The sequence below is a fragment of the Myotis yumanensis genome, unplaced genomic scaffold (genome assembly GCF_028538775.1).
Source record: "Myotis yumanensis isolate MYYU_CA2020_CCGP unplaced genomic scaffold, mMyoYum1.0.hap1 SCAF_5, whole genome shotgun sequence".
Classification (NCBI taxonomy): domain Eukaryota; kingdom Metazoa; phylum Chordata; class Mammalia; order Chiroptera; family Vespertilionidae; genus Myotis; species Myotis yumanensis.
The window spans coordinates 51,747,827-52,036,184 of record NW_027223756.1 but is presented as its reverse complement, the minus strand read 5'-3'; the positions used below and the strand labels follow the sequence as shown (position 1 = coordinate 52,036,184).

The following is a 288,358-nucleotide window of genomic DNA, read 5'->3' as shown; positions in this document are numbered from 1 at the left end:
CATTTTAAAAATGTGAACCCAAAAGAAGCAAAATCAGGATAGTGGGAACAACACCAAAAGTTTCTTAGTCTCAGCTAAATTAAAATGATTGGGAATAGGTTAGTGTGCTTTTACCAAAAGGCCCCAATCATTCACTTGAAACCAATGGGAAGCATTGAATTCTGAAGCAAAAGCCAAAAGAAAACCCTTTGTGTTGTCCTTGGGGATGATGGGCCCGCTCTTACTGAAAAGGAGGTGAAATCATTTGAGTTTAATGACTCTACTTCTAATGTCTTCTAATGTTGGATGTAGTCTAAGCTTATTGCATAGAAACTTGTGTCCATAATTCCCAGTAGTGTCATTAGGATGACTTATACGTGTGCATATTTCTTTAGCTTGGCTTCAAATCCCATACATTGTGATCAGTCCAACCGGCTTTCTAAACTGACGGTCACAGAGGCCCCCTCACACACAGCACTGCTCACAAGGAGCCTAGAGAAGTTCCAGCTCGGTGCGAGTGACTCGTGAAGTTTTCAAGCATTTTCTCTTCGTGACTAATTAAAGGTCAGAGGACGGATGTGGGCCATTTTCCTCCTCAGTTTTCCTCCTGTGATTTGTTAATTTAATAACCTTTAAGATTCCAATTCCACAACTACGTCTGACATTCCAAATGCTGCTCCGAAGCAGTGTAGTGCTCCGCTTTTCCTTGTATGATTTCTACTTCTGAGACAGGGGTGGTGCGTGATTGATGACTCATTCCGTCTTGAGTGTTTTCCTTCCCAATTCTGGCTTCTCAGACACTCAGCAACCAATTCTGTGCAGAGTCAGAAATGATTTCTTTTTCCCCAAAGGCCCCATTCTTCATAATGGCCGCCTCAGTTCTCAGTGGTCAGCACTGTGTTTTTCAGGCTCACCCCGGGGTTCACAGTGTCAGTTACCTGCAGTTTCAGCCATGCATTTCCTGAACCTGTCTTGGCTCAGTCGCAGCCCAGGCCAGCAGCTGTGGGGTCTGTGGAGCCTCGTAACCAGACACCATCTGGAATACTTAGAGTAAGTCTTTGGCTCCCGAGACCGGCCGAGTGGCCCTCTCCCTGTATTTGTTTCCTATGTCTGCCGTGACCAAGAGCCACCAACTAGGTAGGACAACACGAATCTATTGTCTCGCCGTTCTGTAAGCTAGAAGTCCACAGTCAGGGTGTCAGTGGGGCCAGGCTCCCTCTGACACCTGCAGGGGAAGAGTCTAGCCTTGCTTCCTCCAGCTCCGATAGCCCCAGATGTTGCTTGGCTTGTGGCAGCACAACTCCCATCTTCACTTGGAATTCTCCTGTGTCTCATCACATATGTGTGTGTTCATGTCCAAATTTCTATTTTCATAAGGACACCAGTCATATTGGATTAGGGCTCACCCTGATGACCTCATTGTAACTTACTACATCTGCAAAGACCCAATTTTACCAAATAAGGTCACAGTCTGAGGTCCCAGGTGTTAGGACTTCAACGCATCTTTTTGGGGAGACACAATTCACCCATAACACTCCCTCTCAATCTTTCACCCAGTTCATGTGCTTTCATTCTACAAATGTGTTTAATTGAGTACCTACTATGTACCTCACACTGGGGAGGCACAAGAGAGAGATGTGAAGAAGACCAATGAAGTCATAAAAGTTGCATTGTAACAGTCAAGGCAGACAATAAACAAAGAAAATGTGGCATGAGATAAAATCTGAGTAAAATAAACAGGGTCTCTGATTGGGAATAACAGAGGCTGCTTTAGGAAAGGAGTGAATGAAGCATAGGGCTAGCCCTACCTTTCCTTATGTTTTAGTTTTTATTACTTCCTATACGATACCACAGAAGTTTGCCTTTATAACTTCATTTGAACTGCCTTTACATTACAATCCAGAGCCCTAACTAATATGAGTCTATTGTTCCATTTTACAGATGAGGAAATTGAGTCTTGAAGAAATTAAATAAATTGTATGTGGTCACATGGCCAGTAAGTGGTAGAGCCAGATTTAGATCTTGGTCTAGGAGACTTAAAAAAAATTCCACTACACACGCTATGGACTTCTTATAGCTGTTAGATCCAGCTATGTGCTATTTCCATGAAACATACTTAAAGGAAACTGTCACTGGTTGGACAGAAAAAAATAGGCAAATGTTTTAAAAAAGTAAGTAAAACTATATCAGCCAAATGTAAACTAAATGGCATGTAAATGGTTTGTCAAAATATAGATTTTAATGCAGAAATCGTATATATTGATTTTAAAAATACAATACACAAAGAAGATAAAAGAGCCAAGAACTATTTTATACCAAAAAAACCCAGTGATTAAAATATATATATAACCCAAAAAGTTAGAAATACAAGGAACATTGTCAAAACCGCAATCCTAATAAGAGAGCCATACCTCTCAAAACCTGGCAGGTCAAGTAATCAAAATCTATAACATTCTAGAGAATTTGAATCACAATCAACTAATAAGCAAGCCAACATACAAAAACTATGTAACATTTAAATTTTTATTATGTATCAGACCATGAAGAAAATCTCAATAAACTATAAATATTATACACAAACACATTCCCTGGTCATTATGCAAGAAAACTAGATGTTGAGAACAAAATATATCTAAAATAAATCTAACTATATGGGATGGGGAAAAACTACTTTAGACATCCTATTAAAAAAATAAGAAAGGAAACTATTCAGAATGAGGTACATCTACAAGTGTGGCTAAATATATCTCCAAACTAAATTAAAATAGCACAGGTTATAAAACATTTAAATTTTCATGTATTTAAAAAGGTCTTCATATGTATCTGATATTAAATACATAAATAACTTTTCTGGAAGAATACACAAAGAACTGTTGACATTGGCTATCTTAAGAGAAAGGGGATAGGGTTCAAAGGCAGGAAGGAAAACATGGTACCGAATTTAAATCACACACAATTAACAAGCTATCCAATATACAAAATTACACATTCTTTCCAAATCCCTAGTGAGTATTTTTAAAAGTTTATTATATAGAAGGCAATGAAGAAAAATTAATAAATTCCAAATACTATATACAGACCACATTCTTTAAATGAACATAACTTAGCAAAGACCAGCAAAGATTGCACATAAAAGAAAACTACAGACCACATTCACTTATCAATCTCAATAAAAATACCCTAAATAAAATATTAGTAAACAGAATCCTGCAGCATACTGAAATAATAATACACCAGGACTAAATGGGGTTTGTTTCAAGAACATAAGAAAATGTCAATATTTAGAAACTTTAACGTAATTTCCCATATTATGGCATCTCAGGAGAAAATCCATAGGATTATTTCCACAGATGCTCAAAAACACTTGATAAAATTCAAATACATTCCTAAGACCAAATTTTTAACAAAACAAGACTAGATAGGTAATTCTTCAACATGATAATTTTTTACATATCTATAGATATAGATGTTTTTCTCCAAAAACAAGGACTAGAGTATATTATTTTAACTGAACTGGGACCTCTAAGGCTTACCAAGTGGCTAGGAGCCCCTGATGTAAGTCTCACTTGGTGGCTCCCCAACAATTATAGACAAATTGCTCCAGGACTGCACCTTTTGCTTGGAAGCCAGGCATTAACTTGCCTCCCTCCCAAAACTATGGTGACTTGCACTTTGGGGGTGGGTATCACAGACACCTTCAAGTGTTTAAGGAAACACCATGGGTAGATATCATATAGCTTTCAGAAGGCTGTGGAGCCCTCTCCAAAATAAGGTATTATTCATTACTTGGGGCTGCTTCCCAGAGAGATATCGAATTATTTATGCACACTTGGCAGGCAATTATCACTATGCTAGGAGATAGGAGTGATCCAATTAGAAAAGGTAGTATAAAATGTGTCCTTTACTTTAGCTCAAGTGAGCAGTGATACCACCCAGGCCCTGGAAGGCATTTTGCTCAGCCTCAGCTCACTGGCAAGGCTTGTTCTGAGTGATAGGATCATCCTAGGCTTCCTCCTATGGGTCGAGGAGAAATCTGCACAATCGCTGGTACATGCTGCTGTACCTGGAGTAATGCCATGGCCAAGTAGAAAGGTCAGTGCTGAAACTTCAGGAGGAAGCCACCTGGCTTTCTAAGGCAGACCCTGGTGGTTTATCAGATTTGTGAAGCTGGTTGGCCCGGAACTCTGGAGGGCATGGCTGAAGTCAACACTGTAGGTTGCCCTCGTCCTGCCACTTGGGATCCTGTTCATTGGGGCCTTCATTGTATCAAAGGAGCCTCACAAATGCTCCCTGAGACAGATTCTGTGGATTTGGTCCCAGCCTCCGACAGTCAGATAACTCAGAATAGCCAATGGGGTGGCATGCTGAGGGGAAGATTCTTTAGAAGTCAAGCTAGCATACAACAAGGGGTGGATATTACTGAGAGGCAATTCTATATTGATCTGTTGCATTCCTGCCTGTCTTGAAAATAGGTACCAACTACCCTGAATTTCAGACTATCTTTTCAAGGATGTTTGTATAGCAAACAGTCTGATGGTAAAGATGTGTCTCCTTCCAGTGAAAAGGGTAGTTTTGCTTACAGCCTTAGACAATAATGTTTCCCACTGGAGAAAAGATGAGGCATACTTACTGCTTAGTATAAAAGATTCAAGTTCCCAAAGCTCAGAGTTCCTATCTTGTAATGTGATGCATGGGTTGCATCTACCTGGGTCCATCTGCATCACTCCCATTGGGCTTGGGAGCAAGAATAATGGACACAAATATGCTGATGCTCATGGTTATTGCTGTGCTGAGAGTAATCAAGTTTTTTGTCTCTGATTTGGGAGTCTCGTGTCCTCTGCTGGCTCCATGAAACTATGGCAGGCCAACTCGTTAGTTTGCAAGTAGAGTAACATCTCAAGCTCTTCATTCTTCTTGACAATAATAGAAGACAAAGACTGATTTATTTAGCCCAGCTTACAGAAAAAAATTTTTTTAATGAAAATTCTATGGCTTCTTATCTAAATGAGACCTCACCTTATCTTGATATCCCTTAGACCCAGAGGAATTGTCAAAACCTCCCCCAAGTTCCCTCCAAATAAGATACCTGAACTCACATAGTCCAATCTATACTATTCCATTCTACAATTTCTAAGGTTTTTTAAGATTCTACCATTGATCCCACTTGAAGAAAGTCTTTCTTTATCTATACCAATAAAAGGGTAATATGCTAATTAGACTAGGTTGACTGGCCATCTTCTGGACTTCCAACTTCCTTCCAGACAAAGCCATAGTGGTGGGGGCCGAGGCAGAGGCAGTTAGGGGTGATCAGGCTGGCAGGGGAGGGCAGTTGGGGGCATTAGGCAGGCAGGCAGTTGAGTGGTTAGGAGCCAGTGGTCCTGGATTGCAAGAGGGATGATCAGGCCTAAACCAGCAGCCGTACATCCCCTGAGGGGTCCCATATTGCAGAGGGTGCAGGCTGGGCTGAGGGACAACGTCCCCCCCCCCCCCCCTGCACAAATTTTGTGCACCGGACCTCTAGTCTAATATATAAAACTTCCTTCCAGGGATATCAAGCCATCTTGCAGAAACATAATACTGGATTCTTCATTTTTCTTCTGGGGATTTCAATAGCCCTGAGTCCCTGGAAATAAAATTCTCACATCATTCACCCATTTATTCATTCACCAAATATCTGTAACACCTGGTATACCCAGCACATAGTAAGTGCTTAATAACTATTTAACAAATGAGTAAATCCTAGTCTAGTTAGGAGAGCTGTCAATCAAATCAATGCTCAAATATTACATAATTACAAACTGTCTCTGCTTCATCAGTCCCTCCACTGACCCAAGCAGGTTCCTCATCTCAGCACTTTTCAACCAAGCCCCATGCTCACTGTGAAGGGACACCCTCCACTCTATACTAATTTGCATACTCCAAGCCCAACTACTCATGCAACCTTCATTGATTATTGCCACTATAATCAATGATTCTCATCAATATCTCATCTCTCAAGTGACTTCAAAGAAACAAGAGTCACATTAAGTGTTATGATACGACAAAACCTTTAAAGATGACAGAAATATCAGAACTAGAAAAATAGAATACCAACTCCTTACAGGGTCATTTGTGAGCCCAGCAAATTCCTGTATTAGTTGATCCGGCACTTTTCCTGAACAAAGTAATAGAAAGTTAGCCAGCCACAAAGAAATGTCTGTTGGCCAGTGGTAGACTTCATAGGTAGTACTAAATACTGCTACCTTTCATCATGTTAAAACAGTTGCTGTTTTCTCAAAAAACTCTTGATTGGCATTGAAAAATGGTACTTACCAACCACTGTATAACAAAGCATAGGAATGTCTATGTTTTAAACATCCTCCTTCATCATTCAGATCAGAAGAGGGATGTGACTTTGAGAGGAGGAAATATGTAACTGACATTGAGTGTAGCATACACCCATCTCATGTTCAGGTTTTGGTATGGGGCAGGGTAACGCACCAATTCTGGCCAATGCCAGCCAAATTTGCTGTCAATAATGAGATAAATCCACAACAGGGTAAGAATTGCTGTCTGCCACAGAAAACAGCTTCTTGTTAGTGACATTACTTTGCTGTTCTGTGACCTCCCTCCAGGGGTGATGAATAATATGACAGGCCTTTTGTGAGCTTGTCCAATAAAATTTACAGTTCCTTGCAGTGAAATGAAAGTGGGTGTTGAAGCTGTGTTGAGTGCATAGGCTGCTATTTTCTTAGATAATACCTTGAATTGATCTGATTATGATGCTATTTTGATTTGAAAAAATAAATGATTGCATTTTGGATATATAATTTCTAAGTCTGAAATATTTTGCACTTCACCCACTCCTTCTCTCTCTGAATTACAAATTCAACACTAAATACAGTAACTCATGATTGTTTGAGAACCTCTTATCTGGGGAGTTTATATTTTAAATTCCATGGGTCTTTAGTTTTCAAAATTGCAAACAAAACAAGTGCTAATGTGAGTGGTGATTGAAAGAAGGGTCCATCCACGACTCTCTTCACATTAATACGAAATGACATCAACAAGAGCATGACAGGTAAGGAGAGTTGGTGGATATAATGGGAGATATCAGTGAATCACGTTTGTGATTGAAAAGGCGATCCGTAAAGCCCCCTTGGCTCCTGCCATCTCACCAGACGGCAGTAGTTGGGTTTCGGCCATGTAATGAATGAGCTCCACTGAGATCCACGATGGGACAAAAGCCACCAAGGGAATAAGCGGGTCGCTTTTAGGATAAACCACTCCACAGAGGGAAGACGGCTTCCCATGGAGCCTCTGGCTCTCTCCCCGGGATCTTCCCCCTTTCCGTAGAGTACTTAACCTTCTGTCCTCGTCACCCCTGGGACATATGGTCCTCATTTTCCGCAACCATAGATACAGGCAGAGCACCACCCCAAAAGGCAGAGGGAATGACCAAGTGGCATTCTTCTGAGGTGAGTGGAGTTAAGAACCTGGGCCTAGGCAGGCTCTTCTCCCCCGCAAAGCACGGCTAAGGAAATGAATGGCAAGTTATGTTCCTTTTCCTTCCATCTTTGGCCCAGTGAAGACGGAAATCTTCCAACAGACTGTGGTAAGAAAACAGTTAAAGATGTAATTTAGAAAACCTCTAAAGGCCAAATTTATAATGTAGAGATTTCTGATAATTAAATTCTGGCAACAAGTAGATTGACTCAGGCTGCTTTTCCTTCTGGTTCTACTTTTTAATTGTGGTTTTTGTTTTCATGTTTGCATATGAATTTAGGGTTTCTTTTCATTCCATACCCCTCAATTCCACCAGTAGACCATCACCAACACAGAAATGTTACCTGTCAATAATAACAGCTGCCATTTATTGGTCATCTACCACATCCAGGCACTTTATATAAGAATCCTATAATGTAACTAATAATAATAATAACATAAAAATAATATCATACATAACTTTGGGGAACGTTTCCTACATGCCAAGCTTCATTCTCATTTAGTTCTCACAACTATCTTAAGAGGTAGGGATTATTATCACCATTTTAGAGATAAGTAAATCCTATTAATTTCACATAGCAGGTGAGTAAATGATGCTCCGAGAGGTAAATCAGACCGTTATTAAGTAGCAGAGACAGGATTTAAACCAGGGTCTTTGATTTTTAAAATCCATTTTTTAAGAACAGTGTTCCACTCCACCTAGGAGTGAATACACCACCTCACAACCAGAGAACTCCTTCTCTTTTCAAAGAGGCTGCAAGGTAGAGATCTAAGGTGACTAAGCCCATGGTTGGGTTGTGATAGCCCCCTTCCAGAATCAAGTTCTTAGCCTTACTCCCCTCCTAGAGAATTCCCACTAGTCTTTTCTCTCTCATTTTGGGTGGTCCTTTATCTTCCATTCCCTGGCAAAATTCCTGACTTATCAGGACGGTTCACGATATTATCACAACATTCTGGCAGCAATATCACCGAGGCAGAAGGGGGAGAAAGGCCGTCCCTAGACTCCTGGAGATGTGGGGGCTCTTGGACCACATGCGGCACCTCCCTTCCCTGATCGCAGAGTCAGAGGTAAGCTAGCCCTGTGATGAAGACAACAGCCTGTGGTCAGACTGCCCTACCTTCTGGCGGCTTCCCATGCAGGAGCCAGGTAACCTTTGTTCAGTCACCGATTGTGCCTTGGGTTCTTCATTTGTAAAACGAGAACAGGACCTTCTCGCAAGTTGCAATGCGCATTAGAAGTAGCGTTTGGAGAGCACCCAAGGCACAGGAGGCCTGTGATAAATGGGAGCTGTTATTATCCACCCTGATTTCCAGGCTCCTGTTCGGCTTCATCTTTATTTTAAGGTGAAATGACAGAGGGTGCTAATAAAGCAAATCAATATTTTGCATTTAACTTCTGTGAACAGTTTAAATGTCATAGTCACTGAGAAGAAGGTGGACCCCGATGACTGTTCTAGATTTTTAATTTGGGCTGGAGCTTAGTAATACAACAGGAGGGCAACAGTCAAGGTGAGTTGCCCGGAGCCTGCCCCGTAGGCGCGTCATTAGATGGATGTGGTGGACTTCGGCCGGCTCTCCTCTGTCCGGGCTCTGAATTAGTGACTCTGGCAAGGATGGAGCCATGAGCCTCAACCCTGAGCGGATTGTGCTACTTTTGGCTTTCCTTGACATTATCTCCTACTCTGAATTCCACAAATCATTGCTTCTTCTTTTATTTTATTTTGCTATGAGTGATTTATGCCACCAATATTCGAAATGAGGCTGCACACGCCCCTGTGTCAGGTGCAGGGATATGAGTGTTTCATACACTGTCTCCCTAATTTCTAGAACAAACCGATGAGCTAGAGACTCCATCTCAGAGATGACTGAACAAGTTCAAAGAGTGAAGTAACTTGCCCAAAGTCACATAACTAGTAAGTCACAGAACCAGGTCTGTCAGGTTTCAAAGCTGATGGAGGAAATGAAAGCATTTCCCAAGTCTACTTTCCTTGGGGTTTTGTTTTGCTTTGTTTTGTTTGTTTGGCTTGCTTTCTTCACCAGCCCGACAACTGCTGCAAGTCTAACTGAGCTTTTACCTCCTGGAGGTCTCCCCTGTCCCTGTAAGACGGGGCAAGTGGCCTCCTCCTAGCTCCCGTAGTGTCCGCACAGAAGTGGGTCATAGTACTGACCACACCGAATGACCACTATGGGTGTTTCCCTCTGGCTGCCCCTTCTGGACTGAGCACCATCAGCAGCAGCATCTTTGCTCCCACAGCATCTCACTCAGTGTTTGGTGCCTTCGCAGGGGCTCAGGGAAAACTGTGGACTTGAACTGCAAGAGTTTGTTTTAGCACAAGTATTCAATTCTAATATTGATCTGAAATGTTTGCTAAGGGGGGGGGGAGAGAGAGAGAGAGAGAGAGACATAGACAGAGACAGAGAGAGAGAGAAGCAGTAGGACTACAAGCTTTCTCTCTCCTCCTATCCTACTATTATTTCCAACATCACTAGGCCCAGAGAATTTTAATTTCTCTACCTGAACATCAGACATTTCTGTTCCCTTTAAATAATTCCTCATTTTATGTCTCCCTTCTCTTCCTTATTTCCTTTACTTCAGACAAGATATGAGCCCTAACACCACCTTAATTAAAGTCTGAATGAACTGCAATTTGTTTCATGTTGGAGGCAATAAGGAAGACTGGATAAGACTATTCAGTTGAAATGCACAATCTAGCCCCATTTTTTTTTTAACATAATAGCATAACTAAGATCATAGAATGTATACCATGTGCCAGGGACCATGCTAATCACCTTACTTACATTTACTTATTTACTCTTTACAATAACCTTTTGAAGTAGGTACTATTATTATGCTCATTTTACAAATGAACAGATGGGGCAAGTTACTTCTCCAGGGTCACACAGCCAGTAAGCGGAGTCAAATAATGAGACCAGGCAGGCTGGCCCCAGAGCCCACAACAGACCAGCCCTGCTTCCTACCACGAAACCCTTTTATTTCATCATGAAATGAGGTCCATGACGATTCTGTCCTTATCTCAGTTGTTTAAGTTGTAAATTATAGGATCTTCAAATTAGAAAGGACCTTGTAATTAAGCCTAACTCAATTTCCTATCCTCTGCAAAAATCCCTTCTGGAACTTCCCAGATTGACGAGTATTCATTGCACTCTGGTCGAGTACTCCCAGTGACAGGGAAGAAATGCTGAAATATGAATGTGAAATATAAACTGCTCACAGATAAATTATTGCATAATAAAAATATACCCAATGGCTACACTCCACTAATATGTTCATTTGTAGCTATTTTTTATGTGTGAACCTGTCTTGATAAAATTGTTTCTTTTAAAAAAGTTATATAATTTGTCTTGAGACACCTAAATTTTCCTTTTGTACCTCCTTATTAATGGGCTTATTAAAGAGGACAGTAAAGCAAAGACAAAGAGGAAAAAATAGTCACTGTTACTCAAGTTGTTGTTGTTTGGGGCTTAAAAATAAATGCTAACAGTGTGTGAGTGATCTCTTCAATATTTGCCGTTAATTTCCCACAAACACTTTCCAAAGCTACCATGGTACTGTTTTCTCCTACTATTAAAAAAATCTGTTTGAAATAAACTACTGGAAAAGTCAGGACATCATAAATCACGCTAAATAGAACAATTCCTTTGATATTTAATCCCCAATTACGATGAACATATCAATTGCAGCTGTTCGTTAGGTATGTTCTTGGTTTGTGTTTACACCACAGCAGGGGAAGAAAATCCCGAATCCCATAATTTGGGAGAGATTGCTAAATGCTACTGTTACTCACAACTTGCAAGGGCAGATGCTCCTCCACTTCACGATGGGCTTACATCCTGTCAAACTCACTGAAAGTATCAGAGCCAAACATGCATTTAATACTCCTACTCCATCGAACACCTTAGCTTAGCCTAGCTTACCTCAGGAGCCCGCAGTTGAGTAAAATCATCTAACACAATGAATACACTGCGGAGATTCAGTGGTGTAGCTTTCAGATCACGGGGCTGACCAGGAGCTGTGCTCACTGCCGCTGCCCAGCATCACCAGAGAGTATGGTACCGTGTATCACCAGCCCGGGAAGAGATCAAAATTCAAAATTTGAAGCATGATTTCTATTGAATGTGTATCACTTTCATGCCATCATGAAGTCAGAAAAGTTGTAAATCAAACCATCCAAAGCTGGAGACTGTCTAAACGGCATTGTGGGAAACAATGGTACTGCCACATCTGAGAGTGTGGGGGACATTTTATAAAATGTGTGATTGTTTAATCACTATGCTGTACACCTGAAACTAATACAAAATAATATTGAATGTAAACTGTAATTGAAAAAATTTTTTTTAAAAGAGTGTAGGTTCTGGAGTTACACCGCCCGGTTCTCATCCCTGCAGTCTTCACCTCATTGGGAAGCTGAGAACGTTCATTGTTCCTAATGCCCAGCTCTTTAGGTGCCTGATAAAAGCTAATGATGTTGTTCCTACCCCAATGAGATCTTTTTAGATGTGTAGGCAAAGCTTGGGACTGAGAAGGAGGGATCAGATACAAAGTCTTGTAGTCCAAAGTTTTCTAACCATTTCCTCAATTTATCCAAAAATAAAATAGGAGGAGTGAGGTACTCCATGAGTGACATATCAAAGCACCAAAAGATAGACCAGAGCATTGTAGGCCAAGAAACAGTTATGACCCATGTCAGGACCTCAGCAGCCAGAGCCCCACCCCTGAATTCATCAGGGCGAGCGGGAGCAGAGATATTTCCCACGCTACGGTGCTTAAAGCCGACCCATCTCCTTATATGTCCTTGTCATGGATGAATGACCCCAGACCAGGCTTCCAAATACCTCGACGTTAGTCCTGGGTCTGCCCTCTGCCAAATTTCAGGCAGGTCATATTTGCTGAACCTCAGTTTTCTCATAATAATGTGTGTGTTTTTTTCTGCCTTCCTTAGGGGTCATTGAGATATTGTGTGGGAAAGTGCATGGAAACAAAGTTTTAGAATACTATCTATCCAAATGCCACATTTATCACTATTACTGCTGTCTTCTAATACAATTACTGACTTCCCAGGACTAGCCAGCAGGGGCTGGGAGGTAGGCTGATGATGCAAAGGCAACACATGATAAAAACAGAAACAAACTTTCTTTTTTTCACCTCACAAGCTTCACTTAAGGCCAGGCACATAGCAGATGCCAATAAAGTCCCATGCACTGATTTAAAAGAGTTTACTTTGCCTTGTGTTTTCAGGAAGTCCTTACAGAGTACTTTTCAGTGGGTGACAATGTTGACATCAAATGCTCAGTATAGAAACACCACTCCAAATGAAAGGAATTAAGCATTGGAAACAATTAGAATGGCAGTGTGCACACGCGCTTTAGAGCAAGGAGGCAATAGTACAGTTCGCTAGATGCTCCATGACATCATCAAAGTTCATAGGTAATCAAATATTATGCAGTAATAGACGTGTTGCCTTTCCTTGTTAGACAATTCTGTAAACTTTCTCCGTATTGAAATTTTAAATATCAAAGTTCCCCTAAAATGAATGAGGCATTATGTCACTTTTAGTGATTAAATATAGCATTTCCTCCATCTTAATGAAGCAATTAATTTTGTCCAACTGAGTGATTTTATTAATTGAAAAGAATGACAGGTGTGTGGCAGCGTGGTCACAGAGTCCTCAGAGAGTTATAGAGTTTTAGAGCCAGAAAGAGCCTGCCCCAAACCCCGTCTAGTGCTCACAGGGTCTTCATCTGAGAGTCCGAAAGCTGATGTCCGGTGCCATCGGAGCCATTAAATAGCTCAGAGGTGTGACCTTGGTCGAGTTACCCAAACTTCCTTTGACTCAGTTTATGGGTCGGTATGAAAAACAACCTCTAATCCATGACGCTTTAAGTTGACTTTGCTGGCATTTGTTTACATATTTCTTAAGGCAATAATAATGCGTTCTAGCAGTTCTACAGTTTTCTTTCTATTTTTTTTTTTTTTTTTTTTTTTTTTTTACAACTAATGGGGGAACTGGCTATATTTTAATTCCCTCTGTTACTGGGGAAAAATGTTTTTCTTAATAGGCCGTAAATACCCTGAACGTGGGGCCTGGGGTGGATTCTTTCATGCCTCCCACGGTGCCTCTCATCTACCAGGTACTAGAAAAGAGTGAAGGGCTGTAGAATTTCATTGTCGTGTTTCATGTGTTTTGGATAAAGGCATACCGCTCTGAAACACTTTGAGGGGAAAATCCTAATGTACCGTGGATTTCCAATAAAGTGCGTTTGGATTGTGTTTCCTCAAACCAATTTATTAATGCTTACTAACTCGCAAGGTTCACATACAGTTCTCCACCTCCGTGCTGCTGGGTTGGTGCCTTCCATCATTCATTTGTAGTCAGAGCAATAGTTCCCAAAGCCACTTTCTCTAGCAATGTGAACGGTGACATACCAGTTAAAATGGGTGATGTAAATACAGTCATTCAGAATATTTCAGACTTTCTATTTTATGATTTGAAACCCACACCATGTCCAAGACATGACAGACATTGCAATTTCTCCAGGGAGTCCTAACTGAACCAGCTTATGAATGGCTGGCTTGGCCTGTCCGAATCTCAGCTACAGCACCGATCAAGAGGTTGTCCTGAGTTCTGAGCTCCATGGGGGCTGTTTTAAAGGCCCAGCTGAGGTGCTCACTCCCATTCTCTGACTTCTGCCATGCAGGTTCACCCTGCACCGTGGCAGCACAAGGAGATCATGACAAACTTCACCACACGTGTGATTCATTTTCCTCCGGCAATGACTCAAGAGGAGATTTTTTTTTTTTTAAGAATTCAATCTGAGTCTCGTAATTCAATTTGTAGAAAGAAGCAGGCAACGCTTTAATTCCATCATAATCAGTTTCATCTGTGAATGTACTAACGAATTGTTTCACTGGGAAATATATTAGGTGAGTAGAGTGCGGGTGGGGTGGGGTGGGGGATAAGGACAACAGATGGCTCTCCCTGAAGGCTGGTGGCTGTCCCCCTCCTGGAGACCCAGGGGCGGCGGCGTTAAGGCAGGTAGTTTGGGACAACCGATCACTGGTCTTCGTGCTTGAACTTGAAAGTACTTCCACACCCAGGTTCTGTCTCTTCTTCAGCAACTGGCTCTGCATGCCCTGCCCACACACGTCTTTATGAAAATGTAACCTTTCCGCTGGCTTTCTGGGCGCCACCGTAAAAAAGTCAGTTTCCTCCTGCTAGCAATGAAACCGGCTGTTGTAATACCCAGATTGAGTTACAGTAGCTTTCCGTGTGAGCTACGTGGCTGTCGCCTCTTTGTTTCAAAAACTTGGCTGGTGCTTTCAGCAGTCGCTGTAGAGTTGGTGAGAGCTTGACACTTCTTCGTTTCTGACCCTTGAACATAGTGGCAGAGATTTTCTGTGGCCACAGCAAGGTTGTCTGGGTTGTGTAATCTCATCTTTGCCCATGCAATGTCTTACCAACGCGAGAGCACTCAAGTTTATGAATAGTGTTGAGCATTATTTCCTAAAGAAGAATCACCCAAGCCTTTCCTGAAATGTTAGTATCGTGTTGAGGAATTAGCTAAAGGAGGAGCGTGTGTGTGTGTGTGTGTGTGTGTGTGTGTGTGTGTGTGTGGTGGACCAGTGGGTTTAACGGGGCGGGGCCGGGGGTAGGGGGTGGGGAGCTAGATGGTCCCTGTGGTTATTATTCTGATGAGCCTGTTTCTGACGGTCTTTCATATGGGCTTAGTCCTCTCTTTGGGCATTTCCCCAGTGACTTTTGGCCTTTGTGGGTTTTAAAAGAGGCAGGGAAAGACCCATAAGAGCAGGAGAGGAATCTAGCTGTCCAAAAATGGAAAGAATGTGTTCTCTTTCTCTCTGTGTCATACAACAGTGCTGCTTATAGCATTGGCATTAGATGATAGAAATGGCACCCCCTAAACTGAAAAGAAAAAAGAAATACACCCTGGCCAGGTAGCTCAGTTGGTTAAAGCATCGTCCCGAGACATCAAGATTGTGGGTTTGATCCCTGAGGCACATGTGAGAATCAACCAATGAGTGCATGAATGAGCAGAACAATAAATTGATGTTTCTCTCTCCCCCCACCCCTTTTCTCTCTCTAAAATCAACCAACCAACCAACTAATCAATCAATCAATCAATCAAATACTACACTGGTACATTTTAAAGCCAAAAAATAAACATTGGTGGGAAAATGTCGAAATGCATAGGCAGCCTCAGTGTAGTCTGATCCGACCCATTATAATCAGTTATTGGGAAGAAAGTAATTATTAAGACAGGGAAAGGGACAGCCACCCTCACCCTCAAATCCTGAGGGCCGCTCGTAGCCCGGGCCATCCTGCAGGCAAGCTGTCTGACTTTCAGGAACAGCTGGGGAAAGCACATTGTAAGAGATTCCCTTCCTCTCCGAGCCACACATACGCTGTAGCTGCCTTATGAGTCCAGGCCAAAGGGAGCTGCCGGTTGGTGAGAATCCTTGCCATGAAAGAGTGGGTGCAGCCAAACCCAGGAGAAGGCAGCCCAGGGTTTAGGTGTGAGAGAAAGATGGCCCGGCCCCTTGTCCTTGTAGGCTCTATAAACATGGGTGAGGCCCTGTGCTGGATTTTTCACATAGATTACTTTTGATAACCCTTAGATATAAATACTGCTACTATCCTTATGAGAAAACTGAGGCTCAGAGAGATAAAGTCACCTACTCGGGTTACATGATGAATGATGGCAGGGTACTCTGCACTCCCATGTTTTTCAGACCAGAAGACCCTGCTCTCAATCACGACCTCTCACCTGGGTTTACATCACTTGCAGTGGTGTCTGAGCCTGATTTACACTGACTTCCTGATTCTTCCACCCTTCTATCTCTGTGCTGCCTAGTTCTTACAATTTTCCCCCTGCGGAATGGGGTGTGGAGGCAGGCAAGTTCCTCCCTCCTCATCTGCATACCTATTTCACTTTCTGACATACAAGTTCATTTAAGTTTTCATCAGCCCCAAGCAAGAATATTTCAATGTCAGGACCTGCCACAGAATAAGGACTTAGACTACAGCACTACATTCAGAAGTGATTACCCAGATTAATCAAGTTGCCCGAAGCCTTGGCTGTGCAGAAAACTTCAGCGGAAAATGTTCTGTTCTCTGCCCCCCGCCTCTCTCCGCATACTGATGGATCCTCATACAGTGTCCTACTCAAGTATCCCTTTGACATCCAAAGGGACACTTCCCCGTTCGGATGAAAGAAAAAAGAGCATTTTCAAGACAGTTCCTTAAACTCTATGCAGAAGAGTATGGGGAGCAGGCCTTCTCTCCCACATCGCGGTTAAGAGGGTAGAGTGGAAGGCTTTCTCTAGCAACTTGATTTTATGTTTCAAGGATTTGAGAAACATTTTTGCTCTTGGATCAAGCAGTTCTACATCCAGAAATTTAGGCTAAGTCCATAATCAAAGACATGTGCAAATATTTGAATGCACAAATATGTTCATCACAGAATTAGATTATAATAATAGTGAAAAATTGGAAAATCTAAATGTCAGTGATAGGGGCTTGGTTAAATAAAGTAAATCATGACACAATTATACATTGTAACCTTATGCAGTCAGAATAAGGGGCTCTATAAAGACGATTTAGTGATTTGCAAAAAAGATCATGAAATATTAAGCAAATAAAAATATTTCAAGAAAATTCTGTTTAATATGGCATGTACTATATTGGTATGGATGGTATCACATGTGGCCAGTTACTTTTTAATTAATTAGAATTAAATACAATTAAAGATCTATATACTCAGTTGTACAAGGCACATTTCAAGTATTCAATAGCTACCAGATTGAACAGTGCAGACACAATATTTCCATTATTTACAGAAAGTTCTACTGGAAGGCATTAATATAGAATATTTTTTCATTGTACAGGTGCACATAGAAAAAGTTAGAAGGAAGTATGCCAAATAATAATTATGATGATTTTTGATTGGTGGGTTGGATAGGTAAATATTTAGACTTTGTGTCCATACAGACAGTGCTGCAACTAGCATTGCAGCATAAAGCAGTCATTGACAGTACATAAGGGAATGAGCATGAACCTGTAGCCATTTGAGTTCAAGTCCCTGAAGCTAGATGCTTGTTAAAGCCCTTGCCTACTCCCACAGTCCATTGGATTTCCATTACATTTATGGCAATTACTACTAAAATTAAAGCTAAAATCCTTTCCTTAAACTTACCATCTTGAGTTTATAAGCATCTTAGCCACAAATGTTCTGCTCATGTTAAGTGCTGGAGTCAGGAGCTGTTTTCTCATGAACAAAGAAGGTGTGTGAAGCCCCCAGCCTTGCAAACAGGTTTTCCTTCCAGCAAGTGCTATGTTGAGCTGCATGGGAATCACTAGGATTGTCCTCCAAATCTGTCTGTTCCTTCCTCACTTCTGGAAACAAGTTGTGCTTTCTGACCCTTGAAATGGTCTTATTAGGGAGTTGAGAGCAAAAGTGATGTGCCAGTTCTGGGTGTTAGCATTTCATATGATCTAAAACCCTGGGCTCTCATATTTCTGGAGAACAGAGATTGGCAAAGTTCAAGGTAGAAGCTGTATCATTAGCCACCTCGCTCCTTAAGTGACTGGTGAACAGAGATCTTCACCAACTCACGATAGACGTCTACTGTGAGCAAGAAATAACACTATGTTGTTTTAGGCCTCCAGGTTTGGGTTGTTTGTTACTGCAGCATACCCCAGTCTGTCCTGACCACTTTAGTGCCCTGATTGAAAACACAAGCCAACTGTACCTTTTCTTTCTTTGAAGACCCTTCCCTCGAACCTAAGCATGAAGCTAGAATAGTATTAAGTGGTGCCTGCCGTCAGCTCCTGGTTCCCTGGCGTTGCTCCGCACTTGATCTTTACTGCCCTTTCCCCCCTGTTACATAATAGATTGGAGGTCACACAGGGTCTCCTACTTTGAATAATTCATCTCCACAGAGTTTCAGTATTTCAGTGAGAACATTTCTTTCTTTCATTTTAATATTTCATCATTTTTGTCCTAAATGTATGACCTTAACTGGTTGCCATGCGTTTCATTTCTTCTTGTCTTAAATATTTTAAAAGTTTCAAAGTACAAACATTACTCATAGAGAGTGTAACAAAAAAATGTCCAGTTTTAGTTCTGTATTACTTAATTGTAACTGGGCATCCTTAAAATGATTATGTTTCCCCTTCTGATTTCTTTCAGCTCTGGCTCCAGACTTCATCTTTCTTGGAATATTTTAATGCTTGCCATTTGGCCGCAGCGCCTACAGCTGGAAGGTGGACCGTGAGGCTTTGAGGCCTTGGGGTCTTTTCCCACGTCAGAGTTCCAAGTTTCTCCAGACTTGTGAGTGTTGCTGGGGGCTCAGAAACCATGGTAGTCAGGCACAGACTGAGGAAAGTTTAAACATGGAATGCCAAGTTTTCTTCATTTGTTAATACTGCAGAGGATGTTAAATGAGGTCTTTTAAAAAACATAACAGCCTTACTGAGACATAATTCCTATGCAAAGAACTTCACATATTTAATGTACAATTTGGTAAGTTTGAACATAGGCAAACACCCCTGATATCATCACAATCAAGGTAATAGATATATCCAACATCTCTCCAAATTTTTTTTGTGTCCCTTGGTTTTACCCCTCTCTGTGGTAAGCACACTTAACATGAGATTTACGCTTTTAACAATTTTTTTAAAGATTTTTTTTATCGATGTCTTCTTTCCTCTTTCCCTCCCTCCCGTCTTCTCTTTCTTTCTTTCTTTCTTTCTTTCTTTCTTTCTTTCTTTCTTTCGAGAGAGGAAGGGAGAGGGAGAGAGAGAGGAAAAAAAAACATCGATATGAGAGCTAAACATCTATCAGCTGCCTCCTACATGACCCCCACCAAGGATGGAGCCTGAAACTCGGGCATGTGCCCTGACCAGGAATCCAACTGGCCACCTTTCAGCACGGGACAACACCCAACCTACTCAGCCAAACCGGCCAGGGCTTAACAAATTTTGACGTGCACCATACAGTGTTGTTAACTGTAGGCACCGTGCTGCATAGCAGATCTTTGGAATTTAGTCATCTAGTGCATATCTGAAACCTCATACTATTTGAATAACAACTCCCCAGTTCATTTTTTAATGATAGTGACAATTAACGTAAGTTCTATATGCAACCACGTGTCAGGCAATCATCTAAGAGCTTTATATGGACTATCACCACGTCTCGCAGGGGAGGTCTCACTAAGTCCCCATTTCACAGATAAGGAAAGTGAGGGGGTAATTTATCAGTTATTCCATCTACTCAACCCTTCAAGGGACAGAGGTCCCAGCTAACACAGAGGTGCACATAACGAGGAGTGAGCTGTGATAGAGAGAATGCCTCACTCATCTCCAGGTTCATTCATCTCTTTTCACTTATTTTATCTTATTGTGGTAACAACACTTTACATGTGATCTACCCTCTTAAATTTCTAAGTGCACAATACAGGATTATTGACTACTAGAGGCCCGGTGCATGAATTTGTGCACAGGTAGGGTCCCTTGTCCTGGCCAGTGATCTGGGCCAATCAGGGCCAGCTTGCCCAGTCCTGGCCCCTGCTCGGGGGAGGGACCTCAGGAGGTTGGCCAGCTAGGGGGAGGGACCGTGGGAGGTTAGCCGACCACGGGAGGTTGGTTGTGGGAGCACACTGACCAACAGGGGGCAACTTCTGCATTAAGCATCTGCCCCCTGGTGGTCAGTGTGCATCATAGCGATCGGTCGACTGGTGGTTCGGTCATCCGGTCATAACGGTCACTTGAGCTTTTATATATATAGACTAGAGACTTGGTGCACGAATTTGTGCATGGGTGGGGTGTGGCTGGCCTGCCCTGATCAGGGCCGATTGGATCAGGCTGGCCGGGGGGAGGGGCTACGGGTGGTTGACCAGCCAGCACCCCCCGATTGGGGTGGGGGGGGGCCAATCAGGGCTGGCTAGGCAGAGAGGCCTCGGGTGGTTGGCAGGCTGGCCCCGCCCCCTGGTCGAACTCCCGGTCGAACTCCTGATCGAGGGGACAATTTGCATATTAGCTTTTTATTATATAGGATAGGTTCAATATTGTACGGTGGATTTCTAGTACTTACTCACCTTATTTAAGTGAAACTTTATGCCCTTGGACTAGTGACTCCCTATTTATCCCTCCTTTCCCCTCCTCCCCCCCTCCCCCACAGCCCCTGCCAACCACCATCCCACTCTTTGAATCTATGAATGTGACTTCTAGATACCCCATGTAAGTGGACTCATGCAGTGTCAGTCTTTCTGTGACGGGCTCATCTAACAGCGTAATGTCCTCAAGGTTCAGCCGTGTGGCTGCACATGCTCTGGAAGACACAGCAGCCCTCCCACGTGGACAGCACACTAGTCACAATAGTCAAGATGTACAAACACTCCAATTGTCCATCAACAAACATAAGGAAAATGCAACATAGACACAAAATGGAATACTCTCAGCTTTAAAAAGAAGGAACTTCCACATTCATTAATTTCATTGTACAAGAGTTTACCTGTCCCATTGCTAGGTGTGCTGTGCTGGGTCTGCTGCTTTCTGGCTGGGTGACCTGAGGTCAGCTTTAAAGGACGGCAGTAAATAAACATAATTCTAGACACCATACTTTCTCTTTCTTGCTTCTGTCTCTACCCCTGAGTTCAAACGTACCAACTTGATACAGGGCCCAATCCCTACAGGGTTTTTTTTAAAAGCCCTGGATCTGTTCACATCAAGCATACCACGTGTTGAGTGATGTGATAGAAGATTCGACAAGCCACAGGAGAGACTAAAATGAGCATCACTTCCCTTCCTGCCGTGTTACCAACATCTCCCACCACTGAGAGGCCCTGGGATGAGTGGTCCAGTTCCTGCTCAGCAAAACCTCCTCCAAACTGGAGTCCCTAGAACAGCTGCAATAGAAATAACATTTCCTCTGTACACTCAGTAGCTGACTGACTTATTTTGTTGCTGTTGTTAACCATATTATCTCCTGAACCTTGACTACAGAGGCAGTACCTAAGAATTACACGTTTGCCCTAGGTTAATTTTAAGAAGGTATCCAGAGTAGGAATTCTATGACTCAAACTTAAAGTCCAATGATCGGAAGAGAATGAGGGATCAATACTCAGCTATGGTGAACTTTGTAGAGACTGAGAAGATTGTGGCACTAAACCCCGTTGGGGTCCTCAGGTCGAGATTGCCGAGATGTCATACATTTAGGCAATCGAGTGTCTGAGTTACAATACAATCTGACAGGTGTTCCTCTCAACACATCACGGGCATCTCCCACTACTCAAGGCTCCAACTTACAAGGAAAAAATCAGCAGTTAATTTCCTGAAGTTAAGGAATAATTTCCTTTTTAAGTTCCTTTGTGTTTCCTCTTCATTTCTTGACCCCGTAAATCCCTTATCGCTATTTCTTCTTATTCCAAAGCTGTTGGGTTGTTTCCTTTCCCCTGCCACATCTCCTGTTTGAGCCATGGCCGCTGGCTTCCCTATCTCCAGCTACGTCCCCATCAAAAGCCATTAATCTATGGGTTAAATGCAATCTGCTCTTTTTGATGTTATGGCATCGTAGGAACCTAGCTATCGCTCTGTGTAGTACAATAAATGGATTGCAGCACAGCCGTCCAGCCATTCTTTCTGTCTGCTGTCTGGTTTAAAACTTGGCAGGGCTGTACTGACTGAGGAGATTGAAAGCAATGAGCTGAATCAACTAGTTTTACTGCCCTACAGTATGAGTCAAATGTCCAAACATGGCCAGCACCTTCTCTTCCTTCTTTATAGCCTCTCTTAACATCGGTATATAAAGTCAACTCCTATCTTGCTTGACTTCATGCCTTGCTATGTCACTCACTGCCTTCTTAAAAATGCTCTACTATCTCCTAAACACAATTTTCATATCATCGCTTACATCCCTTAAAACCAAGCATGTCAAACATGTGGCCCGCCCGCCACGAGTTTGACATGCTTGCTTAAAACACTCCCTTTACAAAGTGAAAATCCTAATCCAAAGTAAGACTAGTAAAAAAATAAAACCAGTTAGGATTGTTCATGTGAACTAGACAGTAAAACATCAGGTATATTGCTGGACTTTGCATATACATAATGATATCAAATCACACTTTTTAATGCACTATTTTTGAAGTGTTTACTTAGTTCACGTTTTCATTTTGGTGATGCCAGTTTAGCTTTGACAATTTGACTTTGAACCATACTTTCTCTGTCATCATCAATGATCCCAAATAGCAACTGAATTTGACTTGGTCCTGTTATCTTCCTAAATGTCTACTATTCCTCCCAGTCCTTTTGCTCTCAAGGTCTCTCAGACTTGCCACACCAGCGATTTTAGATGAAAAAAACCTGATGAACATACTCTCACACTATTCTCAGTTCATATAACTCCCAGTGCCTGCGCAAAATGTTTTTATAAAAATAATCTAATTTTAAAATAATGTTTAAAAATCACATTTATGCACAAAGCTTAATTGCTCTACAGTGCCATCTAGTGACACTGGATGTTGCAAGGAGAATCACAATTCATAAACTCATTTGAGACAGTGATTCCCTCGAGTTATTTAGGCCCTAAAGCAGTGGTTCTCAACCTTGGCTGCACATTAGAATCACCTGGGAATCTTTTTAAAATCCTGATTTTTGGGCCTCATCCTCCAGAAATTCTGTTTCTTTGTTATGGGGTGGGGCCACAACATTAGTAACAAAGAAACAGCATTTCTGGAGGGTGAGGCCCAGAAATCAGGATTTTAAAAAGATTCCCAGGTGATTCTAATGTGCAGCCAAGGTTGAGAACCACTGCATTAGGGAGCTAGGCCATGCAAGTGATAAAAATCTAAGAAAATTAAAACCAGGTTAATTGTATTATTCCCCTGCCCAAACATGGTCAAAAGATGGTCATTGCAGAACTTAGAAAACAAGACAAGGATTGGATCGCATTTATCCAGAACTACCCGAGTTATGAGTCTGGAGCCGTAGACATTTTCCTTGAACAGAGAGGTATGATCTGTCTTAGGATAAGGAGACTACATTGGAATTTTTTTTTGGCTTGACTGACACATTTTTCAAAACTGTCTACCTTTCTATGAACTAATTTCATGCTAACTGACTTGGCAAGTGTGTCAGTTGTCAATTTATCACCTCAGTTCTAAATCCACCTTTCATTACCTACTCAATAAGAATGGCATGGGACCCTGTAGATACCTTCCCTTTCCCATCTGGCAGAATATTATGCATGTCATTAGAGGGGACAGGAGGGGCACCAGAGGAGGAAAGGGTTTGTCTTCCTGGCTCTGGTCTGCTCTCTTCACCGTATTCCTTTGCTGTGGGTGGCCTCTCCACCCCCCGGTTCTTGCAGCATGGAACAGCCAACAGTACCCAGTGGCCAGAGCTTCCTCTTGTACCTTCCCAAGTGATGTCACAATAAATTCCAGGTGTGATTATACAGGATTCTGCTATCCTGGGTTCCTTGATACAACTCCAACATGTACCCTGGCATTTCACAAGTTGTGTATTTTCTGTGATTGTTTGTGGTCAAATTTGGGTCAAAATATTTGCCCTAGAATTATTCATATCTCTCTTAATAGCTGATTTCTTATAACTCCAATGCTCTGATATAGTTAATAATTCTTTATATTAAATTAGAGGCCCGGTGCAAGAAATTCATGCACGGGGGCAGGGCTGGGGGAGGGGGGCGTGGAGCGAGGAGTTCCTCAGTCCGGCCTGCAACAATGCAAGCATTCTGCTCCTGGCCTGGCCAGAGGCCCTCTGCGGCCAGGCACGGAACACTTGTGTTGTCACCAGGGTGATGACGCAAGTGTCCACCTTCCCCCTCCCCATGCAGCCACTCTGTGCCTGCTCTGTGCCCGCTGCCCAGTGGCAATGAAGCAAGCATTCCACCAGGTCGCTCACGCTGCCCACTCTCAGCGGCCGCCCCCCTGGGCCTGGGGGACTCTGGCAGGGCTAAGAGGACTGGGCTATGGGTGCTGCCATCTTCGTGACAGAGTGACAGTTAATTTGCATATTACCCTTTTATTAGATAGGATGTTTCCTGTTTGAATTACTGTGTGATTTAGCTCTCTCTTGATTGGACCCTGGCTGATGCAGCAAGCATCACTGTGAAATTTACTCACCTTTCCAGGAACAAAAGGTCTTTAAAAGAGTGGGTCCTAAATATGGAGCATCAATAATCTGTTCATGATAAAGTGGTATTTGCCACTATAATTAAGAGATTGGAATATTAATTTTTATTTACAACAATCCCTTGTGAGTTTGGTTATTTGCTGTTACCTTTGACTCCAGTCAAATCTAAATGTGTAAACATGCCCAGCTGGCATGGCTCAGTGGTTGAGTATCGACCTATAAACCAAGAAGTCATGTTTCGATTCCCAGTCAGGGCACATACCCGGGTTGCGGGTTTGATCCCCAGTGTGGGGCATGCAGGAGGCAGCCAATCAATGATTCTCTCTCATCATTGATGTTTCTAACTCTCTCCCTCTCCCTTCCTCTCTGAAATCAATAAAAATATATTGTAAAACAATAAATAAATGTGCAAACAGAACCAATTCTAGACCTGAACATCTGAGTACAGACTTGGGACAGTGGGGACCTCAGCATAACCCCACCACTGCATTGGCAGCCATCTGGCTTCTTCTGTAGCACCTCTGTGTCAGCTCTCAGCATGACAATGCTTAATGCTACTTTGCTACATCAGGAAAGAAATAAATTTACTAAATTGGAAGAATGTAATGATCTGGGAAAGAACCTTATCTTCTGGGTCATTTGTTCTGTGGTCAGCAGGAGAGGTTAGGATAATATGGTGGTTACTGACAATGAACTTGACCTGCTAATGGGTCACAAGCCAGTAGCCATCAATGTGCCATGAACACAAGTGATGGACCACTCTTCATGCTTACCATTCCATAGTGTAGACTAGAAATGTGTTTCTGCACAAGGCAGTACTATAATCTTAATACTCAACATCCAAAGACTTACCAAATTTGAATCTTAAAGAGCAAGGAATTAAATATTGGTCAAATAGACTTTTCTCCTTTCAATTTGTGGTATGAAACTGGTCTTTAATCTGTTGCTGCCATTTTCAAATAAGAGTTCAAAATAGACCTTGACCATATTAGGTCAAGAACTTGATCTCCAAATCACATTTTCAAACAACTGCCCTGCATTGCTTACATCAAAGGCACTCTATTCAGATTTGGAGCAAAACATTTGAAAGAGTATAGTGTTTTACCAAAATTAAAGAAGTTACTTGCATTCACATACAGGAATAAAGGACAGCAACAGCAATCCATGGAAAGGAATTCTTTCTTTCTGCTCTTCTTCCTCAGGTGTCATCCATCATTGCTAATAGAATCACAGAACCTCAAAGCTAAAAAGAACTCTGAATTTATCTTTGATCTCATACATAAATAGAAGGACCTTTGAGGTCCACTCACTTTACATTTCCAACATAAGCAATGAAACTCAAGATACTCAGCAGAACTGTCCAGTACTTTTCTCTCTGCACACTTAGTAAGCTCATTCTCAGAGCTTCAAACACTGTATAAACTGTACTCCTCAGATATGTCTATTAATGGTAGGAAAGGGTTATTTCATTAAATACATGTTTCCTTCACAATACTGATTACTATTGCTTTATATTATCCTTATAAATACAGGATACATCAGGGTCAGCATACATCAGGGTCTGATTTATTTATTTTTAATTATGTTTGGCTGTTAGTCACATTAATTTGCTACTTAATTTCAATCTTTTGGGCAACTTTTGTGGATGTGTAACCTTATTCATTATGTGTTGTTTCTTATTAAGTTCATTCTCTTTATTCTCATGGTCTTGGGAGGTACCTCCCTGAGTAGTCTCCTATATTATCTACATTATGGACTTCTTTGATTTTCCACAATCTTTCAACCCCTAGAGTTGGATTGTGGGGCATTTTCAGACACTAGGGAACTCTTCTGTGTCATTAGGGGCCTTTGCTCTTCCTTATTGGACATCTCCTTTCAGGCCCCGCATGGATACGTGGTTGTTCATGTGAATGGAAATCTCTGCTGTTGACCCTGGTGATCCAGCCTCCTTTCTACCTGTTCTCTCCACCTCGCCCTCCTCTGTGGGCTAAGCTTAGTCATGAGAAGCTCTGAGCTTCAGTTTAGAGATACACCACATCGAATTGAAAGCCACTATTTCAATCAGCTTGATTTTCTGGAGGCATTTTACAAGATCTCCAGAGTAACAGAGACCTTCCAATTGTTCCGTCCCATTATTACTTTTATTGCTGCTGATATTTTGACTTTCCCTTTTTTCTTTAATAAATTCTCTAGCACAAAGAAAAAGAACAAAAAGGAGTAGGTGCTTGAATCTATTACCTTTTTGGTGAGTTCAAATGGCAATTGGGGGGAAAAAATTGGCACTATTGATTCAGATGAAATTTCTGTATTAGCCTGAGCTCTCTGATAGCTCCATAGCAAGGATAATTGAAAGCTGACCATACAGAACTGTCCTCATTATATTGCCGTGAAAGCCTACATAAAAATGAATGCATACACCATGAGAATTCAGCCAGCAAGCACTTTGTTTAACATGAAAAGTTGAACTGCTTTCCAGTTTCACTGTGATAGAATTCTTTGGAGCCCATAAGTCAAGAGAAGCTTCATGTTTACATACAATTACACAGACACATTTCCCTCCCTCCAAGAGCTTAGCCTCCGCTCTAAAACATTTATTTGTGAATTATAGCTTATGTGTATGTATCTATTCACATGCACACTTCAACACCTGAGAAAAGGTAGAGGTTTAAAAGGAAAGGGAGGCTGGGATAAAGCAACCAGGAAGAGTATGTTTTCCTATTGGATCCCTAGCCCCACCCAAAGCCTTTTTCTAAGTTACACAAAAGCATGGAGCTTGAACTGATGTCACTGAACAGTACTTTGCACGAGAGGGAGCTAGCATTTGTTTTGTATGCTGTGTGCCAAGTGGTTTATATAAGCTCCATTAAATTTCACAATATTCCACCATTCACAGTTGAGGTAGGCACAGATGGGGGGAAAGCAGTTTAGTGAGATTAAATAACTTGCACATGGACCTACTGAAAATGATGTGGACTAAACTGGGAACTGGATTTCTCTAACTCTCAAGACCTTCTCCTCTTAAATATTTCTTTGGTTTTTGTCTCATTATGAAAATTGTAAGCATAAAAATAGGAATGATGTATCAAGTTTCCACATACTTGCCACCCATTTAATAAATGATATTATTTTACCATATTTACCTCTAATCCTTTTAACTTAAGAATAAAATGCTGTAGACAAAACTAAGTCACCTACATGATTTCCATATTTCTTCCTTCTCTAAAATCAGCCGCCAGCCTGGGATTGAATGCATCCTTCCCATTCATGTGTTCATATTTTTATATATATATTTAATTCTTATAAAGGTATCCATGCTTTTTTTACCTTCCTACATTGATGGTATCAAGATGAACATATACTTTTAGTAGCTTGATTTTTATACTCATAATTATTTTTATACAACTTATTCATATTGATAGATCCATCATATGTAGCTCTAGTTTAATCTTTTTAATTATTAGTTTACTAGAGGCCTGGTGCATGAAATTCATGCACGGTGGTGGTGGGGTGTCCCTCAGCCCAGCCTGCACCCTCTCCAATCTGGGACCCCTCAGGGGATGTCTGACTGCCGGTTTAGGCCCAATCCCTGTGGGATCCCTGTGGGATCAGGCCTAAACCGGCAGTCAGACATCCCTCTCACAATCTGGGACTGCTGGCTCCTAACTGCTAGCCTGCCTGCCTGCCTGATTGTCCCTAACTGCTTCTGCCTGCCAGCCTGATCAGCACCTAACCGCTTCCCTGCCAGCCTTATTAACACCTAGTTGCTCCCCTGCCGGCCTGATCACCCCAACTACTCACCTCTGCTGGCCTGATGGCCCCCAACTGCCCTCCCCTGCCAGCCTGATCTTGTCCCCAACTACCTTCCCATGCTGGCCTGATGGCCCCCAACTCCCCTCCCCTCCCAGCCTGATTGCCCCCAACTGCCCTCCCCTGCAAGCCTGGTTCCCCCCAACTGCCCTCCCCTGCCAGACTGATATTGCCCCCAATTGCTCTCCCCTGCTGGCCTGATCACCCCCAATTGCCCTCCCCTGCTGGCCTGATGGCTCCCAACTGCCCTCCCCTGCAGACCTGGTCCCCCCCAACTGCCCTCCCCTGCCAGACTGATATTGCCCCCAATTGCTCTCCCCTGCTGGCCTGATCACCCCCAATTGCCCTCCCCTGCTGGCCTGATGGCTCCCAACTGCCCTCCCCTGCAGACCTGGTCCCCCCCAACAGCCCTCCCCTGCCAGCCTGATCTTGGCCCCAACTGCCCTCCCCTGCCAGCCTGATCTCACCTCCAATTGCTTCCCCCCTCCCCCCGCCTGCCTGATCTCACCCCCAACTGCTCTCCCTTGCTGGCCTGGTTGCCTTCAACAGCCCTCCCCTGCCAGCCTGATCTCATCCCCAACTGCTCTCCCCTGCCAGCCTGATCGCCCCTAACTGCCCTCCCCTGCTGGCCAATTTGGTTCTGATTGGTAGGTTTCTATGCCAGTCAGTGTCTCTGGGCCTATTAACAGGGCCTGATCAGAAAAGTGGGACTGATCAGCAGCTCTGGTGGAGGCCTAGAAAGAAATGGAGGCATGGCTGCTCACCAGGCCCGAAGCTAAAGAGAGAAGCAAGTGCTGATCAACAGCTGCCACAGAGGCTACGGATCAGACCCTGCTTCTCTCTTTAGGCCTCTTTCTGAGCCTGATTTGCAGCCCCCTCAGCAGTCAGTGCTGGGTCGCCATGGCAACCCAGCACTGACTGCAGGACTGACTTCCGGTTGGTCGAGCCTCCTGGTCGTTGCGGATGTCAGGGACCCAGGGTTTGTATATATTAGGATTGTTTAATGATTCCACACTTTATTTCTCCATTTCAATAGTTGTGGCTATTTAGATTTTTTAAGTGTTGCTATCTATACTAATAAAAGAGAAACATGGTAATTGGCGTATGACCGCTACCCTTCCCATTGGCTAATCAGCATATCCTTATGCAAATTAACTGTCAGCCAAGATGGCGGCTGGCAGCCAGGCAGCTGGAAGCGAACATGAGGCTTGCTTGCTCCAGTGACTGCAGACTCCAATGTTCCCCACCTGCCTTGCCGGCCTCTGAGCTGGCAGTTTGAAACATTCTAACAAATATAGGCCCGGGATCTCAGAGCTGAAGTTATACATTGTTTCAATTATAGAACCGAAACAAACCAGATTTCTGCTCTCAGAGCTAGAGCCAGAGCTAAAGCTGGCCCAGAATAAAATAAAAAAAAGGAGCGGTTGGGAGCTTCAATCAACAACCGCCAGCCTGAAAGCAGCCCTCAGCCCCTCACCCAGACTGGCCAGGTACCCCAGTGGGGACCCCCACCCTGAAGGGTGTGTGACCAGCTGCAAACAGCCATCATCCCCTCATCCAGGCTGGCCAGGCACCCCAGTGGGGACCCCAACCCTGATCCAGGACACACTTCAGGGCAAACCAGCCGGCCCCCACCCGTGCACCAGGCCTCTATCCTATATAGTAAAAGGGTAATATGCCTCCCAGCACCGGGATCAGCGGAGCCGTGAGGCCTCCTGGCACCAGATCAGCGTGACAGGGGGCAGCGCCCAAACCCCCTGATCGCCCTGTGGCTCTGTGTGTGACAGGGTGCAGCGCCCCAACCCCCCCCCCCCCCCCCCCACCACAGGCCCTGCTCTGTGTGTGACAGGGTAGAGCCATAACCTCCCCATTGGCTCTGCCCTGAGTGTGACAGTGGCTGCGCCCCAATCCCCTGATCGGCCCTGCTCTGTGGGTGATAGAGGGTGGCGCCCCAACCCCCCCGTCCCCACGGGCCCTGCTCTGTGTGTGACGGGGTAGAGCCATAACCTCCCTATCGGCCCTGCCCTAAGTGGGACAGTGGCGGCGCCCCAACCCCCTGATTCGGCCCTGCTCTGTGGATGATAGAGGGTGGTGCCCTAACTCCCCTATCGGCCCTACTCTGTGCGTGACACAGGGAAGCTCCCCAACCCTCTGATGGGCCCTGCTCTTTGCATGACAGGGGGCAGCGCCCAACCCCCTGATTGGCCCTGCTCTGTGTGTGACAGGGTATGGAGCCCCAACCCCCCTGATGGTCCCTGCTCTGTGCGTGACAGGGGGCAGTGCCCCAACCCCCTGATTGGCCCTGCTCTGTGCATGACAGGGGGTGGCGCCGCAACCTCCCCATCGACCCTGCCTTGAGTGTGATAGGGGGCGGTGTCCCAACCCCCCAGTCAGCCATACCCTGAGCGTGACTGAGGGTGGCATCACAGCCTCCCGATCTGCCCTGCTCTGTTCATGATGGGGCGGCTCCCCAACTCTCCAATCAGCCCTGCTCTGAGCCTGACCAGGGGCTGCACCTAGGGATTGGGCCTGCCCTCTGCCACCCGGAAGCAGGCCTAAGCCAACAGGTCGTTATCTCCCGAGGGGTCCCAGACTGCCAGAGGGCACAGCCTGGGCTGAGGGTCCCCGCCTCCCCTCCCCCCCCACCCCGAGTGCACAAATTTTTGTGCACTGGGCCTCTAGTTATAAATAATGCTATAATTATTTTTCTACATGTCCCTTTGTGCACATGAATGAGGGTTTATCTGGGAGATGTTTCTACAAGTGGAGTTTCTGGGTCCTACGGATGTGCACCTTCAGATGTCTTATATTGCCAAGTTGTTTCCCATATTGGACTGATTTCCACCCTGCCAGCCATGAAGATAGGTCTCATGACCTCCAAACCTTACTAGCACTTGGCCTGCCCATGACCTTGACCTTGTGCCAGTTCAAAGACTCTGATTCTTAGAATTAAATCTCAAGTTGAGACATGCAGGAATTTTATTGCAGAATGACATGTAATTTTAGATAAACTGTGTGAGAGGTATTTAATTCCTTAAATTAAATAAAAATAACAAATCTCACAACTTGCTAGGTATTTGGCTCCCAGATATATCTCGTTAGCACTTTTATCATACATTTTTAACCGAGGATGCTTTACACTGTGATTAACTCCATTTGTTATCTAATTAGCTTTCCTTTCAAACTGGAATTCTTTTTCTTTCACCCCCGTCTTTACCAGATGTGGTCTGCAAAAGCAACTTTCACTCATTTTCTCTGGAGAAAAAAAGTAGTAAGGAAAATACTAGTTTACTGAATTAACCCTTCATGCCCTCTCATCCATGAGTCATTAGGGGCCTTTGCTGTTCCTTATTGGACATCTCCTTTCAGGCCCCGCATGGTTATGTGGTTGTTCGTGTGAATGGAAATCTCTGCTGTTGACCCTGGTGATCCACCGTCCTTTCTACCTGTTCTCTCCACCTCGCCCTCCTCTGTGGGCTAAGCTTACTGATGAAAATACTCATGGATGAAAGTATAATGGCCAGTGAGAAAGCTCCCTGAACCCAAGGCTGGACTTGTGAATGGCCCTCCACGTTAATGTACCATTACCGCTAAGAGAACTTTTCACCCAGGTACTCCTTGTTATTACCAATCCAATGTGATCTAGTACGAGGGTCCTTTGGGGTGCTGTGACCATAGCACATGTAAAATTCTCATCTCACTTTTACAACTGCCCCTATTTCACAGAACGTTAAGAGCTTTTAATTAAAGGGTCAGAACCCATCAAGGCTAGATTTCAGGAGATGTTGCACTGATCCTACTTCCTGCAATCTCTGACATCTAAACCAACATGGTGGCACATTGCTACAGGAACTCGAGTTAATTAACCTTCCCTGACACCCCAACCCCACTCCTTGCAATGAGTTTAGTGCTACTTTATGGCACAGCCTACCTCAGCTGGAGAGGTCAGAGTGACAAAATAACCACTTTTGTCACAAGGTGCTAAGTACCCAGATATTGGCCTAGACCTAGAGTAAGCTAGAGAAGGATTTTGCAAGAAAGCAGGGCAAATTACTCTTTAATTTTAGATAAAATTGTAACAAAAGAGTATAAACAAAGGCAACAGGCCTTATTTTCCCCTGATTCTGCAATAGTGGAGACTTTGAAAGCCTCTCATTTGGCTTGGTTTAGGCTCACGTTGACTTAGCCCCCACGGTTCTCCCATTGTGGTCCATGGACCTCTGGTGGCCCCAAGAACCGTTAGATGGCCAATGAGGTCAAAACTATTGTTTAATATATATTTTTTATTTTTTAAAATACATTTTTATTGATTTTAGAGAGGAAGCGAGAGGGAGAGAGAGATAGAAACATCAACGATGAGAGAGAATCATTGATTGGCTGCCTCCTACACGCTCCACACTGGGGATTGAGTCCTCAACCCAGGCATGTGCCCTTGACCGGAATCGAACCACAGGCTGACGCTCTATTCACTGAGCCAAACCAGCTAGGACTCAAAACTATTTTTCTAATAATACTAAAGCATTATTTGCCTTGCTCGCTGTATTGCTATTTGCAATGATAGTGCCAAAACAATGGAAGATAAAGCTGTTAGTGCCTCAGAGTGAATGAAGGCAGTGACCCCAGACTATACTCACCATCACTGCATCCCTCCCCGCCTCACATTCGGGGGAAAAGATGCCAGTTTCACTTAAGAATGCCCTTGATGAAGCAGCAAAAATGATTAACTTTATTAAATCTAGACCCTTGAAAACAGGTTTTGAAAATATTGTAAGTGAAGAAATGTGAAGTACACAAATATCATTTCTGTTGCACCCCTCAGTACGATGGACGTCTCCAGGCAAAGTATTGCAGTGGTTGTTTGAACGTGGCTGAACTAGCCGCTCTTTTCATAGAATACTATTTTGACCTGAAAAAATGATTCTCAGAGAAACTATAGTTTTTCTCACTGATGTGTCTGGTAGACATTTCTTTTTAAAAATGAATGAAATGATCCTGCCACATGAAGGAAAACAACTGAGAGTTTTTGTTGCTAATGATAACATTTGAGCTTTCCAGTGAACATTAGAATATTTGAAAATCTATATTTTCCACTGTGAGCCGGACAGCTTCCCAATACTTGGAGATTTTCAAAATGAGTTTGGGTGACGTTAATGAATGTGGTTCTGATATCAGATAGTGAGGTTTGTCAACAGTGGGAAGATCTGCATAATTCAGTAAACTAGTATTTTCCAAATAAACAATGCATGTTACAAAATCATTTTAAATCAATTTTAATGCAACACAACAGGAAATGCTTATTAGTAGCAACTTCTTTGGACAGAATTAAGCACAGGCAGCTGTTAGTGAACTCTAAGCTAATAGGCACAAGGCGTGTCCGTTGCCTTCTGATGCAGGCTGGGGTAGAGGGAAGGATGTGTTCTTTCCAATGTCAAAATGCCATGGTCCAATTTCACAATAGGATACAATTCATAAAGCATTCTAAAAATTCCCAAAATATACTAGGTTATCTTCCTTATAATGCTTGTATTTTCTTACTAATGCATCATGGTCTCATTTTACTAAACGCTGGAAAAGTAGAAACATTTTCACAGTAAGGTCAAGTAGAATATGAAAGAGATTAGATCAGGACTGAAGATCTGCCTTCTAGCTCAAGCTCTAGAAAATTTACTTCGTTTGTCTGTGATTTATATTTTGATTCTGTTAAATGAGAAGGTCAATTATATGTTCTTTGAGGTCTCTCTCTGCCCTTAATATTTGATGAGAATGGAAGGAATTCAAGAGGCCATCTTTGGAAGTCTGCATCATACAGTCTCTCCAGTAATTGAAAACATTAGACAAATTGACCTTTGAAGTCTCTTTCAGTTCAATGATGGTTTAGGCCTTTTCTACTCAGGAAAATCAAATGTATACCACAAAATGCCATTCCCAGGTGTGGTCGGCGGTGTCTTAAGGCCCCCAAAGCATGAGGGGCAGCACCACATGGTTCAGCTAAACAGACAAAACTTGTTGATTTGAAATAACCACATTTTTCATTTCAGGCCAATTAGGCTGTGGTTGCATGGACACCATCTGTATTTTCCAGAAGGATCTAGAGTAAACACAGCCGGGTGCCAGACCCCAGGTCCTGCTGAGATGAAATGCCTGAGGGGCTGGACTCAGAAATGCAATTGCCAGGAGTAACTGACAAGCCCAGTTTGAGAGAAATTCTAAAGTGTAAATTTTAAGCCATTGGGCATTAAAAGGCCTAAACTGGGCAAGTGGCAATAATGATAGGCTGGCCCAGTCAGTGTGACTCAGTGGTTGAGTGTTGACCTATATCCAGGAGGTCACGGTTTGATTCCGGTCAGGGCACATGCCGGGGTTGCAGGCTTGATCCCTAGTGCAGGGTGAGCAGGAGGCAGTCGATCAATGATTCTTAACATCATCATCATTGATGTTTCTCTCTCTCTCTCTCTTTCTCTCTCTCTCTCTCTCTCTCTCTCTCTCTCCCTCCCTCCCTCTCTTCCTCTTCTTTCCTCTCGGAAATCAATAAAAATATATTAATTTAAAAAAAGATAGACTGAACACTGGTCATCACATTGAAAGCTTAATTTGGAAGTAAGTCCAAGGTTATCGGGGAGAGAGCATGATGCAGAAAGAACTGGGTGACAGTGTGGGAGACAGGAGCGGAGGACCCCTCGGCTTAAAAGTCCAGGGAGGTATAAACACTCCTCGCTCTGCTGTTTATTAATATGGAAATAGGGAATAACCTGGCTTATTGTTTCTCAAGCACTCTGAAATGTAATGATTCTGGAAAGAGCTGAAATTTGTGATTAGAAAGTACAAAAAGTACAGGATGACACAACTGAGGTTTATCATTTTCATGTAGATTTATAATATTTTGACTGAAATTGCCAGAAAGCTCTGGGATTTCTGTATCTTAATCCACTAATTTATCTTAACCCACTGGTTTTATGTACAGTAAGTACCGATGATAAGCAGCTCTTCGGGGAAATTTGGAAATCCTGTATTGACTAGAACTTAGGTTCTGCGGAATTAATTGAGGATGTAGCACCAGCATTCCCTATACATGTCTAGGATTTGTAGTTTTGTGTCAAAGGCTTTCTATTATTTTAACATTGCCTTGAATTTTGCTTCTTACTTTAGCTAATGGAGGTGAAGGGAAGTTGAGAATTTATCTATTGAATGGACTAAGAAGCTCTTTTGTAAAGGAAATAGTGTTAAAGTGAGCATTGCATGGTATTATTTCACTGTGTTAGAAAAGCATTTGCCTTTATGTAAGACTTAGAGGAAAACTAGAAACATGTAAATCAAGCAACTCTGCCATGAAATGGATGTCAAATTGTTTAAAAAAATTAAATATAAAAGGTAATATTAATGGCTTACTGTCAAGGTAATACTTTTTCCAATAGGTGCTGCAGTGGCATAATATTTTTAAATAGTCTCATTAACATCACATAATAATAATGACAATAGCCGCTTAAAAGATAGATTGGCGACCACATTAATAAATATGCAAAGATGCTTTGATGCTGGAGGGATCACAAATGCAAAAAGAATTGAATTAAAATTCATAAAATCATGACAAATTGAAGCAAATGATGAGATCAATAAAATAAGTTTAATAATGATAAATATAGAATAGCTATCAGGAGACAGTAATGATTCAATGTACAAATTAAGTAGAGGGAAAGGATTAGGGAGTAATACAGCAAAGAAAAATATGAATTTACGTGAGGTGATTATTTAAAAAGACTCTATCAAAATAAATCGGGTCTCCTAGGCCTACATGAGCTCTTTGTTAACTTGAGGCCTATTACTTCACACACACACATCCTTCATACTTCCCCTGTGGGAGAAGGATTTGGAGCAAGGTAGTGCTGGGGATGGGGGATATGAGAGGTGGTGAGAGAGGATGGCAAGTAGGGAAGAAAAGCAAACTCTAGGATACTTATGAGCTTGCAGGTAGAGCGCACACCTGAGGGATGGTGGCATCATCTGGGATGGGTCTAGCACAGCCTCTCTCATATGCTTTACAAAAGTTGTCCCATTGCCCTTACATGGAAACTGAATATGCTAAGTTATCTGTTTGACATTCTGGGTGAAGACATTCCAATGAAATTGGTTTGTCTGCTTTGGGTCCATTAATAATCAGCCAACCGGTGATTGGCTGAAATTCCAAACTGACTCTCTTTTCTTCCTAAAAGTCTGTTTACATCTTGATTCAGTAGGGAGATGTTTTTCAAATACTAATTTCTGAGCCACTAACTGAATCTAGAATGTTTGGGGATTGGGTGAATGCTCTCTTATTATCTTTATCATTTTTTAAATCTACTCAGATGATTCAGATGCAACCAGATTTTGGAACTGCTGATTGAGCTGATATTCATAGCTTTCATTTAGAGTTCTTGGAAATGTAATTTGTGAGGCTGCTAACGTGTTGGATTGGATTTACACTTATCTCCTTTATAAATTTGGTAGAATTTTTAAAATCTTTCTTTTGCTATATTAAAAGTCTATAAGAGTGGTTAAATAAATTATTTGAATGAGTAGCAATGTCAATATAGGCACTATCTTCTAATTTGCTGATTGATGAGCATAAGCAGGGATGAGAAACAGTTGAAATATGGAGCAGAATTTATCACTTTCATCACCTTTAATGATTGTTGACTTCAATCATTGCACTCAGCATGAAATGGACCTGAGAATTTACTGCTCGTTTCTTGAGTACTGAGAGGCAGAATACTCAAGGGTCTAGGGAAGCGTAATAAATATCAAGTATTTTTGTGAGGCTGATTTCTCACAGCTAGTTTCACTTAAAGGCTCTCATGAAACTGCAACCAAATATTGGCTTTAAGGTACCAAGAGTTGATGGAATGAAAACCTGTGACAATGACACGTAAAAGTTAGGGCAAATCACTTTGACTTACATGTAACTCCATTTTCCTTTCTGCAAAATGAGGGCAATAGCAGTTGCTAACTCTCTACTTCACAAGTTGAATGAATGGAGTAATAGCTTTAAACCTGCTGAGGTAGGCTGAGCCAAGAGCTCTTAGGAGAAAGATGTCAGATTAAATAAGTAGTACATTTTAAAGAAGATAGAATGGGGAGTGTTTAAAACATATGTATGAAGCATCTACCATGTGCCAGGCATGCTATGAAGCATTACCTCATAATATTTAATTTGCTGAAATAGTTTATTCATAAATACCCTGTAGTTAGGTATTTAGGGTTTTTAAAAATAGGAAACAAGTTCTACAGGGAAACATATTTTATATAAACTTCTGTCAAAAAATGTCTATAGGGATCATGCTGGTTTGGCTATGTAGGACCTTGAAGGCCATTGAAAGAGTTTGATTTTATTCTGCATGAGAGTGAGCTTTGGACATGGTAAAGCAGAAGAGGACCATCTGATTTGCATTTTAAAAGAATCCCTTTAGTTTCTTTAATGAGAATAGTCTATAGAGTAGGTAGGGGGGAAGAATGGAAATGAGCTAAGAGGATATTGAAAGCAAGAAATGATGATGGCTTGCAGGATGATAGTGGAGTGGAGCTGATGAGGAATGGTTGAAATCTGGATGCCTTTTCAAGGTTGAACTAACAGGGCCTCTTGACTGATAGATGTGAGATGCAAGAGAAAGAAAAAAGAAAATAACAGTTCTAAGGGGTTGTCCTGATCAACTGGAAGGAAGGCATTGCCATCAACCGGGATTGGGGAAAGCAGTGAGTAGAGCAGGTCTGGGGATGGAGAATATCAGGAGCACAGCTTGGGTCATGTTGAGTTTGAAATCCCTATTGGCCATGGAAGTGGAGATGTAGCATAGACAGTTGTACATTTCTGGAGTTTTGGTGAAAGATCTGGGCTGGAGATATAATTTGGGGGTTCCTTGATCCATATACTAATATTTCCAGATACAATATGTGTACCTAGTGCAATTTGAATTTTAGATAACAAATAACTTTTTAATATTTTTTATTCTCGAAATGTTCCCTTTTATTTAACATCACATTCTTATTTTATCAATGCAATATATTGCATCCTATATTTCTAAGGTCATTAATAGGTTTGTTTAAATATTCTTCTCTTGACTGCATTGTGTTTGTTTACTCCAAGTTACCTTACTTTTGATCATTTATTTGTTTTAATCTCTATAGTTTATGTTAGAGACTTCCCTGGTGATATTGGATTATCTTCATATTTAAGAATGAGGCACTTAAAAAGGCTGATTGAAAGCTCTGTGTATATTTGCAGTGCCTGTCAGTTGCTACTATTTACTGTAGAACAATCAGTCAGGCACCTAATCATTTCATCAGGGGACTTCCAAATGTCAGTATGTAAGTCTTTTCTTCAACCAGTTGGTTTCATCAGAGGTGAATCTTCTGTCTGGGGAATATAAATCAAGCCGCCAGTGCCCTGGCACTATGAGGGAAGCAGGAGGAAGGTCTCACAATTCAGTATGTGGTATATAGACTTTACCTAAGCTTCCTTTTTCAGTTACTCATCCTCTAGCAACCCCGTTATCATCCAATCAGAAGACTTTCTGGTTCCATTTTCCCAGAAATTAAACTTCCTGTTGCCAGCTGGGGTGGTGCCCACAACAGAACATGAGAGGGATTCTGAGGATCTCATTCCAGTTCTTTTTCCAGAGGTAATAACAACCCCATCCTGCTTCTGAGCCTTTCCAGGGTTCCGACTTGCTTCTGTTTCCACAGAAAACTTTCTTGCTGTTCTATTAACTCTGTTACCACTCATCCGTCTGCCCTCTGTCTTCCAACATTTTGTTGCCAGCTCTCGTCTGCTGCTGCCTCTTCTGTTCTCTGTATCCTTCAAGTTTTATAAAAAAAAACACCTTCAAATTCCTTTTCAGTTATTTTATACAGGCGTCAGGATGGAGGCGTGGTGAAAGCATATGTTCAATCCACCATGTTCAACAGGGATTTCTTCCTGATTTTCTCACATAGATGACTGAAAAGTAGGGCGAGCAGACACTCTTGCTACCCTGGCCCATGTCCCCCTGACTCCCTCTGTGGCTGCAGTGGACGGTGCCCCAGTGTGCCAGCCGCTGCCCACTCCAGCACCGGCGTCATTCTGCTCCTCTGACTGAGGATGTCCTCCAGGGCCACAAGCTCCCGCTCAGCCCTCACATAACGAAGGTGTCCTGCAATTGCTGGGGATTTAACACCTCTCACTCATGAACAATGGGAACCAGTGGATGAATAGCCAACTTTCCCATAGTTTGGTGGGACTATTGTGCGGCATCCTGTAGGTTCCTCAGAAGTCCCCACGGGAGAAACCCATTCATCAGTTGGGTTTTCTCCTTTTGTGCTCTCACTTTCTACACTCTCTTGCTTATGCTTCCTGGAATGTCCTCCAAAACAAATCCCCTTGCACCCAAGACCTTGTCTTAAGCTCTCGTTTTGGAGGAACTCAAACTAAGACAACTGATAGTGAAAGTAGCCGTAGGAAATATGTTCTCCATGATACGGAGGCAACCGAGACAGCATGGCTGGTGGTAAGTTGGTGGTGATAGACCCTGACACTTTGTACATCACAATTGCCAAAACTTTCACCTGTGGAGTGCCGGGGTGAGGTAAAGGGGAAAGGAGAAGCGTGAATCATGCAACAGTGCGATGTCTGACAGATAGAGGGGCGTGATAAGCATAGGAACTGAAGAGGTGTCTGGCTTTGGTTCACTGGCCAGAAGCACCGAGGAAAGAGAATGGTAGGTTTACATCATCCAACCATCAATTCAGAACGCGGGAATGAAAGCCAGGAAGCTCCTTGGAGACCTCCATTTCTTGAAGCCAGAGGCGCACTTCTGAAAAATCATGCCGGAGTTCTTTGTGAGGGCAAGAGAACTGCAATGCAGATTGAAGGTACAGGCCAGGCAGGCATCTTATGCAAAAGCCAAAGCCCTGGCAGGGAGGAAATGGGCCCTGAGAACCGGACTAAGGGCATATAGGTAGAGAACCTTGACCACCTAGATTTCCCTGAACCATCCAGGCTAGCAGAAGTCTCCTTCACCCTATGAGTGGAAGAGAACAGCTTCCAATTGCACAGAGACCCTACAGCATTCTCCTCTGAAGCAGATGCCTCGAAGGCTGTCCTCATCTCCCCTCGCTGCCTCAATTCCAAAAACTAGGGATAAGCCCCAGCATAGCCTGAGTTATCTATGCTGTGAAAAGTGACAGATTTTCTTTTCTGAAGATGGTGGCGGTGATACCCCTCATCTCAACGGCTCTTCTACAATAAAACCTTACCCGTTCCCCCACCAAGAGATGGGAGTCTAATTTGCCTCCGCTTAAATCTGGGCTGGACCTTACCTGCTTGACCAACAGAAGTGATGCTCTGTGATATCCAAGGTTCAGTCAGAAGAGGTGATACAGCTTCTCTGTTCATGGGGACATTTGCCCTCGTAGGCTAGAGCCACCATGTAAGGTGGCCACCCACCCCGAGGCCACCGTGCTGTAAGAAAGCCAAGGCTCAGGAATACGATGCTTCATGTCCAGTTCTCTCTCTCCTGTGAATGCAAAACGTTTTGGTGATAGCCTCCTGCCAAGCGCCAAAGGCTGTTGTCATAGCAAATGCACTCTATTCATCATTCACCACCTGGTCCTAAGGCTATGTTAACACTCCTCCTTTCTGTTACAACATGGGTCTGCAGGGACCTGATCATCTTCACATACTGGCCCACAATATTAATGAGAGCATGATAACTGGACTTGGTTTTTAAGAAGGAGCAAGTATGCTGGTTGCTTGAGTAACAAGCGTCGTGCTGGAGGATGAGAGATAAACTGTACAAAGAATCTGAAGCCTGCCATATCAGGGAATGTTGTAGGGGCCCAAAGATTGGGGACACCCCATCTAAAAGGCTGCATTGCATTTATTACCAATAAGAAAGAGGCACAGCACTTGGTGAGCTACTTTGGATTGTTGAGGTAAAAATAATAGCACCCGCCCTGACTGGTTTGGCTCAGTGGATAGAGCGTCAGCCTGCGGACTGAAAATTCCCAGGTTCGATTCTGGTCAAGGGCATGTACCTTGGTTGCGGGCACATCCCCAGTAGGGGGTGTGCAGGAGGCAGCTGATCGATGTTTCTCTCTCATCGATGTTTCTAACTCTCTATTCCTCTCCCTTCCTCTCTGTAAAAAATCAATAAAATATATTTTAAAAAAATAGCACCCTTGAGAATACTACTCTGACCCATTTAGTAGAGCTGTTGGTTTTTGGGGGGTTTGAGAGAGTATCTGAATAGCCTCCTAAAGACTCAGCATCAGTTTAGAGATGACACCTTGCATAGTTGGGTCACTCTTCTTAAGGATAAGAACAAAGGATCACTACATATAGTCACTAGGTGTGCTATGTCCCCAATGTCTAGAACACACAGGAATGGTAACTAAAGGATACACGTAGGATTGGTCCCATGCACCATACTCCCAGTGACCTATTAGTGGAAATTGTGGTTTTAATCCTTATAGCTTTAGGCTCTTCTTGGTCAAGGCCTAGGTCTCAGGATGTGTGTGTGTACAGAGAGGGATATTTCCATTAGGGATATAGTAATGGTTCCACTGCATCTAAACCAGTGACTACCACCAGATGATGTTGAGATCTTCATCTTAATAGATCAGCAGGCAAAAATGGAAACTACTATACTGGTGGGATGATTGACTCCAATTATCTTTTTTCTTTTTTTTTTTTTTAATATATTTTATTGATTTTTCACAGAGAGGAAGGGAGAGAGATAGATAGTCAGAAACATCGATGGGAGAGAAACATCGATCAGCTGCCTCCTGCACATCTCCCACTAGGGATGTGCCTGCAACCCAGGTACATGCCCTTGACCGGAATCGAACCTGGGACCTTTCAGTCCGCAGGCCGACGCTCTATCCACCGAGCCAAACCGGTTTCGGCGACTCCAATTATCTTGAAAAGTTGGAATTACTACATCATAATGAGGACATGGAGGAAGATGTCTAAAATTTGGGGGCTTCCCTGGGGTACCCTTTAGTGCTTCTATGTGTGGTGATAACCAGGGCCTAACACGGGCAAGGTAATCAGGGCTCAACTGCTCAGAAATGACAATCTGGCCATCCTACTGAGCAAGCCACTTAGACTAGTAAGGGTAGGGGACCTCTGGAATAGGTAGGAAAGGAGAGAGATGATGAGTATAGATGATGGCCTTGGGACCAGCTGCAGTAGTCAAACTGTGGCTTGTCTTACAAATTGTTATTTTCAATCTTTTTTTTTTTTATTGCAGCCAGTCACAACCTTGTGCTATTGTCAGCAGCACAAGAACTCTCAAGGTAGGCGTGGGAGGATCTGGTCAGAGCAAGGAGGGAACATGGCGATCACTTCCGATTCTCTGCTCCTGTCCCCAGTTCACCTCTCAGCTCCCCTGGGGCTGCAGCAAACATTTCCATGCACACTGACAGCCTCCTACCTGGAGTGCAGTTATTCTCTGCTTCACCGCCTCAGGCCCTGCTCAGCCCACAAGCTGGGATTGGTGCCTTCAAGGTCAACCTTTAACCAAAAGTTCAAGAGTAAGAAGAGAAGTGCTCCTGCTTCCCTACCCTTCAGGGGATTCGTGCTGGGCATGTTCTACACGGCTTCTTAGGAGACCCCAGTGGGCATGAGCCCCAGAGGCCCTAAGGCTCATTAACACAACCTCTTTGACTTTTCTCCTTTTCTTCTCTCCCTTGGCCCACTCCATCCTGTGGGCTTCCTGGGATCACCAAATAAACTACCCGGGCCCATCCTTACCTCCGGGTCTGCTTTTGGGGGAACTCAAAGGTGGTAAGTTTTACCTATAGATGCATCTACCTATATTCATTTGTTATTTACTACAAAACTAATCTTGTTGAGAAAAATGATATACTTTTAGTGGATAGGCCTAAGTAATACATATTTATAGTAATAGTAAAAATGTAAAGAATAGAAAAAGATTACTTTCACTAGTTTATAAAGAGTGAGGAAATGAAACTTTGAAAAAAAATGTGGTAATATATACTTATACCCTAAGAAGAGGAGTATTTTAATAACTATAGAAATAGTTGGCAGGGCTGTCAACTGTCAAGGGATTATTTTGAAATTGCTATCATTGGCCAACTACTAGGATTAATGAGATGAACATTTTCATGATGCAGGAGAGATAAACATTATAAGTCAAATTTAATAAGTATACTTTCTTCCTTATAAATAGTTGAGATATTAGGTTACTCAGCCCCCCCCCCAATTTATCTTTCATTTTAAGAAAGAGTTTTCACATATATGCATGCACACACATACCACCCTGCATTTTAAACATTTTCAAAGTGTAGCTCTACACACTCATACATTTAAACTCTGGTAACCCACGCCGTATTCCCTCTAGAATGCAGCTTACAAAGGAATCCACATTGGAGGCAAGTGTCCAGTTCTCTGCTCTCTCCTCCAGAAGAGATGTTGCAAAGCCAAATTTAGAAGGGCCTCCACATGCACAGAGGAAGAAAATGTCAGAGTCTTGAGAAAGCCACAGAGCAGCCAAACACCGGGAATAAGCCATCTTTGCTCATCGCAAACGATAGCACTATTTGGTGAATAAACCCCATTTCATTTGTCTTCCCTTTTGATGGGATGTTAGTTCCCAAAACCAAATGGTATCCAGACCCTTCCCTCCAGCAGGCCTGGTGAATACCCAAAGGCACTCCTGGGCATATTTGTCCCCCTATGAGGGCGTAGTTGAACCTCTGTGGTTTTTGTCTACCTAGTTAGTACTGCTTATCGCTTCTTTTGATAACAAGTTCCCCACTCTTTGGAAGGAACTGTCCTGTCTCTAGACAGTTCGCACTGGAACAACCATGTGGTTCCAGTGCGAATCTCTCATAGAGCCCTGACTTTTCCGTTGCTGTCGTAGGGGCTGGACTGTGGCTCATCTTCAAGTATTATGTACTGTCTTTCATGATGGCTCTCAGAAGCCGTGGCAACTAAACCAATCAGAGGCCTTCTCCAGGAGTTTCCAAGTGGAGCTAGGGCTGGAGAGAAAGCCCTTCCTTTTCTAGTGAAACAGGTTTATAACTGGGGAAAGCTGGTCTGAAAGATGAAGCCAGGGGCAGAGATCGGGATATAAAGGTCAAGGCCTTGACTCTAGTGTTCAAGGTCCCCATGGCCTCTTCTGGCCTCCATTGCCTTCTGGGGCTTTGTGGTCTCCCTTCTCCCTCTATTCGGCAAGGTCCCCTAGTATCTTTCACATTTCCCCCTTTCATGCTCAAGGCAAGTCAAGTGGAGTTTCTGGTATTTATAACCAAGAGCTCTGAGGGATGCACCCCATTTACTTTTGTTGTTTTATCAGATAGTTATAAAATCCCTCAGATATTGACTAAAGCCACTTGTTCACCACCACTGGCCTGGCTACAGAGGTGGGTGAGCTCCTCCTCTCAGGTTCAGTCGTGAGCATATTGCTAAGGTTCTCTCAATGTTCTCAAAACACCCAAGTGATTCCTAGGTCTGCCCTGACCTTTTCACCCCAATGAGAAAAGCAAGAGCTCGTGAATAGCTCTTACCTCACACTGCAGGATTGAAAGTTCCTTTTTTTTTTTTTTTTTTCAATTTTGGACATTTGCTTCAATTTTTTTTTACAGGTTTTGTTTTATATTTCGCTGAATACTCCCCTGTTTTTAATCTTCTTATAGTTGTCACAATATTACATGAACATCAGCCATTTCAGTTGAATTGTCACTTTGTGTCTTGGGCTACTCAGGCTTCCATAACAAAATGCCATGGACGGGATAGTTTAAACAGAGATGTGTTTCTTAGCGTTCTGGAGATTGGGAAATCTGAGATCAAGGTGCTGGTGAATCCTGTTCCTGGTGAGGGCATTCTTCCTGGCTTGTGGACAGCCACCTTCCCGCTACGCCCTCACATGGGCTTTCCTTGGTATGTGGGCCTGAGACATGGGTCTCTCTCTCTCTCTCTCTCTCTCTCTCTCTCTCTCTCTTATAATGCCACTAATCCCATCATGAGGACCCAATCTCATGGTCTAGTCCAGTGATGGCGAACCTATGACACGTGTGTCAGAGGTGACACACGCACTCATATTTTTGGTTGATATTTCTTTGTTAAATGGCATTTAAATACAGAAAATAAATATCAAAATATAAGTCTTTGTTTTACTATGGTTGCAAATATAAAAAAATTTCTATATGTGACACGGCACCAGAGTTAAGTTAGGGTTTTTCAAAATGCTGGCACACCGAGCTCAAAAGGTTCACCATCACTGGTCTAGTCTAAACTTAATCACCTCCCAAAGGCCCAACTTCCAAATACCTTCACATTGAGGAGTAGGGCTTCTGCATATGAATTGAGAAGTGGGGACATAAATATTTAGTGCATAACACTGATCAAAATGTAGATTTTGGAGAGGAAGCATTTACTAATAATAGGCCTGGCTTGGGTCCCATGGCCACCCCTAGCTAAGAGGTGGGCAGGGCACCTGTTTTAATCCCAATAAACTTTATTCATTGGGAAGTTGTAATTCTGTAAAGGGAATTCAAATGCTGTTGGTAAGAGGGATGGGTGTTAAACAGTAAAACAACCATGAATGCCCATGCAGAGAGGTCCCAGTGTTTCCAACAGAGCTAAACTAAACACAACTGAATATCGACTGCTTTGTAAAAGTATCACATTCATCTACAGCAATGTAAACAGATGAGAGTGTTTCTCTTGAAATTCCCACTTTCATTTTTCAATTCAGTTAGCCTTAGAAGGGATGCCTAGAATCTTCTATCTCCCCCCCCCCCCTTTTTTTTGGTTTTCTTTTTTTCTATAGAAAACTTCCCAGAACTGGTGAATATATGGCAAAATGAACTTTTTAAAATTAAATTAAGGATATTGAGGTAGGGAGATTATTCTGAATTATGCAGTTGATCCAAGTGTAATCACAAGGGTCCTCATACTTGATCGAGGGAGGCCAGAGAGTCAATGTCAGGGTCATGCGATTGACTCCACCGGCCATTGCTGGCTTTGATTTGGATGGGAGCCAAGGCATGTGGGCAGAAGCTAGAAGAGTCAAGGAAATGCATTCTCCCCTGGAACCTCCAGAAAGGAACTCAGCGGCACCTTGCTATCTGCTCAGTGAGGCTCATTTTGTTATTCCAACCTCCAGAACTGTAGATAATACACTTGTGGAGTTGTTTTTTTTAAGCCGCTACCTTTGCAGTAATTTGTTACAGCAGGAAACTGATGCGAGTGCTTATTCTTAGAAAGTAGGTTTTGGGGAAGAGGGAAGTGGGAAGAGACATCAAGGGACATTAGTGCTTCTAAGCTGGGAATTTTTGCAAGAATGTGTTATTATATGCTAAACACCAGTACATATTTTTGATAATAATTTACAAATAGGTTGTTCAGTAACTTATTTTCAAAGGACTGCTGAATTTGCTGAAATTATCAGTTTTTTTAGGAGGAAGAATTTGCTATTTAACATTCATAGACTTTAAAGAATTCATACAGAAGAGGTTTGTTTTAAGAAATGTGGTGTGTGTGTGTGTGTGTGTGTGTGTGTGTGTACACATACCTACTTCTTTATTTATTTGTCAAAGGTCAGGGTTTCTTTTTCGATCATGTAACTGGAAGACCAGAGGTCCAAAGGAAGGAGGCCTGGGGCTAGTTAGAAGCTTCAAAGGTATAAGCATTTCTCAGTGTCCTTCTCACTCTCTAACCTGCCATCTGCAGAGAGCATGGCTTCTGCTCCCAAGGTTGCCTCATGGCTATAATACGGCCACAGGAGCTCCACCCATTACATCTGTATTCTGGGCAGGAAAAAGAAAGAATAGTTGAGGATTGGGGAGGCAAAACAGCACATCCCAGCTGAGTCAGCCTCTTTTAAGGAACATTCCTTAAATCAGTGTTGGCAATGATCTAGCCCCATGGCCACTTCTGTCCGCAGGGAGAAGAGGAAATGTAGATTTTCAGCTGGGCTCATTTCCACCCCAACAAAATCAGGTTCTCTTAGTGAGGAAGACGAGGAGAGAGGCCACAGACTTCAGTGACAACCAAATTATAAAGCAGGGGCCTTTATAACTATGTCTTTAAGGATAAACATTATGCCATAATGAACAGTCCTTGGCTGTTTGAGGAAGTATAAATAGACATACCATAAACATTGTATAACTGTTCAAAGCTAAGCCATTGGGGGAAAAACTGCAATAAAAATCAGAAACCTAAAACAATCAGTTCCACTATGAGTTTGTTTGAAGGACATGAATTTAGTTTCTCTTTTAAAAAAAAAAACAACAACACAATTTAAGATGAACTTCAGGTGGGATATAAACTATCCCCCCCTCTTTGAAATTCTATACATAATTTATGTTGGAGCATTTTTCCTGATTAAATGTTACATATATCCTCAAAGGGGTTGGTGACCAAAAGGTTAGTAATCATGGATTTAGGTGTTGTACCCATTTGGAAGATGCCAAACAACTAATCTAATTGAACTCAGAGCTGAATAGGGCGTTTCGGGTCACACCAACCTTCTCAGGCCAGTCGAAATTCTACTTTCTACCTGATGGCGTTAGGAGAGCTGAGGACACAGCTGGCGTCTAGGGGGCAAGGCAGCAGCTCTCTGGCGGTGAAAGAGCAGGAGGGACTAGGTCTATTATTATCAAGGCCCCAAGACTGGGCCCAGGGGGCTGTCCCCGGAATGAGGGAAACCCTAGGGAGGGCAATGTTTCATTTTGAGTCTGAGAAGGAAGAAAAGAACAATGCGGAACATCTGTTTTGACACATCTACAAACACAGACATTTGGCATTTAGGATGAAAACTGTTTATCAAGCTCCTAATGCTGACAATGAACAAAGAGGAGCCTCCTGTTCTGTGTTGCACTTTTTGGTTTGTGGAGGGAGGAGCGCTCTATTCCGTCAATCTAATGAATCTACCGGCACAGGTTTAAGCAGACTGAGAGACTTGGAGCATCGCACAGAGTAAATCTGATTTGTTGTCAAAAAGGTCCACAAGAAAAACAAAAAGGTGCAGTTGCAACATAATGATCACCTGGCCTTGTAGGCACCTGGAGTTTTATTTGCCAAAGAAAGAGCATCGCTTCAGGGCTCCATCCAGGGATGTCTAGTCCCTCCCCGGTCCCCTGCCTCTCCGGGGGAGGGGAGAGCCTGTCTTCTAGTTTGAAGGTCTCCAAATCAGGCATGATGTGCACCTTGTGGGATTCTCGATGTAATCACTGGAATGTGAGGAGAAAATATTAGAACATGTACACATTGATTGTGTTAAAAATAAGGGAAATATGCATTTTGAATATTCACTGTATGGGCTGACAGCAGCACCAGCACTCGGTAGAGATGTCCGATGGTCAGGCCCCCTGGCCGTATGGGACATTGCTAAGGAGGAGCAGGGGATTTATACCTGGTGGGGGGCGGGGAGGATTGACTGTGGTAGCCCACTCCTCATCTTCTCCCAGTGCCTGGCAACATGTGGACGTAGAGATCATAGTATCTAATTTTATTAAACCAGCTCTCTCAAAATATACAAATGACTTAAAAATATTACAAGGGGGGGAAAAACAGCTTTCTGATTGAAGGTCTCACGAAAGCAAGCAAAATGGAACAAGGTAAAGGCAGAGTTGATCTTCATGTTTCCAGAACAAGGTTCCCCCAGTCACACCGCTAGATACAAACCAGGACGATCAAATAGGATCCAACAAGAAATTATTCGAACCAAACTGAAAACCAAGACTACCAGAAATGTAGAGGTGCATCTGCCGCCATACACCTGAATGTCACTTGAGGTGCACCTGTCAATTTTATATTGTGTCTGTGGAATGTCTTCTGTCAACGATGACAGCCATTAAAACCAATGGCAAAACAAACTGAACTCAGAAGGAGACCTTTGAATTTCTGCATCACAAGATGCTGAACTACAATTTTCAAAAATAATGTAGCATATACTAGCTCAGTATGCTGATTAAAATTAGCATTCTCATGAAAAAAAGTTTTATGCCCTGAAAAATTTGATAAATATTTTCAAATATTATTTACTTCAAACTTAGCTCATCCTTTAAAAATATGTATTTTCTGGCCTTGTCTGGGTGGCTCAGTTGGTTAGAGCATCATCCCATGCATCAAAAGGTTGCGAGTTTGATTCTCAGTCAGGGAACATACCCAGTCAGGGAACATACCCTCGTGGGGGCATATACGGGAGGTAACTGATTGATGTTTCTCTCTCACATTGATGTATTGATGTTTCACTCTCTCTCTAAAATCAAATATATCTTTGGGTGAGGATTAAATATACATATACTAGAGACCTGGTGCACAGATTTGCGCACTCACTGGTGAGGTCATTCAGCCTGACCTGCACTCTCTTGCAATCTGGGACACCTTGGGGGATGTCAGACTGCTGGTTTTGGCCTGATCCCCGCACGCCAGGCTGAGGGACCCCACCGGTGCACGAATTCATGCACTGGGCCTCTAGTATGCATATAAGATATTTGTTTAGTCTCTTCCCACCCTTCCCTCTGAGATTCATCAGTCTGTTCCATGTTTCCATGCCTGTGCATTGAGTGTCTGCCCCCTGGTGGTCATTGTGCATCATAGCTACCAGTTGAACAGTCAAATGATTGAACGGTCGAATGGTCAAATAGTCGGATGGTCACTTAGGCTTTTGTATATATAGATATGTATTTTGTGCATGTCAGGATGTATGTAATGTGTTAATATAGCAATACATGTATTAAACAAAATATAAATACACATACTGGGGAGTTGCTACTCAGAATGGTATTTACTCTTGGCCTGTACAATAAAAAATGTTTAGAAACCACTACTGAAGATAATAGACAGTGGTAACAACTTACCCATACACTAATCTAACCCCTGTCAATTTGGTGATCCACCTAGATGACTTAATGCTTTAACTCCATTAAAATATGATCTCTCGTCCCTTCAAACTCCCACAGCAGCACAAGTGGAAGACCACTGTTCTGCAACTCTACCAAAGTACACTTAACACTTTCTTCTTGGGTCATAGTGATTGGAGCAGGTGCGTGGTCCTCCTACTGACGTCAGAGAGAGCACACTGCAGACAGGATGAGCATTTGAGTCATTTTCCACTGAATCACTTATCTCCCATAGCACTTAGCACCCAGGAGGTGCTCACCAAAAATTTATTTGGAAATTAAGAGAAAATGAGTAAGTGCCTGGAAGGCCCTTAGGATTGATTATCACAGCGGGCAGTTTTATTATTGGGCAAGTCATTGAGTGCTCTTTTCATGGGCAAGGATTCTTTTTTTCATCCTCTGATCTTACAGGTCATTGTATACGCAAAAGACCCCTCGTTTCTGCTCAGAAATGAAGCAGTAATAAATTTAGCTACTATTGGTGACTTGCAGATGCCTAACTCCTTCTCATGCATTTCCCTATTAAATTGGGCCAGGCACAATGGCCCATGTTGTTCTTAGCTCGACTTTTACATATATGTCCATAGAAACAAAATTTAATATCACATTAATCTAATTTAGATATAAATATCAATTTTTAAAAAATAACCTGCAATGACAGGTAACCTCACTATTCAAAATAATCTTAATACCTCAATTATTTATAAAATATGTAGTGAATTCGAAGGGACTCCTTGGGAGTAAGAACTAGGCAAAATCTTGTTTTGTTTGACGTCAGCCATGTAACTGATTCTCTCTCTTTTTTAAATGTCAAAATTATTTTATTATAATCTCTCTGCTTGGAACAGGTACATAGGTTTCCCTTGGTTCCTCAGTAATTTCCCAATTTGTAACCCCATATCTAGTAAAAACTTAAAATTTTCCATTTGCCTCTGCTAGAAAGTCAGTGATATAATTTGCTAGTAATCTTTTGGGTAATTTCGGCCCTACTAAATTATGAAAGATTATCAAAAATTACTAAATTAGGAAAAATAAGTGGGCAACGGGTCTTGCTCAAGAGATATGTTCTTTTGTAATTACCACACCAATTTGCCTGTGCTTGGTGATGACGCATAGCAACTTATTTTTGACTTTCTAAAAGGAATGATAACACAGAAGGAAATTGGGCTGTCCTTGTATGAATATCACCCAATTGACTTGTAGCTATCGATTTTGAGCTTACAATTATTTTTCAGAAACAAGAAATGGGTCGAGCTGAGCCACCCCTCATCTACACTGCATATGAGCTCCCACTGTGACTCTGAGCATATATAGAATCACTTGGTTAATATATGATGTCATTGAAACTGAGATCCTAAGTCCTGTTCTCAGGCAGGCCAATACGGAGACACCATAGCACAGACACAGCCCTAACTACAGTCTGCCCTTGAAATACCCATGTCTCTGTTCCTATGGAAATGATACAAGCCTTGGGCATGTCTGAAAGGCATGCAGCAAAACAAAAATCTCTCTGCAAAATTGTAAAGAACTTTTAATAATGATTTTAGTTTTGAGGGCTGTAATGATTAATTTTATATGTTAACTGGACTGGGCTAAGGGATGCCCAGATAGCTGCTAAGACAGTATTTCTGGGTGTGTCTGTACTTGTGTTTCCAGAGAGATTAGCATTTGAATCAGTAGACTGAGTGAAAAGATCATCCTCACCAATGTGGGTGGGCCTGAATAGAACAAAAAGTCAGAGGGACAGTGAATTTGCTCTCTTGGCTTAAGTTGGGACACCCATCTTCTCCTGCCGGGGACATCTGTGCTCCTAGTTGTCAGACCTTCAGACTCAGCCTGAGACTTACACCAGCACCCACCCCGATGCCAGTTCCCCCTCCCATTCTTGGGCCTTTGGTTTGGGTTGGAACTGTACCGCTGGCTCTCCCGGGCCTCCAGCTTACAGACAGCACACCGTGACCCTCTCAGTCTCCATCATCATGGGAACCAAGTCCTTATAATGAATCTCCACATCTTCTATTGGCTGTTCCTCTGGGGAACCCTGACTAATACAAGGGTGTTCTTCAGCAGAGGGCCTTGAATAAAGACATTCTACCAGTCAGGATCACTGAGTAGAGATGGAGAGCAAACTAATCCATGAAGTTGCATTTAAAAGCATTTAGTTTTCATGAATCTCAGTTTATAAAAAAAGGGGAAAAAATTACCCCATTACATGAACCCCCTTTCAAACTAGACTTTAGATTCCAATGTCCAAAGAGAGTAAGGCCACAGAAAGAATGTAAATAGAAACAAAAGAAGCTAAATCTTAGTTTTTAAGCATGGAGCCCCAAGTGATACATGCAATTTCCTAAGGTAATTTTGGTTATACATGATTTTCTCCTGTGGGAGAACTGACAACAGCTTAATTCACATGTTAGGTCATAGTACATGTGTATATGTGGTGTGTGTGTGTACATATACCTCACATATATAAATGCCTTATATATACATGTCACATATACTATACAAATATCTAACCCTTCTACGTGTATATGAAAACAAAAGTATGCTTAAAAATGACTCTCAGATCTTTCTGTAGAAAATATAATTAGAAAAATGCAAACCACTCTCATTTTCCTTCAATTCTTTCCTTTAATTTTTGTCATTTAAAACTTGTAAATTTGACAGACTCTACATTTATAATACTAGCTTAACATAGGTAAACAACCTCAGTCTGTCAGCAAACTGTACCGATACGCCCCTGGGTAAGCAGAGTGGCACGGTTCTGAGCGCCGGAGCGCATAATACGGAACAGGCACCAGCTTATGATCTAGAGGAGACAAGACGTCTACACATGTAATTACCTAACTGGGTACATAAGTACAGCTCTGTAATTAAAGAGTGAATACAGGGGGGGGGAGTGCTGGGGGGCTGGTGATGTTTACTTTTTTCTCTCTCCCATGCTATTCTAGCATTTTTCTCGCCCTTACCTTGGGACTTGAATTTTATGACGCAAGGGCAGTCATCTAGCTTATAGATCTCATGAGCATAAACAAGTAGTCGCTAATATAAACACTATTTAAAAACTGGCCAGGCACATTTCTTCACAAAAGAGACCAGGTTTTTCGCTCTGCAAAAAGAAAATGGTAGCAAATCTGAGCAAATGGAAATAAGAAAATGAGCAAATACATCTGGATCGAGTTCCGCTTACATAAGAGCAGACCCGGGGTTGGATATACAGGTGTTTTACAAGAAAAAAATGGGCATGCAGCCAAGCACCCACCCTCAATTGGTAGGACAAAGTGTAGAATAGGATCCATTTTCACTTTCCTGTTCATTCTCATCCATCTGTGGCATATTTGGGTGCCAAACCCCCTTGGCCCCCAGCAAACATGTGTTAAGTAAGCAACATTTCTAAGCATTTTACAGGTATTAACTCCTATGGGGTAAGGACTATTAGCATGACCCCCATTGTACAGATGTGGAAACTGAGGCACCCCAATTAAATAACTCTCATAGGCAGCTGGGATTCCGTCGCAGAAGGCCTGGCTTCCGGGCCTCCATTCTCAGCTGTGAAAGTTGCACTGTCTTCTTAGCAGCTGGAGGGTGAACTTTGTGCATTTGAGTAGCTGAGGGGATGTGGATGGAGTGAGGAAAGAAAGAAAGGCTTTGAAAGTTAGCCTGTCCTTTGAGAACATGAAAAGAGAGGAGGAAAGGAAGGGAAAAGCCCGGGTTAATTGTGGGAAGGCAATGGAAGCAGTGGAAGAACAAGGAGCAAGAGAAAAAGGCAGAGAAACCAGCCTTTGCCCTGCTCAGCTCCTTAGTGACCGGATCTAATAGCTGGGGCTGGAGTGGGTGGGAGGGGGTGTCTCTGTTTTCTAGCAGCAGATCTAACGCCCCTGGGTTTCTGCAGCAACCCCACCAGATACGCTTTTCACAGCAATTATGGAAGTGATGGTGGAGAGAGTATTCTGCCCTTATTTAGGTCCAGGAGCCACCCTAATAAAAGTACTAACCTAGTGCTGAGATTACATTCTGGGCCCCCGAGGAAATTTCCCGAAGGTGCCCTTCACTATGTGTAAATAAGAAACGACTTCCTCTCTTGGGCAAGACAACTGCTGTGAGAGGTGTAAATAGACGTAGAATTTTGTAAAGACTTGGATTTCTCTGATGCGTTCTGTGAAACACTAGGGGTGGTTCAACCAGTACACCTAGGAACTTTGTTCCCGTGACCTTTGACTCTGCTCTTAAGTGATTGTAGAATAGGAATAAGATGGTAAGCACGGGACAGCTACAGGGAAATGTGCCCCTAAAGAATCTGGTATCCGGAATGAAGGAAAATGAAATTGTCCTCCAAGAGCTAAACAACACAATCAATATATATTGTATGGCGCAGAGATGGGCCAAGTCATGGTGTTGAGTGTAGTAACCCGATGGAAGATATTAACACAGCTAAAGGAATAATGGTGAGTTTGAAGCAGTGTTGGATACCATGGGAGAAGGAAAGGAGAGAGCACAGAGCAAATTCACTTCCTCCCTCCCATCTGGAGAGTCTGTTAAGCACTGCACTAAGGCCAGTGAGCAAATCGGACTTACCTGCCTTCCTGGAGTCCCGGGGCAGGCTCACAGGCTCCATCTAAGAATGACTCAAGGGGAACAGGCACCTTGGTCAAGGACATCTGGTATTCCAGGCCCTGGGCCGTGCTGGCCCTTTGTGGCTATGAATGCTATTCCCCTTCCCATATTCCTACCTCAGACCACCTGTTCATGAACACCTCAAAGGGTTCCTCAGATGTTCTGAGGGGGTCATGCAGAGAGCCTTCAAGCTCCTTTGACCACATCCCACAGTAAGAAACCCACATCTCAATGCACATCCATGTGCAAGGCCCACACATGTAAGCACACGCATACACCTGTGTGACTGAGACAAAGACCTTCTAAAATATACTTATCTTTACTCTATTGATTAATTCCATGTTCCACTCTATTCTTTGAAAAAACAAGTAGCTGAGACCTACTAAATGGATTTCAAAGCCCAATAATGGCTCAAGATTGGCTGTTTTGAAGGAGACCTGTGGTCCTGTGCAGAGAGGTCGCATGACCTTGTGTTGGTGCCCAGCCTTGTTTGTCACTGTATTTATTCTTACAAGTCCTGAGAGTGCCTTATGCCAACCACGGGGCTTTGCTGTTATTTTTGTTGTCGTTGTTGACGTTTTGGTTAATAGATGAGAATGTGACACAGTTTTAATATTGTTTAATATTAGAAACTTATAAAACTTGGTTCCTAGGAAAAGCATTTTGACTATGGAAAACAAAGATTTCTGGGAAACCAGGCATGTTGAGCCTGTTTCCAGTGTGGAGCAGGATTATTATTATTATTGTGCTTCACCCTATTAAAGGATGGTTATAAAAGTACAAACCCTGTCCACAAACCTGGCTGGGACCCAAGGGAGCGGAATGATGGCTTCCCTGCCCACCCATGACTCAGTCTCCACAGGCGCACTGACCTGCAGTGCCACAGCAGAGGGAGAGCTCAGGTTTGGGAGTCAGACCCAGGTTACACACCTGATGATCCCATTTCCTAACTCTGTGACCTTGAGCACGTCTGAGCCTCAGCTCTCACATCTGTGAAATGGGTATAATAGCAATTCCACAAAATTTCTGAGGTGAGGGTCACCTACCCTAATCAATGGTGCTCTCTTCCCTCCTAAATTCCTATCAATGTTCTGAAGTTTTTAAATGTGGGTCAGGATATAAAACTGCCATTGGGGAGAACAGATGTCACTTTTTTCCCCTTTTATTCTCAGGATCTCAGCATTGGATTGAGCTAATCCTCGGTTCATGACACACTCTCATCATTGCAGGTTGATGCATAACCTGCTTTTGCTTATTGTGTTAATTAATTATTTTAATAGTATCGGAAACAACTAGGAGCCCTCCACCTTTCACCAAAGTGAGGACCTTGACAGTGGCCTTCATCACAATGGGTCACACTTTGTTACAATGGTTGCCACACTCCCTTCTTTCCACCCAGCTCCCTAATCCCCTTGCCTCCCTTCCCTCAAGGTAAACCTTCATTTTAATTCATGTACAATCTAGAAATTCTGCTCTCTTGGATGGAGTATCTAGCATTCAGGCCCACGCTAAGCTGAACTTTGGATACACCCTGGACCACTCATTCCTGCACCACGCAGACACATGGGGTGGGAGCCCTGACTATGTTGTATGAAATAGGGTCTTGGATAGCCCTGCGACCTTGGAGTTTTATCATTGTCATTCTTCCCATAGGGGGATTTTTTCAATACCGCTCATTCTTCTTGCCCTTCTTTTCCTCCGGTTGTATGAACACCATATGGGAGCAGAAAAGGGGAAAGTCAGCACACGGTAACTTGGTCCCTGTTTAATTCTCAGAGGCTCAGAGCTATTCCGAGGAACACTGGCCTTGGCTGAAGAATGCCATGTATGTCTAGTCTGAGCTACCAGCTTCTAGACCAGTGATGGCGAACCTTTTGAGCTCGGCATGTCAGCATTTTGAAAAACCCTAACTTAACTCTGGTGCCGTGTCACATATAGAAATTTTTTGATATTTGCAACCATAGCAAAACAAAGACTTATATTTTTGATATTTATTTTATATATTTAAATGCCATTTAACAAAGAAAAATCAACCAAAAAATGAGTTTGTGTGTCACCTCTGACACGCGTGTCATAGGTTCGCCATCACTGTTCTAGATACACAGTTCCAGCACAGTGAACTAAGATGTCACTAACTGGCTTGGAAAGATTTTGTGCGTCTTCTTTAAAAGGGCAGGAAAGACCCTCAGCAGAGATGACAGAGAATTTGAACCCCACAAATATAAAGAAGTACAACAGCTGGCTCATCCCCTCTGCTTTCTCACTTCCCTCCTCTCTTCCTCCTTCACCCCACTCTGTCTTTCCTGGGGTTGAAGAATTGTTATGTAATATCTCTTCATGGATAGTTAGCTCTTAATTATCCACCTCATGGAATTAAAAAAAATCCTGGGTTAAGTTCCCATGTCATGCTACACATCACCACAGCACCACTTCCTTTTCGGGCTCAGCTAGTATATTCTCAACATGCAGGAGAATGCAAAGTCATTATAAAATTAGCCAAGTCAACTGGGAAAATATACATTTCAATATTGTTCATAAATTTAGGATGATCTGAGCTACCACTCGTCTTTTTCAAGATACTAGTACATTTTCATTTGAAACCTACTGAATTGTTTCTTTCTTTTGTCTTTTCTAGGATAAATCATTTTATTTTCTCTCCATCTGTACCAATAAAAAGAATAAATCCAATAAATTCAATAAAAAGGAAAAAAAGCCACTTCACCTACATTCTACTCCTAATGCACAGATTATAGGGTGCAGTAAACCCTGCCTACGAAATTGATCCTGCAAATGTAGAAAAAAAAATGTTTAAAACATCTGCCTAGGGTCATTAGAGAGATGGCACTTTTGTTGAGCAAGGGTCCACTAATGAGAGTTAAATTGGTTAACAGTTATGTAATGGGATGGGGAAACACAGATAGCAAGCTCTGAAATGGGGGCAAGGAGAGAAACAGAGGGGGTCTCTGGGGCAACAGAGGAGGGGGGCAAGAAGAAGAAGAGGAACAGATCCATCCATGTTGTCACAAAGGGGCAGTATTTCATCTTTTCTTATGTCTGAGTTGTATCTTGAGAGTACCATGCTAAGTGAAATAAGTCAGAAGGAAAAGGACAAGAACCATATAATTTCACTCCTATGTGGGATAGAAAACAAAAAGCAACAAATGAACAAACAAAACTCAAAGACTCAGTGTGGTGGTTACCGGAGGGGAAGGGAGTTGGGGGGTGGTGGTTGAAGAGGGTAAAAGTGGTTAAATATATAGTAACGGAAAGAGATTAGGCTTTAGGTGGTGAGCAATATACAGATATTTTTTAAAAATATATATTTTATTGATTTTTTACAGAGAGGAAGGGAGAGGGATAGAGAGTTAGAAACATCGATCAGCTGCCTCCTGCACACCCCCTACTGGGGATGTGCCAGCAACCAAGGTACATGCCCTCGACCAGAATCGAACTTGGGACCCTTCAGTCCGCAGGCCGATGCTCTATCCACTGAGCCAAACCGGTTAGGACCAGATATGTTTTATAGAATTAAACACTTGAAGCTCATATAATGTTATTGACTAATGTCACCCCAATACATTTAATTTTAAAAAGGGACAGAGTGCTCTGGTATAGTTCAAAATTGTCCCTTTCTCCTCCCTTTGCAGGAAGAATGAGACAATTTTTCTGTGATATTTACCAAGGGATCTGGTTGAGTTTTTGGAGGTAAAACTCACAGAAGTATGGGGATCTCCCTGTGACAGTGCCCCTTGGCATTTCCGGCATTTCCACAACAGTTGTCCAGAGTTGTGGGCTTCCGGCAGTTCCTCAACCACAGTTCAGATTTTCCCTTCCTGACACTGGTCCCCCTGAGGCTCCTGCTCCCTGGTGAGCTTCAGCTCCTGTAAGCTGTGACTCCCTGCATTTGCACGTCTGATTCTCCCCACATTCGGTGCTGTGGTTTGTCCTGTGTCCTCCCCTCTCTTGCAGAGCTCAGGAGAGTTGCTGATTTTTCAGTCTGTTCAGTTTTTTACCTGTTGTTAGGATACAGTGGTGACCACTGAGCCCTTTGCATGCAGGACCGAAAACCAGAGTACCAGCCCAAGGTTTCACACAGAAGACACAGCTGCTGGCAGCTCTGGGGCTCCATTTGCAGAGCCTCCATCTCTCTATTCAATGCAAAACCCCCCAGGTCAGGGACTCAGATTGCCCTGGTTGAGTCATACCTGGCAGGGGCAATATGGGAACTTGTACTTTCTGTTCAATTTTCCTGTGAACCAAAAACTCCTCTAAAAATGAAGTGCAATAATTTTTTTTTTTTAAAAAGGATAAGGTGATTCATGTCTTAATATCCACAATATATGATTGAATGGGGGGAGGGGGGGCACAAATTTCAGAACAGTAGGTATAAAATAACCTTTTATGTGTGTAAAAATGTCCAGAAGGTCCTAACTAAATGGTTAAGGACTCGAATTTAATGGTGAGAGGCAGGGAAGTTGTTGGATGATGAACTTCTCACTTTCTATTTAAAATACTTCCTCATTATTTGAACTTTTTTTTTTTAAAGCATGCATTGCTTTCATAATTAAAATTTTTCAGTTTGGAACAATAAAAAGACGGAAAACCAAATCAGTAAATAAGAGTCTTTCCACGCACGTCTCCACTGCTTTTCTTCTCTTGTCAAGAAGAATCATGTCTTGCAGGTTATGCCAGGTAGGCCCCCTGGTCCACACAAAGCCACTCAGAATCCCTTCTTGCCCTTTGCTGTCGTCTCCCAGATCCCGGCTTCTCTCCCCTGCAATTCACCCTCTGAGCTGAGTAGGCTTCTAAAACCCTACACTATGTCACCCTCTCTGCCCTCTATTCTGCCACCACCACTCTTAACCCACCCCCCCCCGCCCCGGGGCAAGATGGTTACATTTTATGCAAGGAATGTATTCCTGAAGACCTCATGTCATTCCAAACCTACATAATTCAAGCCTGCTTTCCCAGAGGACCGGATATAAAAAGTGTGTGCGGGAGGGGGAATGCACTCTTAGAGTGCATAAATCTGCAAATGTTGTAATGTATATTTGCTTTAGAACTGCTTTTTATTTTCCCCGGCATTTTCTCTAATATTTTGAAGTGCTCTCTCTTGAATTAATAGAGAGCATCCTGTTGGTTGTTTGGTCTCCTCAACCGAGATTTAGCGCGTCTGAAGTTCTGTGCCGAAGCTCCAGTGTTTGACAGCTCCGCCACTTAACAGACTCTGGGGTGACCTTGTTACGGGATTATAGACAGAATATAAAGAAGACTTTAAATTATAACGGCAGCGAATGTTTGGATAACGGAGGAGAAGCCATCAGGTCTCTCACAGAGGCTCCCACGCAGGTAAACAGCGGGGGTTCTCCAGGCACTTACAAAGGACGGTGGTGGCGAAGGGGTGCTGCCCCGTGGCCGCGGAGCAAACACGCGCTCCCTGCATTCAGCCCACCAGCTCTGATGGTGTAGGATTCTTGAGGAAGGTTTTTTTTCACGGGAGGAGGAAGGGGATTTAAATTAATTTTGAACAGAAAGTGAGACTGTCCATGTTTTTATATAGCACTAGTTCCATTTTATGAAATTTCCATAAAGCGTACTGTGTATGGAAAAAATGCCTTTTCTTTTTTGTTTGTTTATATTTTTATTAAATGTATTGGAGTTGCATTGGTTAATGACATTCTATAAGTTTCAGGTGTACAACTTTACAACATCTGTGTATGTCATTGTGTGCTAACCACCCAAAGTCCTTCTGTCACCATGTTTGATCCCCAGCCATACTGACACTTGTTTTCACCCATCTTACTACGTTTTGACCAGTTTTAAATATCAATTTAGAAATGAAGATAATGCAAATAAGCAAAAATAAAATGGAAATCACCTATAATATTATCGCACAGAGATAATTATTATCATCTTTGGATGTGTTTCCTTGCTAGAGTAGTCTTGTGCTAGAGTATGCATGTATATTTGTGTGTATACATTTTTTTTAACCAAAAAGGGATGATTCAGCAATATTGTTCTGCAGCATACTTCTTTCACCTTAAAATCTATTAGCTGTTCCTCATTATTTTGTTATGAACTTGATCGGTTTCCACAGTATGACTGTTCCATAATAGATGGAAATAATTCTGTATTTTTGAAAACTTAACAAATTTGGGCTCTTGTGAACAATACTGAAATGAATATTCTTGTTGCTAACTCTTGGCAATCTCCATGACTATTTCTTTAAAATAAAATCCTGTAAGTAGAATTTCTGGGCCAAAGGGAATAAAAAATTTCAAGGCTTCAAGTCTGACAAACTGCCCTAGGAAGTTGGAAACAATTTGCACTCCCCTCAGAAATACCTGCCAGTCATTGCATACTCATACAGTTTGGATTGTGATTTAAGAAAACCCCCCCAAATCGCCCATATTAATTTGTTATATTTTAAAAGTAACTCTCTATTAGTATAGCATGCCTGGGAGCCCTCCATGGGCTCTGCTCAGTTGTCTAAGAATCTTAAACTGTGAGCTCTGAGAAGGCACACAGTGTGTATGTGTAAATTCCTTTTGGTGCAGGACCACATAGAAACAGGCTCTTAAATGTCAAAAAAGTATTTATTAAGTGGGCAGATAAATGTATTTTACTTGAAGGCCTGATGTAAGGTATTTATCTTTCCTTGGTCTCCTTTGATGGCACATTCATGGTAATAGATGGCATGGTTGTGTGTGTATGTGTGTGTGTGTGTGTTGTTTTGTCTTGATTGTTTAATTTTTAATTGATGAATATATGCTTCTAGCCCTTTTGATGGGTGCATTTTATAAAATATTCAAAATCAGTGAATTAATGTATAATACCTTAGGGATTGGATATATCAGGCCTTGTGGGGACTGAGTCTACTCTGGTGAAATGTAAAAGATGACACTCAATCGCTTCTCATATCATCCAGTACTAAAGTGACAGTGGCAAGGTCACTGGTAAATACAAACACGACAGGACCCAAGTTCATGTGGGGGATAATTGCTCTTACAAGCCTGTTTCTCTGTCTCCGATTTAAGGTTGTTAGCATTTTGCAGTGAGTCTTGCTCAAAGTTCTTTCTCCTTCAGGCATCAAACTCGTGTATTTTGCTCTGTCACTTCCAGGCAAGAAACTAGAATTAGTAAGACAACAGCAGTGCTCACCTTCCACCTCTTTCTCCTGGCATAGCTGGCATTCTCTTAAGAGATAGTCAATCCATTAATGGACAGATCCATCTGTTCGTCTAAGTCACCCACTTAGAAAATGGTCACTTAGTTAACAAACATCTCATACCAAGAGTCTAGGAAAAGTCATGTGACAAAGATTCACAACAATTATTATAAAATCACATTAGCAAGTGTATATGCTTCTCCCTTTGGACACTCCCACATCCTTCCTTCAAGTGCCAGAGAAAACGCCCTGTGAATGCCATTTTCTAAATTGGGGCTATTTTCTCAAGGTGTTGGCCACTGCTGCAGGCTCTTACGAAGAGTGATTATTGCTTTGGATTGGGAAAGGGGAGCGGCTGGGTAACTTTCCTGCTGTGAGAGGATCTAAAAAGAGAAGGAATTTAAATCATTAACCCTTTCCCTCAGGCTCATTCAAATAGAAGAGGTCACCACCTAGAAAAAATTACCCCCTCTTCCCCCACACCTTGATTCATGGAAATCTTCACATCAATTGCTGCTTCTAGCCAGTCTGCCTTTGAGTTATTATAAATATGCCGTTCGTTTCCTTAGATTTTTTGCTGGTCAAGCTATAAAGGGTGAAAGTGAACAAGAACTCTGATTTCTGCACAGTGATGGCAATAATGTGACTGGGGTTTTGCCATAAAAATCCCAACCCTGATCACGGCGCTGGCCATGGCTCTATCTGCAGGTGAACCTATCAACATACCCACAGGGCTCTGAATGCTCTTTGGGTCCAACCCTCCCCATATCCTGAAACCTAAACCAATTATCAAGAGAATGAAGATGATGATAAACAAACCATTACAGAAAAACCCCTCTTCATCTGAAAGTGCACTAAGCAAGTACTGAAGTCCTCCAGGTTTGCTCCCATGTGGGTACCATTTCTCTGGGCCAGTTGTGGCAGAACTAACATATGACCATCCTTCACCCAGACCGATCTCTTGCTTCAACAGTGTTTGGACGAAAAAGACTGAGAGTCGCCCCTTCCTTCTGCGTCTGACCACCCTCCAGCCTCATTTTCAGTCTCAACCTTTGGAATCATCTCAGCCATCCTTGGCCTCTGAGACCAGACTACTCTTTTTTTTTTTTAACTTACCTCTTTATTGCCAAGCAACCATGAGCTCCCAAATTCATCAGAAGTATTTCACCAAAGCAGAGGCCACCATCAATCACCTGGCCAACCCGCACCTGTGGGCCTCCCACCCCTACCTTTCTCTGAGCTTTTATTTCAACCTCCCTGATGTGGCTCTGGAGGGTGTGGGCCACTTCTCCCTGGAATTGGCCAAGGAGAAGTGAGGAGAAGCGCAAGGGCCCCCACGCATCTCTTAAAGATGCTAAACCGGAGCGGTGGACATACCCTCTTCCAGGACATCCAGAAGACTTCCCAAGGTGAGTGGAGTGAATTTCAGGACACCATAGAAGCCAGCATGGCTGGGAGAAGAACCTGAACCAGCCCTTTCGGATCTGCATGCCCTGAGTTCTGCCTGCCCAGACCTCAGCTCTGTGACTTCTTGCAGAACCATTTCCTGGATGAGGAGATGAAACCCATCAAGAAAATGGGTGACCACCTGACTAACCTCTGCCGACTGGCCAGCCCCCAGGCTGTGCTGGGCAAGTATCTTTTTGAAAGTCTCACCCTCCGCCCTGGCCAGGTAGCTCAGTTGATTAGAGTGTCGTCCCCCAGATGCCATGGTTGCAGGTTTGATCCCCCATCAGGGAACATACAAGAATCAACCAATGAATGCATAAATAAGTGGAACAATAAATCAATGTCTCTCTCAAAATCAAAAAAATTAAAAACTTAAAAAAATTATTCCCTTTCCTAAATAAAGAAAAAAGAAAGGCTCACTTTCAAGCACAAGTGGGAGTCTCTGAAGCCCAGCGGCATTGGCGGGGCCTCTCTGCATCTCTGCATCTGCCTGGTGTCTGGCTTCTGCCTGAGCCTCTCCCTTGCAGCCACCAAGCATTCTTTTAACACCCTGGAGCCCGCTCCCATGCCTTGGACCAAATGGAAACCGCAAAGTTTCTTGCAGAAAACAACAACAACAACAACAACGTATGACCATCTGAGATTAAGTGTATTGCTTTTCTCTAACATTTCTTTTTCTTCCTGGAGGTATTGAGCATCTTTAGACCTTGTTCTCTTTACTTACAGATCAAATGTTTGATTCTGAAAGCACCTGTCCCAGGTTAAAGGACTCGATCAAGTGTTGAGAGAAAATGGTGATGTTTGTAGTGAGGTGGCAGGAGAAGCAAATACAGCTGCCATTCGGTGTCAGCAAATGCCACCCTGACAGATGCATTTTGCCTTCTTAGAAACAAAACGGTGTTGTACAATTCACTTCGGTCATAGGCAGCTTTCATTCCACTCTGTTTCTTTTTCAGAAATAAGACTCATCCTGTCCAAGGGTTTTCCTGAAGATTCAATAGCCCAACTGAAACAGGAATGCGCATTACACTCAGGTCACGACCTATAGCCGGAGCCAAATGTTAGGTGCTAACGAGCATGTGCCATGGACTCACCTTCCCTATCATTGAACTGACTCTGCTTCTGGACCTGTTCTGCCCCAGGTGGAGCCATCTTTCGTGAACTACCCCACCACCGGAGTGCTTTGTTCTGATCATGTAGTACTCGTGTACATCTGCTGCTTTAATGATATATTAATGTACTACATTATTAGAGCAAGGACAACTGATGATCTATTAAGGGAAGAATGGTGCCATTCAGAAAATGAAGGATTTGAGAAAAAGATTCATTGGAATGACAGGAAAATAGTCAACATATGGGATTCTGAAACCGTAATCTTGGTCTGTTTTCCACAGTTAGATAAATACCTCCCTAGCTCCACAGGCTCTCCACGCCACCCCTCACTCAGGTTCCAAATTCCATAAGACACTGGCTGCTGCATATTTTATCAACTCTTTATATATACTAACCATGTCTCCCATGAGCCCTGGGTCACTGCGGGCTCATTGTGTCCAGTTACATTGTTTTTACTAGGAAGTCCTCCTTATTTACCCCTAACCGTAGGAAACCAGGTAACATTGACCTCTGGGCAGTCAGAGCAGCGTCTCATCTCTCATTACAAGAATCCGAACTCCAGTCATTGTTCAACATTAATTATTGCCAAGGCTATAGCATCTGCTTGCTATTTGACAGTTGATCTTCATCCTATCATTAACCTTAGGTCAATTTAATCCCAACCTCCATTTTCAGCACTATACAAACAATTTATTTTTGTATTTTTTTCCAACCACACAAAGACAAACAATGTCAGACTGCCCCACATTGTTTTATGCATTATGATGATTAAACATTTTTAAAGACATTCAGACATCTCAGTTTTGAAAGCACAGTAGTCAGTGAGAGCTCTGGAAATGAGATGTCATGGCAGTTTATTTTCCTGTAAGAGAATTATATAATCAAGGATTCAGAGAGAGGGTAAGTTCAGGACTTAAACTATAACTTATTTTAAGATTATTCTCTTTATATAAACCAAGAAGACTTATAGTCAGCCTCTACTATGCAAAATTATCCACTATGTTATAGAGTAATACACTTGTAGTGTTCTTAAAGCCATGAGCAAAGATAATAGCAATATTCGGACAATCATATCTGTCTATGTGATTTCCTTTTTTTATGCTTGGAAATCAGAAATATGAACAAATAGGAGAAGGGAAGCTAGGATTCCTGCTGAGAAATTTATTTGGTGTTCTCTATTCTTCTCGACCTCATGCTTACATTGAAATGCCAGAAATAACAGTTTGACACAATAGTATTTAATGCATCTAACTGATGAGAAAGTAAGCATTGTAAATATAATCACAGCCAATTGCAAGTTAAAGAAACACTTTGCAGAATTTTGTTGATTTCTCCTCTACTAAGTAAAATATAAAACTAAAAAAAAATGGCTAAACATATAAAACTCAGGAAAGCATTAATTTTAACATTTCCAGAATTTAAATAATTTCAATACAAAAAAGGTGTTTTATATCCACATATAAAATATTATCTAAGAAAAATGGCTAGTCAAGCAAGTAAACAAACAGGAAATACATAAGTGTTAGCCATATACATTACCAAGCAGTTAAGATAAAAATCCAATATTCTCTGTTAGGACTTTGCATGGTGACAGTAATGACATTACAGGTGTTTAACAACTGTCCAGGCTGACCACTGGCACTTCCTTTGTCAGCAGATGCTTGCTGCATCCGCGACAAAGAAGAAACATTTAACTTTTCCAAAACTATTTACTTTAGCAAGACTGAAAGACACGGCATACTGAATATGAAATTCTGGTTTGTTTCCATGTAACTCTTAACGCAGAATGTAGGGTTGAAGCTACTTGACATGTGTATCTAGCATTAGCATTAGATATCTCTTTCTATAAGCCAAGATATCTCTTTATATAGCATTTTTCTGACCTTGAACAAAAAGGGACTAATTTCAAAACTGCCTCAGTGCCTCTGAGCGATCCAGGGAGAGCTCTGTGGTCACCTTCCATACCTTCAGTTATCAGAGGCTCAAGGAAAACCAGCTGTTTTTGTTCTGAATGTGTGTACTAGTGCCAACAGCTTTCTCACTTCCAGGAAGGAATGTGGTCCAGGGACAGGGCAAAAGTTTCCCTTTGTTGTTGAACTTAGGAATTGACAACAAAAACAGGTGGGTAATAGGAAGTCTCCCTGCCATCCTGGCAGGCTGACATTCTGCATCGCGACCCAGTAGCCAGATCTGTCTGTAGTTCTGCGTGAACTCATGGACAAAGGGACACAAGGCCAAGGCTTCCCGGAACCCTATAGCATCTGGAGTGGGGAGATAAGCCTACAATTACCCCTTAGCCTTGGGAGAAAAGAACTCTGCACACTGAGGCCTTGAACTAACTAGAGATCAAAAAAGCCATCATCTTATTACTCTATCATTAATTCTTAGAAAATTCCAATTTTAGCAGGAAATCCTAGAAAATGAGTTAGAATTACAGTTGAAAGACTGAGTATAAATTGAACTACAAGAACCCACCTTTATGATGATTTTGACAGGAGCCCATATAGAAACCAATAGAGACAAAATCATTACCTTCTTTTTCTTATTCCTCCTCACAAATCCTTCTCAACCCCCTAAACTCATCTAACTTGCTTTAGGGCAGGGGTGGGGAACATTTTTTCTGCCAAGGGCCATTGGATATTTGTAATATCATTTTTGGGCCATACAAAATTATCAACTTAAAAATTAGCCTGCTATATTTGGTTAAACATTTAATTAACTCACCCCTAATGCCTTGGCAGGGCCAGACCAAATGATTTCATGGCCTTGTACTGCCCGCAGGCCGGATGTTCCCCACCCGTGCATTTGGGTAGCATACAGGTATGAGAATCTTGAGAAATGAAGGGCACATCTGAGACCTGTAGCAGTGTTTAGTAAAAGATGCTCTTGTTTAGATCACGCAAACCTGACAAAAACAGCTGGCATTTTAACAGATGTTGTTAAAGATTTCCTGAATCTCAGAAACCCACTAAAAAACTCTGATTTCAGTGAATATTGAATTTTTAAGTTATTTTAAGTAATTTCACAGTCAAATGCTGAATTCTACTTAACAATGAATTTCCACTAGTGTTAAAAGCATCTAAATTCTACATGCAAATAAGAATCCTATTGCCATGCATATGTAAGTGTCTGCACATCCTCAAAGTACAGGGATTTCTATGTAGATTTGTCTAATTCTTGACAAACCACAGGTGAAGATGGCAATCTACCTGAGCTTGTCTACCATGAGGAGGCAGAATAGTGGCCTCCACTAACCCCATACTGCAGTCCTAAAGAAATCAGGGGATGAGCTACACCTCGATGTGTGCAGCAGGAATGTGTGATGACAAATTCTCTCCAGGTTTAAAGACCACCTTAGTATAATTCTGTAAAATGACACCCAGAATCTTGCTATAAGACCTCCTGCTGACATATTTCTGGTTGCCAAAGGTCAGGGGGTAAGGGATGGGAGAAATGGATGAACGTGATCAGAAGGTACAAACATCAAGCATCCAGTTATATGATAAATGAGTCATAGGGATAGACTGTACAGCATGGTGACTATAGTTAATTATACTGTACTATGATTTTGAAAGTTGCTAAGAAGGTAGATCTTAAAGTTCTCACCACAGGATAGTTTATAATTACGTGAAGCAATGGATGTTAACTAGACTTATTGTAGTGATCATTTTTGCAATATATACATACTAGAGGCCTCGTGCATGAATTCATGCATGGGTGGGGTCCAGCTGGCCCGCCCCTATGGGGTCCCATAGGACCAGGCTGGCTGGGGTGAGGGACCGCTGGTTGTTGGGGGAGGGGGGGTGATTGGGGCCTGATCAGGCCAGTTGGCTGCCGCAGTGCATGTCATAGCCACCGGTCGTTCTGGTTGTTCTGGTCGTTGCTCCATTCCAGTCACTGGGCTTAGATAGATAGATAGATAGATAGATAGATAGATAGATAGATTAGATAGATAGATAGATGGCCAGTGCACGTCATTTTCATGGCAGCTCCTGTATTGAGCGTCTGCCCCTGGTGGTCAGTGCATGTCATAGCTAACGGTGGGACAGATGGACACTTAGCCTTTTATATATATAGATATCAAATCATCATGTTGTATACCTAAAACTAATGCAATGTTATATGTCACTTATATTTCAATAAAACTGGGAAAGGAAAAACATCTCCTGGCTTACAAGCCCCAGAAGGGCAGACATGTGATCTCACTCTTGGAAGTCTTTGTAAATGAGAATTCCATAGAACAGCTTGGTGTAGGTAGAATACCACAAGATATGAGTGGGGAAGGGGAGGAGTTCTTAAGCCTTTGGCGTTAAAGAAATATTATACTACACAGCCTTCTCTCCAACTGCTGCCAAAGAGCCGGTGTTGATGGAAGGAGACAGGCCTTTGCATGTTGGGGAAGGTGGTGAGTTCTGGCTGCAGATGATGTTAAGTTGAAGCAGACCAAGAAAATTCTGGGATGCAATTTCACTCAGGAGTGGACATAAAACCTCAGCCTCTCATCAGTGCCCTTCCTCCAAGTTTGCCTTCAGTCAGCACATCCTAAAGCTCATATAAACCTGTGTTCACAGGCCAACTTGGACACAAAGCTCTGTTTTCATGCTATCTATATTCAGTTTTACAAACTGCATGCACACATTTTAACCTGCTTTCACAAATATTGTTCTAGTCATTCAAACATAAGCTTGATGTGCCATACATAGGAAGACAAGCCAAACAGAAAAGCTAGAAAGGACATGATGAAAAAAGCAAATAAAGTATAAACTAATCTCTTGCCTGGCCAGTGTGGCTTGGTGATTGGGTATCAACCTACAAACCAGGAGGTCACAGTTCGATTCCTGGTCAGAGCACATGCTCAGGTTGAAGACTTGATCCCTAATAGGGGGCATGCAGGAGGCAGCCAATCGATGATTCTCTCTCATCATTGATGTTTCTCTTTCTCTCCCTCTCCTTTCCTTCTGAAATCAATAAAAATTATATTTTTTAAAACCATTACAAATATATAAACTAATCTCTCAATAATCTTTCATTGAGCACTATGTAACCAACTCAAGTAAGCCTCAAACCAAATTCAAAATGAACTCATGGAGGCGTTAAGGTTCTTGGTACACATTTCCAAATTGTTTTCTAAAAGCATTCTGACAATTGCACTCCCACAAGCAATGTAAGAAAAACCCTATTTCACTGTACGTTCTGTGTTAAATTAAAATCTTAAGCAAAAACTGTCTCACGAATTGTATAGTACATATCCCAATGTCCTGTTTCCTTAAATACCTGACATTTTAGATGGCAGACTAGTTAGCTTATAGCCTGGGCAATGGAGCCTCACAACTTAAAAATAACAGACACAGTTAGGTGAGCAGCAAATATAACTATTTTGGTAATTTCCCCATATAAGCCAAGGAGCTTATGATCACCTTTCATTTAGCTCCAAAATCTATGGATTTGAAAAATTTCCTATGAATTTCTGATTTTCATGTGACAACAATCATTGTTTCCCTTCCCGTTTTCAGAGACCTGAGCCCCACCCATACCCTGATGAAGTGAGTCAATGTGCTCATATTTTTTTAATTTAAAAATATTTTTATTGACTTTTAGAGAGAGAGAAAGGGAGGGGGATATAGAGAGAGACAGAGACATCAATTGGTTGCCTCCAATATACCCCAACCAGGGATTAAATCCTCAACCTAGATATGTGCTCTAACTGGGAATTGAACCTGCAAACTTTTGGTGTACAGGATGATGCTCCAACCAACTGAGCCACCCAGCCAGGGCTGCCCATACTTTTATTACATGACTCAAACACCATGACCAAACTGATTAGACAAAGGGGGAATACCTAACCCAAGCTGAGCCAATCAGATTCCTCCTAATGAATTTTGTGATTGGAACACTTTAAGAATAAGTCTCTGAGCAAGAGGAAACAGTCAAATTGAATCTAAATTTGGTATCCTGAAAAGTCAAAGCTGAAATCTAGGGGAGCAGAAGTGGAGTGGCGAATGGAGAGGTCAGCAGAAAGCTGAATTGGAGAGGCATGCAGAGAAAAGACAGCACTAGCCCTTAAAGTCCTTGTCTTGGCGACTGCCTGGTTCTTATGAATTCTTCCTATACCTCCTGCCACTAGATTTTAGGAGATCTTCCTATGTCTTTAAAATAAATGCCATTGCCCTGGCCTGTGCACCAAAAGGTCGCCTGTTTGATTCCTGATCAGAGCACATGCCCAGGTTGAGGGTTCCATTCCTTGTTGGGGTATGTGTTGGAGGCAACCAATCAATGTTTCTCTCTCTCTACCTCTCCCTTCCTCTGTCTCTAAAATAAATAAAAACATATTTTTTAAAAAATAAAAGTCAATCACTTTCCTACATACCAGCAATGAACATATGGAAAATAAAAATGAAAAATAAATAAATGCCATCTTTTAGTTGAACCAATTTGATAAGAACAAATTCCCTCCAAGTATTCATGTTTCTACCCCAATTTGAAGATGCACTTCTTCCTCTTCCTCTCTGCCACTTTACAAAATTTCTAAAATCAGAATTTATCATACAATCAATATGCACATTAAATGTAATAAAGACCATTATAAATTTATGAACAAAAATAGATACAGAGGCAGAGCTGCCTCGAACAGACTGTCAAACTACAGCGGGAAGGCCGGGGAGGGTTGGGGGGCAGGAGGGGGGTGGGTAAGAGATCAACTGAAGGACTTGTATGCATGCATATAAGCATAACCAATGGACATAAGACACTGGGGGGCAGGGGAGGCCAGGGGATTGTCAAGGGCGGGGAAAAAAAAGGAGACATATGTAATACTCTTTGTAATACTTTAAGCAATAAAAAAAATGTAATGGGGGTCTTTCCCCTTTAACAGTCATTAAATGATGGTATATCTTGCGTGTGAGGCATCTCAGAACCAAGGGCTATAGAACATAAATGAGGGAAGCCAGGTTGGTCATCCATGCTCCCAGGTTAAAGGGCTCCTAGTATGTGCTTCTGAGGTCACCAGAGTTTATATCCCAAATTGCCAGGTATTTTTGAAGAACCAAATGGACAGACAAGGCTTATTATATTTATTTGAGCTCCACATTTTCAAGCTGATAAATCTGTTTCTCACCAAAAAGGTTTATAATGATTGTTCCATCTGGATTATCACCACCATCTCTAATGGCATAATACATTTTTAAAAGCTTTATTTCTTAGATTTTAAGAAATTGAAACTTTTCACTACTATCAACTCTACCCAAGAAAAAACTGTGGAATGAAGAAGTAAAGTTTTCTGACATTGATAATCACCAGAATTTGACTTGGAAAGCTGTAGCTTTCTCTGTAGACAGACAAGGGATCTGGTTTAGGCACGGAGTGCCACTCCCGATTAATACAAAAGCCACACCCTCTCACATCCCTTCTCTTAACCCACCTCCCTTTTCCCACTGCAGGATAGAGTCAAGGAGCACTCGTTCATCCGAGGGATCCGGGAATTGGACACACTGAGAGGACTGTCAGAGGCACGGAGAACACCTCACAGAAGATCATTCTTAAAGGGAACCACATGTGTCTGGCATCTGCCTGCCATCCCTGTGGTAACTGGCTTCCATGAGTTCTAATTTCTGATGGGAGCAAACAAAACTATGAATGTACTCAGGGACTCCACCTGGTGTGTACCTGTGTTGTTTCCTCATTTCTGTTCGTCTGCTTGTGGTCCTTCTTAATTTCTAAAACCCTCTAAAAATGTGCAGTGAGAGAACACCATTGAAATCCAAAAATAAATAAGTAAACATTCATACAGTATTGGTGGAATCATGAAAACCCTTCTGCTTGTTTCTATTTGAGCCAAAGTTTGATGTTGACTCACATAACCAAAAGATTTTAAAATTATTGTAACAGAAATCCTAATATGTTTTCTGCTCTGCTAGATTGGAATAATATATATATATATATATATATATATATATATGTAAATATAATAATTTCTATGACTTTATCTATATATTAATATATTAAACTAGAGTCCGGTGCACAAATCTGTGCATGGGTGGGGTCCCTTGGCCTGACTGGCGATGGAGGCCTATTGGGGGGCTGACCAGCCAGGGGGAGGGACACCAGGAGGTTGTCCGGCTGGGGGGAGGGGCCACGGGAGGTTGGCTGTGGGAGTACACTGACCACCAGGGGGAAGCTCCTGCGTTGAGCGTCTTCCCCCTGGTGATCAGTGCACATCATAGCAACTTGTCGACCGGTCATTCTGGTTGTTTGGTTGTAATAGTTGCTTAGGAAATATATGTAATATTTCCATTATTATATATTATATTAGTTATATTATATTGTATAATATATCAATATATAGGTATATAATATATATCACATTGATATATATTATCTGTCTATAGTGATAGTGCTTCTTCGTTTGCTTGCTCTCTGTCCAAAGGCTTGTGGACCTGAAACAAATGGAATCAGCCAGCACCAAAGTTAAGAAGAGGCTTGCATTCTGCATTATAAACCCACCAAAAAGCATAATATATGCAAACAAAATATGCAGTTCAGGATCACTTTTAGGGTCACCACTCCCAAAGAATATGAAATAAGTTATCAGAGCACACTTCCTCCTGCAACTTTCCTCTAAAAGACGTCTGATCTGGGACCATGTGAAAATGAATGCCCAACTTATACTGTTGGAACTATGGGGGGAATAGGGGGAAACTGCCCCCTGCCCTCATGGTTCTTCCGGGTGGTCTAGTAACAAATAGACATGAGACAGATTAACAAGAGAGCATAACCAAATTTAATACCTACAAATGTATGGGAACCCTGGTACATGAGAGAATCGGAGACCCCACATGCATGAGAGGTTCAAAGACACAAAGGGAAATGAGATGGGATGAGGTAAGGCACCTTGGGGCTTCCGAAGGTCATTGCAGGGACAGCAAATGTTTAGTAATTAGTAGTTTGCCCTGCCTCATGGATTATCTCTGATAATCTCTTATTATGGGCAAGGCCCCTAATTCAAGTTCTTCTGGGTAGTTAAGGGAGGGGTGGAAGTTTCTACTGAGCCTCCAGCTCCAGTTGCCTTTAGCTCAAACAGTCTGCATACCACAGAAGTATAGCTTGGGTCTGACGCCCCCCACCCCTCTAAAAAAAAAAGAGATCAGATGTTCCAAGTAAGGAATGATCTCTTCTGAATTCTAACTGATGCTTTCCAGCAGGCGTCCCTGCTTCCCTCAATAGAATTTAGGATGGTGGCACATCATGCCAGAAGCTCACAGAATTGAGCAACACACACAGAGTCTTCACTATAATGTGATACTTAGGGTTATGAATGGAGCCTTAAGGAGGGAGAAGTCATGAAAGACTTCAAGAGAAATGAGTGTTGAAAGATCCAACTCAAATGAACGCGTGAAGTTCCCAGATGTGGAGGGCTTTGTGCAGAGAGAAGGCATCACCTAAGGATACACATTCACCCTCTTGGAAACCTATGTAGGCCAGACAAAATATTCCACAGGCAGATTCAGTGTGTGGGCCTTCCAATCTATGTTCCCTGCTTTAGAGGTGGCGTAAGCATTTTAGATAGGGTAGCGCAACGCGTATAAAAACAAATTCAGGAAGGTCAGGTATGTCTGAGGAAAGTTGAGAAGGTTGTAGTTTTTCAGGAAGGGCAGGAGATAAGATGGCTAAGAAAGACTTTGAAAGCTACTCTCTAATACTAGACTTTATCCTAAATGCCCTGTCAGCCAGATGATGTCTCTAAGCAGGGAGGTGACATGAAAAGTTTCACTTATTCTAATATATAAAAAACCAGGGGCCGTCACAATCTACATGACCAGACAGATGATCGAACAGCAGGCTGTGTGGGGCGACCAGGCCATCAGGGGAGTTAGTGAGGGACGACCAAACGACTGAACAGCAGGCTGCGTGGGGACACCAGGCCAACGGGGGGGGGGGGGGGGGGGCAGTTGGGGGCGATCAGGCAGGCAGGCAGGCAGGTGAGCAGTTAGGAGCCAGCAATCCTGGATTGTGAGAGGGATCCCGGATTAGAGAGGGTGCAGGCTGTGCTGAGGGGACCCCCACCCCTTGTGCACAAATTTCATGCACCAGGCCTCTAGTAGTAAGATAATTCCCAGCAGGACTGTAGGGAGAGAGGCTGACAGCAGGAAGACTGACTGGTGATGTCAAAGACAAAGAAAGAGGCCAGGCAATGGCAATGGGGATGGAAAAGACGGGTTAAAATTGAGAGGTATTTCTGAGTCAGATTAGATAAAGCTTAGAAATGGGAGTAGAGGAGAAGGAAATATTAATAATGATCCCACTCTGGCCCATGTGGCTCAGTTGGTTGCCAGTTTGATTCCAGTCAGGGCAGAGAGCGTGCAAGAGGCAGCTGATCAGAGATTTCACTCTCAAATAGATGTTTCTCTCTCTCTCTCTCTCAAAAATCAATTTTTAAAAAAAATCATTTTTAAATTTTTTTTTAAAGAATGAACTCAAGATTTTCAGTTTTAATAAGTGCTTAGGTAAAAACACTACTCAACAAATTTGAGAATCAAAAAAAGTGCAGATTGAAGGGGTGATCGTTTCTGTTTGAGATATGCTAAATTTAAAGTACCTGGGGTTTAACCAGGTGGCAATATTTTTTTCTTTCTTTGCTCTTCTTTAAATTTTGCAATATCCCAAACTTACAGAAAAGCTATAAGTGTAGTACAAAGGAAAATAAAACCTTTTCATTCCCTAAACCCTACTATGTCTAAGTTGCTGACCTGATGTTCCCCTACTTCTTTAGTATGTATTTTCTACAGACAGAAACATTCTCCCATATAAACAGAGGATATCTACAAAATTAGGAAATCAACTTGCGAGGTTACTACCATCCAATCCTCAGTCAAGTTTTGCCAAATGCCCCCTTCAATCGTTTTTAGCAGAAGGATCCTGATCAGAATCATGAGCTGTGCTCCGTTGGCAGGTACCCTTGTCTCTCTGCTCTTCCGTCTTTCCTTGCCTTTCCTGTCTTTGTCTCTCTTGAGATTACAGGTCAGTTATTTAGTTATATGTCCCTCAATTTGGGTTTGTGTTGAAATTTAGGTTATGTATCTTGGGCAGGAAAATCAAAGAAGTGATTCTGTTCTTATTGCATTGTATCAGATGGTACATGATTTCAATTTATCCCATTACTAATGATGTTTGCTTTGCTACCTTAATTTGCGTTTTCTCCACTTTTCTCTTTTTACTAATGTTAATAGTAAGTAAGTTTGCTATTCCTCATCAAAGTTTCAATTTTTCCATTCATTAATTTATATCAGAATGGACTTATGATTTCTTTATTTAGTTGGTTATAATCCATTACTATCATTATCGATGTGCTTAAAACTGTCCTAGATTTGGCCAGTGGGAGCCCCTTTAAGCTGGTTTCTGTGTCCCTTTGACATGCTCCTATCATTCTTTGAACACTTCCTTGCTTCCTGCCATAAATAAGATATTTCAGGCTCATCTTGTACTTTTTCTATCAGCTCTAAAATCAGTCATTTCTGTAAGGAGCCTTGGTTCTTTTTAGCAAAGAATGTTACTTAGAAGCCACATTCTGGGAGCTAGTGCTCATATCATTGAGGTATCACTGTCCCAGGCTCTCTCAGAGCTACCGAGTATATTGATGTACATACAGACATGCAAACATATAAATGTATATGGTCTGGCATTTTTGTTGGTTTGTTTTACACTTGTTCTCTCTATTCTTAATTTCTCTTCTTTAACTTGCCTTCCTGTGGATTACTTAAACATATTTTTAGAATTCTACTTTGAGTTGTCTGAAGTGTGTAGAGCAAGCATGTCAAAATCAAAGGCTAACATGGGCCAAATAAACAAGTTTAAGTTTATGTGGGCCACAAAAAAACAAAAGCTTCAATTTTCATAGAAAAGTAGGTTTATTTCAATAGAGACATGCTGAATACAAAGGGCTGCAATAAATGAGTGATTGTTAACATAAAATATTAGAACATTTTAATAAAAATTAGTATTTTTTCTTGAATTTAACTTCTCAGACACTGAATAACTGCACAAATTAATAAGTGTAACGCAAATAAACCTATTTTTCTTGTTCTCTGAAAGTGAAATATTTCCTGTTGCGCACACCAAACAAGTCAGCACAAGACTAATGATGTGGCAATCAGCTGCTAAAATATTTGCTGCTAGTATTAGTGGAGAGAAATGGTGTGCCTGTGCATAAGGTGTGTAAGGGAAATGAATGCAACATGATTATAGTAATCAGTCATTAACGAACATTGTAGTTTGTTATTAATAATTATGTATAACAGGATATTGTAAAAATTAAGTTACAAAATTTTCATTAAAATGTTTCTTACATACCAGGCCGTGAGTTTGATATGCTTAGTGTAGAGTGTATCTCTTTGTAAAGCCTTTTTAGAGGTGCTCTTGGTACTGCACTGTGTATACATAACTTATCAGTGCACTGATGTCTTCATTTTACCAGGTCAAGTGAAGTATTAGAGAGTATTATCATTCTTGTTTCAACCATCAAACATAATTTAGAAAACTCAGGAAGGAAAGCCTGCTATGTGTACCTATGTATCTGCTTACGATGCTCTTTCTTACCTCCAAGGTTCCATGTTTTATTGCTGCCTTTCTTTTTAGAGAAATTCCTTTGGCCATCCTTTAAGGTAAGTTTTTTTTTTTTTTTTAGCTGTGTTTGCTTGTAGTGTCCAGCGTTTTTAGTTATACTTAACAGAAGGAATAGGGAAAATATGTCTAGTCTTCTCCATGTTCCTGGAAACAGAAGTCTGAAAATACACATAGTAACCTCTCTAAAGTTGAGTGTTCACTTGCTACTGGTCAGGCTGCAGTTGCAAGACAGTTGTTTCAGTCTCTGTATCTGTGCATGTGATCAGAGTTATTTATATTATATCATTTTAATTGCATTGTGTACATTGCTTGAGCAAAGGCTTAGCCTGTAGGGGACAGGAATTCACAGACATAAAAGGTTCTCTCAAAGAAAGTTGAAGGGAAGAGGATTGCTCCTGGGCCAAAGGAAATCCCCCAGAGAACAGGGAAGGAAAGAAGTGGAAATGCCTACATGTCCTCTGGACTAGTCCTCCATGAACCCCACACAACTCACCCCACATATTTGTTCTTAATGCATTTCATGGACTTGTCTATTAACCGTTAAAGATAAGCTGGTTAGGAAGTGTGGTGTTGTGATTATTATTTCTGGTGTCATGACTGGGCAATGATATCTCCTTGACATTTCAGTCAACAAATCATTTAAAGACCATTTGAGGAAGAAATATGAGCCCTCATAGTCGTCAAAACCTTCCATTGATACTTCCTGGTTAGATCAATAAGGTGTCAACATCAAAATTTGCAGGATGGGTGTCAGTGTCTTGGAAGAAAGTACAGAGACAATACAAGTGGCATTCTTGTAAAAATACTCTATCACCAATGCTGTGGGTAGTAGGAAGGACAACTTTGTGTGGGAAATCATGGTTATCAAATATCCACTTTGAAAATTGATTCAAAAAATGCACACACTTGAGATTAAGTTCCTTTACTTTTTTTAAAAAAATATTTTTATTGATTTTTTACAGAGAGGAAGGGAGAGGGATAGAGAGTTAGAAACATCAATGAGAGAGAAACATCGATCAGCTGCCTCCTGCACACCCACTGATGGGGATGTGTCTGCAACCAAGGTACATGCCCTTGACCGGAATCGAACCTGGGACCCTTCAGTCCACAGGCCGACCATCTATCCACTGAGCCAAACCGGTTAGGGCTCCTTTACTTTCATATACATAAGAGTGATACATAACAAAAATTATGCCTAAATAAGTCTAAAAGAGCTCTTTCAATAAATATAAAATAAACATTTTCTAAGTAATAAGAAATCATTGTGCTATTTTTAAATAAATGGTTCTATTTTTCCTAATGGTACATAAAATAGTGATGTATTTTACAATCAAAAACATACTTTTTAAAAACAATTTAAATCATTTTTTATTGCAATCTATATTCTTGAAGTTTAAAACAAATTTTTAACTTTGGAAAATAAACATAGCATAAATTTTACCATCTTAACCATTTGTTTAAATTATTATTTTTTAAATCTATAGTTTAAAGTGTTACATAGGTCCTCCTTATCCCCCATTAACTTCTTTCAGCCCGCTTCCATCCTCCCCATCCCTAGGCCCTCACCACCCCATTGTCTGTCTCCACGGGTTATGCATATATGCATACAAGTTTGTTGGTTGATGTCTTCCCATCCACCCTCCCCTGCGTTCCCTCTGAGGTTCAACAGTTTGTTCATGCTTCTATGACTCTAGGTATATTTTTGATCATCAGTTTATTTGGTTCATTAGATTCTACATATGAGTGAGATCCTGTGAATCTTTCTCTGACTGGCTTATTTCGCTCAGCTTAATAATCTCCATCTTAACCATTTTTAAGTGCATAATTGGTTGGAGCATTGTCCTGTACACCGGAAGGTTGTGGGTTCGTTCCTGGTCAGGGTACATATCCAGGTTGCAGGTTAGATCCCCAGGCAGCGTGTGTACAGGAAGCAACCCATTGATGTTTCTCTCTCCCTCTTCCTTTCTTTCTCTCTATAATCAATAAGAACATATCCTCAGGCGAGGATTTTAAAATATTGATTTTAAGTCCACTTTTATTATTGTACAACCATCACCACCTTTCTTCTCCAGATGTTTTTCATCTTCCCAAACTGAAACTCTGTACCTCCTAAACAATAATTTTCCATGTCTCCTTCCCAAATCCCTGGCAACCACCATTCTACTTTCTGTCTCTATGAATTTGAATACTCTAGTGCAGTGGTCGGCAAATCGAGGCTCGTGAGCCACATGCGGCTCTTTGGCCCCTTGAGTGTGGCTCTTCCATGAAATACCACGTGTGGACGCGCACATACAGTGTGATTGAAACTTCATGGCCCCTGCGCAGAAGTCGGTTTTCAGCCTGGGCAAGTCTATTTTGAAGAAGTGGCGTTAGAAGAAGTGGGGGGTGTCGGTCAGGCGACGGGAGATGTGGCGCAGGCGCAGGCGGGCCGCGGGATACGCTGCGCAGAGGAGGCGCGCGATTCATGCATGAGTTGAGTGAGCCAGTCAGTCAGGAGTACCCTAATTAAGTTAATAACAATGTACCTACCTATATAGTTTAAGTTTAAAAAATTTGGCTCTCAAAAGAAATTTCAATCGTTGTACTGTTGATATTTGGCTCTGTTGACTAATGAGTTTGCGGACCACTGCTCTAGTGGGATCATGTAATATTTGTCCCTTTGTGTCTGGCTTATTTCACTTAGCATAATATCTTCAAGGTTCATCCACATTATAGCATGTGTCAGAATTTCCTTATTTTTTAAGGCTGAATATTTCATTGTAGGTATATACCATATTTTGTTTATCCATTCATCCATCTATGGACACCTTCTTACTTCCACCTTTTAGCTACTATGAACATTGTGTACAAAATAGCTATTTGAGTCCCTGTTTTCAAAACACTCAGGGCCAGAATTGCTGGATCACATAGTAATTGCATTTTAGAGTGAGTGAAACCCAGTACTTAAGAGTAACCTACCTCATAAGGTTATAAATGAGTCAACCCACTTAAAGCATTTAAAACACTGCCTATTTCATAGTAATGCCTTTATAAATGTTACTTATTTTTATGACTAAGTAACTAGAAATGTTTTTCTGATTCTTGGAAGAGTGCTAAGGGTTATAGAAAAGAAACAAGAGAGTCGTAAACACATAGAAGGTTATGGAAGCCAATGGAGTAGATGAGTTCACTCAAGGAGAGAATGTAGAGCAAGGAGAGAAGAGAACCAAGCTCAAGGAAACCACGGGCACATCAAGAACTAGAGGAGGTGTCATGAGTGAATAGGCCTGAGAAAAGAGCCTGGTAAGTTACAAAGTAAGAGAACAAGAGCTGAGAGGATGGGAGGTTATGGTCCAAGAGAAGACCAGTGGAGCTTCAGAGGTGGGGTGATTCTTGATGACAACAATGTTTAGGGTCTGGTCTTGGTGGAGGTTTGGAGAGACAGAGATCAAGGTCATTGGCCTACAAGGGATGAAGGAACTGTGGGGTCAGGTATTCAATGGGTGCTCACATGGACACTGAAGTAACCCTGATGGCAGGTGTTGGAGTGAAGAGGAAGACAGCGAATCAAAATTCCAATTACTCTACAAAGGCAGGAGAGTCACTTGGAAGTCAGAAGACTGCAGGAAATAATGATGGGGAGAGGTGGCAGCAAAAGGTTTTTATGAAGTTCTGGGGAGAAAGTGTTGTTAATGTGGTAGACTAAATGCACTGCAATGCGAAAAGTTTCGTTGATCTTTCTGATACTCGGCCATTCATTTTGATACTACATAAGATGGCTATGGAATACAAATGGATAGAAAATCATGGATTGGATTTATCCAAATATCTGAGCTTGTATATTTCAAAACTGCATATCATTAATGTCTTGAACTGTTTCCTATGTAAATATGGAATTCAACACATAACCCAGTAGTTCAATGAAATCTATGGCCATTGGAAATGCCAGGTGAATGAAGACATATTTGCATATTGAACAATAGTGCTGGATAGTGGCTTATTGACTTGTTGGTTGATATTTAAAGCCATAGGAAAGAAGATAAATACAATATTTGAAAGTCTAAGACCATTCTATACTTACATACTATTTTCTTGCCTCTATGCACAATTAAAGTATTGTGCACTAGTAAGGAGATTACAAATTAGTTGAGCATGTCATAAATTTACCTCAAACAACTAAGCTAAAGAAGTAAACTCAACTTTAGAAATGATCTTATGGCTCAGACTTCAATAAACCAAGAAATGGCAGAGGGTTAATCCTTCACTTGCTGTAGGCCAAAGATAGAGATATGGCCATGATTGTTCCAGAAAACATGTGAAAAAGTGTGCCTGCGTGAAGGTATTCATAATAAACAAATAGTGAGGGCATGGTCATGAGAATAGGAATTCACTTACAGTACGAGGGCCAAAGCAATCCTTTAAGGAACTCCATTATTTATGAAAATAATCACAGCCACTCAAAGCATCCTAAGTGTTGGGGCAGTCGGGCTTCACCACTGTTGAACCTAAATCCTCCTCTTCATGGACAGCACTGGCTATGGGACAAGCTACTGAGCAGGTGACCTTTGGGGGGATCCAAGTATTCTATGCTCTTAGTACCAAGGGAAAGGTGATCTGAAGAGAGATTTTGACTCTCTGGAAAGAAAGTTTGTGCTGGATAGTGGCTTATTGACTTGTTGTGCTGGATAGTGGCTTATTGACTTGTTGGTTGATATACAGCTACAGAGGAACGAACGCTTCAGGACAAAGGTGGAGGGGTGAGGTTGGAACTCAGAAAAGGGCACCTCCTTTCCCGAGAGAAGAGGGAGGAAAGAAAGGTACTGTAAAGACACACTAACATCCTAAGCTGAGGAGGGTTAAATGGGGACCTGTGTAAATCTGATCTCCTTGAACTTCCCAGGAAAGTTAAAAATCGTGTTGTTTGTCCATGCTTATGTGTGCATCATTGTCTCTGAATCCTCACAATCGGTCTAGAGAAGATGTGGGATTGTCTTCCCAATTTTAAATCTCTGAGAGGTGAGGTGATTCCCCAATGCTCACTCAAATCATGAGCGGCAGAGAGAGGACTCAACCCGAAACTTCTAGTTTCAGACCCAGCACTAGTTTCAGGCCATGGAGGGCTTAGGTAGTACATTCTGTGCCCACCCAGAGGCCCTGGAGGACTGAGGAGTTGAGAGTCCTGGACCATCTCCGGTCTCAGATCCTGCTAAGAGGTCAAGAGACTGGAGGGCTGTGCTATGGTTGATGTGAATACCAGTGGATGTTAGCAGGATATGGAGCACAGATCTGAAGTCACTGGGGAAGATGGGAGTTTGCAAGATAAATGATGGAGGAAATAAAAAGATGCTGGCAGAAGTGAATGATAAACTTCAGAAGAGAAGTTGGTGGAAATGTTGCCTGCAATTAGCAGAGTGCAGGGAGGGGATCCCCACTTCTCAGCCCATGAGCAAGAAGAGTGGCCTCTGTTGGAGAAGGTAGGTAAGAGTATAACATAGGGACAGAAATTCAGGTTTCTGTTAAACTGATGAAAGAAGGGACCAGATTAAAAATGTAAAGTGGGATGGAGGGATTCCCTGTGGCAAAAGGCAGATGGCAGAAGGATGCATTTGGGTAAAAGGTCATGGTGAAATCCTGCTAATGATGTGGGAATTGCATCACGGGCGGACTATCAGGATGGAGGAAGTTCAATATCAGCATGTAGGATGGAATATCGTTCATTCTTGCATTTATTCATCAAGGGAAGGGAAGGATGGATGTTAACTACATTATCTGGATTGGTGTCAAGATTTTCTGTCCTGTTGCTTCTGAGTCTGAAGCCATCATTTCATCTCTCAGGTTCCTTTTGGTGATGTTGAGGGTGGGGTAAAGATTGGGGGATGACAAGGAGTAAAATAAAGTGAAAGTGAAAAACAAGAAAGGCTTGTGTCAGAGAAGACTCACTGGGTTTAATAACAGATGCTCAAGTCATGATATCAGACTAGAAGTCCATGTCTAAGATTCTAAAGACTCCCCCCACCCAACCCAAGGAGGAGGAAATCAGTATGTAGTGTATAAATCTAGTCGATTAATGAAAGATGTACTCTCTCTTTTACGTGAAGGAAGGAAGCAGAAGAAGTAAAACATCTTGTGACAGTTTAGTTGGTCAAAACAAAACAGAACTAGCTAGCATCATTTCAATGGTTTTTTGTGTCTGGGTTTTTTGGTGTTATTTTTTCAGCATAAAGTACAGCCTCTACTCAACAGCCCTGCCCCCCCCCCACCCCCCTCCCCCACCACCACTCTTTAAAAGGAGCACACTTACTGAATTTTAATTTTTGTTGCTTTTACAATGATATTTTAAGTATAAGACAGAAAGTACTTTTTTTTATTAGAAAATAAAAGTATGGCAATGAAATAGGGTAGAATTGAATTAAATATTTTATTTGTGCTATTTTGTGTTTTTTCTCTTTCCTCTGAAGAAGCAAAATACTCCAATTATGGCTCAATGGGACTCGTTACTCCAGGGGAACAGCCGCGCACAGTGTTGAAGAAAAGAGCATGGAGCGCTCTCGGTTTGCTCTGGTCTTAAGTGGGTTCCGCCGTAGAGCAGGCGGAGAGGTGAGCAGACATCTCCATTCTGGGCGGCTTTTCCAGGGACACGGACATTCTCTCTTGTCTGACCATAGCCCGGGGAAGGGAAGTCTGCTCTTGTGAGTGGCCTCTGGCTACTAGCGGGGCTGGAGGAGCATCCGTCTCCTCATTGTACTAAACAAAATAAGATGCAATGAAATGAGACATCTACCAAGCTCTCCTGTCTCACACTTAAGCCCAGGCAGGCAGTCATCGGGCATTTACTCAGCTTTTCTGAGGCACAGAAATGACTTACTTAAGATAATCTGGTCAGAACAGCTGTATTAAAACCACCTACTCCTCCTATACAGCGCTTCCCTAGGGGACAGCTCCCTTCCCTCCCATGAAAACAGGTGATTTTCTGCTCACCCACACCCACACCCACACCCACACCAGTGGCTCAAGGCCAAAGCTGCATTAAAACAAAATTAATGCCCTGCCTCTTTTCCTTTTTTAATGTTGCAATAAAACGGACACCTCCCTTATTCCTTAGATCATAGAAATTGCTTACATAACAGGACACAAGAATTGTGAAGAAGAGAATCTAATTTTCCTCCATATTGGCTAATGATCATTGTCCTTAGGGAATCCAATACTTAGCATACTTCCCTGCAACCTCTTAGTTCAAAGCCAGGCCTTTGATGCCAGACCAATCCATTACACTTGCTTTCTGGAGCCAAGAGTAGTGGGATTTATTTTTTGGCCACTCAGCATCCATAGTCCCTACTTCCTGTAACTGTGGTCAGGGGAACCCCATTCCAGTCCTCCTCACTCCCTGTGGCTGGGGGTATCCCACTGTCCCTCCCCCCGCCACCCACACACCATGCGGCATCTTATTAGGCGACCCCGGCCTCAGACAGTCAGTGCATCATCACACTGTTCCGAGGTGCTGTCACTGGGCCAAAGGTAAGTGGATGACGGAATCGAAGCCAATAAAATTCAGTGAGACACAACAGATACTTCTGGGAAAGAGAACCTCTTTCTTCCATGCTGGATTTGAGAGAGGTTAGAGCTGTGCTTCTGTTTTGCTACAATGTGGAGGCTTTGATGAAGGCCAGGGCAGCAGGAGGAGGAGGTGAGAAGGGGGAACAGCACAGCCCAATGGGGCTGGTAGACTCCCAGAAGGCCTGCAGCAAGCCTGTCCCTGGACTTTTTTTAAAAATTAAATATGTTTTTATTGATTTTAGAGAGGAAAGAAGAGGGAGATAGAGATAGAAACATCAATGACGAGAGAAGCATTGATTGGCTGCCTTCTGCAAGCCCCACACTGGGGATCAAGCCTGCAACCCAGACATGTGCTCAGACTAGGAATCGAACCGTGACCTCATGGTTCACAGGTTGACGCTCAACCACTGAGCCATGCCAGCTGAGCATCCCTAGACTTTTCAAAGAGCTATTAGGTCTCTTTTTTCCCGAAGAGAGGAATTTTGCAACCAGAAGAGTGGTACCTGCTACTCCAAAGACCCATTGCTAGAGAGCTGCTATAATTATAAGCTCTCCTTTTGCACACTAAAATGATTCTCTTGTACTTTCAGACAATGTTCCCTGGCAAGGGCTCCCCAGTTTGTTGAAGCCTTCCTCATGAATTCTGTGCAACCCATGGTGGAAACATAAGCTCCTTAAGCGTCTACAGAATCTTCTGTATCTTTCTCTTCTTCCTATTCAGTCACTTTGGATTCAGCAACAATTTATTGAGTGCTCAGTACCTGCTCTTAGAAGCCAGGTGGTGCTGAGCAAAGGAAACAAGCAACAGAGTGAAAAAGCAACTGATAGAATAGGAGAAAAAATTTGCCAACTGTCTGGTAAGAGCTTAATGTCCAAATTATATAAAGAAATGTTATAACTCAAAAGTAAATAATAATAATTCAAATAAAGTAGGCTAAATACTTACAGAGGCATTTCTCCAAAGAAGACGTACAAATGACCACCAAAAATATGACAAGATTCTTAATGTCACTAGTATCAGGGAAATGCAAATCAAAACCACAATGATATATCACCTCACACCTGTTAGCATGGCGGCGAGGATGGGGAGAAATTTGAGTCCTTGCACACTGCTGGCAGGAATGTAAAATGGTGCAGCCCCTATGGAAAACAGTAGGAGACTTCCTCAAAAAATTAAAAATAGAACTAGCATATGATCCAGCAATCCCAAGTCTGGGTATTTATCCAAAAGAATTAAAATCAGGATCTGGAAGAAATATTAACACATCTATGTTCATTGCAGGATTATTTGCAATAGCCAAGGAACAACAAAAATAAATGTCCATCAACAGATGAATGGATATAGAAAATGTGGTATACGCGTACAATGGAATATTATTCAGCCTTAAAAAAGAAGGACATTCTACAATATGTCACAGCATGGGTAAACCTTGAGGATTATACTGAGTGAATTAAGCCAATCACAGAAGGACAAAAATTGCATGATTCTACTTACATGAGGTATTTAAAATAGGAAAACATGCAGACTCCCAAAATGAACTGGTGGAGGTCAGCTGCTGAGTGGCAAGGAAGGAAGAAATGCTAATGAATGGGCATAAAGTTTCAGTTGAGGAAGATGAATAAGTTCTAGAGATCTGCTGTGACTACAGATAACAGCACTGTGTTGTACATTTAAAAAGGTGTTCAGAGGGTAGATCTCATGTTACATGTTCTTACTACAAATACAAGAAAATTTAAAAAAAAAGAAGGCCGGAGGGATACAAAGCCTCAGTCCCTGCAACCTCGCATATTGCAGAGCAAGTGGTGTGCACTAGCATAGGGAAATGCCAAACGTGCCGGAAAACCCCGAGCAGGGCCTGGGCGGGAGAGCTGGCGGCTGCCCCATGGCTTGGTCTTTCTGAGATCCTCTGTAAAATCGGATATTTGAGCAAGAATGAATTGTCCTTCTTCCTTCGTGCACACTTTTTATTTTCTTTACACGCTAGATAAGGAAGGAATATAGAAGGCACGGGGCGAGCCTCAGGTCCTGGCTTAGAGTTTGGAGTTGGGGAGTGGGTAGTAAAAGGGAAAGGGGTAGCAGAGAAAAAACCTGAGTGCTCAGAATTTTTGACACTTTGAAGTCTGCAGTGAGCACATGGATCATTTCTGGCCATTTCAAGCAGGATGCTACTATCGACGTTTCCACTTTTCAGCATATCAATGAATGACGGCTCGTGGGCATCCACTCCACTCGAGTCTCAAGATCAGCCTCCGTGGCCTCTAAAGCTCAGTGGTTTCCTTCTGACTTCCCACCTGCTCCATTGTGGGGTAGAATAGCCGAGAACGATGTGGAGGCCCTTTGCAATATTCAAATGTCGTGAGAGCATGCATTGTTGTCATTATAGTTAATAATGAAAAGGAATAATGCTCCTACCCATGGATGGACTTTGGCTGAGCGACAAATGACCTTTCTGGCTGGCTTGTCTGCTTCGTGTCCATACTCCGCACACTCAGGCATCCCTCAGCCACCACCAATATTTCAAGAAAGATTTGTCACACTGTGTTGTGAACTCATAAAGTTTATGACACTGCTTGTAGCTGCTCATTTACTAATACCAGTGATATTTAAAGCTCTTAATAGTGAAGGCCCGGGCCACTTGCTGCAGCGCCCCTTCGCTGTCCTACATCCTGTTGAGACAATTGAGGTCATCTGCCTTCTCTTGTGTGCACACTCCTATTTAACATGACCCAGCGGAACCGGAGCCTGAGCCGGCAAGACGGGAACTCCCAGCATCCCCCAGACCTTTGCAAAGCTGGCTGTTTGAGCAAGGAAACCTTTTTTTTTTCTGCCTCTCTTCTTAGAAGAAAATAAGTTGGGATACCTTAAAGTCTGTGAGGTCAAAAGGGCTCACGGATTTTGTCAGAGCTCCGTTAGGAATCGCTTCTTATTGCCTTGTTATTGTATGGGCAAATACCAAAATGGAAAAATGCAAAAGGGTCCTGTATTTTAGGGTTAGGGAGAGCTTTACGGGAAGGAGGACAGACTTGGCTTTCTATTGATAACTAAAGGGAGGAGGAGCCCTTATTAGAAATTTAGCTTTTAAACTTATAAGATTCCATCTACTTTCAGTAGTAAAAGTGTCAGGAAAGGTGGGGGCAAGGTCTTTTAGCATCTTTCAGAGTCTCTCTTCTTTTCTGACAGATGGGAAAGCCCATCATGAACCAGACAGTCCCTTTAGCAGTGGTTCTCACCCTTCTGGCCCTTTAAATACAGTTCCTCATGTTGTGACCCAACCATAAAATTATTTTCGTTGCTACTTCATAACTGTAATGTTGCTACTGTTATGACTCGTAATGTAAATATCTGATATGCAGGATGGTCTTAGGCGACCCCTGTGAAAGGGTCGTTCGACCCCCAAAGGGGTCACAGCCCACAGGTTGAGAACCGCTGCTTTAGGGTCTTTTTAAAGTGCAGGTTAATTTCGGTGGAAATTCAGATCTGTCCGTGCAGTTCCAGAACTCAGGAAGGAATTAAAGTAGTGCTTATAGATCGGCTTTGACGAGATTAGATGAGGCAATAACAGTCCTGTGTGTCTCCTTTTCTCTGCTTCTTTCCTTCGAGGTTATCTGTCATTTGCAAATAATGAGCCACGTTCATGATCCTGGAGGCACAGAAGAAAATGAGATAAAACCTAAGGCACTTGAGTCATGCCCTGGGCGGCAGCCTCCTGAAAGTCTGTACGGAGAGCAGGGAGGCCACCTTCCCGTCCCCCTGGGCATGCACGCCACGTCCTGGCCTGAGTGCAGGACCCAGAGGGACTGGGAGGACTCGGAGGAGGGCAGCAAAGATGTGCAAAGGGAGACTGGGAAGTGCCAGGCTGCTCTCTGCCAGTAGTCGGAGGGTAGTCGGGTAAAAGAGCAGACCAGGGCCGTGTGGCTTCCGAAGGCAGAAGAAAGGGCAGAGAGTGGAAATGACAGATTTCTCTTTATATTTTTTATGGTAGTAAAATATACGTAACATAAAATTTACCATCTTAACCAATTTTAAGTGTACAGACCAGCGGCATTAAGCACATTCTTATTGTGGTGCAGCCCTCGCCACCATCCATCTCCGGAAATTTTTCGTCTTCCCAAGCTGAAGTGTAGTATCCATTAAACTGTAACTCCCCATCGCCTCCTTCCCACCATTCCCGGCATTCATCATTCCACTTTCTGTCTCTGTGAGTTTGACTACCCGAGGTACCTCGTGTGAGTAGGATCGTACATTTGTCCTTTGGTGTCTGGCTTATTTCACTTGGCATAAATGTCTTTAAGTTTCATCCGTGTTGTAGCATATGTCAGAATCTCCTTCCTTTTTAAGGCTGAATAACACTCCCTTGTATGTAAATGCCACCATTCAACCACCAGTGGGCATTTGGGTTGCTTCCACTTTTTGGCCACTGTGAATAATGCTGCTATGAACATGGGTGTGTGTGGTCACTGCTTTCAATGGTTCGGTGTATATATCCAGAAGTGAGACTGCTGGGTAATATGCTAATTCTGTATTTAATTATACGAGGCATCGCCATATTGGTTTCCACACTGGCAGCACTACGTTACATTCACTATTTTCCCCATTGGCAGCACTATTTTACATTCTCATCAGCAATGCCCAAAGGTTCCAATTTCTCCATCCTCACCAACACTTGTTAGTTTCTGTTTGTTTGATAATAGCCATCCTAATGGGTGTGAAAGGAAGTGATAGATTTTGACTGACTCTAAGGAAGAACTCTCTCACAATAAGTTCTGTCCAGCTAGAGTCTGCCTCATTACTTGGGATAATCAAGTGAAAAACTAGACTAGAGTGATAACCTACTGCCAAAAGTGAGAGTCTGTGAATCTATGACACATGATAGTATTTGAGGACCTTATTGATCTTTTGATCCAATGTATGTAAGAAGAGATCAGTGTATATGTTACAATAATCGGGAGTTATGTATATATAGAGGGGAGATTGCAAACTGGTGATCCACAGATCTGACCCTCAGATGTATTTCTTTTGGTATATATGTCCCATTACTTGGAGATTTCTCAATAAAATTTATATTTCCTGCTTCTCTTGAAAGATGGGAAGACATCCACTAAAGGGTCCACAGTCCCTGGAGCAGAGAAACAGGCGGTGCCCTCACTGCCCTTCCCCAGCCCCTGTTGTCCATTTAGACAAGCTACTCAATTATAAATGAGTGGTGAATTTAGGTGATTTATGTACTTAAAGAGCTTTCAATCAGATACAAGCTCTTTGACCAAAGCATCTGAAATAAGAGACATTGTCACATTTATCATTTTTTCCCCAATGTTCACAGACTGAATTATTTTGTTTTATTAATTTTTAAACAAAAGTAATGGGTAAAGTCTAAAGTGCTATCAGTAGAGCCTTTTACAAAAAGGATCATGACTAGACATTAAGATATTTGTTCTCTGACAGCAGGGACCACGGACTTTTCCACATGCATACCCCAAGCAGAGGAGATGTAAGCTATCGGCCGCTATCATGCATGCAATGCTATTACATGTACTGAGTATACTTTGTGGTGGATTAAATGCAGTCCTCAACCATAGTAACTAACAGAGTGACACAGGCACTTAGAACTGTAGTTACAGCATTCATTCATTCACAGCGTATGGAGACAGCCAACTTGTCTTGTGACTTTAGTCCTTTCAAGGGTAAGATTCCAACCTAAGATTTGGTTAAACATTATTGAAACTTGTATATGTGGGCTTTGCTTCGCTTTGTTGTGTGTTTTTTTGTTTGTTTGTTTTTTGTTTTGGGGGAGGGGGTTATAAAAATCTTCCTCTGAACTCAGAGAAAAGTCCAGGTTTATAAAATAAATTTTGTTTTGCATGTTTTGTTTTTTAAATTTTGCCTGCCTATCTGTTTTAGACACAGAGAAGTGTTAAAAGGGAAAGAAGTAGTCCTTGTTCCGAACTATACTTTTCTGTAGGACCATAATGTACACTTGAAAGTAATCCAGTGTGGGTTATGATTTATGTCAGATGAATGCCAAATAATACTGGGTCATTTATTTTGTTTCAGGCACAATAGTGGGGGTGGAGGAGGGAGAATAGGTTGGTTTAAAACAAATCAAATCATGAAAACCTCAATAAATGTTTTATAAGTGAAATTTATAACTGAATGAATGCCGCAATGCCTAAAGTTTCTGCTATTAAAGTCACTGCTCTGGGGTAAAGTATGGGGAATCCAGAAAACAGAGGTAATATATTCAAACTTTTCCTCTAGTAGCCAAAGAAAATGAAAACTCCTCCTCTGGGAATCTAGGGATGGAGCCAGAAAAGGTTTCCGGGCAAAATTTCTCTGAGACCTTGCATTTTTACTTAAAATTCACGCAGAATTTGGCCCTCAGGGCACAGTTCATGCCATTAGGAGCAGTTGCTGTGCTTGGGGCTTGACAACACAAGAATCATTGAAATCCCAGGCCCATCTTACAGGGTAAGAACAGTGGTATCATTACCCCCATTTTGCAGGAGAAAAACCAAGGTGCATGGTACATCCAAACCTAGCTCCATAAAAGCATGTGTTTTAAATGATTTGAAAGTTAAATTGCTTGACTTTTCCCCAACAAACATTTATATGAAAGGAGCATTCCAGAAAGACAGCCCTGTTTATTCTACGACATCTTGTACTTTCTGGCTACTTTATATACATTTCTATTGAAAAAAAAAAACACACAGGAGAACAAGCTACCTGTACTGCTGAAGACATGGGCATATAGTAACTAATATACTTATTGTTTTTAAATTTTTAAATAAAAAATAGCAATATAGTTCAATAATGTGGACAATAAAAGTGGAGGAAAGGAATAGCTCTTATTGTTCCATTGGCTATGGTTTGGGAGAGATAAAAGCATGAGGTGGTCATGGGAAAAGTGGGAGTGGGTGGGGGAGGAACAGTTATATTTTGAATGAAGGAGGACTATGGGCTGCACTGATCAGGAGAGGGTAGGTTTGGTGGGCAGCACAGTGGCTATTTCCGGGTGCTGCTGAGTGCAAACAGGCACCTAACATACTGCAGTGGGGATTAGGAGAAAGGACAGAGGAGACGGAAGAGTCAGGCTCTGGAGAAAAACACTGCCCACTGGGCAGTTTTGCTCATGTTGTTCGGAGCATGGAACCAGTCTAGATCCTGGGGGAACAAGACTTTCCTTTGGGCAACTGATTCTCTTGGTTTTTGTTTTTTTAAATTATCTACTATATTAGTTAATTGGATCGACCATAACAAAATAACATAAACCGAGTGGCGTAAAGAACAGAAATTAATTTTCTCTCCGTTTTGGAGGCTGTGTGTCTGAGATGAGGATGCCAGCATGGCGGGGTTCTGGGGAGGGTTCTCTTCCTGGCTTGCAGATGGCTGTCTCCCTGCGTCCTCACATGATCCTTTCTCAGATATATATAGGTACATATACAGTAATGCATTGCATAACATTTCAGTCACCGACAGACTGCATATTGCATATATGACAATGGTGAGTAGTAGGCTGTACCATCTAGGAGTGTGTGCGCACGTGTGTGCGTGTATCCCATCCCTCATGACCTCATCCAAACCTAATTCCCTCCCAAAGGCCCCACTTCCAAATACCATCACATTGAGGAGGCGGGGAGGGCTTCAACATGTAGGCAGACACAATTCAGTCCTCAGGATTTACTAATTACGTGTCTATAATTGGGCGGGGACCAATTATTACTTCTCGCTTAGCCTCATTCTCAGTTCTCAGAGTGCTTGGCTGGCCTGGAGAATTTCTGTACTTTAAAGGTTAAAACAAACAAACAAACCCAATCATTTTTAGTTTTATGGAAATAACAAAGAAGGGTTAACTAAAATAAACCCTGGAGTTCTGCAAACTCTACAGGGTCAGGGATAAGATCTCTATTTGCTCAACTATGGCATCCCCAGTGACTTGTGCAGTAGAGAACAATACTCATTAAATATTTGGTGAATGAGTGAAAAGAGCTTGGATCAGTGTAGGTCCAGGTAGTGGACAGAAATCTTCTTAGATGATTAGCATGCAGAACTTTTAAGGAAGGGACTACTTACTTACAGAGTGTGGGTAAGGTTCTGGGAACAAATGGGGGCTGATGAGGCACCCAGACACTCACAAGGGTGGCAGGCCATTACCACCTCCAGGGCTGACGGAACAAGAGGAAGAAGTCATGTATCCCGAGGCCAAGAAGTCTGAATTCATGGAGGGACAGGGTAACAGCCAGACACAAGGCTGCAAAGCAGGAGGGAGGAAAGAAGAAATATCTCTTTTCCCTCCTACAGTAGTTCCTGTTGGCTGAACCCATCTGTGTGTCAAGCCATCCAGGGAGATTGGGTGATGCGGTCACTGGCGGTCAGCTCCTGGGGCACAGAAGAGGGAGGGGACCTGGGGGAGGCGAAGGCTGAAGAACCTGCATGGTGCAACTCCAACAGAGCCCAGGAAACAGCCTCCGGGTCCGCTTGTCTACGTTCTGGTTACTTTTAGAGATTACTTGGCTCTCCTTCATAACGTAACAATTGATATCTACGTGGGAGCTCATCTTTTGTCTCTTGGGGAACTGGAAGTAACATTTCCTGAGGAGAGCTCACGGCATCTGGGTTTACTCCTTCCCTGTGAGACAAAGCTGGAGTCTCTCGGCCTCTAGGGCATGATACATGGCCCTTCTGTTTCTTGTGGCTTGTGCCTGATCAGTGCAAGGAGGTCACTAGGGCTGACAGAGAACACCAGTCATAGAACGAACATGTCTACAGCCCCAAGTGGAAGGGATCTAATGATACACCACCTTGAGCAATTCCGTGCCTGGGCCATGCCTCACTTTCCCCAGCCATGAAGTGAAGAGAGACATGGTTTATATGCATTAACCTTGGCTGAGACAGTATGTTCTCTCCCCTCCCCGTATGTCACTATGTTGACACCAGACAAAAACACTGCTATACAAAAACACTTGTATGATGCAAAAGTCATAACGAAGCTTCCTGTGGACACCCTACAAAGCAGCAAACTCTCAGAGGGGTTAGATTATGTAAAAAAAAAAAAAAAAAAAAAAAAGCAGTCAGCCACCTAATCTTTCTCTAAAACAACAACCAACCTGGAACAAATAGAGCTTGAACCTCCTGGGGTGCACGTTTCTGGAGGCATGACCTTTAAAAATTGTCATGCCTGTTTTCCAGGACACCTTTAGAAGGAAGCCCATGGCAGCCAGGCCTCTGTGCTCTATGGGAAAAAGGTGCCAAAGGAGCCATGGTCTGTGAGGCCCTCACACAACGCAGTGTCTGCAGTGCAGCTCTCTGGAGAGTGGCCCCTCACCGACTCCTTCATCTGCTCACCAGGGGCTATTTACTGAGAGACACTCGCTGAACCAGTTGGGTTCAGATCCCAGGACAAGTATGTGTATTGTAGTTTACCCATTCTGTTCCTTCCTGTTGTTTTGAACAATTAGTGGGTATCATTTTTTTTTGGTCCTGAACAGTTCGTGACGTTCTATTTTCCACATTGTCCCTCTGGCAGCGACTCCTGAGTGCAGCGCAGAGGAGGGTGAGGTCTCAGAAGCTGCTGCTGTAAGAGCGCCCATCCTTCCCATGTCAAAATGACCCTGTTGATGTGCTGTCTGGAACTGGGTTGGTGCTTTAAAGGTAATAGATGTGCACTGACACATTGACATCCTTCCAAGGTAACTACAAACCCCACTGGAAGACTTTTGTAAGACAGCTGGCCAGGGCTCAGTGTACCACCGGCTCACACTGGAATGGAGCTGACGTCCGGCTGCAGAAGCGCTCTTTTCACGCAGGTGTATGTAAACATTTTATTTTGAAATGTCTGCAAGGTTTCTGCTCAGAAGATGCAACACCTCCCCTCTCCTACTTTTTGTTAAGAGGTTCCAATGTTTAAGCAATAGTATCTATATACTTAGCATAGAGTTTATCTTTATGGTTTGTGACTTAAAATTTTTTTAAAGGGTTTTCTCTAGCTCCATAGCTACTCTCTATACCCATTTAAAAGAACCTTTCAGAAGCTAGTAAAATAATATCAAATCTATGCTGAATTTTCCATGTACAATATTTGAAAGCTTTCAATTCCCTAATTTTGTATGTTGCTATATCAAATGCTTCTAAGTTCTGGTTTGCAAAATTGGTTTGCTTAAATCCATTCCGATGCACAGGTATGTCTTCACGTCATCCTAGGTTTCAGCTCTAATTTTCTGGAATAGCAGGTTCACTCGTCAGAGCTCAGCGAGGACCATGGTTTCAGGCCCTTCAGTTCCCCATCAGTGAAACACTAGGGCTAAACTAAGTGATCTGCCAGCACCTTCTGGTCATAAAGTTCTATGATTCTCACTTGAAGCTCTGTTTTCCTTTCTTATTAGAATTATTAAAGTATGAGATTAAATGGTGGAAAAGAGGGAACATAGAGTAGTTAACTCCCATGGCATTATAATTTGCTATTTTATATAAAAGGACTTTTAATCCAATAAAAAGGCATAGCCAACCCCTCAAAAACCAAAAAGAAACAGTTGGAGCTCAAGGTAACTTGGTTTTACCTCCCATGAGATATCCAAATACATCAGATCTGGCAAAAATGGAGGGAGGCAGACTGGCATGACTCCAGATGGCAAAGATAGGAATCACGGAGGTAAGAGTTTAAGGAAAACCCACAGGAAGCTCTTTGATTGGCTTTTGCTCCCATTTTATTTGCTGATCAACAAAAATCATGATTCTTGGTGTGGGATGATTTTGTGCTTTGTTATTCTTAAATTATGCCACACAATGCTGCAATCTAAGGAAGAGTTGCTTAGCATGTGAGTGGGGTAAACAAGATGCCCTGGGTGGGTGCCTCAAAGTGGGGGGAGGGGGGAGGAGCAGATTTGACAAAGGGAAAGATAGACACTGTCAAGAAACTCAATCAGAGTGGTTGCAGCTCAAGAGAGGGGCTGTGAGAGAAGCCACAATGCACAGGGGACTCATGAGGAAACAGCAGTATGATTTGAGGTAGGTCAGAGGGTGACTGGGTCAGGCAGCAAAGAAGTACATGAAGCGACCAGACAAATCAGTTGGAAAAAATGCATGAAGTGGGGAGCAGCTGCTCAGGGGAGTTTTCATCCATGCAGATTAAAAGCAACAACAACAACAACAACAAAGACCCAGAGAATCTAAATTGATAGAGATGCTAAGAATTCTAGCAAATGAGGCTTGGGAGAAAAGAATTTAGTCTCAGTTGGGGTTCAAGTTTAGAATAAATAAGGAAGGACTGGATGATGCAATCATTAGAGTTGACAGGAAGGACCAGGTGAGGAAAAGGGGGACCACAGTGATCGGGAACTTACCATCTAAACGCAACTTGGATCCTGAGATGGTGTGGAGTGAAGAACTAGTGGGAGGATCTCAGAACCCATGCACATGAATTTGGGTGAAAGACACCCAAAGTGCCAGAAGTGGGTTTTTTTTTTTGTTTTTTTTTTTTTGCCAGGTTCTCTGTCTGGTCATGTGCTTGCACATCCACTCCTTTTGAAAGCATGATTTATCCAAATTGAAACAAAACTTGCTGATCCCAGCCAGGCCCTCGGCTCCTAAGAACACAAGTACAGATTACAGCAAACGCCTCCCCCTCTGTAAATGATGGCTGGTCATCGTCACCAGATACTGATTTACAGCACGTGAGGTCCAGGCCAGGAGAGACGCCAGACCCATATCTCTACTTTGGGACAGGCACTCATTATTTAAAATGTCAGACTTGGAGCGCATTGGGGGAAAGGGTGTCCCTGTCTTAACTCTTGAGGCAGTAGCTCAGGCCCTGGGAAAGAGGGAGACCCTCCCTGGTTTTATTCTCCTAAAGGGTCTGAAGCTGGAAGAGGCGTGGGCCTTCTGTACAGACTAGCCAGCCTCTCTGCATGGCTGGACAACCTGTACCAACAGGACTTGCTGAACACCTACTTCTCCTCCATGATGGTTCATTTTTCGGCCATCTGGACTGTGCTAAGGGATGCCCGGATGGCTAGTAAAATCTTATTTCTGGATGTGTTTGTGAGGGTGTTTCCAGAAGAGGTTAGCATGTGAATCCATAGGCTGAGTAAAGATCACCTTCACCAATGCGGTGGACATCAGCCAATCCACTGAAGGTCTGACTAGACCAAAAAAGGCAGAGGAAGGGCAAATTCACTCGTCTGATTGAGATGAGATATTCATCTTCTCCCACCCTTAGACATTGGAGTCTCTGGTTCTCAGGCTTTTGGTCTCAGACCAGGTCTTACACCATCCACCCTCCAATTCTCAGGTCTTCAGATTTGGACTGAATTACACCACTGCCCTCCTGGTTCTCTGTCTTGCAGATGGCAGATCATGAGAACTCATGGCCTCCATAACTTTGTGAACAAATCCCTGTAACTAGTTAATAACATTTTTATTGGTTCTGGAGAATATATCACCTCTGGAGAACCCTGACTAATACATCCTCTCTGTGTCTCATAAGGGAAGCCAAACTTGGGCACAGGAAACCAGCTCTCAGTTCTTGGATCTAAGGGGGCTTTATTTTAGAAGTGTAATCATATTTACAGTTAGATTTCAAGACTTCTAGTAAAACATCCATAGATGTTCTTTTTTTCTTTTTCACTGCATCTCAATTAATTTCTAGGGCAGTGGTTCTCAAACCTTTTGAATCAGGACACCTTTATACACTTCAAAGTTATTGAGGGCCCCAAAGAACTTTCATAGATGTGGGTTATGTCTGATATGTCCTATATTCTATATTACCACTGTGGGCTTTTAAAAATATTTACTTATTGATTCATATGTAAGTGATAATAATAAATACAATACAAGTTAATACATTCTTATGAAAAACAATTATATTTTTTGAAAGAAGAGTAGCCTTATTTTACATTTCTGCAAATCTCTATAATGTTTGGGTTACTAGGAGACAGGTATTCTAATGTCTGCTTCTGCATTTAATTTGTTGTGATATGTTGCTTTGGTTAAAGGTTTACATGAAAAAAAAATTAAGTCACACATAGATATGTAGTTGAAGGAAGGGAAGAGTATTTTAAAGCCTTTTCAAATAATTGTGGATACGCTTCTTTGACACTACACCAAAACTCGATGAGTGGGAGTTTCATAAAAGTTACTGACAAGTGGAATCTGAAATTATATCTATGAACTTTTAATACTCTTACATTAAAATCCATTAGTTGGCCTTGTACTTTGAATGGATCCTTTCCTACAGCATGGTTTTTGAAACATCAAGCTCTGGTCATTTGGAAAAGATTGGTTCCCTCAGTTATGCAGTTCTTCAAAAATGTTGATAAAGTATCAGAAAATCACATTCATTAACATCACCATGAATCTCATGAGAAAAGTCTTAGGAAGCTGTTAAGCTCATAGTGATGGATACCAGTTATCTAAAATTCTAGTTTTCATTTGTAACTGCAGACATTATCATTTCCAAAAATACCATGAATTGTTTCTCTTGAAGTTACAGACTCACTTCATACATTTTTTTTTTTTTTGAGAAATACCCAAGTGCGAGGAACCACAGTTTATCTGTCAGTCAATCTTGCAAGTAAAAATAATATTCCCCGAAAAAAGCAGTTATATGAAATGATCTCAGAAAAGGTTTTCCTTGAGACAACTGATGGACTTCAGTACGCAGTAGGAATATTTTATATGTTCCTACCATTTTGTCACAAATACCTTTTCAAAATCTTGTACTCAAGGGTCAAGATTTAATAAAGTTAATAATTTTTACTGTTCCATCAAGGACATTCTCCCCCCCCCCCCCCCCCAATCCTTACCAGAGGATATGTTTTATTGATTTTTTTTTTGAGAGAGAGAGAGAGAAACATTGATGTGAAAGAGAATCATGGATCAGTTGCCTCTCAGTCATACTATGACCAGGGATCAAACCCGAAACCTAGGTATGTGCTCTGATGGGGAATTGAACCCATCACCTTTTGGTGTACAGGACAACACTCTAGCCAACTGAACCACCTGGCCAGGGCAAGGATACTTTTAAATAAACCTTCCTTCTCTCTCTCTCTTATCTCTCTCTCTCTCTCTCTTTCAGTGCATGGTGGTAAAGAAGAGAGTGACTATTAATACATTTTTTTTTTTTGCCCCTGCCTTGATTAGAGCTAAGGTATAGCATTTTATTCCCATTGCTTTTGTATCATCACTGTCAATGTCAACACAGATAAAAGGGCAAATGACATCTTAATGCTATTATGCAAATACCTTTGACCTCAAGGACCTTCCCCAGACCACATACCATTCTAGAAGAATTGTCTACCTAACTCTAGCAATACTCGGGCTAGGATGGAATTCACTAGTGTGAGAATGAGTATTTATGAAGCATCTTAGAAATTTTGAGAAAATCTATTTTAATCTCACATTTGAGAGGTGATGAAGAGCACTACAATTATTAAGATAAAATTTGCTTTTAAAAACTTGGGTGGTGGGGCTGAATCAAATAGAACATTCCAATGTGATGACTACAGTCAACAATAATCTAAGTTAATGGTTCATGGATGCATGCATCCAAAAGGCACACGCTCCCCAAATTATTCATTCAATTTTGAAATCCATTGTAGCAACTGCCAGCTATTTATCCCCCTATTATTTTAGGTTAGTCGAACATTAAAATTAGTTTGTGTTCCCTGAACATATAGCAATTGAGGGTGAGGCACCAGTGCCCTTGAAGTGTGCCTTGTAGCGGAGAGATACCAAGCTGAGATTTAAACAGAAATTGTTCTGTCCTTATTTCCATTTTCTATTGTTGTGTACTATTTCAAATAATTTTTTGGAAAGAGGTAGAGGTATGAATAAATTCAATTTAATAATGCTTTTGGCTGTTGTTAGAACACCTATATAATTAAAAGTTGACAGCATTTGCCTGCCCGCCTTTAAAAGGTCGCAGGAAATGTACTCGACTTTGAGGAAAGGCCTAAAGTGTGTTTTCAATTACAGTGTACTAAGCATTGTAAAGAGTCATAGCAATTCAGGAAAAGGTGGTGGTGTGTCTATGAGGAGCAATAGTCCTCCATCTCCTAGCCAAAGGTTCCGAGGGAGAACGGTGGAGTGTTGCGAGCATTCCGTTGACTCTGTGTTAGGTTTAAAGATCCTACACACTCAGGGCAGCCAGTCTACTTGGAATGGATGGGCTCGGATTTATCATTCATATGTTAATTTCAAGTCCAACACTAGTGACAATAGTCAAAGTCATGGCGAATTGAGTTTGATCGGAGTTGAAACATAGTCACAATTTTCAAGTTGAAACATGGGGAGACTTAATAAGCCAACATTCAAGGAATGTTTAAGGATGATGCTTCATTTTAAACTTGACTTTCTCTGCATTGGTTTTAGATCGAATTCAAGCAAGTGTTTCAATACCTGCTTCAGATGGCATTACTTGTCATTGGGAAGCTAGATCTTTCAAGGAAGTTGTCAGGGAGGGTGTCAGCCTGAGATTTTTTTTTAAAAAAAATTTTGTGAGTTTATTTGAGCCAAACTGTCGATATATGCCGGGAAGCAGAACCTCAACGAATTGAGATAATGCTCCGGAGAATGGTGGGGTTACATCTGTATTTATACATCCTGAGATTTTTATTATTAATGAACAAAAATATCTTTTGGGAGATACAACACTTTTTAAGCTTCTCTAATAACAGTGTGCAATATAAAGCCTTGCTGTTATTTTTGAAGGGGTACATAGGGTTTGAACCCCCGTGGCTGTCTTTAACACCACTTGAGTTGTGAGAATTAAGTCAGAACTTCAAAGAGACATTAGCTATCTATGTAAGCTTATAAGTGTCATTTTAATGTTTTGTACGTTCCCCGTGCCTCCACCTTCTTTGATGAAAAAGTCTATTTTAAAATTGGTAAGAAAAATATTTAACATAATGAGATGATGAGTCAGAGTTTTTAAAAAGCTAAAAAGGGAAGACGTACTTAAATAATGCACCTTTTTATTTTTTGTAGCTACATCTGACTCATGACATATAATGTATTCTGCTTAAGTTCAAAGTTTCCTCTTACAAAGAGAGTTTTATGAAACAACTCTTCTTCAGACCATTTTTACTTCAATTATAGTAGCAGGTTTTGGAGTTTAAATAATTAACAACCTCTGAGTGAACTTTTATCCAAATGACTCCAAGTCACAAAGAGAACAGTCCTCTTTCACCAAGTACCTTTTGTGCTAGAGTGAGACCCATCCTATTCTATTTTTCCCCTTCATGTCTCTCTTTGAAGAAAGATATGTGATTTGTAAAGTAATGAAAAATATGTACCAGTTAATGAAAACTGCTATGTTGGGCTCATAATGCAAACTGGAATTGCTTCAGTGTAAGCTTCATATACCTGAATTATAATAGGGAAAAAGGTAGATTTCAGAAGTCAAAATTGCTGTGTGCACTGTACGAGTATCATGTAGCAGTTAAGCCAACCATCAGGGGTGACCTAATCTTATACCCCCTCCACCCCCACCCTTTGTCAAGAAGCTGTAATTGTCATTTAGGCAGCATTTTTTTTTTTTCAGCTTTAACTCCACTGGACACTCCAAAACTGGGCACTTACTCCATCAACCTACTTATTGATTTCACCATATGTTATCTTTTTAGTTTTTTAAAAATTACTTTTATTAGAATGTTTGTAAGAGTATATGGGAGACTGTCACCTCCAGATGCTTCAGGTGATGGGATAAGAGAGCCATTCTTTTGGGGACAACACCCTGAAGAATTTTGTGCAGAAGAACATGTAGTTTAATAAACAAAAGAAAGTTAAGAGGCAAATCTATTTCCTTTTTTAAAAATCAGAACGAATAATGCAGCAATCGTTTCAAGAGTGGGGAAAAACTTTCCCCCCCGCCCCTCGATTTGGCGACTAGCGGGATAAATTCGAAGAACTCCATCCCACCCCCGCACGCGCGTCCCCCATTCTTTCCACATAGAGCGGTTGCAAATCCCTGGCTGAGTCCGCCCTGGGAGCCTTAGGGCACCTTCCTCTTTGCTGTGTGTGTGTGTGTGTGTGTGTGTGTGTGTGTGTGTGTGTGTGTCTAGCTCTCGCTCTTTCCCTCAGTCTGTGCCTCCGTGTGTGTGAGTGTGTGTGTGACAGAGAAAGAGAGAGAGAGAGAGCGCGCGCGAGAGGAGAGCGAGCGAGGGAGAGAGAGAGCGAGAGCGAGCTGTGAGCTGTGCTGCCGCCGCCGCTGCCCTTTGATCCCGACATTAGTGTTAGGGGCTCGGAGACACAGAGCGCGGCCATAGACACAGCCGCACCGGCGCTCATTTATTTATACCTCCCATCACACGCGCGAGCTCGGGGCACACACACACTCACACCTATTAGGTCCGTTTCCATTGAAGAATATTGCGCTCGGGGGACAAGCCAGGTGCACGACCAAAAAAAATTAAAAAAAAAAAAAAAAGAAAGGAAAGAAAAGAAGAAAACCCCTCTTCTGGCTCCAGGAAACAAGCTTCAACCCATTGTACACACCGGAGAGAAGGGGTTTCCCCCGGCCCGCCCGCCCGCCCCCCAACTACCTCCCCGCTCCTGCCCGTGTCTGCCTCTCTGCCCCCACGGGGGTTTATTTGATCTCACATTAACCAAGGAGGAGAATGTGAGAAAAGGGGGAAAATGCCCAGGAGGAAGCAGGAGCAGCCCAAGCGCCTTCCCTCACGTAAGTCATCCCTTCTCCACCTCCTCTCGTGCCATTTTCTCGCCCTCCCTCTCCTCTTTCCCCTCCGCAGCCTCCTCCGTTGTTTTCTGCATTAGTTTAGGGTTACAGAGGTGAAACTGACAAAGACACAGCCCGGGTTACTCCTCGTTTAGGTCTATGCCGAGGCAGCCATGTTGGTGATGATCAGCCCCGTGCCCTTTCTATTCTCTCTCTCTTTTTCTTTCTTTCTCTCGGCCCCCCTCTTTTTTTCCTTGAGATCGAGCTTTTCCCCCCGTCCCTTCCCCTCCCCCTCCTCACTCCGGATTGCTGGGGGGAGGGGGCCAGAGGAGGAGGAGGGGAGTCGTGTGGATGCCGGTTTTTGTGTGTGTGTGTGTGTTTTAATCGGGGGCTGGAGGGGAGGTGGGAGAGGTTGGAATCTTTAAAAAAAAATCCCTGGCGGATCCCATCGCCTGAGGGTGCGGGGGTCGGGGTGCGCGGAGGGCCGGGGGCCGTGACATGGCGTTTGGGGGTGTCGGGGCGAGGGCGCGCGGCCGCCCGCCGGGGACAGGATCCAGGGAGAGGTCCGTCTCCGGCTAAAGGTTGCGCCGGGGTTGGTCGGCCCCGGAGCCGGCGGCGGCAGCGGCGGCGGCGGCTGGGGCAGGAGCAGGAGGAGGCGGAGGTGGAGGCGGCGGCGGCGGAGGAGGGGAGTCGGGGGCGGGCGAGGCGGGAGCGGCTGGGGAGGGTGTGGGGGCACCGCACACAAACACCCGGTCCACACGCGCCGCGGGGCGGCTGGTCCCGCGGCGCCGAGGCGAAGGGGCGAGCCGGGGCGCGGGGCGCGGGGCGGGGGGCGAGGCCGGGCAGCGGCGGGCGGATGTGGGGTGCGGGAGCTGCGCCGAGGCGGAGGCAGGAGGCAGGGCGGCTCGCGGCGCGCGAGGTCCCTGCAGAGCGGAGGGGAGGGGAGGAGCAGGGCTCCTGGCCGCAATAAAATGCGGGGTCAGTCGGAGCAGACGGAGCCGGGCGAGACTCGGGCGCTCAGGCCCCCCTTCCCCGCGAGCTGTGCAGAGTCCAGGACTAAAGTGCATCGCAGCCCTCCCCGCTGCAGCCACACACGGCCACTGGAGACTCACGCCCGCCGGCACGGTCCGGTCCCCTTCCCCTCCTCCACCCGCACCCCGGGCCCTCTCCGCCCTCTCTCCGGCTTTTCTTTGCGAGACTCCGAACTTTTCCCCCACTCCCTCTCCAGCCCCCACCCCCCAATCTTTCTCCGCTTGGAGTGTTCTGAGATGCTGCTCAAGCTAAAAGTGAAGGAGAAAGAAGCGACTAAAAATATCCCCCGGGGCCGCCCGGCTCCTCGCATGCAGGGAGGAGGGGGCAGGGGAGCAGGCGTGGGGCGGGGTGACGGGGAGGAGGGGACGCCGGAGGCGCCAGAGGGAGGGGTCGGGGAGACGGAGGGTCAATTTCTCTTCTCTCCCCCCGCGCGGCTCCCCTCTCTGGGCGGTTTGGCGCGGCTCGGAGTCCGAGCCTGCAAAACCCGGGCCGGGGGCGGGAGCGGAGTCGGAGCGCCCGCCGGCCCGGGTGTCAGGCCGACGTGGTCGGTCACCTGAAGTTCACGGAGGGTGGGGGAAGGGTTAAGGTTATGGTGTCTCGGGCTCCGGTTGTGTGTGAGCGTGTGCGTTTCCGCTGCAGACAGGCAGCGCGATCGATCTCCCCCTCGCGAAATCTCCGTGGCGGTGCCGGCCCGGGGGCCGCGCAGGGGGCGCGTGTGGCTCGGGCCGGGTGCCCCCGCGGCTCCGTGTCCCCCGGGCCGCGGCCAGAGTGGCGAGCAAGGGCACTCGCGGGCAGCCCTCTCCGCAAACATTCCTCTTTTCTTTCCCCTTCCCGGTACGCTGGAGTCGGCGCACAGAGCTTGGGTTGTGCTTTTTTCCCCCCTTCCTTAAAAAAAAAAAAAATGCCCCTGTGCAGTCCTTTCTTCGCCTGCCCGCTAGAGGTTCTGAGGATAATATCACATATGTAATATATATGCACATAAAATCGCTCGCAAGCGGCGGCGTGTGTAGGGGAATTTCGTGCGAGGAAAGAGAAGGCGGTGGAGTCGGGGAGGGCGAGTTGGGAGGCTCTGCGCTGCGATTCACAGAAAACTCGCAGCAGTTGGTGGCAGAGTGTGTGCGTGCACATGGCCGGCCGGCCACAGTTCCTAGCTCTTTTGGGGGGAGTGAGGGGGGGGTGCGGGGGGGAAAGGAGAGGAGGCAGGACTCCCCGCGGGGTCGGGGCGGGGGGAGGCTTGCCCTGCTCGGACAAAATGGGCTTCAGTGCTCTCTGCGAACTTGCCCTTAGATGGCAACTTTGGGAGCTGATGAGTTTGTGTGCGAAAGCCCAGGGCGGTGAGGTTATTTGGTCCCTTTCCTTTCTTCTCATCTGCTGCTTAAAAAAAAAAAAAAAATGTTGGCGAGGTTAGAGGCAGGGTAGGAGAGGAGAAGGGATTTATCTGTTTAGGCTGTGACGGAGATGGACCGCCTTCTCTCTGTTGTGTGCAGCGCGGTCGGGCAGCTGCAGCCTGCCCTGCTGGTGACCTTGACCCTGACCTCCTGCGACTACCCTTTCAGTCTGAGAGGAAATTCAGGCTCCATTTTAGCTCGTGTGCTTGGACCTCTTCTGTGCGCTGGTGCCTGGTGATTAAGTTATATTTTAAGAGTGGGCTCTCCCACCCTGTTCTCTAATTGAATACTGTTATGCACTAAAAAAAAAAAAAGAAAGAAAGAAAGAAAGAAAGAAAGAAAGAAAAAATCAACTCTTCTAGCCACATAAAGCTACTTGAAGTAAGAAGCAATTACCTTCGGAGATACTGTAAATGTCCCTCCAGTTTGTAAAGGGAAGCTAATTGGAGAAGCTTTTTCACTTACCTTTGCATTGAATGGATTTTTGTGGGTGTGTGCTGCTTGTTTAAACCATGGTTTACACATGTTTTATAAGCAATTTGCATTGGGACTAAGACACATTTCTGGGCAAATGGTGTATTTTGCAATTCAGACAGTAACCCAAGGCTTGCTAAGTGCCGATGAGTCTTGAAGAGACTTGCAGTTTGTGGAGAAGTAACAAATATTGACTTTGGTAAATAGTGTTAATTGGTATTTAATGTAGAAAATAATTGTAGTCCTAAAATCCTGGTTCTAAGGCTAAATCCTTTATTGTTTGCTTATGTGTGTGGAAGAAGGATTTTTCTTTTCCTGGAGAACTGTTTTGTTTCAAAGTTAAAATTTAGTTAGTCTGGGGATCAAAAAAGTCATCCCAGGGTTTTAAGGAGTTATCTAAGGGCAGATTTAAAATTTGACCCTCGAAGGAGTGATGTGTGTAATTTGGAGAGTGGGGGAGGGTTGGAGGGAGAATGAGGTAGGAAAATTGCTTTTGAAACCCAAGAGCCCTTCTGAGGAAATGCAAAAGTGGTGAACAGTCACTGTTGATATAAGGTTTTAAGAATCTAGAGAACCTATAAACACACATTTAAGGAGTTCAAGTTAGAATACAAAGAAAAAAGAAACTTGTGAAATCAGAATCTCTAGAAAATTTGGAATACTTTCTACTTTATCCGAGGTCCCCTGCCTTGTCTCTGCACCTCCCATACGTAATTGCTGCAAATAGACTCTTTCTCTGTGTGTTGAATCTATTTTCCTGTTACTAAATCTACACCAGCCAGGCGCAGTGTGGCTGTACAAAGGCCACTGTCCTCCTCCTCCACAGCACAGACACCAGGGAACCTGGAAGTTCCACCCTCGAGTAGATTAGTCCTGGAAGTCCAGACTAGCACTTGGTATTATCTGATACCAAGTCTGGGGTGAGCCTCGGCCCCTGGCACCGAGTCCCAGCAATTCCCCAGGCTGGGCTTCGGCCTGCTAAGGTTTCCTAGCTCCTTCTGTTCAACTGAACACCCATGGGACTGTTCAGAACTGAATTAGCTTTGGGGATGGGCGAGCCTTTAACCTGACACTAGTAACCTAAGCGTTAGGTTTCTGATTTAAAATTCTACACAGTCATTTCCTTCTGGGCCTCTGAGAGAGAGAGAGAGAGAGAGAGAGAGAGAGAGAGAGAGAGAGAGAGGGAGAGAGAGAGAGAGAGTTATATGAGCCTCTTACATAGGCAGAAAAACAAAAAGTCCTGTCCTATAGAGTTGAATGATGATCCGACTGGCTACAAATGAAAAAGAAGTTATACGCTAGCTTTTGGAGGTGACCCCCCACAAAGGTTGTTAAACCTAAATTATTTTGTGGAAGTGGCTTTAAAAAGCCTTTATTTCTTGGCCTAGAGTGGTCATTATCATTTTGGGATTTCACTGTGACTCTGCTGCTGCTGTTGATGGCCCCTTTATCCTTTTATAAAAGTTCTTTCCATTCACAAGGTCCAATACCGTGTCCACAAAATATCCTAGAGGTCCTTGGAGCTATACCATGTGCTTATCTTTCGCAGAATCCTGAACTGCATAGCTTAAAAATGTCAGCCTGAGAAAGAGGAACAGAGAGAAACTGATACTGTCTGTGACTGTTGGCCAGGCTGGGGCTCAATACATTACACTGGGGATCACAAACTGAGGGAAAGGGTACGGAAGGGCTTTCTCCTGTGTTGGTTGCATCTGTAAATCCTTTTTCCATGGATGCCATCTGCACTTGCAAGTTTTCCTCATTGGCTTCAACTCACCAGAAACGTGGATGAGTTTACATCCTATTCTATTTACCACTGGAAATCGGCCTGAGGCCGTGCTCAAGGGACGCACAAAGGAAAAGTGAATAAAACGGTTGTTTTGTTAGTCTAGTATTTTCATTGTTTACTCTGCTGTGGGTCAAGACCTGAACAGGTTATTGTGCTCTTCATTAACAAAACTTTTAAAATTCTCCCTTGCTTTCTAGTAAAATTTGGAAAGCAAAATGACTGGCAAGCAACCGGATCCCTTGTTTTTATATTTTTAGGAGTCTTTATATGTCTGATGGAAGAGAAAGGTAGAAAACCTAACTCTTTTTTCTACTTATTCTTATTAATTTTTTTCAGTGTGGAGGCCATACCTTATAACTATGACAGGAACCACAGGGAAAATTGTCAAATCTGAAGTAGTAAAGTATTTCACTGCTCCTGTCAGCCAGAGCTAATGATTCTGAGGTGCCTCGTAGCAGGCTGAGTTGATACTGGGCAATAATGGCTATTTGTTCTCCTAAAAAGAAATCCATATATTCCTAATACAGTAAGTAGGGTCCACTGAGCTTTCCTGTTAAAATAAGAAAGATAGCTCAAAATCACATTCCTTCTAATGCTTCAAAATAGTTTCTAATAAAAAAATTGATTTTTAATTTATCTACGTGCTGCCATCTCGCCCTGGGGATGACACGGCTGCTGTGCGGTGACAAGCCTCCCGCACAAAGTGTTAATAAATCATGCTGGAGAAATAGGAACTGGACAGCTTTCGGCCAGGGTTAGAGCTCGCTGTGCATTTGGAGTTTTAGAGTCTTTGAATGGCCTCTATTAGGAGAGTTCCAAGAGAGGTGTGGAAAATCGCTGTCTTTCGAGGCTTATAAAACTAGATGGACAAAGGCCGTGGAAACACCCAAGGGATGGTGTTGTGTTGGAGTAACCAGGCAGGCTTCTCCTGGGGTCAAAAGTTGGCTTAAAATACAAGGAGTCCTATTAATGTCAAAATGTTCTCGTAGGAAAGATTGGATTCGAAATGTATGGTGCCCGGCTGGGTTGCTAAACTCGCTTATTTACTCATCCCAGTAGTGTGGGTTCAGATCCTGTCCGAATGAGTTTAGTTTCAGCAAAGAGAAAAACTCATCTAGTATCACTGACTCTGGTCATTTATATGCAAAGTGGTGTCTTTGGACTCAAAAGATGCCAAGGTGTGAAGGAAATGATGGCGGAGCCCAAACAGCCCCGGTGGACAAAGCTGCCTTGGTTTCTGTGACTGGTCCGTAATGCATCTGAGAAAGCTAAGGAGAGGGCAGCATCTTCCTGAGGGTAAGGTAACGCAGTGCATCACAGCTTTTCTTGCTGAAGTTGCCTCCTCCTGCCTCTGTTCTTTAAAAATCACTGCTGGTGCATTAGGAGAGGAGGACAGAAACACAGACACCGAGCTGGAGCTGATCGCTCCATTCTGAGGGATGCATTAGTCATTCTCTATAATTTCATCAGACTGATCCCAGAACAAGATAATGAGAGTGTGACCTACAAAATAGGACTTTTGGGGGGCGTTACAGGCTTTCTAGCGTAAGGTTTTACAAGACCATGGGCTTTGTGGTGAAAGAATAGATTTTGAGATTTCTCTTATCGGAAACAAATTCAGATCAGGCCTAGTTATGGTAAGGACATGCGGCTAGCTCCCCCCGCCTTTCCCCCATCAGATTTCATTACTATTCTGGCTTAATTAAGGTGCTCTGGAATCACATTTTAGAGATATAGTTAGAAATGAAGGTACTTGGTCCGGTTTTGATGCATTCTTGTCTGTTTCTTCCTTTGCTAGGTGTAGCTCAGTAAGTCTAGTAGGACCAAGTGTACAAATACTTTATGGTTCATCGTAGCTGAAATTTCTTTTGTCATGTTTCATAAGAAATAATGTACAAAGCACAGACCTTAGAAATTGCTAAGATGATGTGGTGGGCTGAAGTTTCTAGCTGCCTTCCCCTTCTGCTTAGGAGCAAGTTTTGCACTTCTATCCTCTGTCTGTAAATTACATTTTTATGATATGCGAGAATAGTGTATGACTAGGTGCTGAAGCAAGGGCCTCTCAGATGACTCTTCTCCTTCCCCAGGGACCGACCTTGGGACGGAATTGCTGTAGCTACAAGGTGGTTTCATAAATTAAAAATCAGACTTTAGCTGCATGGGTGCAGATTGCTGTTTATTTGCTCAAAGTCAGCTTCACTGCGTATACTCACAGACACACACAGAGGCTGCACTGTAGCTAATTTTATAAAGTGTGCAGTGATACCCGCCCACGGTGTGAGATCGGCATGTGGCCTGTAGCAACTCTGCTTTTCACAGGCTGGCCCGGGGTTCTGTTCAATGCAGCAGAGTCCGTGTGCCTAAAAAGGATATTGCTTCCAGCTGTCCATTCCCTTCTTATGAACAAACACCCTCCACCACTCAAGTTCTGTTTCTAGAGTTCTGAAATGACTAAGGCGTAGGTACTCTTTGCTTCTGTTTTTTAAAGAAAGTCCCAGTTCAGCCCAGTGCTATCTACCAGCAAGGAAGAAATGCATGGGCCTTCTCCGAGGCTTGGGCCTGAAAAAGCTGACCCTAAAATGATACCTACCTCTCTTTCCGGCAATTTCTGCATGGTTCAGGAACGTGGTTAGAACCCCTTAGAAGTGTGCAGTGAAGGAAAAAAGGCCAGGAGGGAGAGAGATGGGATCTCAGGGTGAGCTACTTTGCGTGCTCTGGAGAAGCTGGCCTTCTGGAGGGACCAGAGAGGGCCGGGGGAGTGGACTTTTACATGATCAGCAGCACTCTGCTTCTCTGGGATTTCAAAACAAGCTACTGTACCTGTGTAGGGGATAGATTCTTCTAACATTATATCAGTGGTTCTCAACCTTCCTAATGGCTGCGACCCTTTAATACAGCTCCTCATGTTGTGGTGACCCCCAATTTCGTTGTTACAAATTGAACATAAGTAAAGCATAGTGATTAATCACAAGAACAATATGTAATTATTTATGTGTTTTCTGATGGTCTTAGGCGACCCCTGTGAAAGGGTTGTTTGACCCCCAAAGGGGTTGCGACCCACAGGTTGAGAACCGCTGCATTATATAGTGCTAGGGTCCTAGGTTGTCTGCTGGTGGATTTTAGAAAGCTTTTGTTTTGCAGCGGGAGAGAGAAAATATAATGTGACTTCACCCTCTTTTCACTGTGTCTGCTGTATATGGTCCCACTTAAGTAAAACCAGAGACTCACATGCTTTTTTAATGCACAGTGTGGTGGTCCAGTGGACAGACTCCGGAGCCAGGCTGTTCAGATCCCAGCTCTGCCACTAACTAACGGTGTGGCTTTGGGCAAATTACTTAGCTTCCCTGTCCTCTGTTTTCCTCATCTTTCAATAGTTCCTATATCATGAGGTTATTGCAAGGATTGATCGAATACTTATATAAATATCAATATTATGTGCACATACAAACCATGCCTAATTGGTGCCTGCTGCATTGAAGGAGCTCAAGAAGAAGGAGCTATTATTAAGTATATGAACTAGGTTTCTATTGGCTTAGATTGTGATTAGATTACAGTCATTTCTGACCCAGACCTTTTTGGTGACTTCTGGGTTTTTTATTTTTTTCATTTTCCATATATCTAATTAGGGTGATGAGGAATAATATGGTCTGGTAAAATTCTTTTACAGGCTGTTATAATAAGGCTTGACTAATACTTGTTTCATAGGCCAGCAGTATTACATTCGACTTTTACTATCAGAATGGGTTCCTGTGTGTATATGATTTGACCTGAATTGTACCTAAATTGTATAATAATCATTCGAATTATGACTGAGTTTCCTGTAAAGTGAGGGTAGTGAATCCATGTTCACAGTCTTACAGTGAGATTCAAATGAGAGACTAGGTGATTAATAAATGTTTTTTTCATTTACTCAACCTTCAGCCCACTGATTAAAATTACCGGGGGGAAATTTATATTGGTTTTTCCATGTGTTGTATAGATAACAGTTGAAATTTTGCATGAAAGGAAAAAAGGCATGGTGTGCTGTTTCTAACTGTAGAAAACCAATCCAAGAGAACACATTCAATGAAGGGCTGAGAGGTGTGTGTATGTGTGAGTTTGTGTGTGTGAGATAGATCATATCAGCGGTCACTAGCTCGTGGCCTGTGACTGTATGTTGAAAAGCTTGAGACAGCATTTGGAAATGGGCAGTTTCACATAAAAATAAAAATTTTAGCTTCTTTTGAAAACTTGGAAGAGCCAGCAGCAGTGGGCCCACCTCCCCACATGGCAGCAATCTGCTGTCGTCAGTGGCGGCTGTCTCCCTTCCCCGGGCATGTGTTCGTCAGTCTGCCACAGTTCCTACCCCTCTGCCGCCTGTCCCCATCTGCACATACACCTGCCCGTCTCCCTTGTGTATCTTACCTTCTGGCCTCTGCAGGCATGTGGATTAGAAACTGCCTTATATCCCCCAATATTCTGTATTTTTTTAATTCATCACCAAGGCTAAGGCATTGTAAATAACATTCTGTGGCTGTACCAAGAAGCAGCAAGTACATGGGATTAAGATCCTGGTACCAGGTGCATGAGTTACATCCTGGCTGCACCACATTTTAGCCGTGACCTTGGCAAGTTACTGCAGTTCGCTGCCTGTTTCTCATCTGTAAAATGGGGAAGCATTGTAGGTTGTATCACAACTATGTGAGTTCATACATAAAGATATTTATATTATACTCGTGCCTGGCACAAAATATGTGTGCAATAAGTGCCGGCCACATTGATACACATGAAGTGTAAATTCATTTCAACTAAGGCTCTCACTAGGATTGCTTTAATGGCACTGTGTGATTAATCACAGACAATTATTGCTTCCTATCAGTTTCTGATCATCGTCAGCCCAACCCAGTGGTTCTCAACCCTGACTGCACATTAGAATCACCTGGAAGATTTAAAAAATGTAAACACCCCCAGAGATTTAAATTTAATTAGCCCAAAGTGGAGCCTGGGTATGGGCATTCTTTTAAAGCTCCCCGGGTGATCCTAATGGATAGTCATGGTTGAGGACTCCTGAACACATGTCTGAGGACTCCCAGATTACCCACACTCCAGCCAAAAATAAAGACGTAAGGTTGAGCCTGGGCCGCTTATTAACAATAATTTGTTAGACTCTTAAAATCCTAAAAATAGCTCATGGACCTGAATAATTGACTCCCGATTGGAAACCAGAGGCTTAAGGAAGGACTAGCACTAGTCATGAGACACAGCTTCCAGTCTGGTCTGTCCCCCTCTCCCACCACAAACATTAGAGTTTCTCACTAGCTTTGTGACCTTGGGCAAGTCACTTCACCTCTCTGTGCTGATGTAGTGCCATGTTGTAAAATGGATAATAGTATATTAACCACATTCTGTATTTGTATTATGCTTCATTGTTCACAAAGCATTTTCACTAATATTATTTGTCTATGAGGCAGACAGGGAAGGGCTCCTCTAACCAATTGGACAGAAGTAAAAATTGAGCCCGTGGCACCCGTGTCAGCGCTGTCAAGGACTGGAGGGACCATCTCTTGAGGTCCATTGCATCTCTGAGGTCTGTGAAATCTTCATGGGGTCCCGAAACCTGAGGGACATGCCTTCTCCAGCCGCACCTCCTCTTGGAGGCCCTCCAGTGTACAGGAGGACCCCTTAGGTGCTGATGGAACACACTGCTCTGATTCAGGAAAACTTATGACATTTCTTCCTCAGAGATTGATTTTGACTTCAGACTAAGCAGAGGGCAAGAGAATAGAGTCACATGCAATGACACTGTCTGGGGTCTGAATTATGTACTCCATATGGAGAATACTGCCTTGGTGTAATGACCTAGAATTATGAGTTGTTTTCTGATCTGTGCTTGTTTGGCCCTATTTGTTAACCCAACAGCCCGCTAGACCAGGGGTCCTCAAACTACGGCCCGCGGGCCACATGCAAATACAAATATTGTATTTGTTCCCGTTTTGTTTTTTTACTTCAAAATAAGATATGTGCAGTGTGCATAAGATATGTGCATTTGTTCATAGTTTTTTTTTTTAACTATAGTCCGGCCCTCCAACAGTCTGAGGGACAGTGAACTGGCCCCCTGTTTAAAAAGTTTGAGGAGCCCTGCTCTAGACTGTGAAACACAGCTGTATTTGGGAGGGAGCAAAGTGTGAGACACCTTCTGCTTTAGGAGATATTTTTGAAACGTGCATTCTGATTTCTCCTTTCGAGGGGAAAGCAGACCTCAAATAATAACTGACTGGGTTTTAATCTGACCTTAAGAAAGAGGGAAATCAAATTATATCAAGCTTCTTTCTGACATTTATAGGAAGAGAGAAATTTCATAATCTAGAAGTAGGGTTTGGGTTGGCTAGAGTACTTGATCATAGTTTCGAGTGCTGTATACCAGTGGCTACTTGAATACTTGTTGATAGGTGAGGAAATATATACAAAAGAAAATAAATAAATACAAGTATTTAAAATATGAGTTAAGTGTACTCCATAAGGCTGAAGCCATACAAATCACAGGTATTAATTTGGTTTATTAGTTTATTTTAAAAAAATCTATATTGGCTTTTTAATGAAAAAAAGCAGTACCTGCTTCGTATAAATAATGAAAGCTAGGTAGGAATGTTTAAAGTAAAATGGGAAATATCCCAGAGATAACCACTACACATCATCAAGCAACATTTAAAATTCAACTTTTATTTGAAGAATGGATGCAGTTTAGTAGAGTTGGATGAGTTAACTAAATTCAAAACAAAGTCTTGTAAACTGATTGGATCACATGTATAATATTGAAGCCCTGACAGGGTGTCCTGATTTAAAGGGGGAAATTGATAAAGTACTCATCAGAAGGGAGGCAACTAGAATGTGTGGGCTCTTGAAATCATATGAGGAATCAATTATTGAGGCAATTGGGAGTGCTAAATTTGAAGATAAGCATTAGAGTGGAGAAAAACCATGCATGGCAACTACACTTAAATATATGAAGTTCTATCAAGTAAAAAAGGGGAGAAACTTACTCTGAATTGTTCATTCTAAATTCTCACCTTGTAACCGATAACTGATACTTGACTGATTCATTGATTCATTCATTGATTCACTCATGCAGCAGTAACTGAGAGCTTCTGTGCCAGGGACGAGGGGTCTGTAGAGCTGAAGTGAGCATAGTCCTTGCTCTTAAGGAGCTCAGAGACAAGTGGGTGGAAAAAGAGATGGAAACAAACAATTAAAATTCAGCTTCAAAAGCATTTTCATCGATTTATAAATGCCGATCAGAAAACAGAGATTAGGACCAATACAGTAGAAGTTATGGAGAATATAACTTTGATTTCTTAAGTCAAGGCCTGTCTACTAAATAAAACTGCTCCCAAATGAAACAGAAGATCTGGTGTTCACTAAGAAGCTGGCTCAACCACCTGCCAAGGGTGATTTTCTAAGGACTTCAAGTAATGACTGGTGGGATGGGCAGGAGAAATGTTGAATTCTAAAGTTGTTTAATATTATGAAAAAAAATTCAATAAAGCAAATGTTGCTTTTCTTGGGTTTTATTATAAAATGGGAAATCTCTTCCTACAGCAGGGGAACACTTACCTCAATAGAATGAATTGAAAGCCTTTTGAGAATAAGGGTGTATGTCAACCCTCATGGTGTCACCGTTAGAGCAGTGAAGACTTGATTGGCTGAGAGTTGTAGCTTTACCTGGTGCTCATTCATTAAGAAAAAGTTTTGAGGATGCAGCCTCTGCTGACTGTTCTTTCAAATGTTGACACAAAACAATCACAGAGGATAAGTACAAATCAATATGCCAACTAGGACAATATAATAGGAATCAGCTGTGTAAATGTTCGAGGCAACTCGGATTAAGAGTAATGGGTAATAGGTTCTTGGAGAGGAGTGATACTTAAAGCATCCCCAAGGAAATGATGGATTTAGATCCGAGAAGAGAGGGGAGAAGATTCCAAACAGAAAAAATGGCTTTAGCCAGAAGAGGTTGAAATAGGCCAAAAGTATGCATGAGACACTAAGAGAGAAACTTTATGGAACCAGAGGACTCATATTGGTAATGTAAGGATAGGAGGTAGGAAAAATATAGTAGGAGCTGGCTCTGGTGATAAGAGATTATGATGGCTAAATTTAGTGGTTTAGATACAACACAAAATTATCTGTGAAATGTGGTAGTTTCTGTCCTTGTGATAAAAATATAAAATAGAGGATGAAGGGAGAAATGGCATTTTTAAGTAGGGAGGGCTGTTGAAAAACCAGACCAGATAGATGGCAGTAGATACAACCTCCATAGTGTCCGTGGAAGAGAACTGCCCGAGTGATGGACTTCCCTGAGGCCAGTGCTGCAGACCCTCTGCCAGAGCTTGCCCTACCCCCCCACTCCCTGCCCCGTTGGCCCTTCCTCACCTATTTGGGTTCCGTTGGCAAGGAAAGCTCCCTTTGAAGGTTGTAAAGTATGTGTTATTTACAAAAAATAATGTAGCTGGCATTCATACACATAAAATGAAACATAACGGTCAAAGCAACATCTGTAAACGTATCGCCCAATCTAAAAAATTCCAACACAATCGAACTTCTCCTATACTCTTCCGCTACCTGTTCCCATTTTCTTCAATTTTCTGTTTATTGTTTCCATTGCTTTTTCTCAATAGCTTTATTATATTTAGTTTGGCTTGTCTTTGAAATGTATAAGATTGGTAGCATACAGCATGCATTCTGCACCTTGGTTTTTCATGCGACTTATCTTTGTGAGATTTGTCCATGTTCATGCATGTGGCTATGGTGCATGCATTTCTACTGCTCTCTAGTATTGTACTGTACAAATATACCACATTGATGTGTGGTTTGTTTCCCTTTTTTTGCTGTCAGGAACAGTGTTGCTATAAACATGCACATACATATCACTTTGGCCTGAGGGTAAATTTCTCTGACCCTAGTTCTCAAACGTCTTGATCTTAGGGCCTCCTAAAAGTTAGTGAGGACTGCAAAGAGCTTTTTTGTATATGCATTGTACCTATATATAACAAATTAGAGGTTATAACTAAGAAATTAAATAGTTTTATTATTAAAATAATTATTATAAACTATTTAATGTTAACTATAAATAGCATATTTTTATTTAAAAATTTCATTTTTTAAAAAAGTATTTAGTGAGAAGAGTAGCATTATTTTATATTTTTGCAAATGTCTTGGATGTCTGACTTAATAGAAGATAACTAGATTCTCATCTTTGCTGCTGCATTTAATCGTGACTTATTGTTTTGGATGGGGTATATGAAGAAAATCCAGCTTCACATAGCTATGTAATAGCCTTTTCAGATAATTATGGCTATTCTTTGATCCTGTGCCACTGTGTCAAGACTCAAAAAAGAGGTAGCTTCATAAAGTTAGTTGTAATATGAAATATGAAATGACTTCAGTGAACTTTTTATATTCTGTTACATTAAAAACTACTGGTCTATCTTGACTTCGAATGGATCATCATACATTGGTCATTTGAAATATATTGGTTCACTGAGTTATGTAGACCTACCAAATGTTGACATATTTCATTACACAATGTAAAAAAATTTATTAACATCAACACTGATCTTACTTGAAAAGTCTGTATGGGGAAGCTGTCAAGTTCACAGTGCAGGATATGGGTTTTCCAAAATTTAATTCATGCTAGAAAGATTGAATTTTGTCATTGGCTGCAAATACTGTCCATTTTTCTTTCAAGTTTCAGCCTTATTCATTTTCAAAAAATAGTCTGCCAAATACTCAAATTTGAATGACCATAGTTTGTCAGTTATTCTTTCAATTAAAAGTGATATTTCATGAAAAAAGTGGCAAGGTCAGCTCCCAACTCAACTCTCATTACCACCAGGCTTCAGTCATGGCAGAAGTGCTTTATGCATACATTTCATTACATCACACAATATGGAAAGGATGCTTACTCAAGAGTCAGTCTTTAATAAAATTAATAATTTTTACTGCTGCTTCCTCAAAGACATTGTTAAATGAAACTCGTCAGGTTATTTTGTTTTGTGTGTGTGTGTTTACTTTGGGTATGTGGTGGTGGAGAACACAATGATTACTAGTATGATTTGGTGCAACCTTAATTCGAGCTAAGGTGTCAGCATTTTACCCACCATTGCTTTGGCATCATCAATGTAAATGTCAAAGAGTGAAAAGGACAAATAACATCTTGATGTTAATATGTTTTGATCTTGTGGTTTCCTGTGGTCCATAGGGGTCCACAGACCACAGTTTGAGAAACAGTTAACCTGTCTACGTAGGAATGGAAATGTCAAGTCTCTATGTTTGTATTTCTTCAGTTTTACTTGATAATATTATAATACACCACATTGTGAATATTTTCAATGAAGAACCCAAAAGGAGAAGAGAACTCTGAAGACAGGAACCCTTAACCTCACCAGGGGTTTCCGCTTCTGTGAGGTTTCTTTGAAGAAGTCTTTTTCTGTCTGTAAATTAGGATAAAAATGTGCATTTTACTCTATATCTGTTTTAAAATACAAGTCATGTTTTAAAATAAACTCATCAGTTAAATTACTTTTCTTCTCCACAAACATGTGTGTGACCCTGTTGGTCTGTAAAGATGCGCCATGTTTATCCTATGATCCCCAGTCCCCTGGTTAGAGGAGAGAGTCCAGCATGGTTTATCTTGCAGAGTGCATAGTTGCATATAAGAGATGGTTACAGTTTTCAGGCCTGGCAAGCCAAGAGTATTCCCGGTCCTCTGTGTTCTCTTGCTAGGTTGCTTGCTATTCTCACCAGCCATTAACCCCTTTACCCAAGACAGAAACCTGGGCACAATCCTAGATGCCGTCCTCTTCCTTTCCTCCCACATCAAATTGATCACCGAGTTTGTGTGGTTCTACTTCCAGGATGTCTCTAGAATTCACTGTGCCCACTCCCTAACACCGCTTTAGTTTTTGCTATTATTTTCTCCCATAAAAATTGAGATTTTCTTTTTTTCCTCAGTCTCACCTCCCTCCCCATTCTCCTCCCACTGGGCCTCTGTAATCCAGTCTTCACAGTAGTCTTTCTAAAACACTCATGTAATCCAGATAATCCTTATTTAGGATCTTTTAAACATGTCTTAAAAGGATAAAGTTTGCTATTCTTAGAAAAATATAGAAGGATACTTCATCATCTGAGCCCCCTTTCTTCAGCCCTTCCGAACATTCTTTATTTCATTCATATTGAATGATCTGTTTTGCAAGCCACCATGCCTATATTCTTTTCTCTATTTCTGGGATGCCTTTAACCCATCTGATTTGCCTGATAACCTTCTACTTATCCTTCAACACTCAGTTCTCTGAGAAGCCTTCCTGCTGCCCCTCCTTGCCTACCATTGGACCACTTACTGGGCAGCATTAGCCATCCCCTCCCTAGTTCCCATAGGTTTCTCATAACACCTCCCATGCTGCATTAAAAATGACTCATTCATCTGTGTCCTCATTCACTGTAAACTTTTTAAGGATGTGGACTATTTCTCACTCATTTTTGTATATTCTTGCAACATAACAGTTCCTGGTGTATAAGAGATGGCCAGTAAATATTGTGAAATAAATGGAAGGAGAAGTTAAGAACAGATCACAGAATCAAAGAGATAGGAGGTGTTCCATAAACATGGTTGAAGAAATGAATGAATGCAATTAAGAATAGGTCACAGAATCAAAGACTTAGGAGGTAGACCCTAAACACTGTTGAATGAATGAATGAATGAATGAAGTTAAAAATGGGTCACAGAATTAGAAGGTTTTAGGGGTAGAAAAGTTTTTGGAGAACATCTCCTGCTGTCTTCCTCTGTCAGAAATGAGAACACGGTTTGCCTAACTTGTACAACTGGGCTGGGTAGGGATGATGAATGGTGCGGCAGACATTCACTTGGATGTGGCCTAGAGATGACTGGAGAAAGTCATGTGCTCCTGGCGGAGACTTGCCGAGAAGAGCAGAGGCCATGGCCTCCACCACAGGGGGATACCACAGTCTCAGTGCGAGAGAACTTCTGTGGTTGGAAGTCTGTGGCACATTCCAGACTGTAGAGCTTCCCCTCGGCTATTGGCTGTTGCTCTCTCTCTGTCCTCAAACTGTGCCAAGACTGTAAGATTTTCCTGATGACTGGGCATATTCCACATCTGGATTCCATGGTCATAACAGCTAGAAGTTTCCTGTCCTCTTTGGTTGAGGTGATTATGATATAGAGCTGGGTAGCAATAGCAGCAATTTTGAGGTAAGCCCTACTTCTTAAAGTATTCTTTCATCTGAGATTTCTAGGTGCCTGGGAGGGAGGGAAAGGGGAAACTATTTACTAAGTGCTAACTCTGTGTGAGGTGCTTTGCATACATAATTCTGATTTTGCCTTCACAATTACCCTGTGAAATTGCAGGTATCAGCATCCTATTCTATAAAGAAGAGAAAGGCTTTGAGATGTCAGCTGGGTCTTTGGGGAGGCAGAGTAGGGTTTGAGTGGGAGTGTCTGGTGCTGAAACTTCTTATTTTATCAAATTGGGAAGTTCTTGAAGTTGCATATATTGCATGTACTTAAACTGAGAAGAATCTGTACTTTTCTAGTTTATGTGGCCTGTGCTTTGTAGTTTACGGTTGTTTTGCCATCTCTGCAGGACCACCTGTGGATGGGAGAAGGAGCAGGTGTTATGACCTGACCGTACTTTATGGATGAGGGATCCGAGTAGTGGGGGCAGAGTGTTCCACATCTGTCTGGTTCATTGCTGTCTTCCTAACTCGCATTCTGTGGGTTCGTATTTAGTAGGCTCTCCGGTTTTTGTTAAATAAACACCAGGACTTCTGTAGTTGGTAAGTTCCAAATTTAGACTAGAACCCAGATCTCTGAGTCTCAGCGCAGGGCTCCTTCCATTGTGAAACCATCCTGCTTTCCCCACAGCTCTAACCTGAGAGGGGCAAGAATGAACTCTCTGTCATTAGCAGAGGTGGGGCTTGGGAACTCTGACATGCTTATCTGGTAGCTTTCTACACATCTAAATGGCCTCCAGAAAAAACGTATTTCTTGCTTTTGTTTCTCTTCCCTTAAATATTTCAATATAAGATTTTAAATCATTTCCTATTTCCCTGACACTTCCCAATAAAATGATTGCAAAAAGATCAATAATCCAATACTGGATTTGTAGAGGGTTAGCACCAGAAGAATTTCTGCAGTCATCTCATACAGTATTTTTCAAAATTTAAACTAAACTAAAATAAATAGTGGAAGCCTTGCCTTTATGGGGATCTCCAATATATAGACAAGATCCAAGCTGCTGTACTGATGAGGTGTGCGCTAGGGTGGGAGGTAGGGATGGATCTATAGAGCCACGCCGGCTCCTTGAGGTTTGTTTTGTAAATCACCCATTTGTTCTAACACTTCATTGTGGAGGTCAAGAAACAGAGGCACCAAGGTGCTTAGGACTCACACAAGTGACTGGACTAAGAAGGTGATGATGAAACTTGTTCCCATATATCTGAATTTCCAATACTGTTTTAAAGCACCATTCTGCTTTTATTACAAAGAAAAGCACCTACTCTTTAGAGCCGAGGTCAGCAAACTATGGCCTGTTTTTGTGCAGCCCCTTGAGCTTAGAATGATTTTAACATTTTCCAAAGGTTTTTTTTTTTTTAAGTAACAAAAACAACAACCAAAGAACAAAGAATAGGGACAGAAACTGACATGTGCCCCACAAAGCCTAAAATATTTACTATCTGGCCATTCATAGAAAAAGACTGCTGACCCCGCTTTAAGGGCACACCTCTGCTGATAGCACCGTGAAACACTCAAAGAATTTGACTTTCTCCAAGGAATTTCAAAACACATATGTTTACAGCTAAGCCTGAGAAATTGAGCACATTGATATCAAAATTGTATTCCTTAAGTGAACTTCTTGAAATTGCCCAATACATTTGCATCCTCCTTTTCCAGTACACGTTTTTGGTGGAGGATAGGCTAGTCGGCCAAGTTCTTACACTGTGTGGCAGATGTGGCTGCAGAGAACTGCAGACAGTTCTGTAAGGTGGAAAGGAAGTGGTGTGCTTGTTCAAGTACATCATCAGGGCGTTTGCTAGACCCAAAAGTTAGGAAGAGAAACTGATGTACCAATAATATAAGAGGTCACTCCCAAGAAATGGCCGTGGTCACTTTGGGGCATACATATGCAATGCCAGAGGGAATTTTTATCTTTTTGAACATTTACCTTGGGGTTGGGCTTTCATCTGAAGCAGCAATAGAGCAATTGCTTAGCCCACCCTCGACCTGACCACTCAATGTGCTTCCAGAAGCATCGAGCTTTGTTGGACAGTGGAATGGCTGCTTCTCCGGAGCATCGCTCTTGATGACACACCACTAGAAAACAGAGCCAGATTTCAGGGTACCCCGGCCCTTGGAAGGAGACAACCAATCAGAATACATTTGACCACTTGATAGCAGCCCTGGCGCAAAGCCTGGTCAGAGTAAAGGTTAACATTGTTGGCCTAAATCACTGTTTGAAGTTAACTTTGAATTAGGGTTGTCCTTGTAATTGGTGTCCTTCGGTGTCACAGATGCTTGTACATAACCAAAAAAACTTACACAGTTCCAAAGCACCAATATCCTTCCCCGAATATGTGGGGGTGGGGAGCTCTTCCTCTGCAGCTTTTGTTTTATATGTATTTAATCACTAAATAAAAGGCAATTTCATCTCTCCCCCTGCCAAATCTCTTATCCCCCAGGGCACTTTGCTTTCTGGATATACATGTATTTTTAGTAAATAAAGGACTCACTGTGTGAAATTTTCCATTGGCAGGTGAATGATGATGACCACGAAGTGTTTCATTACAAGGTCATGATGTCAGTGGTTGGTAATTGTGCCCAGGAAGGAATGTCTCATTTTATGCATACTCTAAGCTTTCAATAAGTAGCCATTTTTCTCCCGATAGCATGCTGTTCTTAGGCTACAGAATGCGTTATTATGTTATTAGAGCTTTTTGTTGTTGTTGTTAAGTTCTTTTTTGATCTATTAAGCATTTCCTGGTGATTTCAGTAGCTTGGTAATTTATCGTTCATCTTATAACAGGTATTGGTAATGGTGGGATGAAAACATTTATACAAGAGGAAATAAAAGTCAAGGAAGCAGATAATCGACCGATTTATCAGCCTTAGCAGACTATTTTTTCTGATAACGCCATGGTGGCCATGGTAAATTTACTTCTGATTGCTTGAGGGGACAGATTCTATATGCTTTTTGTTACATGGAAGTGCATGAAAGGGTGAGGGAGCAAGTGCTCAATCCGTGGATTAACCAGCAGTTTGGTCTCTAGATTTAGGCCAATGGGTTCGTGCTATATATTGAACCGTCCCTTTCTTATTAATTTGCTACAACATATGTGGTGATGAATATATATATATATTTGTTTGGGGATTTTTAAGTAGCTCTAGTAAAAGAATATTTTGCTTAACATCTTTTTCAAAGTCTTTTATTTGAGAGAAATTTGGCTAAAGTTTAGAGATGGGCAAAAATAACCTATTCGTCAGCTTATCATCCTTCCAGCCACGGAGGACTTCACTCCAAGCAGCAGTGTGGCCAGTTTTATACAATAATAATCAACTTAAACAAAAACTACAGCTAAGGCTACAGCTTAGAATCCAGAGGCAAACAAACCCAGGAAAAAAGCCTTAGGCCTTTATTTAAACTTAAGTGTATTTGTTTTCTGGGGCTGCTATAACAAAGCACCACAGACTGGGGGACTTACAGGACAGGAGTTTATTGTGTCTCTGTCCTGGAGGCCAGAAATCCAAGATGAAGGTGTCAACAGGGCCGCCTCCCTCAAGATGAAGGTGTCAGCAGGGCCGCGCTCCCTCTGAAGATCCTGAGGAAGGACCCACTGCAGGCCTCTGTCCCTGCTGCTGGCCAATCTTAACATCATGTTGTTCCTGTGTGTCTGACTCTGTGTCCAAATGTCCCCTTTATGGGGACAACAGTCCTACTGGATTCAGGCTCACCCTAATGACCTCATCTTAACTTGATCATCTGCAAAGATCCTATTACCAAATAAGGTCAGATTCACAGGTTCTTGGGTTTGGTCCTCACCATCTTTTGGTCCTCACCAACTCATGACACTAGGTTTTCATCCTTATTTTGCACACAGTGTTAATAAGCCTGGTGATGGTTATCTCAGCTGTGGCAGACAGAAAGCCACACATGTAGAAGGAAGGGGTTCTGCATAGGGCATAATAGAGAAAAGGAATTCAAAAGGACTGTTAAAGTAGGAACAGTAACTTCAAACACAGTAGCTGGGGGCCACTTAATATGGGGGCAAGCTGCTGAGAAGTCCCAGGAGCCTCCGAGACACATCTGTGTGTTACAAACATAATGATTATGTTTAACACATCATGTTTGGGTGTGTCTGTATTTTTAAAGCCCATCAAAATGAAATTTTAAAATGTTGACTGCACTTTGGTACTTTTTGGTTACTTGAAAAATTAGTTTTTTTGTCAAGCTACTCATGTTCTGTTAGATGTTCTGAAGATTTGGGTTTGAATCTGGCTTTGTCACTCAGTAAATGCTTATATTAGGTAGGCTATTAACTTTTTGGTACCTTGGTTTCCTGGTCTGTAAAATGAGGAGAGACCGTCTGCCATGTAAAATTATTGTGAGGATCAACTTTGCTTATGCATGTTAAAATATGCCTGTGTATAGAAGCTATAGTTTCAGTGCTTTATGCAGGATTGTTCATCTATTCTACAAATGTTCATTGGGAGCCCATTATGATCCAGCCTTGTTCTAGAATCCATTCATCCACTTAATGATGATTACATCCTGAGTTAGTAGTAGAAGCACTGGCCTTTGGATTGGGACATCTGAGCTGCAGTCCTGACTGTGCCTGTAAATCAGCTATGGGACTTGGGCAAATTGCTGGCCCTTCCTCGGCCTCTGCCTAGAGATGAGCCATACGGACTAGATCTCCAAGGCATTTCTGTCTGTGAAATGATTCATGTAACAAAAATAACAGATAGGACTACAGTTCTTGATATCCTGCAGATCATTTGTGCAGTCTGGGAAGTTACCCTCTGTGCTTTGACTTTCCTCTCTGAAATGGGGGTAATAGGACTAGTACTATCTGTCTCCTCATAGTACTAATAGTAACAATGATAGCCAGCCTTTATTAGGCTTTGACATTGTGCCAAGTACTTTTCATGCATTCTTGCTTCTCCAAATAGGGTACATGGTTCTCCAAGGCAGGTGGGCATACAGAGAAACAGGGTGCATCATCCCAGAGAATAAATTTTCCCACCTGGTTTGTGAGAAACACCCCCAATATTATTAAGTAAGAACAAGCATAGCTATAGTGTGGAATGCAGAAGTAACTTCCAATGTTAAACTAAAACTCAAAAGAAATTTGGGGTTCCCTGAAGGGGGCATCAGCTTCAGTCCTATCTTCCCCTGAGGTGCAGTTCACTGGTCTTGGCCACTAGAGAGCCTTTGGTAGGAAAGTTTGCAAAACAGACCCTCTTTTCCTCTTCCGTGTTTGACTCACACGAGAAAAATAGAATTATCATTTGTAATTTTGAAAGTAGTTCTCATTTCCACTACTAAGTGCTACCTTTCTGATGATTAAGCCCATTCTTCTTGTTTATTCATACATTTAAATAATAATTGAGCATCTGCTCTCTGTTTGGTACAATTCTAAGTGCTGAGGAAACAGCAGCAAACAGTACAAAACCCTCTCTCTTATGGAGCTTTTATTTTAGTACACAGTGATGTTTAAGGGGAGACCTCAGGAAGTCAGGGAATCAACCATGTGGCTACTTTGGGGGTGGTGGTAAAAGGATTTCAGGCAAAGCAAACAGCAAGTGCAGAGGTCATGAGGCAGGAGCCTGCTTTATTTAGGAGATAAGGTCAGAGGGACATAGATTATATAGAGACTTGGAGATCAAGGTAAAGGCATTGGATGATATTCTGAGAAACATGGAAACCACTGATGAGAATAATGGAATCTGACTTTTTAAAAAATGTGTTTTTAATGATTTCAGAAAGGGAGGGAGGGAGGGAGAGGGAAAAAAAAGGAGAGAAGGAGGGAGAGAGAGAGAGAGAGAGAGAGAGAGAGAGAGAGAGAGAGAAACATCAATGATGAGAATCACTGATCAGCTGCCTCCTGCATACCCCATACTGGGGATTGAGCCCAAGACCGCACGCAACCCGGGCATATGCCCTGACTGGGAATCGAACCATAGCCTCCTGGTTCATAGGTTGATGCTCAACCACTGAGCCACGTCAGCTGGGTTGACATATTTTTGAAAGCTTATGGCTGCTGGCTGAGAATCATAAGGGGTCCAGTTGGAAGGTTACTGCCACAGTCCAAGTGAAGATGGCAGTGCTGTATATCAGGGTTGTAGTGGTAGGAATGGTGAAAAATTACAAGATTTGGAATGTGCATTGAAAGTGGAATCAACCAGATCTACAAAGGAATTAGATGTGGAGTGTAACAGTAAGAGAAGAGTCAAGGCTGGCTGCAGGGATTTGGGCCCAAGCAATAGTAAGGATGGAGGAGTTGCCCTTGATGTTGAGATGGGCAGTTTGATGGAGGAGTTTGGGTAGTTCCTTGGTTACTGGAAGATCTGACTAACAGGTAGCTTTATATGAGAATATTAAAACTGGCTCAGATACTGTTTGCAACTCACGTTGAAGACAAGGAGCGATGTGTTCATTTTTGTTACCTCTCTTTTACTCCTGGACATTTTAAAACAATAATCTGAAAACATTGCTGTGTGCAAAATGCTCTTCAGGACCCAGGAGCCCTCCCTGCTCTCTCAGCTGCGGACATGCGTCCTCCCCAGACTCCCTGCGGCTGCCCCGTGCCCTCACAGCACCTTTTCCCCAGCTGGACTGGGGACAGGAATCTGGTTGTCTTCTCCACCCTGGCAGTTTTAAATAACTAGCAGTTCTTAAATTTTCTTCCTGGCCACACAGAAGGCTGCTGGGTGCCCTGGGCATCGATGTTTCAATAACTGTGATCTCTGAGGCTTTGTCCTGTGGAGCCGATTAGTGCGTTTAACTCAGACTGTGGACTTGGAGCCCCCGACCCCTGAGAGGTCTCATAGGTTCGGGCAGAACTGGTGTGTAGCAGGGGGGGCGGGGGGGAGGCGGGGGGTATGTGCTAAAGCTTTCAAGCTACAAAGGGACAATTTAAAACTTGGCAGGTAAAACCAGCCTAAGTGAGGATATGTTTTATGCTTAAAATTATAAAATTGGTTCTGAACAGCCTGACATGCAGCATACTCAACCTTTATTAAACATTACAGAGGTCACTGCTTTTGTCTTCCTGGTGCCTCTTTCCCTCTCCTTTCTTCTGTGACCCACATTAAGCCAATTGTAGAACCCACCCCCTGGCTTCAGTGATAGGACCAGGGAGCAGAACATGACCTCTCACAGGCCAATCAGAGGGGAAGGACCTTTCTCCATTGGTAAGTCACTGAGAGTGAAAGTCCAGAACCTGTGTAGCCAGGTTGTCAGCCTCCTAGGAAAGGAAGCCAGAGAGGATGAGGTTAACCTCTGAGGGAAGAGACTACTGGCAAGTGAGAGAGTGCCTCGAGGGTGCTGTGACATCCTCCTGCTGCTAGTAACTCTTTATGCCCCTCTCTGTTTGATACAGGGACTGAGGACATTAGCTATGGCTTTCTGCCATTACAACCACAGGAGCCCTAATACCCCTGCTATGGGCAGGGCATTGAGCAGGAGTGCAAAATGACTAACGCTTGGTCCTGCCTCTGGGCTTTGTAAGCTAATGGTTTCACAACTAGTAAGCATAGTAAGATGACTGATAAAATCTGCCCTTAAATCAATAGATGCTGTCTTTTTAAAATGTGAAGAATTAGGAATATAAAAATTTTTTCATTGCATTGATTTATCCAACAATTATCACCTAGATATTAGCTTTCTCAATGTCTGGACTACTTCCTGTTTGATGGTTTGCAAGGAGCAAGCCCACTTGTCAAGGAATTTCCAGTATCATCTGTTGAGATCTCCATCCTTTGAGGTCTGTTTCCATAGCCACCTGCATCATTGGGATTAACCGCTCCCTCTTTTGTGCACACACAACCCTTGCCCTGTTCCTTTGTGCGTCCTTGGCTTGGGCAAGCCTGGTACTCTTGCGGGTTATAAACTGTTGGGCCAGAGACTGCTGTACCTCCGAGTCTCCTTGTTCAGAGGACAGTTTCTTGAACATAGTAAATGCTCAGTAAATGTTTGTTGCATTAAATCAATTACTAGCATTGGTTTTGCTAATGACTTTTATGCACAGCTCCTTAAACTTTACAAACCAATAAATACTGTTTAAAACTGTGTGGAAATTTTGGTTGAGCCTGCTCTCTTCCAAACCTGCTGGTAGATTCCTGTGCACTGGCTGGTGGGGGTGGTTTATGGGTAGACATAGTGGTCGGGGTTTTAGCCTCCCATTTCTACTTGCTTTAACCTCAGCCAAAAGGCACGAACACGAATAGAAGTCTCTTTCTTATATTTTTTCTTCTGTCTGATCTCTCTGAACGAGGATCTTAGATTAACATTGGTCCAAATAAATGCATCTGATTACAACTCTCACACCGAAAAGGAAGTGAGTTGAAAAAAAAAATGCAGCAAGAGCTGTGGATCTCGAGTTACTGATTTTCTACTTGGGAACTGAATTATAAATAAATGTGTTAGGTAGCAGAATTTTGTTGTGTTTCCCCCAAAGGAGAAATTGTTGCTGCGTGGAAACAAAATTTATTCAGCATATTTTCATTCTGTAATTGCACCATTTCTATTCTTAATTCTTTGAGTTTCTGATTCAAAGTGAAAAAAACACAAAAACAGACCGTTGTGTAAAGCTGACAGGAACGAGTGTGAACCTGGCTGCGAGACGCAGAGGTTGTTGCAAAATTAGCCACGGAAATCGCTTCCTATTCTGGAGGTGAAAAATAATGTATTTAGAAGGAAGTTATTTACATTGGCTGTTGAGAGGCTTCCCTGGGAGCCTCGGTTGGGAAAGCTGTGAGATCCACGGTGGGTGGATGTTCGCAGGGAGCATTCCCAGCGCTCTGTGATTGCGTGCGCCCAGGCCATGCTGGTGACAGGAGAGGAAGCTGTGTGCTGCCCAGGGGCTTCTCAGATTGTGAAGGAAACTCAAGTCAAGCCTGGCTTATTCTAAAGTTTGTGGTGGCCAACAAATTAACCTCCTAGATTGCAGGAATGCTTTGTTTTGAGCTCCCAGCGGACAGAACCTTTTCTCTTGATGTATTGTCCAAGGTACTGGAGGGCCCTGCAGACCCTGCTGTAGGGGAGCTCCCCGAAACTGGACCAATGCAGACTTCTGCCTGCATGATGGCACTGAACGTGAAAACAGAGCGCAGCCCAGCAGGGGGGAAAATGAATATTTGTGGGAGAAAATCCTTGTTGCTGCTGTTTCGTGAACTGCAAGCATATTTGTTTGAACCTTCTAAGATTTTTCTCTCACCTCTGCACGGCCCTGTGTCTCCTGCATTCATTTCTCTGAAAGCTTCCCCCACCTTTCGCTTGACCTCAGGTGATGCCAGAATAATTTCAGATCTGTTTCTCCGCAGGTTTCTGGCCTGGCTCTTTCTAGGCCATGCATTACAATTATTTGGTGGTTTATTACTCAAATAACCTCAATTTCAGTAGTGGCATCTTCGGAAAAGCGTTTAATAGAGTATTATGAGTTTTGAAATATTCTTTACATATCCGAGTTTTCTTGTCTAGAAGAGAGTGGTATCTCCGTGTTCAAGATTGAAAAGAACTGAAGAATGGATGGTTGAGGTTCTATCCCGGTATTTTAGAGACAAACCGGTCTGTTTAAGAAATGCTTTGTTTGCTTGTTTGGGGCTTGTGTTTTGGCAAGGTTGGGAAAGTTGCTTTAAATGTAGATATCAGCTGTTTGTATTATTCAAGAATGTTCGGATCTCCTTATCACTGTTGGATAGGATTGGAGCAAGTTGACAGCTTCTTTAGTTTTTGACACGCTTATCCGCTTCTGCACATTGAAGGGGGAATATTCTTGCACACTGAGGGTGTATACGGAGGTGGTCGGAATGAGGCTTTGCCTTTGGGGCTTTGCCAGTAGATGTTGCTGAATTCTCTAGGCCAGGGGTGGGCAACCTTTTTGTGAGTGAGTACCAAAACCAGCAAAATCTCCGACTCAAAATTCTTCTGCGCGCCAACCCTAATTTTTTGAGAACATGTTACGCCTACTTGATATCTCTTAAGGTGTACATATGTGAAGAACCTTGAAGAAATAATAAAATTCATTCGAGCGACAAAAACACAGTATATGATGATGAAAAATACATTTATTTTTTAATGTATACATGTACACCGATAGTCCGACAGAAAACTTTATGACTCCGTTTGATATTATCAGTGGGACTTTTGCTGCTGTATCACTGATGACAGAGATTTTACATCAGGTTTATATTTCGTGACCTTCAGAGATATGCACGAGCTACTACTTTTATCCGTCAGGCTACTCCTAGTACAAGACTTAACAAAATTCATCACTGAGAACAAAGATTCACAAGCATATGTGGATAAAACCAAAACACTGGTTGGATCTAGGAAGGCAGGGAGAGTTAAGACAGAGGCATAGAAATTGCTCTTCCCCTCTCTCATCAATCCATGTCTATGGTCTTTAAGATAACTTGTTATGTAAAATTATTTATTTATCTAAGATGCACCTACACTGAATTTATCTGAAAAATAAAAAAGTCAATATTAAGGAAAAAATTATAAATAGAAGATTATAAGAGAGGGTTTCGAGTGCCAGCAGTAGTTACTGGCTTGCCATGTTTGGCACGAGTACCAGGGGTTGCCCACCCCTGCTCTAGGCATTTGAATCAATATTTGACCAACTGCAACCAAGGAAGAGTCAGAGAGGGGATGGAGAGATAAGGGTCTAGGAATAATGGGCATTTACCTCTTAATGATTTATCTCAAGATAAAGAGTGAATGCTGTCCTTATCTGAGAGATTTCTCTTGCTGATTTCTGTTTCAAGAGGGTGGAAGGATGGACAAGTGGAGCTGCGCGACACAGACAGAGCGCATGAGAAGTTGCTATTCAGAGTGCACCTGGTAGAGAACGCTGAGCCCAGTGTTGAGAGATTTGGGTTCTTGGTTTGGGCAGTAGCACTCGATAGCTGTGTATCTTTGATCCAACTGGGTAACTTTGGTAATATTTAATAGTCTCAGTAAAATCACAGGTCTGTATATGTGACTGTCATTCTTTGTGGTTCTCAAAACCCTGCTCTTACATATACCTTGTTAGTTGACCCTTACAGCAAAGTTCCAGACCAGTCTTGCCTATCCGGAGCTACTCTAGTTGGATAAAAATGTAATCTAACAGTATTTACTTTTGAATCTCTCTGTTTTCCTATGTTAGTTCATTTAGCGAATTTTGATAAAGGTTGAAGAAGAGAGTCTTCAAGGAGATATTCAGCTAATTCTCACTGTAGTGATTTTTAAATCATAGTCCTATCGATTCTCCTGAAGGATGAGATGTTTGATCTGAAATCAAGAAAGGTGGTTTGCCAGAGGAACAGAAAATTGGCCCAGTTGTTGAAATGGAGGTGGGCTGCTTGGTGTTCGGTAAAAGGCATCTCCACTGGGGAGCTGAGTTATTCAGGGTCCCACTGGTTTCAAGACCGATGAAAAAATGCTGAAATCCAGTGGGAAGAAGGAAATGTGGCAAATCACAAGGAACCAGGCTGTTTTTAAAAGAGAAAATTCAATCTTATCTGCTTTTCCCCAGCAAATTTCATTTGATATTTTACGTTTTCTTGATAACTTAATAAAGACTCTCAGGAAAGAGTTGTAAAACTTTAGTGAAAGAGAATTTGTCATTTGTGACATTGCTTCTCCAGATAGCATGGGAAGATCAATGTATTAGCTTGTAGTTCATGCATTCCCAGTTCTAGCTATTTCTATTCAGAAAAGACAACATGTTATATAGCAAAACTTGGCATAGTGGGGGGTTCTGGCTCAATCCCTACACATTCATTAAACTGTGCTAGGAACCAGGTGTTGTGTTGGGCACAGGGTGGGATATGTAGATAATAAATCCCTGCCTTCAAGGAACGCCACTACTTACCTTTCAGAAGATAAACCAATAACAGACAGATAATGAAGAGTGATATAAAAATAAAATAAACAAAGCACAGGAATGTTGGCCCTGCATTCAAACTATGCACAGAATCAGCTGCTTCTCACCTCCTGTACCACCTTGAGCTGGTCTCCCTGCCCCCACCCTCGTGCCTGAATTTCCACATGGCAGCCAAAACAATCCTTTGAAAATGTAAGTCCCATCATTTGACTCCCTGCCCCAAACCCTCCAGTGGTTCCTAATTTCACCAGATGCCCACGACCTTTTCAGTAGTCGACAGAGTTCCACTGATCTGCACAGCCTCCTTCACAATTCTCTCTTTCTCTTTCTCTGACTTCTTCCCCCACTGCTCTGAATCTCACTCACCCCACCCTACCCACACGGTCGTGCTTGCTGTTCCATGGACATGCCAAGCATCTTCCCACAGGAGGGCCTTCACAGTGACGCGCTCTGCATGGGACCCTCCCAGAGACCTGCATGAACCACTCCCCACTTCTTCCCAGTCTTTGCTCCGAGGTCGCCACCTCAGTGCAGCCTCACCCTGACCCCCTATTTAAAATTGCAACGCACCTCTTGTTCATGACCCACCACCCTCCTTGGCCTGCTCTGTATCTTTGTCAAAGCACTTGTCACCCTCTGGCTTACTCTCTGACTTACTAATTTATTAATTTTCTTTAACAGCTGTCTCCTTCCACTGAAATGTAAGATCCAAGAAGGCAGGATCTTTGTTTTGCTTAATGTTGTTCAATCTAGAACAATCGAGAACAATGCCTGGTATGCAGCAGGTAGTCCACAACTATTTGTTGAATACGTGAGTGAATGAATGAGAAGGAGAGATTGATTCTGACTGAGAGTTCTGGGGAGAATCATGAGGAAGAAGCCTTTGAGCTGAGTATTGAAGGATGAGCAGAATTGGACATTCAGGTTTTCTGGGGAAAGACATTCCAAGATAGAAGGAATATTTTGAGCAAAAGTAGAAAAGTGACAGACTACCTGAGTGCTCTTAAAATGTCAAGGAGTCCCAACTGACTGGTGCTTGGGGCAGGGGTGGGTGGGAGGGTGGGTGGGTGGGTGGGTGGGGACACTGAGAGTGGGGGCAGTGGGTGGATAAATTAATGGATAGAAAATAATTAAAGGGGACTCTTAGTGGAGTGAGGGGCCAGATTACTAATCCTCTGCCTGGGATAAGGTGGCAACATGTCGGTGAGTGGAATCAAGGACTCTCAACCAAGGAGCATGGGTAATGTGGCAGAAATGGTCGTTTTAAGAAATCAGTAGTGTGAATAGTGTTTGCCAGAGAGATTTGATTTTTATATAGCACTCGACTGTTTTCAAAACATGGTCACATGTTTATTTTAATTCAAGCTTCATAAGAACTGGGTGAAGTTGTTGAAATGCATACATTTTTAATAAACTTTAAAAAAATGAATTGCATCTTATATCAACCCAGCTAAGTGCCTGGCCTGAGGTGGCGGAGTTGGGAAGTGGGGAAGCGGCTTCGCACTGTCTGTCTCGCAGCCAACGTTTCCCCACTCTGCCAGCTGCCTCTCCAACTCTGACTCGAGACTAAAGATATCATGCTGGTTTCCTCACAAGGGGACACGCTCCTTCCCTTTCCCCCGTGTCATTGAAAATAGCAGTTACTTCTGCACCAGATCCATTTCCCTCTTTCCTCCTTTCCCCTCTCCATGGATCTGGCATAATTTTTAGAGAGGTTAACGGGTGTCGTAAGTGGGTGTGTTTTTACCTTTGCCTGTTTAGCATTTTCCCTTCTTTCTTATGCCAAGACGGTCTGACTCAGCACCTGCCGTTCTAGTTCAGGTCGCTGCCGTCTTTCATGTGGTTCTTGGGTGGAAGGGGAGAGGAAGCGTGTCGGCGGGGCCGTTTGAATGTCTTCAGACCTGCCTGTTGCTCACTTGGGGAGTTAACCCGATCTTCTTCATTCCCCCAGATGTTAGTAGGCAGGACGAGGCGGAGGGCGAACTCAGTGAAGGAGAGCCCTGGTATGGAAACTCCTCCGAGACTCCGTCCGAAGCATCCTATGGCGAAGTCCAGGAGAACTATAAGTTGTCCCTGGAGGACCGGATCCAGGAGCAGTCCACATCCCCCGACACCTCCTTGGGAAGTGCCACTCCCAGCAGCCACACGTTGGAGCTGGTGGCGCTCGACGGGGACGTCCTGCGAGACTCACTGCAGGGCCAGGACCACCTCTCCCCCGGCCTGTCCTCTTTGTGTGAAGACGACTCCCCGGGCTCCACGAAACCTTTGAGCAGCAACTTGAGGCGGCTGCTGGAGGCCGGGTCCCTCAAACTCGACGCCACAGCCACGGCCAATGGCAGGGTGGAGTCCCCGGTGAATGTGGCCCCCAACCTCTCCTTTTCCCCACCGTCCCACCACGCCCAGCAGCTCAGTGTCCTTGCCAGGAAGTTGGCCGAGAAGCAGGAACAGAATGACCAATACACTCCAAGTAACCGTTTTATATGGAATCAAGGTAAGTGGTTGCCAAACTCAACCACCACCTGCGGCTTGTCCCCTGACTCGGCCATCCTCAAACTGAAAGCTGCAGCCAACGCTGTCCTGCAGGACAAGTCTCTCGCCAGGACTGAGGAGACCATGCGATTTGAGTCCTTTTCCTCCCCTTTCAGCTCCCAGTCTGCCAGTTCCACCCTGGCAGCCTTGTCCAAGAAAGTCAGCGAGAGAAGCTTGACTCCTGGCCAGGAGCACCCCCCTCCGGCCAGCTCCTTCCTCTCCCTGGCTTCCATGACCTCCTCCGCCGCCCTGCTCAAGGAGGTCGCAGCCAGGGCTGCGGGGAGTCTTCTGGCCGAGAAGTCATCCCTGGTGCCCGAGGACCCCCTACCGCCGCCGCCTTCAGAGAAGATGCAAGAAAAGGTGACCCCGCCTCCGCAGCCGCCACCGCCACCGCCACCGCCACCGCCACAATCCTTGGAATTATTGTTACTCCCAGTTCCCAAGGGAAGAGTTTCTAAACCCTCCAATTCAGGTATGGAATCTTTTACTTCAATCACTGTGTTCGTCTTTTTGATTATAAATTGCTACGTCTTATTTCGTTTAAAAACATTTTTATTTTATTTTATTTTTGCCCTGTTCGGTTGGGTTTCGCATCTGATCTGTGGCGGGAATAAAAAAGCAGGCTCACAACAAAGTACTTGCACTAAGCAGGGTAGTGGTTTTCCTGCATGTGTGACACAAAGACTTCACAAATGGCTCCATTTTTGAAAGGTAATGAATAATCTTAGAGAGATACAGTACTCTCCTCCCTTTCATAGGAGTGATTTTTTTTTTTCATTACCCAGTTCAGGCTGGGTCCATACGAGATATATTTAATGGGGGAGATCAAAGCATCTTTGTCATGAATTGCGTGGCATCGCTGAACATGGGAGGGGGGACTGCTTTTGAAACCTTGGACGAGGGAGAGCCCACCCTTCCCGCTGCCTCCACCACAAATGGGCTTTTGTACAATCAGTAACTCCTCTGCCCTAATTTATCACACTGTATACTTTCATGTTAGCATTCTTATTACCTTTTTTGTGGGATTTAAGCGCTTTTCACCGGTCCTGCCCTGGTATAATTTCTTGTCCTACACGAACTCTGAAGCATATTGTCACTCAGACATAATCAAAGCACTTCCTGCAAGTGCTGTATGTTATTTCAACCCAATCAGATTCTGAAGGAATGTGCATGTGGAAAATCTGAATCATGAGCGTTTCTCGTGGGGACAGCTTTTCCAAAGGAGAAGTTGCTGTCATGTAGAGGGAGTTATTCATCTGAGGGAGACACTTAGTCACTTGTGTTCTCACAGTGGAAACATCGTTTCTTGGGCTGGTTTGTTGTTCAGTTGTGCGCATGGTAAGTATATGGTCCTGGAGATGGACGTATGGCGTTTCCGACGTCTCCCGAGGATATCCTGCCGGACAAGAACAGGAAGCAGGCGGGCTGTGTGTGTCCTCGGCAGGGTAAACACTGCCGTTGTGTGTCTAGCTGGCTTTGATTATTCGCAGCCGCATTGATGAAGAGTGTTGAGAATGGCAAATAATTGACTGAACGATCGCAGCTAACATCAGTCTGACGCATTTATGACAGATTTCCATTTAAATTGCTGAGTGAGCTATACGCACTAATTATAATTACTTTAAAACTTGTGTAAACAGCAGACTACAGCGAGGAAAATGGGTCTCTGGAACTTTTATGACTCTAAGCCATCCAAATGGTTCATGCCAGAGTTTCCAAAGTGTCAATAAAATCCTGAAGTGTTTATCGGTTCTGAGCATCATTTCTCCTCACTTCTCACCTGCCATCTGGTGAAATAAAGAGAGAAATGGCTACTATTTGGAAACAAGGAGAAGAGCAGAGGGACCTGGGCAATCTTGCCATGGAATAAATCACTCCTGGTTTATGGAAATTTTATTCAGGGTAGAAGCAGAAAGAGAGGCACGGCTCTACGTAATATGTAATTTTATAAGTATTCTCTGCATCTGGTGATCAAATACATATATTAATGGTGCTCACACTGTAAATTCTCCTGGACGTTAGTTACTTGGAAAAGCTTATATAAAATGAATAATAAACTTTATTTGACTGAAGCATTGGAAAAAGGTAACACAAAACTGTGCCTCATGAAAAACGAGTGGCTTTGTCACTTTATAGTGTCTTGGGAATAATCAGCAATAGTTGTGAGGTATGTTTTTTTTTTTTCATTCCAGCGACTGGATGCATGTAAAGATAAGGAAGAGGCCATGAGCTCCCCGTGGGTTTAAATGCACTGAGTTCATGCCAGCATCTGAATGAGCTTCTCTCAGCAGGATTAAATATGGAGATCTATAAGAAATCTTTTATTTTGTTTTCTTCTTACTGAATTTATTCTATTGCTGAAACACTTAATATTTTAATCAATGAATGCTTAAAATGTTCACATGGAAGGAGGAGAGGAGGGAACTGCTCAGACTGGGGCTCGGCTGTTGATTGTTGCCTGGTTTTCATGCTTCTGTTCACAATCCAAGGCGTGGTGAAGCAGCTCCACTGATGGAGCCATTGTATTAAAAAATCATTTGTTTTGTCAAAATCACGTGAGAGGAAAGATCACTGCAGAGGAAACCACTAGGGCTCTGGAAATGGTCATTCGAAAAATGCCCCGTGCATCCATATGGACGCATCCTAAATCTCTGTGCACGTTTCATTGGAAGGGAACGCCATCCCCTCCCAGCATCCTAACCAGATTATGGGCTGAGAAGGCGTTGCTAAAACATCTAACTTTGTTGCTTATCTCTATATCGTGGAGAGATGATTTGGTTAGTGTTACTTGGATCGCTGATGTTTTAATCGGAAGAGTGGAAGGGAAAGTGTGTCTTTGCTACCCGCCCCCTCCCCTCCCCTTTAGACACTATACTGCTGGTTTCAGGGCAACCTGGGGGCTGGATTCAGATGTCCACTTGGCTTTACCTAAAAAGCATTTGTGGGGATGTGGTGAGATGTTTCTAAACATTTCATATTCTATTTTTTCCCCCTTTACCTTAGAAAGAAATCTTAGCTTAATGCAAAAGAGATAGGTGGGATTGATTTCTCACAGCAAGAAGAAAATTCTGATTCTGTTGCTTAATAACTTAAATAAACAAAACAAGTCCACAAAAAATAAACTATACACCATCCTGACTTCAAGCAGGGCTCCCATTTTCAAGCTATTTCTCAAAATGTTGCAAAAGGGGCATATCAAGTTAATTCTAGAGTTACAAAGAGGTATGTGCTAGAAAAGCCAGTGCATTGAGTAATTTAGACTCAGGCATTTCTTTGCCCTTCTTCAGGTCAAGGGAAGTCCAAACCATGAAAAAAAATAAGCGTCTTTTAGGTCTGGCCTTATTCCTCTTCTTTGAATGGGATTCGGTTGTTGCCAGGTCATGGTGTATTTAATTCCTTAAAGAATCCACTCCTCAGCAGCCGTTCCCCCTGCAAGACAGACGTGACACTTGAGGAGGAGGTTTCTTTCATGTGCCCTTGTGCCCCGGCACATGCTACACCACTCCTCTGAAAGGGGACACGAGAGAAGGAAGATTATGTCCGTTTGCTCTAAAGATAAATGTCACACATTGACTCCATTCTCTTTGAAGCTGCTGTTCTGTTGCAGCTCAGAAAAAAAAAATGGTTTTTATTTTAAGGACAAAGTTTTTGTGGAAGACCAACAAGGTTCCCAGGATGCCAGGCTCCTAGTTAAATAGCAAGGAGACTTTTCAGAGACAGGGTCTCCAAAAACATCTTAATTTTCTGCCTAAAATCTAAACATGCGTAGAAGCAAGCTGGTCTCATACATCTGAAGGCTCAGACTATTTCTTGGGTCAGTAGACAGGGGGTGTTTGGCTGCTGTTTTCTGTCATATTTACATGATGTTATTAACATTGTTGCAAAAGCAGGGAGACCCCCTAACAGTGAGGGAACCTCTTCTGATACTCCTCTCAGGTCCATGGTTTTCTGGCTATAATCTGGGAATGCTTGCATGCAGGAACTTGCCTAGAAAATTCACTTTTATCAAGATTCAGATCTATTTGTCGCTGATCTCAATTATATTTCCCCAGTCACTCAAATGGAGACTGACTTCTGAGTTTTATCGAATACTTACCAGTTATTAAAATATGCATTGATGATATCAATGTCCATAGCAGCAGATAAACACAGTGGTATCCATTGATAACATAGTTTTTGTACCCCAAAATAGCATTTGAGAGGCATGCCCATGAAATTCTATTAAAAGATATTAAGTCCGTGTGTATATTGCTGTTAGGAAGGGGGATGGGTCCTCATGCACAGGTGTGCACTAGTGGGTTGGAGGCCCAGAGTGGAGATGGTGATGATGCCTGCATTATGCACACCTGGGATCACCTGCCGTCTTGTCCTCCTTCTATGAGTGTGGTAAGGTTTGTATGCAAAAACTACCCACTTGCAAAGTACCTTGATTTTCTGCAAATTGTTACAGAGGATCTAACAAGAGAAAGTTTAATTTCAAAACCTATAAAATAATTACATATATTTTAAAAAAAAATACCTTCTTTAAATTAAAGCAAGTCAGTTACTATGACTTTTTTTTTCTTTTTAGCCCAATGAAGTTTTGGTGGTGTTGCTTTATGCATTTATAGATAGACAAATAGACAACAGGGTAGAGCACCAAACAGAAGCGAAAAGATTGGCTCTAGTTCTCTCCCTTCCCACCCCCCACTATAGTCACTTCAGTTTCTTCCTCTCTAAACCGAGCTGGTTGGGAATTATCATCAGGACTCCTTCCTGCTGAAAAATTCCTTTGTTTTACTTTCTGTTTATTTTTAATTCCATCAACTAAAAAAAATAAAACAAAAACAATTAAACAAAAATTTTAATTAGATATATTCCTTCTTAAAATTCACGATCAAACCCCCTACCAGATCATCTCTGTCTTGGGCAGATCTGGTCCATTACAGCTAGTTTAAACATATATTATTGTACTTTATAAATAACTAGTGGCCCGGTGCACAAATTCGTGCACATTGAAAGGGAATTAATTAAAAGAAATATTTTAATATCACTATTTGCCCTTTCTCTCGCAGCGTCAAGCCCCCGCCAGCGCCATGTGAAACTCCCCTGAGTCCCAGAGTCCTGCCCCATGGTTTTCTGGCTATAATCTGGGAATGCTTGCATGCAGGAACTTGCTTAGAGTCCCGCCCTCGGCCCGCACCACGGGACTCCCCCATGCACCTCCTGGTCCAGTCCCTGCTGGCACTCACGGGAACGCAGCATCAAGTCCCCACCCCCCTCGTGCACCTGCCGCACACGCAGCCCCGCCCACCCTCACATGCAGCCTCCTGGTGATCGGTCATTACAGCGTGACAGTGTGACGACCATAGGCTTTTTATTATATAGGATGTCATCACACTGTGCATTTTTAATATAAGCTGCTCCAGGTCATTTTGGAAATAGGTTGAGGTGTAAGTACACAAAGATCCAGCTCCCTCTTTATACACCATCCATTCAGGAGGCATATTGGCCCCTGTGTGAAAGGTATGCACTCTTGGGCTAATCCCACTTACATGGGGACTTAGTGGCAGCTTCCCGTATCTTTTACTTTCATGTCCAGTGCTCATTTCTCTTTTCCATATTCTTGACCAGCCCTTTCCACTTAATTTTATTACAGCCTGACACACAGTTTCTGAATTGTATGTTGTCCCAGCACTGTTTTGGGTGCTGGAGACACAAAGATGAGGACTTCCAGCCTTGCCCCAGCTAGCTTCCAGCTCCAGCCTCTTCTCTCCTCCTGTCTTCCCCATCTCTCTGGTTTCCTGCCAAGCTGAATTTGGCCCTCAGAATTCTGTCTGGGCTGAGCCAGACCCTACCTGAGCAGCACAATGGACCCTTGCTCTTTTATTTTCTCTGGGCTCCAGTGATAAACTACCATGTCGGGCCAGGCCCTGAGCTATGTATTTATTATGTGATGCTAGTTGTTTAAATTTACATCTGCTCTAATGGTGAGTTTTCTGCTTTGGAGGGCATGACCAGAGTTTATTGTCACTACTATTACTATTACAGCTGCTCCCAATAGCTTCCATTTACTGCGTGACGGGCATTTCACACACATTTATTATCTCCTTTATTCCAATAATATTATTGCCCATAAAGAGAGCATGTTTTCTTCAAAATAACAAATTAGAGCTATCCATACCACTGGGCCGATTAGCATCTGATGGGATTTAGTTTTGTTTGCTGTGATAATAATTAGCTAGTGATATATTGGGGGGGGGGGAGAATTGTTTATCAGAGAGTTGTAAACGAGGTAAATTCCTGAACATTTCAACCCAATTGCCTCAAGAATGTGTGGCTTACTCTGAGGAAGTGGTCACATTTCCTTAGGCTGTACATTTGGATGAAACAGCTGTCAGCTCCTTGAAAATAGTTTGGCACACGAAGTAGAATACATCCTTACTTCCTCCCTTCTCCAAGTAGTTCCCATCATATGCACATGCAGGACATCCTACTGAACCATGAAATCCTTTTTCTTGAATAAATAAAAATGCAGATCTTATCAGGGGAGATTACTGGCCAACTTTGAAGATGGATCATTGTTTTCTAGTTACTTTTACCATTTGGATTGTTTTCTTCCTTTCTTGCCATGACCAGTTAAAAATTTCAAACAGTTGTAGTGGCATAGCTGTTCGACCACATGACTTGAGGTTAGTTTCTTTTCATTAGGACTGTTCCAAATTTTTTTTCTCGTCAGTCCAAGGATACCCTAATTTGTACATGATTCATATGTGTTTTGGTATTCATTAAAACTTAGGAAGCATAGCTCCAAAATAAAATAGATTTACATGAAATATTAATATGCAGGGTTTATGTCGTGTACTCTGAGCTGCATTTGAAAAATAGAGTGGTGATGAGGATGGGGGTTGGGGGTGGTCACATCAGGCAAGGCAAGATGTCCGGGGTAACCACTATGTTCCTTTTGCCCCTTCATGCCTTTTTATTGCCTTCCTATGATGTGCCATGAAATCTCAGGCCAGTGGAGGACATCTCAGTTTTTCTCTCCTCTCTGAGTCCCCAGACAAGTCTGTAAAATTAGGCAGTTGAGGGTTTATGCAGTGGGAAGTACTTACTGAAGGTGGTTTTGGTGGCAGCCTGTTTGTGTGCCTCTTTCTGACTACTTTGATGTCCTCTTATAACCCAAATACACATCATTATTGGTTCCTTCTCCCCCTGTTTATGACAATAATCTCACCTGAAGGCCTGATTCAGTCTTTCCTCTCCAATCTGTTGTTCAACACGTGGTTTTTACCATCAAGATACCACAGTGAAAGAAATGACAGTGAAGGACAGAAAATGAGAGGCCCAATTAAGGGTAGGACTTCGGGTCAGCAAGAGCAGTCAACAGAAAGAGACTGCAGGAGAGCCCTGGTGGGTTAATAAAAAGGAGTGTTTATGGGCCTCAAGAAGCGTGCTTTTCCTGGAGTGGAAGGAAACCCTCATTCCTGCCCGTCCCACAGTCAGAAGAGGAAATACTCGTGATGGAACATGTCACAAGTAGAATTTCCAGGCTTGAAGGGTGTATTTTTAGATAGAGGAGTCTTTTTCAAGTTACGTGGTTAAGCTAAGCAAGATGGCCTATGATTAGTGTATTAGTGAAACAGCCTTTTGGAATGATCTAGCTTTATTCCAGAACCTTTCTGGTTCCATCTATTTTACGTGGGTCTTTGCAGGTGGGGACTCAGTTGACTAAGTGAAAAATATAAAATTATTTTAAAGCTCACACTTGGGAATATTTCCCTTTAAAAAGATAAAAATAACATGTGCATTAAACAAATTCAAATAGTTTAGAGGAATATAAAATGAAAGTGAAAGCTTCCCTCCCTGACCCCCTGTCTCTTACTCCACAGTCTTTCAAAGTTTAACTGTTTAATGATTTCTTGGGTATGCTTCCGGACAATTTTCATACAAATGAAAGGATGTCCTTTTTTTGTTTGTTTCATTTATCCAACCCATTCTTCCTACTCACCCTCTTTTTTTGCTCAAGTATTTTAAAGCAAATCATAGACATCATATCCATTTGCTTGTAAATATTTCCATATGTATTTCCAACAGATAAGGACTTTAAAAAATAGCCATAGTGACTATAATCACATCTAACAAGATCAATAATTGCTACATGATATGATGGAACACCCAGGCTATAATCAGCATTTCTTCAATTTATCTCAAAAGTGTTATTTTATCATTCTATAACCAGGATCCAAATAAGCTTCACACCTTGCATTTTTTATAAGTGTTAAGTGTCTTTTCATCCATAACCCCTGCTCTTTTAAAATGTCACTTCCTTGTTGAAGAGACTGGGTCATTTGTCCTGCAGGCTTTCCCACACTGTGAGTTTGGCTGAGTCCGTCCCCTTTGTGTGTTTAACATGTGGTTGTTTTAATCACCTGTATTTCCAGTGAACTGCTAGTTAGATAGAGGCCTGGTTAAATTTTTGTAAGAATATTTCATAGATGGCTTATCAGAAGGCGCACAATGTCTGTTTCCTTTTTAGTGATGTTAAGATTAATCAGTGGTTGTATGTGTTGTCAGCTTGATCCATCCTCTATAAAGTTTCCTGTCAACCTTTCACCTCATGGTTTAAACAGCAATTGATTCCCATTTTCTAGAAAACAAAAATAGAAACACCCTAGACATAGTTTTATGTTTTGCTTTATCCACTAACTCTTTAATATCTTGGGCATGTTTCTATATGAGCTTCTATAGACATATCTCATTTTTAAAATATAGCTTCACAGATCTTATGAGTGTATTACAATTTAGGTAACCTTTTGCAAACATTTCTCATCCTTCATGATTAAGAAAGGAAAGTTTGAGGCCTGAACTCTATCTGTTTTGATGGTCTATATTTCCCAATTGCCAAGGCTGGTGTGGCACTGACCAATAGCAATTGATAGACTAGACAGGTAGCAACTCAGGGTCCCAGCAGAGCCCTTCCCTGTGGAGATGTTGGAGGAGAGAGTGAGCTTAGCTTTCCTGGGAGGAACCAGTTGGTTGGTTTGTTTTTCTGAAAAATTGAAGCAGGTGTGACTGCCTGGTTGGTAGCTTTTCCCAAAGTGGGCAGTGAGGCCCTGTGGCAGTGCAGAGGAAGGCAGTGCATCTTGTTAGTGGCAGCCAGAGGGGCAGAAATAAGAGGGTAAAACCCCAACCTTAAGACCCCCCCAATGGCTAAATTGGCAGCAGCATCTGCTCAGGCCATAACTAAATGAGTCAGCAGTAGGGATCCTAACATCTGTCTCCACGGAGTCGGTGTGTGAGGTTGACGGTGGCCATTAGGTTTCCACTGTGCCACATACATTCTTCTCTGTCCCGTTTGATTTGTCTTTATTTCTTGCCATTTTCCAAGTTCAGGAATCCGTAGATGGAATTGAGTCTGGCAGCTTCCTTCAGGAAACAAAGTCCCTGAATTGAGGCTACTCTGGGCTGAGCAAGGACAGGCCTAGCGACGTCCCTTTGCAGATGTCTTCCTAAGTGTGGGATGGCCTTTGGAAGTTACACTTTCACAAAGCAGGGCAGTTGGATTTTGAAAAATGGAATCCTGATGGAAGTCATGAGATGAACGTGGGCTTGTACCCAAAGAGAAGCAGCAATAAAACCTCCTGGATAAAGTCTTGAGATTGCCAGGAAAAAAAAAAATCGAATCATTTTTAGTGTTCTTTATATAGCAATGCATGTGAATTAGTGCTGGATGCAGTGTGCCTTTTCGTTTGCCTTAATTTTCCTTTCTTTCTCTTTCTTCCAAGCCTCGGAAGAGGAAAGCGGAAAGCCTTTCCAGTGTCCAATATGTGGTTTGGTTATAAAAAGGAAGAGCTACTGGAAGCGGCACATGGTGATTCACACAGGTTTAAAAAGTCATCAGTGCCCGCTCTGCCCATTCCGGTGTGCTCGCAAGGACAATCTCAAATCCCACATGAAGGTAAGCCAGCCGCCGACAGCCCTTCCGATGAGGCAGGCACCACCAAGCATGAGAGGGGCCTTTGATGGAGGACAGTGTTCAAGGTTACAAGGTAGAATGCAATGGGAATGAAGCACCTTGCGAAGAGTCTTCTTGTGAAGGTCTTCATTTCCAGTTTACAACTAGGAACAGAGAGAAGCTTCAATATCCAAATAATATATGTGGTGGAGGGCCATCCCTCTTTGGAGAGCAGCAGCCTAACCTGACCTTGCATGGTGATGCATTTCTGGGGTGCTTACAGGGGCAGAAAGAGTACAGGAAGGGCGACTGGACCTGTGCCCAAAGAGAGGGTGCTTGGACCTGCTCCCCTTCCTGGCGAGACCGTCCTCTTCTGCTTACAAACCCAGAGGAACACCCAGAAACACCTTATAGAACAGTAATGGTGAACCTTTTGAGCTCGGCGTGTCAGCATTTTGAAAAACCCTAACTTAACTCTGGTGCCGTGTCACATATAGAAATTTTTTGATATTTGCAACCATAGTAAAACAAAGATTTATATTTTTGATATTTATTTTATATATTTAAATGCCATTTAACAAAGAAAAATCAACTGAAAAAATGAGTTCGTGTGTCACCTCTGACACGCGTGTCATAGGTTTGCCATCACTGTTATAGGAGGTGGGAGGACACTAACAGACACCTGGGCTTCAATGCTAGCCCTGTGGAGGGCTCAGGGCCATTCCTGACTAGGCTGAGTCCTCCCTGAGGCTGACAGGGTTTAAGGTGTCATAATTCCCAAGAACACACTTATCCAACACGCAAGGGTTTTGTTTTCAGTGTCCTATTGAAAACAGTTTGGCTTGCACCTGTAATAGACATTAAGTAGAGTCTACGTGTCACTCAAGTGAGATGGGGAAAAACTTAGTCGCCTAAAACTTAGCAAACTTCATTAATACTAAGGGTTTTGTCTGAAATTCAAGGAAGTAACTCATGAGATCAAAAGAGCATGTGCTTTTGAATTTGATAGACCCATATTTAAATCTTATTGTGCAATTTACTAGCTAAATGGCCTTGAACAAATGAGCCCTTAGACTTAATTTTCTCATCTGTTAAATGGGAACAAGAATGTTAAGAAGAGCTGTTATTAGTATTTAAGGAGATAATATTAGTAAAGTATCTGACACAGAAATGTTCTTTAATAGTTATGTAATTTCAACAACTATCATCTAACACCTTAATAATAACAAGTCATTTTTATTGATATTTTCAATATGGTTTGGCTGTTGACGTTTATAAAGTTCTTACTTTCCTGCCATAAGAAGTATAGTGTATGTACATAATTAAGAATTTGTTTTATTTTAAATCTTGTCAGTAATCACTGTTAAGTGTGTAGCTCTGAAAAAGTATGATCAGATGGAACCTCTATTGACGTTAGGCAATAGCTTAGAAGATTTTAAAAAATTAAATCCATGGTGTAATTTGTTTTCTATCATTTGCCTTTTTTTCTCCTGGGAGTAGCATGCCCTTCATCTTCAGAATCCATTTAACCAGGCGTTCTGGTTGGTTGAATTTTAGTGAGCCTGCTTAGTTTTTACTTTAACCCTCCTCATCCTCCATCACCTCTTCCCAAAGTAAAATCTCATATTTTACACCTGCAAAGTGGATTTCGTTAGCGGGATGAGACTTCAAAAGAAACGTCTTTAAAACTAAAATTTGTTTTCGTGACTGTGCCCTACGCTTTGTCAGTCTGGCAAATTTAAAGCTTCAGTGAGCAGAAAACTTGCATCTCGCCTGACACCTTGTAAGCTTGGTTTCAGCTCAGGGTCACTTAAAACAACCTATTTATAAACCCGTGGAAAAAAAGCTGGGTTTTCAAGAGCAGGAACTACTGACCCCGAAACTCCAGAGAGATGAGTTGGGTGCCTTGATGATACAGACAGTCGGCCATGACAGTGTTACCGATGAGAGCGGCGAGGGCTTTGCGGGTCGTGGGGTCTTAGAAGGCTTTCAGAACAAATCAATAACCAGTACAATAAAGCTGTGTGCGAAATTACCACTTTATTCACACTCATTGTGTCCTAACCTGTTGAGCTCCGACTGAGCTTTTGATAAGGGAAGTGTGAGAAGGGCTCATACAAGTTTAATTTTATCAAACGGTGTACTGTTTCTTTTCTCTGCTCTACACCTCACTCATGGGCCTCTCTCTTTTTTATAATTCTTCAATCAATTCATGGTTTTATTTTCATTGGACGTACTTAAATTCGGCTACATTTTGAAAATAGAGTCCACAGGGAAACACGATGGCCATGGTTTTAGGAGCGTATAGTCTCAGCTGCCTTGACCAGAGATAGCAAAGATGGATAGATTTTCTAAAACAATTTCTGCTGAAGAAGTGGGGGCAGCATAGCCTGTAGATTAAGGTCTCAAACTGTGTGGTCATAAGAACCTTAGTTAGAATCTCAGTTCCACGACTATTGGTAGCTGTGCGACTCTGGGCAAATCATTTAACCTCTCAAGCTTCAATTTCTGGTCATGGAGATGACAACCATCCGGTCTGTCTCATGGAGTTGTTATAATAGTTAAATGAGATAGTGGACATGAGCCACTTAACACAGAGCCCAGGATGGAGAAACACTAGGTAAATGTAGCTAATATAGTAATTATTGCCCGAAAGCCAACGGAATATATATTAACATTTACATTTAGAAATAAATTAGCAACATGGACTAAAATATTTCCCTAAAAGGAATTTCATTGCTTTTCTCTTTTTATGATATATCTTTAGTGTTGAGAATGTAGAAAAACCAGTAAATGAAAAACATATAATATTGACCCATAATCTCATCACACACAGAAATAACCCTTAGTGTCATTCTAATGTATCTCTTTCTATATTCATTATATGGATTTATTTAAGAAAAAAATGGGTTTCCACTTAATTTGTTCAACACATGTAGTGTTAGCATGTTCTGGTGCTGGACACTGTATGTTTTTCTAAGCCTGCCTTTCCTCTGTAGTATACCGTGCAAGTGTTTTTATGAGCAGCGGCGGAAGGAGATGTAAATGCCTCCAGCTTCCTCGGGGTTATCTTAGATTGCCATTAAGTCTTTTACAACTTTCCTGGATGACTGAGCATACAGGGATTAAATAGGAAATTCATAAGCTGAAATTGGACAGAAAAGGTGAGGAGGACTGCTAAGATAAAGAACATGGGTGAAGGAATGGCAAGAGAGTGGATGAGAGTCAGGGCACCGAGTTCTGCTGGTCTCGGACCTGCCGTCTAAGGAGCTGGGACGCGTGGGTAAGCCCCTTGCCAGCTGGCCAGGTCCCCCAAGGGCGGTGGAGTAGATGTTTCCCAAGGTCTCCTCCTATTCATCCGACTGAGGAGATGGACCTAATGATATAACAGCACCTTCACGTCCCACCCCTTAGGGTGGGGATGTGCTTTTCGGGCAAAATGACCAGTCAGTAGGGACACCAACATGTGGCCTGGAAAGAATGACATGCTTCAGACAAGTGTGTTCTCTCCTGAGTGGAGTAAGAGGGATTTTGAAGTCCGTGTTAAGCTAAAGAGAATAAAAATGGTAACAGAAAGCGCTTTTTGGTCTGGAGAGGTTGGAGCTAAAACCTCTCCAAGGTCAAATGTGGTCCCCAGCCCCTTTGGGAAGGTGTAGCTCAAATAAAATTTTAAGTGTGAAAGTCAGGTCCACATCCACTGGTTTTCCTTAAATGGTCACCAAATTTTCGCCATAACTAAATGCAGCAAGGCCAGGACCTGTTGGGAAAGCCGTCTGCCTGGTGAAACACTTGCACGCAGACTCTGTTCCAGCCGGGCTCCCCTTCGGCTCCAGAACCGTGCTCACTCTCGGTGCTTTTCCTTCTTTCAGAAGCTGCTTCGGGAGCTTCTGTACTTGGATTTGCTCCTGTCCTCTCCCGGGTCAGTAGATGTAAGGACACTTCTGAAATGGAATTCTCGGGAATCCCCCCCCCCCCCCCCCCCCGAGCTTCCTGCCTGGTGACCTTTACCACCTGGTTGCAGGGCAGGCTGTGGGCAGCACCTGGCCGGGTCTCCTGAGGCGGTGACCTGACCCCAGGTGCCTGCTTCTGCGTGAATTGAGTGGAGAGGTGGCAGGGAAATCTTACGATTCAGTGAGAAAACAAATGAACCCATCAGCTCCAGAATGAAATCCCTTTGTTAAAAAAGAACAGAGAGGGGTGATGATGTTCATTGATGGTGTGACAGTGTGGTGTCCCAACCCAGCGCCCCCACCCCCAGACCTGGTAGGGAAAGGCTTTCGGGAGCAAGGCTTTGCTGCCACTGAATTTAAGTTAATATGGCGATTTCTGTCGAGAAAGTCAAGCTTTGGGGGACCCAGAATCTCTTCTGTTGTTTTTTTCAAAAAGCCACAGTGGGGTGCTGTAGCGACAGGATCTCACCATTAACGTTTAATTTCTTTGCTTTTGTTGGTCACTTAACATTATTTAAAAGTATGTTTTGGCTGGTGAATAATACTTTTGGATTGCATTCAGAATGCATAAACAGCTGTAGTAAAACTTGCTTTCTTGGAAAGGCAGCCTCCGCCGAGGGGCCAGGTGGTGCAGTGGATTAACGAACTGGCTTTTAACCTTCTTGAGACCTGGGTTCAAATCCCACTCAGGTCACCCCTGACGGATGGGGTGTCAGTTTGGTTTTGGCTATGAATTCCAACCCCTGACTTGTTTGTCCGGAGCACACAACTCCCCAAATCATTTGGCCCAAATCTACACAATTGGCAGTTTTGACGCAGGGAGGGCCAGTCCTGAAATAGCAGGGTGCAGCAGGTCAGCGCTGAGGCATTGGCAGAGATAAAAGGGGGAGTTAACAAGCTTGTGAGCACCGGCCAGCTCGGACAGAGCCTGGCTCGGGCCAATGCAATGATTTCCTTGCTTTTTCAAGCTCTAAATTTGGGAGTGACAGAAAGGAAAAAAAATCTCCTCTCAGTTTTTACAGGTGTATATGTGCAAGCAAGACAAATTGGATTTCAAAGTCTGCATTCTTTTTCTTTTTTAAAATATATTTTTACTAGAGGCCTAGTGCATGAAATTCATGCACTGGGGGGGGGGGGTTCCCCTCAGCCCGGCCTGTGCCCTCTCACAGTCTGGGGGGACCCCTCTCTCCTTACCACCCACTGCATTCGCCAGCCATGAGCCCAGCTTCTGGCTGAGTGGTGCTCCCCCTGTGGGAGCACACTGACCACTAGGGGGCAGCTCCTGTGTTGAGCATCTGCCCACCTGGTGGTCAGTGCGCATCATAGCAATTGGTCATTCTGCCAGTCAGTTGATTTGCATATTAGTGTTTTATTATATAGGATAGGATTGATTTCAGAGAAGAAGGGAGAGGGAGAGAGAGAGAAACATCAATGATGAGAGAGAATCATTGATTGGCTGCCACCTGCACACCCCCTCCTGGGGATCAAGCCCACAACCTTGACATTTTCCCATGACTAGGAATCAAACCATGACCTCCTGGTTCATAGGTCTACGCTCAACCACTGAGCCACGCTGGCTGGGCACTCTTTCACTGCAAACCTCAGGATCTGAGCACAGGGTCACCACGGTGGGAAACACTGGCTTTGTCTCGCTGAGAATCCTTGGTGGGGACCAGGCCCTGGTTCTCCCCGCACTCCACTTGACTTTCTTCACTTGTAATTTTATTTAAGCCACTCAATCCCAGGTCTCAATTTCACTGTCTACGAAATGGGAATACCTTGGAGCCATTATTTTCCACATTCTTAATTATCTAGAAAAGCATTTTCAAAAATTGAAATTATTTTTGCAAAACATCACTAATTCTCTGGGCGACAGTCATTGGGAACATGCAAAGCATTATTATTAAGAGAGGAATTACCTGACAGGTGACCTCTTTTGACCCCCAGCTAGTAATTAGGCAAGTGTGCATTCTGCTGGGTTTATAATATTTTCTCTGAAGACATCGAGTGAGATCGGATGACTAGACCCTTAAGAGGATTTTACGCCGGACGGCCTCTGCAGGCTGACAGCACCTCCTTCATGAGCCTGGCTCTATTAGCAAACTCTTCCCCTACATGGATCCACTTTATGTTTCGGGGCAACCTCCTCACCTGAGCGCAGTCATGAGATGCTCCCCTCTGGTTATTTATTCTCCGGGGCCAGCCCTTTGTCGGGATGGAGACTAGTTGATGATGAGTGTGCACCCCCAGGCAGTTCCCGTAAGCACTCGGTGGACAGCTCACTGTTCTTGCTTCTCCGCCAGGTTCATCAGCACCAGGACCGGGGAGAAACCTTTCAGTGCCAGCTGTGCCCTTTCACTTCCTCGCGCCACTTCAGCCTGAAGCTCCACATGCGCTGCCACCAGCACTTCCTGAGGACAGAAGCCAAGGTGAAGGAGGAGATCCCAGACCCAGATGTCAAGGGATCGCCCCACCTCAGTGACAGTGCCTGCCTGGGGCAGCACAGGGAAGCAGGAGGGACAGAGCTAGTGGGGACCATGATGCCGGCCAGCACTCCAGAGAGGACTAGCCAGGGTGGGGCTGGCGTCTCGCCTTTGCTGGTGAAGGAGGAGCCCAAGGAAGATAACGGCCTGCCAGCCTCCTTTCCCCTGAATGCTGCCGACAGGCCGGCCAACCACACAAAGCTGAAAGACCCCTCCGAGTATGTGGCCAACAGTGCGTCAGCATTGTTCAGCCAGGACATCTCTGTTAAGATGGCGTCTGATTTTCTCATGAAGCTGTCAGGTACTTGAATAGGGTTGTATTCATTCCCTCTCTCTCTCCCTTTCTCTCTCCCTCTCTCTGTCTTCTTTTCTACCAGTGCTCTCATCTGTCAAATCAACTAGGTGACTTTGAGGTCCCTTTAAATTCTAATGGTCAGCACCTTCATACATGTTCTTGCCTTTTTCCCAGTCCTTTGGGTGTAGGCATTGCTGTGGTTTGGGGTCTGGAAGCAGCAGAGATTGCCGATGTCCTTCTGGTTTTACTCCTTTACGGGCTCTTGTTGTGGGGGAAGGGGCAATGGTGAGCCCGGTTGATGGCAGTTCTTCGTGTGACCTTGGCCTCTATGTAACCTGTCTCTGCATTGGGTTCTTTACCGTGCTTGTGTGGAACGTCTCATTTTGCATTATTCAAGTTTTTTGTTTGTTTTTAATTTAAACGATTTTTTAAGGACGTATGTACAGAGACTATTAGGACGTAGAGACTTTGAAAATTTGATTAAATGATAAAGATTATCGTAAAATGTTTTTCCATCGGGAAACATTTTATTATGGTAAAACATACCCAACATGAAATTGACCCTTTTTGAGTACAGTTCTTTGGCATGAAGTACATTCACATTGTTATATAACCATCATCACCATCCATCTCCAGACACTTTCATCTTCCCATTAAACAAGAACTCCCCATTCCTCACACCCCCAACTCCTGATAACCACTCTTCCACCTTCTGTCTCTGTCAATTTGACTACCCTGGGTACCTCAAATAAGTGGAATAGAATTTTTTAAACATTATTTTCCAACTGCCCCAATGCCGTTTGAAAAGAATATGGAGAAGTTGTAAAAAAATTATCCTTATTGATTAATACTACTTTGACCGTCAAATTATATGTGATATTTCTTTTACATTTTTGTTGTTTTTGTTTTCAGTTTCTTTAAGTTGTGTAGTAGAACAGGGTGCAACATTGAGGAAGGCTATTTTTCCTGACTCCCTTTTGGAATGAGAAAACGTGTCCTGGGATTGCACTGCTACTCATTCCATTTTTTTAAAGTATGATTTTAAATTTTAAAGGCGACGTGGAGGGTGGGGAAAGGTCGGCTGAGCATTGGTTCTGTCTTGCAGTCCCCAGGATGATTTCCAAATGCCATTTCAGCTCTTTGGAGATTGACAATAGCCTTTTAAATGGAGAATAATTGGTCACCGTCTTCCTTTAAATGGACTGTGAGTCGCGTTTCACTAAATGTCATTGCCAGGTGCATTAGAGGTTCAGCGTCACTCTGAAGACCCCGTGCTCAGGGACACCGCAGTCAGGTCTTTTGGATTGTCCCCGTCACCCCAGATCTCTGCCCCTCAGGAGCGTGTGACACTAGTTGGAAGAAATGAGAAAAGGTAGGGGATGGAAATGAGGCGTCACAGAAATGAGCTGCGGAGGAAAAGAGAGCAGAGAGTGTTCTGTGGGGCACCCAGACCTGCGTGCATGTGAAGGGAGGGAAGCAGTCCTATGCTGGGCACGATCAAGTCCCAGGGATTACAGTGCGTCTGACTGCGGCACAGATGGACAAGGGGCTCTCTACTCCCCGCTTCTCTTCCAGCTCATCTAGGGGAAACTGAGCTTTTAGGGACTTTGGGTTTTAGATTGAAACATTTTTGAAAACAGGGCTGGGGGTAGGGGGGCAGGAGCAGAGGGGAGTGCAGCTTCCAGTGTCCCTTTTGCTGTTGACACTTTAGTTTTTCCCTCTGGAGCATCTTTGGTCCTTCCTTGATGGTCTCTCCTGCAGGACAGCACAAGGGGCTCCTTTTCTGGGTTCTTCTAGTGAAAAAAAATGGAATGCAAATGGCATCTTCACTTAGCCTAGCTTAGAAAGGGGGGCGGACATCTCCTTACTAACGGGAAAACTAAGTGGGGGTGAGTAACTCTCAGGAAGGGGTTATTCCCTTTACTCCACCACCCCGGGGCATTTTCAAAGCTGCAGGAAGGGATGAAAGGAGGATCGGGTAAAATACCTGGTGTACGATAGATAGACCACTCCTGCGTGACTCAGCCCTGGGTGCCCCACATCCGGCTGTCACTAGCTCCAGCCCCGTCTCAGGGAGCGGAACGTAAGGCCTGGGGCTGCTGGGAACCAGAATTGCAAGCAGGAGCCTCCCCAGCGGAGAAGCCAGTTGGTAGGCGGGGGTAAAAACGTGCACCAAAGCCTCACGTTGTGATCTGTTTTCTCAGCTAGCTATTGACGGGGACTTGTTTACGGTTTGGCAGTCGAAGTATTTGCCGACCGGTCAATCGGCAGGAGAAAACAGATAACAAATGCACACTGCTTATGCAAAAGGCCCATGCAGCGATTTTATGGTGGCTTACTGAAGGTCCTGAAACCTGACTTGTGTGCACTGTTACCTAGCAACCTGTTACTAAGTCACCAGGGAGTGAGATGCATCGGTAATTTTTGTGTGTGTGCGTATTCGGATGTGAATGTAAACTTGGTGACTGTGGCAATGCAGCCCCCGGGAGGAGAAGATGTGTTAAAAGGAGGGGGATACATTTTCTGGAGGGATTTTGTGTGTGTGTGTGTGTGTGTTTTAATTCCACCAACTCTTTGGTGGGTCAAGCCCTATCATTGATAGCTGCTGCCACCCTGGTGCTGTGCCTGGCTGTGTCTGTGGCTCTGATCCTGGGACCAAAAGGCCCAACCCCAGAGAACTGAGGCTGAGTTTCTAGCTCTTTCCCTCATCAAATGTAGTGCAGCCGTGGTGAACATCGGGCCTTGTCCCCCGGCGTCATAAGGGCTCCATTGTTCTGGCGACGAATTTTAGCTGGGCTCTGCGCGTGCACCTGCTGGGACCGGAGGGTGCAGCTGTTTGTGGGCATGGAGTTTGCGAGTCCCGGTGCCAGCCACATCACTGTCTGCAGAAATGGAGCACAGTGACAAATTCAAGCGTGGACACACCTACTTGTTTCCAAAAGAGAGAGGGAAAACACTCGATTCTTTCTTGCCTGGTTATTAAGGGGAGTCTTTCTTGCTCCTTCCACTAAAGCTGAGCATAAAGATGACTTAAGGGAACCCAGTGGGATTAAAGAACAAGGGTGGAATGCTCTTTTAAACGGACTCTAAATCCTCCTCCCACCCCTGCCCTGATTTTGACGTTTCCCAGCGTATGTGATTGTGAAATCAAATCCCTTCTCCGGATCATCAACTAACTCTTCTTCTGCCCGAGCCCACACTTAACATTCCTCGGTCCTGCAAGATTAATGTTGCTCCCTGGGACCGAAGCTGTCCAGGCTCAGCACCATAATTGATTCAGGGAAGAGAACGGGGCAGCTCCTGCCCCTGGCTTTCTGGGCTAAGAGAAAAAATAATTTTGTCAGCTTCGCACAGGGTTTGGCCTGGAAGGCAGGTCTTGGATGCTGCAGCTCTGGGTGTTTGCATAGATCTTTCTTGGGAGCCTGAAGGCACATGCAGGCCGCTGCCTGCCGGGGCGGGGAGCCAGGGCTCGCATGACCTGGGTGCGCAGGGGAGAGGTGCTCACCTGACCTCAGAGCAGGTTCCTGCTCTTCCAGGCCTTCTCCCCATGATCCAGCTTCCAGCAGCAGTTCTAACTCTGGAGTTTTTATATTGTTGTTGTTTAAAATATATTTTTATTGATTTCAGAAAGGGAGAGAGAGATAGAAACATCAATGATGAGAGAGAACCATTGATCGGCTGCCTCCTGCATGCCCCCTACTGAGGATGGAGCCCGCAACCAGGGCAGGTGCCCTTGACTGGAATCGGACCCTTCAGTCCGCAGGCCAACGCTCTATCCACTGAGCAAAACCAGCTAGGGCTATGTAGTTGTTTTTTAATGCCAGGGCCTAGCCCCAGAAATTATGATTTAATTGGTCTAGAATAGGGGCTAATCATTGGTATTCTCTTTAAAATCCTCCAGTGATTCTAACATGTGACCAAGACTGAGGACCACTGATGTGGAATAGAAACCTGATACCTGGTGCAGTTTTTTTCCATGCAGCTCTCTTCCTTCCTCTGTATCCCAGGCCCTGAAAGGGGCGTGGTGTGCTCTGGGTCTGAGGCATTCACCGTAGGTCAAGGTTGACATGCATGAGAGGCCTGGGTGAGTCATGGTCATGAAACCTCGTGTTTCTCCTCGTGGGGCCCCATGCCAGAATTAGAAGAAGCATCTTAATGTTCTCTAGTTAGAACTAGAAAGTCTCAGGACTCCTGGAACATCGAGGGCCTGGGAGTGTCGTTACTTGAAGCCTGAGTAACAGTTGCCTGCTCTGGCCTTACATCATGTCTCTCTCTGAAAACTACACTCTTCAAGATACATAATTGAATTCTCGCTCTCCAAATTATAACCGAGGAGCTGACAGAAACTTGGCACCTCCGTTGTTGGCTGGGAATAGCGTTTTGTCTCTGGCTTTCGAAAATAAAAGATACAAGTCATTTCAACTATTTTTAATTTGGAAGCGGGCAAAAATCACTTTTTTTTTACACAGCCTCCCACATTCTATTAATTTCATAGAATTAAGGCCGAAGTAATTTTAACCAGGACTTACATATAGGCACAAGCTGAATTTTTAATTTATTAGGAGCGCAGCCATAAACAGCAAAGGTTTTCTTGTATAAATGAGTGGGCACTGGTGAATGTATTTGCGTCCCATAGGCCTTTGTTCTGCTGCTTCCATCAATTTTGTACAGTTTTATGCTCCTATAGTGACAGTATGGTTAGTCTATGAATGGCCGCTCCCCTATGCTGCGACACATTGGTTTGTGTTGCTGGAGGAGGCATGGGAGATGCCCAGTAAACCTGATTGGCTCTGATTGGCTTTCTGTGAAACATCTGAACAAAGGAGCCTTCTTTCAAGTAAATGCCATCCTTGGGCCATTCGCGCCCTAAGACTTCGGTGCCAGAGGCTCTCCCACACCCACGCCTAGGTACCTTCCCCAGTGGGTTTATCTTGGACAACCTTCCTTTGCGTCTTCAGTCTGGCCCTTCTTTTTAACCCTGCTTCGCTTTTCTCATGCTGAGCACTCGCTGACCATGTGCCTAAAATTCCTGGTGTCACAAGCTGCGTTTAGGGGCCGTCTACACGCAGGCAGCCTGAAACCCTGGATTTTATTGCTGAACCTGGTGGTGAGTCCTGTGAGAGGGAGAGTGTGATGCCCTCCTGTTTTCCAGTGACTTGCTGCTCCGTGAAACCAGGGCTGATCTGGGTCACGGAAAGGAGCAGCTAGCATGACAAGAAAGCTTGGATGGGTCCCCAACCATAGATGGGGACTTTGTGACATTTACTTATTGTTTCTTTTTTCCCCTTAACAATCATTTATACAGTGTTTACTTTATTCCATAACACATTTGAATTTCATAGCAACCCTGTAGCAAGACAGTACTCCCATTTTACAGATGAAAACTAAGAAACAGAGGTTAAGAGACTTTCCCAGGTTTATACAGCTCACATGTGGTGGAGCTGGAATTCCAATTCAGGGGGCCTGGCTTCAGCGTTCCCTTCCTCAGGCTGCCTACACCCCAAATCATTAAGGAAGCAGCGACACCAGAACCTGGCTCTGCCCTCTGTCCCTCGTTGTAGAGTTAGCCGGGGTCCCCAGCGTGTGTGCTGTGTGCTTGATGTCATTGGAAGTGACATCACTTCCAATGCCTACTTTTAGGCATTATTTTAATTATTTCATGCAAATAGATTAGTAGCAATAAGGCCAGTTTATATTTCTGTAGAGCTTTCTAGTATATTTCCAAATACATTGTCTAGTAACAAGCATGTATATGAGGAAACTAGGACTTGGTGTACATCCTGTAAATGGGTCAAGACTGGAATCTGGAATCCAGATCTTTCCTCACCGTGCTGGACAGAGCACTCCTTCTAGAACTGCCCACAGAATATTTTTTTTACCTTGATAGACTCCTGGGAAAACTTATCCAAGTCTACGTTTCTGCAAAAACGGAATCCAGTTCATTTTTTCCTTCCCTGAGAAGTACACTTTCTTCTACTTACTGCTGTTGTTACTAATCTACTATTATTATCAGCATTATTACTAATCAATTGTGTTTACAGTGAGCCAGGCGCAGTGCCCACAACCTCTTGTAGTTTCTCATTTAATCCTCCCAACAGCCCTGTGGGGTCAATGATGTTAAACCTATTTTGCAGATGAGGAAGCTGAGGCTTAAAGACTTCAGCTCCACGGGGCAGAACAAAGATCCTAATGCAAGACCTTGGCAAATGACCACTGTATTCGCTATTACCTTTTTTCCCCCTCAGTTAAGCAAACTGTCTTTTGACCTCCGTCTGCTTCACTGTTTATTTTCCTTGGCTTCAAACCATGGCATCATTCCTACATGCTAATTCAGTCGCTAATCTGAGTAAACTTTTTTGTGTCTTCAAAATAGATCTACAATCCATCGCTACAGGTGCAACCCTTCCTGGCTGTCACCTCAAACCTAGACAGCTTGCCACTCCAGCTCCCTCCCTGACTGATGCCTTCTCCACCTCAGCTGCCCCCCCACCTCCATGCCCTCCAAGGCATTCTGGAGGACCCTTCTGCCAATGCTCCTTGCATCAGGTTATGCCCCCACCTGCTCCTGTCTACAGACTAACCCTATCCCCACTTCTCTAGAAGCCCTCTCATTTCCATTTCTCTGCCTTTACCTTGTTGCTCGGGGGTCTGGTCATTTGAACTGTGGAGTCCCCTGTGTCTTCCTCCTGTTAGATACAATGGGAAGCGGGAATTTTTATAAAAATAAGTAATAATGTGATTAAAGCTAAAATAACTGTTTTAATCCACTTCTGACCCACAGTGGTTCTTTCTGCATCTTTGTAGAACAGTTCTAGCAACCTCAGGCTCCATCCCTGTGATATTCTCCCCCTACCGCCTGGCCCTTGCAGACGCTGGTCATCCTTCCAAGAATAACTCCCACTTCTTGAGTAAAACCGTTTCCTATTATTCGGGTCTTTAGTGCTTCCCCCACACGCCCATTGTGAATACCAGTGATACTTAGAGTCTTTATCACCCTGGTTGGTGCTTGTATTATGACTAGTTCTTTCTATTGCTGTATATTAGTCTTGCTTTTCAACTATTTCAAGTTGGAGGGTTGGGAGGTGGGGAGGGGGATGTTTCTTTTGTAACATCTTTATCTTTTATCATCCACAGAGCATTCCATGATGGGTTGTAAGAAAAATATTCCATTACTCATATTCTGGAAGTCAGGTTTTCAGAGGTTGTGATATTACTTCACTTGAAAAAGATTTGCAGATTCAGTCATCTCCATATGCTGTAAGAAAGGAGATGGAGTAGAGTGTGGTCTATGGAAAGTAAGCAGGCCATATCAAGGGAGCCTCAAAGGGTCTGAGTACCTTGGGGTCCTCATGTCTTATGTTCCTGGACCTCAGCTTGTAGCGCCAGGTCTAGGAACTAGAGTCCATCACACTGTTAGTTAAGGAACAAACTTTTCCAGAGTTTATCAGCTCAAAACAATAATCATTTTCTTCCTTTATGATTTTATGGATTGGCAATCTGGGCATGGCTCAACCGGGTGTTGCTCCTGGTCCTCCCGGGCTGACTTCCCCATCTGCAGTCCATGGCCAGCGTGGCTGGGGGCTGGCTGGTCTAGGGTGGCCTCAGCTGGGATGGCTGCTCTCTGCTCCCAGGGTCTCTTGTCCTTCAGTGGGCTGGCCCAGGCTCACTCACGCGCAGCTGGGCCGGGTTCCAAGGAGCGGGCCAAAGTGCACAAGACTTCTGGAGGCTTGGCTCAGAACTGGCCCAAGGTCACTTCCATCACCTTCTGTTGACCCAAGCAAGTCCCAAGTCCAGCCCAGATTCACAGAGTGGAAACACGGACTCCACCTCTTCACGGGAGGAGCTGCAGAGTCTCATTGCAAAAGGAGGGTTGTCAGGGAGGGAAATCATTACGGACACTTCACGGTCTACCTCAGCCCAGAGCTCTGCAGGTTCTCTGGGTGTTCATAGTAACAAACATCGCTTAAAAAACGGATGCACAAGCCAGAATGTTGGCATAATAATAGAAAATGACAAGTGTAGCAATCAAGAGGAGATGTCATTTGGGGCAGATGGTCACAGACTTCCCTGAAAAGTGTTGGAAATATATTATCCAATCTTTAGGCTTCCTTTTCTCTAATCTCCAATCATTTCTCGCTGTTCATACATTTCATTCTTTGGGTTGGTTAGTATGAATTTAACGCACAGCTTTCTTTCACATTCACTCCCGGCTTGATGGGTTTTCCAGGACGTGTCCTTCCTGCTTTTGACAAGGGAGATATCCTGTCTGTTAAGTGGATTACTGCAAATAGCTACTTTTGCTCATTATGTGTTGAGTTTAGTAGTTAAGTACAGAGAGAAAACCTTTATTTATTTATTTATGCTAACATTCTTGAGGCACTGCTCATTGTCACTCCCCTTGACCCCGCTCCACGGGCTGTTTTGTTTCCTTTGTCACCATGTCTGTAACTGCAGTGGCCCTTGTTGATGACCTGAGCAGTCTTGGTTTGAGACATAGATCCTGAAGTGTGGCCAAGTATTAGCTCAGGTGGGCATTAATGAAAAATATGAGATGCTTAAAACGTCACTAAGCACTAATTACAAAACTACTTAAGGCAAATTAAATAGTTTACCTTATTAGAGAGCAAGGCTTAAAAATATTTAGCTAATGTTTTGAACATTCTATTTAGATGTAATATGCTTAATATCTAAAAGTAATACTCCACTGTTGTTATTATTTAATCAAATCTTGCCTTTCCTTATGATTTTAGAAGGCAGTTTATTGTTTATTTTTTCTCACTTAAAAACATCAAATTATCAACAAAGCCCAGCTTCCCAGGCTGGTCATACGTACTTTCATACACTTACAAGGGAACAGCTTTGGTTTGTGATCTGGAGAGCTGGGCTCTGATTCTGGTTCTGTTGCCAACAAGCTGTGTGGTTTTAAAAAGGCCAAATCGTCCTCCGAGCCTTCATTTTCTGATTATAAAATAAGGGAGTGGAAAACAGTAATGATGTTTATTTTGTTGGCTTGTATTTTAAACAGTAAACCCATTCCCCCCCCCCCCCCCCCCACCAAAAAAAGTCTTAAGAGCAGACTCAACATATAAAACACATAGAACATATATTTTTAAATATAACTTTATTTTTTAAGTTCACATTTATTAAATTTATTTACTTTAAAAGCCACATAATTAAGAAAACAGTCACTATTCGGTAATTAAAAAAATATGAAATTAGCATTATGATCAAGTGAAGTCTTGAGTCTACTAGGTGAAGCACCTAGTATATTTCTAAATTTATTTTGCTTATTGCAGATTTGAGAAACACCATTTACACAGGGAAATGTTGTGGTAAATGAGGTCAGATTTCAAGGAATTCACCTTTAATCTCAGAATCCCTTCACTGGAATGTATTCAGATACTTGAAAGAAGAATATAATAATAATAAAATTTTTGTTTCAAAGTTGACAATATTTAGCAACTGCCCTCATGCTTTATCATAATGAAGGGCAAATAGGAAGCATCTGCAACGTTCAATACACACTAAAGCCATCTATCATTCTGTATTAACTACTTGGTTATTAGTTAGTGAACTGTTATTTGGAAATTTATTTAATCTCTTGTCTCAGCTTCTCATCTGCAAAATGGAGACAATAGTAGTACCTACTTCAAAGGATTGTTGTGAGGATTGACCAGAGATATTAACCCAAGTAAACACCTCGCATACTCCCTGGCCCGTAGTAAGTGCTCTATAAATGATAGAGCCAGCTGTCTCTCCGTATCTACATAAGCCTATCAGCCACTAGCAGAAGTTTCACCAAAGAAGGTACACTTAGACCTGTTCTGGCATTTAATTTGAGGCAGTGGTTCTCAACCAGAAGTGTGCCCAGGGGACAGTTGGCAATGCCTGGAGAAATTTTTTGCTGTCACATCTGGAAAGCCTATTGGCATCTAGGGGTAGAGACGCCAGGGATGCTGCTAAATATTCTATGATGTGCAAGACAGTCTCATAGCAAATTATCCAGCCCAGAATGTCAGTGGTGCCAAGGTTGAGAAAGCCTGATTTAAGGAATGCCCATAGACTCTAGGTGTACGCTGGGTGTGTAGTTTTACATGGATACACATGCCCAGGTTTGAATTTCTTGAAAGATAGCCAGCCACTTCCTTGTTCATGATTGAGTACTAAAACTCTCACACTTTCATGAAAGCAGCAAAAACTGCATTACAAGTGATACATAAAACTCAATTAACTTATCATTGCAAGTTAACATTTTAGTGATCTCCAGATGAACTTATCAACACAAGTTAACATATTAGTGGTCTCTAATTGACATCTTGGATAATGCAGCTGGGGGTGCACATTTTAAAATTAAATGTTATATTAATTTTCAAACCAAATGGAGAACTAATCTTAAAATAATCTTACATTTGAAACAAACATTTGGAACCCCTGAAGCATACCCTAGGGTTCCTTGGAACACTGTTTGGAAACCACTGATCCGAGGTCCCTTCTAACTCTGAGAGTCTTTGGCTCTGCTTTAGGATGAGGCAGTTAATAAAACTCTCATTGGTCTAGCTTTTTCATGTAACAGCTCTGAATTTGCAAAATTGCTAGACTCTGGACTGAAAGAGAGCTCCGTCTTATTAAACTCAAGGAAAATGTTTTCCTTCACCAGAGGGACCCGGCAGGACAGAACAGAAGCTGCCATGTTGCAGTTGGTTTCTCCTCTTCCACCTCTTAGTCAAATGTTCACAAAATTCTCTCCTTTCAGAAAACATCCCTTCCCTTCAGGTTGCACCGCACCCTCCCCTTTCTCATGTACGATGTGTAGTTCACTCCATATCACTTATTTTCTAAGCCCACAGCCCAACCTCTTAGGTTAGCATCTTTCATAAAGAAGCTTGGGTTTTCTTGGAGAGAAAAGAGAGAACTTGGGTGCATTTTCAGTCAGAAGCCCTGGAGTCTAGAGGTCCTGTGATTTTTTTGTGGGGGGAGGGGGGAGGAGGCAGGGTCAGTCTGTTAACTTCTTGGGACCTTAGTTTCCTTGACTCTAAAATGAAGATAATAATGATCCTTATCTTCTGTGGTTGATGGATTAATTCCTGATTAACTATTCAAATGCTAGTTATATGCATTATTAAAACAAATTATGGCCTTTATGGAAGTTATATAGAATTTTCCTCAAGGGGGAGGGGGGTTTATGGGAGAAATCTTCAGGAGAATTGATGACACCTTACTTTAAAGAAGGGTTTCTTTTACAACTTATTGACGCCTGCCTCTTAGAATTAGCAACTTGGAGTCATTTTACCCCAGTGGCTTCCACTCCTTCCCCATATTAGCCTTTATCTTGAATCCTCTATAAATCCTCAAAAAGCTAGCTTGTTTCTTCTAAATGGCAGCCCACCTCCCTTAAATGTGTAAACGTAAGATACGCATCATGTAGGCTCAGGTCCTAACATGTTTGAACAGTGAGAGAAGGGGCCTCTTGATTAGTGGGGCTTCCTCACTGTGTGAAAAGCGGAGTATCTGAAGAAAAAATTTAAAATTTAAACATGAAAAAAGAGATAAAAGGAGATAACAGATTAGGTTCTAATGTTACTCAAGAATCAAACTCCCCTATCACTCGGAGTGAGGTGGAGGCTTTTGGGGCGTCACTGAAATGAGAATGGGATGTGGAAGAAGACTTTATTTGTATGAGGTTACATTTCCCAAGTTCCAAAGCTCCCTGCCCCTTGTGCCAGTCCTGGAAACGGTGCAGCTGGGGTTCCAGCAGAGCCAGAAACAAGGCCAGTGTCCAGAGCTCCCGCTCCATGTTGCAGCCGGGTGTGGTTCAGCATCCAAGCTAATTAAAGTCCATGTGTGGGGTCCACCATGGCCATGCACCATGTGGGCACCAGGGAGCGCATCCCCCTGCCACAGGAGAGCCAGGAACCAAGGACATGAGAAAGAGAAGGAAGGAACTTCCTTTGTTGGGAAGTTTTGAATATTCCGGTTTTGCTCTCTTGCAGTGGTCACACCCATTCCAGCCACTGACTTGCTTTCAGGTGTGATTGACAGACCAGCACCTTCCCACATCGCTCAGACCTTGCTGGGCATGCGTCTGTCTGAGCTTCCCTTTCCTCCTTTCCTGTTAAATAATAGCCAGGTTAGTACATCACTAATAGCTCTTTACTTCCTGAGTTTTTCTCTTGCACTGAGTTACTGATGGATTCTGATAACTTTCTCAAAACAATAAATAATTCCTAAAGTAATGTGACAAAAATAAAATGGAAAAAACAAAAATATTATGGTATCTTCTTAAAAATAGTGGAGTATCTGGAAGCTTTAGGTTATGCACACAGAAGTCAAGACAGGTGCTGGGAAAGTCCTTTGCAAACTGAGGTCATTGTGCACAAATCTCTGTTACTAAGAATGAAGTCAAGACTATGCAATGAGTCAGATAGGATTGCTTTTCCCTTAACAATCCCCCCTATGCCCAAAAGAAAATATCTTTAATTTTAACTTTCTCTGAAGAAAGAGAATGGTTTGTTTTTTGAGGATAAAACAAAACAAAACAACAATAGTAATTATTTAGCCATATTAATTTTAAAATAGAGGCTTTATATACTATTCTCAGTGTAAATATTTCTGGTAATTGAAAGAAAGCAGGATAACCTTCACATGTCCAGTTTTACACCTTTTATTTAGGCCCAAATGTTTGGGAAATGAAAACTTGAGCAAACGAGTGTCTCCCACACGCTTTTGTGATATGCCATTAACTTTATTTATATTTCCCCAGCAGGTTACCAGTTTTATGCTATTCTTGTTAGAAGGAAAACCAGGTAGAAAGACTTGCAGATTTATAATCAGCGACATCCTGCTTGCCTGTTGGTATTGTTTTAAGTGTCCTTCAAGTTCTGTTAAATCTGGGCTGTACTAGCAGTGCTGAATACCTTTCTCCCCCTCAAGTGTTACGTGGCATGTAGAAGCCCCTTATAGCTGCAGAGCCTCAGCATAGTGGCTGTGTCCTCTCTAGAATTGGGATTTACTCCTAGGACCTCAGTATTTTCTTATCTTCCCTAGCCTCACCTTAGAATTTTAAAAAGTTTTAAAATAAAAGATATAGCATTGAAGCACTTTTAAAAATACCTAACCATTCACTTTATATTATTCCTTCCCAAAGAATCGAAGTCACAGGCTTACTAGACCATACACTGTTTAATGACTCTGTCGTGACTAACTGGCATGCTCTTGGGAGAGGATTTGATGAAGGGTTCTGGAAGAAAGGCTGAGGGCAAGAGAAGTTTAGGAGGTGGTTAGCAAACCCCCAGGCAGTGGTTGAAAGGGGAGAAATGCACTAAATAAACAAAGTCTTCTCAGGAGCTGCCTTTCTGGTTGAGGTTGGGAATACATACTTGTTGCAGATTGCTCTAGAGCAGTGATTCTCAACCTGTGGGTCACGACCCCTTTGGCGGGTCGAACGACCCTTTCACAGGGGTCGCCTAAGACCATCGGAAAACACATATATAATTACATATTGTTTTTGTGATTAATCACTATGCTTTAATTATGTTCAATTTGTAACAATGAAAATACATCCTGCATATCAGATATTTACATTATGATTCATAACAGTAGCAAAATTACAGTTATGAAGTAGCAACGAAAATAATTTTATGGTTGGGGGGTCACCACAACATGAGGAACTGTATTAAAGGGTCGAGGCATTAGGAAGGTTGAGAACCACTGCTCTAAAGAATGACTTGGTTCCCTTTGGTTCAGATTCTGATGGCATTGTCCCCAAATGGCTAGATTTTAGGCACTTTCCTTGATGTCTGAACTCCCCTCTTAGAAATGCCAGAGTATAAGTGATCCCTCAAAGACACCTCAGTAAGTGCCCACAGTGTAGGCAGCAAAGCTCTTAACTTTATAACTAAGGTTTTATCCCCAAAAGAATGATCAGTTCTGAGAAAGCACCTCTGATTGCCTTTGGTGGAATATTTTGAGATTCTTAACTTTTGTTTACCGCAAGGAATAGTGGAGTGCCATCTGATGTCACTAATTTGTGGCCAGTGTATTTTACCCATTCAACAAATATATATCATGAGCACCTACTATGTTCCAGGCACTTTTTCTAGGCACTCAAGATCCATCAGCATTAAAACAAAGATCATTGCCTTCATGAAGAACAAATCACAAAGGAGTAACATAATAAATAAGAAAATTATATTTTGTGTGATTAGTCTGTTTGTGCTACCATAGCAAAATAACACTAAGTGATGGAAACAGTAGAAATTTATTTTTCACAGTTCTGAATGCTGAAGGTCCAAGATCAAGGTGCTGGCCAGTTTGGTTTCTTCTGAGGCCTCTTTCTCTCTTTGGCTTGAAGTTGGCCACCTTTTCACTTTGTCCTCACATGTGTCTCTCTTCTTATAATATAAGGGCACCAGTCATATTGGATTAGGGTCCTACCCTAATGGCCTCATTTAACTTTAAGTACCTCCCTATCTCCAAATTCAGTCACAATGGGGCTTAGGGCTTTAACATATGGATTTGGGGGAGGGGGACACAATTCATTCTTAAACAGTATGTTATGAGATGATAAATACAGGGTATCCCCCGAAATGTATACACACCTTAACAGCTGATAGCTCAATTTTGAAAATGAAATGTATTTTTAAAAACACTGCCTTTATAATTATTCAGAGTGTGTGCATGCATTTTTGGGACACCCTATATTTTAGGGAGAAAAGGAAGATTAAAGCAGAGTAAGAGAGACTGGGAGTACTGGGGAGGGGTTGCAATTTTGAACAGGATACTTCATTGAGAAGGTTGTATTTTATCAAAGACCCGGAGGTCAAGTTGCATTAGTGTTGTTATAACACAGGGACCAGAGGTGGAGGAGTGGTGTGATGGAGGTTGGTCAGGGACACCAGATGGGCAGCCCATGGACTGGGTTCGAGTCCTAGCTCTTCCTCTTTCTGGTAGCCAAACTTCCAAATGTCATGTGGGGCCTCTGGGCTCCAGTTTCCAAATACGCTAGTCTGTATGAACTTGTGATTCCAGTATATATATTCATAGAGGGGCATGGGTAGAAAGAAAGACTTTTTTGTGTGTCTGTGTGTATTGGCTGGGGCAGGTGGTGGACAAGGGGTAATAGGTGTTTGCTTTGGGGATGTATTTTTCTTCCTCTTATTTGTTAAGCAGGAATGGGCTTAAGGCTCATTCTATTAGGTGTTACTGAGAACTCTGTATCAGGATGAGATCTTCTTTCTCAAAAGACAGACACACCCAATATAACTAACCTAAAAGTTCCTACCACATGGCCTTTTAAAGGGAAGCAAGATGCCTGTGAAAGTTGCAAGTGGTAGTAGAGGATGCTTGCCTTCCTTCTTGGTCTTTCCTGAGTGGTATGTAGCTCAGTGGTTTGCTGTAACCAAGCCACAGAATCCATCCCATAATAGGCCAGCTAGCTCTGCCCTGACCACACACTCCACACCAACCAACCATGCTAAAAAGGAACCATGGAAAAAGGACATAAGTGGAAACACTGGTGAAATCTGAATAAAATCTGGAGTTTAGATCATAGCAATGTGAATTTCTCAGTTCTGACAAATGCATCGTGGTTAGGTCAGATGTTAACATCGGGAATGGTGGGTGAAGGACTGTGTGGGAACTCTTCCAACCATCTTTACAACTCCTCTGCAAATCTGAAATTATTCCAAAATAAATTTTCTTTTAAAAAAATACCCATTGTGGACTCGGAGATGACTTGGGCTACAGACATGGACCCCAAAAACAATGCCAAGTGCACATCCCACTGTTTGTGGGTCAGTGGTGTTGGCTTATAACAAAGTAAAAGCGATATTTCTCTAGTCGTAGCTTTTCTTTCTGGCAAATTCTCCACCCTCACCTTACACTCCACCCCAGGTTTTCGCTGTGGGTGTTGCCTCTGACTCATGTTTATATTCAATATTTTATGGCAGGATAACTGCCTGAAGGCATTATTCTATAATGGGATTTGGTGGGGAGAGGGCAAATAAGCCAGGGAGGCAGCCTCATAGACAGGAAAGAAGACCTTGAGGGAGACCAAAGAGAAAGGCAAGTTTCAAATAGGATAGGTTCGAAAGTTTCAGAAGCCCACGCGCTCACGGAGTGTATTGTAATTTTGTGCCCAAGGCACAGCTGATTTTGATTAGGTTGTGGTCCCTCCTGCTGTTAGCACAGTGTGATCGTGCATCCATACTTCATTAAGTTGGGGGCAGCTAAGAGGGGAGTGGCCTTTTATATCTGTATATATATATAATCCCTTTCTTCTTTTGACAGCTGCAAATCAGAAGGAGCCCATGAATCTTAACTTTCAAGTGAAAGAGGAGCCCCAGGAAGAGGAGGCCCTCAGCACCTCCTTGCCTCGGTCCAGCTATGTGTTCAGTCCGGAATCTGAAGTGTCAGCCCCAAGCATCTCTGAGGACACGCTGAAGGCCCAGGAAGGGAAGGGGAGTGGGCTAAGGCGGGACATGTCAGTCAAAGCAGCTTCTGAACTTCTCATGAAACTATCAGGTACTTGCTTTATTCTAAAATGCTCACGTCTGTTCATTTCATTTGGGAGCCAACCGGGTGGCTTCCTGCATGGCTCATGATTAGCCTAATGGCAGCACTAGTCACGTTATTTTGGTGAATTCAGGGGTGATTGATCACGTGCCTTAAATTCCTGCGTTGTATGTATGAGTTTGTTTTCGGATGTTCACTGTATATCTGCCCTATTAAGTGCGACCTAAATATGACTGCAAGTTGTTGGAAAACACTGCTGCTTTCTAAGATGCTGTAGGTCATGATTTTAAATGGACTCTAGTGACAGTCAAAGCACTTCTGCTAATTGATCAGATTATCTATTTTTTTCCAAGTAAAGGACCCTGCATCTTTTGTGTATTTATACTTTACATTCTTTAAGAACCACTAAAAATATTTTTCCTAACCTAATAAGTAGTTGAGATGGCACTTGAAGTAATTATCCATAGAGTAGCAGTGAGATGTTAGAAATAGAACATTTCATAATGGGATGCTGCAATAATTAATCTCAGTCCTTAAGATGAATGACTTTTTAAATTAGTATCTAAATGTAATCCCAGCCTATCAAATGTTGGCAAAACATATTGTACTAGTAACTTGAAATTTATGTACCCCACCTCTTATCCTGCCCCATCCCCTTCGGACCAGGTAAACATTTAGTGTCTTGATTCAAAGGTGTGACTTTCAGAATGTGGAAAGAAAAGTTATATCAATAACAATATTTACCAAGTCATACCACATCCTTAGTTCACAACTGCTTAAAGAGAATTTTTAGAAATACTATTCAAAATGCTAATATGAATCAAAAGCTGTTTTCAGTTTGTAACTTGCTGTGGTTGGAGGATGAAAGCAGGATGTGCAGTAGGGCTCCTTCCTTGTGTAATTTCCCAAGCAAATCTGACTGTGTTTCTGGTTGACCAGTAGGTTGGAAGTTAAGAGCTTAATAGTGATTTACTTCGAGTCATTGTAATCAGAACAGTTGAAATTCCTGTATTTGCCAGTTGCGGGGGGTTAAGAATTCTTTCCTTTGGTGTTCATTCAAAATGCACTGGGACTTCAGGGGAGCGTGCTTTATTATAGATAAAATATAATACCATCATTACATCCTACTGTAGCTTCATTTTTCTAAACTTGGCAATGATAGGGTAGCTTCCCCTATAAATGGGAGGGTTATTAGCAAGGCTGTGCTGATTGGTGAAAGTTTAAAAACATGATATTCAAGCCAACATACTTTCATACAGTTGAACCCTCCCCTTAATGTCAAAGGCCTGGTGACAGAGAGGAATCTGCTTGTTGTTTTTTCATTCAATTCAGAGAGGCCACCCAGCTCTCTGATTCCTTCCCATATCACAGGTTTCATGTTGCAGGGACTTCAACTCTTCTACCAGTGACTCTTCCTCCTGATAGTAAGAGTCTAGTGTATAATATTTCTATTTCAGAGTTTGCTGTGCAGCCAGTATTGTGAGCGGAGAAAGCTGGGGTGGCCCCGAAAGAGAATATGCAAAAGTGAGATTTCAAGGAAGATGTTCTTTCAGGAAAAGCATTTTATCTTAATCCTTTCAGATGATGAGCGTTGAGTCATGAAGTAGGAAATCATTTCCTAGTTAATGAGGTCCCTCAAATGGAATATGGCCATGCAGCCACGCACATTTGATGACATCTGTGTACAGAAGTGGCCTTTCTAAATGTTTATGTTGAGTTTTATTGAGTCCACGTGCTGTGGGTTAAACAATAGTTGAATGGACGATATGATCGCATTTCCAAAGGGCATCTGCCCTGCTTTGTGGTGTGGAAGTGAAAATGTGTTTGAAGACTAAGATAACTATTTTTTTGCCCTGAAAGAATTTCCCAGCATTCTAAGTGCAAGAGACCTGGCTCAAAAAACATATGCAGCCCTAACCAGTTTGGCTCAGTGGATAGAGCGTCGGCCTGCGGACTAAAGGGTCCCAGGTTCGATTCTGGTCAAGGGCATGTACCTTGGTTGCGGGCACATCCCCAGTGGGGGGTGTGCAGGAGGCAGCTGATCGATGTTTCTCTCTCGTCGATGTTTCTAACTCTCTACCCCTCTCCCTTCCTCTCTGTAAAAAATCAAAAAAACACACAAAAAAACATATGCATCCTAGTCCCTACCCTCCAGATGCTTATGTCTGTCTGGTCAGGAGAAAGCCCGGGCAGGGGAATGCTTCCAGTACGTGACTGGCACCTGGAGCTCCGTGCTTCCTCTCTCTAGTGTCCTACGAAGGAAGGTCCAAGCTAGTGCTCGGTATGGGCATGTGACTTAAAAACAAACGCCATCACTCCGAAGCCGCAAGGCAAAGAGGACTCACCCTTGATTAGGTTTAAGGTGGACATTGGAGTTTCTTAGCAGGGATAGATTAGTTCTCTCGGAAGGAGGAAGGTGTTAGGAAAAACCCTGCTGCTCCGACTTTCCTCAGGTTGTAACTTTAACAATTTCAATGTTTGTGCCCTGAAAGACATCCAAATACAGGACTTGCCAGTGTCTTCAGACCCCCTTTTCCATGGGATAGACAAGGGTAATCATTCAGTCCCAAAGCATCTATGCAGGGGAGTCGGGGCTGCTCCGGTGCACCTCCCATGAGACCCCAGGCCTTACTGCTGGCATCCTGTCAGGCTGGGGAAAACCCTCTGGTCAGGAGGAGTGGGGGGGAGAAAAGGGCGGCCCGGGCATTATCCTACATGTTTTTCCTTCTTTCAGTTTGGACCCAAGGAACAGCTACGATGTAGAATGAAGGGTTTTTCCTCGAGGATGGAAGCTGTGATCTGTGGTAGTTTAGGCCCTTTTGGTCTTTTCATGGAATTTATAAGAGGGACTTAGTCAATAATGTTGGCTGCTTCAATTCCCATTTTAATTTATGATAACGCCTTAATGGATGTTGGGCCCGTGGCCCAGTCAAATATCATGTGAAACTTCCCTTATGTGGAGAAACCTCTGTAGTTATATTGTTTTCCAAATGGACAATTTACATTTCATGGAGAAAACACAGATGTGTTAGAGACTAGACTACATTTTTCATTAGCGGCGTGTTCGGGGACATCTGAGTTTTCTTCCTTCCTGTGGCTCGAGTTCTATGTCAGTTGTTAATTGGGAAGTCAAGTGCCTGACAGCTGGGCCGGATAAATTGATTACCATAAAGAAAGAAAGCCACTCCGGGAAACCACTGGGCACCCGAGACTACCTGTTGTTATCTGACACGAGGCAGCCAAAATGATCACACTTTTCTGCTAAGCATGTAGTTGCCAAAGATAATTCCCAGAAGTCTTGATTTAAGGAGGCCAACATGCCGAAGTTCAATACAGAGGATAAATGACATTCAACAGACTAAGGGAATCAAGTCACACTCTTAAACTCCGGTTTTGCAGTGCCTAGTGACCTTGCAAACTTACTGAACAGATGTGTTACCACAGATAGGACTTAACGCCGAAAGGCACCAAATCCCGTCTGCGTTGTCTCTGTTGTGCTTGAAGGAAGCAGCGAGACTCAAAGAGATCAAGTCAGGCTCTCTTCTCCCTTTGGGGAGCCACGGGCTTACATAGGGATCCGTATATAAAATGTACCACGTCTATGGTTGTACCTAGGAGTAGCGGGTAACAGTGATTTAAAAATGTGATTCCACAAAAATAAGTAGCTGGAAAGCCAGAGTTATTCAGAAACATTATTGAAAAACCAAACCTTTAAATTTATCCAACATGGTAAGTAAAACTGCATATCCAGACCTTAATTTGAAATCTGTCTATTGGTTTTCTTATTTCTGTGTGCAAAAAAGGACACCAAATGGATTTATATTCATTTCTGGTTTATGTTCATTTATCCCAGCCTAGTGTTGGAGAGGAATAGAAATGATAATTGCCTCTAGTAGAAGAATCCGAGCAGGCCCTGGATTTGAAATACATAGTGACGCAGAGTTCAGGGAATCAGCTAAATAAGCATGGGCTTCAGCTATGAGGGATGTTGAAGCAGCTGAACTTGGGCAGGATGAAGTTTCAGGTAAATATAATCTCTGAGTGAACTGAAGCAGAGGAGATAAGTACCTGAAGATGGACTTTATTAACAGTTTTCATTAGGGCTCTTTTGGTTGTAAATAAGAAATCCTCTTCAGCCAGTTTTGGCATGAAGGGAATTTAATAGAAGACGGAGGTTTGGGGTTACTTATGGAGCGAACCCAAGGGCAGGGCATCCGTCGTCCGCTGAAGCCAGGGGCTGAAGGACTGTATGGAAGCCAGGAGGCCCTCACCCTCCACATCATTCCTCCTTCTCTCTGCACATACAGATGGACTTTTTCTGTTACCCAACCACTTGGTAGAAAGTGGTGATGCCAATAGCTTCTGAGTTCAAAAGGGCAACTAGCCAGACCAGCATGGCTCAATGGTTGAGTGTTGACCTATGTATGAACCAAAAGTTCAAAGTTTAATTCCCGGTCAGGGCATATGCCCAGGTTGCAGGCTCGATCCCCAGTGAGGGGCGTGCAGGAGGCAGCTGATCCATGATTCTTCCACATCCTTGATGTTTCTATCTCTCTCTCCCTCTCCTTTCCTCTCTGAAATAATTTTAAATATATATATATATATATATATATATATATATATATATATATATTTAAAAAGAGCAATTCGGCAGACATTCTTAGTCCCAATTCCAAATTCCAGCCTCACTCTGTTCAGGGCCCACCAGTGGACACTCCTGTATCTAGGGATAAGGGCATGTTGGGCAGAGTGGGTGCTGTCATGTAGGGTGGGCAAGAGTGAGGGTGGTGTGAGACCAGGAAGATAACCAATGAGTATGAGCCACAGACGTTGAGGAGCAGATGATGGTGGTTGCTGGTATTTAAATATTAGATGTAAATGTGTCTTGGCCTTTGGGTGGTGTTTGCTTTCTGGTGGACTCTCCGAGAAGACCTCCCCAGCCAGGACCTTGCCCAGCAGCCCCAGCGCTGTGGGTCTGAGGCGGTGCTTCTCCAAGGACAGTCCACAGACCAGCAGCATCGGCACAGGTTGGGAAGCACAGGGAAGTGTTAGAAATGCACATTCCTGAGCCTTCTCTGCACCTGGCTGACCCCCTGTGGTTTTTACAAGCCCTACCAGTGATTCTGACAGCTAGTCTCCAGAAGCACTGAGCTGAGGCCGGGGTTAACTAGAGAAATAAGTTTGTCCATCTGCAAAGAATGCCGTAGGTTGAAGCTGATGGAGAGCAAATCTCTATTGAATGTACATTTTACTTTTTAAAAAGAACCATTTCTCTTGAGGGGAGAGTCTTCTTAATTTATTATGAAATAATGGTACCTGGGAACCTTTCTTAGAAGGACACATGTACCTAATAAGTTAGGAGAGTGTTGATTAGGAGCCTCAGTTAATACTACTGTTTTCAGTGTTTTTTGCTGTTAAGTGACATGGTTGTTCCTGGGCAAGGTTGGCATTCTTTTAGGAGGAAGAAGCTCCCCCCTAGACCCGTGGTCGGCAAACTGCGGCTCGCGAGCCACATATGGCTCTTTGGCCCCTTGAGTGTGGCTCTTCCTAAGCCTTAGGAGTACCCTAATTAAGTTAATAACAATGTACCTACCTATATAGTTTAAGTTTAAAAAATTTGGCTCTCAAAAGAAATTTCAATCATTGTACTGTTGATATTTGGCTCTGTTGACTAATGAGTTTGCCGACCACTGCCCTAGACCCAACAAATCAAAGACTATGTCGGGGACACTTCTATTCTAAAGAATTTCTCAAGAGAAATTAAAGATTTTAGCTAAATAATTTCTCAGGGCAAAAATTATTCACTGTTCCATTTGGTATGTCTCCTTTGGAAAGCTATAATCTATCAAACTTTATAAGCAGTAGGACTTCAGTAATAATCTACAAGGATGGAAAATAGCTGTTCCAGTCTTATATTAATGTCATCTCACATTTGCCTCCTTCAAACTCATGTTATTTAATTATGTGAAGCGAACACGGGAGGCCTAGCTGTATTTAGTTTCTTGTGATTCTGCCTCCTTATGTACAGCGGACAGCAAAGCTCACTCCTAAATGAGCAGGTGGCATATTAGCACAGCTACGTGAAAGAGTTAAAGAGTGATTTAGAACCATCAGTAGAAAAGTATTTAGTTTATTTGTTTTATTAATATTGTCTATTTATCACACTGTCAAGTACATGGTACTGAAGCAGTTGAGAGCTTAAGACTGTCAACATGGCATAGTCTAATCAGTCTGAAGTTGAAAAATACTTCTTTTTATTTAAACTTTCTTTGAGCACCTGGAGAAATTTATTGAACCCAGTACTCTACTTTTCTAAGAATTTATATATTTTAGATTGTTATGCTTTAGAGGGAACTTCTAGACTGATTGTTAAGCACAAGCACCTTCTCATTTTTAAAAACTTCTTTATTGAGATATAATTCGCATCACAAATTTATTCATTTGAAATATACAATTAAATGGTTTTTAGTATATTCAGAGTTGTGCAACCATCACCATATCCTATTACAGAATATTTTCATCACCCCAGGAAGAAACTCAATACCCATTAGCAGTCACTTCTTATCCACTCCAACCAGGCCTAGGCAACCACTAATCTACTCCCTATCTCAATAGATTTGTCTATTCTGCACATTTCATAGAAGTTAAATCATATAATATGTGGTCTTTTGTAGCTGGCTTCTTTCACTTAGCATAATGTTTTCAAGATTCATCTATGTTGTAACATGTACCAATACTTTATTCCTTTATATGGCTAAATAATATTCTATTGGATATTATTGCAATGGCTACAACAAGAATATATATAATATTAATTTTATACATTGTATAAAATGGATATAACACATTTTTTTCATTGATTCATTTGTTGATGAACAAGATTTGGGCTGTTGCCCAATTTTTGCTACTGTGAACATTTGTCAAGTATTTTTGTGGACATATGTTTCATTTTTCTTGGGTAGATAGCTAAGAGTGGAATTGCTGGGTCAAATGGTAATTCTATGTTTAACATTTTGACGAACTGCCAAGCTGTTTCCCAAAGCAGCTGCACCATTTTATATCCCCACCAACCATGTAAGAGTTCCAGTTTTTTTTCATATTCTTGCCAAAACTTGTTATTGTCTTTTTTATTATAGCCATCATACTGGGTGTGAACTGGTATTTCTTTGTGGTTTTGATTTGCGTTTGACTGATGATTAGTGATGTGGAGCATATTTGCATGTGCTCATTGGCCATTTGTATATCTTCTTTGGGGAAATGTTTATTCAAGTCCTTTCCCCACTTTTTAATGGAGTTGTCTATTTATTCTTGAGTTGTAAAAATTCTTTATGTATTCCAGATATCAGTTCCTTATCAGATATATGACTTGCAATTTTTTCCCATTCTGCTGATTTTCTTTTCACTTGTTTGATGGCACTATTTGCAGCAAAAAACAAACAAACAAAATAAAACCACACAAACATTGCAATTTTTTCCCATTCGGCTGATTTTCTTTTCACTTGTTTGATGGCACTATTTGCAGCAAAAACAAACAAACAAAAAACACACAAACATTGCAATTTTGATATAATTCAATTTATCTGTCTTTTATTTTGTTGCTTGTGATAATTATGGAATTACTGCATTTCCCATAATTCCAAAAATTAGGTAAAAATGGAGACTTGTTTAATATTAAACTAAAAGCCCATTTTTACTTCTATTAGCAAGTATTTAATTTTCATATATAAACACTATGACGCCTAATTTATTGAATGAGTAGCTCTATAGTAGAGTTAACCCTTTGATATTTAAATTTGCTGCAACATTTTGTGCTTCAGCTGATGGCAGAGAATATTTGCATGCCAGTTTTCTCAAATGACTTACAATGAATGTGACCAGCAATGGGCTTACAACTAATTGGCCAGATGACTTTCCCTATTGCCATGTGGATCCTCAGCAACTCTCAGGATATGTGGGAAAGTTCCATCTAAGTAAGGAATTAGGCTCTTTTTTTTTTTTAGCACTTAAAGACTCAGTGAGAACGAGAGATGCTTGGGGTGCAAAAACTGTATCTTATACAAACAAGGAATTGATCACTTTAACAAGATAAAAATGTGACGTTTATACATCCAGAGAATTCTTTTCTTGAAGGTCTAGACCAGTGGTCCTCAACCTTCCTAATGACGCGACCCTTTAATACAGTTCCTCATGTTGTGGTGACCCCCAACCATAAAATTATTTTCGTTGCTCCTTCATAACTGTAATTTTGCTACTGTTATGAACCAGAATGTAAATATCTGATATGCAGGATGTATTTTCATTGTTACAAATTGAACATAATTTAAGCATTTTGATGAACTGCCAAGCTGTTTCCCAAAACAGCTGCACCATTTTATATCCCTTTGATATGTAATGATTTAGTGATTAATCACAAAAACAATATGTAACTATATATGTGTTTTCCGATGGTCTTAGGTGACCCCTGTGAAGAGTTGTTCTACCCCCAAAGGGGTCGCGATCTACAGGTTGAGAACCACTGGTCTAGACCGTGTTAAGCTCGGAGGCTGTACAGCGTGTCTTTTACCTGCCGTTTCGGCAGATGGAGTCAGGAATAGCCGATGCAGCTCTGAAGGGCCGTTCTTTTCCCAGCAAGAGGAGGGGACTTGCTCTAACAGGCTCTCCTTTCCCCCAACAACTGAGCTACCCTCACCCTTTGACTAGGAAGCACCTCTCTTTATTTTGTAACCTCACACACAGCTTGCCGGTCCTCGAACCCACACACCTGAGTGGCAGTGGTTGCTCCCCCTCTTCTTGTGGGAGCTGGGCTGGCCAGCTCACACCCCAGGGCCAGTGACCCTGCATGCTTCACCCCTCAGAGCCCTCCACCCTCAGGCCACCCTTTTGCTTTCCTGGCCCAGCTTCCTCCGCCTCCCACACGGAGGCTGGGACTCAGAAAGGCTAGGCTCAAAGGGCTCTTGTTGTTTTATCATCTCCCTGCTGCATAGCTGCATATGTTAATACAGCCACGAACGTTTGTACTGGCTTGTGTTCCCAGAGACACGCCACCTTCTTTAGAGATTCCTTTTCTGTTTGGCTGGACCAGGGAGGGAGGGGGTTGAGTACAGTTGTAAGGATGAGGGTAGGGCAGTAGGGTAGGGGGTGCGGGGTGGAGTAGGGTGTGGTGGGGGGTGTTGCAGATCCTTCTTTACAATATTGAGCACAAGAGGAATGACATCAGGAAATGTGTTTGCAGTGGGGATGGTGTGCCCCACTCCAATTATTTCTGCGTGGTTTTCTGTTTTCTGGTTAAATGACTACAGGTGTTATCTTATTCACAAGATAAACTGTGGCACTAACAGAGAGGCCATTCGTAAATACTATTGGAGGTTAAAACTCTAAGAAAAAGATTTATTTTCCGAGGGATCCAATCGCAGTGTGGATGCAAAAATTTGAGTAACCAGTCAGACATTCCGTTCCATTCTTCACTCAGAGGATACATTTCCCAGCCGGGTAGAAGCTGTGTACCTTATCCATGCATTCAAATCGTCTTCACCACTGCAGCCTTTTATGGTTCTCGCCCGCCTTTTCGGCTATGGTTGTTACCACGGTTATGGCCTTGCAAGGGAGCGCACAACGATTCTATTTCTCAGCGAGAGATCTGAAACATTTTCATTCCGTAGTGGTTTTACTTCTTAATTAACCTTTCACTTACTCATGTCAAAGAAGGGGAACATTTGCATGTGTAATTAACCCCCATGGATCCTGTGCCCATCTGGGTACCGGCTGGTATCGCAGACCTACCTCTGGAGAGGGGACTCCTCTCCCACTGCCAGGTAGCCCGTTTGCTGTGGCCACGTCCCCTCAGCGCGTGTGAGCACCTGGGAATGATGACAGGGCCATTCGTTTTCGTTGGGCAGGGGAGTGTCCAAGAACGGCACACTTTCATAAAGGAACTATTGCTCCCTATGGCTTCTGTTGTTCTTATAGGAAGGCACAGGATTGGAAAGTGGTATTTCTTCTTTATCAGAGTGGCAGGACCTGTGGCATTCTTTCTGAAGGGACCTTGGCCTTCCCTCCTAATAATCTTCTGTCTACTCCACCCACACCTAGCTTCCCCCATGTTTCAACCATCCTGAGTGTGTGCTGGGCGTTGATTGACTCACTATTTCCTAAATGTGGGATAGCAGCTGGAGTCACAACTTTCCCTGGTTTCCCCTGGTTTGCCACATGCGTGTGTCGTTTACATCCACCACTGGAGAGATAGGGGAGGTGACTGACTATACATGCGCCCCCCACATTTTATCTGCGGTCGGAAATCAGGTGATGGGGACACCTGTGTAAAGAACAAATCACAAACATGTTTGCTTACGCCCTGCTACCACCTTCCTTATCCCCCACAAACACTCAAATATACACATACACTTCCCCATTGTCACGCCCAGAAATTCTGTTTTGGAGCCGGGACATTCATGTGGACAGGCTCACTGCAGGCTTCCTGGGGTCCACATACATGTCGCCCAACGTACACTGAATACCCTGTAGCCGAGAGGGAGAGAGACCGTCAGCAGAGCTGAAGGGTTCATGGGGACCAGCCGTGAAATTACAGTGATTTGGGGGGCTGACTGTGAAAGCGGAATCATCACCCCTCGCTGTGTCTTTGAATATTGATAGGAACCTTTGCTTGGAATCCATCAATGCTTATTTATCCAACATATTGGTAGTATGTAGACAATACTTGTCTTTCTCCTGCCTTTTTTTTTTTTAAGAGCTGTAGGAACTGAAGAAGAAAACGGGGGACTTGGAGGGTAGTTTAATCAAGACAGATGGTTATCTCCTTTCCATTGCTCCTGCTAAAGCAAACCTTTCGCACCGTGTTTAGCCCATCCGAGTGCTGTTGAAAGCATTTCCTCCTGAAACATTGTTCACATTGGAAAGCTCTTTTTGTCTGACTCTGTCTCCGCTTCCCTGGAGACACCCCCAGCCTAAAGCAGTCATCCTGTGAGACAGTGAGTGTGCCCGTGTGAGGGCCTGGTTCTCGGTTGAGGGCTGGTGACCTCTCCCTCTGTTTTCTTGCTCTTCACCACCTGCTCTAGAGAGGACACAAGAACAGAGAGAGGAAGGGGAATAAAAATGAGTCACTTACCATACTTGTAAATAGCTTTGGTTGTAAAAAAAAAAAAAAGTTTGGAAAAGAAGGTGGAAACCCAGCCAAAATACTATGTGAAGGCTTCATGTACTCCGTGTCTCCAAGAATCATGAGGTGAAATTAAGAGCCCAGAGAGATCATTTTCCACCATCAGATGGTCCCACCTTCAGTCCAGGGGTTCCCATGGGCATGGTACTAGGGATTGGGCCCTATCACAGGCAAAGGCTCATTCATCATGGGCTATTAGACTATCATACTTTTGCCTTGATTTTTGGCAAAAGTATGCAAAGCTTTGTTGGGGTTTAAGTGAACCCTATACTTTAACTTTCCTTTACTTCTCATTCTTTCTTTCCATTTATTTTCTGTGATCTTCATTTTCTTTCTTGCTTTGTTTTTTTTTTCCACTTATGCATTCATTCAACACATATTATTAGAGCTCCTATTGTTTTCCAAGCCCCGTTTTGAGCACCAGGGATACGAAGGCGAACAGCACCATGCCCTTTGCCTCATGGACCCTGCATTCTCCTCCCATCCCATCTACTGGAACCCACTCCTCTCTCTTGTTAGTGCCTGGGTTCTAGTCTCTGTTGTTCTGGCATGTTCCGCTCTCTGCTCCATGCTTACCGGCCCTTCCTTGCCCTTCCCTGCCTGCTAGAAACATCACCCAATGAAGGCTGTGTAGTCAGGTTGTCTCAACAGAGATACATACCCTGGTGACATGACTCAGTAAGATTTAGCACCACCTAAGAAAAGTCCTTTAAACTCGTCTGCATATACTAAAGCCCTTTAACCACCTGTTAGTGGAAAATACTTCAAAAGTTTTGTAAAACTCTCAATAATTAAGTAAAACTCTTTGCTTGCTCCTTCTTCTCTTTCAGCATGAAGGACCCCCTCTGCCCTTCTCTCCCCTCTCTGTGCAAAAAGCACTTGACAAGAGATGGACCTTGCTTTTTGGTAAAGTTTTATGTCAGCAGGAATTCTATTGAATCTTTCAGGAATTTGGTTTAAAACCGACACCTGCAACCCCTCCTTAGCATTCAAGTTCATGGAACGATAGAGGAAGGCTTATTAATCATAACAAATGAGGTGAACAGGGCTTAGGTTTATTAAATGGCCAAGGATAATGATGTTAAATAGCTTTAAGGTTAGATCAGATACTTTAATTGACCCTATTTCTTTTTTAAAAAAATGTGAGACAAGAAAAGCATATTCTGGACATTAGATGAAAAATAGGTTAATTTTTTAAAAATGAGATCATTTGGAATGTTACCAAATGGCAGACATACAGTTTAAATGCACCTCTTTAGCTAATTTCCAGTGAAATCATCAAATGAAAAGAAAACAAGATGATTGGGGAGAGGTTTTACATTAACACCGGGACTCTCAGAGTTCAACCGCTAATGCCTGAGCCACTCCACATGACGGCTGGTGGCAGAAGCTCTTGATTGCCATTTGGAAAGAAGCGAAAGGGACGACAGTGAAATGTAATGGAGACATTCTGACTTGTGATTATTTGAGAGACCTTCCTTTGTGTCACGGGAACCTCCCACGTAGCTTCACGCTAGGCAGTATCTTACCCAGAATCAAGTCCAAAACCTGGGCTACAACCTTGGGCCCAGTTTTGTAGCCAGTCTGAAAACAGTAGCAAACGCCCAGGCATCTCAGCCAAGGACCCAGGGCATTGCTTGCTGGAATAGGGGATGCGAATGAAGACTGACTTCAAAATCGACAGATGAAGAAAGCAGCTAGTACTTCGCGCTGATGGAAAATATGTCCCTGGGGCCCCTGAAAGAGAACTTCCAGATCTCACTAACCCTTTATTGCCTTCAAAGTTCAAGTTCCATTTTTTTCAGGGAGGATTTGTTCTTTGCAAATTCAGAACCATTAGTGAAATGGAACACCTGGGGCTGCTCATTGTGTGCTTCTAAGAACTTGATTCTAAGTTGACTCCCTGCTTGCTTCTGTCTGATTGTGGATTCTAGCATGCATAGCTGATTCTTCAATGTTTGTTATTTCTCCTCCTTAAGTCGCCAGGTAGTATACCGATAATAGAAGGCAAATGCTGATTAATTAATAATTTTGGTGATCCAATTCAAAAGGTCAAGTCTAATAAAGTATCTTATGATTGTTTCAGGAATCAAAAAGGTGGAGTGTGTGTGTGTGTGTGTGTGTGTGTGTGTGTGTGTGTGTGTGTGTAAGAGGGAAGAAACATACAAAAAAACCTAGCCTCATCATTTTTAACAGAATCCTCCTAATGTTTAGATTACTGTGAAGACTGGCTTTACCACCTGGAAAGATGAAAAGATGATTTAATTTACCAGTAATTAATTGATTGTTGAATGCATTATTTAATTTTGTGCAAATTTTTGTTTGTCTTTCTTTTAGACATTGAATTGGTCTCGTGGTTTTCTCAGTTCTGGGTAAATGTAGTGTGCATGCGTGTGTGTGTGTGTGTGTGTGTGTGTGTTGTGTATTGGAGGTCATTGTTGGGCTCTTCTGTTGAAGAGTACTATTTTTTTCTTTTTAATTCAGGGAGGAAGAAAGTTCAGTTCCCTACCCCACACCATTAGCGCCCATGCCCACTGTGCCTGTTATCTTGTAGACCATGTGTTTTGTCCATTCCAGAGAATTAATCTCCCACTCCACTGTTCCAAGAAGAGGGGGCTGGAAAATGCTGCTCTGGAAGGTTCTCGTATGTTAGAAGAACCGGAGAAAAGTCTGCCCCACCACTGGTTCCTCTCATGGAGAAAGTTTCCTCTCTTTCTCCCCAGGAACAGATGACCCATATGTTAGTAGGGAAAGTGGGTAACTGACCAGAGCCTGTGCTACCTCTGGAGTGTGGCAGCCCCCGTGGGAAAGGCTGGGCTTCAGGTTTCATTCCTCAGAGCAGGACTGGGAGCCTGTCCCCACTGAGGACCGCTGGACTCTGAGCACAGTGCAGATGAACCAAGGCCACACCGTACAGGAGAATGAAATTTCCTGTATAACCCCCGTGGGGAAGCACACACAATCCAGTCCTTTAAAGAGCATGAGATGTGTCTCGGTTTGCGTGTGCTGCTGTTCTGTGATAGCATGTAGAGCGAGGGAAGGCTGTGGCCCGAGGCTGCTTCGCTCCCACCTGAGACCAACTCTGATGCACAGCTTCTGTGGAGTAGCATTTCCATCTCGGCCTGCATCCTTGCCTCTCCCTGTGCCACCGGGGACACCCAGCCCAACTCTTCATTCCATTTTGATTTGGGCAAAGGCAGAATCAAGTAAGAGAAAATCAAAGGAGAAGGCCACTCGCCTTTATCAGATGGCAGGCCCTGCGATAGGATGCTGTGGTGTGATCTCACTTCTTGTTCCTGGTCCTTTGTTTCACTCTGCTTCCCTTCAGCCTACACGCTGCTCACAGAGTGTTAAGGAATGACGCCGGCGCCCACAGGCATCAAGTTTTATACCTGGACATCGTTTTTATGCCCAACCAAGAACTTTGTGTCTTTGAGGACGACAGGTTGGAGAGGAAAGATTTTTAACTTTTCTGATTGACAGGAATATCCTTCTAGAAAGTGAGTTTCTCCCACACGGCGTAGCTGCCATTGCTTCTAGAGGCTCTTTGAAGCTTCTCATTATTGTAAAACACGTCTAGTTCAGGACCGTGACAGTGAGCAGTCTAGAGAGAGAGAGCGGTCACTTGTTACTGTCTATTTCAGTGCCATTGCTGGTGCTTTGTCCTTAGCATGTGTGAGTGTCTGTGGCAGACTGGGGATCAGGAGAGGGAGCATAGCATTGCACGCCTGCTCCTAGCAATGCTTCGGGTGACTAACGTGCATTAAGCATATCGCATGTGCCAGGCCCTGTGCACAGTCTCGGGGATGAAAGATGAATAAGCATCTAGCTCTCCCTGAGAGCTCAGTCCAGAGGGCAATGAACCCATAAATGATCATTGCAGTGACCACAGTATGCAAGGTCGGTACAGTGTAGAGGTTAGAGAGCAGGGAGAGCGCCAGTCAGGAGAGAGAAAGGAATGCTGCTCACAGAGGGACATCGAAATAGTGTTGGACTCTGAATAGGGTGTTTAAGAAGGGAAAAGGGTGAGCAACCGCATGGCACATCCAGGCAAGTGGGAATTTTCAGTGCTGGGGGAGCGTGAAGGCATGTGGAAAAGCGCTGAGAGCGGTGCAGGGACACTATGGGGCTGGGGCTGCTGTGGGACAGAAACTAAGGGAAGGCATCATGGAAAGGGGACCGAAACCCAAGGGCGGGAATGGAGCGGTGCTGGCGGGAAGCAGGAGGCTCCTCTGGGGGTGCCTGTAAACCTCTCCCCTTTCTCCGGGCTGCCATGGCACACACCATGATGGACCTCCTTTCTCCACCTCTTTTCCTCGCTTCTTTTCTTCCTCCTCCTCTCTAAGAGTCAAGGTAACACTTCACCTGCCCACGTGCTCTTCACTGGCTGACCCCACCCAGTCCCCGGATTCAGACAATCCCTGCTCGGTGTGTCGCTGCGGCGTCTCCTGCTGCCCAGAAGCCATCAGGAAGCCCACTTCCTGCAGGAATCATAAATACTTCGCCAAAACAGAACTGAAAATTTCCCTTTGTCTTTTTCCCCAACCCAACTCTTTGTATTCCTACTCCTATTAGTACCATCTTTCAATCTCAAGGCTTCAAAGTCATAGAATTATTTTTTTTTCAATCCCACTACCCTCTATACAGGCCGTGTGCAAAGTTTCTTCATAATTTCTCCCACATTGGTCCCTTTATTCTCCCTTCAGATTCTCTGCCACCAATTCCTCCCCATTCAACCTCTGGACTGTCTCACTCATTTTTCCGTCCTCACGACCATTGGTTAGGCCAGGGGTGGGCAAACTTTTTGACTCGAGGGCCACAATGGGTTCTTAAACTGGACTGGAGGGCTGGAACAAAAGCATGGATGGAGTGTTTGTGTGAACTAATATAAATTCAAAGTAAACATCATTACATAAAAGGGTACGGTCTTTTTTTTTTTTTAGTTTTATTCATTTCAAAAGGCTGGATCCGGCCCGCGGGCCGTAGTTTGCCCACGGCTAGGTTAGGCCCTCATCGTCTCCATGCTCGGATGAGACAAGGTGCTCCCTCCATTTCTTCTGAAATGCACCCTGACTATGTCACACACACACACACACACACACACACACACACACCGCCCCCTGTGCACACCTCCCCGATCAGGGCAGGCTTCTGGGCCCAGGACCTAAGAGTCCACATTCTGCCCCTACCTACCTCTCCAATTTTATTTCTGTGGAATATAATCTGACACTTTTTGTTAAACAGTATGTCAAATGGAAGACTTGTCTTCGGCATCAAGATTACAGCAGAAGGATATTTTTAAAAAAGCACTCGCCAGAGTTAGAAAATAGATGATGGGTGCAGAGATTGGTAGGAAGGGAAATGGGGAGACAGTGTTTAATGGGTAGAATTTCATTTGGGGATGACGAAGCATTCTGGAGGTGGATGGTGGCGATGCCTGCACAACAGTGGGATCTGCTTAATGCCATGGACTGTACACTTAAAAAAGGTTATCCTGGCCAGCGTGGCTCTGTGGTTGAGCATCGACCTATGAACCAGGAGGTCAAAGTTTGATTCCCGGTCGGGGCACATGCCCAGGTTTCGGGCTCGATCCCCAGTAGGAAGGTGCAGGAAGCAGCCAGTCAATGATTCTTTCTCATCATTATTGCTTTTATCTCTCTATCCTTCTCCCTTCATCTCTGAAATCAATAAAAATATATATTTTAAAAATTAGAAATATTTAAAATGACAAATTTCATGTTACGTATCGTTTATCCCCTCCCCAACCCACCCTACACACAAACTCTTGAACCTCTTGGCCAAGTTGAGAGAATATAAAAGCAGAAGGTTATTGAAGTTTGGGTCAAGGGGATCATGGAGAGAATTGTGTTGCAGTTCCCCCGCTGCAGGGGAGAGGGGATGGTTGGATGCAGGGAACCAGCCGCTCACCCCAAAACTAGAGAGCGTGGCTTAAAGGACACCAGTTAGGCAGTCTGCCTTGTGCTGTCCTCAGCTGGGGAGCCTGGTGGATTGGTGCCCAGCACCTGCCTGGGAAATCTAGGCGGTGAGACCCGGGGTGGCCAGCCGCTTTGGTGGCCGAGCGCTTTGGTGGCCGAGCGCTTTGGTGGCCGAGCGTGCTGCATGGGGCCTGAGCTTGCCCTCTTTGGTCAAATAAAAGGCACTGTTTCCTGTGTCCCCGACAAAGACTAGGTTCCCACAAGAGCGCTGGTATCGTGGGCATTGATTTAAATGCTGTCCAGTGGGGTTGCTGAGAGAATTGATGGTCCCTCAACACAACAGGAGATGGGAGTGAAGAGGTGGGTTCCTAGGGTCAGTGGAAGAAATGAGTGACCCCGGCAAGAGGGAGTTCAGTCAGGTGAAAGGAAGTGCAGGGGAGAGACCGAAGATCTCCAAGACCCCATGCACAAATCCCATTACGCCGACTGGCCTGCAGAAGGTAAAACATTCTAGAGCAGGGAGTGAAGTAAGGCCTTTCTCACCGCTCACTTCTTCTCCTCCCTCCCCCTAGGCTTCTAGCCCTTCTCTGGGGTCTGCAAGGGCAGCTGGTATGTTGGGTAGAAGGCTCTAGGAGGGGGGAGCCCACCACACTCTCCCCTCCCCCTGAAACAGGTAACCAGTAGACTCCTCCAGACAGCGGGAAGGACTATCCTCAAAGGAAGGCTGAACTGTGAATTAACACGTGGGATTGGGTCTTCTGGATTCTGAATCAAGACTGTCTTGCTGTTTAAAAGGGTTTTAAGGCTTTGTATCATCTAAGAATTATCAGGTATGGGCCTGCCTGAGCTTTCCCCCAGGGAGAGGGGAGGAACTCTTCCTACCAGGCAGATTTAAAGAGACAATGAATGACAAAACATAAGCGTTGCTGTTATGTTTACACCCTATGAGTCCTGCTTATTCAAGGTGCCAGTTCCACCTCTCAGTATGGGCCCCCCAGCCAAACCAGACAACGATATTCCCTGGACACCCCAGGAGGAGTACAATTCCACTTCTGTGCTTTGGCTCACGGTCTTCCTTGACTCCTCTTTCCTCACTGTATTTTTTAATGTTACTTCTTGCATTAGAGGCTGTTTGTACTTGTCTGATCTTTCATTTAATTTTAAACTGCTTGAGGGAAAGAACTATGTCTTATTTACCTCTGTGTCCCACGCATCATATATCATAGTACTTAGCACATGTAGACATTTGAATAAGATTATAGAATGACCAAATGACTGGTGAGTGAAATAATACGTTTGATGGCTGGTATGAATTATGCTTATGAAGGTAGAAAAGACACAATTATTGCATTCTCATTGCCCCCCTTCCCCCCTCCCATTGCCAAGCAGCGTTTGAAGAGTGTGTATCTGACTCACAGACCAACTTTTTCGATGCTACCTGCACACACAGTGTTCTAACTGCATCTAAAGAGGACTTATCAGCTTTTTCTGAGCGTATATAATTCTTTTCAATTTTTTAAAAAATTTAGATAAATGACAAAATGTCTATATTTTTAATCAAAAAATTACAAAATACAAATAAGCATTGCAATAAGCAGTCACCTGCAAACCACCTCCCGGGCATAACCTACTGTTAACACAGTCTCTCATCTTTTTCCATGTGCCCATTTCTTTCTTGGAATAACAGTATAGGCCACTTGGGGTAAAATTAATATTTGTCCTGTTATTTTAGGAAGAGATTCTAAAAGGATTTATCATGTGCATGGAGGAGGAAGATGATGCAAAAGAATAAAATCCTGGATGTGTAGACCTGTCCCTGAGAGTGGGAGTCAAAGCTAAGTCAGTGAAATGATTCATTCAACCATTGTTATGTTTCAACACCCCAGGCTGAAGAGGGAGAGCTGGCCCAAGGACCAAGTGGGATCTATAGCAAACAGCCTGCTCCCAAGTCAGCCTGCCTCCTGCATCCTAGGCCAGTCTGCCCCACACCTGGCTGTGATGGCGATGAATACACCAGGAGCCAGAGCTACAACTTTAGAGAAAGGGGAATGGGAGAGGGGGAAGAGGTTGTAAGGGGGATATGGTGATGAAAAGAGACTTGACTTGGGGCGGTGAACACACAACACAATATACAGAAGATGTATGGTAGAATTGTACACCTGAAATTTATATAATTTTATTAACCATTGTCACCCCCATAAATTCAATGAAAAACAAAAACAATAAGCTACAACTCTTGAGGAGCTTTTTCTTTCTTCCTTAAAGCCCTGGGTGTTGCCGAAACCGGTTTGGCTCAGTGGATAGAGCGTCGGCCTGCGGACTGAAAGGTCCCAGGTTCGATTCCGGTCAAGGGCATGTACCTGGGTTGCGGGCACATCCCCAGTGGGAGATGTGCAGGAGGCAGCTGGTCGATATTTCTCTCTCATCGATGTTTCTAACTCTCTATCTCTCTCTCCCTTCCTCTCTGTAAAAAATCAATAAAATATATTAAAAATAAATAAATAAAATAAAATAAATAAAGCCCTGGGTGTTGATTGAATTTGGGAGGAGGGGTTTGAAAACTAGAATGTGGAAAAAAACTTTATAGCAGTTGTTTTCAGTTGGGGTGATTTTGATCCCCAGAGAACACTGGCAACGTCTGGAGTTATTTGTGGGGTCACAACTAGGGGGACGGTGACACTAGCGTCTGGTGGGTGGAGACCAGGGTTGTCCATAAACATCCTCCAGTGCATCACACACCCTCCCACAACAAAGAAGCACCTGGCCCCCAAAGCCGGCAGTGCTGAGGTGGAGAAACCCTGCTTAAAACAAGAAGGCGAGAAAACACTTGGCAGTAATGCCTAGAAGAGCAAGGACTGTAAAATATTTATTGCATTACTTCTCACTTGCCCATTGAGATGTCTGTTTGAAAGCTCTTCTCCGTGAGTTTAGAGTCCATTGGTAGATTAAGAACGCTAAAGGATGTTATCAGTGGCCAGTGTTTTATGCATTTTTGAAAGGTCAAGGGTTGTCATAAGAAAGGGCAGAAAAGTACTTCATGGAAATCATCCTTGAAATTATCCCAAGTAGCTTTTTAAAACGATTTCATTAAATTCAGTGGTGCAAATGGCCAAGTGGTTTTTAATCCAGGAGCAATTCTGGGGAGAGGTGTGAGTGCGTGCATGTGTGTGTGTATGGCCGGGGGGTTGGGGGGAGGAAGAGAATAATGGAGCTTCTTTCTAGCTTTGCTGTTGAGATTTATTTACTTTTTAACCAAATTAATCTCTTTGCAGTATTCCTTTGTGTTTGTCTTCAGGCTTGGGAGTGACTTGCAGGGTTCAGAGACAGCATTATGTACCTGTGACACTGATCCCATTGTTTATTTTCCATATTAAAAATAAAAGCACTTTGAGGGAAGACAAAGAGGGAAATGCGTGTTGTGGTGCAGCAGTGGGTGACCCAGCTGGAAGTCGGGATGGCTGTCAGGTCACCAGAACCTAAGAGGGCAGGGGGTGTGGTCGGTACTCGAGGAAGAATTAGGTGGACTGGAGGTAGAGGCACGGAAGTTAAGCATGTAACTTGCAAAGCTTTATATTATTTTTTTTAAAGCTGGATCGAATCAGGAAATGTGGCTTCACAGACATACAGAGATAAAACAGCTTGGCAGAGTTAGGGGAGGGGGGAAGGGATCTAAATTAAGTATAACAGTTGCCTGCAGTTCAGTTGCTGACAAAAAACAAGTAGTTTTCCCTGAGAAGCATGTGTAATCTGTCAAGACGGAAAAAAAGAACAATTAGCACCCTTCTTACATAAGAGCTTATTGATAGCACCATATTAATTTTAATCATTTAATTAAAAATGCTCCTCTATCTTCTTTATTGCAAATTAATAAACTATACATGTCCCTGACTTTCACTTGTCTCATACTTAGCAAGGAAAACATAGTTTTCTCTGACCACCCAGTGTACAGCAATGAGATTTCCCCCCTTCATATCCCCTGACTGTCCCATAGATCAACATCTGCTTTATATTTTTCTTGTTGCTCTATCATCTGTCTATCTATGTATCTATCCATCCATCCATCACCAAACACCACAAATTTGGTAGCTTAAAACAACAGAAATGTATTCCCTCATGGCCTAGGGGCCAGAAGTTTGAAACCTGAAAGCTCTGGGGGAGAATCTTTCCTTCCCTCTTCCAGTGTCTAGGAGCCCCAGGCAATGCGTGGCTTGTGGCTGCATAACTTCAGTCTCTGCCTCAGTGTCTCTGTGCTGCTTTCATAAAACACCATGGACCAGGTGGCTTCAAATGACAGAGATTTATTTCTCATTGTTTTGGAGGCTGGAAAGCCCAAGATCAGAGTCCTAGTATTTGGTGTCTGTGAGGACCCTCTTCCTGGTTCATGGACAGGTGTCTTTTTACTATGTCCTCACACGGTGGAAGTGGTGAGGGAGCTCTTTGGAGTCTTCTTTGTAAGGGCACTAATCCCCCTCATGAGGACTTCACCTTTATGACCTAAACACCTCCAAAGGCCCCACCTTTAAATACCATCTCATTGGGGATTAGGTTTCAACATATACATTTGGGCGGGGCACTGTGTCTGTCTTCACATGGCCTTTTCCACTGTGTCTGTGTCTTGTTCTCTTCTGTCTATTATGAGGACACTTGTCATTGGATTTAGGGCCTACTGGATAATTCAGGATTTTCTCATCTTGAGAGCCTTAACTTAATCACTTCTACAAATACCTTTTTTCATGTTAAGATTACATTCACAGGTTCCTGGTGTTAGAACATAGATATATCTTTTGGGGAGGTCACCATGCAATTCACTACTCTGTCTATCTATCTGTCTGTCTGAGTTCTTTTTGTTTTTTTGTTTTCTGGAATGCTGAGTACACAATAGCTACTAATAAATGCTTATTGATTTGAAAGTTATTTGTGGTGGCCTTATTTTAAAGTGACCCAATTAATGGCTGAGCTAATTGCCTCACCTTGTTTCAAAGATATTCTGCCATTAGCTCTAAGGGACACCTGGACACAAAGACACTCCAGCCTTGCAAAGTGAATGTGTGTTTCAGACTAGAGACCACACATCTAACAGTCACACCTAAAGTAAGCGCAGTCCGTAAATTGAATTGTTATTATAACCTGTAAGAGTGCTGTTTTTCTAAATGTTAATCCTTGGGCTGCAATTAACTTCCTAGGTGGTCTTGAGGATTACTACCTCCCAGCAAGGTGTAAATGTTTTAGTTGAATCGACTGAATTTATCCTTTATTAATTTGGGTGCCCTAGAAGAGAAAGAAAAAAATCATCAGAACTTTAAAAATAGGGGGAGAGAGTCATTATATTAACACTAGAGGCCCAGTGCACGAATTCGTGCACGGGTGGGGTTCCTTGGCCTGGCCGGCAATTGAGGCCGATCGCCGCATCTTCTTCTAAACTGCTGCTCACTCCCGCCTCATTGTTTTCTCCGAGATCAGAAAACTGGGTTTGGTTCCAAATTAAGAAACTCTGGTGTTTTTGTTTCTCTTCATGCACCTGCTTGCAGCGGAAAGCTACAAGGAAAGCCAGGCCATGAAGATTAAAGAGGAACCCATGGAGGTTGACATCCAGGACTCGCATGTCTCCATATCACCCAGCCGGAATGTTGGCTATAGCACTTTAATCGGGCGAGAGAAAACCGAACCCTTACAGAAGCTGCCAGAGGGCAGGGTGCCCCCAGAGAGGAACCTCTTCAGTCAGGACATCTCTGTGAAGATGGCTTCCGAGCTCCTGTTTCAACTGTCAGGTATGTTTGTGTGCAGGAAGATGTCAATCATTGGGAATAATTGTGAGGAAAGCCGCTCAAAGTAAAAACACCCACGTGATAGGATTTGTTTTTAGACAGAAATCAGTTTTGTTCCTCGGACATGCCTACTGCAACTCAAACTCAGTTAATAAAAGGTTGCCAAGTTGAACTCCTGCCAAACTTTCTTTAATAAATAGTTAAGAATCGTTTGAAATTAGAACTCTATTCAATCCTGTGCAAACGATCCCTGTTGACTAGGCTACACGTCTCACCTCTAATTTTGTTTAGGCAGTTGATCTGATTAACAGCCTTTTTTTTTTCTTCTAATGTGCAAAAGATAAACTTCAATTTACTCCAACAGTGACTGCATTACCATGAATTCCAAATTAGTGTGGTCTGAATTAATGAGATTGTACTGTATCTCGCAAAAAAAAAAAAAAAAAAATCAAGGAAGGAAAAAGCAAAAGTTGAAGAGTGAGGATTCTTTCTGGCTCTAGCCTAGTAGAAGGTTTTCTGTAAACCAACTGTGTCTACTTCAAATACTTGGAATTCAAAAGTGCAGTAATTACCAGCTCGGCTAAGGGTCTAGATAGAATAGCTGAGCGTTCTAGTACCTACATTTTTCCCTTTGTTAACTCTTTCAAACTGCATACTTCTGTCCTTAACAGATTGCCTGAACATGATTGAGGCTGATGATATGAACACGTATTAGATTTAGATTTACGTAGAGGTACCTCCCTTGTCCACAGTCAGGTCTGTATATTGAAGTCCATGCATCAGTAAAGTTTGTTATTAATGTTGGATGAGCTCTTTGTGATGGATAACAAATTTAAAGCACCCATTAGGTGCCTCATTATTTAAGTATTCACTTGTTTTTCCCCGCTAAGAAAAATACCAGGAAAGAGAAAAGAAGCTAGAATCCGTGTGCCACCATGATAGTCCACCTTCCATGGGCCCAGTCACACCCCCCACACCTGTGACACTATAGTTGGTGCCAAAAATGGAAGCCTCCAGGTTCTCAATCAAGGACTGTATTTGTGCAGAGTTCTGCCATGGTGGAAATAGTTCATTCTGTCCGCTTAAGAGGACACAGATCTGTGTAAGCTCCAAAACGTGCAAGGTGCTTTTTTTTATATATAGGCTTAAAAATCTCTAAAAACAGTATAACTTGGACGATGATTTAGCAGTTACAATTGGCACAAGTGGGGCCTGTGAGGTTCTTTTCAGAGTCTCGTCTCTGAGAGTCCATTATCACAGTCTGCTATCAGCTCAAAACTTTGTGTCTGAGAGTTCTCACCCTGGCGCTGCCACAACTGCCCGGGTGACCTCAGGCAAGTCATTTAGCCCCGATTTCCTGCTTTCTAAAAGAACACTGCCTGGGAATCTAAATTCACCCTCATTGTCACTGGTGAGTGGACAGAAAGGAATTGTCCCTGCAAACTGGCATGCAGCAGCTCCAGACTCTTGTTACAGAGCATGGAACAGATGTGGTACGTCTTTGTTGAAATTTTCCCCCAAATCCGTTAAGGTTAGGTGGTTTTTTTAGTTGCCCTGCCATTGAAACCTGAAACCCTTGTAGAGTTGGCCGGGTTTTCTCTGGACACTTAAAAGAAGCCATTGAGAGCTGTGACAGTCGGGGCAGAATCTTCACATTTGAACTGCGTGGGGGAGGCCAGAGTTCAGCTTTTGTGTTCTTGGAAGCTAATTAAATAATTCCTGACAGCTGGTAGAGACAGACCTCGAGACAGAGGCAGGGAGGGTCTACCCGTCCTTGTCTGAGGATAGTTTGCGGCCCGTGTGACATTTATCAGCGCCAGCGCTCGGTGGCTGCAGCACCCAGAGGTCTTACGGCTGTTTTCATATCCCCTCTCACAAAGGGGCCGACGGTACAGAATGCGCAAAGGTTGCCATCGAAGTCAGGAGAGGAATGGTTGCAACAACGGCAGTTTTCCTGCTGAATCAGAAGGGAGCAGAAATTTTCAGCCGGGGAAAGATACAGTAGAAATCACTACCTTTGTGCACGAGTGTGTGTGTGTGTACATGTACTTCCTCAGGCCTGATTCAAACCAGACAACACGCTTGAACGCTGTTGGTAACCGTTCCCTTAGATTGGTTTTCAATCATCATTTTGTGGATGCTGTCCACGTGCTTCCGACGGTTGTCTTTACCAATGAGACAGGGAGGGTTCGGCTGTGTAAAAGAGAAACCAAAAAGAAAACCACAAGAGAGAAATGGTGAGGCTCTTTCGGCCGAAGCCTTAAAGACACAGTTGCGTGTAGATGACCTAAGAGACGTGTTTCATTCTTTCTCCTTCCAGAAAAAGTGAGCAAAGAGCACAATCACACAAAAGAAAACACCATCCGCACGACCACCAGGTAGGTGCTTGATGTGGGGGCCCTCAGAACACCCACGTCAAACATTGTTCCCCAAACCATGTTCCCCCACCGGGTTCGAAGGAGTCGTGCCCTTGACCACCGTACTGTGTGAGAACTTTGGTTGGTGGAAACAATACAGCAAGCAAGGACACTAAGGGGGGGACCATTAATATTTATCAAACATCCAAGAGGGGTCCTTTGCTGGGGAGTTCCCTTATGCTTCTGTGTTCTACTCCTGACGATCACTTTGTGAAGCAGGTATTATTTTCTTGGCAGAAGTTTCTGGACCTGGGAGTGTAATGGGTGGCCCAGAGGAGGCTGGGACCTGGGTCTGCGTCTCAGGACAGCCCTGCTGGGGTGGAGACCAATGCTCACTGCAGCTGCTCCTACGTAGGTCTGAGGCTGTGGGCTGATAATCCATCACCAAGGAAATCCCAGCGTTTTATCTCATGGTATTAGTAGGAGGGCAGAAAAGGTACAAAGCAGAAGAAAGACAGTGCTTTAAAAATAAAAAACCTTGCAGGAAAGCCGATATCGCTAACAACTGTGGGTAAGGAAGCTTGCCATTGGCTACAGGCAGTTTGAGGTCGGCCAGAGTGGGCGCCCCATCAGGCTGCCAAATAGGAGGGACCAGCCAGTGCTGCTGGCCATCGGACTCTGAGTGGCTGAGGTGAGCGCCAGCAAGCGCAGACCCCGCCGCTGGGAATGAGTTGCTCCGGAGAGATGCGAAAGCTTTAAGCCAAAGAACTTGGCTTCCCTGAACAAACTTGGGTGCTCCCTCATGGGAGCGTTGATTAGTTTTGTGCCTTTAATTCTTGCAACAAGAGACACACGATGTTTTTCTCTTTGACGTGGTCTGGATTGACCTCAGCATCATCAGGCACGTGGAAGGGGCTCAGGGGAACCTTACCTGAGTTGTGTTTTCTTTTTCATTCTATGAACTGGAACTGAAGAACACCACACACCACACATCACACAGTAATAATGAGCACAGAGCGAGCCTGCCTCACACAGAGGTGATAGAGTGTTAGGGAAGGACCCTCCCGATAACAGAGCAGGAGAGTGGTGTTAGCCTGGTCTCCACCGGTAAGGGCAGGGCTGGGAAATGGGTTTTGCGGTCTGGCCTGCGCATTGCACTGGGAAATGGGTCTGGCCGGTGGGAAGTCTGTTTCCTCTATGAAGTGGGATGCTCAGATAGGACACATGGGCCACTGTAGATTCCACCCTACCTTCTGCCTGCAATCCGAAAGCTATTTAGTGTATGTGCTTGTGTCTATGGGTTAAACACATGAAATGGGCCAGATTGGTACACATCGAAAGGTGGCAGGCTACAAACAGTAAATGTTCCTTTTCATTGGCTTCCATGGGCTTCTTGAAGTGTCGCCGGCCAAGTTCCCTGACAGCAGAGCCCGAGAGGGGTGTGGCTGTGGAGGGCTTTATCGAGGAGAGGAATGTTCTCTCCGGAGCCTGCGGGGGCAGGAGAGGAAGGCGAGGTCACTGAGCAAGCATTGGTTGTAGCTGGATTCGAGCTTCTGCTCTGTCCTACAGTGAATTCTGGAAGATGAACTGCGCCAGAATGAATCCTGCTTCGAAGCAAGGGTGCAGCTCCTTGCAGCCCCGTAGATTTCTCGGACTTCAGCAGGGGCAAATGTGACCTCCCCGGGAGGGGGCGAGGATGGTGAGGACAGTGAGCAGCCCACATTCCCAGCAACTTGGAGAGTGCACGGGGAGGGGGGACGGGACGGAGCAGGACCCCAGCAGCATCTCCCGTGGAGGTCCTCTGCTGCCTGCTGCTTTTTAAAAATATATATATATTTTATTGATTTTTTTTACAGAGAGGAAGGGAGAGGGATAGAGAGTTAGAAACATCGATGAGAGAGAAACATCGATCAGCTGCCTCCTGCACACTCCCTACTGGGTATGTGCCCGCAACCAAGGTACATGCCCTTGACCGGAATCGAACCTGGGACCCTTGAGTCTGCAGGCCGATGCTCTCCCTACTGAGCCAAACCGGTTAGGGCTGCCTGCTCCTCTTTAAGCTTACATTGTAATATTTATATCACAGAAAGGTATGCGGCAAGACCACGTTATTTTATGATTTTCAGGTGTTCTCTGGGAAGAGGGGAGAGGAGGTTTGAACTAGCCCCAAACAAGTGAAATGAGCCTCATGGCCTTAATTGCTTTGGCTGGAGCTAGAGCATAATTACAGGATCGAAGAGAACGTTTTTTAGCCATTTGGCAAAAATGAAGCAATCCTTAAACCCTTCTCCTGATGGGAGCAAGAAGAAATCAGATCTTTTGCACAAAGTAAAAGAAGAGGTGCTGCCTATAAACCCCCCCCCCCCCCCCCATGCAATAGTGCTCAGAAATCAGTATTACAGAATTCTTGGTTTATTGTTTTTCTACAAAATCCTCCGTGTGTTTTTATTTTTCCTTTGAGTCGGCAACTTATTCAATTAGCCTCTCCTCAAATAGGCCTCTTTTTTTACCTTCTCACCTCATTACTTCAGGTGAAATAGAATCAAGCTACTTTGTGCCAAGAAATCCTCTTTAACCTGAGTTAACTGATAGCAGAGATGGGGGAGGGGGGATGCCAACTCTCTCCTTTTTTGAGTCCTGGTTTATTTCATATGCACAAGGTCAACTTACAGGTTATGTTTTAAGGTAATATTTGGGATACTTTTCAGAAAGATCTGCATCATCTCCACATTTCCATATCTCCAGATTTGTAAGGACTTAGTGGGATGTTTGGTTAGCTATCAGATTTCTCATGTTTGATTTCCTAGAAGCCTCCGACTGTACAGAACAATGGCTCATGATTGGAATCAAGTTCAGAGTCTACCGTGTTTTCGAGTTGCCAGGCACATTTAAGACGGAGCGTAATTTAACAATGAAGTATAATGGGGAAGGGAAGCCCTGGGGTGCTGCTCCCAGGGATGTATTCCGATCAAGCTCCTTCCAACACCAATGGATGCATGAGCTCCTCGATGCAGTGACACCTCCTGCTCATGGGGTCTGACACCCGGGGGGGACGAGGGGAGAGACAATTCAGGCCACACTGAAGAAAGGAGCTGACTCTCTCCCTGTCCTTCATAAACCCATGGCTTCCCCCACAAGTGTTTATCATTATTGATCTTGATTCTCATTCTAACCACAAGAACTAAGGAAAAGTGTAGCCACCCAGGATGAAACCTGGGTTCTCAACCTTCTGGCCCTTTAAATACAGTTCCTCATGTTGTGATCCAACCATAAAATTATTTTCGTTGCTACTTCATAACTGTAATGTTGCTACTGTTATGAATCATAATGTAAATATCTGATATGCAGGATGGTCTTAGGCGACCCCTGTGAAAGGATCGTTCGACCGCCAAAGGGATCTCGACCCACAGGTTGAGAACCACTGCTCTGTAGGTTGGCATTTCTATTTGTGCTGACCAGTGAGACTTGGGGGTGCTGATTTCCCTGCCAGGCACCAAGAGAACATGACGCCCGTGGATGTGTTTACAGTGAACTCTCCATCCCACACGGGCCGTGACTACACCTCCCTCCTCATCACACCCTCCCTGGTCCCGGCTGTCCATTGGCAATCGCGCTGTTTGTTAATACCTCTGTTATAAGGTGGGGAGATATGGAAAGAGAAAATGATGTTAGACTGCATTCCTTGTTAGCAATGTTTAAAAAGAGGTTTAGGTGAAGCTAAAGGTTGAAACTAATAACTAGCAAGTTCTGGATCATTGCTTCTCTGCCTCATGTTTTGTGTGGTATGTTGTTGTTTTTTAACTCTTACAATGGAAAATTTCAAAACTACAGAATGTACTCATCCTTCAGTTTGAGCAATTATCATAACCCATATAATTTCATCCATCCTCTCCTTCTGGTTCCCTTCTCTCTCCCTGGATTATTTTGAAGCAAATCCCAGACATTTTAAGAACTGGTTTAAGAATGTCTTTTTTTTTTAATCCTAAAAACTTAGACTCAACTGCTTCAGTTGGGATCATCTTCCCAAAAGTAAAGGAGGAAAACAATCACCGAAGTGCACCATGTGGTCAGGCAGAAAAAATCAATCTACGTAGCAGCCAGAATGATTGGCTCATGTGGTTCTGCTCACCAGTGCCTGGACCTCAGCCCTCCTCCCTCGTGCATGCCCTCCTCCGGCACCTCCATCGCATCAGTCCCTTGGTTGGGACGTCACTGGAAATGCTAAAACAGCCGTTCCTTTGCCTGTTTAACCTTAGAGTCTAGAAAATTCAATCCAAGTGTAAAGAAGCCCATGTGTCTCCTTTGAGATAGTGTATGGACGGAGTGTTCTTAACGCCATCCGACCTGACACATGAGATGGGAAGGCAGACCAGCCAGAACCATGAGAACAGAAGGCTTGAACCCTTAAGAGATTAACCAAATCCTGATTTTTCTATTTTCTTCCCCCACACAAGCCTGGGTTCCACAGGCACCAGATAACCAGCTACTATGATTGTTTGTTGATGAAAATATATGAGGCGTGATATCATAACCAGATCCCAAAGTTTAATGGAATAAAAAGATCTCCATCTTCTGACATGGACCATCACCCAGCCAGGTGCAGGATAAGATCAAAATAGGAAAATGGAACCCTAGAGTCAGAGTCAGATAGCTCCTGGCAGGTGAATTGGACATGCTCAATGTTGTATAACACCACGGACTTCGAACAATGGCTGCCAAGAACCCTCTCTTGGTTATTTGTTCTCCTTTCCCCATTAATAATTCAGTGTCCCTGGGGATATAAGATTGCAGGCCTATAAGAAAAACTTCTCACACCTGGCACACTTTATTCCAAAAGCAAGGAAGTGTTTACCTGAATTGTCCTTTTTCCCCTCACTAGACTAAAAAGCAGAAGTGGGGAAAATCCAAGAAAGGGAGATTTATATCATGCTGTGCCGACCAACATTTAATTTGCACAATTTTCAAAATTGGAAATGCAGGCTATTTTTCTGTGATTTAGATAATGGCACTTACAGTGTTTACTGAGAAACATATGCATTTGGAAGTGTTCAATATAGAATTTCCCCATGTGAGGGTTTGGATGAAATGTGTCCTTAAATATTTATGATTCGGTAATAGAAATTGCACAAATTTGTAAAAGTATAATGTGCTGCCTCAATTTGTGCAATTTTCCCTTTACGTTTTTTGAAAGGCACAAGAGAACAATGCTCCATTACCTTAAAAAGTAAAAGATGACACATAAAGAACTCTGGGTTAGACGGAGGCAATTAAGAAAACAGGAAAGGGAGCAAATGAAATTGGTGGTTTTTGAGTTGCTTTCCTCAGATTCTCTTAACCCTTTACAGTTCATGGCTTTAAGATTAAATACACTGAGAATTCTATTTCTAAAATATGGAAATTACTGCTAATTTCATGGCAGTACATCCTTTGGTTAGGATATTCAGTGCTTTTTTTAGTGAGGTCAAGGCTGTTGGTGGGCCACTGCAACTTTTTTAAGTGCACTTCCTCTAGCCTGCGGGTCAAAGGGTCCTGGGTTTGATTCCAGTCAAGGGCATGTACATTGGTTGCAGGGTCCTCCCCATCCTGGGCCCTGGTCGGGGTGTAGGCAGGAGCAAACCAATAGATGTGTTTCTCTCACATTGATATTTCTCTCTGTCTTTCCCTCTCTCTTCCACTCTCTAAAAGATCAATGGAAAAATATCCTCAGGTGAAAAATAAAGTGCCCTTCCTCTAGACCAGTGGTTCCCAACCATTTTTTGGCCATGCCCCACCTAAGCATCTCTAAAATCCTGATGCCTCCCTCCCCTGTGACATATTCTTATTAATGTGGAGGATGCCTGAAAGGCCATTACTGTGGTCTAAACAAACTTCCAAAGAACATGGCATCCATGAAAGAGAAAAATAAAAGAACAAAGGACAGTTGAAGTACTGAGGAAGAAATCGTTAAAAAATAATAATAATATTAAGTGATATGAAAAAATAGCAAATAAGGTTTCAAAACATATAACAGAGAACTGAAATGCATAACTATGTCACATTATATATTTATATACTGTATATGAGGCCCCTAGGACCATAAGAAATGCAAAAAAAATCACTGTTAATAACTCATTCTCAAATTGCCCCCCTTAAAAATTAAATTGCCCCCCTCTGGGGCATGTGCCCCACGTTGGGAACCATTGCTCTAGACCAGGGGTGGGCAACCTTTTTGTGAGTGCGTGCCAAAACCAGCAAAATCTCTGACTCAAAATTCTTCTGCGTGCCAACCCTAATTTTTTGAGAACATGTTACGCCTACTTGATATCTCGTAAGGTGTACGTATGTGAAGAACCTTGAAGAAATAATAAAATTCATTCGAGTGACAAAAACACAGTATATGATGATGAAAAATACATTTATTTTTTAATGTATACATGTACACTGATAGTCCGACAGAAAACTTTATGACTCCGTTTGATATCATCAGTGGGACTTTTGCTGCTGCATCACTGATGACAGAGCTTTTACATCAGGTTTATATTTCGTGACCTTCAGAAATATGCAGGAGCTACTACTTTCATCCGTCAGGCTACTCCTATTACAAGACTTAACAAAATCCATCACTGAGAACAAAGATTCACAAGTGTATGTGGATGAAACCAAAACACTGGTTGGATCTAGGAAGGCAGGGAGAGTTAAGGCAGAGGCATAGAAATTGCTCTTACCCTCTCTCGTCAATCCATGTCTATGGTCTTTAAGATAATTTGTTATGTAAAATTATTTATTTATCTAAGATGCACCTACACTGAATTTATCTGAAAAATGAAAAAGTCAATATTAAGAAAAAAAATTGTAAATGCAAGATTGTAAGAGAGGGTTTCGCGTGCCAGCAAAAGTTACTGGCGTGCCATGTTTGGTACGCGTGCCAGGGGTTGCCCACCCCTGCTCTAGACACTGCCACCTACTGGCAGACTGTCCTAGGAAATATGTAAACCTCTGATGTCTACGATGTCATTGTGCCCCTTATGTGGTTCCGTGTGCAGGGCACAGCCTGCACCACAGTCTGCAGCTGCTACGACACAGATGTTGACTTGAGAGTCTTCTCATTGGCCATACACTCTTCAACTGACCTCTGCGTTTTCAGTTTTCAAAGAAATTAAAACTAATCTTGGAACACAATGAATCACTTCTTAAAATAAAAATCAGTCTGAAGCAACTTTGTGGATTGCTGCCATTTGAAGGTTCCTTTTTCTTATTTCACCAAACCTTTCTCAGTACTTCGATCTACCCTACACTCCTTTGTTCTTAGGGATCCCCCTCTGCCATTTTCTCGCGCCCCTGTGACATCTATATTGAACTGTTATCGTTGAAACTACACTGCCAGAACCGTTTTGTGTTGTGTGACTGTGAAGGGGCCAGTTCACATCTCCTTGTCAAGATCGCACAAGGGCTGTGCCTTTCTTCTCTTTGTGTTCCATGGGCTCTCCCACCCTTGTCCCTCCTCTGCAACAGTGTCCCATCTTGTTTGTATAACTCCAGACAGTCAGGAACCAAGTGTAAATCTGTAGGTCCCTGTCAGTAGACACCCAGAACCTATATTCTCTCCTAGTCACCTTTGACAGGTGATGCAGAGGTGACACGACCCAAAGGTCTGTGTGGCTGAGGTGCCGGCCTCACTCCTGTTCCTCTTGTCGGGGATTTGCTCTCAAGACTGTCTCTATGGTTGTTACTAGAAAGATATCAAATATTCAAGGGTTGACCTCCGTTGAAGGCTGAAAAGCCCTCAGGGATGATGGCCCGGGGCACCCACATTTCACTGGCATTCCCTAGAGAGCTTCCATGGGACAAAGTCCCGAGTCCCTGCAGGGAGACTGAGGTCACCATCCTCTGCTCCCCCAGCGAGGGCCCGCCGCCCTTGTTTATGCAGAAAGGCAGATTCCTGTGGGAGATCCAGGGCCCTCACAGGCTGACATTTCACCGAGCCGAGCCAAGCCGGACATGCAGGTTCACTTCCGTGGCCTGCGGTTGGCTCGGGCTCTCAGAGCCTGGCCCCCGGGCACAGTGGCCCTCACAAGGCCTGGCATTGTACTCCCTGTCCTGAGAAGTTTCCCGGCTGCACAGCGGATGAATGCCAGCCGCTGCGACAGGAATTGTTCCTTGAAAATGTGGTGTTAGGTTGTACGGGTTGGCCCGCCTCTAAGATCACTCTAAAGAGAAGGTGTTTGTACTTTTCAGAGAAGAAAATAAAATTTTTAAATCACCAATGTATTTTTTTTCTTCCTAAGGTGCTCTGTTGTTCTGATATTTGAAACAGCCTCTTCCTTCGATACCTTTCGGCCTTCTGCAACCGAACTTGACTGATCCTGCTGGGATCATAACTTAGGTGGAGTTGGCCCAGCCTATGTCTTTTACAACTGCCTTCAATGTTATCCCTTGGGTTACTTTCTAAAAGACTAAGAGTCTCTTTTATAATAGAAATAAAGGATCCCAAACCATAAAACTTAATATATTTTTTTTTAATTTTTATTTTTTTTCAATGACAGTTGACACTCAATATTATATTAGTTTCAGGCATACAGCAGCTTGTTTAAATTTTAAAAATAACGTTTGTTTCCAGGAGAACATAAAGAATAAAAGATAATCATGAATAATCAGTCCTGCTACCCAGACAACCACTGCTAAGTTGGTGCTGCATGTCCTGGCTGAATTTTTTCTATTTATATACATATATGTTCCTATAAAAATCAGCTACAACTATATATACAGTTTTGTAATCTCTTTTTTCACTAGCAATATATTCTTTTCATGTCAGTAAACATAACTGAATATTGTTCTTTTCATGTTTGCATAGTATTCAGTGTTTGCATGTCATAACAGACTTAATCAGCCTCCTGTTAATGGGTATGACGGGTTATGTTTGGTTTTGTTTTCCCAAGTTGTTGGTAATAGAAACGGTACTGGAATAAATTGACTGACAAAAGCATTCACAGTTTTCAAGCTTTTGCTATGAATTGTCTAATTGACTTTCAGAAAGGTTGAATCTATGATTCTACCATAAGCTAATGAAAGAGAGAGAGAATATTTCAAGGATCTCTGTGCTTTATCATTAAAAAATTTTTTTAGCACTTGGGAGGTTAAAAATTATATCTTCTAGTTATAACCATTTTATTTATCGATTCCTAGTGTTATCAAGCATTTTGTTCAGGGGGAGGCATTTGTATTTGTTCTTTTGTGCATTTTCTTTCATTGTCATTTATTACTTCATTTGGTGGTTTGCGTGGATTGAACTCTTTGTTTGATTGTTGCTGATGATTTTTTAAATTATGAAAATTTTAAAACAAAGTAGAAGGAATAATGTAATACATCACCATATCCCAGATTAAACAAACATTTGCCATGCTTACTTCACCAATCTTTCCCCCTATATTTTACATCACATCCCAGACATCATAACACTCACTCCCAGATTCTTTGATATACATCTCTAAAAAATAAGGATATATTCTACAATAACTTTGTACACCTTACAAAATTCACAATATAGTTGATTGGTTTTATCATTGCTGAGAAGGTTCTGTTGATAGGCACCAGCCAAGTGCACAGCCATGTCAATGGACTAGGAGGAGAAAGAAACACGTCTTAGCTTTCTCCTCACCTCAAAAATTAAAGAAGAAAATCTGGTGCCCATAGGGGTAGTTGAATGATGGAGTGACCTTGGTTCTCCATCTGCTCACAAGCGCCATTTAGAACCCACTGAATCTGCAATGCCAGCCTCAGTGTGTAGATAAATGCCCCCGCCGAGGCCTGCCAATGCATAGTCATTAATTCACGTTTATTCACTACAGTTCTTCCTTTGAAAATGTGTGCACCGAACTTGATCAATGACCAGGCTTTCAGGCCTGGCCCACTGGGGTCACAGGAGGTCTTCTCTGTTGTGTCCATTTTAAGCTTGAATAGGGGATTTACTATTTGGATGGTCAGGGTTGTCATTAGGTCAGAGACACCACCAACCCGGTCTTTTCTTTCTTCTTCTTTTTTTTAATCCTCACCAGAGGATATTTTTTTCATTGCTTTTCAGAGAGAGTGGGAGGGAGGCATGGAGGGGCTGAGAGACAGAGAGAGAGAAACATCGATGTGAGAGACACACACATCGACTGGTCACCTCTCACATGTGCCCTGACAGGGGGTGGAGAGAGAACCAACAACCCAGGTACGTGCACTTGACTGGGAATTGAACCCAAAACCCTTCGGTGCTTAGGCTGGCACTCTAACCACTGAGCAGCACCCTCCAGGGCCCAGTCATTGTTAAACTTGAGCACCCGTCTCCACCCCCGTGCCCACTGACCTGCATCCTGGGTACTTGTATTAAAATAAGTAAGTAAATAAATAAAGCCATTCAGGAATAGGGGCCCTCGTTTCTGTGGGATTGAGGAGGGAAGGACACTGTCATGAGCACCATTAACATTATGTTTTCTTTCATGATCGATTATTTTTTTAACTGACGACAGGAATGGCCATAGGAAAATGGGCACTGACTTTTCCACCTAAACGGTTAGTGTCTGGGTCCGTTTCACAAGAAATGAAGCTACACAACCTCTCATCCGAAATGAAACCGAGAGCCCAAGGTGGAAGCTAGGAGGACCGAGTACAGTCCAGGGTGGCATTTAGCAATTGCTGTACCCGGTTTTTAAGGGTTCAAGATTCTTTTTAAAAATCTGTGGACCTAAGCATTTTGTATATTTCAAATATAATCATTTATAAATATGTTACAACATATAGATATATAAAAATATTAAAAATATTAAGCATCTATTATTCTGTTTTAAATTATTAGCAAATAAATGAATCAAGGACGGTCATATTTGAGAAAAAATAAGCACCACCTAAAAGTGAAGAAAGCTGCATTCATTGTGATAATTAAGGTGAAAATAAAATCATCTTATTTGGTCTTTTTAAAACAATGAACATCTTTTTAAAAAGTGGCAACATTTTTGTTGTTGAGTTGTGAGTGTGTTCTCATGCAGGCTGCTCCTGCTTCTTAGAAAGTTCCTTCTGACCTTAAAGTCCCTGAGGAAATGTGGAGAAGGTAGTTATAACTAATCCAAATATTTCCCCCTCTTCCTTATCTTCAAATAATCCCATCTTTTTCATTGATGTGTTGCAAAAGCTTTTTTTTAAAAAAAAAAAAAAAAAAAAAAGACAAGCCCATTCTGGTTTTTGGCAAGGACTGTATTCTGTTATTGTTAGCAAGGTCTGGGTTTTGTTCAAAGAAAACATTTCCGGTTTGTTGTCATTTCCTGTACTTTTGTTATATATACATGGAGATTCCAAATGGAAGTTACTGTATCCATTTCCGCGGTCGCAGTCCTGTTCCACACATTCAGAAAGTCTTTGAACTGGAGTGAGATTTACTCTTGGAATAACTTTGGTCTATCACCGTGTCTTCTTGAGGCTTTTGGAGGCTTGAAGGATTGTTTTCAACTAGTGTTTCCTGTGCACTTCACAATGTCTCGCAGTGTGTCACTCCTGGGTCTGTCTCAAGGACTGGGTGGTTCAGAGGTCAGAGTTTTAAAAATGCCAGCACAATGGCTTTAGATAAATATAGGGTGGCCCCAAAAATGTATACACACGCTTTGAATAATTGTAAAGGCAGTGTTTATGAAAATACATTTCATTTTCAAAACTGCTCTATCAGCTGTTAAAGTGTGTGTACATTTTTTGGGGGGGACACCTGTACATGGAATCTCAGTTCTTTAAAAATAACATGATATACCGATACAGAAAACTAGTGTTTCAGTGCGCTGAGTTCATGGCTGGGACTAAGTGGAGACTGAGAAAGGCCCCGTTAACAGGGGGGTAAACAGCTTGTGGTGCCATGGTCCATGCTGGGGCCTGCCAGGGGGCAGCCAGAGGGAGGACACATTGGCTCCCATGGCCCTTTTCCAGCCCAGACTGGGGCTTCTGGCTCTCCTTTCACCGTATGTAGCTTCTCAGAAATATCTGAGTCAGATCGTTTATTCTTTACATTTTCTTAAAATAAAACAAAGCAATATAAAAATTAACCCAGCCCAGCTGGCGTGACTCAGTGGTTGAGCGTCGACCTATGAACGAGGAGGTCACGGTTCAATTCCCGGTCAGGGCACATGCCTGGGTTGCCTGCTCGATCCCCAGTATGGGGCAGGCAGGAGGCAGCCAATCAGTGATTCTCTCTCATCATTGATGTTTCTATCTCCCTTTCTCTCGCTTCCTCTCCGAAATCAATTTTAGAAATATTAAAAATTAGTCCAAATTCTTTTAGACATATTTTACCCAGAAAAAAAATATGGAAGCTGGATGGAGACTCAAGTACTTTCACTTGAAAATACCCCATCTTTTTTATTCATTAAAGAAAATTTTGTCTATGTGGAGATTGAAGTCAGAATATCACTCAGGATGATGTAACAGAAACCCTTACATTTAATAGAATTTCATTCCACCCTAAAATACATAGATCCTTATGTGTTCTTAGTAAAAAACCATTATAGAGCAAGATCTTTTTTTTTCTATGTTTAATCTTTCTTTTCAATTTGCCATCTCCAAATTCAGTTATTATCATTGCCTTCTAGAAGGAAAAAAAATTACTTCTTCTGTCGTTCCTTAAAAACTATTGTGTCATTACTAAAGTTTTTCTTCTTAACTTTCCCTTACATATTGTGTCCACCTTCCCCTTTTCCTCTCAGTTCCGTGTTGCTATGGCATCTCACCGAGAATCGCCTTGGTGTTTTGGTTTTCACGGTGGCCCTCGGGGAGGGGTGGCAAACCGGCCGTTCTGTGGGCAGCGAGCTCCCTGTTGGCCCGCAGATGTGAAAGGTGGAGATCCCTGTGGCACAGTCAGCACTTAGCAAAACGTATCACTACTTAGTGCCATAATCTTTTACGGACTGTTTTATTATTAACTGTAAATCTTTTTGTCCTGGAGCCCCGTGCTGTGGACCCTACAGCCCAGGCCGTCTAATGCCTGGAATTGCCTAGTCATGTACTTTAACCTGTAGATTTTCTACAGAAGAACGACAGAAATACACATTTAATCTCCATTTCATGTTTACCCAGAAAAGAACGTTGGATCGGCAAAAGTTTTGTCTTTTTTAAGTAACATAAAGCAGGAAAAGGAATGGCGTGGTGGGCAGTCCTAACTCTACACCAACGGCTTCCGATGCTACTTCTGAGTGTGTACTGAATGTTTACATGAATCAGCTACGTCTTCCGGGTAACCTGTTACTGTGCAGGGCCAACGGGAGTATGTTGTGGTAGATGGTGATTTGTTCCCTAAGTGACAGACACCTCCCCCATTAACCGTTAGTTTCAACATGTTCCTTTTCCAACTTTTTAACCAAATATATTGATCATAGATCAATTTTTAACAGTTTTTGCCTTTTTTCATTTCCTTCGCTCACTTTTTGATGGAGAGGCTTTTTCATAGTAAAAAGACTCAAGCTCTGGTAGCTGGAGAGTCAGGAAGTAAGAGGTTGCAACATTCACAAACTGGCTCCTTTTGTGGAAGAAGTGGTAACTGAGGACAGTACAGGTGTGTGTCAGAGACGACTATGTTGTGAAGCTGTGTGTTCATGTATTTTTTTCCCTGAGAAGATGCAGACTCGGCTCATCCTGTGTTGGGCACCTCCTGGGCCTTCCTTCCCCACTACCCTCTCCCACCCCTCAGTCACTGCAGCCTGAACAGGGTGCCGGCTTCATCCACCGCAAAGCTGGGCAACTGCTGAGAGTGGGTGGCCTGCACAGGAAGAGAAAAGGAGCTTAAGGAACACCATCCCAACACCCAAAATGACACCACTCGGCACGAAGTTGCAGGGCGGTCATCTGTCCTCAGAGCATGGGCACAGTTAAAGATGACCAGTGTTCTTGGGGATCTAAAACCACTGAGCAAGCCCATGCTCCACGGGGCATGCTCCGAGTTTGGTCTCCCCTCCTTCTCTTCCTGAGGCATGGGTGCCAATCTAGGTGACATAGTGCCACCACGAGCTTCATATTTGTGTTGAGATAGAGGTTGGCCAACACCTCATGGCCTCGTTACCCTTTGCTTTTCGTTTGGGCTTAATAATAGTGAGGAGCTTGCCCCCAGGAACAGTGGATACAGGCAGTGGAGAAGGGTTAGGATTGCAAATTGCCCTATCCCCGGTGTTGTGGAAGTATTCGAAAAGTGGAGCATCTGTTAACTTCTAGAGAGAAGTAAAGACTAAAATTATTTTCACTTGCTCAACTTCTCAATGGATACAGTCTTCCTGCAGTGTCCCAGGGTCCTGCTTACCGAAGTGGCTGCTCCCATCCTCCCTCACCCCTCCTACCCTCTCCCTTCCCTTTGTTCTGTCCGTTCCAAGCATCATGACTCTGTGTTGTCCATGAGTTGCCTAGATGCTAAGAGACCACACAAAGGCAGCTTAGCGGGTGAGAGCGCACGCTGGACGCCAACCTGCCGGATTCACATGCTGGCTCCGCTCGTGGCATGGACAGTTATCTAACTTCTCCGTGCCTGAGCGTCTCCATCTGTACAAAATACAGATAATAATGGTGGTAGCTACCCCACAGTGTCCTTGTGAGGATTAAGTGAAGTTGATGCACACAGAGCACCTTAGAACAGCGCCAGATACTTAGTAAGCAATATACGTGTTCCTCTTTTACTGTGCATGTACTAAGAACTTGAACATGAAATGTCTTATGTAACCGGGATAGCACCCTTATAGAGATGGTATTTTTAAACCTTTTTCCAATGATGAAACTGAGGCTAGAGAGGGTATTGATTTGAAAAAGGTCACTTGACTCTCTAAGTGGCCAGTGTGGAATTCAGCCTCAGATCCTTCTAATTCCAAACTCTGTGTAACCCACTGCACTCCCACCTCCCGGCCTGGGTGGATATGAACTCGGAGTGTTGCAGCTGGGCTTCTGCGGGAAGGCCATCCTGTCCAGGCCAGCCCCCAAGGTGGCTCCGCACCCTCCCGTCCTCAGCACTAGTTACACGGCGGTTCCCTTTCACAGGCCTCTGCGCCCCCTGACATCTGTTCCCAGGCCTGGCAGAGTGTAGGCCCTCCCGGTTACTGTGAACCCGAGGGAATGAGGGCAGTGTACATGTTTCTCTGTGGCAAGAAGGGTGATAGTCTCGATGCCTTTTAGGGGGACCCTCTTGGGACCCATGGAAGTCTCCACATTTCAGACCAAACAGTTCCATGGGCTCCCCTGGACTCTCCGATGTCAAGGTGACTGCTATAGCCAGCGTGACAGTACCAGGCAGGGCCATTGCCCGCTCTTCACCCTGTGCCCAGGGCCAGCCTGTGGTGTTTCCATGTGAACTGTCCACACGTGGATGTCTCTGTCGCCTCCTGTGGAAGCTTCAGAACGAGGGAGGTGGAATTGAGAAATCTTATACTCTGGGTTTGAGCAACAGTCCTCCAACGTCTCTACATCTTTTGAAGTGCTCTGACTCTAAACAGTTTTCTTCATGGAAATATTGAAAATTAACCTCGTCCCTCCAGCAGTCAGCTGACCCTTCCAAATCAGAGCAACCTTTTCTTCATTCATTTTATTCAAGGAAACGGCACTTCTTGCCACCTTGTGAGGAATGTTTCACTTATCACCCCTTTAGGTAGGCAGATACAAGTAAAAACAGCTCACATTTATGGAGCACTTACTGTTTGCCGGGCACTGTGAAAAGCATGTTCCGTGGAGGATCTTGATGGGTCCTCACAGCTCCTCTGCGAGGTGTGGTTACTGTTATCATGCCATTTTAGAGACAAGAAGTGAAGGCTCCGAGAGTTTAATATTTGTGCAGGGCCACACAGCCCTGAGTGGGGGAGCTGGAGTTCGAACCCAGAACTGCTCCTCTCAAGCTCATGGTCTTAGACTCCACGCTGCACGGCCTTTTCCTTCCCGTGTTTGTATCATTTACAGGTTATGAGACGTTTGGCATAAAATGGCGTGTCTCCCCACTCCCCAGTGCCTGCTAGCCTACAGCCAGTTCATTGTTAAGCCTATTAAATTGTTTTTGTGTGTAAGATATAACTAAAAAGAAGCATCGATCAGATGCTTAAACCTCAGAGGGAAGGCAGGGGAGGGTGGGGGCAAGGGGGAGAGATCAACCAAAGGACTTGTATGTATGCATATAAGCATAACTAATGGACACAGACACCAGGGGGGTGAGGGCATAAGCAGGGGGGCGGGGTGGGGGAGAGCAATGGGGGAATAGGACACATACATAATACCTTAATAAAGAAAGGGGAAAAAAAGGATAAAAATAACAAAGAAAAAAAAAGTATGCAACACAACGTTGCATGAAACCTAGCCTAACTGTCCTGTAAAACTATGTTTTTTAATTTATGTTTTACTTAGACATATTTATATGTCTTTTATTTTATCTTACTGTTTCCTTTATAACACATCATAATAGTAGCCATAGCCCTGCAGCATTTTTAAGAAAGCAGCACCCATCATGGGAGTCCCAGGCTGTGCTCCCTCAGACCTTTTCTTTCCCATGATCTGTGGGTTTGCAGGGGGCCTGGTCCCTGCGGGCTGTGTTTGGCTTCTGGGATGGTTCAGTCAATCAGAGGCCCTGATGGGAGGTGGGGGTGGGGCTTAAGGAAGAGCTAGGGTGTTTCTACCTCCCTCCCTCTTCTGCAGCAGCTGCCTCTTCCCTGTGGCCCCAGCTCCCATTTAAGTCCTTTTGTCCCTGTAGCCTCAGGGTGGTGGTGGCCTCCCGCTTTTCCTATCTCTGGTTTGCTTTACTGCTCCCTATGCATTGCCCACCACCTGTGTACCCAGTGCCCTCAATTAAAATTTCCCTGTTATAAGTAGGTATTGCCAGTTCTTAGATGCTGCTGGATACATCAGTATTCTCACATGTGATCACAATACTTATTATGATCACAATACAGTTTATGTTTGAGGCATGGAAGATGGATGGATGGTGTGATTGGGTTAAAACCCTCTGATTAAAAGCATCCAAAGGCTTTGTGCTCACTGTGGCTGTGGTATCAGTGGAAACCTGGCTGGGTGTTTGTGTCCCTGGTTCCAGTTCTAGCTGAGTCACTGGGCGTACTTCGAATCACTCAAGTCAGAGCCTCAGTTTCATGGAAAATGAAGGCGCTCCTGGTATCCTTGCTGGCAGCCCCGTTAGCTGGCTTTAACTCCTTCCGAACCAAGACAATTCTAAGACACATCTCCATATCTATGGGGACCATCGAAGTGTCTCCTTCAGTGAAACTGCCCCTGATTCCAGCCATCTGCCCTTCTAAGGCACACTGATGGTCCCCAGGGAATCAGGTGCCCGCATGTGGGTGAGCCAGGGCAAGCCTATCGCCACTCTGGGAAGAACCTTGGACAGGCCTTTCTGATTCTGACCCAGATGGTTGGTCTTCATTTGGGCTTAACACACTCGCAGAACATGCAACGCAACAGTAAAATTCAGTGCTCAGCTGTCCTGTCTTTCAAATACAATATGTCATATATTCACCTGATATATAAAACTACCAGCAGAACGTGCATATGGGACTTGTCTGATGTAATAGACTTTCTCTGTTTTAAGCACAAGCTTCTTATGGTCTCTAAACACCATTTTTAAAAATGCAGTATCCAGTGTGTGTGTGTGTGTGTGTATGTGTGCGTGTGTGTGTGTGTGTGTGTATGTGTTTGGGGCTAATGCTCTGGGTACCTTAAATAACTTTAATTTACTAAACTTCACTCCTCCTCCCCGACCCCCAGCCCTTTCTTTTCAGAAGATACATTTAGACAATCACCATTCTCCTCCAATTCAAAAGACCTGCTGCCCGGCGACTCTGCGCTCCACGGGAGAATACCAGCGCCAGGTATGGAAATACTGTCGGCTTTGCTTCTACTATTGATCGCTTAAAAGATTACTTTTCTGAAATGTGTGAATTTTCAGATGCTTTCAGTGAATGTGTTGACGTTATTCATATGAAGAAGCCAGGTTTTTAAAAAGAGGGAGGAACTCAATTTCAGCAGCCACGAAAGTTCATTAAGAGAAAATGCAGACGGTGAGAAAGCTCTTCGTCTGCTTCAGCAGCCCATTGTTGTTTACCTGCTGATGTTTCATTCGTATCGTGATGTTCTTAATCTTTGAAATAGCGAAGTGTACCCTGAAGATACTCTGCTTTTCACATTGTCAGTGTTTCAGGGAGGCAGCCAGGAAGGTAGGGGAGGGTGGTGGCCCGGGTGGGGCCCGTCAGGACCCCATGGGGTGTGGGCCACTGCAAAGACCCCTCCAGTTTCCGGGGAGACAGTCTTGCCCCAGATTTCACTCTCCTTAGACTGTCTGCATATATCCACCTAACGCTCCTTTTTGCCATCTGAGCATCAGCACATAATGTCTTACCTACTCTTCCTCTTTCCTTTCCAAGCAAAAAGAAAGATGTGTTTGCTGCCCCCTCATCAACAGCATGACCATCCTCAGGGCTCGTGGGTGTCCTCGGAGTTATTATGAAATGAGGACATTTGAGAAGCACTGCCCTGCAGCCTGTGCTCCTTACTCACCCACCCCCCACCCCAACACCAATCCCGCAGCCGGGAAGCTTCCTGCTGTGGCTACCTTCCTTCCCAGCCACAGGGAGAACTTCAGAAGCTCTCGGTGTCCTCCACACCCATTCCTTTGTCCAGGAGAGCGGTGGGAGCCCATGGCTCGGTGCATGTGCAGGGGGGTCTAGCAGCAGGGGTGTTGACCGGGAACCCCTTCAAAAATAAGTCCCCGTGTCCTCCGCACAGCGGAGGAGCCGGCTAACAGACAGCTGGAGATCTGAGTAGTGTGTAATTCAGAAAGAGCCGAGCAGCATCTTAGAAATGTTGGCGTGGGCATCACAAGTCATCGGAAGGGATGTCTAACAAACGGTTGGGAAAAGGCAGCTTTGTCATCCTTCCATCTTGTGATGGCAGATCCATTTCTTCTCATCTCCAAAGAGTCCAGGGGCCTGCTTTTTAGCTCCACAGGACTTTTCAGTCCAATCACCCTAAATAACACACGCACACAAAAACACATGACCTGACACCCGGTTCCAGGGGTGGAGAGAAATTCGGCTTAGTTGATGTCTTCATTCTCAAACAGGGCTTTTTGAACTACTCTTTACTTCCCACGGTGTCCTTTTGAATAGCCATCTCCCTGGTCCCCAAATTATCGCCCTGCTGTTAAGTTGATGGATTGTGACTTTCTAATGTCAAAATAACTGCCTAGGAATTGCAAGTCGGAGTGCTGTTACCCATCCGGCCCGCGGCCGTGATGGATGCACCGGCCCTGCATTGCGGCCTCAGCGTTGGGCTCGGCTGTATTTTAAGAAGGGTTTATGGTGACGTTACAACTTGACCTCAGAAAGCGACATCAGTACATGTCTCACTGTGTGCAGGTGGCGTTTCTGTGATTTGCTTGGAAGACTTCTATTACGAATGAGATAAACTCACACTTAAAAAGTTAACTTATGTTGAGGGGAAAGCCAGCATAGCGGGGATTTTAGAAATGCAAATGCACCATTCTGAGGGAGAGCCAACCTCTGTCCTTCAAAAAGCCTTTCTTCAGGAAGAGGGTGAGCAAAGTGATGTTTACATTTTACTAAAATCCACAACAGCACGGGGGCTTTTTACAAAGAAGCAAGGTGGCCATGCTTGGCAAGTGGCATTAAAATGCAAAAAGTTAAAAATGATAAGGACAACCTTGTGAGCACGAAGTTCCTGTAAGCTGAAGACATGTTTTGTAAAGGAAAGCCTCAGTAATTTGAACTCATTGTGGAGAAGACCAATCTGAGTTAACAAAATATTGAAGCATGGAGACTTCCCAAGTAAACATTTCTTTCAAGTTCAGACAGTGATGACTGGACATGATACCCCTACTAAATTAATGCTCCCCACTCCCTTACCCACAGTTTGGAAGCCCAAAAGCTCTACCAACCACTACTTTTAAAATAAATTACTCGGTGATACAAACGAATGGGAGCCTATTTACAGTCTTTATGTATTAGCCCAAGGGTAGAATTCATGCATTTTATTGCAGAAATATCAACATACTTGATTATAAAGGCTCACTGGAGTGTTGCAAAAACATGCATTGTGTACCATATTATCTTCTTAAAATCAGAACAAGTATGAATCTCAAAGTACATCAGGCGCCAGGGGTCTGGGATGTGGTGGGCCTACATTTACTCTAGTACTCTGCTGAAATGCTATGCTGGGGACAAGGAGATTTGAAGCTAGAGTTGAGGATCTTAGGTTCTGCAGTATAAGAGTCACGAATTCATATAGAAAATTGTGAAAGACCAAGTGGGCAGCACATTGCTGAATCACTGGAGAAGACGTGACAAGAGAGTAGATTCAGTGGGGACACCGCAGCGCTCGGGCAGCCTTAGTAATGAGGGCCTGGGTGAGAGGGAAGGAGGGGGTGGGGGAGGTAGGTGGGGGAGACAAGGGTGGCTGGCTGGGCTGGGAGGCTGGCTAGCTGTGCCATGAGCAGGTTGAGTTAAGGAATGATAGTGACTGTGCAGAAATGAGGAGGCCAGGAAGGAGACAGCTGGCTTTAGTGACTAAGCATAAAATAATTTGTGGTTAGTATATCAACAAAAGCCCCAGAGTCCTTAGAAATCTTCTGTTGGGTACTTTCAACCTTACCATTAAAATATTATTTCTATTCTTCATGTACCTTGCAAACTTCTTTCCACAGATAATCTATAATAGCAAAAGCGTAATATGCTAATTAGACTGGATGTCCTTCCAGAGGACCTTCCGGACAAAGCCAGGGCTGCGAGGGAAGCCCGGGTCCCGGGTGCCAGAGGGAAGCTGGTGCCGGCAGCAGGGGGAAGGAAGGCCTACTCTTGCACCAATTTCGTGCAAGATAAATGTCAGTCTGGAAAATTATCTCAGGTTCCCAATTAGTAGAGACCGTAATTAATGAGATTACATGGGCCTAGTTCCAATCTAAGAAATCTCTTGCAAATGCTGAGAACCCATAGCATTCGTTCAACAGTATAGATTGGCATATGTTTCTATCCCTTCTATCCATGGGATGAAATTCTTTCCAAACACTTTGGAGTGAGACCATGGGGCAGGGGCGCTGTCCCTCCCAGGATGCTCACTTAAGGTGAGTGTGCGGAGAATGAAGCAGCCGCGTGGGGGATAGCTAAGTAGGGAGGGAGGGGAGGACCGTGGGCTGTGGAGACATCGAGAATAGCACAGTTAACTAGGCATGTGCCTTCGGCAGATGGTATCTGAGACACACAGCTGCCACCATGCCAGCGAAACAGAATCAACACAAAGCTGCACGGTGCCTTGGCCTCTGGTGTTGCCACTATTTTCTAGACTGACTTTCCTGCGAACCAAAGAATGCTCGAGAGCCCAGACCTAAGGTCTTTACTTGCCGTGAATGTTTTAGAGGTAGCACCAGGAGTCCTTAATAACACGATGATTTAGAAGCTGCTGTCACCTGCTGGACGGAATACCCTTCAAGCTGTGAAGAGATGCTGAGTGCACCCTGGGTGGTGGTGCTGCTGGTGGTGATTTTGCAAAAGAAAGAAGAACTTTCCTGTTCTGGGGCAGATAGAATCACAGGCCGTGTATATTTCCGTGCACTTTATCTAATGCATAGTTGTCTCGCTCTGTGGAAGATCTATGTTAGGGAAGAAAGGTTCTGAGTTTGGGTGCTCGTCAGGGCACGGAGGGCGGTGCTTCTGAGTGGACAGCAGACCCCTGCACCTGTAGCTGCCTATGTCTGCTGCGGAGGGAAGAGTGTCTGTGTGAGCATGGCTGTCACACAGTGTGGCGCTTCTGCTGTGTCTTAGTGTGACTTTTGAAGTCACAGTCTGTTTGCTCTGTTTTAAGCCAAAACACAATAACACAACCCGTGCGGGTGTGAAGGGAAATGTGCGTCTCCGTGGAATTCTCTCACAGCATTCGGAGTCACTGGTGCTTCTGTTTGTCATTTCAGATGGGGCTCAGCTTTCATGTAGAGCATTTCAGCAATTATAGGTGTAAATCCCGATTCCTATTATTTGCCAACTCCTTTTTAAAAACCCTCTTTTCATTGTTGTTGTTTATAATATACAAACAGGGAGCAAAGAACCTGGGGAAATTTAGTTCCTTTTAGGACCTGAGATGCCAAGCGGGATCTGATGTCAAATGAAAAAGCTGGTTTGGAATGGTCTGCCTTGTCCCCAGGCCAATTCTTGATCCATTTTCCTCTCTCTGTTCACCCATCAATCTAATAGGAGTGGTACCATGTCATACACTTTCCTGAAATCTAAATAAATGATGCCTTGAATTAGAGTGCCACCCGCAACTAACCCAGCCTGCCATGCTACTGGCCAGATATGAATGACCTCTTTCAGACAGTGGCTTAAAAAAAAATGTGCCCGTCACTTCTTTATAGTAAGACTTCCCAACTCATCCCTCAAGGGAGACACATACAAAGCTGCCCTGGATTACAGCAAGGCATTTTCTTCAATCCTTTTTCAAACACACCAGGTTCTTTTTACATTCAGACTAAGTCACGGATAAACAATAGAACATCGGGTGTTATTGGCATGTATCATTTTGTAGCTTAAGCTCCTTTTTGATTAAACAAATTTATTCTGTACAGAGAGGGAAGCTAATAGTTATCAAGGACCTTCTAGATTGTCAGGCACAGGACCTATGCCATCTCATTTAATTCTGTAAACAACTCATTCAGACAGAAGTTATGTTCAATTTACAGATGACTAAATAGAGGTTCAGAAAGATTTAATAACCTTTTCTAGTTTATTGATATGTAATTGACATATAAATAACATTGTATTAGTTCAAGGTACATAATATAATTTTATGCTTATATTGCAAAATGATTACCACAGTAAGTTTAGTTTACATTCATCACCTAACGTAGTTATAAATTTATTCTTGTGATGAGAACTTTTATGCTCTACTCTCTTAGCAACTTTCTTTTTTAAAGAAATCTTTTTATTGATTTTAGAGAGAGAGGAAGGGAGAGGAAGGTAGAAACACTGGTAAGAGGCTGCCTCCTACATGCCCCCTACTGGGGATCGAGCCCACAACCTGGGTATGTGCCCTGACCAGGAATTGAACTGGCAACCTTCTGGTACACCGGTTGATGCTCCAACCAACTGAGCCACAGTGGACAGGGATCTCTTAGCAACTTTCAAACATACATTACAGTATGGTGAACTTCAGTCACCATGCTGTACATCAGATTCCCAGGACTTATTTATCTTATAACCAGAAGTTTGTACCTTTTGCAGAGAGATTTAATATCTTGTTCAAAGTCGCAATGTGGGTGAGTGGCAGCACAGGAATTCAAACCCAGAACTGCACAGTACATCTTCTCTTTTTCTGTCCTGTCACAGTGCCCATTAAGTCAGAGAATGCGTCACTAGCGGTGACCACATCTCCCCAGAGTTTGCCCACACGTACCCACAGTTGGCATTTGAAGTATTACTGATGGCTTGCCTTTAGTGTGTGTGTTGTGTGCCATTGAGTCAGCTCTGACCCTATGATGAGTGATGGCCCCGATGCCGTGTCCTCAACAGCCCTGCTCAGCTCCTGCAGACTCATGCCTACACACCTTCGTTTATGGAGTCAGTCTGTCTCATATTTGGTCTTCTCTTATCCTGCTGCCTTCTGTCTTTCCTGGCATTATTGTCTTTTCCAAAGAACCCTGTCTTCTCATGATGTGCCCTAAATGGAACAGCTTCAGTTTTGCCTCCAGCAATGTTTCGGGGTCAATTTGCTGTAGGACCCACTTGTTCGTCTTTCTGATGGTTCAGGATATCCATGGAGCAATCCTCCAACATCATATTTTAAATGAATCATTTTTTTCCTATCAGCCTCTTCACTGTCCAACTTATGCCTCTGTACATAGGAATTGGGAACATAGGGGAATGTCTTCTTTTAGATAGGAATTAAAAGTAGTCTAAGACATTTCAAAGAATTTACAAGATAAGAATGTATTGTTTATTTATTTTGTTTATTGACTTATCTTTTTAGAGAGAGATCAGTTTATTGTTCCACTTATGTATGCATTCATTGGTTGATTCTTGTATGCGCCCTGACTGGAGTTCAAACCCACAACCTTGGTGTGTCAGGACGATGCTCTGACCAACTGAGCTATCTAGCCAGGGTTTGCACTATTTATTAATATCATTCTAATTCTGTTCTCTTCCATTTCTATTTTTCTTTCTTCCTTTAATTCTTTGCTGTCTGGTGATCATAGTCACTTGGAATGTTTCTTTCAGTTATGAAAGTTGAAGCAACTGTTTATGTTTCTTTTCAGTAATCTTTAATGGATCATTTGGGCCATAGAAATAGCTTCATGAAACTGTCTAAAACCTCCTGGTTAAATAAAACTTGACCCACTGAAGTGAGTGGTGATCTGGTCAGCAGCGGCTCAGAAGAAAAAGTTCTTCACTGGGAGTCAGGAGAACCCAGGTGTAGTCCTGGCCGGGTTTCCAGTAGAAAGAGAATGGGAGATCTCTTACCTTCTTCCACATCTCCTCTTTCAAAAGCTCTGCCATAGGTGACACTACTGTGACTTCTGCCCAGGTTCTTTTACTTTCTTTGTTCGGCCAAAACTATATGCTAGTACAGGGGGATATCAGAGTGGAGTCTAGGTGCATTCCCCCTGAATTTCTACCACCCCCACCAAGACCTGGGGAAGGAACCAGGCACCATAAGTGATGCTTGAAAGACACGGTGCTTGGAGTTGAGGGTGGGACCAGGAAGAGGAAGACTTCTAGGAAGCTGGACGCTCTGTTTCTTTATCTGGCTGCTGATTACATGCAAATTCACCAAGCTGTGTGCTGATGATGGTATTTCTGCATTTGTTAGGGCTGATTGGCTCATTCACAAATAGGTGGGTCTGGATGCCAAGCGTTCGCCTCCAGGCCATCAACAGCCCGTGAGCATTCACTTCAGAGACCACGACAGTGCTAACGATGACAGCACTAACGATGACAGCGGTCTTTCAATTATACAATTTCCTGTTTGCAGGACCATTTCCTTCGGTAGCACGAGCTCACTGCCCTGAACCAAATGGCATGTAGGTTGATATAGCTAATTCCTGTTGTGCTTCAAATTGAGACAGGATTCTGCCCTGCGCATGGTGTTTCTTTGATATGCCTGCAGTAGGTGAGCTCTAGTCTGTCAGCTGTTTACCAGAAGGAGAAGTTTTCATTGCTATAGACCTTCACGGTCCAGATAATGTAATTTCAGACTGAAAATGGTGGGCTCACAACTAGCCCCACCTGGTCTTAGTGTAGGTGAGTTCCCAAGGGGCGCTACTGATGCCATTAACTCTGTAGAGAAAGGTCTCGCATTAAGCGGTGTCAGCTCTGGGTCCGGTTTAGTTCTTGTCAAAAATATAACTAACTGGGTGTCTGCAGACCAATAGTTGCAGGCTTCAGGCACATGGTTTGTTAAGGGCAGTGACCTTTCCAATGGAGACATTTCTATCCAGTTTAGCTGCATCACCTGAGCTAGCTATAGAAAACTACAAAGATTGAGGCAGAAAACTATGGTGTTGGCCAAGCCTCCTTATCTCCTCCCAGATAGCACAGGGGTTGAGTGACTGGGTGCTGAAGATAATCATCAACACTTTCATGTTTGTGCTTTGTGGGAAATGGCATTTTTTAAAACCCAGCTTGAGGACTTTGTTTCTCAGATACGTGTTACCCCCTGAGGCTGTGGTCACCTCACCTGGGAACTCCCTGGGACCAGAGAGGAGTTGCGTGTGCTCACATGAAATATTTTGCACAGCATTTACACGGCCTCCATAGTGCCTGTGGTGTGTCGTTACTTTTGCAGACTGTTGAGATAGATGCCTTGAGAATGACTAATACAGTAATAGACCAAACTCTCAAGTATGCCTAATGGATGGTGGAGAGTGTTTGAAAACCACAATGCAGTGAGCCTGACCTCAGTTTGGGACTGGCTCCTTCAATCTACAAGGCCTTTTCCCTGTATACACAATATGTTCTTCCATTCCTTTGCTATGAATTGCATGCAGTTTCTTCTTTGTATTTATTCTTTTTCAGGGCAGCATCTGCCCTCCGGCAACCAGGGGAGGGGGAAAAAGCCATTCCACTTGCAAATTAGACCATCTATTTCCATTCAAATAAACCCATCCTATATTCTCGTACATAGGCCAAATGGCTGCCTCTCCATGGGAAGAAAGGCACCCCCACAGCACACCACAGCCCTCCCTTGATGTAGCTATTGGAGTGATAGTCAGGAGCTGCAGTTTTGGCCCTATGGTGTGTTTCCTTTAGCAAAGTACTTATCATATATGTTTTCAATTTATCATTCAGAAAAGAAAGATGTTAACTAGAAGCACTGAAGGAGGGGTAGTCTTTGCATTTGCTTAATGATATCAGGTTCACCACATCAGCCACTGGTGGTCTATTGAGATGTCCCACATAGAGGTCCCTCAAACTCTTTAAATTCAACAGGTCCCGAGCTAAGTGGCTCATGTGCTCCACCTCCCAACTGTCCCCATACCTTCCGTCCAGAATCCACTAATTAAATCCCCCTCTCGATCCTGTTTTTTCCTATCTTGGTGGATAGCATCATCACCAGCACCCACCATGACTGACCAAGAGGTTGGACACCATTTGTCTGGGCTCCTCCCAAAACAACTATGTTGCTTATGGAACTAATGTTAAATGTTTTTAAAGAGAGATCTGATAAGACTTTGATTACAAAACATAGTAAAAAAGATGGTTTTTTAATACAGATTAAAATGGATCCATCTATAAATATAAGGTGTGCAGTAAAGCCCTTTCCAAGTATAGCTGGTCTCACTACCATGCTGAAGCTCTCTTTTTAGAATTAAATGGTTTATCTTGACAGGAGAAAGATCACAGAGCTAGTGTGCTTGTGTTTTCCACCTTAAAAACAGATCTGACAACCACCAGAGAAAGTCTAGGGCAGCTTTTCTGAGGGCAGATGGTAGGAGATGGAGGTACAAGAAGCCTTTAGATGATTTGGTGTGAAAGTCCAATCCTGATTTTTCATATATAATAATAGACTTCCCGGGCACAAAAGACTCACATTAATCTTATATTAAAAAGCTTGGAATTATTTAAAAAAGAACTGTTTCCCATCTGTGAGCCAATCACTCCATCAAATGAGCTTCTCTTTTAAAGTAAATTATTTTATTGAGGAACCGTGTTATATTTTGATCCCAATAGGGCAGAAGTTCACATAGGAGTGTCTCGTAAGAACTCATGGGAAACTGTGTGTGAGACAGATTTGAATTCAGATCTGACTGTCTCTGAAATTCGGGAAGTCCACGAAATGGAAATAGTTCTTTTTCTTTTTTTAAAATTTCTTTATTGATTAAGTTATTACATATATGTCCTTATCCCCACATTACCCCTCACCCCCCCCCCCCCCCCCCACTCATGCCCTCAACCCCCTGTTGTCTATGTCCATTGGTTAGGCCTTTATGCTTGCATATAAGTCCTTTGGTTGATATCTCCCCCTTACCCCCACCCTCCCCTACCTTCCATCTGAGCTTTGACGGTCTGATTGATGCTTCTCTGTCTCTGGATCTGTTTTTGTTCATCAATTTATGTTGTTCATTATATTCCATAAATGAGTGAGATCATGTGATATTTATATTTCTCTGACTGGCTTATTTCGCTTAGCATAATGCTCTCCAGTTCCATCCAAGCTGTTGCAAATGGTAAGAACTCCTTTTTTACTCAAGTGTAGTATTCCATTGTGTATGGATTTTTTAATCCACTCATCTACTGATGGGCACTTAGGCTGTTTCCAAATCTTAGCTATGTGAATTGTGCTGCTATGAACATAGCGGTGCATATATCCTTTCTAATTGGTGTTTCTGGTTTCTTGGGATATATTCCTAGAAGTGGGATCACTGGGTCCAATGGGAGTTCCATTTTTAGTTTTCTGAGGAAACTCCATACTGTCTTCCACAGTGGCTGCACCAGTCTGCATTCCCACCAGCAGTGAAGGAGGGTTCCTTTTTCTCCGCATCCTCACCAGCACTTGTCGTTTGTTGATTTGTTGATGGTAGCCATTCTGACAGGTGTGAGATGGTACCAAATTGTCATTTTGATTTGTATCTCTCGGATGATTGGTGAATTTGAGCATGTTTTCATATGCCTTTTGGCCTTTTTTTCTGTCTTCTTTCGAAAAGTATCTATTTAGGTCCGTTGCCCATTTTTTGATTGGGTTGTTTATCTTCCTTTTGTTAAGTTGGAAATAGTTCTTTTTCTTTCAATTATTTAAAAGTTGTACATGGGCCCTGACTGGTTTGGCTCAGTGGATGGAGCGTCGGCCTGCGGACTCAGGGGTCCCCAGTTCGGTTCCGGTCGGGGGCATGTGCCTTGGTTGCGGGCGCATGCCCGGTGGGGAGTGTGCAGGAGGCAGCTGATCAATGTATCTCTCTCATCGATGTTTCTCTCTATCCCTTCCCTTCCTCTCTGTAGAAAATCAATAAAATATATATATATTTTTTTAAAAAAGTTGTACATGGCCTTTTCCTCTTGCATGGGAAACAAGTCCCACAGATTTCCTGCTACTTCCTCAGTTGTTTCTTACACACGGAGAAACTGTTTTCCACAGCCCTCAGGCTGCACACCTAAAGTCTTACACCTTCCTCTCCACCTGTACAGGACTCAGCAGGGCCAGGCCCTATGGCCTCGGAGATGCCCACACACAGCCACGGCTGCTCTCAGTCTCCTATATGTACTCCCAAATGTTTTTGCATTCTGTCTCATCCCAATCTGTTCCTCCCCTCCTTCTATTATGAGCCATTGTAGGGCTTACATGAGGCAGGACTTCCATTAAATACTCTGTTAAGCATGTAAATAAGAAATGAGTTCTCTAAGTTACAGAGAAATACAATGCTCCATGTGGTTTTGTGAACTTGGACCCTGATGTCCCATTCTAGGAATTGACTACAAATAGACTTGAGCAAGTCACACTAAGGTATGTGGACAAAGATTAAGGTATATGGACAAGGGTGTGTTCTGTGGCAAAACACCTGAAAATAAGCTAGGTAGGGGGCTGGTGAAATGAACCATGGGACATAGGATGGAAAATTTCACAGCTATTAAGGAAGTTAATTTTTAAAATGTATTTGAAAAGATGTTCCAGACATATTGTTTGATTTTAAAAATAAACAAAAAGCTGACTGCAGACAACATGTGTGACATGATCCTATTTTTTTTTAAATAATTTTTATTTCTTAAATTATTACAAAGAGTATTACATATATCTCCTTCCCCCCGCCCCCCTTGACATTCCCCCGGCCCCTACCCACCGCCCCCCCCCTCCCCCGCCCCGTGTCTTGTGTCCATTGGTTAATCTTATATGCATGCATATAAGTCCTTCGGTTGATCTCTTAATCCCCCCCGCCCCCCCCAAACCCTCCCAAGACTTCCCACTGTAGTTTGACAGGACATGACCCTATTGATGTTAAAAAACAACAACAACAACACAGGGGTGTGGTACATTTTATGTGCACATAATGGGCTTGCATGTGCCAAGATAATTTCTCAAGAGATAAACTGTTAACAGTGACTACCACTGAGGTGTGAAAGGGACTAGGATGGGCAAGAGAGAGATAGTAAATGAGAGTTATTCTCTCATTTTTTTAGTTTATGTCCCTTGTACTATTTTTTACCATTAATTTACATTACTTTTGTAATGTTTTAAAAGTTTTAAAAAAGTAAAGTGGGATACGTATATATTCAAATCACAGTTTTTTTTAGAATCTGTCATTTATATATATATGATGACTTGGACCCTTAATAAATAATCTTTAAGTTAAATGAACTACTAAAAATATAGATAAATCCAGGTTGGTGTGGTTTCAGTGGTTGAGCATCCGACCCATGAACCAGGAGGTCACAGGGCATATGTCCGGGTTGCAGGCTCAATCCCCAGGAGGGGGCATGTAGGAGGCAACCTATCCATGATTATCTATCGTCATTGATTGTTTCTATCTCTCTCCCCTTCTCCCTTCCTCTCTGAAATCAATGAAAACCTATTTAAAAATATAAATAAATAATTAAAAATAAAAATAAAGCAATGGTTCTTAGCCATCTTCCTACAATGAGCTCCTCCAGCTAGATGCCAGAGTTAAATGAGTTTTTCATACAATTCATGAGACTATAAAGTGGTTACAAACCCACATGAATGCTGTGATCCCATGGTTTGTAAAAATGTGTACATACAGGAAACAAATCAGGAAGGGTAGATGGAGAAATAACTGTTCTGTCAGTTTAAATAGGATTTCAAGTGATTTTTACTTGTAAGGACTTCCATTTTTTAAATAAGCCTCTATTATTTTTATAATCAGAAATTATCACTATGCTCCTTTCATTTTGAACAAAGGAGAAACTGTCCTGTATATTCTGGTACTGAATGCTCGACACCAAATCTGTCTGGAAGTTTCTATCATAAAGATATGCGTGGCGCTTTGGACAAGGAGGTCAGCTTCAACAAAACCATATTTAAATGTTATCCCAGAAAAAAAGAAGAAAAAATTAGATCTAGAAGCATCAAAAAGGAATGAAGATACTTTCAGCTGGAAAAGATGAAAATGTTGGAGAGAAAAAACTTGTAAGGGGTCTTAGCAAAGTAGAATCTCTCTTAAGATATCAAAGTACTTCAGACTAAGAGGTACTGTTTTAATGTCGTGTTATTGGCACCTATGACCATCACGATTTCTCCATCTTCTGTTATATGTACCCTTAGGTACCTTTTCCCCATCCAGTCGAAATGACTCATCCATCTGCAAAATCTAGTTCCCTGCTGTATGTATCCAGGAATGAGTCACTCAGATCAGTTGCTTCTCTTCTAACTTGAATGGAATTAAGCTCAAGAACGTTCAATTGAAAGATTTATGAATGGGTGGGTCCCAGAAAAGGCAATGGTGAGGTTTTCAGGGAAATCGGCTATATTCAAGGAAACAGAATAATTTGGGAGTTCAATAGCTCAGAAGTAGAATAATTAAAAAAAAAAAAAAGATTAGGTCCAAATTCTGGCTGTCGGTCTTCACTAGAGCATAGAGGCAGGAATTATTTCATTATATGTGTTTTAGGTAACAACTATTTTGTCTTAAAGGCAACATGACTCATACAAATTATTTTTGTGCTCACTAATTTTTAATGCATTGCTAGGTACTTGCCAAGAGAAAAGCAAAGGAAAATTTTACTCAGGAAAAAGAAAATGTGTACTCTTGCAAATGCTTTTAACATGTAGGCATGCTTTTGGTATGTGAAAGTTATTTTTGAAACTATTTTCGGCCAAATTGTTTTTCATTTTCATGAAAAATGTTAATTTTTAAAGCACTCTGGTCTATCTCCCAACTGTTACTTTTATCACTCGAAAATGTGGTATTTTAAAAATATCATCACTGGTGTCATACTAAGACTTGTCTTGGACTGCAAGCCTTTCATAGTAATTAATTTTTTAAAAAGCATTTGGACGTGAAAAATGAATAAAATGGAAGTTCACCAAAATGCTCAAGGCAGTTGTCTTTGGATGATGATGATGGGAACTGTGGTTGTGGTTTTGGGGTTTGCACCCTCACTTTTCTACGTTCTACTTTTCTATAATGAGCATGGGACACTTTTATAAAGAAAATGTCAAATTTATTAGAAGGCATAAGATGTTAAGGAATAAAGATAAGATCCATGAAGCTTTTAGTTATACTATAATAATTATTGTGCTCACACACAGAATAGGTCTTCTTCCAAGGTTCCTAAACACAATGAAAAAATATTGGCAGAGTTGTTTCAAAAAATACATAGGTTACATATCCCATAAGTTACTAACAAAGAGCTATGAAATCCTCAAATGGAAAATATGACCACAGTCGTTTAAATATGAATTTCAATTGGGTACTTCGTATTGGTACTAAGGTCACTTGAGGATAATGACTTATTCTTAACCTTACGAGGGAATTAATGAATTAAATTTGTGCGAGGGCACCAGCTGTTAGAAAGTAACTTCACAGCTTCTTATTTAACTTGATAGTTGAAAATAGTGTTTAATAGAATAGTCCACTGTCCTGTTGCATTGCTCTATTGGTCTCATATCATGTACTTGGGTACAATTAATAAAATAATCACTGCTGATTGAGGATATTTTCAATAGTTTTATCAAGAAATATAATGAGTGTTCACATTTCTGTAGCATCTGTTTAGTTTCCTAATGGGAGAGGTCAGTTAGAAAAACGGTCTCAGTGCCTAGAGAGAGGTTCATTGACTTTCCCCTCAGATGATCTTCCGTATTCTCCAACAGTGTCAGAGGACACTGAGATGTTATGAAGTGAAAATTAAACATAAAAGGATCTGAATGTCATTAAGTGTTTGATGAGCAGTGTGAAAAGCTATATTGTGAAGCACATGAACCACTGGGGTGAAAAGGAAGTTCATTCCTTCATCCAACAATTACTTATTGAGCAGCTACTATATGCCAGGTACTTTTTAGGTCCTGGGGAACATCAATGAACAAAACAAAGTCCCAGTCCTAATGGGGTTTACACCTAGGGAGAGAGGCAGACAATAAACAAATAATTATACAGTGTGCATATAAAATATATATATATGTATATATATATAACTTCATAATATTATAAGTTACATATAATACATTTTCATATATAATATGTAACTTTATATGTATACTAGAGGCCCAGTGCACAAAAATTTGTGCACTGCGGGGCGGGGGGGGGGGAGGTCCCCCAGCCCAGCCTGTGCCCTCTTGCAGTCTGGGACCCCTCGGGAGATAACAACCTGCTGGCTTAGGCCTCCTCCCGGGTGGCAGAGGGCAGGCCCAATCCCTAGGTGCAGCCCCTGGTCAGGTGCAGAGCAGGGCCGATTGGGGAGTTGGGGCGCCACCCCCGTCATGCACAGAGCAGGGCGGATCGGGAGGTTGGGATGCCACCCTCAGTCACGCTCATGGTAGGGCTGATTGGGGGGTTGGGGCACCGCCCCCTGTCACACTCAAGGCAGGGTCGATGGGGAGGTTGTGGCGCCACCCCCTGTCATGCACAGAGCAGGGCCGATCAGGGGGTTGGTGCGCCACCTTCTATCACCCACAGAGCAGGGCCGATCAGGGGGTTGGGGCGCCACCTTCTATCACCCACAGAGCAGGGCCGATGGAGAGGTTATGGCTCTACCATGTCACACACAGAGCAGGACCGATCAGGGGGTTGGTGTGCCGCACCCTGTCACACACAGAGCCGCAGGGCGATCAGGGGGTTTGGGCGCTGCCCCCTGTCACGCTGATCCCGGTGCCGGGAGCCTCACTCCTCCACTGATCCCAGTGCTGGGAGGCATATTACCATTTTACTATATAGAATAGAGGCCTGGTGCATGGGTGGGGGCTGGCTCGTTTGCCCTGAAGGGTGTCCTGGATCAGGGTGGGGGTCCCCACTGGGGTGCCTGGCCAGTCTGGGTGAGGGGCTGAGGGCTGTTTTCCGTAAACGAGTGACTGAAGCTTCCAACCGCTCCTTGTTTTCTTTTTTTTTTTTTTTTATTCTGGGCCAGCTTTAGCTCTGAGGCCTGGCGCTGAAAACATCAATACAATGTTGCTAAAGCCCGGCTGAATGAAAGCCGGTTTCTGGTGTTTTGTTTAGCTTCTTATTTGCAACATAGTACACAGTTGCTTAGAGTTGTAGTTGAGAGGCCGGCACGTGAGGTGGGGAACGTTGGAGTCCGCAGTCACTGAAGCAAGCAAGCCTCATGTTCGCTTCCAGCTGCCTGGCTGCCGGCCACCATCTTGGCTGACAGTTAATTTGCATATACTCACTGATTAGCCAATGAAAAGGGTAGTGGTCGTACGCTAATTACCATGTTTCTCTTTTATTAGTGTAGATATATATACTAAAACATCTTGAAAAAAACTAAGCAAGGTAAACAGAGGGATTGGGAAGGGGCCAACTAAGAAAGTTCTCCCTAAAAAGGTATAATTTAAGCAACCACCTATAGCAAGTAAGAAGCAAGTGATATCATGATGTGTGGGTCAGAGTGTTTGTTCTGGGCAAAGGGAGCAGTAACTGCCAGGCCCTGAGGTGAGGATGGGCGTGGCTTCTTGGGGAAGTGACTGCAGGAAAGGAGGTGAGGCTGGAGGGGAGGGAGGGAGAATGGCTTATAGGGCCCAGGACACTGGGCTTTTATGGCAAGTATGCCAGAAGCCGTTGGAATGTGTTGAGTGGAGAAGTGACATGATCTCACTTCCATTTTAAGAAGTTAATCTGACTCTTTCTTTTTTAATATTTAAAGCCCTAATAAAGTTCCCTGAAAGGCTTAATAGAAACAGAGAGGCCCTGCATAAAGATAAGAGAAGCAAAGAAAGTTAATTTAATTTGCTGGGTATTATTTTTATAGTGGATAGAATCGGTGCTATAATTAATTATTGATGGTGAATGTTGCCCAATATTACCTCATTTAATTTTTCTTTCTATTAAGTTATAAAAGAGGAGTTACATCTTTACTTTATTATGCTTAACTAAAAGTGTGGGTTGTTGTTGTTTTTTAACTAGTTAAAAATAACTATTTAGATATTTAGCTGAATATTTGAGGAGGGGGAGTCTCCAAAGTTCATCTCAATAACAAAATGACTCAGAAAGTCATAGAACTTGAAATCAGAATTTTAAAAATAACGAAAAGACAAATTCATTCTTTAGGATTCATTGAAGAAAAGAGAGCATCTTCATGAGAAATGTGGGTTCGGCTTCACAGGAGTGCTCTAGCATCACTTACAAGGTGCTGTGTCAAGGAGCTATGAATCATCAGTAAAACTGCAAATTACTCTAATCGGTGCTTTCCAAGCCATCCTAGAGGCTATTGTGTATGTGTGTTTAGCCAGTATTGTCACTGAAGAGGTGACTGACAATCCTAAAACCACTAGTGATGACATTTTACAAATGTTCTACCAAATTATATTGTATAAGACAGTAACTTCCAGTTATTTACAACAGAATTCCTAAGTATTTGTTACATACATGCATTACTGACAATCAAAAAAGTTCGTGCTTGCTGATACATATCATGAATCTTTTGGAGTGAGGGGTATGCCTTTGTGCCATTCACGGAAATAGTACTTAATAAGGGATTTCTTTGCCTCTCATACTTAAAAACACTACCCAGTTACTAAGTAAGGTGATCATCACCACTGAAAGTCTCAGGTTCAAGATCACCTTTCGGCTATCTATATCACTTCCCATTTATCTCCAATAATCCTCAGATGTTGAAATAACTTTTCAAAAATATCTTGTTATCCATAGTATCTGAGGAAATGTAGATTCTTCATAGACTTTTCAAGACTTGCATATATAAATACATTGTTCGGCTACATTTTTGTTTTAAGTGATTTTTAGCCACCAGAAGAGAGTAGTTGATTATCTAGTCTAGACCTGTTAGAGTACCATTCTTTAGACAAGCTGTTCAGAGGCAGTTGGCTGAGATAGGAGGGAGATAATATGTTTCAGTGATAAAATAAGAAGTCCATTCCTTGCTGGCAAGCTGTGAGGTTGACTGCTTAATACAGAGCTAGAGAGTGAGTCTGAATTACAGTTTCCTCCAGGGTGATGCAAGCTTCAAAATTCACTGGGGTAAAGGGTGAGCTGGAGAGAGGAGAAACCTTTACAAGTGGGCCACTTACATCCATTTTCGTGTGTGTGTGTGTGTGTGTGTGTGTGTGTGTGTTCATCTCCTTTGGCATGTGCAAGCAAACTGGTCAAAATCTCTAAAAAGGGTTTTGCTATTTGAAATAGAAATTTTCCCTTCAGACATTTTATAGTTTTTTTAAAAAGTTTTTAGTTGACTAATTAATGGTTCCCTAGCAGTGGTGGCTTATTTTCAAGCACACCACATATTAGAAAAAGTTATAACAAAAAGAAATGAATTTAAGGGAAACTGCATCCATCTTAAGAAACTAGATTTCTTTTTTTTTTTTTCGCTTAAAGTATTACAAAGGGTATTACATAAGTGTCCTTTTTTCCCCCCCGCCCTTGACAAACCCCTACCCTCCCTTACCCCCCAGTGTCTTATGTCCATTAGTTATGCTTATATGCATGCATACAAGTCCTTCGGTTGATCTCTTACTCCCCTCCCTCCTGCCCCCCAACTCTCTCTGGCCTTCCCACTGCAGTTTGACAATCAGTTTGAGGCAGCTCTGCCTCTGTATCTATTATTGTTCAAAAGTTTGTAATGGTCTTTATTATCCATGAATGAGTGAGATCATGTGGTATTTTTCCTTCATTGACTGGCTTGTTTCACTTAGCATAATGCTCTCCAGTTCCATCCATGATGTTGCAAATGGTAGGAGTTCCTTCTTTTTAACAGCAGCATAGTATTCCATCGTGTAGATGTACCACAGTTTTCTAATCCATTCATCTACTGATGGGCACTTAGGCTGTTTCCAGATCTTAGCTATGGTGAATTGTGCTGCTATGAACATCTGGGTGCATATATCCTTTCTGATTGGTGTTTCTGGTTTCTTGGGATATATTCCTAGAAGTGGGATCACAGGGTCAAATGGGAGTTCCATTTCCAATTTTTTGAGGAACATCCATACTGCCTTCCATAGTGGCTGCACCAGTCTGCATTCCCACCAGCAGTGCACAAGTGTTCCTTTTTCTCCACATCCTCTCCAGCACTTGTCGTTTGTTGATTTGTTGATGATGGCCATTCTGACAGGTGTGAGATGGTACCTCATTGTTGTTTTGATTTGCATCTCTCGGATGATTAGTGACTTTGAGCATGTTTTCATATGTCTCTTGGCTTTCTGAATGTCCTCTTTTGAAAGGTGTCTATTTAGATCCTTTGCCCATTTTTTGATTGGATTGTTTATCTTCTTTTTGTTAAGTTGTATGAGTTCCCTATAAATTTTGGAGATTAAGCCCTTATCAGATATGACGTTGGCAAATATGTTTTCCCACGAGGTGGGTTTTCTTGTTGTTTTGTTGATGGTTTCTTTTGCTGTGCAGAAGCTTTTTATTTTGATGTAGTCCCATTTGTTCAGTTTCTCTTTAGTTTCAACTGCCCTAGGAGCTGTATCAGTGAAGAAATTGTTTTGGCATATGTCTGAGATTTTGTTGCCTTTGTATTCTTCTAGAATTTTTATGGTTTCCTGTCGTACATTTAAGTCCTTTATCCATTTTGAGTTTATTCTTGTGTATGGTGTAAGTTGGTGGTCTAGTTTCATTTTCTTGCATATGTCTGTCCAATTTTCCCAACACCATTTATTGAAGAGACTATCTTGGCTCCATTGTATGTTCATGCCTCCTTTGTCAAAAATTAATTGAGCATATTGGTTCGGGCTAATTTCTGGACTCTCTATTCTATTCCACTGATCTATATGTCTGTTCTTGTGCCAGTACCAGGCAGTTTTGAGAACAGTGGCTTTGTAATACAGCTTGATATCTGGCATTGAGATCCCACCTACTTTGTTCTTTCTCAGGATCGTTGCAGCTATTCGGGGTCTTTTTTTATTCCAGATGAATTTTTGGAGAGTTCGTTCTAGATCTTTGAAGAAGGCCATTGGTATTTTAATGGGAAGTGCGTTGAATGTATAGATTGCTTTGGGTAGTATGGACATTTTAATGATGTTGATTCTACCAATCCAAGAACATGGTATGTTCTTCCATCTGTTTATGTCTTCCTCTATCTCTTTTTTCAACGTCCTGTAGTTTTCTGAGTAGAGGTCTTTAACCTCTTTAGTTAAGTTTATTCCTAGGTATCTTAATTTTTTTGGTGCGATGGTAAATGGGATTGTTTTTCTGATCTCCCTTTCTGAGAGTTCACTATTGGTGTATAGAAATGCCTCAGATTTCTTGGGGTTAATTTTGTATCCTGCTACATTGCCAAATTCATGTATTAAGTCTAGTAGCTTTTTGATGGAGTCTCTAGGGTTTTGTATGTATAATATCATGTCATCTGCAAATAAGGACAGTTTTACTTCCTCTTTTCCAATTTGGATGCCTTTTATTTCTTCTTCTTGCCTAATTGCAATGGCTAATACTTCCAGTACTATGTTGAACAGGAGTGGTGAGAGTGGGCATCCCTGTCTTGTTCCTGTTCTTAGGGGAAATGGTGTTAGTTTTTGTCCATTGAGTATGATGTTGGCTGTGGGCCTGTCATATATGGCTTTTATTATGTTGAGGTATGATCCTTCTATTCCCACCTTTCTGAGAGTTTTTATCAAAAATGGGTGTTGGATTTTGTCGAATGCTTTTTCTGCATCAATTGATATGACCATGTGGTTTTTTTCTTTCAATTTGTTTATGTGATGTATCACATTTATTGATTTACGGATGTTGTACCATCCTTGCATCTCTGGGATAAATCCTACTTGGTCATGGTGTATGATCCTTCTGATGTACTGCTGGATCCGATTTGCTAAGATTTTGTTGAGGATTTTGGCATCTATGTTCATGAGGGATATTGGCCTGTAATTCTCTTTCATTGTGATGTCTTTACCTGGTTTTGGTATTAGGGTGATGCTGGCTTCATAGAATGAGCTTGGAAGCGTTCCTTCCTCTTGAATTTTTTGTAGTAGTCTGAGGAGGGTAGGTTTTAGTTCTTCCTTGAATGTTTGGTAGAACTCCCCTGTGAAGCCGTCTGGCCCTGGGCTTTTGTTTGCTGGAAGCTTTCTGATGACTGCTTCAATTTCTTCCATAGTTATTGGCCTATTGAGGTTTTTAGATTCTTCCTGATTGAGTTTTGGAATAAGAAACTAGATTTCTTTTATGCATAAATAACCCTGGGTACTTAGTCCACTGAATGCATCTATGTCATTTTTATTTTCTTGGGGAACTGGGCATAAACCTACAGTTAGACCTTTGGGAAATCTTACTGGCTCAAGCTAAATGATATTGCTGACTCTGATGTTCTTAGAATCTTGGGGGATCCTATAAACTGATAAACTGATTCATAAGGAATCCTTTGATGAGCTGGAAAAACTTCATGCTGCTCAGAACGAAGGCAGAGAAGACGTCTCACGAGTCAGATTGTGTGATTGACATTCTCAAGATGATGATATTAACTGCTCTTAAACTCTATCCATGACACTTTCTAAATCCCGTTGCAAACAGCTGAATGCTAGCATGGATGCCTTTATTTGTACCATTGAAGAACTAGGAGTGACCCTGATGCAGTGTGCTAGTAAAGAGATCATTTTCTTACCCTTCGGAAGGTGGTAACCAGCTTGGGCTCATTTTGTTCTAATTGCTGAGTCTGGGTGAGATGAAAGAGGCTTCTAAAAGAAGGAGTTTTAAATCTGTAAAAGGATATTTCTTACTTTAGGTATTGTTTCTAATAGACTTGGACTCTTGAGATACTTTATCATAACAAAGTAGATGGAATGATGTACCAAGTTTGTGGCTTTCAAACTTTTTGGCAAAAACCCAGAGTAAGTTTCATGTGTTTATATATGTGTGCATATATGTTAAGTGACAATGTAAAATACATATAGATTTGTTAATAAATAGGGAGGTAAGTAGACAGAAATTGAGGTCAATGAAACAATCTTTACACATGTATCATATCTGATATTTTTCTAATCTATTCTATTCCACCCTTTTTTTCTTAATGCTGGTTGAAACCCACTAAGTTTATTTCATGATGTGCCAGTGGTTCACAACCAGAAATGTGAGCATCACTCGGCTAAGGGATAAGGCTGCCTAGAGTCCTCTCCACCTTTGAGTTATCTTTTGGCAAATGCAGATGACCACCTTGGTGCCAGCAGCTTTGGTTTTGACTCAACAAGCTGGTTTGTGCCAAACACTCTATGGATCCAAATTTCCATTCTTACTGAGATGATCGGATCACTCCCAACCAGACCTTTGAAGCTGTGCCCACAGCACTAAAAACAAAGGAAACAATTGGAACCAAACCCTTGCCCTGTGTGGGCTGGGAATCTTCGCTCTATATCTCAGCAGGAAAGAGAAAGTAACGATGTCTTTACATTTAAGTGAATCTCACTGAAGATCAAATATCTCTGAATTGCTTCTCAAAAATCTTATTAAAGTAATGGCACAGTGAAATTAAGTGGGAAGGAAAAGAAGAGAGTTTTTAAGTTCTGCATTTAGACATTAAGTGAACTCTTTAGGTCCTTAGCATCTGAAATTCATCTTCGGTCTTGCACTTTCTTGGATACAGGTAGCTATGACGGGGCACCGCCTTCGTTCTTTTTCAGTGTGTTAGCTAAAGTTAAGTGGCGTCCTCTCCCCAATAAGTTGCCTTTAAGTTTCATTCATTCATTCATTCACTCATTCATTCATTGTAATCCTCACCCGAGGATATTTTTCCATTGATTTTTGGAAAGAGGAGAGACAGAGAGAGAGAGAAATATGGATATGAAAGAGACACATCGATCGGTTGCCTTTTTCACATGCCCGGACCAGGAGCGGGGATCGAGCCTGAAACCAAGATAGGTGCCCTTGGCTAGAATCAAACCTGGGACTCTAGTTTGCAGGCCGACACTCTATCCACTGAGCCAAACCAGCTAGGGCTAATTTTTATTTTTGAAAATAATCTCTTCCTATGAATGGCAGATCATCTTTGCTGCTGTCCCCCTTTCCCATCTCATGCTCCCCTATGAATGGTAAAATGTACAGATTGAAATAATGGAGTGTTTTGGTTGTTGGTAATGATGGATTGCAGCAATCAGCTAAGCTTTTAAAAGCATGTGTATTAAAAGGGAAGAGAAGAGATGTCTTGGTTTCCACCCACTCCAGAAATCAGCAACGAGAGAATTCTCTCAAGTAAAATCTAATGTCATTTCCACCCCACCCCACCCCACCCCATCATCTGCTATGTTGATGAAAGTGAACATCAAATTGATTGGCTTCCCATATCCTGACGATCATTAATTATGCCAAAGGTGATGGGGACCTTCCCATTGCGTGCAGGGATCGGAAAGAAATGCAAGGTGACAGCATTTCCTCACCCTGAGTCCCACCTCAGGACAGGTGACGGGCCTGACGTATCTCTTTCCAGTGCACGTCTCCCCCACTCTTTCTAATAGGAAAGAGATTTTAAAGATATTATTTGCTTTGAGTGAGCCGATTCCGTGGAACAAAGGAAAGTCTTCATCGTCAAAATAGATCTATGCTAAGGATTATGGGGGATACCACGGTAGGAGACCTTGACAGGTGGGACTAAAAAAGCTTACACATTTGAAAATGCCTGCAAACAATTCTCACTTATACATATATAGTATCTAAATGTCTGAAAATATGGTGCCAGCAACATAAAAAGGCTAAAGTAACTGGAAGCTCCTCTCAATTCTGAAAGGGTCAAATTTTCTTCTATCATTAGCGTTTCTATAAAAGATTCCTATTCATACATGGAGGAATTTTTTTTTAACTTCACACAGGCAATTATTTCCATCTGATCCTCAGCTAGAGGAAGTTGGACTAATAGTTAAATGTGCTTGGAATTATGCCTGTGACTTTTTTACTACCCCGTGAATTTTCTTATTGAAAGCTCAGTGAACTCCTTAATTAAAAAAATACGAATCAGCTCATGCTCCTTGCCCCTGGTAATCACCAGGGCACCACTGCCCTAGAATGTGTATGAAGGGCTTACCTGTCTGTATCCTGCTAGAATTTAAATAATATAGCCTCTGCTTTCTCAGAATTTTCAAACTAGGACATGAGAGGTGAATGGTTCTCAATGAGGGGGTGGGGAGCGTGTGGGGGGTTGCCCCCAGGGGGCATTTAGCAGTGTCTGGTGATTGTCAATCATCATGTTTGGGGTACAGGTACTGGCACCCAATAGGTAGGAGCCAGAGATGCTATTAAACATCCGGCATTGCACAGGTCAGTAGTGCTAATGCTGAGAAACCTGCCTCAGGACCAGATACACAAATTAAATGGCATTGCTTCAACTGTGTGTAAACATGTACTTCTGGAAATTTTTCAAGTTTTTAAGTTACAGTTTGGTCAGTTAATAGCTCTATTAACACTTGTACTTGATTCATAATAAATACCGGCCAAATGTGACATTATTTCAGTATAATCGTGGCCTGAAAAACAAGCATCGAGCAGGACAGAATCTTGCTCATGAATTATTACAATCTCAGGCAATGGAGAATATATATTGCCATTAACTGAGCACACTTTAATTTTTCAATTTCTTTATTAATTTTAGAGAAAGAGGAAGGGGAAAGAAAGGGAGAAAAAGAAACATGAATTTGTTCCACTTAGTTATGCATCATTGATTGATTTTTATATGTGCACTGACCGGGGATTGAACCCTTAACCCTGGCATATCGGGATGACACTCTAACCAATTGAGCTAGCAGGCCAGCGTGTGCATACTTTAAATGATAAAAAAGAAAATTACATGTATTAAGATATAGCTTCTATGGCTGGACGGCTGTTAAAAAAAAAAAAAAAAAAAAGGCCAAAATAGCGGTGGCTGAAGTAAGGTAGAAGTTGGCTTCTCTCATATATAGCAGCCACAGCAGTGACTCCAAAGTGCCCAGGCTCCTTCTATCTCATTGTTCTGCCATTGTTGGCATGCGGCTTCCATGCATGGCCCAATGAGCCTGCTCCAACTCTCCTCATCACATCCACATCCTAAATAGCAGCAAGGCAAGACGGAAGTCGAGGGCATGGCCCTCCTTTTAAGGGCATAACTTGAAGCTTGAGCACATCACTTCTGTTCACATAAATTGTTTTTCAAGTGTGGTCTAGAACTTAGTCACGTGGCCACACCTAGCAGTTATGAAGACTGACAGAGTATTTTGCTGGACAGCCTTGTACCCAGCTACCCCTGCAGGGTTCCTTTATTAAAAGAAGCAGAGCTGGGGTGCTGGAGGCCAGCTAGCAGTCTTTGCCTTGGATATCTTATCTTAGGTTAATTCAAGGTCAGGGGCCCAAAGGCTGCTTAATAATTCCAGATGACCTTTGGTCAGGATAGAGGTCACAGGCTGTGACAGTGTCTACAATGGCCTGCTATTTCACTCTGTTACATTAATCCTAAATCACATGAGAGGCAGCAGTAGCTCAGATGCTAAACCACCAGGGTTCAAACCATAGCTCTGACACTTAGCTGAGTTGATTTTAGCAAGTTCACTTCCGCTCTCCGTGTCTGCATTTTCTCCTTTGTAAATTGCTGCTGATGATAGTACCTAACTCCTAGGCTTATGGGGAAGATTAGTGAAGTAATTCATGTCAAACACTCAGAACAGTGTCTCACATAGTGAGCACTACTACAAGCTCTAAACGCTGGTATTATTGTGAGGAGTCCTGCATCTGACCAGCTGATTTGATGTCTGCTAATTTGAGCTTAATGTATGATGGAAAGATGTCTGTTCATTTCATCTAGTTTTAAAATCTCAATAATATATTGTTGCGTTGATCTAATTTTGAGGTGAAGCTCCCCACCCCTACCACCAATAAAGTATCAGAATGAGGAATTTGATTCGCAATGGGATTTGCAGTCCAAAATTGGAATTGATGTGAACCTGGGCCAATTCATGAATCAGTGGACTGGCAGCATCTTAGATCTGAGCCACATTGGTGGACAAGCTAGAAATTCAGTGTAGATACCTGATGCCCTGGCTTGGTCACATTTATTGATTTCTCAACTGATATCACAGATTTCTGGTTTGATTCAAAAAGGTTCATTAAACTCAAATAATTGAAGAACTCGTAGTAAAAACATTGCCACTCAGACCTACAAATGGCATTAGTTGTCTTACTGTCTCTAATATTTCTGACTAGAGGCCTGGTGCACAAATTCGTGCACCAGTGGGCTCCCTCAGCCTGGCCTGTGGGATCGGGCGAAATTGGCTCTCCGACATCCCCTGAGGGGTCCCAGATTGCAAAGGGCACAGGCCAGGCCGAAGGACCCCACTGGTACACGATCGGGCCGGGGAGAGACATGGGAGGTTGACCAGCCGGGGAGGGACCTCGGGAGGACTCCAGGGCGTGTCTGGCCCATCTTGCTCAGTCCCGATTGGCCATACCCCAGCAGCAAGCTAACCTACCGGTTGGAGCATCTGCCCCCCGGTGGTCAGTGCATGTCAGAACAAGAGGTTGAGTGGCCTTAGCATATCATTAGCATATTACACTTTGATTGGTTGAACAGACAACTGGACACTTAGCATATTAGCCTTTTATTATATAGGATTTCAACATCATGTAGCAGATGCCCATCCTTTCCTGACATTCTGCCTCATCAGCGCTAATAAGCAAATGACTAAAAATAAGGTTAGAACATCTTTACAGCATCTGCATTGTGTGTATTAGAGAAAATTTTGTCCATTAAAAGACACATGAATTGTTAAGTCATTTTATACTTTTACTGGTGTAAATTCTGAAAGCGGGTCAATGCTTTTTCTCTGTATGAAGTGATTGAAATGCAAACCACATATACTGTTGAGTGGGAAGCAGGATTTTCTATCGGCTATAAATACTCTGCTGTGAATGTGAAGTTAGTGAGGACAGCCGTACTGCAGTATTCAAACCTCGGTCTTGATTTTCTTCTCAAATTCCCTTTGGTCCTCACAACATAAAATTTACTAGGATGATTCTACATCCACTTAATCTTAAATTCAGTGAGGGAGAATGATGCTGATCCATTATAGTAATTCTTGTTTTGCCAACAGAAAATCATAAAGAAAACAATTTCATGCAATCATATGGAAATGAAAATTATTTAGACTGGCCTGTGTCAAAATATTTACTAGGCTGGCTGAAATTTTAAGCATGATTCTCTGTCCACTTAATCTTAAATTCAGTGAGGGAGAATGATGCTGATCCATTATAGTAATTCTTATTTTTATCAACAGAAAATGGTAAAGAAAACAATTTCACACAATCATATGGAAATTAAAATTATTTAGACTGGCCTGTGTCAAAATATTTAGGCTGGCTAAAATTTTAAGCACTTAGAGGGCCTGTGGGTTTAACAACAATAAAATGAGAATTTCCAGGATAAATTTTCATTTCTACCACAGAAGATTCAATCTCTTAAAACTCAACATATTACAAAATAATGCTTTAAATTTATTCAGGAGTTGAAGAAAAAGGCTTTTGAGTGTTAGTTCCTCCAAACAGAAAAAGAGGGATTCCACTCTTTTTCTTTTTAAAAATAAGTGGACACAGGAAACAGAAAGGCACAGAAGGAGCAGATGAGCCCGGGGACTGGTTGGCTTACACTGGTGAACAGGCCCCAAAGAAAAAGGAGCAAAGTCCTTTTCCTGGAAGGCAGTGGGGGCAGGGGTGAGCCGGGCGGGGGGTGGGGGCAGAGCGTTCAGTAATCTCTCAAAGTTCAAGGACTTCACAAACCTCTCCTTGGCCAACTTGAGCAACGCATAAGACTCATGTGAGAGACCAGGTGAACGGTTGTAACTTGATAGGAAGATAATCCTCTGGCTATTATTATATAAGAGCAGTAGAGGGAGTGCCGGTAAAGGTCAGTGTGAAGCTTCCTAAAATAAAGAGTTTACCTTTAAGAGCAAGATCTGCACTTTGTTCTATAGCATCTCTTATGCAACACAGAGAAACTCAGACTCTGACTTGAAACGCCCTCGCTTGACATTGAGATAGGATTTGTTTGTGGGATACTCTTCAAGACCTCCAATTTTTGTTTTGGGATATCCAACTAGGACTCCATTGATTAATAATTGTTGCAAACGGATTCCCAGAATCGTGTGACTCCTCTGGGTCCCTGGTCCTAAGAGCCAGAATTTCTTTACAAAACGTAACAGTGCCTTTGACCTTGCCTCTGACTTTGCACGACCCCCAGGATATGCACCTCTGGTCCGTGTGTGTGGTTCTGTTCGGTGTCTATGAAAAGGGCACAGCACCTACCACATAGGTAGTTAGGAGGAGCAAATGATATAAGTTATGTCAGGTATATTACAGACCCTCGTGCGTCATTAGCTCAATGAATTTTGTTATTGGTGCTGTTGCCATATTTCCTGCATGGGTGTTAAGAGGGTAAGTGGAGAAATGATACCAAATTTTCAGTTGGTTAGAAATTTTATTTGCTAGCGATGAAATTGGGTGTCCCTCCCACCCTTCTCCCCACACGGCTCCCTGCTCTTGCCACTCTCAGCCCCCTCCCTTTTCTCCTCCACTCAACCAGTAGTACCTGTTTCATGGGCATCCTTCCAGAGATACCATATGCACAGACAAGTGAGAAACATATCTGCATATGTCAATAGTTTTTGGAACATTTATTCTTAATCAGTTCTCTACTTGAATAAAGGACCTCCTTTCAAGCTGATAATTGAAATGGGGAAATGGAATAAGAGTCTCTTCCCTCCATACTTGAAAATGGCAAGTTTATCTATGCTGTGGAATCGTATGGTTATGTCCTTTCCAACTTAAAATGGTATAGATGAAGGACATTAGCATCCTTTTGATAGGATAGACACTGAGGCTCAAAGCAGTGGTTCAGTGGAGTCACCGTGGAGCTTATTATCGCACTCAGTAAGCCATTTATCTCCATGATTGTTTAACTGTGTGAGCCGAACATATGGGTGCCCAGAATCAACACCAATTCCCGTTTACATATTTTATTACGATTTATTAGCTGACTGGTGCCAAAGGAAATTGAAAGGGAATTAGAAGCCTCGGTTGAGGAGCCATTGGTCAAGACAGCCTACTGAGCTGAGCAGGTACAGCAAAGAATTTCAGGAAAATCACAGCTGTTTTCACTTCCCTTCTTTCAAACATGGCCTTTGCCCCACATACGTGAACCTAATCAAATCATGACTCAGCCCATCCCCATTGTCACTTGTGGCAAAAATGATTGGGTGGCACGGGCATACTTGTGATTTTCATGGTGCCTAAGTCACGTGGCAATGTGATGCTTAAATAATGCAGTGAGGGAAGACACAGGCACAGGCACTCCCCGTGAGCAGCTGACATTGTTTCTGACATCATTTGGCAGGCACATGTGGTTAACAGACCTCGGCCAGGTTTCGTAGTTCACCATTTCAGTTAAACCTTCACTTGGGAAGAGGAAATGGGTGTACCAGTCCATTTGAAAGCCCTGCCTTCAGAAACTCACTCCCTACTCATGGCCCCCTGCCAGACCAGCGTTTGGTGTCTGGTGTTACTCGGTGCTCTGTCCTGCTATGGATGTCACTGGTTTCCTAAACACTAGGAAAAACTCTGTGACGTGGGTATAGACAAGGAAAGAGCTTTCCACTGTCCTTTACCCGTGTTGGGTATGTGTCTGCTTTTTAAGTGAGAAGTGTAGTTACCGCTGGGAGTTTCACCTGACAGCATCTCCTGTCTGTCAGACTAGAAGTGACCACATTTCCCGCTCAGGAGACACCAACAGGACCTTGAGGCAAATGTGTACACTGGAAAGGCAGCCAGCCATCCGCTGTTGACATCAGAATGTGGCAGCTTTCCAAATCGAGGAGCATTTGCGAGTTCCCATATTAATATTAAACGCAAGAATCTTGGTTCATGCATCATTAAGGTTACAAATGTTCACATGCCAAATTGGGGAAGAGCAGAAAATACGATTCTCATGGTGACATCTGTTCTCCAGCACAGAACATGTCCTATAATACAGTGTACAGTTTGAAGACTGATGAGTTATGCAAAGCCTTTGGTATGTAGTGTGATTAAGAACCTGCACTTCCGGATGGAGTGGGGGCGGTGTGAGTGGGGTTGAGGTGAAGAGGGCTCCGAGGGAAGACTGGGTCACTCCCAGTCTGGGTTTGACTGTGTGACTTTAGGGCAAGCCCTTAGCTGACCCACATCTCAGGTTTCTTATAAATTAGAAACAATAATGTGCCTTCTCCCTAGTTCACAGAAGGCGAGTCACAGATTATGCTGAGATGAAGTCTCCAAAGAATGCTGCACCTCTATCATCAAAGTTAGAGATACTGACTTTCTGTGAAGGGGTAGGAAGTGGTGCAACAGGGACAGGCTAGGCCTAATTGGCCTTGTCTACTTGCATGTGATTTGCATTAATTGACCTGTAGCATATCTCAATGCATGTTTTCTCTCCTTTGCCTAATTAGTGAAATTTAATCAAACCAACAAATATTTATTGCCTATTATATGTAAGATCAATGTAAAGAGAGAGTTTAGGAAGAGATGCTTTCAAAGATGATCAAATCAGAATGTATGAGAAAAACACATACATACAACCTACAGGACAGATAAGTAGAATATATTGCATTTCCACTGTGGAGTAAGATAGTGCCTCCATAATCTGATTCTGTTATTTGATTTCTCTAGAGGTTGATTTGTAACCAAAATATTGCATTAATATTTTTGTATTTAATTTATTTGATTTCTTTTTTCAATTTGAAATAGAAGGAAGATACTTTTTTCTTTTTATTTCTCCTTTTGCTCAGCTACTCTGGAGTTGTATCGCTGAGTTCTATCTGTTCCTTAACATATCTTTAGGCTATCGGATATTTACATTTCTGATTTGTGAACCAAAAATCCATTTCTGACTCTTTCAGTCTTTAAATGGTTTCTATTTTTCAAGTGGTTATACTGATAATGGAAATGCCCTAACTTTACAAGTTCAGTTTCTCAGAACCCTTCTTGAGGGGATATGTGTTTGGAGCAGTATTAAATTTACATTAAACCTTTGACACTGTTAACTCCATTCTGTTCTTCAACAAGGACATTTTTGTCCAAGGCAACAGTACAGGGCAGGACAAAAGTAGGTTTACAGTTGTTCATCTGGAAAATAATACAAGAATTAATAGATAATAATACAAGAATAAACTCTGTTTCCCATACTCACAACTATAACCCTATGTTTGCCCTGCATTTTCATGAGGCCATAAAATGCAGTGGCACCTGCCACCAAGGAAGAGAAAACTTAACACATGATCGTGGCCTCTTTAGGACCCAGCCCAAAGGCAGGTATCAACCCATAAAAATCCCAAAGCCAGCAGCTATCCGCCTTTTTTCTACTGTGACACAGAGATTAATGGTCCTTCATAAAGAGAGGCAACAGCCTGTGGACACACCTAGAGCTAAGTCCGGGGTAAGGGACCATGGAGTGCACACCCTGCCGGGTTGCATATCCTGGGTCCAGATCAGCTGGAACTCTTACCAGCTGTGTGAGACCAGGTTAAGTCCTTAATCACTCTGAGCTCTGATTTCCCTCATCTACAAACGAGGATAGAAATGAGACCGGCCTTAGCATGTAGCTGTGAGGATGAAATGAAATAATACAAATAAAGGGCTTAGCCTTCAAACAGTGCCTGGAACAAAGTAAGTGCTAAGTCCATCTTAGTTAGTCATACGTGTAGTTCCTCTTTCAGCTACATCAGATTTCTCCCCCATTAAAAAAGAGTACATGGAGCCCCAGTGGTTTGGCTCAGTGGATAGAGCGTTGGCCTGTGGACTGAAGGGTCCTGGGTTCAATTCCGGTCAAGGGTACATGGCCAGGTTGCAGGCTCGATCCCCAGTAGGAGGGTGTGCAGGAGGCAGCTGATCAATTTTTCTCTCTAATCATTGATGTTTCTTTCTCTCCCTCTCCCTTCCTCTCTGAAATCAATTATATATATATATATATATATATATATATATATATATATATATATATTACATGGATATTCAAATTATTGACAGTGATATGATTATGGAGGTAGCCTATTTTATTTATTTAAGAATAAAATGTTTGCCAACTGGGTTACTTATTATTACTGGTGGCAAATGACCAATGCTGCCCATCATTCTGATGTGCTTTCATAGGAAAATACTAACAATCCTTTCCCTCCTCTAAGAGCTAACATGCTGTTTCCCAATCTTATATCTTTGATCCCTGCCTGAGGAAAAATAAATAAGCCAACAAAGAGAAATTTCCAGCATATGAAACACATAACTTTGCTTAATCAAATAGGTAGTATTTCCTGGTCAAGGAGAAAAAATATTTTTGATTAATGTTACCTTAAAATGTTAAATCTACCATCAACTAACATACATTTTATATTGCGCTAAAACCCAAGGTCAAGAGAAAGGCAAAACAGAAGAGTTAAAGTGTCTGTTAGTGCAGAATTCAATAGATTAGGAGCAGAGAGAGGAAGAAAACTGAAATTTTGAAACTGGATGTAGTCACACAAGAATATTGCAGTGCCTGGGAGCTGATAAGGGCTTTAAGGAAATTTAGAAATCTTTAAAGGGATGGATGATATGATCAAGGCTTGTCCATAAGAAAAGAGGACTAGAATAATTGAGAATGCCAGTGGATTCTGATCTTAGTAAAGAAAGGGCAGAAGCCCTAACGGCTTACTTGAATAATATTAGGAATATACATAGCACATCATATAATTTTAGGAGTAAATGGACATTAAAATTTTAGTATTTTAAACAGTCTGAATTTTCCTATTTTAGAGTATGTTTGGAAAGGTTAAATTCTCTAACAAGGGTGATTTGCTGTTTTCATTTAGTTTATTCATTTCCTCATTTATTTCATAAATTTTTACTGAGAACCTAGTTCAGCAATAAACCTGGGGAAGAGAAGTAATTCTCTTGTTTGTTCAGATAGTGGTAATGTCTTCCCTCCAGAGTTCTCATATGTGCCCATCTACACTAATAAAAGAGAAACATGGTAATTGGTGTACGACCGCTACCCTTCCCATTGGCTAATCAGCGTATCCTTATGCAAATTAACTGTCAGCCAAGATGGCGGCCGGCAGCCAGGCACTGAAGCAAGCAGGGAGGCTTGCTTGCTCCAGTGATGGCAGACTCCAACGTTCCCCGCCTGACTTGCCGGCCTCTCAACTGCAACTCTAAGCAACTATTACTATGTTGCAAATAAGAAGCTAAACAAAACCGGCTGTCAGTCAACCCCAGACCGCAACATTGTATCCATGTTTTCAGCAGCGAGGCCTCAGAGCTAAAGCTGGCCCAGAATAAAAAAAAAAAAGAAAACAAGGCGCGGTTGGGAGCTTTTAGTCAACTGCCAGCGGGAAAACAGCCCTCAGCCCCTCAGCCAGCCTGGCCAGGCACCCCAGTGGGGACCCCCACCCTGATCCAGGACACCCTTCAGGGCAAACCAGCCAGCCCCTACCCGTGCACCAGGCCTCTATCCTATATAGTAAAAGGGTGATATGCCTCCCGGTACCGGGATCAGCGGAGCAGCGAGGCTCCCGGCACCGGGATCAGCGTGACAGGGCGCAGCGCCCAAACCCCCTGATCAGCCCTGCTCTGTGCCTGATAGGGGGGGAGCTCCCCAACCCCCCGATTGCCCTGCAGCTCTGTGTGTGACAAGGTGCAGAGCACCAACCCCCTGATCGGCCCTGCTCTGTGTGTGACAGGGGGCGGTGCCCCAACTCCCCTATCGGCCCTACTCTGTGAGTGACAGGGGGGAGCTCCTCAACCCCCTGATGGGCCCTGCTCTGTGAGTGACAGGGAGCAGCGCCCCAACCCCCTGATCGGCCCTGCTCTGTTAGTGACAGGGGGCAGCACCCCAACCCCCTGATCGGCCCTGCTCTGTGAGTGACAGGGAGCAGCGCCCCAACCCCCTGATCGGCCCTGCTCTGTGTGTGACAGGGGGTGGCGCCGCAACCTCCCCATTGACCCTGCCTTGAGTGTGACAGGGGGCAGTACCCCAACCCCCCAATCAGTCTACTCTGAGCGTGACTGAGGGTGGCATTGCAACCTCCTGATCCACCCTGCTCTGTGCATGATGGGGCGGCGCCCCAACTCCCCAATCGGCCCTGCTCTGAGCCCGACCAGGGGCTGCACTTAGGGATTGGGCGTGCCCTCTGCCACCTGGGGGCAGGCCTAAGCCAGCAGGTCGTTATCTCCCGAGGGGTCCCAGATTGTGAGAAGGCACAGGCAGGGCTGGGGGACCCCCCCCCCCAGTGCACAAATTTTTGTGCACCGGGCCTCTAGTACTTTATAATAATCTCTAGAAGGAAACTTGAATTTAGAGATCTCCCATCACTTAATACAGCCATCAGATAGCTCCACACATGAATGCCGGTTCTTTTTCTTTCCTGGGAAAAGTTGAAAGAACAGCCATTGTAGGATCTGACTCTGGAGCAAGTGAAAGCGAATCTGAAAGCAGTTTCATAATTAAAATGGACATAGTTGGTGCTCAGGTTTTTGATATGCAGAAACCCGCCAGTGTCCAAACCTAGGAAGAAGACGAGAGGAACTGGGCAACAGAAGTGAGATGGAGGCTCCAAGTTCCACCGTTCTCTCCCGATCTAGGTCCTGAAAGCATTTGGGCTGCCCCAATGAAGCCCACTTTAAATTTATGTGATCATAGACATTCTTCCTTATGCCTGTTGAATACAGGGAAATCGGCAGCAGAACAAATCAAGATTGCAGCAGATAGAGTTGTCTCTGGTGAAATAAGTCAGAACTCTTAGAGTTTCTTCTTTGATTTTCTAGTATAATAGTATAACATAACGAAGTGTTAAGGCTCTGGAGTCAGACAGATTCGGGTTTGGGGTAGACTGCCGCTTACCAGCTGGATGAAACTTCAATTCATTGTTCAATCTCCCTGAGCCTGATACTCTTTTTTTTTTTTTTTTTTGTAAATGGGAATGGTAATAATAGTATCTAACACATAGTGCTGTTATAAGGTTAAATATAATATTTGGAAACTACATAGTACAGTGCCTAGTACAATGGTAAATCCTCATAAACATAAGCTATTGTTTTAATTATGCATTATCCCCTTAATATACTCTTAACAAACTGATATTGTTTTGCATAATGGAGATGAACTGCCCAAATGGGGTGAAACTAGTTATATACTTTAAGCCTGTATCTGTTAACCACAATGACTTAACCAAATGGGGTTCTGTTTTTTGGGTGTTTTTTTTATTGTTTAAAGTATTACAAAAGGTATTACATATGTCTCCTTTTTTCCCCCACCCTTGACAATCCCCTGGCCTCCCCTACCTCCCAGTGTCTTATGTCCATTGGTTATGCTTATATGCATGCATATAAGTCCTTCAGTTGATCTCTTACCCCCCCCCCCCGCCCCCCTACCCTCCCCGGCCTTCCCACTGCTTGGGTGTTTTTGTGAGTGTGTGTGTGTTTTCACATAATAAGGAATTCAGAAGTAGGCAGTATAGGGCTGGTGCAGCAGCATGAGGTCCCAGCCGCCTCCTAATTTTCTGCTCTACCACCTTATCAGATGGCTTTCATCTTTATGGGTGAAAGAGGGCTGCTCCACCGCCAGACATCCGAGGAAGAAGAGCCCAGGGTGAAAGGCCTTTATTCAAAACTGTCTTTTTTTCAGGAAGTGAGGAGTGTCAGAGCCTCTATCCCTAGGAACGCCCATCTATATACCTCATTGGCCAGAACTGTGTTTCATTGCTAGCCTTTAACAACAGTGGAAGCTGGGAAAACACAGTCATGTTTTAAACTGGGCTCATTGCCACCCTAAAAAAAATAATTGTAGCTTTGTTGGATATTGAATAAACCACCAGCCGAATCTGCCACAAAACCACAAGAAGTACCCAGCTCCCAAGCCTGATGGTTTTCTAGCAAAGATTTATAAATGTCCTCAACACTGGGGCATTCTGGGGGCATTTGCTAAGACTTTAAGTCCTACCATCATCATTGATCTACGTAACTGACAAGATGATTACCAAAGCCTTTCGGTGTGACTCCTGAACCATTATTGCGAGTTTATGTCTGTGTTTCAATGTAAAATTAGGTTGCCATTTAGTTCAACAATCATGATCTTGGTGATGTGACTGTCTCATTTATTCAGTAAACATTTGTTGAGGATCCACTGAAAGGGAAAATGAAGAAGCAACATCCGAAATCCCAGTGGATATTTTTAAAGGTTAAGTTATATAGAGGTGACAGACATCAGTTGGCCTAGATTCTGGCAGCGGTGCCCCATGTTTGGATGCTTACAGCAGTTCCCTGAAATTCTCAAGTTCTCTGTCATCAGCCTCGCTGGACTTAGGAGTACCAGGTCTTAGCCACTTTCTAGAGGACTGCAGGTTTTCTTCCATTGATATTAAATGACCTGTGTATAAAATCAGATGTGGAAAACTTCTCTGGTTTTTACCAGTTTAATGGGTTGAAAGCCAATCAGTAATGATTCGTTGAAGCTAACTGTTGCCCTGCACTGAGCAAAACATGTTGTCCAACTTTTCTGGGTTGATCTCAGGATGTTTACTAAGAACCAGTTCCACAAACCTGTTTGGTTGTAGACTTTGGCATTGATTTCTCATGGCTGAGAGGAGCTTGAATGAGACAGTGGGACAAGTGCTTAAGTTCTCTGGGCCTCGGTTTTCTTATTTTTAAGAAGAGAACATTTAATAAGAGGATCCTTAAGGTTCCTGCCTGAACTACTAAGATTTGGAGCAGAAAGAAGACTTGGTTGCTGTGGAAACCTTCATTCTGTTACTCAGCCTTGGAAGTTGTGGGGTGCGAGAGGCTCTAGACTTTCATGCCTCCATTCCATCCTCATGGAGATAAAGGAGCTGAATTTCAAGAAATCTGAGTCCTCTACATGATCTAATGTTCTGTCAAGTAAAACTCCAGAGAGCTCCCTCCCAAATTCTACCAGATGGGTTCATTTTATGAAAATTCTTGGAGAAATGCTTGATGGGTTTCATCTTCCCAGGACCTATGCATGGGCTTTGCTAAGTTTGTTAAGCGTTAAAGTTTGAAATGAGCCCAAAGAAGATCAAGGCTGTGAACTCTTTTATGTCTAAGAATCTCCACCCAGTGTTTCTAATTGGGCGCAGATTCACAAAAACCATTGCTGAATTCTGCGATCTCAGCTGTTCTTTGAATTGGCATCTTGACCAGCAGAAAATCCCATACTTTGGAGGAGTGTTTGGAATGGCCTTTGATAGTTATCTGGTTACACCAAGACCTGCAGAGAGGTGGTCATAAGGAACCTAATAATAGATCTTTTAGGACCCACCAAGTTATCCTAAATTAAAGTGACCCTTAAAAAGAAGGGGAAAAATTTTAAGCATATAGAAAACTTAACCCCCAAAAGTCCTTAATCACAGCTGACTCCTTCACTCACAAGCAGCTCTCAGAAGGCAGCGGCTTGTTTCCAGCAGAGGCCCCGCAAAGCCCAGGAAAGCAGAAGATAGAGCCGGTAGCGACAGCGTCTAGCCAGCAGATCTCATGCTCTGCCTAGAACTGGCCTGATAGGTTTTCACCTAGCGGAGGGTTTCAGGATTTCAGTTGCAGTGTGCCTTGAAACTCTCCAGGCTCGCTAATGAAAGAAAGAAATGATCAAAATACCATCTGTCACAATGGAAAACCCAAGCGGCCCCCAAACCTCTTCCTCAATGAGCAGCCGATGCGGATTTAGTCAACCTGGACCCTTACTTGTGCGCTGAGGTCACAGTTTGGCCCATCTTCTGCTTACGGCTTTAACCAAATAAAGCCTTCCCTCCCTGCACTTCCCTTGCCAAAGTCAGGTTGAGAGATAGTTCTTTGTGAGGATTGTCTTGGCAGGAGACACAGGGATCTTCTCACACAGCAAAACGCAGCAACAAAGCCAAATGATACACCAGTCAGGGGGCTAAGTAATGTTAAAAATTGAAAAAGCAAACGACAGTCCTTACCTTTGCACCCATTGTCTTTTTTGTTTGGTTTGCTATGGTTGGGGGGGGAGGGGGCTGTTTTTGTTTGTTTTGTTTCTGTCTTTTTTTTTTTTTTTTAACCAACAGAACTCCCCAAATGTCAGTGGAAGGTCCGAGGCATCTTTCTTCAGTAACAGCTGGTTTATCTCAGAGGGGATTTGCTTTTAGGGTTCTCCCCTGTGATCTTCCTCTTGTTCCTTGTATTTCTGCCGCATTGCAGTTTCTAACTTCTCTGTGGCTGGAAATATCCGAGGCTGGCACTTTCGAGAAGAGAGACGGAAAGAAATCCTAGTGTCTGTGAACTGTTGCTAAATCTGCACATGTCCACTTGTAACCAAGAATATTCAACTCAGAGCCAAAGAACAGGAGGAGAAGAAAAACCCCTTCCTGGTTTGTTGTAGACTTTGGCGTTGATTCCATGGGCCTTGGAGGAGTTTCAGTGAGACCGTGGGTCTAGCCCAGTGATGGCGAACCTTTTGAGCTCAGCGTGTCAGCATTTTGAAAAACCCTAACTTAACTCTGGTGCCGTGTCACATATAGAAATTTTTTGATATTTGCAAACATAATAAAACAAAGACTTATATTTTTGATATTTATTTTATATATTTAAATGCCATTTAACAAAGAAAAATCAACCAAAAAACTGAGTTCGCGTGTCACCTCTGACACGCGTGTCATAGGTTCGCCATCACTGGTCTAGCCTCTGCTCTCCCAGAATCACTAGCCAGGTTCCCTGAGGCGGTTTCTTAAGTTCTCTGGGCCTCCGTTTCCTTATGTGTAAGAAGGGAACATTGAACAAGATGATCCTGAAGGTCCCTCCCTGAACTAAGGTTTGGGGCAGGATGGTGACTTAGTTACTGTGGAAACCCTGATTCTGTTACTCAACCCTCTATAAGTTGGGTGCTCTGGGGTGGGAAGTCCTGGAATTTCATGCCTTGGTTTCATCCTCAAAGAAATGAAGGAGCTGGATTCCAAGAACACTTGATCTAATGTTCTCTCAAGTCTGTCAAGCTCCCAGATTCTACCAGATGGTTTATTTCATGGAAATTTTTGGAGAAATGCTTGATGGGTTTCATCTTCCCAGGTTCTGTACATGAAATGAGACTTGTCCCGTTGGATCACGATGTCATAACAGGCAGAGTTTGGAATACCCTCTCTTGGTTATTACAGCCTCCTCACTATGAATGAGGGGCCTCGGTTCACTGTAAAGGGGAAGAGCGTGTTGGGACTGCTAATACACCTTGTGTGGGGTGACTCTCCTTATGCTCTGTTCCTGTTTCCCCAACTACACAAAGGGGACAAAGTGCTTGCCCCTGTGAACACACTGACTTCATGTAAAACAAAAGCCTGTTTATGGAAGAGGACAATCTTTAAATGATATTCAAGGCAAAGACCATAGGTGGAAAAACAGAGAGAAAGACACCTGTTCAGATAATACCAAATAGGAATTTATGGATATCCCAGGAATCAGAGTATAAGAGTATGAAGAGAAATAAAATGCCTGTAGGAGACAAAATCCTCTGAAACTCTGTATAAAAGAATATACAGGGGTGGGGAAAAAAGTAGGTTTATAGTTCATATGAAAAATAACACAATCCTATATAATAAAAGCCTAATATGCTAAATGTCTGGTCATCCAGTCAGCCATTCAATCAATCAAAGCGTAATATGCTAATGATATGCTAAGGCCACTCAACCTCTCACTGTGATGTGCACTGACCACCAGGGGGCAGACACTCTGACCAGTAGGTTAGCTTGCTATTGGGGTCCGGCCAATGAGGACTGAGCAAGATGGGCCAGACACGCCCTGGAGCCCTCCTGTGATCCCTCCCCTGTCCCAATCATGCACTGGTGAGATCCCTCAGCCTAGCCTGCGCTCTCTCGCAATCCGGGCTGAGCCCCTCTCTTCCCCCCCAGTACACAATTTTTGTGCACCGGACCTCTAGTCATTAATAAATAATACAAGAATAAACTCTGTGTTTCATGTACTCACAACTATAAACCTACTTTGCCTACCTCTGTATTGGCTTTAGAAAAGTATTGTTATACTAGTAAAAGCAATGAAGAGTGCACAGCAAGAAAACCACCAACAAAATGAAAAACCAGCCTATTGAATGAGATAAAATATTTGCAAATTGTATATCTGGTAAGGAGCTAATATCTACAATATCTAAGGAACTTAAATGATTCAAGAGATGGGGAAAAAACAATTCAGTTAAAAAATGGGCAGAAAATCTGAATAGACGTTTTATCAGAGAAGACATACAAATGGCCAACAGGCATATGAAAAGATGCTCAACATCACTAATCATCAGGGAAATACAAATCAAAACCACAATGAGATATCACCTCAGATCTGTCAGAATGGCTATTATAAAAAAGACAAGAAATAACAAGTGTTGGTGAGAATGTGGAGACAATAAACCCTTGTACACTGTTGGTTGGTATAGAAATTGGTGCAGCCACTATAGAAAACAATATGGAGCTTCCTTAAAACATTAAAAATGGAATTACCATATGATATAGCAATTACACATCTGGGTATTTATCCAAAGAAAATGAAAACACTAACTCAAAAAGACATATGCACCCCCATGTTAATTGCAGTATTATTTACAGTAGCCAAGATGTGGAAGCAACTTAAGTGTCCATCAATGGATGAATGAATGAAGAAATTATATCTATAATAATAAAAGCGCAATATGCTAATTAGACCAGATGGCCTTCCAGATGACTTTCGGGAGAAGTCGCGGCAGCGGGGGCCAAGGCAGAGGCAGCCTCCTCAGCTGTAGGGGCCAAGCCCCTTGCACGAATATTCATGCATCGGGCCTCTAGTATTTATATAAAATGGAATATTATTCCACCATAAAAAAGAAGGAAATCTTACCTCTCTAGTGGGAATGAGCAGAGAAAAAGGCAAGTTGTGAATATTTGTTGGGTTAACCAATAAAGTGTCTGCCAGAGAATTTGTGTTGAAGAAAATAATCTTGTGGCTTGTTATTAGGAAGAAGTAAGATATGAAACCTTTGGGGGTAAGGCTCATGACTGCAAACATTTCCTCTAATAAAATCATTAAATCACGGTTCTTGTATTGAGTTAAAACACCTATTCAAAAGGCAAATAGCCCTATTTTTCACCCTGAATTGGCCATAAACCTTAACTAGTGCTATTTCAGGCCTCAGTCTTCCCCACCATAAAATAAAAATAATGTTCATTCCAGGCCTCACTTGGATCCTTTCATTCAATCATTCATTTATTCAACAACTATATACTACACACCTACTATGTATCAGGCACCATGTTAATGCTGAAGACACACAAATAAATAACAGAACCCTTCCCTGGTGACTCCCATTCTAATAGGAAAGGGAGGCCAGGGGTATATTTATTGAACACTACTGCGTGTTGGACTATGGTGGGAGCTTTATATTAAAAAGATGTACATATGATATATATGCTATGCAAACAAGTAATATAATAGGTAGAGTGGAGCAATAGAAGTATTTATAAAAGTGCTTTGGGACAGAGTAGGGGAAATGACTCATTCTGCCCCGGGAATTGGGAAGGCTTTACCAAGGCGATGAAATCGGAGATAGGGCTTGAAAATGAGCCAGACTTTGCTGGGCTGGGGACTAACTCCTGGTGCAGGCATAGCTGACTCACAAGCATTGAAGGCTTCAAAGGGACTAGTGTGTTCCCAAAGGGGCGAGTAGCTCGCTCTGCTGAGCCCTTGCTGGTGGGAGGTGATGTGGGATGCTGAAGGTGGTGGTTGCAGCCAGGTGGTGAGGGGCCTCAGTAGCCAGGTGAAGGAGTTGGGTCTTGGGGAGCCATTGGCATACAGGACAGGACCTGGTCAGATTTGTGCCTCAGACAGATCGTGCTGGAACCTGTGAGGAGGGGCTCCCAGAATGGAGGGCGGCTGAGGGCAGAGAAGCTGTTTGGGAGGATTTTGCAAATATCCTGGTGAGAGATGATGACTCAATGAAGGCACTAGGGCTCCTTTTTTATTTTATTTTTGCCTGGTTTCTGAAATTTATTGAAAATCAAAGAATAGAAAAACTTTTCATAAAAATATGTCAATTTTAGCTTCCACATTGCTGTACACACACACAATTGAAGGATGATATCTTTATGTTAAACCTGCAGCACGTGACCCCCAGTGACCCCAGGGGTAGCCAGGCTGATTTATCCAGTGCACTGTGACGGGGGTGGAGCATGGTGCCCGTGAGCTTTAAAATGTGCAACCAGCTGGGCTGGTGTGACTCCGTGGTTGAGTGTTGGCCCATGAACCAGGAGGTTGTGGTTCGATTCCCCTGTCAGGGCACATGACTGGGTTGTGGGCTTGATCCCCAGAAGGGGCATGCAGGAGGCAACTGTTCAATGATTCTCTTTCATCATTGATGTTTCTCTCTCTCTCCCTCTCTTTTCCTCTTTCTGCAATCAATAAAAGCATACCTTTTTAAAAAAATGTACAGCCACAGGACACTCGCCACTGTCCCACGGTGGTCTCCTTACTATAGGGTTACCATCAATATTGCTCACGCACAGAGATTAGAATAGGCCTGCATATCAGCTTTTATAAATATGTCTTCATCAATAGGTTCTAGTTTAAATATTTGAAAATAGTTTTGAAAACTTTTGATCATCAAAACCTGGGGACAAAACATGCCCCTCTTTTCTGGAATGCCTCCTCCAGGTGAGAGCAGCCAGCTGGAGGCCCTGCGGTCACAGCTGGCTGCTCTCGGTGACAATGGGGCCAGTCCTGTTTCAAAAAGGCAGAACATGGACATTCAGAAGATTGACCTTACTGCATATGCATCACAGGTCTCATCCTAGAAATAGACAGACAGCTGGGGTGGCTGGTTGGACATATTGAAAGACAGAGAGGAAGGAATCAAAAGAAGATTCTGAGGTAAGATCAACAGCCTCTGGTGAATGATTGGATGGATTAAAAGACTGAGCGGGAGGAATCAAAAAAGTGACTGAAGTTTCTCATGTGGCGTTTGGGTGGTGCCATTCACAGGAAATGTGGAAGAATGCGGCATCTGCTGAGCTGCATTCCTGCTCCGTGAAAAGGGGAGTGGGGCCTTTTACTTCAGTACTTGTTTTATCTCCGTAATACTCTTCCCACAGCTTCATCCAGCTGTGATTTCAAATTCACGTTCTGGGATAAGGATCCCAATGGCTGTGGTTGCCTTGAGCCTGTGGAGTGAAAACAGGTGTCTGTAGTGAATGCAGACAGCAACGGGGGAGAGAGCTGATCCCTGGACCAGGCTTGGGGTCCAGGCACAGGGAGGTGGCCGATCGGCCACGGATGCCCTCGTGGTGGCTCTGGCCTGCTCACCACCGCTGCAGGCTGTTCTTTCTGCTTCGCTGAAGCACAGCCTTCATAGTTTTAATAGTTTTTTAAGGCCAGTGGAAGGGATTGGACTTTTCATGATGCTTCAACTTCTCAAGTGCATGACTAATACTTGAAGGAATTAAGAGACTTCTTTATTTTTAATTGCATCTACTTGTTTGGTATGTGGCTCAATTAATTCATTCTTGTTGTGAATGTATTGGAAGACCCTGTACCCTCTTGACCTCTCCTTGTAATTATGACTATCATCCTGCTTTGAAGCACTGTTTTGATTACACACTTTAAAGGAACTTCTAAAACACCCTCTCATCGCTACGTGGCTGAAATGCCCACCGCTTGGACTCAAGGACAGTCATCTCAGAGTGGTTCTTATCCCCAGCAGGTCAATGGCCTCTCATTTCACCTTCCTTTCCCCCCACAATCTGCCCCTTCCCCTTTAGAAGTTTCCATTCACATATTCCAACTTTAATAAGGCTAGCTCTTGTTTCTGAGGCCCAAAGAGCAATGTTTTAACAAACACAACTCAATCAATCAATTGCTGGCAGGTACCTCACAGCAAACGTTATTGCAATCTCACCATCATTCCATCACTCCCCCGCCCCCACCCCTCCTTTTCCAAACACACACAGGATTTGTTTCTCCTTTCCTTAGATTATACTATCTGGCAAGTCTGCAGTCAAATAAAAATTGATCCAGTCACAGTTTTAACTAAATTGCATGAAATAAAGTTCTTTGTTCTGAAGTTGTCTCTGACTGGTGGCCTGAGAATTTCATCTGCTTGCATCTTATGAAAAGTCTTTCCACTGTGTAATTGTCACCATGTGGTGCCTGGCTTTATAAAGCAGCACTGTGCTTTAAGAAGATTCATAGTAATTTACTGAGGTAAAGGGCATGATAATAACCCAGTAAATTATTTGTCTTCTTCAAAGTAAGGCCTAAAGGCCTTTTAGTGACCAAGCACCCTCTTCCATCTTTTTGGTACTTTCTCTGTCACCTGTCTTCTTATCTATATATATAAAAGCCTAAGTGACCATTTGACTGCTCAATCACTCTACTGGTAGCTATGATGCTCACTGACCACCCGGGGGCAGATGCTCAACACAGGAGCTGCTCCCTGGTAGTCAATGCGCTCCCACAGTGGGAGCGCCGCTCAGCTGACCAATGGGCAGCACAGCTGCGGTAGCAGTGTGAGTTTCTCCTACAGATACTCCCCCTTTGTGCCCCTCCCCCATCCGGACCAGGACTGGGACCAGGATCAGGACCAGCAGCGGGACTGACTGGGCGCAAGCCCACCGCCACTTCTCGGTCATGGGCACACTGGTATTGCCCCAGGATGGGCGTGTGGAGACCACAGCGAGCCTACCGAGCGGTGGTGGTGGCAGGTGCAGGGGGCCAGGATGAGCAGGAGCGCCATGGCGCCTGCCCAAGCTCAGGCTCCTCCCCAGCCGCCTGCTGCTTCTTGCACTACTACAACCCTCAGAGCATATAAGACTGCCAGTTTTGGCTGATCCCTACAGGCCAGGCTGAGGGACCCCACTGGTACATGAATCCATGCACCAGGCCTCTAGTCTACACTAATAAAAGACAAAGATGCTAATTGACCGTACCTTCGCTACGCCCACCAGCCAATCAGAGTGACTATATGCAAATTAACCCAACCAAGATGGTGGTTAATTTGCATATACCGGCTGGGAGCAAAGACTGAAGACAACGTAGAAGGAAGCCAAGCACTGCAGAAGGGAGCAAAGTGGAGGCGGTGGAGACAGGAATGGAGCCAAGGCAGCAGAAGCGGGAGGCGGGAGGCGGGAGCAGAGCCAGGGCACAGCAGCCAGCTGGGGTGCAGCAGGTGGCAGGGGTGGTGGCGGGCGGCAGGAGACGGGAGGCAGCAGGCGGCGGGGGAAGGAGGCAGAGGCGGGAGGCAGGGGGAGGAGATGGAGGCGGGAGACGGGAGGCGGCGGGAGGCAGGAGCGAAGCCCTATTCTTGCAGGAATCTTCCTGCAATGGGCCTCTAGTATTATTATAAAAGGACTAGAGGCCCGGTGCATGAGATTCATGTACTTGGGAGGGGGGGCTCCCTCAGCCCAGCCTGCGCCCTCTCACAGTTCGGGAGCCCTTGGGGGAAGTCTGACTGATGGCTTAAGCCCACTCCCTGCAGGGAGTAGGCCTAAGCCGGCAGTTAGACATCGTTAGTGCTGCTGTGGAGGCAGGAGAGGCTCCCGCCACCGCCGCTGCACTCGCCAGCCGTGAGCCTGGCTTCTGGCTGAGTGGTGCTCCCCCTGTGGGAGTACACTGACCACCAGGGGGCAGCTCTTGTGTTGAGCATCTGCCCCCTGGTGATCAGTGCACATCACAGTGACCGGCTGTTCTGCATATTAGATTTGCATATTAGTCTTTTATTATATAGGATAATCTGTTAGAGTTCAGTGAGAAGAAATAAGTTTGAGAAAATTCAAGGTAATCCTATGGATGATGATGAGAAAATAAAATTTTTTTAAGTTGACAAAGAACGTATTAGCATCCACTTATTTCATTTATGGCTATGAATTATGTACAGATAACTTGTGGCACTCACTGTTTTCCGAATGTAATGAAACCTTGGGATAAATTCAGGTTGTGCAATCTTGCATTAGGGAGTTTTTTGTGGAAGAGTGTTTTAGTGTGTTTATGCTATTATAACAAAATACCACTGACTGGGCAGCTTATAAACAACCTAAAGGTATTTCTCACAGTTCTGGAGGCTGGACGCCTAAGGTCAGGGTGCCAGTGTGGGCATGTGACCTCTTTTGGATTTCAGGTATTTTTACTGTGTCCTCACAGGGTGGGAAGAGTGAGGGAACTCTGTGGGGCTTCTTTTATAAGAGCACTAATCCACCCTCATGACCTAAGCACCTCTAGGAAGCCCACCTCCTGATACCATCACTTTAAGGATTAGGATTTCAGTATATGAATGTGGGGGAGGGGCACAAACATTCAGGCCACAGCAAGCAGCTTGCAGTTGTCGTCACTGATTCTCTGTAGCATAACTTCCTCATTAAAGACTTTGTGCAACCCTTTTGAACATAGGAGAAAACTTTTCCCCATACAGGGCAGTGAAAGTGTATTTCCTCTCAAGGGATCGAACCATTTGTTTTCACATCAGAATCTGAGATTCAGCATTCTTGATTTACTTACTACCTTGTAGCAAAAGTTGACATTTCTAAAATTTTAAAGAGCAACTCAACCATTGACTCATTCCACAGGTTTTTATTGAGTACTGACTGTACAGTGGACACAGTGCTAACCATGCTACCCACCTTCTAGAAGGTTGGGTTGGCTAGCCTTTAGTGATGAAAGCGAGAAAACACCAGAGACTTGACTAAAATTTGGATTCATTCGCCACCACAACGTTGAAGAATAGCCTTCTCAGAGACAGCAAATGAGCATGAAAACCAGAGGTTACTGGGACTTCTTTGTAGTTTACCAGCCACATTCGTCGAAGGAAGCCTCTGCTTAACTCCTGAATGTTGACTAAACTGAAATTCGTTCATGTTGCCTTGTTTATTCCTCATGTTCTTTTGGTGCAGAGACAGAAAAGCTTGTACTAGAGGCAGGCAACGGATTGCCATCCTGGAAATTCAATGACCAGCTTTTCCCCTGTGATGTGTGTGGGAAAGTCTTTGGCCGACAGCAGACATTGTCCCGACATCTCTCGCTGCACACAGGTGAGTCGGCCTCACTGCTGTGCCTTCCCGGGTCTGGATCACCAGCGTCTCCATTACCAAGAAGCTGAGTTGCTCTAAGAGAATTATTACAGGAAGTGATGGGAGTGTCTTATCATGACCTCCTCAAGCCATTTAACTGGCATGTTCAAATAAGGCCCCAGACAGGGTTTCTTATTTGTATTGAAAGGATTCATAGAGTTCAAGAAGGATTGATGAGAAAAGACACACATCCCCTGGTGTGTGTCCGCTGGGGCTGGGGGTCGGCATGCAGTCCCCTCCCCCCCATCTGTGTGCAACTCCTCCTGTGCAGTGGTGATACAGTCTCTTCCTGAGCCGGTCATGATGCCCGGCTAATTTGTATATATATATATATATATATATATATATATATATATATATATTAATAAAGAAATATGGTTGATTCTGTGTACTTGGAAAAGGAAAGCAACCAAGTTCAGGAGTAAAGGAGGAATACATATTAACTTAATCAATGCAGCAAAAATAAGTGAAGATAAAAAGAAATACAGTAGAATCGATTGTAAACATAAAGCAAGGTAGAAATAATAAGATGAAGTTTTCCATTTTTACACCCAAGATCAGACTTTTTAAATAGTTCAGATGTATTTTATTTATAGGAAATGACAAAGAAAATAAGTAGAGATTTTCCATATCACATGAAATCATAAAGAAGGCAGGATAGGCGGTATTAATATGACATGATTTATATATATATATTCACTAGACAAAATTTAGTCATATACTTAAGCCCAAAGAAAACTTTAACATGTTCAGAAAAGTGGAGTTTTATAGGTCACATGCTCTGCTCATACTTAAAGGAAATTTAAAATAACCAAAGGTCAATAAGATGTCCTAGCTAACCAGGTCAAAGAAAAGGAAGATAATCAAAACTCAAATTATAGACATCTAGAAGAAATGAAAAGGGGAACACTTCATTCCTAGGCCTGGAACAAACAGCTTCAGCTCTGTTCAGAGGACAATTCATAGGCTTAAATGTTTTAATTAGAAGAGAAGAAACACAGAAAGTAACTTAGCATCTTAAAGAACTAGTAAAAGAGCCTTAGCTGGTTTGGCTCAGTGGATAGAGCATCAGCCTGCGGAGTGAAGGGTCCTGGGTTTGAACCCGGTCAAGGGCACATACCTCGGTTGCAGGCTTCTACCTGGCCCAAACCCTGGTCAGGGTGTGTGCAAGAGGCAACCAATCAATACTTCTCGCTGTCTTTCCCTCTCTCTTCCACTCTCTCTAAAAATCAATGGAAAAATATCCTCGGATGAGGATTAAAAAAAAAATGATAAAAGAAAAACAAAATCTAGGAAGAAAAAGACCACAAAAAGAGATTAATTTCTTTAACCCTGATTAAGAAAGGAAAAGGAAGCAAAATTATTCAAAATTAGGAATGGAAAAGGAAGCCTAATCATTAATGCTATTAAAGTATTTTTGGAGAATAAGGGCAACTCTATGACAATAAGAAAAGGACAGCTAAAAACTTAGATGACATAGCTAATTTAAGCAAAATTTCCAAAATTGACCCCAGGGGAGGAAACAAACCTTAAGTAAATCAGTTATCAAAGGGAAATTTGGAAAGATGATGATGGAGATAATATTATTGATAAAGGTGTCCAGATGGGTTCTTTTTAATCTTTTGAGAGTAGGAAAGTCCAGTATTATTAAACCTTTCCAAATGATAGAAAAAGATAGAAAGTTCAGCAATTCACTTTAATACCAAAATTAACAACCTTGCTTATTAATACAAATGCAAAAATTCCAGAGAGGACTCTCTCTTATCTGCACCTCAGGGCCCCGTTCCCCAGCCCCGCTGAGCCCAAGCCACCAGCCCCTCCGATGTTGGGGGCCACCTGTAATAACAGCCATGCCTTACATGTTGTGGGAAAACTTGTCTGTGTCCTTCCCTGGGAGGCAGACAAGGCCAGCTCGGTCTCACAGAGGAAGAGCGCTAAGGACAGACAGTGAAGTAGAGCTTGTCTTCTGCTGCCCTCCGTTGCCTCTGTCTGCACAGTGAAAGCAGGGGCTGCTCCTTTTACGTAATTTGCTTGATTCACCAAATGTATTCAGACGGCCACTCTGGAAACAGTCCTGAAACACTGTCGGTGCTAGGAGAGAGTTCCCATTAAGGAATGTAATTGAAAAATTTTATTTTATTTATGTAAAATGTAAATTTCCAATTCAATTATTTCACATGAGTCATTTTTTATTCCTTTAATTTCATTAGTTTTTTATTTCTTGGCTGACCCAGGCCTGGAGCTTCTTTTACTCACCAGTTCTGCGAACATGGTTTCACTCCTCCTTCCCTGCCTTAGCTCCCACCCACACCTGACACAAGGGAGGCATGTGCGCACACACTCACACGCACACTCACACACTCACACTCACACATGCACACTCACACACACGCACACTCACATGCACACTCACACACTCATGCACACACACACACTCATGCACACACACACACACTCAAACACGCACTCACATGCACTCTCAACCACACACTCCCATGCACACTCACACGCACACTCACACACACTCTCGCACACTCACCACACACTCTCATGCACACACACACACACACACACATGCACTAATATGCTTTTAGCTCACCTTAGCCTGTGGGTGTCCAGAAAAAAGTAGATGATCCAATTGCCTGGGGACTTTCTTTTATCTTTGGAAGTATTAATACAGGAGTGACCTGCTGGGTAAAGACTTTTTAGAGACAATTCCAAGGTGTCCCCACTTGAAATGAAACTTGAACCCCCCCTTCCTTGATACCCTTAAGTGGTCTCTTGCAAGGTGTTGGGATTTCATTTCTCAGATCAGCTGGGGGGTTTCCTGCTCTTTCTCCTCCAGAGGAAAGAAAATACAAATGCCACTTGTGCCCCTACGCTGCTAAGTGCCGCGCGAACCTAAACCAGCACCTGACCGTCCACTCGGTGAAGCTGGTGAGTACGGACACTGAGGACATTGTCAGCGCCGTCACCTCTGAAGGAAGTGATGGGAGGAAGCACCCTTATTATTACAGGTGAGCTGGGGCTGGAACCCTAGTCCAGCCTTCCCACCCTCCCTGCCGTCTGCGAGGCAGACCTGACAGGCACCTCTGCTCAGCAGACGCACTGGCCTGCATGGTCAGAGTTGCTTTGCTTAGACAAGCCCCTACAGTTGCAATGACTCCCCCTGGCATGGTGCCCTGGCGGAATGAATTGAAAGGGAAACGGTCTGAGAGGTGGCTCTGGGGGCGGGGGGTTGGGGGGTGAGCTCCAGAGAGCGGCAGGGCTCTGGGGATTATTAGCTTCCAGGGCTGGGCAGCTGGCAAGCTCCTGCCCTAGTAACTGAGCACCTTGCTGCTCCCTGAGAAGTGTCCGAAGGAAAACAGACTAGGAAACATAAACCCAAGGACCCTGAGGACGTAGCCGTGAAGGCATAGCTTCTTTTCCTCGAGTCGTGTTTTGTCCTTTAGTGGCTGGAATTTTATGGTTTTCTCCGGTTCTGGCCCTAAATCAGTATTTGGTTTGGGTGCCATAAAACCCCAAGTTTCAGGCTTTCTACCAAATCTTGCCCACGAGAGAGGCTGTAGGGATTGGTAGGAACTTGCTTTTGTATGAAATGCCTCCATGGATGGGTGGCTTCTATCGGGAATTGTCACAGGCAGGAGTGCCGTCCGTCCGATGGCCTGTGTGCTCTCACTGCTACCCGGGAGGTTTCTGGAGGCAGAGGGAGGCTCACAGAGTGCAGGGCGCGCCACGCCGCTCCGCGTACCAGCCGCACTCAAGTCTTGGCAAGGCTGTGCTGCATCCCTTTGCCCCAAGGAATCGCAAGGAGACATGCAGCATCTGGGATCCGGAAACTTTAATTAACTCTCTGATTATTTAGCATCACTATAGCATGTATGGGATTGTGACATTATTCGGGCACTAAATCCATTTAGCACAGCGACCACTTCAGAGGCATCCGAGAAAGCAGAAGAATTTCCTAATGCAAACCGTTCGGTGGGGAGGGCAGTGTGTACACGGCCGTGTTCTGGGTGTACTGGGTGTACTGGGTGTACTGGGCGTGAGTGGGTAGCCTGCATTTAGAATATCGCTCCTCTCTCCCCGTCTTTCCCTTCGTCCTCGCATGTAGCTGCCATGTGTGTGGATTTGAGACCGAGCTCAACGTCCAGTTTGTCAGCCACATGTCCCTCCACGTGGACAAGGAGCAGTGGATGTTCTCCATCTGCTGCACTGCCTGCGACTTCGTCACCATGGAGGAGGCAGAGATAAAGGCTCACATTGGCACCAAGCACACAGGTGACCATTCCCATCGGTCCTTCTCTCCTCCATCCCCTGCCACCCCAGACTGCCTGCCCACCTGGCAGAAGCATCCTCATCGCCATGTGACACTGACATCTCCTTCCTCAGAAGGAAGAACGTCCCCAGGGGTAGCAGAGCCACACTTCCCTGTGGCCACAGCGCCATGGCCAGGCACGGCTCGTGCACCGGCTGATCTGAAACATTCACAGGTTGGGACGGTTGAGAGGGGCTGAGCTGTCTGCTTGCCATCATCATCCAGCAACAGCCATTACGCTTTTCCCTATGCCCCAGGCTTGCACCTTTGCACGCTGGGACCCATATAAGCCTCCTAACGACCCCCTGAGGCCCATACTACTGTTATCATACTATAGAGCAGGGGTCCTCAAACTACGGCCCGCGGGCCACATGCAAATACAAATATTGTATTTGTTCCCGTTTTGCTTTTTTACTTCAAAATAAGATATGTGCAGTGTGCGTAGGAATTTGTTCATAGTTTTTTTTAAAACTTTAGTCCGGCCCTCCAACGGTCTGAGGGACAGTGAACTGGCCCCCTGTTTAAAAAGTTTGAGGAGCCCTGCTATAGAGGCTTGAGAGCTGAGGCTTCACAGAGGGGAGGTATTATGTCCAAGGTCAACCTTAGGATGTGACTTCAGAAACTCAGACCAGAACAGTTATCATTCTAGAACCTTCTTTCTGAGTCGCTGCCATTCTGGCAGCCCCACCCAAACCTTGGCCAAGGCTGGACCTCTGTTTTGCTGGGCCAGGCACCATGCACCTGCCTCTGCAGGCTCTGCTCCTCGCGTGACGCTGCAGCCCTGACACGCTCCGTGATGCTGCGTGGCCCATCTGTCCAGGGGCAAAGAAGACCAGATGCTCCTGAGTCAACCCGGTCCCTCCCCGGGCCACGGCCACGCCTTTGCCAGTGCTCGCCTTTCATTTCAGACTCTTGCCATTCTGGTTAACTTCTTCTATTTAATGAAGTTAACATTTTGACTTTGCCATGCAATTATCCTCTCGCAAGGGATGGTTACAAATGACACTGGCGAGGAGTCATTATGTGAGAATGAGGAAGAGCTCCCTGCGTTTGCTACAAATTACAAGCTGGGGTTGCTGACTGCAGGCCCGGGTGCTGGACCGGCCCCTCACATCATTGGCACTTGAAGGATTCGGGAAGGGAAATTTCCCTGACATTTGTGCTGACATGTGCATGGCCAAGAAGGATCCCTCTGTGCTTTCCTGGCCGCTCTGGCTCCGTGGTGCCAACAGCAATAAAAGCTTGTTTTTGTCAGTAAGTTGAGCAGCTCTGACTTGGAGGTCTGCAGAGAGCTGTTCTGCTGAGTGGGAAGGTGCCATTTTTACAGTCGGTTGTCTGACCATAACCACATTAGCACCGTGGGCAGGTGAGCTGGGAAACCCACGTCGAAGACAAATTAAATCCAGCATTTCTGGAGTGGCTGCTGGAGGGAAAGCCAGCCTGTCTCCTGTTTCCATGGGCTCTTCAGATACTCTCTTTTCTATTATCCTCCCATTCTTCTAGCCTTCTCCGCCCCATAGTATGCCTAAACCCAGCCCAGAACCTCGCTCCACCGCCCCCATCCCACCTCAAGAAGACCATAGAAACCACAATGGCAGGAAGGGAGTTGGACTCCAAATCCCTAATTTTGTGAGTCCTATTCTCTAATTTGATTTACCTGTCACAGGAACAGGCACCTTTTATTCTAGTGCCCTAGGGGATCTGCGATGCCATCTGGTTACCTAAATGAACTTGTGATGAGCTTTAATCAACAGAACATTTTTAATTGGTCACCCACAGAACCCGCGTGCTTTCTCACACTTCGTTACTGGCTACTCTTAGCCAAGGTACGCTTGGGATTGGGGTGTTTCTGCAGTGACCCCTCCTTACTCTCTTTCTCCCTCTCTCCCTCCCTGCAGAGAACATCAGCAAGGGGAAAATATTCCTTCTGGTTCTGTGACATCCTCAATGCAAATTTTGCTGCAATTTTTCAAAGTTGTGATAATGGTGGTGAGGAATTTGAATAGCTATTTGGAAAATACAGCCATCAATATTTATCTCACACTGACACCAAAATAACCTACACAATCCTTCTTTACTATCTGTCCTAGAAAGGCTTGAGGAAAATAGAATAGAATATTCATCAAACACAGCAAGGGACATTTGTAAATGCTTAATGGACAACAAGAAATCACAAATGAAAAGAATCAAGAGATTGGACACAAAATTTTTTTTGGCAAAAGAAAGGAAGAAGAGAAGGGGGGGGAACCCACATTCTGAAAAGGTGTTTGTAAAAATGACAAAAAGCTCATGTATTTATATAGAAAGTTCATAGAAATGGGTAAGAAACACTTTTGGTCTCTAAGAATTTGGAAAGAACATGAACAGTCAATTCACAGTAAAAAAATAAAATAAAAGCTAATTGTTTAACATAAGGGAAAATGTTCAACCTCACTGAGCAGTCAAAGTAAAGCTCAAGAGTGGCTTATCTTAACCTGTTAAGAGCACATTTTATAGTGTCACCCACTGTTGCTGGGTGCTGCTGGTACTCTTGTGTCTATGGCCTTGCAAAGGAATAGAACTTAGGGAAACTATTTGGGTAATATATACTAAGAGGCTTGAAAATGTAATTGCTCTGTGACCCAGTAATCCCACTTCTGGGAATTTATCTGTAGGGAAAAAAATCAACCAACAAAATATTAATTTTAACTTAAAATTTAATTTTAAGGAAGTATTTAAGTAGAGTAGGATAAGTCCACTCCTTGGATCTGCAGTACAGTTTCCTTATATTTTCCACCTTAACGTAAAACTATGAGGTTGCATTGAATTAGTTTGGGGAGAGTTGACATCTTAATATCGAGTCTCCTGAATCATGAATATTATGTGCCTCCAGTTATTTGGATTTATAAGTACATCTTTAATTTATCACAGTGTACCATACCACTTCACATGTAGTATAAGACCTCACAATAGCATTCTTCCATTTCTCCCCCCACCAGCTGTTATGTTATTGAATAGATAGATATAGATATAGATATAGATATAGATATAGATATAGATATAGATATAGATATAGATGTGTGTGTTATAAATATTACATTATGAATGGTTTTTTAAACAAAATTAGTTTTATTAGTTTTTAAAGAGATATAAATACGAAAAACTCACATATTTACCCATGTAGTTGTCATTTCTGGTGCTCTCCATTCTTTTATGTAGACCCATTTTTGCATTAGTGTAATTTCCCTTCTGCCTGAATAATTTATTTTAACATTTCTTGTAATTCAGGTCTACAGGTAATGAATCCTTTCAGCTTTTATATATCTTTTTTCTTTTGCCTTTGCTTGTGAAATATGTTTTCATACTTTAAAGATGTTGTTCCACTACTTCACACTTGCATTGTGTCCAGTGAGAAATCTGCTGTCATCCTTTTTTTGTTCCTCTGCACATGTGTCCTTTTTCATCTGGCTGCTTTTAGGACTTCTTATTTATCACTGGTTTTGAGCAATTTGATTATGATGTCCCTTGTATAGATTTCATCATCTTTCTTATGCTTGGGACTCATTGCATTTCTTGGATCAATGGGTGTATGGTGTTCCTCAAATTTGGAAAGTTTTTGTCTTTTTCAAGTATATTTTCCTGCCCTCCCCACCCCATCAGGAACTCCAATTAAGCTTATACTAAGCTGCCTGAAGGCATCCCATAGTTCACTGGGTGCTCTATTTATTTTTGTGATTCTTTTCTCTCTCTGATTCATCTCAGATAATTTCTCCATTCAGGTTCACAAATCTTTTCTTTACTGTGTCTAAATTATTAGTGGTCCCATCCAGTGTATTTTTCATCTCAGACATTGTAATTTTCGTCTCTAGAAATTTGATTTGGGTATTTTTATTAATTTATTTTTGTATCTTCCATCTCTCTACTTAACTTTTTTAACATACGGAATACAATTATATTACTGTTCTTATGTCCTTGTCGGCAAATTCCAATAACTGGATCAGTTTACACTGGTTGATATTCTCCCCTTTGGGTTGTGTTTTGTTTCTCTGCATGCCTGTGAATCTTTATTTGAGTGTCAGACATTGTGATTTTACCTTATTAGGTGCCGGATACTTTATATTCCTATAAATATTCTTGAAACTTTGATCCTCTTGGGTCTTGCTTTTATGACTTGTCAGACGGGTCTGGAGCAGTGCTCCATCTAGGGCTAATTATTACCCACTACTAAAAGAACTTCCTGTTTTCTACCCAATGCCTTAGGAATTACAAGTTTTTTCCAATCTGGCTGGTGGAAACAGGCACTGTTCTCTAAGCCTTTCAGATGGCTTATTTTCCCTCCAACACATGCTCCAGTCCATACTCTGCTGAATACTCACGGGAGACCCTCTGCAGGTCTCTGAGTTCTTTCCCTCTAGTACTCTGTCCCTTAAGGTCCAGCCATGTTGATCTCCCAGACCATCAGTCTTATCTCCTCAAATCAGCAGGTCAACTGGGCTCTACCTCCATACCCCTCCCTACACTGCAGTCTGGAAGGTCTTTCCTGCCTCTCAGGGGTCATTCCTCATTGCCTGGTGTCCAATATTGTGAAAACTATTGTTTGATATATTTTGTCTGTCTTTTTGTTAGTTGTTTCCGTAGCGATGATAAATTCCGTCTCTTGAATGGAAGCAGAAGTCTACTGACACTAGATTTTAATGACCTATTGACTGTTTACTGCTGGCTGTGAGGGAGAATTCAGTGCACTAATGAAGAACATGGATGCTAGAGTCAGACCAATTGACTAACCTCACTGTCCCTCCCCACCCGCACCTGTAAAATGGGGGTGATAATAGTTGTGCCTCAGCAGTTATTTTAGAATACAATGAGACAAAGCATTTAAAGCTTGACCCAGTTTCTGGAACTTGGCAACACTTTCAGTACACCTTAGCTACTATTGTCATTTTATTTTAATTCTAGTAAGACATCCATAAACCCTCAACAAATGAATGAGGGCCTGCTCTTGGCCCCAAGTACCATGAGTGTCATCACCAGAGGTGACTGCGACCTGGGACCCCAGCAGGTGCACTAGAGGGGCTGGAGACCCAACTGCTGTTATTCTAGGGTTCCCATCTCCTAAATAACAGACTTGGGTTTTTTTCTTTTTTAGTGGAAGACAGGAAGACCCCAAGTGAATCAAACAGCCCCTCATCATCCTCCCTCTCAGCTCTGAGCGATTCAGCTAACAGCAAAGATGACTCCGACAGCTCCCAGAAAAACAAGAGCGGGAACAACCTGCTGGTCATCTCTGTTGTGCCCGGGAGCCAACCCTCACTGAATAGTGAGGAAAAGCCAGAGAAAGGTAAGGGAGGAGGTGGCTTGGCCTGCTCAGCCCTCCCCACGCTGGAGGCAGGACGCCTTGTCAGGTGTGGTGTTGGAAGTAGATATTGGGTCCCAGAACATTCCTTTTGCTTGCTTTGCACCCACTATGGGATGGAAGGATGGGGAGTGTGACATTGACTCCAAAGCTGTAACTTCTTTTAGCACAGAGATGCAGGGAACAGCGTCCGGAAGGGTATAAACTGGGAGGAGGGGTGAAGAAAGGGGATCTCGGTCCTGCTCCTGCCCTCCTGTCCCTCTACCCCACGCACCTGTACACCCAGCTTCGGTCCTTCCAGGGTTCGAATGCGTTTTTTGCAACTTTGTCTGCAAGACGAAGAACATGTTTGAGCGCCATCTGCAGATACACCTCATCACCCGGATGTTTGAGTGTGACGTGTGCCACAAGTTCATGAAGACCCCCGAACAGCTGCTGGAGCATAAGAAATGCCACACTGTCCCCACCGGTGGGCTCAAGTAAGGAAAGCAAGTACAGAACCTTTTACTGTGTTGTTATTAAACACCCTTCCCCCACCCTTACCCTGGCCCCTCCTCTGAAGATTTTGGGGTCATGGAAAGGGAGAGTTTGGCATGAGGGGAATTAGGCAGGCACCTCTGCTGCCTTCAGCTGGATGTGAATTAGACCTGTCCCCAAGGGGGTCAGCAGACATCAGCAGGAGAATCCATTGTACAAATAGCCCGGGATTCGGAGCAAGCAGGAAGGCATGTTGGAGCACCTGAGCACGCAGGGGTAGACTCATCCCACACTGCCTGGGTTTTGTTCAGACTTGATGGTAATGGACTTGGGTTAGCGTCCCCAAGTGTAAAGCATTACACTGTCACTGCACTTCACCATCTCTGTTTTTTAGGTGATTTGCCACGTATCTTTTAAATAAGTATTACAACCACTGCATCCACACCCCACCCCAAATAATGGAACCTTGCGGGTTTGAACAGGCAGGAGGCAGCGTTTTCCACGCAAGGCCCATGTGACTCTCAGGTCCCTGCAGACATGCCTTATGCCTTCCCGGGAACTGGAAGTGGGATTCCCTGCCTGAGAGCTGATGATTTGTCACGTAGCACAGATTCCTCCCACCAGAGACCCAGGTAGTTAGCATCACCATCAACCAATATTTGCAGGAGGCCCTCAGTCTGAAGCGAGACTAATCAGTCATTATCCAGTGTACGGTGCGTCTGGCTTGATTAGGTGCTAGAGGGCAAATAAGGAATAAAACCTAATTTCCACCCTCAGGAAGTGGATGTCCTACCGTGACCAGAATTTCATCTTCCCGAGAGTCGGTACTCAGGTCCCTGTTCACAAGGCACTTATGGTCTAGGAAAGAGGAAGAAGCTTATGTCATTGGGCACAGAAAGACACACAGTTTTTGAGGCAGAATTGTTCATGTTTAGCTGAAATGATCATTGAATTTCAATGAATGAAAAATTACATTTTACTTAATACAAGGGGAAAAAAACCTTGTCTTTAAACATTTTGGCCTTTGAAACTCACAACTTGCCGGAGGGGTGGCATGACTCTCCCCGTTGGGCGTGGGATGGAAAGACCCAGGACCCTGGGAGTCGAGTGTTGGGGGGGCAGCACAGGCTTGTCTTCCCCCCACCCCTGCACCTACCTGATCAGGGGGACTCTCCTCAAAATCCTGCCCAAACAGCAGAGTCAGGGAGCAACACCTACTGTGGATTTCCATTTTGTTTCAGTCTTGGGGGTGCTTAGGTGGGAGGGGGGAGGGGAGATCTGAGGGGGAGGGGGAGGAGCAGTTATAACTCAAGACAACCAGTAAATGGGAATTTGATTTGGTTTGTTCCCACTGTCCCTTTCTAAATATTTGTGACTCTTGTTTATAACGAAAAGCCATACACTCCTGTGGTTGGACTATGCTCATCGCCCTCCCCGGTTGCCCAGTCACAGCCATGCACTGCGGCCTGGCCAGTCGTGGCCCTGCCAGTTGGCCTTCCCTCGGGGACCCGAGGGGTCCCAGGCTGCCACTGGGGAGAATGCACAGTGACCCTGATGCTTTTGCGGGACAGACACTTCCCCTGCGGTGCTAACGGTCCCCTGTGTAATAGTTTATGTTCTAGGATGACCAAGTAGAAGAATACTTTGAAAAAATTGATAAAGCCTTCTGGCTATACAGTGAGTCTTTGTTTTTGTTTTTGTTTTTGTTTTTGTTTTGTTTTCCCTTTGCCATATCGGAGCGTTCATTTGCCTGAGAGAGTGCCGTGACGACAAATAATGGGCCCCTGCTACACCCTTAGCACGTCCCCTGAGCAGTGCAAGAAAGATTGAGCTGTGGGTCACAGAAATGTCCTTAAAGTGAAACAGACTGCTGATGTCTCAATTGCTTTTCTGTGATGGAACTGCTTGTACTCTATATCCTGTTCATAATGCAGATCGAATAAGATTATACTATTATTTTTCTTTTGCCGTAGCTCAGGACAGTGGTGAGTTTCAGACTCCTCTAGGTAAGGCCCAGCTTGGCGTAGGGGTTGTGTGTGCACCTGACCTGGGAATGGGCTTTTATTTCTCTCGTGTGCACTCTTCTGTGAGCTGAGGGTCCAAGGCTAACGGCGAGCTTGGCGCTGAGGAGCAGTGCACGGTGCACCCGGTTGTGTTGGGCTCTGCTGAACACTTCTCCAAACCCTCAGAGCACACCTCACTCCTGGGCCTGCCCTGCGGCTGCCCAGCCAGAGCTGAGGCAGCCACTTTTGCATTTGCATTCTGTTTGTCAAGAGAGCAAACACGCTACCGCTATCATATCAGCCACTGACTCGAGCCCGGCAGCTTCTCAAAGAGCAGAATTTGTAAACATGCCTTCACGGCTCCTCCTGGCCCCTCTGGAAGCCAGGAGGCTTGAGGGGAGCATAGCCTCATTGCGGAGGGTGGGGAAATCGAGCCACGAGAGGCCCCAGGCTTGGCCCAGGGCGATCCAGCTAGAGCCCAGTTAGGTGGCGGAGCTGGGGCCAGAATCTGCCTAACTTACGTGTAGAGACCAGTCCAGTAATAACACAGTGCCTCCCATGGGCTGAGCACTTACCAAGCACTGGACAGAATGCAGAAGAAATGTTAGCTGTGGTCCTGCCCCCTGAGCATTATGATGTCATAATGTACGAATAATGTCTTCAAGCTCCCGAGGGCAGGCATCACCCTCCTTATCCCTCACTAGTAGACAGCTGGGGGGTGGGCGTCCCTCTCCAGGCCCCTGTCCTGGTCCTCACCTTCCTTCCCTGATGGGGAAACAGCTGTAGCAGACAGGTCCTAGAGCACAGACCTATGTACACACACACACTCACAGACACACACAGGCCTTCTCGTCCTAACCTTTCATAAGCACGATTCTGAGCCTACGACTTTCTGTTTGCTGGAGGTAGCTTTCCCCTGTAAGCTGTTCTTTAAACTCTTAGCCTTTCTGCGTGTGCTTGGTGTGGTGCATGAAACGTCGACTCTTTGTGTTGCTCCCATCTCGAGGGGAGGTCGTGAGGGTTAGACCTCTGCTGTGTCCGTGGGGGGTGGGGAGGGCTCCGAGGGGGCGGGAGGATGGAGGGGAGCCACAGCTACTGTAATTCTCCCCCTTTCTCTGCTCCCCTTCCTGAGGGTTGGTGTTCGCTGCTCCTGCCAGGAGACCCAGAGTAGGCTGAGCACACCTCCTCAGAGCTAGCTCCTCCTCCGGGGGGACGGCTCTGTCAGCACGGAGAGCCCAAGAGGGTCCTCTTCACCTCTGAGAGGCAGCAGGGCTGGGCTGGGCAGGGGCAGCCAGGCCTCAGGGTTTGCAGGGTGGCCCGTGAGGAGGGGAGAAGCAGGGCCGCGGCGGGACCTGTCTGCCTGACCCTCCCTTCCCTTGCTTCCCCCGGCAGGTGCCCATTCTGCATTTATTCCACCAACCGCCCCGCCGCCATGGAGTGCCACCTCAAGACCCACTACAAGATGGAGTACAAGTGCCGGATCTGCCAGACGGTGAAGGCCAACCAGCTGGAGCTGGAGACGCACACCCGGGAGCATCGCCTCGGCAACCACTACAAGTGCGACCAGTGCGGCTACCTGTCCAAGACCGCCAACAAGCTCATCGAGCACGTGCGCGTGCACACCGGGGAGCGGCCCTTCCACTGTGACCAGTGCAGCTACAGCTGCAAACGCAAGGACAATCTCAACCTGCACAAGAAGCTGAAGCACGCCCCTCGCCAGACCTTCAGCTGCGAAGAGTGCCTGTTCAAGACCACACACCCTTTCGTCTTCAGCCGCCACGTCAAGAAGCACCAGAGTGGGGACTGCCCCGAGGAGGACAAGAAGGGCCTGTGTCCGGCCCCCACGAAACCAGCCGGCCCCGGGGCCCCGCTCCTCATCGTCGGGAGCTCTCGGAATCTCTTGTCTCCCCTGTCGGTCATGTCCGCCTCCCAGGCTCTGCAGACCGTGGCCTTGTCAGCTGTCCACGGCAGCAGCTCAGAGCCCAACCTGGCACTCAAGGCTCTGGCCTTCAACGGCTCCCCTTTGCGCTTTGACAAGTACCGGAACTCGGATTTTGCCCATCTCATTCCCTTGACAATGTTATACCCCAAGAACCACTTGGATCTCACATTCCACCCGCCCCGACCTCAGACTGCGCCTCCCAGCATCCCGTCCCCCAAACACTCCTTCCTCGCCTATCTCGGACTGAGAGAAAGAGCAGAGACTGTCTGAGGGCAGCATGTTCCGTACCAAAAACCAAGTGACAGAGACAAAAACAAAAATAAACCCACGAAACTTACACACAACCCCAGCAGGTGTATGTTGCTGCAAAACCGACAGGCCCCCGTGGGTCTGAACCACGTGTACTGTATCTCTTTAGTAAGGACTAGAGAATTGGCTCTGTGTGTATACCTATTGCATTGACCTGAAAGCTGCTTTATCCGATCTTCAGAGAGGTGACCTACTGCGTACATCTACCTTCAGAGGCATGCCTCCCCGGCCCCCCCGCGCCCACTCTCAGCCCTGCTCCCCACCTTTCCCGGAAAGGAATTTTGTCTTGCTCAACCCTAAAGAGAGTGTCCTTAATAGCAATCCGCACTTGTCAGCTTCTCTACTGGTGCATTTTTGTTTTCTGTTGGGTGAATGGGGTGTGTGGGCGTCTGTGGATCCTGAGAGAGAGAGCCGTGTGTCGTGTGCCATGAGATTTCTATCGCACATTCTCTGTGCTGGCTGCTTTCACCGCGATGAACATGATTTTCCCTCCTGGGTGGTTCATCCACTGCAGCCCCTCCCCGAGCCCCTTCTTCACCACCCATTTCACGGCTGCAGAGTGGTGGGGCCTGGTGCGCAGTCGATGAAGGCATGGTAGACACCCACGGTGCTGCTGGAGATTTCCCACAGAGCTGGAGACCTTGTGCCGAGTCTCCTCTGGTTATGAAGACGCGAGGCAGCAAGAGTCCCATCTGGAAGAAATGTCCCGCAGCACCGAGGCCAACACCACAAAACCTAAGTGTGTTGTGTGTGTGTGTCCATACGTACACAATGCGTGTGGGACACACGCAGTGCATCATTTTTTAAGGGCAGATTATATATATATATATATATATATATATATGATGTATTAATTCAGTGGTTACCATTTGTTTGCAGGAAAAAAAAATAGTATGAGTGAAAAATTTTATGGTCGATAAATCCAGCCAAGGAGATTAAAAGGGGTTTGGATCAATTCTGGGTATAAATGCTCAGACTAAAAAAAAAAAAAAAAAAGAAAAGAAAAGAAACGGCAGTTTTGCACAGTGCTTTGGTCTTGCACTAGTTTTTGTTTCTCATCTGCAAAAAAAAAAAAAGAAAGAAAGAAAAATAAAAGTGAAAGAAAATGTCCCTTTTATATGGAACGAGTAGACTGTATATTTGAAAATTTTGTCACAGGCTCGTTGACATATAACCACCCAAAAACAAGGTGCTGTTTAGTCCTGCAATTCCGTTGATGCCCCTGAGACGTGTCCATTGTGTTTGCAGGTCGTCTGGCTCTAGTGGTATTCTCCATGTTGGTAATAATTCTGTATTCCATTTTGTTAACGCCTGGTAGATGTAATCTGCTAGGAGGCTAACTTTATACTTATTTAAAGCTCTTATTTCGTGGTCATTAAAATGGCAACTTATGTGCAGCACTTTATTGCAGCAAGAAGCAGATGTGATTGGTAGCATAGCCCTTTGCTAGTCTTTCAAACTAATGGGTGATTTAGAAAGGAGAAGAAGAAAAGAATCTTTGGCCGAATACGTTAAGTGCTTGTATTTTTAAGATAACAGCATTTCCGGTATGAAACAGGCTAAAGGAGCAGGAAGAAATGTGCTTTGTATGATGATGGGAAGCTTGGGATATAAAAGTTATATATTATTTATCTATTGAAGAACTGTGTACAGGAGGAATGCTTCTTACTGCATTGCTGTTTTCCATCAGGTGTTATCCTAGAGTTGGGAATTTTTCTTTTTTTCATCCGTTTCACCAGGGGAAAATAAAAGCATCCCTGATTTTCTTCCTCTAGTCAGCTTGCTTCACTGAGCCCCCTTGAAATTGGTACAGTTGTGCGGGAAGCCAGAAGACTATACCATCTGTCCACACCATGGTTCCCCCACCACACACACACACACACACACACTCACACACACACACACACACACCCTTCTTCCCCCAGACTAGCAGGTCTACTATACTTCCCTTTGCCAGTCACGGGCCCTGGCAAGCCTGTTTACACTACAGAGATGCCCGGGGACAGGGAGGCTGAGCCGGCTAGGGCGGGAAGCTCTGCACCTTCTATCCTCCTCCCGCAGACATCTGTTCTTGGCCATGTGTGAACCACCCATCAACCTCGCCACCTCACTGTCTCAGCTAAAGACACTATAGACAAGTATAATACACTCCAAGAATACCGGGCTAATGGGTGGGCTGGTTTTCGGTGGTTTTTGTTGTTTTTTTTTTTAAGTTATGTCTTTATCCCCATATAATGGAGAATGTGCCACTTGGCTAATAATGTGCTTTCAAAATTACAAGTTCAGTGATGACAGGAAAGAGGGCCACGGGCATCCCACAGAGGCTGGCAGGAAAGGTGACTCACATAATGCACCAGCAGGTAAAAACCTGACAGGGTGGCCCTGACTATCAGGACGACAGCTTTCACAGCATGCCACTTGTGCAATAGGAGGCCCTGGGCTGAAACCTGCGAGACCGAGAGGGGCGTTGGGAGGAAGGAGACGTTTACCGTTCAAATGCCATGTGTTTCCCTGCTTGCCACTGAACTTGTATTTGAATTACTTCGTTATGCTTAATATAATTGGGCAACTTTTTTAGCACTTTGGAAAGAGTCATCCATCTTTCTGGTAAATTATAAAAAGTTTTCTGAGTGAGAAAAGGTGTGTTTGGAGTTTGTTTGACTTTTTATATTATTATTATTATTAATAAAGAAAAAAATTTACAGCATTTTTCAGACTCCACTGAGGTAATATGTACCCCTGAATTTGGTTTGCAGTTTGATACTCAGGGAAGGATGTATTCCGTAGATATCCTTTCCGTGTAAAACACTAATGTCTTTGAGAAATTCACCTGCCAACTAACTTCAGTTGTTTTTCACTATGCATCCTTCGATGAAAGCTAGCTTATTTTCCCATAGAGCAATGCAGTTAGTGTTCCCAGCACTTTCCTTCTCCTGTCCTTTTTTTAACCCCTCATATTATGTTCAGATGATCATACTATCAAGGTTTGTGTACATTACTGAAAATTTGTATTGTATAAAGCTTTTTGCATTACAAGGCTGTACAGGGTCATTTTGACAGTAACTGGTATATTTCTTTGCATCTTATGTTGCATTGCCAATTTCTAGTGTATCCAGTTTGGAAGTATAATATACTCTAATTAAAAAAAAAAAAGGTTGGCTATATTCTTGTTTCTTTTTCTTTCTTGGTTGCCATCCTTGACTACGTGTTAGTCTCAGGGTTTGGTTTGTCTTGTGTTGTTCTGATTTTTACTTTTCAGTGTATTTTAAATGAGCTTAGGGAATGCCCACTACTCGTTATAACAACAACATGCAAGTTTTGAACAGCCATGCTAATAATGCACACTTACGATGTTAAGTCATTAGCAGCCATGAGGTTGAGAGTATAACCATCATTCAGTACAACTGCAGGCCAGCTCCTTCCTGAAATTACTTCGTGACATTTAAAAGTGTTCACCAGCCTTACCCTCTTCTGCTTAACATCATTTTATTGACCCCATAGCCCAAGGGGTGGGGTTGGGAGGGCAGGGGGACAGATGAATAATTCCATTTATCTTAGTGAAGTTTGACAACTATGAGATTTTAATGAGGGGAGGTGGGAATGGTATATTGGAAAGCTAAATAATAATCTATTCAAATGCAAGTACTAGTTCATTCAAAGAAAGGTACCAGCGAAAGAAAAGATAAAAAGCACACTGTTAAAACAATAATTTTTTAAAACCCATTTTAAAGCGCTATCGTTAGCCACCTCCCCCCATGAACCTGTGATGGTTGATAAAAAAGGTAAAGCAGCAAGAGAGAATGTTTTGCCTTGTTCACAACTGGCACTTTTATAAATGTAACATCCTTGGCTCAGCACAAGAAGTTACGAACTGCTTCACCTAACATTCAGAAAGATCAAATTTACTTTCTGTAAAATGAGGTCATGTAGGAGAAGCCACTTTGAAAGTGACTAGTCACTCATCAGACACTGTTTTCCCCTCCATTTTTTCATCCAATATCTATTTCGTAGGTGAATGAATCAAGTTCTCTCACGTGATTCAAATTCCAGAGTTGTTCTGGGGTGGCTGGTGTTTACTGAAAACATTAAAATAAGTCAGGCTTCTTTGCTTTTTGCTAACACGGTAGGCAGGAGTGGCTTCTCCTTTTGCATACAGAGTTTTTTCCTTCGATTCCACACACCTACGTCACCTAGTTTCCTTGTGGTTGAGAAAAGCCAGAAATGTCAAGAAAATAATCATCAGTTTGGTAGTTGTTTCCCCTGTAGTGGGGACTGAGGAGTGGCTGGGTGGGAGCCATCCCGACCACGTTGGAGCAGACCACGCCCCCTCCCATCTCCAGGTACCTACAGAGACCGCATTGGGGGGCCTCTCCAAGCCAGCATTGCGGCTCCTGTTTGAATTCAATCCAAGATCATACTTAAACTTTCCCTCCTGTCGTGTTCAATCTATCTTCAGCTGAGACTCAAGGCCATGTTTTCTACAATGTGTCTGTGTCTGATTGGCTCCATTCGGGGGACCCCCGGAAAACTGCCCGTGGCCCTTTCACAGCCACAGTTCTGGTCACGGGAACAAGGAGAAGCATCAAGGCCTGGCGGACCCAGGCAGCTCCTTCCCCAGAGTCAGAAGCCTCACCGTGGGCCACTTCCTGCCAACAGGCATGGGGGGCTGGTGAAAATTTGAAGGGAAAGGCACGTCTGGTTTGTTGCTGAAACAGAAACCAAGTCACGTGCTTCCGATCGTGGGGAAGGAGAAGCAAGAGGAGCTCAGTGCACCGAATGGGCCGGGAGGGAATGAAGGGGCGAGAGAGCAGCCCAGCAATTTCATCCCTGCTTCCAGAAGACAGAATGGAAAACCAGAATCCTTCCCCACGTGGCCTTAGACCCTGTGAGCAAAACCACAGGAGAATCTGTGGTTGATGTCTCCTCAGAATGGAGTCCCGCCCAGTGTTCCTTTTTATCCTGTGATTTTGCTCACAGGGTCTACTCAAGAGACCTCAGCCAACATTCCTACTACCATCATCTCTCAAAGCAGAAGAGTCCCACTAAAATGAGGTTTATTTTGCAAATAACTACAACTAACTAGGAAAACAAATGCCCATTGAGCAGACCCTGGGGTAGGTACACTGCAGTGACTATGGGGACTGCTCTTTCGACCCACCCAGCGTCTGAATGGTCTCAGGTTAGCAATGGAGACCTCTTCTTTGTGAGGTAGCAGACCTCCCACTCATACCTGTCCTGTCAGCTGGGTCTGGAAAACGAAATACAAATCCTCGCATTGGTAGGAGAGTCACAGGGGAAAGGAAATCCATTGTTCTATCCCCGTGGAATTTCTTTTTTCTTAAAATATATTTTTTTATTGATTTCAGAGAGGAAGGAAGAGGGAGAGAAAGGTAGAAACATCAATGATGAGAGAGAATTATTGACTGGCTGCCTCCTACACACCCCCTACTGGGGATCAAGCCCCTGAAACCTGCGCATGTGCTGTGACAGGGAATCAAACCCTGACCTCTTGGTTCATAAGTCGATGCTCGACCACTGAGCCACACAGGCCATGCTGGAATTCCTTTTTGATAGAGTGTTAATCACATCTTAGTTTTTGATAGAATTATAGACCTAGAGCGGAAAATCTACCTCAATTCATACTTCAGAATGATTTCCCCTACCCCAGTCCTGTGGGTGGCTTTCCACCGATTGAGTGAGAATGTCTGGATTACATGGTCATAACCGTGGAGTCAGATCACCTGAGTTCAAAGCTTGGCTTGTAAGCATCTTTTTTAAAATAAATATTTTTATTGATTTCAGAGGGAGGAAGGGAGAGGGAGAAAGATAGAAACATCCATGATGAGAATCATCAATCGGCTGCCTCCTGCATACCCCACACTGGGGATCAAGCCTGCAACCTGGGCATGTGCCTGACTGGGAATAGGTTGACACTCCTGGTTCATAGGTTGACACTCAACCACTGAACCATGCCAGCCCAGCTGGAAGCATCTTTCAAAAAAGGTTGAACTAGATGATCTCCAAGACCTATACCCACCTAACAGATAACCTACAATATACAGTCAATCCTCTCTTAATATCATCAGATGTTCTTGGACTTTAAGCAGAGTAACCTGTAGAAACAGTTTTACCCCAGGGTAACTGAAACAAGAGTTCAGTTCCTACAGCATCTCTTCAACATTACAACAAACCCTCAGTAGACAAAACTACGTTGTTTGAGGACTTGCTGTGCTAGGATTCTATGACTCTTCCTAAACAAGCAAACATGGTCACAGAGCGGAGTCTTTGCAAGGCAGTTATAGCGAAAATGGCACCTTGACATTTTCAAGCCACAGCAGACTGAAGGGAGAGAAAAAAAAAAATGGCTAAAAATATTTTTTCTGCCCACTTCAGAGTTTGGGAGGTCTAAAATGTTTCTCTTCTGATTAAACACTAGCTCATCAGGCTTGGATTGCCTGCAGTCATCTTGAGGGTGGTTCAACCCATTTTAGCAAACGGCGGTACTCAATCTGCTGCGATGAGTTATGGGTAGCCAGGCGGGGATGGAAAGGTTTTGCCCTGCCCAGCTCCATATCTCTTACTCTCGCCCCTCCTTTTCCCACCACACGACTGTTTCCAATCTCCTCCCGGTGATGCGTGCAATTGTGACCACTGAGAAATCTGCCAACCACGTTTCCAATGTTTTCCGTAGAAGAACAAACGGTTTCTTTTAACAGGTAATGAAAGACGTGTTAGTCTTAATATAATGAAAGAAAATACTAAACATTCTTATTCTGCCACCTGTTTAAAAAGACTCTCAGCCCAAGAACTCGCAGGCACTCGCACTGGGTGGAAAGACTCCACGTGTTTACAGACATGGGGAAGTAACTGATCTGTTTCCAACATCAGATGAGTGAGGCCCAGAGAGCAAGCACTGGGCGAGGACCCGGGAAGTTCATCCAGCCACCCTCCGGCCCCTATGTAGGTTCCACCCAAACCATCCCAGGATGCTCTGTCTTTCCAGTCTGAAAGATTCTGAGGTAGGAGAAGCCATCTCTTGGCTTCAGTGTTCTATTAGCTTTTTTTAAAACTGCAATTCCTGACTGGTAGTCCACACTTTTCCGTGTGCTATGTAAAGGGCACCAAGCCCCTCTCCCCTTAGGTCCCGGTTCAAACAGAGGATGTTAGAACATTCTCTGTGCATTGGGTTTGATTAGCATTTGCAGTCTCAGTCTATCTATCTATCATCTATCTATCTATCTATCTATCTATCTATTTTCTGGGTTCCCCTAAAATGCAGAACCCTGAATTATCATTTATTTTAATAGTTATTAAGAAATAAATAATAATTTTGAAAGCTAAATAATAATCTATTCAAATGCAAGTAGTAGTTCATTCAAAGGAAGGTACCAGAGAAAGAAACTAAATAAATAAATAAATAAATAAATAAATAAATAAAAGCACACTGTGAAAACATTTTTAAAAACCCATTTTAAAGTGCTATCATTAGAGAGACCTTCCCCCATGAACCTGTGATGGTTGATTTAAAAAAAAAAAAAGGTAAAGCAGCAAAAGAGAATGTATTGCCTGGTTCACAATAGCTTGTTTTTGGAAAGCAATTCCAGAAGCAAAAGTGGGGGACTAGAAAAAGTGAGGCAAGTACTAGTAGAGCACTGGCCAGCTCGTCATTGCTGTGAGCACCTGGGTGGCAGCCCCTCGGAGCACCCTCGGGAGGAGCTGTGTAAATGCACCTCAGAATCCACAGCCCAGGGACAGGAGGAAGAAGGGGCTCAAGGATCCCCAGAGAGTGCCAACTCCTTTGCGCCTCCAGGTTTGCCCGTCACTGAGAGTGGCTGAGTACTTTCCTCAGGCAGGCACGGAGGTGGCAAAGGAGCAAGCCGTGCTGAGGGCAAGAGATGCTTGGGGAAGCTGAGGTGAAGCGCTGTCGATCACACCTGATTGTGGCTGGTTGTTACAGCAAAGCCTGGGTTGAAAAGGTGAGTTTGTAAGATGAGGAACAACAGGTTTCCAATAAAATTATCATATTTGGCAAGAATGTTGCCATCATTTTAGCCTCTAAACCAATGTTGGCTACATATTCAACCTATCGGGTTAGCTCAAAACTCTTCTTTCCCCCAAGGACAGTGCTGGGTCGTGGTGCTAAGGAATGGAAGAGGTGGCATATGAGAAGCAGGTGAAGGCTCTCTCATCTCTGTGAAAGTCTCATTAGAGTCCTCCCTTCCTTGAGGTTTGCTTTTTGATTTCTCTGTTGAGATTGAGCTCTTCTAGGAAACCATTAAAGGGAAGTCACTTGACAAGGACATGGGCTGCCTCCCACCTCAGAGAGCCCCCTTGACTTTGGGAAGCCCTAGGAGAGCCCAAATGAGGCTGGAAGAAAGGGGCCATCCCCCAGGCACTGAGGCCAGCTCAAGCCCAAGCAAAAGGCATCCTGGGGCTCTCCAAGGTCCCAACCTACAATGAATGGGGGTACAACACTGGGGTTGGCAGCCAGACCTCAGCTAGGAATAAAAAAGCTACATTTGCCTGGCATTTTCTTTGTACATATATATATCCCTCAGGAACCTGGGCTGAACAAGGCAGTATCTGTCCTCGTGGAAAACAACTGATTGAAAATTGAAATATTCAGGATGTAGGTGATCTCTGTTTCTTTCCATCTCTAAACACAACCAGCAGCCTTTTTACTAATGGAAGATTGGGCTAAGCATGGACTGATGGAGGGTTACATAGATTCATGAAATATATATATATATATATTGGTGAAGGCATCCAGAAGGAAAACCATGAATTTTATTATCCTGGGAGTCACAATATTAAAAGATAATATTTTTCATTTTTCCTTTGCGCTGCTGAAAATAAATACAGGTTGATAAAGGAGTAACATATGAAAAGAATAATTAAGGGTCAAAGAAATCTCATTAATCAATACCCCCTTGCCCATCTTTCCTACAATTAAATAAATGGGCACAGCCATGGGTCATCGCCATACTATCCGTCAGGCTCCCATCTCTTTATGGCATCAAACAATAAACACACCAGCAGTGATAGCTGAATATGCAGGAGTCTTGATTACACTAAGAGGCCATGTATCTTCTCAGATGGGCGGATAATTAAATTTCCTGCTGATGAAGGACTTGACAATTTGGCTTATCTGCTGTGAATAAGGCTACATGCATGATTTTGTGTCACAGGATCCTGTCTTTAAATATGAGTCCCTCACATTACCCATAATCCAATGCCTCGCTCATTATTATTCTCTACACTTATTTTTCACAACCCAAAGATGTCATCCCCTTGGCCATATTCTGAAGCAAGTCCAAGCCAATGAGAGGCAGGTAAAAGCTCTCTACCAATCACTTCTCTCCCGGCCCCCACCCTACCCCCCGCTGGTGCTCCTCTTCCACTCTAACCTTGACCAATTTCTCTCTGCTCTTCATTCATTTTTTAATGAGCAACAAGTATGTGGAAAGTCATGTGCTAGTAACTGATAAGAAAAGGAAATAAACAAGACACATTTCCTAGGTTTAAGAAGTTTACCAACCAATAGAAGAAACATGCTGAATAAATTCATTATAATACCAGGGGGAAAAAAACACACAAATTGCTGTGGAAATATTGAATAAAGAGCTCCTAATTCCAAGAAGGTGAAGGAGACTTGGGGGGTGGGGGTAGCATGCAAATAGCAATCTAAAGGGTGAGTGAGATTCTCATGGGCAGGAAAAGTGGGAAGGCTTTCCAGATTGAGAGAACAGCTTGGGAGAAGACAAGACTGTGAGAAATTGCATGGTGGGGTTCTGTTGCGCTAGAAGATCATAATGAAACCAAACAAAGCCATCTTGTGTAGGGCTTCGGAATCCTTGTTAAAGGGACCGAACAGCTAAACTACTCTCTAGTTAATAAGAACTAAGAAAAAAGATTGTGGAGGAGAATGGCATGGTGTGACCTGTGCTTTAAGAAGATAATTTTAGCAGCACTACAAAAGCAAGACTCCAAAGACAAAAAAAAAGGCAGAGATGAGGTATGTTCAAAAATGTCCTAAACTGAAACCATCATCTTCTTCTTCTGATCTGCCTCTTAACCATGTATTCCTTAGCCCAGTAAAGGCACACCCTTCCTCAAAGTTACCCAAGCTACAAAACTGAGCGTCAACTTTGCGCCTTTCTATTTCTCCTCCTCCTTTCACTTCACCCCCCGTCCCCGCCTTCCTTGGATGGCTAATCCATTGGAGTCCTGTTTATTTTACCTACAATGTACTTTATGAATCAGGATAGATTCAGAACATCCTGGTGCAGGTCCTCAGCATCTTTGCCAGTGTCTAGCAATAGTTTCCTGTATGAATAGGACATTCCTGTGTAGAAAAGACTGTGAAAAATTCATTCCAGGGCTCAGAAGGGTGTTCATGATCAGACCTGTAGACACAGAGATGCTATTCAGAGCCAGCAGAGAGAATGCTAGCACCATGGTAGCAATAGCAACAATGACAACAACAACAAAAGCCCCAAAGACAGCACCATAGGAAATGCCAACTTTAATGGAGAAGAGGGGGAGGAACACAAGAGATGGAGGAGAAATAATCAGAGAAGCTGTAGCCAAGCACAATATTGTTAGGAGAAGCTAAGGCTAGAGAGGTTTTGATATATAATCGTACAGAGGATGAGTGGGTGAGGTTGAATCTAGAGACTTTCTACCAATTTGATGGTCCTTGGTGATCTTTAAGGATCCAGTTCCAGTGACAGGTTGGAGTAAAACCCTAATTGCAATAGATTAACGAATGGATTGATGGTGAGGAGCTGAGAACAAGAAGAAAAGTCAGCTCATGTATTAAGTTTGGTAATGCAAGAAAAAACAGTCATGCCAATCTAGTGCTTGCCAAGAGATGCCAAATATACCCTCCCTCTCAGGGAAAGCTAACCATATAACTCATCCTTTGAAGTGGCTCAGTCTATCTTCACACCATCCCTGCTATTGCTGTCTGCCTGGTCCAGTTTCTTCAGCCAAAGAAATCTGCAAGAAATGGGCTGCGAAGATAAGATTCAACAGCACTTCTCCCAAATATAAGAGTCTAGGAGGTGCAAAAAAAAAATGCGCAGGGATAGAGTCACCCCACCATCCTTGCACTGTGGCCAGAATTATGAAATAAAGGTTGCAGTGTGGCCTGGCCAGCATGGTTCAGTGGTTGAGCCTCGACCTGTGAACCAGGAGGTCATGGTTCAATTCCTGGTCAGGGCACATGACTGGGTTGTGGGCTTTACCCCCAGTGTGGGGTGTGTAGGAGACAGCTGATCAGTGATTCTCTCTCATTGATGCTTCTATCTCTTTCTCCTTCTTCATTCCTCTCTGAAATCAATAAAAATATACTTTAAAAAAATTGCAGTGTGGAAAGATAAAGGATTAGAAGGGAATGCGACATCTGTTTTAAAAACTTGATGGACATGGCCAGAGAACACTGACTCAGCCACCAAAATTCCTGAAGATTAGACCTGGGATAAACCGGGAAGCTTAAAAGAGCTGGTTTATGTTGGAGGACTGGGCCCACGCTACCCTGGCTGTCCCTTCCTGACACATTGTAAACCCGGCCTTTGTGCAGAGTAAGGCTTTCCAACCCTTCTAAGGGGCACCCCACTTCTGCTGGGAGAAAGCCACGCTCACTGCCACCTCACCGACAGGGAAAAATGACCCGCATCAGACAGAACAGAAAGAAAGCTACTGGGTTTTATGAGCTAGAGATGAAATAATCTGTTTTTTATTAAATAGCATGAGAAAGTTATTAATTCATGCCAGAAGCACAAATGTAAATATTATCATATTGCAAGCACTCGTTCTGAAGGAGGCCATCTGGCAGAGCCGCGCAGACCACACTTTGAGCAGCAGAGGGAATGTGTCACCAAGCCGACCCGTCCACAGAAGCGGACACAGTGAAAATGGAAGGGTTTTGAGGGGAGCACTTGGCAGTAATGACATCTGCGAGATACTTGTTACGTGTTTTTCTAGAGGTGGGCCTGCTCTTACAAATGCTGTTATATGAAAACCGAAAACTTCAAAACAAGGGGTGGTTATTATTTCAGAACCTCTCACTTGGGCACCGAATTCCAGAGGGTGTTTATGGACAAACTTCTGGATCATTCATTGTTTAATATAAGGATTGGAGGGAAGGGGAAGAAGAATGTAGGAAATCTAAAGAATTGGGAGCCACCATCCATTCTAGACTAACCCAAAATTGGAAAAACAGCAACTTTAAAGTATATGCATGGGCCCTGGCTGGTTTGGCTCAGTGGATAGGGCATCAGCCTGCAGACTGAAGGGTCCCGGATTCAATTCCAGTCAGGGGCACATGCCTGGGTCGCGGGCTTGATCCCCAGTCGGGGGCGTGCAGGAGGCACCTCTCATCATTGATGTTTCTATTTCTCTCTCCCTCTCCCTTCCTCTCTGAAATCAATAAAAATATTTTTAAAACAATAAAGTATATGCATGGTTGGTTTGTTGTTTTTTTAAATACAAAAATGCAGTTTTAAAAACCTCACACTATCACATCTTTTGCAGAAGGCGGGGATGTAAATATATCATTTGGAAAGCACATCGCTCTCCCTGGAGATGGATCGAGCACCAGTTACACACAAAGTGGAGGAAACCTTGCACCCAGAAGAGAAGAAATGCTGGCACAGCTGGAAGAAATGCCCCGTTTACTTGAAAAGCCAGGCGAACTGTGTTCACCTGGCCACCCTACATCTTCAGAGGACTCCTGGACTTAATTTTGTTTGTATCTCTCCCTTCATTTGCTCAGAGATGCAATTGTGGGTTGAATATGGGTTCTGCAATTGTTTCTATAACTCCTATTAACCCCAGGCTGTCTTGTGTTTGTCTCAGCATCAAATCACAGAAAAAACAGTCTCTCCTCTATGTCACATGTCAACTCCAATGAGTGGATGTAGAGAATCTATGGAACAAATTCCACAGTCTAGACAAGGGGAGATCAGCAGAGCTTGACCTTGACAGCTTTCAAGTACACGAGAGTTCATTCCCTTCAAGACCGTCAGGCATCCACCTGCCCAGGTTCAGTCACTATGCATGAGTCATCTATAACGGGCCACGTTACACATCCAAATGGCATTAGTATGACTACTTGCTTGGGATGTCTCAAATTCTAGTGAGAATAGCAGCAACTACCAACTAGGAGCTCAGTGCCTGTCAGGGGTGGTGGGCCTGCAGCTGCTCAAGGCGTAATTACCATCTAGTTAGGAGAGTAATTCAAATTATACAGACTGCACATGTTTACCATCTCTCATATCAAATACTTTAATGTGTATATTACAAGTGGAAGAATTAGCCAGTTCTTGTGTGATCCAAATCTCCTAGAGGAGAATTGGGACCCTCAGTGGCTACTCATATATTCCTCATACTTTTGAAAGATTAATAACTATTTTTGTTCTTTTTATAAGGCAGCACATGCACATGATAAAATAAAAATGAATTCAATGATTATGTTTTAAGATAAATAACTTCATTTTGTTTGCATCTTCTGCCTTTATTTGCTCAGGGACGCTACTGTGGGTTGAGCTTTCCCAGATATCTCTACACTGAGCCACACGTCAACTCCAGTGGGTGGACTGAGAGAATCTCTGGAAGGGTTCCTCAGGGTAGAGGAGTGAGCTCCCAGGGAGGCCGGCAGAGCTTCATACACCACCCCTGAGGCCAAGAGTCCTGACCTGCTCTAAGCTTGGTCACTGTGCTGTCTCCTCTGTCCAAATCTGTAATCTATTCATGACAGCTCAGCCGGTGACAAATTACAGAAATGAGTGAGCAAACTATTTGTCTATTCTTCTTGTAAGCTATTAGCCATAAAAAAGAATATTTAGATAGGCAGTGAAAGATGAGTAAGAGTGAGAGAATAAGAGGTAAAGAGAAATGGCAGGACTTCAGAGCATCTAATTATATTTACTCATAAAAGAAGAAACCAGCCCTGGCTGGTTTGGCTCAGTGGATAGAGTGTCAGCCCATGGACTGAAAGGTCCTGGGTTTGATTCTGGTCAAGGACACATACCTTGGTTGCAGGCTTGATCCCCAGCCCTGGTCTGGGCGCGTGTGGGAGGCAACCAATCGATGTATCTCTCTCACATCAATCTTTCTCTCTCTTTCTCTGTATCTCTCACTACTTTCCACTCTCTCTAAAAATCAATGGGAAAATATCCTCAGGTGAGGATTAACAAAAAAAAAGAAAGAAAAAAAGAAGAAACCAAGACCTGGACAGGGTGGGGGAAGGTAAGAAAGGAGAGAGAGACAGAAAGATATTTGCTTAATAATTAAATAGTAATAATAATAATTGTTTCTATAACTCTTATTAACCCCAGGATGTCTTGGGTTTGTCTCAGCATCAAATCACAGAAAAAAACAGTCCCAATGACAAAATGTAATCACAGCTACTCAAGTCAGAGCCTCTCCATAAAACACCAAAGAGGGAGTACATTCTTGATGTCCACCCAAAGATGTTAGAAATCTTCTGAGGGTATTTTCCTTACTTTAGTGGCAATGAAGTCCTCCCAACCTCACTCTTCTCTGTCTCTCTAAAACCCCTTAAAATTCTTCCCAAAAAACTAAATATAAAATATAAAATAAAATAAAATAAAATTCTTCCCAACACTCAGGCCACACAGCCCTTTCCCTCCTCTTTAGCACTTTATTATATAGATCGATTTAATCTTTCTGGGTTTTAATTCGCCACCCCACTTCCTAGAACGAGAGAGACCTGGGCTCACAGAGTGAACGAGCCTATCAGTGCCAAGCAAGAAAAACTTTAAAAATGAACTCACACGTAGAGATAGCATAATAAAACTCCAGAACACCAAGGTAAAAGAGACAGTCCTGAAAGGGACAACAGGACCAAGAGAAATGAGCTACAAAGGAGGGAGAGTCACATCAACCATAGCAGCTGCAAGAAAATAATGGAACAGTAGCTTAGAAATGCTCAGGAAAAATTAATTCAAACTTAGGGTTCATAACAAGCCAAAAAACACTCAAGAGAGAGTTCTAAATGCAAATCAAAACGACAATGAGGTACCATCTCACACCTCTCAGAATGGCTATCATCAACAAACAAGTGCTGGCAAGGATGCAGAGAAAAAGGAACCCTCTTGTACTGCTGGTGGGAATGCAGACTGGTGTAGCCACTGTGGAAAACAGTATGTAGTTTCCTCAAAAAAATAAAAATGGAACTCCTATTATATTTGACCCAGTAATCCCACTTCTAGGAATATATCCCAAGAAACCAGAAACACCAATCAGAAAGGATATGTACCCCTATGTTCATAGCAGCACAATTTACAATAGCTAAGATTTGGAAACAGCCTAAGTGCCCATCAGCAGATGAGTAGATTAGAAAACTGTGGTACATCTACACAATGGAATATTACACTGCTGTAAAAAAGAAGGAACTCTTGCCATTTGCAACAGCATGAATGGAACTGGAGAACATGATGCTAAGTGAAATAAGTCAGTCAGAGAAAGATAAATATCATCATTTGGGGAATATAATGAAAAACATAAACTGATGAACAAAAATAGAACCAGAGGAAAATAATAGTTTAGAATATAATAGAAGTAAACCTGTTATTTGCAGATTTTTAATATTTCCTACAACTTTTGTGATATTATACTATGTTAGTACAGTTTGGGTAATGTTATTATATTTAAAATCTTTTTTCTTGAAATATTAATGTTTATTACATGTAATAAAATAGTTTTTCTTGAAATATTAATGTTTATTGCAGTGGCTCCAAAACTTATGTGGCTTACCACCCCCTTTCCAGAAAAAATATTACTCAGCCCCTGGAAATTAATTTTTTTTAAATTTTAATAGCAGTTACTCATCGCCCCCAAATGCACCTGTGGCCATCACCACCCCCCTGGATCACTGCAGCGCCCACCCGGGGGGTGGTAGCGCCCACTTTGGGAATCACTGGTTTATTGCATATAAATGGCTAATTATTTTGTATCTACAATTTGGTAGTAGATTTATTTTGTATATTGTAAAAAAAATTTTCAAATGCTTTGAAAAAAATAAAAAAATAAAATCTACTTTATCTAAAGAGAGAGAGAGAGAGAGAAATCTAAGTAAATTCTCAGACGCAGGAGCTCTCAGAAAAATGAATGATCCGCCCTGACCGGTTTGGCTCAGTGGATAGAGCGTCGGCCTGCAGACTGAAAAGTCCCAGGTTTGATTCCAGTCAGGGGCATGTACCTTGGTTGCGGGCACATCCCCAGCAGGAGGTGTGCAGGAGGCAGCTGATCGATGGTTCTCTCTCATCATCGATGTTTCTAACTCTCTATCCCTCTCCCTTCGTCTCTGTAAAAAATCAATAAAATATATTTTTAAAAAAAAAGAAAAATGTATGATCCTCAGACACTCTCTGGAGGAGATAGGAGGGAGAACAAAAGAAAACCTACCAGAGGATGTACTCCAGCAAGAAGAAAAAAATGAATCCAAAATGTAATCAAAGGGCAAAGGAGAATGCATTTGTGTTTTATTTTGATAATTAAAAAGTAATTTTTGAGAGGGTTGGGGAGAAAGGAAAGTAGGAAACAATTTAATTCTTTACTTTTATTTCCATACCATCATGTCATTACAGTTTATAAAATGCTTTTCGATAAATTGTCAGTAGCCAAAATCACAGGACCTGCAAAAATATGTTTTAAGAGGGACCGATGGGAACCAATAATCATTCCAATAACACTTGGACATGCGTTCCCAAGGTAATAATGGGCCCTGCCAGGGAAGCTGGCTGCCTTGCACCAGTCATCACGATGCCAGCGCCAGTGGTTGGGGTGATGAACTCCTGGTTTAGCAGACTGGTTGTTTCTCTTACTCTGCTTACCCAGTGGGACTAGGTTACCAACTGGTGGAGAAGGAGATGAATGGAGGTAAGAACCACAGAACTTCAGACCAGCTGACTCACTGGAAAAGGACTCAGCTGTCCCGGCCGTGAGGTCTGTGGACTAAGAGGCCTTGCTGCCAGGTGTGCAGCGGGAGGGACCCGCTCTGCGCGGGCCTGCTCATGAAAGCTCTTAGGCGCCACAAAGGCTTCTGGTGAGAGGCTCACGGCATTATGGCC

General features: G+C 43.2%; 1 protein-coding gene across 9 annotated transcripts; it reads left to right on the top strand.

Moving 5' to 3' along the window:
• Positions 1-101,887: 101,887 nt before the first annotated feature.
• Positions 101,888-274,413, top strand: ZNF827 (zinc finger protein 827). 9 transcript variants are annotated; one of them, XR_011471546.1, is made up of 16 exons: positions 101,888-102,500; positions 133,273-134,322; positions 143,618-143,790; positions 150,041-150,521; positions 166,803-167,036; positions 189,665-189,904; positions 192,222-192,279; positions 209,980-210,083; positions 256,702-256,839; positions 259,724-259,895; positions 260,993-261,159; positions 266,322-266,513; positions 266,830-267,007; positions 268,616-268,682; positions 268,979-269,011; positions 270,401-270,415. XR_011471546.1 is itself a non-coding variant. In XM_070415262.1 (15 exons), exons 1-14 carry the CDS (start codon positions 102,458-102,460, stop codon positions 269,009-269,011), a joined length of 3,258 nt encoding a protein of 1,085 aa, XP_070271363.1. In that variant the 5' UTR covers positions 101,888-102,457; the 3' UTR covers positions 270,401-270,488. The 9 variants fall into 9 exon arrangements, 8 of the variants coding, with proteins under 8 accessions (XP_070271363.1, XP_070271364.1, XP_070271365.1 ...); XM_070415262.1 differs by lacking the exon at positions 268,616-268,682 and having other exon boundaries at positions 268,984-269,011; positions 270,401-270,488; XM_070415263.1 differs by lacking the exon at positions 268,979-269,011 and having other exon boundaries at positions 270,401-270,488.
• The last annotated feature ends 13,945 nt before the right edge of the window (positions 274,414-288,358 follow it).

What these genes read in the sequence shown, in the direction of transcription:
- ZNF827 (XM_070415260.1), top strand. Translation starts at nt 102,458, where the DNA reads ATGCCCAGGAGGAAGCAGGAGCAGCCCAAGCGCCTTCCCTCAC. An exon ending in TTTTCTCATGAAGCTGTCAG is followed by an intron (nt 150,522 to 166,802) that starts GTACTTGAATAG and finishes TTCTTTTGACAG; the next exon opens with CTGCAAATCAGAAGGAGCCC. An exon ending in ACTTCTCATGAAACTATCAG is followed by an intron (nt 167,037 to 189,664) that starts GTACTTGCTTTA and finishes ACCTGCTTGCAG; the next exon opens with CGGAAAGCTACAAGGAAAGC.